General features: G+C 45.9%; 4 protein-coding genes and 3 long non-coding RNA genes across 12 annotated transcripts; 3 read left to right on the top strand and 4 right to left on the bottom strand.

The window, feature by feature from the left end:
- Positions 1-62,833: 62,833 nt before the first annotated feature.
- LOC135368070 (ecotropic viral integration site 5 ortholog-like) lies at positions 62,834-239,520 on the bottom strand. 5 transcript variants are annotated; one of them, XM_064601146.1, is made up of 20 exons: positions 239,388-239,520; positions 201,310-201,396; positions 193,192-193,357; positions 137,769-137,924; positions 133,020-133,227; positions 131,216-131,515; positions 129,015-129,140; positions 125,509-125,652; positions 121,892-121,981; positions 121,688-121,785; positions 120,320-120,380; positions 119,760-119,813; positions 116,211-116,378; positions 114,273-114,419; positions 99,473-99,622; positions 98,396-98,575; positions 94,917-95,063; positions 93,696-93,791; positions 89,375-89,470; positions 62,834-65,291 (listed from the first exon to the last, which is right to left on the bottom strand). In XM_064601146.1, the coding sequence occupies exons 3-20, from the start codon at positions 193,209-193,211 to the stop codon at positions 65,046-65,048; spliced, it is 2,487 nt and encodes an 828-aa protein (XP_064457216.1). In that variant the 5' UTR covers positions 193,212-193,357; positions 201,310-201,396; positions 239,388-239,520; the 3' UTR covers positions 62,834-65,045. The 5 variants fall into 5 exon arrangements, with proteins under 5 accessions (XP_064457216.1, XP_064457217.1, XP_064457218.1 ...); XM_064601147.1 differs by lacking the exon at positions 239,388-239,520 and adding an exon at positions 214,468-214,564; XM_064601148.1 differs by lacking the exon at positions 193,192-193,357.
- Positions 167,403-172,036, top strand: LOC135369248 (uncharacterized). 2 transcript variants are annotated; one of them, XR_010415023.1, is made up of 4 exons: positions 167,403-167,839; positions 167,937-168,048; positions 168,532-168,614; positions 171,089-172,036. It is a non-coding gene; the product is annotated as an uncharacterized LOC135369248 (long non-coding RNA). The 2 variants fall into 2 exon arrangements; XR_010415022.1 differs by having other exon boundaries at positions 167,403-168,048.
- Positions 203,544-208,694, bottom strand: LOC135369247 (uncharacterized). Its single transcript, XR_010415021.1, has 3 exons — positions 208,608-208,694; positions 208,191-208,306; positions 203,544-207,623 (listed from the first exon to the last, which is right to left on the bottom strand). It is a non-coding gene; the product is annotated as an uncharacterized LOC135369247 (long non-coding RNA).
- On the top strand, positions 208,773-210,235 carry LOC135369246 (uncharacterized). Its single transcript, XR_010415020.1, has 3 exons — positions 208,773-209,152; positions 209,627-209,717; positions 210,144-210,235. It is a non-coding gene; the product is annotated as an uncharacterized LOC135369246 (long non-coding RNA).
- LOC135369359 (uncharacterized) lies at positions 221,737-222,534 on the bottom strand. Its single transcript, XM_064602953.1, has one exon. It carries the CDS (start codon positions 222,532-222,534, stop codon positions 221,737-221,739), a length of 798 nt encoding a protein of 265 aa, XP_064459023.1.
- Positions 239,521-239,606: 86 nt separating the features above from the next.
- Positions 239,607-241,646, top strand: LOC135368071 (uncharacterized). The gene has a single exon (XM_064601149.1). It carries the CDS (start codon positions 239,690-239,692, stop codon positions 241,472-241,474), a length of 1,785 nt encoding a protein of 594 aa, XP_064457219.1. The 5' UTR covers positions 239,607-239,689; the 3' UTR covers positions 241,475-241,646.
- Positions 241,647-248,992: 7,346 nt separating this feature from the next.
- LOC135368069 (suppressor of SWI4 1 homolog) lies at positions 248,993-271,409 on the bottom strand. Its single transcript, XM_064601143.1, has 8 exons — positions 271,293-271,409; positions 270,969-271,139; positions 269,877-270,200; positions 266,884-266,960; positions 261,199-261,417; positions 252,729-252,872; positions 249,682-249,854; positions 248,993-249,350 (listed from the first exon to the last, which is right to left on the bottom strand). The coding sequence occupies exons 1-8, from the start codon at positions 271,311-271,313 to the stop codon at positions 249,028-249,030; spliced, it is 1,452 nt and encodes a 483-aa protein (XP_064457213.1). The 5' UTR covers positions 271,314-271,409; the 3' UTR covers positions 248,993-249,027.
- Between the last annotated feature and the right edge of the window lie 16,949 nt (positions 271,410-288,358).

Genomic DNA, 288,358 nt, shown 5'->3' with positions numbered 1-288,358 from the left:
AGTTTGGTAGACGGCATCGGAAGCTATCGGTATCGGAAGGTCTGGAGAAGAGAGAGAAAGAAATACATGATGACAATGATATGGAGAGGAAGATCTTGAGCATCTACGAACAAGTAGAGGGCAACACATTGCATGGTAGCTAGTCTCCCTCACAGACATCCTGGGGGCTGATTTCTGTGAATTCTTGCAGGCATACACGATCTAGCAGAGGAGGCACAACTATATCAACAGGAGCACTGTCATGGAGGTTCAAGTGATACCTGCAGTAGAGCACTGCAAGGCGCCCGGGCTTGCCCGAAAGCCCGTGCCCGGCCCGGCCCACGGGCCGGGCCGGGCCGGGCCGGGCCGGGCTTGGCACTTTTTAGGCGGGCCTGAGCCGGGCTCGGGCTTCAGCCGCCGGGCCCGGGCCGGGTACGGGCTTGACAACGCCAGATATGGTCGGGCATGTACGCGAACATATTTCACTTCACGAGACTGGACAGCTGAATTTTTACGTTACTTTTTTTCCCCATTGGCTATGGGACATCAGGTATTCTCATCTGAGAACTATCACTTTTTTACGTGTGATCATGCTTATTTCGTGAATGGGTCTGGATTTCACGCGTGCACTCACACACATTCGGGGACGATTGGTGTGGGGTCCTGCACGAGCGTCAGTTAGGTTAGGTGTTGGGACATATTTCGTTCTCGTGAGGGTCTGGCACGAGGGTCAGTGAGGTTAAGTGTTCTGACATATTTCGTTTTTATGAGAGTCCGGCAAGAGGGTCGGTTAGGTTAGGTGTTCTGACATATATTTCGTTCGCGTGAGTTCAAGAAAGAGGAACTAACACCGGAGCATGTGCAATAGAGCGGCGATGAGTCTCTCTTGAACCGCAATGCACATACGCCCACGCGCCGCTGCGTGCTACGTTCCCAAGCAAGCAACCACCAAGCACAGAGCGGCTTGCCGGCAGAGAAACACAGCCGCTGCTGCGTTCGAGTGTACCTCCTGACTCTCCACCAATTAGCTGCGTCCTTTTCCTTGCTGTGTTGTGCTCTTTAGTAAATCTAAATACGCCTCCGAACCTCGAGAACAAATAGAGCAGAGTCGTGCTTGGACCGGGCCTGAGCATGGAAACAGTCGGGTACGGGCTGGGCCCGGGCCGGTGGAGTCGGGCTCGGGCCGGGCCCGGGCTGGAAATATATAGAAGACGTCGGGCCCGGGCCGGGTACAGGCCGTAGCAGCCGGACCTGGGCCGGGCCTGAAAATTAGGCCCGTGCAGTGCTCTAACCTGCAGTATTGCAGAAATATGTACCGCTTGCTGCAGCTTGGTATTGCTTGGTAGACGGTATCGAAAGCTATCTTCATGTCTGGAGAGGAATATCTTGAGCATCTACAAACAAGTATAGGGCATGGTAGCTAGTCTCCCTCACAAATATCGTGGGGGAAGATTCCTTTGAATTCTTGCAGGCATACCTCGTGCAGGCAGGCAGGCCTTCTCCACGTTCACCTCGATATCCTGGATTGTCCGAATGACATACTATAGTACGTCATTGGTACTGCCATTGCAACAGCCTACGACTTGATTTGGGCAGTCCTGGCAGCGTCCTTTGCGACATTTTCAGGATGTTTTTCTCGCCATCCCAGGACGTTATTCCAGTGTGCCCCTCCACCCGTATGCTATACAGGGTGTCCCAGAAAACGTGTCATTGAATTCTAATAAAGAAATCGCCACCCAGAATCAACGGCATTGGTTCTTACTAGCCCACTAGCTTACACTGAACTATTTGTTCACACTAGCTTTCTAGTAAACGTCCCATGGACGTCTCAAACTGGTCCAAACGTCCTCGTCCATCATTTACATCCACAAGACATCAGCATGTTATCCCCGCCCCCCCCCCCCCAAAAAAAAAGAACGTCTTTGTGGTGACGTCCATGCGACATTCCCGTGTCATTGGGAAGAAGACGTTCTTGCACTGACGTCGGTCCGACGTCCCTTCAAGTGCAGGTTTGGAACATTAAATACACAGGATGTCCGGTGAGAAAGTGTCATTAAATTTCTAAAAATAGGTTTAACTTCAGAATATTATGAAACTACTTGGAATACTACTTGGTACTTCGGTACTTCGGTTGGAATACTACTTGGTACTTCGGTACTTCGGTTGGAATACTACTTGGTATTCCAACCGAAATCACACGCTTTTTCAGAAGATTTGCACAAAAATTTGCCAGCCGGAAAACCGTTACTTGACAAGGCGTGTTCCATGAAATTTGAGTTTGCGTAAATGCTGGCTCTGCCTTGATCGAGACAAAGGGGAAACTGCCACACCCGATTACCGCGGTAACCAACGTTATCAGTGACTGGGGACTGACGGTGTGCACGTTGATAAGGGCGGAAGGTGTGATTATGTTTTTGTTCGCATAGGAGGGAGGACATTTGGATGGAACGAAAAGTTCCGCAAACGTAAACATCAGCAAGCGCACCCCGCACAGGGGCGGTTTTGCGGCTGTGAAATTTTTGTACAAATCTTCTGAAAAAACCTGCGATTTCGCTTGGAATAGTGTGCTATGGCCATTGGCTCTCGAATTCATCAAGAAACACGTTAACTTTTGTTGGCTAATTTTCGAGTGCAATTAGCAAAATTAGCTTAAATAATCCGTGACGCGAATGCAAACGGCCTGAATCTGTGGCAAAAGTATGTGTGTGTGTATTCCAAGCAGTTTCTTAATTTTCTGAAGTTAAACCTATTTTTAGAAATTTAATGTCACTTTCTCACCGGACACCCTGTATATCATTAACAACCAATACTAATTCATTCCAAGCGTCATACTAACATCCATTGTGCTCCTTTCAAGCCACATTCGATGTAGAAATCCTTTTAATTGTGCTAGTCGTGCTGTCATCGCTTTACAGTGTGCCCCAGAAAACATGTCATTGAATTATAATAAAAGAAACTACACCACCTGGGATCATGCGGTCAGCTGCATTTGTTCTTACTAGGTTTCTGCCACCTACTGATGTGAAGGTCGTGTAACGTAAGTTTAATTATGCAAATTTTTGCGACCTTAAGTCGGAAATTTGCCTAGTAAAGGTCGCTTTTTTACACCACCAATGTGAAGAGCGTGTCTAATTTATTCAAATTAATGCTAATTGACAGGGATATTCACGGGCTAATTCCCATCAGAAAAAATAGCCGAACGTCATGCTCTATGGAGCTAGCGCGCGACAAATTTTTCAGCGCAATCCTTCTCAGTCCAACGAAAATCAGGTTGGAAACCCAGCCCACACCTGTATCTCATAAAGAGATAACACAGGTGTGGCTTATCACGGCCGACTTTCGCTGGGATCGCATATTACCTCTCCCAATTTCAGGAACTGTCACTTTTTCTACTATCACTCTGTGGACTGGGTTTGGAACCTCCTTTCTTCGGAGTGAGAACGATTGCGCTCAAAAAGTCGTCGCGCGTTATGGTTCGGTGCTACGAAAACCACGATGTTCGGCTATTTTTTCGGATGGGAGAGCTCGGAAATATCGCCGTCAATTATCATGAACTTGAGTGAATTCGTTACGCTCTTTATATTGGTGGGGTAAAAAAGAGACCTTTACTTGGCACATTTTCGCAAATATTTACATAATTAAACTTTCAGTACATAAGATTCACATCAGGAGTTGGCAAAGACCTAGTAAGAACAAATGCCGTTGACCGCATGATTCTAGGTGGCGCAGTTTTTCTATTATAATTCAGATGCGTATTCAATAACACGTTTTCTGGGACACCCTGTATATGGACGCTGTACGTGCAGCAGAGTGCGCTTTGAATATGAAACTTTTTCCTCTTAAATAAGTCTGCTCTTGTTCGTGCAACGTCAGTTTTTGTCGAAACTCGCTATATTTACGCGTTTTCAATAGCCTCGCGTTGCAGTAGAAACGAAACTCGCGTCAGCAAATCAGCGGAACCGGCATCGATACCTTTCATGGTCATGATTTGCCTCCTCCCGGTTTTGTTTGGTGGCGCTTTTCTAGTTTCCACGAGTTACAACTGCGTGTATATTTGAGGAATGTGCCCCCCGTCCGGCATTGTTTTGGTAGGCGTCAACATTCTGCAAGTCGGCTTCACCTACGCACGGGTGCATTAGGTGTAGCCCACTTTACAAACCTACCAGTATGGCTAGTGTCGGATAAAAATGGAATCGGAATCGGAAATAGGAAGAAGAAAAAACGAAACCTCAATACGTAAGGCAAACGTCTGACATTGCCAAAGGTGTAGCGTTGAATGCCTCCGACGGAATCCTCTGTGTTTCTCCCCGACCGTTCTCGCCCGTCTCGGGTATAGTGCCCTCCTCGCTCTCGTGCGCGTACTTTGACCAAGGGGATGAAACTCGCGAGTTCCTTTGCGGACTAAAGTGAGGCGCTGCGAGCCTTTCGCGTCATCAAACGTCATGAAACGTCAAAATTTTTACGTCGAAGCGCGAGTTCTCTACCGAGAGCATCCCATTGGCTCCTGCGGCCGCTCCCCTGGTATGCGAGCGCTCATTGGTCGGTTTGAAATTTTAACCTTTTCGTGGCGCGCGTAAGCCGGCACCGCCGTGTCTGGGGTGCCGGAGAAGCTCGCCGTAAAGTTTCAAAATATGGTGCAGCGGGGACGCACGCAAAGCATCTTTGCCGGTACCGCTTTGGGTGGTTTTTAGTGCCCGTCGATACCGACACTGTAAAACTCGAATCCTCTTGGATACTTCTGCAAGTAAATTCAGCGATAGATAAGTGGAAGGCAGGTCTGCTTCGCTTGCTTGGCGCGACAACGATTCAAGAAGGATCAATAGTGTGTTTTCCCACTCGATGGCAGGTAAGTCAGTTCCTATTCCATTCTGCCGCTTAGCGTAGCATAGCATAACACCGTACCTGTGGCGTATACGCAACGCCCGGTTATATATATCGGCCGGTAGAATTTTTAGTTTTCACGTTTTCTGATCCTTGTTCTGGTCTTTCTTGCTCAGGTATCAACTAGGTACTGCTCAACTCATATCTGCTTCAGAAATGCATCTGTATGGACGCAATCGAATGGATATACCACTCTGAGTGGTTGGAACATCATGTTTCGGCTTAGCAGCTGCACAGGTTCCTTTGTGACGGGTCAGTCTTGACATGTGACACTACACAAGCAGCAAAGGGATATGGACATGTTTTCTGTCATGCTGGATTTGTGAATGTGTGTGCCTGTGCAGTGAATTTTCTGATGTACTGTGAAATCTTCCACGTGAGACATATCAGTTAACAGTGAATGCGAAGTTGCTTTGGCATATTACTCGAACTTCAGAAACAATGTTCATGTGAAGTTAGTGTTTGGCGCAGATACAGAAGACTGCATATGTGTGATTTGGAAATACCAATCCCGAAAAATAAAGAACCTTGTGCAACAGAAAGAGCCAACGCTTCCGCGTTTTATTTATTTCACTGGATGTGAACGAAAATCCAGAACCGCCAAAGCGGGGAGAGAACAGAGGGGAAGGGGAAAAAGAACGCCTCGGCGGCGTCGCTGTACGTCACCCACAGGGGTGACACAAACCCGCCATTGTTGTAACTACCCTCAAGCGGGTGCTTTTGGCAAAACTGCCATCTTGTCCTGGTCGCACGTCAAAGAAAACGTCATTTTGAGGTCATGTGACTTTGTTTACATGTCGTTTTGCCGCTTACCGACATATTTTCGCCGTCATAACACCAACAGATGACCGTATTTTGCCAGCGTAAACTATGTGGTGCTTCTTCCGCAACATGGTAGCCCATTTCACCTTAGTTTAAGTACATCGCATCGGCTCGGTAAGTCTTAACGCACGGTCGGCATCACATCTTTGGAAGTTGTCAACAATACGAGGCTTTATGTGTAAAACTGCGCGTTTTATTGCGAGATTATCGGATAAAAATAATTACCGTGATCGAAAAACATCCAAAACGTCGTCCAGAAACAACAACCGCATTGTTTACAAACGGTTTGGCCGCCGTTCGCGGGCGCCGCCATCTTTAAGGTCACGTGTGCCTTGACGTTTGCTGTGACGTGCGACCAGGACCTGTCCAGGATGCACTGCGTTCGCACAGCACGCTTTCGTCTACGGAGCAATACATTGGATGCCACCCCTGTGACGTCACCCGACACCCAGGGAGACAAAATCAAACAAAGCAAAAAAACTACTCTACCGAGGCCCAACGATTGGTCCGACGTCAGTGGTCACGTGAGTTTTTCCCAACAACAGAAATATACTACACGTTCATTCCCCTGCTTTGTCCGCAGCGCTAGCACGCGAACACTAGACTGTACATACGTTTCCGCCAAAAATGGCGAAATGTAACGTTTCGATGTCAGGTGAAGACCACCTTAAGGAGCAGCTTATGTTGCTCCGTGCCGTTTTCTCCCCTTGGTATTCTTTGTAAAAGTATGTGGATTTTTTTGGAACGCTTTCTTTTCGTATTTATTTTTCTCTTTCCTTTGTAACTTGTGCATTTCTATGTTGTATTTTTTGTACTATCGACAAAAGTGAGCGAAGAAAAACAAACAAACATTACGGGACAGTGATCGCAACGTCGCTTCTTTTCGCCTCTCCGTCTGTACCATGAGTGTCCGTGTGACTTTTTTTCAGCGTAGGGCAAAGTAATTCATTCACGGGGAGGGGAGGGGGATGAGAACGTACAACAGATAAACACGGGACATGTATGCACAGGACAAGCATCAGGACAATCGAATGCTCTCATAATGTTCAAACCATTTCGACGATATCTGAGTATATAGCTCTTGATTTCTTTACACCTGGCCCGCTCATTTGGCAGGGCGTCGCACCGGGTACGAAGGTAGCGACAAACGAATGACAGGACTACATGTGCATAAGCTACCTGCGCGAGGTCAACGGGACACACATGAATCTGCAGTACGCAACAGTTGACCACAACGTGAAGTTTGTGTGTCCCGTGACGGGCACTAACACCCAGCGTATAACAACGTACCCTATTACCTTACCTTACCTCACCTCACCTCACCTCACCTCACCCAACCCGACCCGACCCAACCGAACCGAACCGAACCGAACCGAACCGAACCTAACCGAACCTAACCTAACCTAACCTAACCTACCCTACCCTACCCTAACCTAACCTAACCTAACCTAACCTAGAGGAGAGCACTACCGTGTATGGAGTTCTATCGATTGAGCAGTGCGACAAATATAAAAATGGAAGCCACTGACATGCTCATTAAAATGAATCGTCCAAGTAATCCGATGAACGGTGCAGGTTGTAGCACGGATAGGGAAGGCAATCTCGCGTTCTTGATTAGCCTGAGGCGAAAAAGAAATTGACATTAGAGCACCAGAAACGGAAATACTTTTTTATGCCTTCAATAAATGCGGTGAGACAAATTTATAGAAGTGAGAGAGCGGTAGTGTGTTTCTTCCTTTTTCTATTTTTGTTCTTGTCGAAAGTACAATGATTTCGTGATTTGGAAAAAGTACAATGATTTGAAAAATTATCATTACAACTGCACTTTACAGGCTTTGTCGATTGCTCTAGCAATGCCTCAGGCAAAAACGGCCAGGTACGCCTCACGAGGCATCAAACGTACAGGGTGTTTCACCTAAGGTGATAAAATATTCTAAATGGCTACGTACTCGCCGGAGGATTGTCGGACTTCCGGCAATTACCTTCTAGAATCTTTTGCGACGATTGAGGAAGGCTTTGGACAATTTTTAATTGCGGGAAATTTATTTTTCAATTGAACTTCGAAAATTGTCAAGCGAACCTCACTTTTTTTTCACAGAAATATAAACACCCAACCACACACCCAACCACACACCCAACCGAAACTATGCCCTGTATCGCAACAAATATAGTCTTAAAAAATCAGTAAAAATTCGGCTTTAGCCCCGCCTGCTTGATTGTCGCAAAGAAGCGCGCACGGTATTTGCGGGGAGAGGTACAAGGTACCTTTCTTTGCGCCGCGTTGACCTTGATGCTGGTGACAACCGACTTATCACAGGCTCGCAGGTAGTCAAGAATTATACTCGGATATCGTCTAATAATTTGGACATTATCAGAGGACCGTCTGCATGTCAAAGCATTCGATTGCCCTCATGTTATTGTCTTGGGTCTGTTGGTTGTACGTTTTCGTCCCCTCTCCCTTTGGGAATTATTTGCCCTACGCTGAAAAAAGAGTCACAGGGACGCCCATGGTACAGGCGTAGAAATCGTGCTAAAAATGCACATACTTTTACAAAGAATACGAAGGGGAGACAACGATATGAAGCAACACCAGCTGCTCCGTAAGGTGGGCTTCACATGGCATCAAAGCGTTACATTTCACCATTTCTGGCGGAAACGAACGTAGTCTAGCCATACTGGTAGGTTTGTAAAGTGGGCTTCACCTGATGCATTTGTGCGCTAGGTGAAGTCGACTTGCAGAATGGTGACGCCTACCAAGGCAATGCGTGCGCTTGTTTCTAATGATGTGCGAACAGCACGTCACAGTTTTGGAATGGCACGATAGCGTATGAATGGGTTTCAGTTGTTACTTGCTACGCGTCTGGCTGCACGATCGGTGGTTGGCGTCTCGCTCCAGTGTATCTGACCTACAACGTGTGCACGGTGTGTTCGTGCGTTCCTTGTCGCAAGAAGACGGGAAATCCCAAAAGTAATTAGGGGCAAGCGCGGCATTTATACAGCAGCACGCCGCCGCAGCGAGCATGGCTCGTATTTTTTTGGGAAGGAAATCGGACGAACTGCAGTTCACACGGCTGTGGGAAGGCAAGACAGTGTATCAGCTTCTGAAGACGACAACTTCTCTTCGAGCAGTACTCATATTCTTCAGTGCCATCTCCACTCCCGGTGCTGACCGCGAACACCGATCCTATACACTCTAAAAACAAAGCTTCACCGCATAGCACGCTGTGAGCCAACCACTGCCACGAATGATACAGTTATCGCTTCTGATTCCTAGGAGAGAGACGGGCGTACGCCTTTTTGTGGCAATTTAGATATATGGTAATTGCCACCAAAAAAGCGTGCGCCTCCCCCTCTCCTCGAATCAAAAGGGACAACCCTATCATTCGCGGCTATGATTGGCGCACAGCGTGCTGTGTGGTGAAGTTCTGTTTTTAGATTACCAAAGTAATTCATTCACAGGGAGGGGAGGGGGATGAGAACGTACAACAGATAAACACGGGACATGTATGCACAGGACAAGCATCAGGACAATCGAATGCTCTCATAATGTTCAAACCATTTCGACGATATCTGAGTATATAGCTCTTGATTTCTTTACACCTGGCCCGCTCATTTGGCAGGGCGTCGCACCGGGCACGAAGGTAGCGACAAACGAATGACAGGACTACATGTGCATAAGCTACCAGCGCGAGGTCAACGGGACACACATGAATCTGCAGTACACAACAGTTGACCACAACGTGAAGTTTGTGTGTCCCGTGACGGGCACTAACACCCAGCGTATAACTAACGTACCCTATTACCTTACCTTACCTTACCTTACCTAACCTAACCTAACCTAACCTAACCTTACCCAACCCAACCCAACCCAACCCAACCTAACCTAACCTAACCTAACCTAGAGGAGAGCACTCCCGTGTATGGAGTTCTATAGATTGAGCAGTGCGACAAATATAAAAATGGAAGCCACTGACATGCTCATTAAAATGAATCGTCCAAGTAATCCGAGGAACGGTGCAGGTTGTAGCACGGATAGGGAAGGCAATCTCGCGTTCTTGATTGGCTTGAGGCGAAAAAGAAATTGACATTAGAGCACCAGAAACTGAAATACTTTTTTATGCCTTCAATAAATGCGGTGAGACAAATTTATAGAAGTGAGAGAGCGGTAGTGTGTTTCTTCCTTTTTCTATTTTTGTTCTTGTCGAAAGTACAATGATTTCGTGATTTGGAAAAAGTACAATGATTTGAAAAATTATCATTACAACTGCACTTTACAGGCTTTGTCGATTGCTCTAGCAATGCCTCAGGCAAAAACGGCCAGGTACGCCTCACGAGGCATCAAACGTACAGGGTGTTTCACCTAAGGTGATAAAATATTCTAAATGGCTACGTACTCGCCGGAGGATTGTCGGACTTCCGGCAATTACCTTCTAGAATCTTTTGCGACGATTGAGGAAGGCTTTGGACAATTTTTAATTGCGGGAAATTTATTTTTCAATTGAACTTTGAAAATTGTCAAGCGAACCTCACTTTTTTTTTTTTCACAGAAATATAAAGTCGTCCACTGATAACCACACACCCAACCGAAACTATGCACTGTATCGCAACAAATATAGTCTTAAAAAATCAGTAAAAATTCGGCTTTAGCCCCGCCTGCTTGATTGTCGCAAAGAAGTGCGCACGGTATTTGCGGGGAGAGGTACAAGGTACCTTTCTTTGCGCCGCGTTGACCTTGATGCTGGTGACAACCGACTTATCACAGGCTCGCAGGTAGTCAAGAATTATACTCGGATATCGTCTAATAATTTGGACATTATCTGAGGACCGTCTGCATGTCAAAGCATTCGATTGCCCTCATGTTATTGTCTTGGGTCTGTTGGTTGTACGTTTTCGTCCCCTCTCCCTTTGGGAATTATTTGCCCTACGCTGAAAAAAGAGTCACAGGGACGCCCATGGTACAGGCGTAGAAATCGTGCTAAAAATGCACATACTTTTACAAAGAATACGAAGGGGAGACAACGATATGAAGCAACACCAGCTGCTCCGTAAGGTGGGCTTCACATGGCATCAAAGCGTTACATTTCGCCATTTGTGGCGGAAACGAACGTAGTCTAGCCATACTGGTAGGTTTGTAAAGTGGGCTTCACCTGATGCATTTGTGCGCTAGGTGAAGTCGACTTGCAGAATGGTGACGCCGACCAAGGCAATGCGTGCGCTTGTTTCTAATGATGTGCGAAGAGCACGTCACAGTTTTGGAATGGCACGATAGCGTATGAATGGGTTTCAATTGTTACTTGCTACGCGTCTGGCTGCACGATCGGTGGTTGGCGTCTCGCTCCAGTGTATCTGACCTACAACGTGTGCACCGTGTGTTCGTGCGTTCCTTGTCGCAAGAAGACGGGAAATCCCAAAAGTAATTAGGGGCAAGCGCGGCATTTATACAGCAGCACGCCGCCGCAGCGAGCATGGCTCGTATTTTTTGGGAAGGAAATCGGACGAACTGCAGTTCACACGGCTGTGGGAAGGCAAGACAGTGTTTCAGCTTCTGAAGACGACAACTTCTCTTCGAGCAGTACTCATATTCTTCAGTGCCATCTCCACTCCCGGTGCTGACCGCGAACACCGATCCTATACACTCTAAAAACAAAGCTTCACCGCATAGCACGCTGTGAGCCAACCACTGCCACGAATGATACAGTTATCGCTTCTGATTCCTAGGAGAGAGACGGGCGTACGCCTTTTTGTGGCAATTTAGATATATGGTAATTGCCACCAAAAAAGCGTGCGCCTCCCCCTCTCCTCGAATCAAAAGGGACAACCCTATCATTCGCGGCTATGATTGGCGCACAGCGTGCTGTGTGGTGAAGTTCTGTTTTTAGATTACCAAAGTAATTCATTCACGGGGAGGGGAGGGGGATGAGAACGTACAACAGATAAACACGGGACATGTATGCACAGGACAAGCATCAGGACAATCGAATGCTCTCATAATGTTCAAACCATTTCGACGATATCTGAGTATATAGCTCTTGATTTCTTTACACCTGGCCCGCTCATTTGGCAGGGCGTCGCACCGGGCACGAAGGTAGCGACAAACGAATGACAGGACTACATGTGCATAAGCTACCTGCGCGAGGTCAACGGGACACACATGAATCTGCAGTACACAACAGTTGACCACAACGTGAAGTTTGTGTGTCCCGTGACGGGCACTAACACCCAGCGTATAACTAACGTACCCTATTACCTTACCTTACCTTACCTTACCTAACCTAACCTAACCTTACCCTACCCTACCCAACCCAACCCAACCCAACCCAACCCAGCCCAACCAACCCAACCGAACCGAACCTAACCGAACCGAACCGAACCGAACCGAACCGAACCGAACCGAACCGAACCGAACCTAACCTAACCTAACCTAGCCTAGCCTAGCCTAGCCTAGCCTAGCCTAGCCTAGCCTAGCCTAACCTAGCCTAGCCTAGCCTAGCCTAGCCTAGCCTAACCTAGCCTAGCCTAGCCTAGAGGAGAGCACTCCCGTGTATGGAGTTCTATAGATTGAGCAGTGCGACAAATATAAAAATGGAAGCCACTGACATGCTCATTAAAATGAATCGTCCAAGTAATCCGAGGAACGGTGCAGGTTGTAGCACGGATAGGGAAGGCAATCTCGCGTTCTTGATTATCTTGAGGCGAAAAAGAAATTGACATTAGAGCACCAGAAACTGAAATACTTTTTTATGCCTTCAATAAATGCGTTGAGACAAATTTATAGAAGTGAGAGAGCGGTAGTGTGTTTCTTCCTTTTTCTATTTTTGTTCTTGTTGAAAGTACAATGATTTCGTGATTTGGAAAAAGTACAATGATTTGAAAAATTATCATTACAACTGCACTTTACAGGCTTTGTCGATTGCTCTAGCAATGCCTCAGGCAAAAACGGCCAGGTACGCCTCACGAGGCATCAAACGTACAGGGTGTTTCACCTAAGGTGATAAAATATTCTAAATGGCTACGTACTCGTCGGAGGATTGTCGGACTTCCGGCAATTACCTTCTAGAATCTTTTGCGACGATTGAGGAAGGCTTTGGACAATTTTTAATTGCGGGAAATTTATTTTTCAATTGAACTTTGAAAATTGTCAAGCGAACCTCACTTTTTTTTTCACAGAAATATAAAGTCGTACACTGATAACCACACACCCAACCGAAACTATGCACTCTATCGCAACAAATATAGTCTTAAAAAATCAGTAAAAATTCGGCTTTAGCCCCGCCTGCTTGATTGTCGAAAAGAAGTGCGCACGGTATTTGCGGGGAGAGGTACAAGGTACCTTTCTTTGCGCCGCGTTGGCCTTGATGCTGGTGACAACCAACTTATCACAGGCTCGCAGGTAGTCAAGAATTATACTCGGATATCGTCTAATAATTTGGACATTATCTGAGGACCGTCTGCATGTCAAAGCATTCGATTGCCCTCATGTTATTGTCTTGGGTCTGTTGGTTGTACGTTTTCGTCCCCTCTCCCTTTGGGAATTATTTGCCCTACGCTGAAAAAAGAGTCACAGGGACGCCCATGGTACAGGCGTAGAAATCGTGCTAAAAATGCACATACTTTTACAAAGAATACGAAGGGGAGACAACGATATGAAGCAACACCAGCTGCTCCGTAAGGTGGGCTTCACATGGCATCAAAGCGTTACATTTCACCATTTCTGGCGGAAACGAACGTAGTCTAGCCATACTGGTAGGTTTGTAAAGTGGGCTTCACCTGATGCATTTGTGCGCTAGGTGAAGTCGACTTGCAGAATGGTGACGCCTACCAAGGCAATGCGTGCGCTTGTTTCTAATGATGTGCGAACAGCACGTCACAGTTTTGGAATGGCACGATAGCGTATGAATGGGTTTCAGTTGTTACTTGCTACGCGTCTGGCTGCACGATCGGTGGTTGGCGTCTCGCTCCAGTGTATCTGACCTACAACGTGTGCACGGTGTGTTCGTGCGTTCCTTGTCGCAAGAAGACGGGAAATCCCAAAAGTAATTAGGGGCAAGCGCGGCATTTATACAGCAGCACGCCGCCGCAGCGAGCATGGCTCGTATTTTTTTGGGAAGGAAATCGGACGAACTGCAGTTCACACGGCTGTGGGAAGGCAAGACAGTGTATCAGCTTCTGAAGACGACAACTTCTCTTCGAGCAGTACTCATATTCTTCAGTGCCATCTCCACTCCCGGTGCTGACCGCGAACACCGATCCCATACACTCTAAAAACAAAGCTTCACCGCATAGCACGCTGTGAGCCAACCACTGCCACGAATGATACAGTTATCGCTTCTGATTCCTAGGAGAGAGACGGGCGTACGCCTTTTTGTGGCAATTTAGATATATGGTAATTGCCACCAAAAAAGCGTGCGCCTCCCCCTCTCCTCGAATCAAAAGGGACAACCCTATCATTCGCGGCTATGATTGGCGCACAGCGTGCTGTGTGGTGAAGTTCTGTTTTTAGATTACCAAAGTAATTCATTCACAGGGAGGGGAGGGGGATGAGAACGTACAACAGATAAACACGGGACATGTATGCACAGGACAAGCATCAGGACAATCGAATGCTCTCATAATGTTCAAACCATTTCGACGATATCTGAGTATATAGCTCTTGATTTCTTTACACCTGGCCCGCTCATTTGGCAGGGCGTCGCACCGGGCACGAAGGTAGCGACAAACGAATGACAGGACTACATGTGCATAAGCTACCTGCGCGAGGTCAACGGGACACACATGAATCTGCAGTACACAACAGTTGACCACAACGTGAAGTTTGTGTGTCCCGTGACGGGCACTAACACCCAGCGTATAACTAACGTACCCTATTACCTTACCTTACCTTACCTTACCTAACCTAACCTAACCTAACCTTACCCAACCCAACCCAACCCAACCCAACCCAACCCAACCCAACCCAACCTAACCTAACCTAACCTAACCTAGAGGAGAGCACTCCCGTGTATGGAGTTCTATAGATTGAGCAGTGCGACAAATATAAAAATGGAAGCCACTGACATGCTCATTAAAATGAATCGTCCAAGTAATCCGAGGAACGGTGCAGGTTGTAGCACGGATAGGGAAGGCAATCTCGCGTTCTTGATTGGCTTGAGGCGAAAAAGAAATTGACATTAGAGCACCAGAAACTGAAATACTTTTTTATGCCTTCAATAAATGCGGTGAGACAAATTTATAGAAGTGAGAGAGCGGTAGTGTGTTTCTTCCTTTTTCTATTTTTGTTCTTGTCGAAAGTACAATGATTTCGTGATTTGGAAAAAGTACAATGATTTGAAAAATTATCATTACAACTGCACTTTACAGGCTTTGTCGATTGCTCTAGCAATGCCTCAGGCAAAAACGGCCAGGTACGCCTCACGAGGCATCAAACGTACAGGGTGTTTCACCTAAGGTGATAAAATATTCTAAATGGCTACGTACTCGCCGGAGGATTGTCGGACTTCCGGCAATTACCTTCTAGAATCTTTTGCGACGATTGAGGAAGGCTTTGGACAATTTTTAATTGCGGGAAATTTATTTTTCAATTGAACTTTGAAAATTGTCAAGCGAACCTCACTTTTTTTTTTTCACAGAAATATAAAGTCGTCCACTGATAACCACACACCCAACCGAAACTATGCACTGTATCGCAACAAATATAGTCTTAAAAAATCAGTAAAAATTCGGCTTTAGCCCCGCCTGCTTGATTGTCGCAAAGAAGTGCGCACGGTATTTGCGGGGAGAGGTACAAGGTACCTTTCTTTGCGCCGCGTTGACCTTGATGCTGGTGACAACCGACTTATCACAGGCTCGCAGGTAGTCAAGAATTATACTCGGATATCGTCTAATAATTTGGACATTATCTGAGGACCGTCTGCATGTCAAAGCATTCGATTGCCCTCATGTTATTGTCTTGGGTCTGTTGGTTGTACGTTTTCGTCCCCTCTCCCTTTGGGAATTATTTGCCCTACGCTGAAAAAAGAGTCACAGGGACGCCCATGGTACAGGCGTAGAAATCGTGCTAAAAATGCACATACTTTTACAAAGAATACGAAGGGGAGACAACGATATGAAGCAACACCAGCTGCTCCGTAAGGTGGGCTTCACATGGCATCAAAGCGTTACATTTCGCCATTTGTGGCGGAAACGAACGTAGTCTAGCCATACTGGTAGGTTTGTAAAGTGGGCTTCACCTGATGCATTTGTGCGCTAGGTGAAGTCGACTTGCAGAATGGTGACGCCGACCAAGGCAATGCGTGCGCTTGTTTCTAATGATGTGCGAAGAGCACGTCACAGTTTTGGAATGGCACGATAGCGTATGAATGGGTTTCAATTGTTACTTGCTACGCGTCTGGCTGCACGATCGGTGGTTGGCGTCTCGCTCCAGTGTATCTGACCTACAACGTGTGCACCGTGTGTTCGTGCGTTCCTTGTCGCAAGAAGACGGGAAATCCCAAAAGTAATTAGGGGCAAGCGCGGCATTTATACAGCAGCACGCCGCCGCAGCGAGCATGGCTCGTATTTTTTGGGAAGGAAATCGGACGAACTGCAGTTCACACGGCTGTGGGAAGGCAAGACAGTGTTTCAGCTTCTGAAGACGACAACTTCTCTTCGAGCAGTACTCATATTCTTCAGTGCCATCTCCACTCCCGGTGCTGACCGCGAACACCGATCCTATACACTCTAAAAACAAAGCTTCACCGCATAGCACGCTGTGAGCCAACCACTGCCACGAATGATACAGTTATCGCTTCTGATTCCTAGGAGAGAGACGGGCGTACGCCTTTTTGTGGCAATTTAGATATATGGTAATTGCCACCAAAAAAGCGTGCGCCTCGCCCTCTCCTCGAATCAAAAGGGACAACCCTATCATTCGCGGCTATGATTGGCGCACAGCGTGCTGTGTGGTGAAGTTCTGTTTTTAGATTACCAAAGTAATTCATTCACGGGGAGGGGAGGGGGATGAGAACGTACAACAGATAAACACGGGACATGTATGCACAGGACAAGCATCAGGACAATCGAATGCTCTCATAATGTTCAAACCATTTCGACGATATCTGAGTATATAGCTCTTGATTTCTTTACACCTGGCCCGCTCATTTGGCAGGGCGTCGCACCGGGCACGAAGGTAGCGACAAACGAATGACAGGACTACATGTGCATAAGCTACCTGCGCGAGGTCAACGGGACACACATGAATCTGCAGTACACAACAGTTGACCACAACGTGAAGTTTGTGTGTCCCGTGACGGGCACTAACACCCAGCGTATAACTAACGTACCCTATTACCTTACCTTACCTTACCTTACCTAACCTAACCTAACCTTACCCTACCCTACCCAACCCAACCCAACCCAACCCAACCCAGCCCAACCAACCCAACCGAACCGAACCGAACCTAACCGAACCGAACCGAACCGAACCTAACCTAACCTAACCTAGCCTAGCCTAGCCTAGCCTAGCCTAGCCTAGCCTAGCCTAGCCTAGCCTAGCCTAACCTAGCCTAGCCTAGCCTAGCCTAGCCTAGCCTAACCTAGCCTAGCCTAGCCTAGAGGAGAGCACTCCCGTGTATGGAGTTCTATAGATTGAGCAGTGCGACAAATATAAAAATGGAAGCCACTGACATGCTCATTAAAATGAATCGTCCAAGTAATCCGAGGAACGGTGCAGGTTGTAGCACGGATAGGGAAGGCAATCTCGCGTTCTTGATTATCTTGAGGCGAAAAAGAAATTGACATTAGAGCACCAGAAACTGAAATACTTTTTTATGCCTTCAATAAATGCGTTGAGACAAATTTATAGAAGTGAGAGAGCGGTAGTGTGTTTCTTCCTTTTTCTATTTTTGTTCTTGTTGAAAGTACAATGATTTCGTGATTTGGAAAAAGTACAATGATTTGAAAAATTATCATTACAACTGCACTTTACAGGCTTTGTCGATTGCTCTAGCAATGCCTCAGGCAAAAACGGCCAGGTACGCCTCACGAGGCATCAAACGTACAGGGTGTTTCACCTAAGGTGATAAAATATTCTAAATGGCTACGTACTCGCCGGAGGATTGTCGGACTTCCGGCAATTACCTTCTAGAATCTTTTGCGACGATTGAGGAAGGCTTTGGACAATTTTTAATTGCGGGAAATTTATTTTTCAATTGAACTTTGAAAATTGTCAAGCGAACCTCACTTTTTTTTTCACAGAAATATAAAGTCGTACACTGATAACCACACACCCAACCGAAACTATGCACTCTATCGCAACAAATATAGTCTTAAAAAATCAGTAAAAATTCGGCTTTAGCCCCGCCTGCTTGATTGTCGCAAAGAAGTGCGCACGGTATTTGCGGGGAGAGGTACAAGGTACCTTTCTTTGCGCCGCGTTGGCCTTGATGCTGGTGACAACCAACTTATCACAGGCTCGCAGGTAGTCAAGAATTATACTCGGATATCGTCTAATAATTTGGACATTATCTGAGGACCGTCTGCATGTCAAAGCATTCGATTGCCCTCATGTTATTGTCTTGGGTCTGTTGGTTGTACGTTTTCGTCCCCTCTCCCTTTGGGAATTATTTGCCCTACGCTGAAAAAAGAGTCACAGGGACGCCCATGGTACAGGCGTAGAAATCGTGCTAAAAATGCACATACTTTTACAAAGAATACGAAGGGGAGACAACGATATGAAGCAACACCAGCTGCTCCGTAAGGTGGGCTTCACATGGCATCAAAGCGTTACATTTCGCCATTTCTGGCGGAAACGAACGTAGTCTAGCCATACTGGTAGGTTTGTAAAGTGGGCTTCACCTGATGCATTTGTGCGCTAGGTGAAGTCGACTTGCAGAATGGTGACGCCTACCAAGGCAATGCGTGCGCTTGTTTCTAATGATGTGCGAACAGCACGTCACAGTTTTGGAATGGCACGATAGCGTATGAATGGGTTTCAATTGTTACTTGCTACGCGTCTGGCTGCACGATCGGTGGTTGGCGTCTCGCTCCAGTGTATCTGACCTACAACGTGTGCACCGTGTGTTCGTGCGTTCCTTGTCGCAAGAAGACGGGAAATCCCAAAAGTAATTAGGGGCAAGCGCGGCATTTATACAGCAGCACGCAGCCGCAGCGAGCATGGCTCGTATTTTTTGGGAAGGAAATCGGACGAACTGCAGTTCACACGGCTGTGGGAAGGCAAGACAGTGTTTCAGCTTCTGAAGACGACAACTTCTCTTCGAGCAGTACTCATATTCTTCAGTGCCATCTCCACTCCCGGTGCTGACCGCGAACACCGATCCTATACACTATAAAAACAAAGTTTCACCGCATAGCACGCTGTGAGCCAACCACTGCCACGAATGATACAGTTATCGCTTCTGATTCCTAGGAGAGAGACGGGCGTACGCCTTTTTGTGGCAATTTCGATATATGGTAATTGCCACCAAAAAAGCGTGCGCCTCCCCCTCTCCTCGAATCAAAAGGGACAACCCTATCATTCGCGGCTATGATTGGCGCACAGCGTGCTGTGTGGTGAAGTTCTGTTTTTAGATTACCAAAGTAATTAATTCACGGGGAGGGGAGGGGGATGAGAACGTACAACAGATAAACACGGGACATGTATGCACAGGACAAGCATCAGGACAATCGAATGCTCTCATAATGTTCAAACCATTTCGACGATATCTGAGTATATAGCTCTTGATTTCTTTACACCTGGCCCACTCATTTGGCAGGGCGTCGCACCGGGCACGAAGGTAGCGACAAACGAATGACAGGACTACATGTGCATAAGCTACCTGCGCGAGGTCAACGGGACACACATGAATCTGCAGTACACAACACTTGACCACAACGTGAAGTTTGTGTGTCCCGTGACGGGCACTAACACCCAGCGTATAACTCACGTACCCTATTGTTTAACCTAACCTAACCTAACCTAACCTAACCTAACGTAACCTAACCTAACGTAACCTAACCTAACATAACATAACATAACATAACATAGAGGAGAGCACTACCGTGTATGGAGTTCTATAGATTGAGCAGTGCGACAAATATAAAAATGGAAGCCACTGACATGCTCATTAAAATGAATCGTCCAAGTAATCCGATTAACGGTGTAGGTTGTAGCGCGGATAGGGAAGGCAATCTCGCGTTCTTGATCACCTTGAGGCGAAAAAGAAATTGACATTAGAGCTCCAGAAGCTGAAATACTTTTTTATGCCTTCAATAAATGCGGTGAGACAAATTTATAGAAGTGAGAGAGCGGTAGTGTGTTTCTTCCTTTTTCTATTTTTGTTCTTGTCGAAAGTACAATGATTTCGTGATTTGGAAAAAGTACAATGATTTGAAAAATTATCATTACAACTGCACTTTACAGGCTTTGTCGATTGCTCTAGCAATGCCTCAGGCAAAAACGGCCAGGTATGCCTCACGAGTCATCAAACGTACCATCAAACGTACAGGGTGTTTCACCTAAGGTGATAAAATATTCTAAATGGCTACGTACTCGCCGGAGGATTATCGGACTTTCGGCAGTTACCTTCTAGAAACTTTTGCGACGATTGAGGAAGGCTTTGGACAATTTTTAATTGCGGGAAATTTATTTTTCAATTGAACTTTGAAAATTGTCAAGCGAACTTCACTTTTTTTCACAGAAATATGAAGTCCTCCACTGATAACCACACACCCAACCGAAACTATGCACTGTATCGCAACCGATATAGTCTACAAAAAGCAGTAAAAATTCGGCTTTAGCCCCGCCTGCTTGATTGTCGCAAAGAAAAGTGCACGGTATTTTCGGGGAGAGGAGCAAGTGTTCCCGCCTCTTGTTTTACCTTTCTTTGCGCCGCGTTGACCTTGATTCTGGTGATAACCGACTTATCACAGGCTCGCAGGTAGTCAAGAATTATGCTCGGATATCGTGTAATCATTTGAACATTATCAGAGGACCGTCTGCATGTCAAAGCATTCGATTGTCCTCATGCTATTGTATTGGGTCTATTGGTCGTACGTTTTCGTCCCCTCTCCCTTCGGGAATTCTTTGCCCTACGCTGAAAAAAGAGTCACAGGGACGCCCATGGTACAGGCGGAGAAATCGTGCTAAAAATGCACATACTTTTAGAAAGAATACGAAGGGGAGACAACGATATGAAGCAACACCAGCTGCTCCGTAAGGTGGGCTTCACCTGGCATAAAAGCGTTACATTTCGCCATTTCTGGCGGAAACGAACGCAGTCTAGCCATACTGGTAGGTTTGTAAAGTTTGCTTCATCTAATGCATTTGTGCGCTAGGTGAAGTCCACTTGCAGAATGGTGACGCCTACCAAAACAATAGGTGCGCTTGTTTCTAATGATGTGCGAACAGCACGTCACAGTTTTGGAATGGCACGATAGCGTATGAATAGGTTTCAATTGTTACTTGCTACGCGTCTGGCTGCACGATCGGTAGTTGGCGTCTCGCTCCAGTGTATCTGACCTACAACGTGTGCACCGTGTGTTCGTGCGTTCCTTGTCCCAAGAAGACGGGAAATCCCAAAAGTAATTAGGGGCAAGCGCGGCATTTATACAGCAGCACGCCGCCGCAGCGAGCATGGCTCGTATTTTTTGGGAAGGAAATCGGACGAACTGCAGTTCACACGGCTGTGGGAAGGCAAGACAGTGTTTCACCTTCTGAGGACGACAACTTCTCTTCGAGCAGTACTCATGTTCTTCAGTGCCATCTCCACTCCCGGTGCTGGCCGCGAACACCGATCCTATACACTCTAAAAACAAAGCTTCACCGCATAGCACGCTGTGAGCCAACCACTGCCACGAATGATACAGTTATCGCTTCTGATTCCTAGGAGAGAGACGGGCGTACGCCTTTTTGTGGCAATTTAGATATATGGTAATTGCCACCAAAAAGGCGTGCGCCTCCCCCTCTCCTCGAATCAAAAGGGACAACCCTATCATTCGCGGCTATGATTGGCGCACAGCTGTGTGGTGAAGTTCTGTTTTTAGATTACCCCATGTCACGTCGAGACTGGGAGGGAGGTACCCGGGTTCGAATCTCGGTGCCGGCTGTGCTGTCTGGGGTTTTCCCTGGGTTTTCCTCGGAGGCTTTCAGACATATATGTCGGCACTGTTCCCTTAGAAGTCGGCCCAGGACGCACCTCCCCCAGGGCGTCTGTCGCGGCCGACAACGGCGAGTTCTTCCACCACTACCACTACCACGTACCACCTCTGTTTTTAGAGTGTACGTACAGCGCAATCGTTCTGCAATTGTAACGGGGCCCATTGCTTCATCCCCCGCTTCTCCTCCAGCACTGGGGTAGAGTATCGCCCCTGGCGATGAAACTCCCCGCCCTGATCCTTAAAAAAAGTTGTTGTTCTGCAATAAACATGGTAAGGGATAGGCTTTTTTTTTTCTGTCGAGAATCCACTTTGACTGGTTGGATCTCTTGACTCGCCTGTCACGTGACCGGTTGGATCTCTTGACTCGTTGCATCTCTTGACCGGGTTGGAACTCTTGAAGCTTTGGATCTCTTGACTCGCCTGTCACGTGACCGGTTGGATCTCCTGACTCGATGGATCTCTTGACTCGTTGGATCTCTTGACCGGAAGCGTGATTTGGGGGGGATATAGGTTTATTGCAACAAAAAAAGAGCTAGGGCTGTATGAATTGGTGATTAGGACCCAGAGTGGAAAATACGTTGGAGACCATGGAGACTGCGAAACTGGAACAAGATTGGTCATCACGGAGCTTAAAGGGAGATGGAGATGTGCGAAGTGTGATGCAACCATAGCTGGGCGTCCTCACTCATGATGACCCTCATGAAGACGCCTCACCCTCACCTCATCGTCGTGAGGTGAGGGTGAGTGAGGCCAGACCACGCTGAATGTTCTTCATGAGGACAGTCGTGAGGCATTGTCCCTCATGAGACCCACCGTGAGGGCCCTCATGAGGCCAGTCGTCGTGAGGCCGACAATATACGTGAGGGTACAACGTATTCCGTGAGGAGCCTCACGGATGAGGCCCTTTGTGAGGAACCTCATGTCGTGAGGCCATGAGGGTCCCCATGAGAAGAAGGTACATGAGGCCATGAGGGCCCTCATGAGATGAAGGCATGTGAGGATGAGGACTCGTGAGGCCATGTGGGGCGCCAAGTACGTGAGGCGCCGTGATCACATGAGGGCCCTCATGAGGGTGAGGACACGTGAGGATGAGGACCTCATGAGGTGAAGATACATGAGGCCATAAGGGTTGTGAATAGCCTCATGAGGTGAAGGCATGTGAGGATGTGGATGGTGAGGCCTCCCGGGTTCCCGATGCCCTCAGGTGAGGTTTGTGAGGGCAAAATTTAAAATGGAATGTGAGGGTGAAGGTGACTGAGGTTTAGTTACTGGTGAGAAAAATTTGGTGACGGTGAGTGAGGCCAACAAAGTCTATGCTTCGTGAGGTGAGGATGAGTGAGGCCGCAGGAAAATGCCCACCTATGGATGCAGCTGATCACCTCGCTCGTGAATGTAAGGGAGGGTATATGTAAGTTTAATGAACAGGAGGTGGCGTCCACGCAAGGGAGAGGTCAGCCAGGCCTATGTCGGCTTACTACGCCCTGCTGGAGCAAAAAAAAAGTCGTCGCAGTGGAGGCGAGCGCCCAGGTTCTCAGGTTACAGCGTAACCTTCAGCTGGGAGTCCTGTAGGTACCGTAGGAGAGTCCTTGTAACGGCTCCCTGCTGTTGGCGAGCGACGGGGCCGAGAAGCAGTGAGAGTGAACCGTGACCCAGGCGTTGGAGGCGATCGGCGAGGACAGCGCGGGCTGCAGAGTACTCCGAGCAGGTTAGTAGGAGGTGCTCGACGTCTGCGTCTGCGCCACAGGTAGCGCAGCTAGCTGAGCGACGCTTCCCGACCCTGCATAAGTATTGCGGCGTATATTCGACGTTGAGTCGGAGCCGATGGAGCAGCTCTTCTGCGCGGACGAGCTGCTGGGATGTGGTGAATTGCACTGCCGGGTCAATGGACTGGATATACGCATTGGCGCGTGCAGCGTCTTCGGCAGAGCGGCGCATTTCGAAGGCACACCACTGGCAGATCTTTATAAGGCAGGCGGACGTTGTGAGCGGTATACTAGATGGCGGACCGTCGCCTTGATGGGCACGCCTCGCTGCGGCGTCTGCTCGGGCGTTCCCACTGAGGCCTATGTGGCTGAGAACCCACTGTAGCCGCACACCGTGGCCAGAGGCGCAAACAGAGTCGCATGCGGTGGTGACAGCCGTTTGGAGGTCGCTGATGATTTTGGTGGCGTGAGAATTCAGGATCTCCAGGGCTGCCTTGCTGTCGGCGAGGATCGTCCACTCTGCAGGTGGGGAGGACGAGATGTGCTGAAGGGCCATATTGATGGCGAATAGCTCTGCTTCCGCGGAGGACGTCTCGTTGGGGAACTTGGACGCTTTCTCAAAATCTTCATGGGGCACATAAAAGGCTGCAGTTGCTCCACCAGGTATCACAGACCCATCGGAATAGATGGTCTGCCTTCCATTGTGCAGCGAGGCTAGGTGTTCCAGGGCAAGTTGATGTGCTACAGCCGCTGGCGTGTTGCTTTTTTTCCCCAGGCCATAGATGAATGTGCATATGAGAGGTCGGTCGAAAGCCCACGCTGGGGAGCATGCGATACGGGGGATGTGGGACAACACCCTTCAGACGGCGCACTGCGCTACCAAAGGCAGACGCGGGGCTGTCGTGGTCGATGGTCCTGAGGTAGTGGAAAGAGTGCCGAGTCATTATCTGCGTGTAAATGCGGAGGGCCTCTCTATCTCGCAGGGTGGTAACAACTGGTTCCCTCGCCTCTGCAAGTACCGAATGAGTTTCCGTGGTCTTGGGTAAGCCCAAGCATGCGCGAAGGCTGCGAGACCTGATGCTCAGGAGTTCCCGCTCGTGAGTCGTGCGCAGGCCATGCAGCACTGGGATGCAGTACCGCAGGAAGCCGAGCACGAGGGAGCTGTGAATTTGGCGAAGGTCGCGACAGGTGGGACCCCAAGACGCTCCGGAGATGCGCCGTAGGACGTTGACTGATCTGCTCGTCTTGATGAAGAGGTTCTTTATGTACTTAGACCACGAGAGCTGTCTGTCAATGATCACGCCAAGGTACTTGCAGTGCGTCACAAACTGAAGCGGGGTTCCGGCAACATAGAGAGGGTAGCTGGTGAAGGGCTGCCGAGTAAATGCCATGGTGAAGAAGTAAGAGCGCAGTGCGACAGTGCGAAACAACAGGTTTACTGTGGGAGCGAACAGCAAAGGTAGAATGAGTGTGCGAGAAACAGTGCTCATGCGCCACAAGGCTTGTCGCCCTCTTCTAACACCCCCCTCGACAACTAATGCTCAAAGAGACCCATGTGCTCCCTCAGAAGCAGTAGTCGCTGTACAACTCAGTCGCGGTCGCGGGATGGGTTTGGTTAATGCGTCGGCGACCATCCTGGCTGTTTCGCAGTAATGCGGGTGTATGACTCCGCGTTGGACTAAATCTCTGCGATGATGATGTCGCACGTCAATGTGTTTTGTTCGTGCGCTATGTCCCTCGCCAAGTGCAAGCTTGGTGCAGCCTTGGTTGTCCTCGTAAAGGCAGGTCGGCTGACGTTGGTCATAACCAAAAACTTGTAAGAGCTGTCGCAGCCACAAAACTTCTTGTGACGCGTGTGCCGCTGCGACATATTCGGCCTCTGTAGCTCACAATGCTACAGACATCCGTTTCCTCTTGGACCAGGAGACGGGACTGCCTCCCAGCTGGACAAAGTACCCGCTAGTCGATTTGCGGTCAGACACATCTCCTGCCCAATCTGCATCCACGTAGCACTCCAGCGTCATACCTGGCTGCCCGGAGAGCTTCAACTTTAAAGAAGCATGGAAATGATCAGAATAAAATATGCCGGGAGAAGTAGAAATTATGATTTCATAGCCCTGTGATAAATATCTGCACAAAAAGTTTGAGCGTAGCGCGCAATCCTGGCGCGCGAGAGAGCTTTGAATCTCGCGGCAGAAGTGCCCCCGCTCTCGGCTGCCAGCCGCTGACGTCATGTGGCCGCGCCGTCTTTTTCTGTCGTTTTTGCGATTTGCTCAGCGTCGCGGCGCCGGCAAGCCGACCGAGCACGAAGCGTCGTTGTTCACCGGACGTCGTGGAAAGGACAGGTGATGAACTGAACACTCTACAGGCGATACGTCTGCTCTTCTCGACAAAACGTTTTACGGAGTTGGCTTCGACGTCGCGACACGAATGTCCCGGAGACTGGTAAGTGGTGCTGCTAAGTGTGAACAAACATTCGGATTGAAATATAGTGCTGCTTCTTGGATACAAATGCATAGTCATGAAGACGCGGCGCAGTGACCAGTGTTTCCATCCGAGGAGGTCATCGACCGTCATGACTTCTCTGTGTTGTGGTCAACACTACGGGCTCCGAACCGCATGGGCAGTGGCTTCTCCGAGGCGAAAAAGCGCACCGATGAATGCATAGCTGTGTAGCATTGCACTTACCATATCTTACTGATAGCGCAACATCACCACAGGCACAACAACATGAATACCAAAGTAAAGTCAGTAGAGTTCATCTGCTCGCGATCTGTGGGAAACTCCAAAAGACATAGCCAAATAAGCGTTTTTTTTTTGTTCTTCTTCTAATGATCACATGCAGCATACAACAGTGGCACATGGAATAATTCTCCCACGGACAGGAATGTATTTAGCCGCATCATATATATGCTGCACACACAAGGCACAATACTGTTTACTAAGTAACGACACCTCAGCACAATCGGAACAGAAACCACAACCAGGGTGTCGAACCGGAAACAATACGGGTTCGGTTCAGGTACGGGTTCGCGTTGCTTTGATTTCGTTGCGGTTCAGTTCCGGTTCGGCCATGCCAAAAACCGAACCGGTTCGAAAACCGGTTCTCAACCTCGAACCGGTTCACGAACCGGTTCAACGCTTCTATTTTATATGTTCCATAAACCTGCTTTTATCAGGAAATGCGTGGCTAATAGCGTGCCGCTGGTGTCTGCATTGACGGTTTTGGCGGTCAAGTACTCCCTTTAGCGAGAGAAAGGGGAAATGGATGAAGCGGTCGTAGACCTGCTACTTTCTGTTCCTAAAATCTTTTTTCACACGCACAGTGCCAGCAAGATACACTTAAAGGAAGCCTAATAAGATGGACAGCGTTACATAGACGACGGTACTTGCCGGCAGACTGCATTCGCAGCGTGAATCGATCTGAAACCGTACTGAGCATGTCGAAAATAAGCCTGCCAGCCTTACTCTGTCCGAGCTCACAGCAGTGTACTAGTTAATTCACAACACAAAGGCAAAGGCAACGGCACAACTGCACTACCAATAAGCGTAACTGCATTTACTTTTCAAACCACGACCAATCAAACAGGCACTGTTCTGCGTACGCTCCTTCTCCACTTCTCATGTTTCTAACTTATTTAAATTTTACTGCTCACGTGTAAAGGGAAATGTTGGGAGCTTACTTAATCACATATTCGTCCTATAGAGCTACCTAACTGGCCTACTCCATTCCTGTTTCATTCGTCCGCTTGGCGCCTCGTCTCTGAAGAGTAGACGCCGCAGCGCGTGCGTGGGGCGCTATACACGGCGCTCACAAGGACAACTGCGCTTCAGCGTGTTAAAAAGACGCTAAGAGTATACTCCCTATACGTCCTCGTTTGTCTGCTAGGTGAAAATTTCCGAAATTCATGATGTGGACGCGTGATGCTGATACCAATGTGTCTTCGTTCTGGGATTGAGAGGAACTCTTATGCTGACTTCTTTTATGTCCGAACCGTTTTGTTGCGAACCGGTTAGCGCTATTATTTTTTACCGTTCTGCTCCGGTTCGGGTTCAACAGTGTTACGAAAAGTTCGGTTCGGGTTCGGGTACGGTTCCGGCAAAATTAACGGTTCAGGTACGGTTTTCGGTTCAAGTTCGGGTTCGGTTCGACACCCTGACCACAACCGCGTACGATCCACATCAACCCGTGCCGTCCCGGCAACACAGAGGCCTAGCCACACCTTTTACACTGCCCGCAGTCTTGTTTTATGCAAAACGTACGAGACAAATCACGTAAGAACACAAGTGAATGTCAAACGCAAATAAATAGCAACAGCGCCTCAGTCGGTAAGTCGCAACTATTCCGTAGCTAGCAGACGATTCTGGCGAGGAGCGGACGCTTCCGGCAGCCAATAAAGTGCTCGGGCACCTGACGTCACCACACGCCACACTTGGCTAGGGGGAGACTGTCGCCGCGGAGCGCATTCTTGCAAACTAATTTTCTCGGGAAATTCGCGCTTTTCAAATGAAAGGACAGGTTGAAAGTCCTTACTGCTCTCGGGCAACTCTAGTGCTCTCGTGCAACTGCTCTCGTGGCCTGGAGATTTACACCTGTTTACAAAGGACAGGTTCATCTACAAATGAAATATTTTGTGTGACAGTTTATGAAGGTAGTATGTTCATAGCAAGCGGTGAAAAATATATGTTCCAAATGATTTCCATGCTCCTTTAAGCTTCTGGTGTACTTCAAGTAACGTAATAGCTTCTTCACGGCATTCCAGTCTTGCTGGCGTGGCTTACTTACGCGACGACAAAGAATTCCGATCGCACAAGCGATGTCCGGTCACGTAGTTGTGCTCAGGTGCAACAGCTCCCCGACAGCTTGACGGTACTGATCGTTGGTCGGCAGTAAGCCGTGATCCCCGCTAAACTTCAGGTAGTCGGGGTCCACAGGTGTGTGACTAGGCTTGACGTTTATGAGCTGGTATTTTTCCAGAAGGGTGTCTATCTTTTTAGCTTGGTGAATGTAGAAGCAACCATCTTGTGATCTCTGTATTTCGATTCCTAGGTACCGGCTGACATGCCCAAGGTCCTTGAACTCGAAATGCTTGTTCAAACTTTTCCAGACTCCAGTAATGACTGAATCTTCCTTGTGGCAATTCAGAATATCGTCAACATAGAGAAGGAAATATATGCGACTGCCCTTTTCTGTCTTCAAGTAGAGGCAGGGGTCTGCCTCGCTACGGCTGAAGCCCTCTTCAAGAAAAACTTCGCGTGCCTTGATGTTCCATGCCCGCGCGGCCTGCTTGAGCCCATGAAGGGATCTCTGCAGCTTGCAGACTAGATGTTCTTTACCTACCGCAACGAAACCTTCGGGCTGTCTCATGTGTATGTCTTCTTCAATCACTCCATTGAGGAAAGCAGTCTTCACATCGTAGTGACGAACCTGCAACTTTTGTGATGCTGATACCGTGAGAAGAACCCGCAAGGTCGTAAGCTTTGAAACGGGAGCGAAAGTAGCGTCGTAGTCCTCTCCATATTTTTGAGAGTACCCCTGGGCAACGAGCCTTGCCTTCTTTCTCTCAACATTGCCTTCTTTGTCTCTCTTTGTTTTGAAAGCCCATTTGCAACCGAATGGTCGTTTTCCAGGGGGAAGCTCCACAACAGCCCGCGTAGTATGTTGGTGAAGTGAAGCAATCTCTTCGTTTGCAGCCTCGATCCACTTCACTCTCTCGCAAGGTGGCAATGCTTGAACTTCTTTCCAGCTCCCAGGATTATCAGTTGGCACGGCCTGAGCGATGTAGGAAAACTGGTCTGGCGGGACGCCCTTATTGCTCCTAGCCGAACGCCGAAGCTCAGTTACGGCTGTCCCTCGATCCTCTCCCGATGTACCACTAACCTCCTCTTCTTGGGGTGAAGATATGCTCAGCCACATCTCTACTTCTATCTCGCTGGAACTATCTGCGCCCGCTTCATGACGTAGCCGGTGATCTCGGCGAAAGTAGCGTATCGGTACCTAGGAATCGAAATAGAAAGATCACAAGATTGTTGCTCCTACATCCACCAAGCTAAAAAGCCGATTTGCTTTCCGATCTCCAGCAACCCACGCAGCCGACGGATCCACTGGGGCTTCGTCTGCAACATATGTCCAAGTGTCCTCCCGGATCAGAAGCATACTCATCTTGAATTTCCGAGCCTGGTAGTTGCCGTCTGTCAACTTCGTAACCATGAACTTGCTCGACTCTGCCATAACTCCGACGGCTGACGCAGCGGTAGTTCAATTAGCAAAAACCGAGGAAGATAAGCAGGGAACAGTGCTTCTGAACAGGATGCCCTGGGCCCATAACCTTCAGACTACCTCAGACTACTTCTTAAGAGCACAGTGCGACAGTGCGAAACAACAGGTTTACTGTGGGAGCGAACAGCAAAGGTAGAATAAGCGCGCGAGAAACAGTGCTCATGCGCCACAAGGCTGTTGTCGCCCTCTTCTAACACATGGCGACTGTCTTGCTAGGGGACACACGGAGTCCTCTGTCACCCAGGTAAGAGGCGGTAGTGTTGAGGGCGCCTTGTAAGCGTTGTTGAATGGCATCCCGTTGGACTCCGGATGTCAATATGCAGATGTCGTCGGCATAGATTGTGATGCGGACATGCTCAGAGAGGCACGCCGGGAATGATGCCATAATCAGATTGAACAGCAGCGGGCTCAGTACACTACCTTATGGCACTCCACAGGTGCCGGGAAAAGCTGGCGTATCTCCTGATGCAGTGCACACGAACAGCGTCCGGCCAGACAGAAAGTCACGGACCCAAGAAACCATGCGAGCTCCCACGCCCGACTCTTGCAGGGTAGCAACAACGGCACGGTGCAGAACGCATCATACTCCTTCATGACATCCAACAAGACGGTAACAGTAAGATGTCCTTCTGACTGTGCTTGTTGGACAATGGATACCACGTCGATCGCGTTGTCGATGGACGCCCTCCCTTGTCTGAACCCTGCCATGGCCTCGGGGATGTACCTCACAGTTTCAAAGTACCAGGTTAGCCGCGAGTGTACCATGCGCTCCAATGTCTTCGCCACGCAGCTGTTGAGTGCAACCGGCCGAAAGCAATCGATGTCGTGGGGCGATTTTCCAGGTTTTAAAATGGGGACCACCATTGCCGACTTCTACACCAATTTCTCTGCGCCAATCTACAACGTTGCAAGCTCATTAGCCCAGACTGTGTGCGCGCTCCGATTGGTCGACAACGTTTTAAAATCGCATTTTGTACGCGCGCATGTGTGTGCAGCGTCCCGGCGGCCGTTTCAGCAGTTTCAGCATAGTTTCGAAATAGCTCGCATCTGTCGGCACGGCGTCCGTCCTCTTGTGTTCCGTGTTTCGGTGATGTCAATCGGCAGAACAGTTTGTGATTCTACGCGTGTTGTGCTGTTCCTGGACACGACTATTATCCCACGTACTGTCTATCAACTACGGAACTGGAATGCTTCGTGGGCTGGTGCGGTTGGAGCGTGAAGAACGCGTTCGGGCGCCGTCGGATTTTGAGGCCTGACAACAAAGACAGGATTACGATTACGTGCCACCCCAAGTGTCTTTTCCGCTCTGCAAACAACGAAAGAAGATGCTCATCATAAAATCGGCCTGCAAGGCGTCCTCTTGTGTTCCGTGTTTCGATTATGTCAATCGGGAGAACAGTCTGTAGAAGTGTTCGCTGGTTTATTCATGCGTCGATGTGACTAGATTCTGTAACATACAGTACAGATTCAGACATACTGACTAGATTCGGTAACTTCTATTTTGTCTTTCTTTTCCTCTCTCTCCCTCTTGTGTGCCGTAATAGACCTTATGCGAAACGATTGCCATCTATCGGGAGAAAGGAGCGCAGCCGCCATGTTCAAGGGTAGCGTCCTACAGCTGATCGTAGCTGACTGTCGTGCGTGGACGCTTCTCATCGCTTACATCCACTATAAGAGCTGCCTTTTGCCACTTCAAAATGATAGAGTGGTCTTCGGACCTTTCTGTTCTTTCCGTGTTGCCTGTTGATTTCATAGAGCAGTACAGTGCAAGCAAATCTTCGTCCAACAAGCACAGGAACCGGAGTTATAATTTCGTAACCGAGTCGTACGTTCTTGTGTCAACACTACGGACGAAGAAACTACCAAGGTACGTTCCTTTCACACTTGTCGTTTCCACGCGCTAAAATGTCTTGGTGGTCTCACATTCACATACTGCATGAGATTTCGCTCGAAGTATCCCAGCGCAAGTGATAGTCTTATTAGACGGGGGGGGGGGGGACATCGCACGCGCATTTTATCTTAAAACTTCTTTTCCACTTGTGGTGCGTGCATCACACGCCTACAGAACGTCATATCGTACGCGCATTTTATCTTCAACTTCTTTTGCACTTGTGGTGCGCGCGTCACGCGCCTACAGCACCTCGTGAAATAGTGAGTGGTTGTATGCTTGTTGACCGCCTCACATGTGAAGTCAACCACGCTCATGAATTTTGTGTTCATCTAGCTCACCGTATTTCACAATTGTTCTATGTGCACAGGATTGCTGACGCATATAATCCTTTATTTACAGTCCTGTCCAACCAAGTTACGCCGTGCAATGCAAATGCTATAGGAACAAAAAGAAAACACAGGCGCCATACACAGTAAACATAACTCTATGTGCAGGGCCAGCTGTTCAGCTGTAGCTGTCCAGCAGGAAGCGGAGGGTACTGCCACCACCTTCTGGCAGTACTACGGGTCCTATCGAAGCTGAATAGCCTCGGGTACAATGAACAGCCGCAAGAACTGGCACCAACGGAACTCCCACAACAACGGAGGCGACCACGCACATCAATGGCACCCGAAATTGTTACGAATGTTAACTGGCGTAGAGTTTCAGAAGGTTGCTTAGAAGCCCCTTTGCCATGCAGGCTCTATGACACTCGTAAGCGTGTGCGGTAGGAGGACCAAAAGAGAGGCCTCACAGACACTAGCAGTGAGGTTACAAGAAGCAGGTTGCAGTACCAGCCTTGTGGATGTTCTCGGTTCAGCCTCAAGTTGCTCGTATGTTGACACGAGTTTTGGGCGAGCCCCCAGTGGCTCTACAATGGATGTTCAGTTGTCCCCTCTCCCACCAGATTATACTGCACTGGTTTCCCTTGGGAGACTGCATGCTGTACCATCTGGTCCCATACCAATCTTCACCTTATTTAAAGATGAACCACAGTGGACGCCCCCTCAAGATGTGGCTCATGTCTCGACACTGAAGGTAATGCTACAACTTTTATACAGTTTAGATGCAGTGTAGCTTAAACTTGCATGAAAACATCTCATTTGGACAATTTTCGCAATTATCTGCTATAATGACTTAAGCGGCTCTTGAAAAGGATGCTTTCACGCTGTAATATCTAAAAAAAATTTGAACAGAAAAAAAAGAACATTGGCCAGTATGCCTTGCAGAATGACGTTCGGGTCACCAGTTGTTGTGACTGACACGACAAACAGGTCAGGAGAGGAAGTAGCCTTTTTAATGTATCGGTGGTCCTAAGGCCAGGGCCGAACTAACTGCTCTCGCGCCGGTGGCGCGTAGCTTGAACCGACGGCGCGGGACGAGAGTTGGCAATGGTGCTGCCACATCACTCCCCCTCCCCCATAGAAGAGGAAAAAAAAAAACGTCAGAAGCCTGGGCGATAAGAACGGCGTAGAATGGGGCTCCAGGATACCGTTTTGGGAGGAACGAGAGCAGGGGTAGTAGCCGTTGCGACGCTTTGCGGATGGGTGGGGGTGTCAGGGCCCAGGTCACCTGGCAGGGTGAAAGTGGCCAGTGACGACGCGTCGACGTGGGCCGGTTTGAGACGGTCGAGAGATACTGTGTCCGGGCGGCCCTGGATGGACAGTCGGTACCACTTAGGGTGCCGTTCCAGGACGAGGTAGGGGCCGTCGTAGTGTGGTTGCAATGCGCGTCGGACGGAGTCGCGCCGAACGAAAACGTGCGTTGACGTCGCGAGGTCCGGTGCGACGAACGTATGGCTTCGAAGATGACGGCGGGTCGGGGAGGGCCGGATTCGGGACATGGTCGCACGAAGCTTTGCAAGAAAAGAAGACGCATCCGACAGATCGGGAGAAGCGGCAGGCTCGAAGAATTCGGATGGAAGCCGAAGTGGAGTGCCGTACACAAGCTCCGCGCTGGAGGTACCCAGGTATTGCTTGAAGGCGGTGCGGATTCCGAGAAGGGCAGTTGGCAGGGCATCGAACCAGGATGCGCGGTCTTGAGTACACGAGAGAGCGGCCTTCAAATGACGATGAAAACGTTCGACTAAGCCATTTGCTTGCGGATGGTGAGCGGTAGTCCGTATGCGATGTGTTCCGAGTAGGTGCCTTTTCGTTGTTTTTCCTTTTGTTTGCCTTTATTTTTCCCTTTTTCCTGGGAATAGCAAGCCGCCATACCGGTGGCTAACCTTTCCCTCTTATTTTTTTATATATAATAAACATACCCCCCCCCCCCCCTTGTTTCTGTTTGTAATAAATCTGCATGGTGGCATTCCAGATTCTTCTTTTGCATATGAAGTGTAAAATTTCAGTTGCGCCATTATTGAAGAGGACCATTCAATGTTGTGACAATGATGTGTAGACAATATTTGTGCAGCTGAATATTAACATGTTTTTCAGAACATATGTTTGTCAGAAGAAGAGGCAAGGGCTATGGAAAGGGACACCAGGCAGCAGTTTAACAGCTCTCTATGGCAAAAAGCACGGCTAAATAGGCTGACAGCATCAAAATTCGACATGGTGCTGAGACGGAAGCAACCGTGGACAAATGTTGGACTTCGAAATGTTGTTCGGCCAAAGTCGTTTACGTCATTAGCGGTGAGGTATGGAATTTCAAGCGAGAGGAAAGCAGTTGGCAGGTACACCGAAGTGATGGAACGTCTTGGCCATAATGTTATGGTTCAGAACTGTGGACAATTGGTCAGGCCAGGCAGTCCCTGGCTGGCAGCCACACCTGATCGTGTTATTTATGACCATCATGAACAGCCTTCATATGGACTGTTGGAGGTGAAATGCCCCTGGACGAAGAGATCCACAACTCTGGAGGATGCCCTCGAAGATTCCCAGTTCTGTATAGAAATTATCGATGGTAAACCCAGACTGAAGGAGACCAGTGTGTACTACCCCCAGGTCATGGGGCAAATGTATTGTGCAAACATGAGGTGGAGTCGCTTTGTTGTGTATTCTTCAGTATGGATTATCATTACACGTGTGGATTTTTCAGATTCAGCCTGGTCAGAAATGAAAAAGAAGTTGGATAGCTTTTATTTTAATGACGCTCTGCCATTTATTGTTCAAGTTGAGCAGGCAGACTGCACATGAACTGTGCACGACAATTCTTACATTATTTTTTTCGACTGTACATTGAACATCAGATTCATTTTTGAGCAAATGTCCTTTAAAAAGATTTCAGGTTACATATTCAAGCAGGGTCAGGGTTACATGATGTACTATACATAGGGAGTGACTCCTTAACTATACATGCTTGGCCATGAGATAAACTGATGTTCTGAGGCTGGAACAACACAGAAGGGACAGATAAGGTAGAGCCCTGGACCGGTAATCCAGAAGATGTGGGTTCGATCCCTACAGCTGGCTAACCTTCTCAGTGACTTTCATCTTTCATCTTCACATGCTTGGCATTTCCTAAGCAATCTAGTCAGTGTGCCTTACTTGGAATAAAGTTGGAACAGTTTCATCTGAATAGTCTTCACTTAGAACACTCATGCACGATTTCACCAAACACCGGTTAACCTTGAACCGAGATCAAAGGTTGCTAAAACTTGAAGTTACTGCTCAATTCTTTTTACAAACGTCAGTTGGTGACGCGATGAATGTTTCAGTGACAACAACTCCCCTTAGTGAAGCACAGTTAAGGGATCGCTCATCTCTGTTCAGGTGTTAATCGGCGCTGGTGAACCAGAGTCTTAATTTGCTTGCGTGTCATGATTCCTTTACAACTGTGCAATTCAGGTATATTTTATCAGAGATGATTGAAAGTTAGTCAGTATAACACACAGTTCACAGCTGATTGATCAGGGGAGCCATTGTTATGGGTATGCGACGATCGAATATGTGGAAGTTTTTTATCCTTTGCATTCTGCGCTCAACGTGAATGCGGAGTGAAGCTATTGCCTCAGTTTCCAGCACGTCCTCTTCTGCAAACTGTTGTTGTCTCAGAAATGGTGGTATGTTCAGCTCCACTTTCAGTGGTTCCAGAAGGTCACCGATTGTGAAGCCTTTGTCTGCCATGACGACATCTCCCTCCGTGAACGGGAGTGAAAGAAATCCACTTTTCTTGACAAGTTCTCTATCCGAGATAGATCCTGTAGCCAGAGCGGACACAAATGTGACAAGGCCATCTGGTGATATTCCAACCAGACCTTTGAATGTGTTGCATGATTTATAGTTTGAGTATGTTTCAGACTGTAGAACAAAAGAACTTGGGACTTCACACCTTAGTGGCATCAATGATGACCCGTGTCGTTGGATACTTATCCACAAAGGCTGGTGGCATGTTCTTGTCAACAATTTCCCGGGTGGTCCATAGTGGTAGCTCACACAGACGTAGGTACAAGAAGTTTATCCAGTCAGTGCCGAGTCTACTCACGGTGCTCTGGTGGATGCCAAAACGATGCCCGAGGTCTTTTTGGAACAGTCCAAGCTTTAGTCCTACCATCACTAGGAACAACTGGTCCTCTGTGCTGAGAACAGTTTTTCGACCCCGCTGAGAAAATGCTGGTTGGTCGTCACATGACATACCCTCGTCTTGTGATGCTGGGCCAAGATAGTCAAGAAGGGTTTTGAAGACTCCATAGCTGGGCAGCCCAGTGTAAAATTAAAAGCTGTCATCATCATCCTTAAACCTCTCAACGGAAAATTCTGCGGGCACAGCTTCATACTTTCTACACCTTTCCTGGAGCAGCTCATTTTCCCTTTGCAGTTTTGCTATTGTTGATTTTGCTTCTTTCAATTCTCGTTGCAGCTCTTGTATTTGCCTTTCTTCCTTTGTCAGCACGTTTTCATTTTCATTCTGTTGCTGCATGTTGTAGGTTAGGCCTGGATCGCTTTGCCCCCCCCCCCCCCCCCCTGTGCGTTGTTCATGGTGTCAAACACAGTGTCCGCGGCTAGTGAAGCGTTTTCTATGGGTGACAATGCGTACTCGTTCTGCAGTATCTCTCATAGCGGTTGTGCTCTAGCTTTTTGTGGCCTTGGCGGTATGGTTCTCTGCAGTGGAGCTCTACGCTTCTTTGGCACCTCACGAAATGAAAACACAGAAGGGATGACTCCGTCATGTAGTATCCTTCGCCCACTGGCAACATTCCTTACGAAGTCATCGGCAATGAAGTGGTTCGAACAGATGCGAGCTGTGTCCACGTCGAAGTCTGGAACACGCTTTATGGCAACGAGCCACTTTTTCCTGAGCTCTTTGTCTGCTGGAAAACAGTGAAAAGAGACCTGTAACCAAAAAACCAGAAACATTGCGGTGTGATGATCAATAAACAATGTACTAGCAGGTATGTATTACATACAGGTATACCCATAAATGGGCACCAAAAAAGAAACCGACTGTAATATGCGTATTTACTGTGTCGAGATTCGCGCCTAATGTACCTACCAGATGTGTTTAATGCCATCGTTGTGTATAATCCGAAGCGTAAAGAGCGAATTTATTCGCAACGGTTAGGGAGTCCACGTTTCGGAACAACAAATAAATTAATGATAATGAGTGGGGAAATTCGCGTTGGCTTCGGACAAACCGTCCGCAAAAGGCTGATTAAGTTGCACATGACACCTTGGCTTCCGTTGCAGCTACAAAGGTTGGAGAACTCACAGTGAAAGAGGAGCAGCCTACGCACTGGCGGGAAGGCACTCGAATGGGCAATTTGTCTTGTGCAGTGCTTGTCAGTTTGGGTACTCTTGCTACTTTACTCTCGTGTCGGTGTCCTCACCCTTACTTTCATCACACGGTGAACCCTTCCCAGCCATGTGGAATTGTTGACATTTCTCACGCATGTTAAGTCATTCGAGTACGAAACAGCTTTCGCTCACCTTGCTTCCGTCCTCTCCAATATTTCCACTCTGAGTGCAACGTGGAACGACACAGTATGACGTGAGCTCTGAAATAGCTCTGGACGGCCATTTAGAGCTTCTTGTCTCTCGTCAGTACAGCGTAGGGATGTGACACGCTCTACGGTCGGCACGAACAGTGTGTCTCTGTGAGACATCAATGTTACAATGTGGTAGCAGTACCTCCGCAGAACGCAATGCAAAGCCAGCAAGTACCGATACAAACAGAGAAATGAGCGGATGCTCCATGGCTGCACGTCAGGTATATGTTTACTAGTCAAGGGACATCGCAGGTTGAAGGCGTGGATTATTTTGAGACTTTTTCACCCGTTGTCGAGTTGACAAGTTTGCGAATCCTCCTTGCATTAGGCCTTGAGGAAGAAATGGCGATGCGCCAACTTGATGTGAAGACGGCGTACCTTCACGGAAGACTCGAGGAAATTGTCTACGTGGAGCCACCTTTGGGCTATCCCGGAGCTGCCAATAAAGTATGTCTACTAAAGAAGGCACTTTACGGCCTCAAGCAATCCGGGAGGACATGGTACCTAACGCTTGATGAAATCCTCAGGAACTTGGGTTACAGGAGACTTGAAGCGGATAGATGTGTTTACCTATTGATCCAAGGACATCAGAAGGTTATTCTAAGCGTATATGTGGACGACATGCTTATGATGGCCACTTCATGAGCCCTTCTAAAAACAGCCATCAAGGACCTAGGGCAAAAGGTCGAACTGAAAGACTTGGGAGAGCCAACCTATATTCTCGGTATTGAGGTACAACATGACAGACAGAACAGGACCCTAACAATCAGTCAAAGAAAATACATTGACGAGATCTTAAATCGCTTCAAGATGGAGGATTGCAAACCGATAAAAACACCAATGGAAGTTGGACAGAGGAATGACACGACGACTGCGACTGCTGCAGAGAAGAATCCGAATGTACCATATCAGTCCCTGATAGGAAATTTAATGTATTTGGTGCAAGGGACACACATCTGGACACAGGTCCAGATCTTGCATTTGTCACTCACTACCTGAGCCAGTTCTACTTAAATCACACGCTAAGTCACTGGAGGATGGCGAAAAGAGTGCTCCGCTACCTCAAAGGAACTCGCAACGTTGGAATAACGTACAGCGCATGCAAGGAGCCCATAACAGGTTACACCGATGCAAGCTGGAACGAGTGCGGCACTGGCAGATCGAGGAGTGGTTACGTATTCACAATGTCTCAGGGTGCGATCAGTTGGAGATCGACGAGGCAACAACTAATAGCTTTGTCAACATACGAAGCGGAATACATTGCGCTTACGGAAGGCTTAAAAGAAGGAAAGTGGATTAAAACGTTCATGGCAGAACTTGGATTCAATAACTATGGAACTCAGACCTTAGAAGTCCGTTGTGACAACCAGTCTGCCATCAGAATAACTGAAAACACGATGCATCATCAACGAACAAAGCACATCGATCTCAAATACCTATTCGCCAGAAATGAAGTGGAAAACAAACGGTTCAGGATCACATTCTTACGCACTGAGGACATGATCGCCGACGCCTTGACGAAACCAGTGTCGAGCGCAAAGAACACCGTGTGCGGCAAAGGATTCGGCTTCACAAACTTTCCTTGATGTGTAGCATTTGCTGGACGCAGGGGGGCATTTGTTGGGCTGTATCTTTTGCGTCTAGCGCAAATCCTTTAGTTTCGGATTAGTTATCTTTTAATAATAAAAGGCCCGAGCAGGGCGAGGTGTGTGATGACAAAGTGGTGTACCACATTCTCTCGCTGACTGGACCGAACTGGATGTCTGACTGATGCTCTCTCGGTAGTGTTGAAGCCACACGCACAGATTGTCCACGGCTTGAAACCTCAACACTTGCCTCTCGTCGGTACAGCGTAGGGATGTGACACGCTCTACGGTCGGCACGAACAGTGTGTCTCTGTGAGACATCAATGTTCCAGGGTGTTAGCAACAGCTCTGAAGGCCGCAGTGCAAAGCCAGCAAGTACAGATAGAAATAGAGAAATGCGCGGATGCTCCGTGGCTGCACGTGTGGTATACGTTTACTAGTCAAGCCCGCCACAGCCCAGCTCTGGACGGCCATTTAGAGCTTCTTGCCTCTCGTCAGTACAGCGTAGGGATGTGACACGCTCTACGGTCGGCACGAACAGTGTGTCTCTGTGAGACATAAATGTTCCAGGGTGTTAGCAACAGCTCCGAAGGCCGCAGTGCAAAGCCAGCAAGTACAGATAGAAATAGAGAAATGAGCGGATGCTCCGTGGCTGCACGTGTGGTATACGTTTACTAGTCAAGCCCGCCACAGCCTAGCTCTGGACGGCCATTTAGAGCTTCTTGCCTCTCGTCAGTACAGCGTAGGGATGTGACACGCTCTACGGTCGGCACGAACAGTGTGTCTCTGTGAGACATAAATGTTCCAGGGTGTTAGCAACAGCTCTGAAGGCCGCAGTGCAAAGCCAGCAAGTACAGATAGAAATAGAGAAATGAGCGGATGCTCCGTGGCTGCACGTGTGGTATACGTTTACTAGTCAAGCGCGCCACAGCCCAGCTCTAGACGGCTACTTAGAGCTTCTTGCCTCTCGTCAGTACAGCGTAGGGATGTGACACGCTCTACGGTCGGCACGAACAGTGTGTCTCTGTGAGACATCAATGTTCCAGGATGTTAGCAACGGCTCTGAAGGCCGCAGTGCAAAGCCAGCAAGTACAGATAGAAATAGAGAAATGAGCGGATGCTCCGTGGCTGCACGTGAGGTATATGTTTGCTAGTCAAGCGCGCCGCAGCCCAGCTCTGGACGGCCATTTAGAGCTTCTTGCCTCTCGTCAGCACAGCGCAGAGATGTGACACGCTGTACGGTCGGCACGAACAGTGTGTCTCTGTGAGACATCAATGTTCCAGGATGTTAGCAACGGCTCTGAAGGCCGCAGTGCAAAGCCAGCAAGTACAGATAGAAATAGAGAAATGAGCGGATGCTCCGTGGCTGCACGTGTGGTATACGTTTACTAGTCAAGCGCGCCACAGCCCAGCTCTGGACGGCTACTTAGAGCTTCTTGCCTCTCGTCAGTACAGCGTAGGGATGTGACACGCTCTACGGTCGGCACGAACAGTGTGTCTCTGTGAGACATCAATGTTCCAGGATGTTAGCAACGGCTCTGAGGGCCGCAGTGCAAAGCCAGCAAGTACAGATAGAAATAGAGAAATGAGCGGATGCTCCGTGGCTGCACGTGAGGTATATGTTTGCTAGTCAAGCGCGCCGCAGCCCAGCTCTGGACGGCCATTTAGAGCTTCTTGCCTCTCGTCAGCACAGCGCAGAGATGTGACACGCTGTACGGTCGGCACGAACAGTGTGTCTCTGTGAGACATCAATGTTCCAGGATGTTAGCAACGGCTCTGAAGGCCGCAGTGCAAAGCCAGCAAGTACAGATAGAAATAGAGAAATGAGCGGATGCTCCGTGGCTGCACGTGTGGTATACGTTTACTAGTCAAGCGCGCCACAGCCCAGCTCTGGACGGCTACTTAGAGCTTCTTGCCTCTCGTCAGTACAGCGTAGGGATGTGACACGCTCTACGGTCGGCACGAACAGTGTGTCTCTGTGAGACATCAATGTTCCAGGATGTTAGCAACGGCTCTGAAGGCCGCAGTGCAAAGCCAGCAAGTACAGATAGAAATAGAGAAATGAGCGGATGCTCCGTGGCTGCACGTGAGGTATATGTTTGCTAGTCAAGCGCGCCGCAGCCCAGCTCTGGACGGCCATTTAGAGCTTCTTGCCTCTCGTCAGCACAGCGCAGAGATGTGACACGCTGTACGGTCGGCACGAACAGTGTGTCTCTGTGAGACATCAATGTTCCAGGATGTTAGCAACGGCTCTGAAGGCCGCAGTGTAAAGCCAGCAACTACAGATAGAAATAGAGAAATGAGCGGATGCTCCGTGGCTGCACGTGTGGTATACGTTTACTAGTCAAGCGCGCCACAGCCCAGCTCTGGACGGCTACTTAGAGCTTCTTGCCTCTCGTCAGTACAGCGTAGGGATGTGACACGCTCTACGGTCGGCACGAACAGTGTGTCTCTGTGAGACATAAATGTTCCAGGGTGTTAGCAACAGCTCTGAAGGCCGCAGTGCAAAGCCAGCAAGTACAGATAGAAATAGAGAAATGAGCGGATGCTCCGTGGCTGCACGTGTGGTATACGTTTACTAGTCAAGCGCGCCACAGCCCAGCTCTGGACGGCTACTTAGAGCTTCTTGCCTCTCGTCAGTACAGCGTAGGGATGTGACACGCTCTACGGTCGGCACGAACAGTGTGTCTCTGTGAGACATCAATGTTCCAGGATGTTAGCAACGGCTCTGAAGGCCGCAGTGCAAAGCCAGCAAGTACAGATAGAAATAGAGAAATGAGCGGATGCTCCGTGGCTGCACGTGAGGTATATGTTTGCTAGTCAAGCGCGCCGCCACCCAGCTCTGGACGGCCATTTAGAGCTTCTTGCCTCTCGTCAGCACAGCGCAGAGATGTGACACGCTGTACGGTCGGCACGAACAGTGTGTCTCTGTGAGACATCAATGTTCCAGGATGTTAGCAACGGCTCTGAAGGCCGCAGTGCAAAGCCAGCAAGTACAGATAGAAATAGAGAAATGAGCGGATGCTCCGTGGCTGCACGTGTGGTATACGTTTACTAGTCAAGCGCGCCACAGCCCAGCTCTGGACGGCTACTTAGAGCTTCTTGCCTCTCGTCAGTACAGCGTAGGGATGTGACACGCTCTACGGTCGGCACGAACAGTGTGTCTCTGTGAGACATCAATGTTCCAGGATGTTAGCAACGGCTCTGAAGGCCGCAGTGCAAAGCCAGCAAGTACAGATAGAAATAGAGAAATGAGCGGATGCTCCGTGGCTGCACGTGAGGTATATGTTTGCTAGTCAAGCGCGCCGCAGCCCAGCTCTGGACGGCCATTTAGAGCTTCTTGCCTCTCGTCAGCACAGCGCAGAGATGTGACACGCTGTACGGTCGGCACGAACAGTGTGTCTCTGTGAGACATCAATGTTCCAGGATGTTAGCAACGGCTCTGAAGGCCGCAGTGCAAAGCCAGCAAGTACAGATAGAAATAGAGAAATGAGCGGATGCTCCGTGGCTGCACGTGAGGTATATGTTTGCTAGTCAAGCGCGCCGCAGCCCAGCTCTGGACGGCCATTTAGAGCTTCTTGCCTCTCGTCAGCACAGCGCAGAGATGTGACACGCTGTACGGTCGGCACGAACAGTGTGTCTCTGTGAGACATCAATGTTCCAGGATGTTAGCAACGGCTCTGAAGGCCGCAGTGCAAAGCCAGCAAGTACAGATAGAAATAGAGAAATGAGCGGATGCTCCGTGGCTGCACGTGAGGTATATGTTTGCTAGTCAAGCGCGCCGCAGCCCAGCTCTGGACGGCCATTTAGAGCTTCTTGCCTCTCGTCAGCACAGCGCAGAGATGTGACACGCTGTACGGTCGGCACGAACAGTGTGTCTCTGTGAGACATCAATGTTCCAGGATGTTAGCAACGGCTCTGAAGGCCGCAGTGCAAAGCCAGCAAGTACAGATAGAAATAGAGAAATGAGCGGATGCTCCGTGGCTGCACGTGAGGTATATGTTTGCTAGTCAAGCGCGCCGCAGCCCAGCTCTGGACGGCCATTTAGAGCTTCTTGCCTCTCGTCAGCACAGCGCAGAGATGTGACACGCTGTACGGTCGGCACGTGTGTCTCTGTGAGACATCAATGTTCCAGGATGTTAGCAACGGCTCTGAAGGCCGCAGTGCAAAGCCAGCAAGTACAGATAGAAATAGAGAAATGAGCGGATGCTCCGTGGCTGCACGTGAGGTATATGTTTGCTAGTCAAGCGCGCCGCAGCCCAGCTCTGGACGGCCATTTAGAGCTTCTTGCCTCTCGTCAGCACAGCGCAGAGATGTGACACGCTGTACGGTCGGCACGAACAGTGTGTCTCTGTGAGACATCAATGTTCCAGGATGTTAGCAACGGCTCTGAAGGCCGCAGTGCAAAGCCAGCAAGTACAGACAGAAATAGAGAAATGAGCGGATGCTCCGTGGCTGCACGTGAGGTATATGTTTGCTAGTCAAGCGTGCCGCAGCCCAGCTCTGGACGGCCATTTAGAGCTTCTTGCCTCTCGTCAGCACAGCGCAGAGATCTGACACGCTCTACGGTCGGCACGAACAGTGTGTCTCTGTGAGACATCAATGTTCCAGGATGTTAGCAACGGCTCTGAAGGCCGCAGTGCAAAGCCAGCAAGTACAGATAGAAATAGAGAAATGACCGGATGCTCCGTGGCTGCACGTGAGGTATATGTTTGCTAGTCAAGCGCGCCGCAGCCCAGCTCTGGACGGCCATTTAGAGCTTCTTGCCTCTCGTCAGCACAGCGCAGAGATGTGACACGCTCTACGGTCGGCACGAACAGTGTGTCTCTGTGAGACATCAATGTTCCAGGATGTTAGCAACGGCTCTGAAGGCCGCAGTGCAAAGCCAGCAAGTACAGATAGAAATAGAGAAATGAGCGGATGCTCCGTGGCTGCACGTGAGGTATATGTTTGCTAGTCAAGCGCGCCGCAGCCCAGCTCTGGACGGCCATTTAGAGCTTCTTGCCTCTCGTCAGCACAGCGCAGAGATGTGACACGCTGTACGGTCGGCACGAACAGTGTGTCTCTGTGAGACATCAATGTTCCAGGGTGTTAGCAACAGCTCTGAAGGCCGCAGTGCAAAGCCAGGAAGTACAGATGGAAACAGAGAAATGAGAGGATGCTCCGTGGCTGCACGTGAGGTATATGTTTGCTAGTCAAGCGCGCCGCATCCCAGCTCTCGACGGCCATTTAGAGCTTCTTGCCTCTCGTCAGCATAGCGCAGAGATGTGACACGCTGTACGGTCGGCACGAACAGTGCGTCTCTGTGAGACATCGATGTTCCAGGGTGTTAGCAACAGCTCTGAAGGCCGCAGTGCAAAGCCAGCAAGTACAGATAGAAATAGAGAAATGAGCGGATGCTCCGTGGCTGCACGTGAGGTATATGTTTGCTAGTGAAGCACGCCGCAGCCCAGCTCTGGACGGCCATTTAGAGCTTCTTGCCTCTCGTCAGCACAGCGTAGGGATGTGACACGCTCTACGGTCGGCACGAACAGTGTGTCTCTGTGAGACATCAATGTTCCAATGTGGTAGCAATACCTCCGCAGGACGCAGTGCAAAGCCAGCAAGTACCCATACAAACAGAGAAATGAGCGGATGCTCCGCGACTGCACGTGAGGTATATGTTTACTAGTCAAGCGCGCCGCAGCCCAGCTCTGGAGGGCTACTTAGAGCTTCTTGCCTCTCGTCAGTACAGCGTAGGGATGTGACACGCTCTACGGTCGGCACGAACAGTGTGTCTCTGTGAGACATCAATGTTCCAGGATGTTAGCAACAGCTCTGAAGGCCGCAGTGCAAAGCCAGCAAGTACAAATAGAAATAGAGAAATGAGCGGATGCTCCGTGGCTGCACGTGAGGTATATGTTTGCTAGTCAAGCGCGCCGCAGCCCAGCTCTGGACGGCCATTTAGAGCTTCTTGCCTCTCGTCAGCACAGCGCAGAGATGTGACACGCTGTACGGTCGGCACGAACAGTGTGTCTCTGTGAGACATCAATGTTCCAGGGTGTTAGCAACAGCTCTGAAGGCCGCAGTGCAAAGCCAGGAAGTACAGATGGAAACAGAGAAATGAGAGGATGCTCCGTGGCTGCACGTGAGGTATATGTTTGCTAGTCAAACGCGCCGCAGCCCAGCTCTCGACGGCCATTTAGAGCTTCTTGCCTCTCGTCAGCACAGCGCAGAGATGTGACACGCTGTACGGTCGGCACGAACAGTGCGTCTCTGTGAGACATCGATGTTCCAGGGTGTTAGCAACAGCTCTGAAGGCCGCAGTGCAAAGCCAGCAAGTACCGATACAAACAGAGAAATGAGCGGATGCTCTGTGGCTGCACGTGAGGTATATGTTTACTAGTCAAGCGCGCCGCAGCCCAACTCTGGACGGCCATTTAGAGCTTCTTGCCTCTCGTCAGTACAGCGTAGGGATGTGACACGCTTTACGGTAGGCACGAACAGTGTGTCTCTGTGAGACATCAATGTTCCAATGTGGTAGCAGTACCTCCGCAGAACGCAGTGCAAAGCCAGCAAGTACCGATACAAACAGAGAAATGAGCGGATGCTCCGTGGCTGCACGTGAGGTATATGTTTACTAGTCAAGCGCGCCGCAGCCCAGCTCTGGACGGCCATTTAGAGCTTCTTGCCTCTCGTCAGTACAGCGTAGGGATGTGACACGCTCTACGGTCGGCACGAACAGTGTGTCTCTGTGAGACATCAATGTTCCAGGGTGTTCGCAACAGCTTTGACGGCCGCAGTGCAAAGCCTGCAAGTACTCTTACAAGTAGAGAAATGAGAGGATGCTCCGTGGCTGCACGGCAGGTGTATGTTTACAAGTCAAGCGTGCCACAGCCTACCTCTGGACGCCCATTTAGAGCTTCTTGCCTCTCGTCAGCACAGCGTTGAGATGTGACACGCTCTACGGTCGGCACGAACAGTGTGTCTCTGTGAGACATCAATGTTCCAGGGTGTTAGCAACAGCTCTGAAGGCCGCAGTGCAAAGCCAGCAAGTACAGATAGAAATAGAGAAATGAGCGGATGCTCCGTGGCTGCACGTGTGGTATACGTTTACTAGTCAAGCGCGCCGCAGCCCAGCTCTGGACGGCCATTTAGAGCTTCTTGCCTCTCGTCAGCACAGCGCAGAGATGTGACACGCTGTATGGTCGGCACGAACAGTGTGTCTCTGTGAGACATCAATGTTCCAGGGTGTTAGCGACAGCTCTGACGGCCGCAGTGCAAAGCCAGCAAGTACTCTTACAAGTAGAGAAATCAGAGGATGCTCCGTGGCTGCACGGCAGGTGTATGTTTACAAGTCAAGTGTGCCACATCCTACGACTGGACGACCATTTAGAGCTTCTTGCCTCTCGTCAGCACAGCGTTGAGATGTGACACGTTCTACGGTCGGCACGAACAGTGTCTCTGTGAGACATCAATGTTCCAATGTGGTAGCAATACCTCCGCAGGACGCAGTGCAAAGCCAGCAAGTACCGATACAAACAGAGAAATGAGCGGATGCTCCGAGGCTGCACGTGAGGTATATGTTTACTAGTCAAGCGCGCCGCAGCCCAGCTCTGGACGGCCATTTCGAGCTTCTTGCCTCTCGTCAGTACAGCGTAGGGATGTGACACGCTCTACGGTCGGCACGAACAGTGTGTCTCTGTGAGACATCAATGTTCCAGGGTGTTAGCGACAGTTCTGACGGCCGCAGTGCAAAGCCAGCAAGTACTCTTACAAGTAGAGAAATGAGAGGATGCTCCGTGGCTGCACGGCAGGTGTATGTTTACAAGTCAAGCGTGCCACATCCTACCTCTGGACGCCCATTTAGAGCTTCTTGCCTCTCGTCAGCACAGCGTTGAGATGTGACACGCTCTACGGTCGGCACGAACAGTGTGTCTCTGTGAGACATCAATGTTCCAATGTGGTAGCAATACCTCCGCAGGACGCAGTGCAAAGCCAGCAAGTACCGATACAAACAGAGAAATGAGCGGATGCTCCGTGGCTGCACGTGAGGTATATGTTTACTAGTCAAGCGCGCCGCAGCCCAGCTCTGGACGGTCATTTAGAGCTTCTTGCCTCTCGTCAGTACAGCGTAGGGATGTGACACGCTCTACGGTCGGCACGAACAGTGTGTCTCTGTGAGACATCAGTGTTCCAGGGTGTTAGCAACAGCTCTGAAGGCCGCAGTGCAAAGCCAGCAAGTACAGATAGAAATAGAGAAATGAGCGGATGCTCCGTGGCTGCACGTGTGGTATACGTTTACTAGTCAAGCGCGCCGCAGCCCAGCTCTGGACGGCCATTTAGAGCTTCTTGCCTCTCGTCAGCACAGCGCAGAGATGTGACACGCTGTATGGTCGGCACGAACAGTGTGTCTCTGTGAGACATCAATGTTCCAATGTGGTAGCAATACCTCCGCAGGACGCAGTGCAAAGCCAGCAAGTACCGATACAAACAGAGAAATGAGCGGATGCTCCGTGGCTGCACGTGAGGTATATGTTTACTAGTCAAGCGCGCCGCAGCCCAGTTCTGGACGGTCATTTAGAGCTTCGTGGCTCTCGTCAGCACAATGTAGCCGTGTGACACGCTCTATTGTCGGCACGAACAGTGTGTCACTGCTAGACATCAATGTTCCAATGTGCTAGCAATACCTCCGCAGGCCGCAGTGCAAAGCCAGCAAGTACAATCTAAAAATAAAACTCATTTTTAGGTGCAATTGGGGTTTATTTGGGGTGTATCAATTGCTTTACTGCCTTATAACACCCTCAAGAAAAAGAATACACCCTGTTTTTGGTCCCAAACGGGTGTAATATGTGTATGTCCCGCTCTGCAGGGTGTAATTTCGAGAATTGGTGCGAAAAAGGTGTAGAGGTCATCAAATTTCTAATGCTTCGCTACGACAGGTCTCGTAACAGTGTGCTGTTTACTCTGTGTTCTCCAGCTGTGGCGGTTGGAGTTAGTTGTGGTGGTGTTCGTGTTCTTTGGGGAGGTCGTTTGGTCACTTCATAGAGTACTGCGATCCTAATGAAGGCTTCTGAGTGGTGTTTCGCGTTGGCGTGGGACTGCGTATGTCCTTCGGCAAGACGGGCGTAGCTCCGTTCGTCGTTTTTTGGGCGACGCAGTGTTGTTTTTGTAATTGTATAAAACGTGGATGAATGAGATCTGCAGAAATGGAGAAGCAAAAAGAAGAGAGAAGTAATATCAGTAGTGGATATTAAACCGGATAATGATTTATAAATTCACGGACTCCACGTAGTGAACTACGTTCACATAATCCCCTCCACACTCTAACAAAGCAGCCATTCACTCCGGCCGTAGAAGCCCGTACGGAACCTTTCTTCCCTCCGGGCTGTTGACCCACAATTCGCATGAACCTTTAAACACGTCACACCTAACCCTTTAAATACCATGCCAATGATGAGGACGGTGACCAGAAGAAGAACAGTCTCTGTTCGAAATATCGGCGGCTTCTGTCCTGAGGCAACTCCTTTCCTACATTCTACCAGTTCGCTGGATTTCCACCCATCTACGGTATTACAAAGGGTTGTATGAACCTACGACTGGATGGCTCGCCGGCCACGCCCCGATTCTGAGCCAGTGGGTTTTGCTGCCTGAGATATAGTTTTACCGCTGTCGCATGGCTCTAAGGGAAGCTACAAACTTTGGTAAAGTCCGTGAGAACCATGTTTATATGGCTGCTCAAAATAGCCACGCATGCGTACGTTTGAAAAATATATTCTGTTGAAGTATCGGTATGAAGCGTTGTCACAGTCTCAAAGCTTATAAAAAAAAGCGGGAAACGATCAGGAAGTGGGTCGGTTTGGAAGACAGAAACCGCAATATGACAGGGGACAAAAACAGCGGTGGTAGCGGAAACAAAAAACCGAAACAAATATGAGCCAATAACACAGGTGGCATAACAGAAAACGCAAACGACTCCGTTCATGAAGAGGTACAGTAAGATCCAAAGTTAGCTCCACGACACGCAAGTCGTTCGATTACACATATTCTACCATCCCCATTTTTTCGCTATCAAGCATGGCTCGAAATTTCATTTTATATTTCCGATGCAAAAAAAAACGTGCAATATTAAACAAAAAGGATCAATACAGTGCTTCCTGGATATTTTCTTTTCCGCTAATTTGCAGACCATGATGTAATATTGACAGCATTGTAGTGTATTGTAGTGTACAGTAGTATTGTGCTAATATGTATTCCAGATATTTTATTGCCGTTACTAAACACAACAACAACTCACGGAAGACCGGTTCTGCCGCTACAGATGGGACGGACAGCCCACAACCAACAGCGCCATTCCCATTCTCTCCTACATCTTCCCCTCTCACTCTCTGATTCACACACGAGGCAGGACGATTTGTGCCTCACCAAATGTGTTATCGAATTTTTTTACTTATTCTCCCATGGAGTACATGGGTCAAATTGTCGACATTTGTCGTTGTACAGCTGACATTTGCGTATTATCAGTTCTTGTTCAGCTAAGGTCTTACCTTATGTTTGAGGGTTGCTATATATCAATACAGAAGTGGCTGCACTAATGACGGCTGAAGTTCAAAGTGTACGTCCGCAACGATGCGATATGGATCAGTGATAATATTACGTTGCCAAAGCAAACATAAGCGAGCACGCGGGTTACGCGCGAGCACAACGTCACACCTTGAACCTATCCATTGGTGGTGGTGGTGGTGAAAGGGTGGTCACCGTTGTCGGCCTCACAGAGGTGGGCAACGTCGCGACACACGGCCCACGGGAATGTGCGTCCCCTAAAGGAACTGTACTGACGTATGTCTGAAAGCATCTGAGCAAAACACCAGACAGCACAGCGGGCAGCGGGATTCGAACCCAGGTACCTCCCAGTCTGGATCTGACATGGCCAGCACGCTAAGCACTGAGCCACGGGAGCTATCCATTGTCGAAGTAAACGCCACCCAGCGTTAGGCAAAAATTTATTCCCCAATGAAATTCCCTACTTAGAGGGATCGCATCCCCTGTATCCACACTCCTGCTCATATAACTTATGGAAGTATTATGTTCATATCACGAGGCTAATAATAATTAAAAATACGTCCCGCCTGTATCCAACGGTGCAATTTATTTCGACGAGTAGCGAATTGCGTTATGGTGAATTGCAGAACTAGCGTTTCACCAAAGGGAGATGGAGCAGAAGGTCTTAACTCATTCCATCTGCATTTCCCAGTCTGGACAGGAACCAAACCCAAAGACTACCCTCTAGAGTGGCAAAGGTGGGTCAGCATTGCAAAACAGCGCACAGCCAGTAAACTGTATGGCAGTAAAATGTGTAGCTGTCAGATATTCTAATGCTAACCGCTATTCTAATTTGCCCTAGATTTCCCACTGTTGAGAGAAGCAGGAACCCAGAGATTCCCTCCGCAGTGACAACAGTGGACTAATTTGCCCTAGATTTCCCACTGTTGAGAGGAGCAGGAACCCAGAGATTCCCTCCGCAGTGACAACAGTGGACTAAAATTTGCGCTAGGTTTCCCACTGTTGAGAGGAGCAGGAACCCAGAGATTCCCTCCTCTGTGATAACAGTGAACTAATTCGCCCTAGATTTCCCACTGTTGAGAGGAGCAGGAACCCAGAGATTCCCTCCGCAGTGACAACAGTGGACTAAAATTTGCGCTAGGTTTCCCACTGTTGAGAGGAGCAGGAACCCAGAGATTCCCTCCTCTGTGATAACATTGGACTAATTCGCCCTAGATTCCCCACTGTTGAGAGGAGCAGGAACCCAGAGCTTCCCTCCGCAGTGACAACAATTGACTAAAATTTGCGCTAGGTTTCCCACTGTTGAGAGGAGCAGGAACCCAGAGATTCCCTCCTCAGTGACAACAGTGGACTAATTTGCCCTAGATTTCCCACTGTTGAGAGGAGCAGGAACCCAGAGATTCCTTCCGCAGTGACAACAGTGGACTAATTTGCCCTAGATTTCCCACTGTTGAGAGCAGCAGGAACCCAGAGATTCCCTCCGCAGTGACAACAGTGGACTAATTTGCTCTAGATTTCCCACTGTTGAGAGGAGCAGGATCCCAGAGATTCCCTCCGCAGTGACAACAGTGGACTAATTTGCCCTAGATTTGCCACTGTTGAGAGGAGCAGGAACCCAGAGATTCCCTCCGCAGTGACAACAGTGGACTAATTTGCCCTAGATTTCCCACTGTTGAGAGGAGCAGGAACCCAGAGATTCCCTCCTCAGTGACAACAGTGGACTAATTTGCCCTAGATTTCCCACTGTTGAGAGGAGCAGGAACTCAGAGATTCCCTCCTCAGTGACAACAGTGGACTAATTTGCCCTAGATTTCCCACTGTTGAGAGGAGCAGGATCCCAGAGATTCCCTCCGCAGTGACAACAGTGGACTAATTTGCCCTAGATTTCCCACTGTTGAGAGGAGCAGGAACCCAGAGATTCCCTCCGCAGTGACAACAGTGGACTAATTTGCCCTAGATTTCCCACTGTTGAGAGGAGCAGGAACACCAGAGATTCCGTCCTCAGTGACAACAGTGGACTAATTTATCTTAGATTTCCCATTGTTGAGAGGAGCAGGATCCCAGAGATTCCCTCCTCAGTGACAACAGTGGACTAATTTGCCCTAGATTTCCCACTGTTGAGAGGAGCAGGAACCCAGAGATTCCCTCCTCAGTGACAACAGTGGACTAATTTGCCCTAGATTTCCCACTGTTGAGAGGAGCAGGAACCCAGAGCTTCCCTACGCAGTGACAACAGTGGACTAATTTGCCCTAGATTTCCCACTGCTGAGAGGAGCAGGAACCCAGAGATTCCCTCCTCAGTGACAACATTGGACTAATTTGCCCAGGATTTCCCACTGTTGAGAGGAGCAGGAACCCAGACATTACCTCCTCAGTGACAACAGTTGACTAATTTGCCCTAGATTTCCCACTTTTGGAAGGCAGGAACCCAGAGATTCCCTCCGCAGTGACAACAGTGGACTAATTTGCCCTATATTTCCCACTGTTGAGAGGAGCAGGATCCCAGAGATTCCCTCCGCAGTGACAACAGTGGACTAATTTGCCCTAGATTTCGCACTGTTGAGAGGAGCAGGAACCCTGAGATTCCCTCCGCAGTGACAACAGTGGACTAATTCGCCCTAGGTTTCCCACTGTTGAGAGGAGCAGGAACCCAGAGATTCCCTCCGCAGTGATAACAGTGGACTAAAATTTGCGCTAGATTTCCCACTGTTGAGAGGCGCAGGAACCCAGAGATTCCCTCCGCCGTGACAACAGTGGAGTAATTTGCCCGAGATTTCCCACTGTTGAGAGGAGCAGGAACCCAGAGATTCCCTCCGCAGTGACAACAGCGGACTAAAATTTGCGCTAGATTTCACACTGTTGAGAGGAGCAGGAACCCAGAGATTCCCTCCGCAGTGACAACAGTTGAGTAATTTGCCCTACATTTCCCACTGTTGAGAGGAGCAGAAACCCAGAGATTCCCTCCGCAGTGACAACAGTGGACTAAAATTTGCGCTAGATTTCACACTGTTGAGAGGAGCAGGAACCCAGAGATTCCCTCCGCGGTGACAACAGTTGAGTAATTTGCCCTACATTTGCCACTGTTGAGAGGAGCAGAAACCCAGAGATTCCCTCTGCAGTGACAACAGTGGACTAAAATTTGCGCTAGATTTCACACTGTTGAGAGGAGCAGGAACCCAGAGATTCCCTCCGCGGTGACAACAGTTGAGTAATTTGCCCTACATTTCCCACTGTTGAGAGGAGCAGAAACCCAGAGATTCCCTCCGCAGTGACAACAGTGGACTAAAATTTGCGCTAGATTTCACACTGTTGAGAGGAGCAGGAACCCAGAGATTCCCTCCGCGGTGACAACAGTGGAGTAATTTGCCCGAGATTTCCCACTGTTGAGAGGAGCAGAAACCCAGAGATTCCCTCCGCAGTGACAACAGTGGACTAATTTGCCCTAGATTTCCCACTGTTGAGAGGAGCAGGAACCCAGAGATTCCCTCCTCAGTGACAACATTGGACTAATTTGCCCAAGATTTCCCACTGTTGAGAGGAGCAGGAACCCAGACATTCCCTCCTCAGTGACAACAGTGGACTAATTTGCCCTAGATTTCCCACTTTTGAAGGGCAGGAACCCAGAGATTCCCTCCACAGTGACAACAGTGGACTAATTTGCCCTAGATTTCCCACGGTTGAGAGGAGCAGGAACCCAGAGATTCCCTCCTCAGTGACAACAGTGGACTAATTTGCCCTAATTTCCCACTGTTGAGAGGAGCAGGAACCCTGAGATTCCCTCCGCAGTGGCAACAGTGGACTAATTCGCCCTAGATTTCCTACTGTTGAGAGGAGCAGGAACCCAGAGATTCCCTCCTCTGTGATAACAGTGGACTAATTCGCCCTAGGTTTCCCACTGTTGAGAGGAGCAGGAACCCAGAGATTCTCTCTGCAGTGACAACAGTGGAGTAATTTGCCCAAGATTTCCCACTGTTGAGAGGAGCAGGAACCCAGACATTCCCTCCTCAGTTACAACAGTGGACTAATTTGCCCTAGATTTCCCACTTTTGAAGGGCAGGAACCCAGAGATTCCCTCCGCAGTGACAACAGTGGAGTAATTTGCCCAAGATTTCCCACTGTTGAGAGGAGCAGGAACCCAGACATTCCCTCCTCAGTGACAACAGTGGACTAATTTGCCCTAGATTTCCCACTTTTGAAGGGCAGGAACCCAGAGATTCCCTCCGCAGTGACAACAGTGGACTAATTTGCCCTAGATTTGCCACTGTTGAGAGGAGCAGGAACCCAGAGATTCTCTCTGCAGTGACAACAGTGGAGTAATTTGCCCAAGATTTCCCACTGTTGAGAGGAGCAGGAACCCAGACATTCCCTCCTCAGTGACAACAGTGGACTAATTTGCCCTAGATTTCCCACTTTTGAAGGGCAGGAACCCAGAGATTCCCTCCGCAGTGACAACAGTGGACTAATTTGCCCTAGATTTGCCACTGTTGAGAGGAGCAGGAACACCAGAGATTCCCTCCTCAGTGACAACAGTGGACTAATTTTTCCTAGATTTCCCACTGTTGAGAGGAGCAGGATCCCAGAGATTCCCTCCTCAGTGACAACAGTGGACTAATTTGCCCTAGATTTCCCACTGTTGAAACAAGCAGGAACCCATTGATTCCCTCAGCAGTGACAACAGTGGACTGATTTGCCCTAGATTTCCCACTGTTGAGAGGAGGAGGAACCCAGAGATTCCCTCCGCAGTGACAACAATGAACTAATTTTCCCCAGATTTCCCACTGTTGAGAGGAGCAGGAACCCAGAGATCCCCTCCGCAGTCGCAAACGTAAAAAACTCTGTCAAAGTGTGGTCAAAGGGAGTGACATCAACATGTGCCACTGGACAAAATCCATATACCAATCCATGGGACCGAGCGAGCGTGCGGATGGCCGAACTAGCCGTGAACGTCAACGTGCATCTTCAATCTTATTATGAGTGTCATCTCCTGTGATGCACACTGTAAGCGCCTCCGTCATTGCACAGTAAGAGCAATAACATGCTAGATGGTTGTTGCGAGCCCCGATGGATAAATTGAGGGGCGTTATCCATCTAGCATGTTTATCAACCATGCCGGTATCTCTTCCTGGCGATTTCTCTTCGCAGCGTGTCTGATACCAAGGCATATTTAACAGTACAATAGGACTGATCAAAAAGTGCATTAGTGTCTTGCAGCTGTTGTGTGGATACTATCAAGGCATGGAAATATTGCAATTTGTTGCACTACACTGAACACATTTCACCTGGATTCACATGCAAGCATAGAAGAAACTGAAATGTGTCCTTCACTTACTTCAGCATGCCACAGCAGAACAGACCAATGAAGAACAGTTCTTTAGGTATCGTGTTATCACTGCTACATAAGAAGACAATCAAAGAGCCAGTTGCTTACTTCTGTATTGATTTATCATATGGTAACCGTTAACTTTTGTAGGGCTGCTTCTGCAAAAGACACTACACGGCAATTTGCTAAAGGAGGCTGCAAAGCTTTTGGAACCATCATTACTTTTCGAGGTTAACTATTGGAGGTACATAACCATGACCAATCACCGACAGCTTTTGTGCATTATATAAGCACAGATATTCTGGAGGTCCTTTCTCGAAAATTATGTGTTATGGACTCATTCATCACAACACCTTTGTATTCGTGAGCCTTTTGTTTATATCCAGACAATAAAGGCTATTACGTAGTTCCACAAGGATTACTTTTTTCATAGAAGTGTGCACTCTCAATATCCTGCTCAACTAGTTGCCCAGGTCACATGAGAACATAGGTGAGCACCGCCACACAAGGAAAAACACTCCTTGCTACATTCCACATGCTGACTCCACTAATATATCTCAGGTGTCGTAGTGCAATAGCGTTGAATTGCGCAGGAATAAAGGGCAATGCGCACAGAAACTTTGAAGCTCCCTTGCTCCCATTGCACCGTGCTTAAAGTTGAAAATTAGATCAACTGCAGTTACTGCATATACCACCTTCCAGATTAATGTAACTAAACGCAGGCTAGAGACTGAGAAATAGACGGTATTGACAATTATAATAGGAGTCAGCTGGTACATGCAACATCAAAATGGAAATGCGGTTCTGCCATACTGTAGCATGAACGCATGGACAAATTGTACATGGCCACATGACAGTTGTCAGCTACTTAATAGAAAGATAGGTTGCGTTAACATGTGTACAGATTTGTCCAGTCAGCGCAGCCGTTTATATCCACACTGAGCACACGAGCACGTGGAAGAACATGCATCCATGTTAACAGTAGCTATCATGCTTTTACGTTATTGACAGCTGCCGTATGACCGCATAGCTGTGCTAATGTGTTCAGTGTGAATATAGGGCAAAACAAAATAAGGTGTCCCTTTTGTGTCTCCTGAAGCTCAAGTCTTTTCTTTCAAACAAAAATGTATGCATGTTGTTCTGCATCATTTGTGAGTAGGACTGTTAAAAATTACTCGACAACACTGCAGCTTTACACTGGTGTCATCACCAATATGATGCACCAATATCCTTCCAATATGCAAATGTGTAGTACATCACTGTACCTTCAATTATGTTACAACTTGTTCTCCTTGCACCGGCTCAGGTGTATCTAAGTATGCACGGTTTTTGCTGTACGACATGTCCTGTACATTGGTAGTCTCATTTCACACCATTTCTCCTCTGCCTTGACTTGCATTCCACCCCTAGCTGTGCAGAAGTGACGGGAGGATGAACAGAATATGGGCATACTACGGTCAGGTGCATTGTGGCTAAGGTGCACCTGATTTCAAGTTGCATCCTTTTCTTTGTATGAGCTTATTTGCATTGTGTCCATTTTTCCACTGCAGACTTCCTCTTAAGTTATGATATAGATCAATACAGAAAGCGACCAGACCATGACCAGTGCTGCTGCTTGCTGTGGCACTGAGATTTCATGCTCTAGGTGTGCCTTGCCGTGATATTCCACTGTGTTGTTTCTCAAGAAATTGCACAATCTCTCAGTACAAAGGTGTACAGTCAGACTGCATAACCATACAGTGCAGAAATGCAGCCTGTGCAACAATTTTTCATAGCGTTATCATCTGCGCAAAGAAAATTAGTCAAAGCAGGCCTCAAAGACGGACGATACAAACATGTATGCCTCAAGCGTCCAGTTTAGTTACTTATTATCGTCTGTATCTCAGGTGTCTGCAATCTAGTAAGGCATGGGAAACTGGGAATAGTCTAAGAACTATTGCATGACTGGAAAACTAAAAAATGTCAAAGTGGTGAAGAGCTGCTGAGGTAAAAATTCACTAAATAAGTTTACACAATTGTACAGTATTATCTTTCTCGTGGCATCACACAGGCCTCTTATATCATTTCATAGTCAAAGTTGAGTGATCTGTGTCAGAGTGAAGTGATAACTGTAACGGCATCACTACGGAAATTCTTTCCGAACAAGAAGCCTAAGTATAAAAAAACCTGAATAAGGAGTGATTTCAAAGATCGAAGTGCATGATGCGGTCGTCCGTGTCGTCGTTCTTCTGTCCGCGTCTTTTTGTTGTCTACACGTCATGAATTTGTACCAACTACCCTGCCTTCATATGCTTGTTTAGTGCATGATATGCTGTTTGCAGCCGTATTATAGCATGGCATGAGCTGTGGGAAGTTTTTAGGCATTGGTGGTGGTTTGGCATGTAATGGTGCGAAGATAATGCTAGTGAAATTGCTTACAATGCGAGTATGGAGTCGAGAGAGAACTTTTAGATAGGAAATAGAGAATAGATAGGATAGATAGATAAGAAAAATAGACAAGTCCCCAACCAGGTGTGTAAAAGTGTTTCGGTAAAAATATATGGCTTTGAACAAATAGGCACAATGCAATTATTGATCAAAATACAGCACGCGCTTGTTTATAGGTGATGTTGCAGCCGAGGTAGCACAAAAAGTTGCAGCAACGTTGCCTGAATCTGTCCGACGTGAGAGCAACGTTCCCAACGAAAGAATGACGTTATTGCAACGTTCTGCTGGAAACGTTACATGTTCAACAAAAAAGATACATTGCTGGTACGTTGCTTTAGAAACGTTACGTTGTCAGCATAACGAAACAACACCGCTACCTTGCATCAGAAACGTTGGCTAAATATTCCCTCAGAACATTCCTGTTACGTTTCACAGAGCTCACATTGCAACCTTTTAAAATGGAGGAATTGGCCTATTATGTATTATTGAGAATGGGATTTCGAATTGGGATTTATTGGGATCCAACACGTTGCAGAGCCACCAATACAATAAGTGAGACGCCAACGGGTGTAATGGCGACCAATAGTACATCATATTCTCAAATTAATTTATAATATCATTGAGAAGAACGCCGTATGTCAGTGGAGCAAACTACTTTGAGGAACTCGTTCAATTCTAGTGAAATTCCAGAATACACATGGCATCGCAAAGTATTGCAAGTGAAAACTAAACGTAAATCTGAAATTAAAATTTATTCTGAGTTAAGCAGGCCGTTGGCCGATGTTGTCAACCACTGGCCGATGACGCTCTCCAAGTCTGAACTCCGGACAGCGCGCGTTGTAACACAACACGTTTCTGTGCCACACCACATAGTGGCTCGTCCGCGTTGGAAATAGTTCGTGTTATTTCAAATGTCTGTGAACATATATGCTCAAGGATACGCGTGCCGTGCTAATTTCGTATTACGCCTCTTACTTTAAGCTATTGTTTCTGCATTTCGTACAGCATTCCATGGCACGTAAGTGCAGCGTTCGACAGTCGTCAACGGTCAGTTTGGTGAACTACAGGTCATTTGACCATTCTGGCTTAGGCTGTGATCAACGCTCCCTTCTAGCCGTTCACGCGGCTTTGGTGAGGGCGACTGTGCTTTACAGCCTTCCAGTCTTGCACAGGGCTTCTACAACATCGTTAAATACCCTTCGGACCCTGTTCGCCAGAAGCCTTCGTCGCTGCCTTGGAGTTCCAAGAATGGCTGAAACACGGCAAGCACTAGCTGAAGCTGGTGAACTCCCGGTGGAGGTCTTCCGTGAGCCGGAAATGGCTCGACACTTCCTACGTTTGCGTGCGCACGTTCCCCGTCACCCTCTCAGGAAAATTCGATACCGTCCTGAAAGTGATTTCCATCGCGTAGCGCAGAGGATACGCCAGGCTCTCTCTGGCTTCGCACCTAAGGACGTCACACCGCCGAACGCTCCCTGGTCTCTGCCTGCGCCACCCACCTTCGCACGTCTTCCTGACCTCCAGGGCCGCAGATATCAGGTTCCCCCTCAAGTCCTTTGAGCCCATTTTTATGCTATCGTAGCCACGAAGTTTTCTACCTCTACCGCCGCCTGCGCCCATGGCGCATCTCGAAATGGCAAGTCCGCGTCGGCATTCGTCATCCCATCCGAGGGCGTAGTTGAAGGACGTCGCCTTTGGATCACACCTCATCCACAGCTGCGGAACTCTATGCCATACTTGCAGCACATCGTTCACTTCACCCCACGGAATTGGGTGGTCTTCACTGACTCAACATCTGCGCTGCAAGCAATTGAAAATTATTGCATACGAGGCTCCTCCGCACCGTTGGTTATGGATGTGTTAATGGCTTACAAACTTGTCTACGAAGCAGGGCACAGGCTCGTTCTCAAATGGGTTCCAGCCCATTGCGGTGTCGAAGGCAATGAACAGGCTGACAGCGCCGCCGAAGCAGCTCTCTCGTCTCGGAAAGAGATGCGTATTGTACTGCTGAGAGGAGATCGTCAGTCCGTACTTCGACGCCTCGTGGCTCCTGCTACCCGCCAACGGACCGCTGATATTCTACCCCTCGCCATGCTGGGCAGAGTTGATTCAGCGCTCGCTTTCCGCATGCCTGCACATATCTCTCGTCACGATGCCGCATTAGTTCATCGAATGCGCCTCGACGTGGCTTTCACAGCACTGTGGCGTTACCGCTTGAGACAAGTTGCCTCTCCCCACAGCAGCCACTGCGGTGCTGTTGAAGATCTAGAGCACATTCGTCTCCAATGCCAACACTACCAACCTTCCCGAGCCGTACTCTCCGCATCTCTCACAAAATTGCTTGGTCCCTGGCCGCATCCAGCACACCAACACTCTGCCCTCAAGGCTCTCTTCACCTTTCTGGACACCACAGGACTTCGATCCTTATTGTGAAGGGGCTCATTATTTCATTCCCCGCTTCCACCTCCAGCAATGGGGTAGAGTATCGCCCCCCGCGATGAAACTCCCCAGCCATCATCCCGTAATAAAGTTGTTCTTGTTGTTTTTAAGCGACCCTTGACCTTCGTGAAGGAATACGGCTTTTGTAAATAGCGGTGTTTCTGTTTCGCTGTGTCTACCAACGTCATAGTGATGCGTCTTCCGTAGAGGTCTACGAATAATAATTGGGTGTTTACGTCGCGAGACAACTGAGATCGTAGAGGTCTACTGTCCGGATTGGTGTATGCGTTGCCGAGAAGAATAATCTCTTACTTCTGCTTGGAATGTAAACACGTGCCAAAAAGGCACGATCGAGATTTAACGTCCCTCGCGGGAGACGGTGTGTCTGAGCAGCTTGTACACTTCCACCAAGTTGCCACACACCTCGGCCTTGCCCCGACCCGCCATCCGCTCCTTGCAGTAGAGTCCTTGAAAGATTAAAGTCACTGAAAAGGTTAGCCAGCTTTTGAGGCTTTGTATGTATTTGCCCTTTCTATGTTGTTCCAGCCTCAGAACATCAGTTCTCTCATGTGCGACAGGCTTGTCAGGCATGACTCTATAGCCACGCAAACCTCGCCGGAATAGAGTCGAATAATCCCAATTTCTCCCGTGGGTTTGGCATTTTCACGGTTGCGGGTTTTACGGTTTTTTCTTTTCTTTCTCTCTTTTTCTATATATCTTTTTTTTCTTTTTTGCGGAGGGTTTTATTTTTGCTGGTTTCTGACGGATGGGTTGATGTTCTCTCTTGATGCGTTCTTTGTGGAATTCAAGGGTGAGGTGGAATTGCGGTGCTACACGGCAGGGATTTCCCTACCCTCCCTGTATTTTTGCAACACCCCCCCCCCCCCCTGAAATTTCTCAGGTGACCCCACCCAGCTCGGCTCTGGTAGAGAGTCCGGCGCAGCGAATTACATCCTGTACTGTCAAACTTGGGCTGTAGGACCACAGTCATGCAGATGATCGTACCATGCATATGTCAAAAATCATTTGAAAGTGGCTCCTCAATGCATATATTGCGCGCATATACGAGCAAAAATTCGCACGGGCACGCAAACTCAATGTGGATCTTCAAGAACCATTTGCGATTTGATTATGCATCTTAATGTTGAAATGCCGTTCATAATGAATATGTATTGTACTGTAATGTACTGTGTTCTAACTTACTAACATGTTCAAATAAAATGGGAAAGCTGTGCAGAGATGTCACCGCCATTGTGCCACGATTCTTTCCATTTCTAAGAAAAATTCATTAAGTGGAACCTTCATCAAGCATACCCCCCTTGAAAGCTCGGCACCCCCCCCCCCCCCCAGCAGTGAATTTCTGGGGAAATCACTGCTACATGGTCATCCCTATAGGAAGGGTCCATAGTAAATAGTAGAGAGTTTTAGCCATGACCATCTCTATCATACTACTATTATAGAGATGGTCGTGGTTCTAGCATACCGTACGCTGTTGCCTTTGCGTACGTAAGAGATAGCGTCTTGGTTCTGTGCAATGCGCAAAGCCCTGCTTATGTATTGCGTGTGCGAAAAACCACCAACGCTGTCCCTTACGTGCGCAAAGGCGACAGCGTACGTTATACTAAAGCTCACTATTGGGTGTGCAGCAAAATACGCGGAAGAAATCCACCCCTCTCATTACAGGGCTTTCTAAACGACAATCTAAAAAGATCTTACGTGATATTAAGTTAAAGGGGTCGTTACGTCTACTGTTCAATAAAAGAAGGTCTCAAGATTGCTGTGCAGTTCTGCATTTTCAAAATTTCATTTTCGTGTCGAACGTTTCTGCAGAGTGTACTACGTATTAAAGTTGTGCAAGGAGCTCTCACAGACATGATTTCGTTGATGCGAGACAGCCACCACGCCAACGAAACGCCAGCCCTGTAGCCATGACAATTTTAATCAGAATTTATTACCACCTGTGCGGTTTGTGAATAGTTTATGCAAACCCAACCAAGCTAATGACCAACGTAGCTGTGACCCACCCCCTCTCTGCTTTAACTCTACTTATCCCCTCCTCCCCGTAACCATAATACCATAACCGTTCAACCACAACATGATTCAACAAACCGGCAACTACTGAGATTACATGCCTGCGGAAATAGAATTTCGCGAAAGTCGGCGATTTTGGCATAGTTCCAAGCCAGCACACGTAGCGACAATGCACCGGGACATCTTCAGCACTAGTCCAGTGATGAGGTCCTTGACCCTTTGAGAGCGCTACTTTGTCCAGGAAGTTCATGGGCCAGAAACAGTGTCATACCAACAATCAGCAACTTTAGCTATTTCTAAGGCCACGTAGAACAGGAACAGCCGCAACGCAGTCAGATCGCATAGTCAAGCAAGCGAGGATACGCACCCTTCACTACCCAACATTTTGCACAGCGCCGGTAGGGGACATACGACGCTGGCTCCACCTGCGTGGTGCAAGGAGCGGATCTTGGGATCTGCAGGCGGACATACTACTGAAGAAGACCCCGAGGGCGGCTGAATTATCTCAAAGGCTGGCACATGTTGAAAATGCTCATTTCTACTATATCTTGTATAGACGATGTGCCACCACCAGCATGACCATGTGGACACACCACCCACTTGTTCGTGGAAACCTCAAGGCCCCGCTGAAGACTGGGAAGATATGCACTGGGTTAGAGTACCACCATGGGCTGTGCAGCCTGAGGTAACGTCGAGTAAACAAATGTGCACTTGATCGCAGAGGTATTCTGGAGTACGTTGAAAAGCACTTTCAAAAGCAGTTTTCAAATAAAGACAGAATGCAGGTTCTCTCTTTGAGTTTGATGTGTTAGTTCGCATCCAAACAAAAGCAATTCAGCAAAAATTCACTTTATTATTTTGCAAAACTGAACAAGGTTCATTCCGGACAGAGCATACTGTACACCAATTACTCTATATGCACAACACGGGAAGTAGACATAACAGGGACTGCTAGGTGCTGCTGCTAACTACCAACAAACAACGGGTCCACTCTCTACAAGGAGCTATGTCTTCAATTCAACATCACCGAGTGTATTGTGCAATGTCATTCTACTCAAGTGTGCAGCGAGGGTGGTTTTCTTTTTCCTAATAATGGTGCTAACTGCTTCACTCGTATAAACAACACACATCCTAGCTAAAGTCGACCGCACTTGCACACACTTTAGCAAAAGGGTCTTGAAAACTACTCTCCCAATCTAGACTATACAACTTCGGAGCTCAACTTTGATAACCATGGTATGTGTTGCAACTGCAGCATTTGTAGCCATAATAAATAAATGTTAATTTCTGTACACAACCGATAATCATACCTTAATATAAAGCATCAAAATATAAGTATTGCAAATAAATCGCATATGCAGAAGGGTATCTATAAAAATAAGCGCAGTAAAAATTAGGTACAACGAGTACTGCACCAATAATATGGAGCGGCAGCCTTCTCTTAAAATATTGCAACAATAAAAGTTAAGTAGAAATACAAAATTGTTGAAAACGTCGACTCATTTTTTTCTTCTACAGCCACGCAATATAGTTAATCAAAATATCAGGATAGACGAATACTATAACGTAGTATCACAAGGCAAGACAAAAACCAAGAATATTGCATGTTATGTTCACAGCTATGAAATTTTACAAAAAGAAACACGTTATTAAACTTTGTACAAACAACATATTGAACAAAACACGCAGTGAGTAATATTTGTACATGAACATATCCTCTACTGTAATCCAAGACTTAAAACGGAATGCTCATAAGACGAAAATATTTCTCTGCTCCAAAGTAGAATTAACACTGATTTACTGAATGCCATTTACTAAGTTAAAGGATTCTGCCTTTTTAAAGATACAGAGGAGCAAAAGTTATGTAGAACATGGGAAAAAAGCACAGTTAAGAAAGGCATGATGAGAATAGGCATGCATCAGATCCATCCACAAACTGTAATTAAGCAAATTTGCCCCCAGTGAACACACATGGAACTGTGAACTTTGTTGTGACATATCATATGATGCATTACATGCGTACGAAGGATGGCCTAACGTTTCCCCTCTAGTATATCTCCGTTCCACGCTCCCACTACCATTCTGTTTTTGGACTAGCAGCAAAACGAGATTGCACAAGGGTGATTATACTAACCCTCTATTAGATTACAAAAGATTTTTTTCTGTTCCTTCAATCAGCAGAAAAGTTCTTGCACTACACCGCAAGGACGGCCACAGACAAAACAATGGAATATGACCTCTTCCTTTGACCTCTGTACAGCAGTTCCATGTACTTGCACAGACATTAATGGTGGATATCCTGCTGGTCAATACAAATGTAAGCTCTCAATTCTGAAGCACATCCTTTCCTTGTTCTCCAGTGGTTTTCTGTTTTCCACATTCTCTCACTATGTAACGCACCAACATTCTGGAGTAGATGTGCTTTTGAAATGTTGAAAACTTTGGAACAAAAGCAGCAAAAACAAGGCTAGGAAAGCAAAGATTACAATTTCGCCCTAATTATGTTGAAAATATTGTGCGCACTTGATCGCAATAGGTTTGTCACCTCAACGAAGAGCACCAGGAGGGAAAAAAACAGTAACATGCGCTTCTTTCGACTGTGTATGTCGTGTGCCATGCAAAATGGTTGATCAAATTGGGTGCGGTTGATTGATGGTTTGGTGTACTGGAAGAATTAAGGGCGGTAAGAAACAGCTCTCCATATTCCTAAACCATGGCCTGCTTGTATCAAAATCAGAACAAGAAAGCTGCATGTGACGCATCGAGCAATTGATATTTATGTACGCATTACAGTGTGAGTGCACTCAGTGATGCGCACAATCGCGTTAAATTCCGGCAATTTTTTCAATAAGGTACCAGCCTCAGCAGCTATATAGCGTAAGAACAGCGAATAAAACTGCGCAACATATACAATGCTCAGCACTAAAGGGAGTATTTCCACTCGTTCTTCACAAAACTGTGCCAGTCGCGCGCAAATCAGAGACACCCTCTGAAGAACTGAATCGAGAGTCCACATCACAGACATTTTCCATCTCGCTTTCCGTATCAAGCCTCCCCATTGGAAACCTTGGCCTTGTTCGGAGCAGAGTACTCAAAGCCCAGTTGCAGGATGTGCTCAGAGAGGTTGTCTTCGGGCAGACTTCCGCTGCGGCTCATCATGCCGTGGGTGAACGCCAATGGAGGAGAGTAAGCACTGGGGGAAGTGGGTGACGAAGGGGAGCCATCTTGTTGCAGCTTGGACAGGGCTAAGGCTGAATTGAGGCGCTTGTTTATTATTCGTAGCTGCATGACCTGTTCGTGGCAACGAGAAAAGTGTTTGCATCAGTTACAATGGACCCTGCATGTGCACTGAGCCATGTGGATGACACATTCTCAAGTAACAGAGACCTCACTGAGCGGTGCCGTGTATTTATCTGCCTACGGGTTGCTATCTTCGCATTCTTCTCAAAATCTCCAGACAAGCTCGGAAAATTTCCATACTTTCTGAGTTGCAGAACTGAATAAGCTTATGCGGTACTCAAAATCGAAGCCTTCGAGAGAGCCAAGTATTCTGAAGCATTTGTAATTATTGTTTTTTAATACTCACGGGTATTACCTGCAGCCTCAAAAGCGTTCATGATGGATGAAATATGGGGTACTGTTGGTCATAATTCTTTTTTTTTTAATTGAGATGCCAAACAAGATGCACTGCATTTGGACAAATAAGGGTTTACACATCTAAAGGATGTCTACATTATGAGCAGCATCCTACCTCCAACATTTGGAAAAACTTTCGTTTTCTTATTTCCAAAGAACACTTTCTTGAGGCTAGTTTCATCAAATTTCAAACAAGCAAGTAACCTTAGAGTATCTAATTCAATTGAAAAAAATTTATTCAATAGGCTTTGGTCAATGAGGAAAACAAAAAAAAAAGGAAAAACACCGTTACACCTTTGGGGACAAAGCCGTTCGCGAGAGAGAGACAGAGAAATTATTGTTGAACACCGCGGCAGGCGATTTCGCAGATTTCCCTGTAGCCAACGGCGCATTGCAGGATACCACAAGCTTTACTATGTAACATACACCTGGTGGGTAACCACTTGGCTACTTGGTCTTGCTACAGCACCAGGAGGTATTTTTTTCAACAATTGTAAAACTCACTACACATCGCGAAAGCATCTGTTCTTTTAGTGTTCCTCCTACATCACCGATTCATTGCAGAAATGTGAGACACACTGATGTCTTCGCCATTCAAAGCCCTTTACAGAGCTATCAATTTCCTTCGCCTTGTGCGCACGGAGATGTGATTGTTTTGTCAATTTTCGTATACACGTGCCTCAAAATTAGCGTACTTTGGACGCTCGTAGCGTGAGGGCGCCACTAAAACTATGCCACCTGTTTTTATACTTTTTAGGACAATCTTTGCACAATATCTGGAATAAAAATTGGCATCTGGTCTTGATCACAGCCGACGCAGCAATGTTTCAATCGAATGCCGGTGTGCGCGCTCAATCGTCTGATCTTCTGCCTCCTTCCGGTTCGTCGTAGTAGGTCACCTCTCAAAGGTGCCTAGCATGTTTCAATTGAAACAGAACAAGTGAGAACATTTATGAAGGGGGGGGGGGGGGGGGGGCACATGGCATGCTTATTTACGGATGACGGATACGTATACCGTAAATGGTGCTTCAGAGAAATGAGCCAAAGTTTAAAAATAGAATGGTTCATCGCACACCAAAAAGACTAACTGCATAGTGTTACCAGCGGTGTGAGGATACTCAAACCATTTTTATTTTGTAATTAGTTAATTAGTGACATTCATTAGTCAGTTTTTTTTAATTATAAGGATTAGAGATAAAATGTCAATGATAAAGTTGTAGTGGGCGATACAGTAACACAAAATCCTTTTCTTGCAACTTTGTACAGCTCCCGTCAACCTTAATAACAACTCTTGAAAAAATTCGGTCTCATTTCCGTGCGCGATAACAGCCACCCTTAAGGCACTGGGGGAAAGTTGAGTGAACAAAATACTTGCGTTAAACTAACAGAATAATTTAATTCGATTAAGATTTCCTCGTGGCTCCAAGGGTTGCTGTAATTGCGCTTGGGAACGAGACCATATTTTTTCCAGTGTTATTATTAAGGTTGACGGGAGTTGTACCTCTAATGGATTCCTTTTTTCCCGGCTCCAAAGACTAACTTTCGGGTTTGCAAAAACCCGAAGCGGAACCTGTCGCAGACGCTCGAGGATTCAATGCAAAGCCAAAATGTCAATGAGAGCTGTGGCTATAGTCTTCGTTCAGTAACAGGACGCTCCAGAGCGCTGTGATCCGGCGCTCCCCGCGTGTCCGCGACAGGTTCCACATCGATTTTTCGCAAACCCCAAAGTTAGTCTTTGGAGCCAGGGAAAAAAGGATCCACTAGAGGTAAAAAGTTGCAATCAACAGGTTTCGTGTTGTTGTATCGCCCGGTGCAACTTTCTCATTGACATTCTGGCTCTCATCCTCATAATTAAAGAACCGACTAACTAACTAATGAATTACAAAAGAAATTCTTTGAGTGTCCTCAGGCCACTGGTAACGTATGCAGCCCATCTTTTTGGTGTGCAATGAACCATTCTATTTTTAAACTTTGGCCCAGTTTTCCTGAAACATATTGTATACATCTATGTGCACTCTCTTGAAGGCAACCTCTCCATGTTCTGTCCTCCATCTCACATACATAACAAGTTTCACAGTTTCAGTCCTTTTTCTGCACAGGGTCAGTCAAGGTAGCAGTGATTGCGTCAGTTGTTTTGCTGCGCAGGTTGTATATTGTTGCAGCATGCTTTACGACACCGACTCCATCGAAGGCATTCTTGCCATGACATGAGGACCAAAACAAACCAGGGGACCGAATTAACCAGACGAAATTGCATTGAAAACGTTTGGTCCTCACAAAAATCGTCCATAGTTCGAGATGTCCATATTGTGTTGTCCTACAAAATATCGAAGACTGGTGCCATAATTTTAGCGGCGCTCATGTTACAAGTGTCCAAAGTACGCTAACTGCGCGACAGGTCTTTCCGAAAATTGACAAAAAATCATATTTCTGTGCGCACAAAAGAAAGGAAATTGACGTCACTGAACGTCACTGACGTCACTGATTGGCTTTTAATGATGAGGACACTGCTGGGTCTCTCGCATTCCTGCGATGAACCGGTCATGTAAGAGAAACACTAACAAAAAGGCCACTTTCACAATCTGTCACGAGTTGTACAATTTTTCAAGAAATAACTGCCTCTGCTATAGCAGAACCAAGTGTCCAAGTAGAGTTACCCACCAAACTTGTTCGAAATTCAGTGTAACTAGCCTGAAGAAAGTTTTCCTTGGAAACAAGTAAAAAAAAATCCAAATGCTGGAGCAAGGATGCGACTCATAATGCGCACATTTCCAATGTGTAAGCATGTATCCCTCATTTATTCAAATGCGGTGCATCTTATTTAACAACTCGATAAAAAAAAGTTATGATCAGCACTGGGTGATTTTTTTTTAATCATTGACTAAGGCTATCGAATACATTTATTTTTATCAAATCCTAAGGTTTCTTACTTGTTACAAATTTGGTGGAATTAGCCTTCAGATAAATTTTTTCATAGATGTTAATGGCCCTGTATAAAGACTTTTCTCATTTCGAGCTCAATCTGATGTTGGACGGAACATATACAGGATGTCACAACTGAGATGATTTTCCATTCTGCCCAATTAATTATGCAATAATATAAGAGCCGCTACCAAGAATAATTAGCTAACTTTTAAAATGCTGGTTTTAGGGACAGGGTGTTCAATATTATGCACATACCATATTTTTCGGTTTATAAGTCGCGGCTTTTTTCTGAATATTTTGATGATGCGTCTTATACAAAGGAGTGACTTATATGCGATTTTTTGCTGAGTGTCGCCACTATTGCCAATGTCTTCTCGCACAATCTTCCACCCACGATAGTGGCTTCTGCTTCCGGCATGGTAAGCCAAAACGCCACTTTACTTCTCATCACAGCGCCGGCCGGTACTAGGAGTAAGCCGGGTGTTTGGGGCACTCCGCCGTTACTGAAAAGTCAGTTTGAGACTGGCGGAAGTCCGCGACCATGCTGCTGATGAAGTCACCCATGAAAGGCAACCGCAGAAAAAAGGTGCGTGCCCGTAACCATTCCTAGCGGCACGACAAAAATGCTGCAACCATTGGACATATCTGTCACTCACAGCTTTAAAGCTGTTCTGAGACATTTGTGGGAGTCATGGGTGACTGAAGGTGGACAGTTTCATCGAAACGGGATGCACGAGACACGCATCGTTTGCGAAGTAGCGAAATGAGTGAGTGAAGGGTATAGCTAAGTTTCGGTGAAGGCAGTGTCTAGAGAACCGCTGCGGCGGTATCCTTCTCATTCGTTGTTCAGATTGGCTACGGATGCCAGGCTTGAGCGTATGCGCAATGTTGTGGCTGCCGGACTTGTCTCCGCTAGTCTGTCGCTGTCGCGCAGTACTGGTCCCTTCCTCTATTTTTTTCTTTCTTTTTTTCTTTCTCTTTGTTTTTGCCCCCAGCGGGTGGAGAAGTATGTGACATAACAGAACGCTACTGCCATGCTGTCATGTGCGTTTTCGCACGCACGCGAAAAAGGCACGACATTGCAATTTTTTAGGCTGCGTGGTTGGGGGTGAACCGGGGAGTTTTGTGAGATTTGTGTGCAGAGTGTTTGGGTGAGGGAGAGGGCCGGGAAAATTCCTGGGTGTTTGCTCAAACAAAACACTTGCCACAGGTCTGCACAATATAATGGGAGTGCTGAACAAAGATAGTCTGACTAAAGATTACAATAGGCTAGTCACACATGGACATACTATTAGCTGTGCAGCTTGTCAAAAAAAAAAAAAGAAAAGGAAAGAAAGAAGAGGATGGGTGCTTTACTGGTAGAATGCCTATAATGAGGAAGTTGCTAAAGTTGCTTCTAATAAGTATCTGAGTTACAGCTACAGTATCCCCAGCGGAAAAAATACACTTCCAAAAATGGCTCAGTACTTTTACAATTACTTTTTTCTTGTCCACGAGGACACTTGGGGTACTGAGGAATAAATAAATAAACGAATCCAGAATTTTCTAAATCCGAATCCAAGGAAGGTTCTGCAAATCCACGAATCTTACGAATTTAGAATCTTTCAAATCCTTTATTTAAAAATTAAAAAATGGTTTAAAGCCAGGGGAATAACACTTCCTGAATAATGTTTTGAAGCAGAATTTCGCGTCTTTGTTTAATGAGAAACAAATTAAATAGTAGTTCACTTTCAGGAGCAAACGTACCCATATACTTCTTCCTAAATGTAATTTATTTAACATGTTCATCGACTACAGGAAATACACAAACACTCAAGTCCGAATTCTTTCCAAGAGACTAAGAAACAATCAAACGCATAACCATGTTACTTTAGACTTCTAATGAGAGTTTGTGCATGAACTCTTTCAGTCCAGAGCAATGTAAACAAACAAACAAGAAAACACCCACTGGCCAATGAGGCTTTCGACGGACACTGGAGGCACCTATTTTAAAAAGAAACAAACAAATGTGGTTGGTGGATTCGAAGTATTCTATTCGCCGTTTTGGGCACTGGGATTTGGATTCCAGAATTTTGAATCCCTGCCTAGGATTTGAAAATTCGCGGATTCGGTTGGCCCACCCCTAAAATAAATTTATTCGGTTGATTTAGTGAGTTTAGTTGCTGTACGACTGATAAACCAGACTATACCTTGGGTTACGTAATGTGATGATCAGCAATCAAGTCAGGCTGGCAAGCCAAATTATGTCACCTGTTGATGACTGTTGTCACTCATAATTTTGAATCAGAAAATATAGTTTGAAAACGAGCAAAAGTTATTGAGAAAAGTAACTTGACTTGTGGCAAGTGTTGTGCATGTGTGCAACCACCCAGGAATTTCTCAGGGAATTTCTCAGGGAATTTCTCCCCTCACTCTGCACACAAATCTCGCAAAAACCCCAAACCATCACGCCACCCAAAAATTTTGCAACATGCCTGTTTAGCGTGAAGGTGAAAACGCATGACAACACAGCAGTTCTGTTGTTGTCACCTTCCCTCCCACCTAGGGCGGGATTTATGGGGGGTGAAGGGGTCCAAATGTCCTGACCCCCTCAATTTTAGTCATTTCATAAAGTTTCAATTGACCTCGGTAGCGTAACAGCATGCTGTCCAAGACAAGACCCCTCCCCTCCACTCGGAGAAATCCTGGATCAGTCTCCGTGCCCACCCAACAGGGGCAGCAGAGGTTCTCAAGTTCACAAGCTAGGGGCAAAAACGAAGAAAAGGAAGCAAACAAACGAAAGAAGCAAAAAAAAAAACAGAGGAAGAGACCAGTACTGCTCGACGACGGCAGCGGACTGGCGATGGGTGAATGGAGGACAAGTCCGGCAGCCGCGTCATTCCACATGCGCACAACCCCGGTGGTTCCGTAGCCCCTCCAAGCCACGAATGAGAGGGAGGCAACCGCGGCAGTTCCCTAGGCACTGCCTTCCGGGCATACAATTCCAGCAGGATTTACAAGGGCAGGGTTGATCACTTGTGATGACAATTTGGACATAGTATAATACTGTATTATGTATAACAATTACGGTAATAAACAAACACATTCATAACTTTTTGAAAAGCCTAGGATGTACACAACATTTATTTCACAATTAACAGCGCTGTTGTATGAAACTATAGATGTGTTACTGACCATTTGGCTTGAATAACATTTTCTCAAAAATTCAATTTTGGAGACAGTGGTGGATCCGGGGCAGGGGGGGGATTTGGACATTAGATTTCCTCTCTCCCCTCCCCACACTATGTGCTCTGACAAAGAAACTGCCCCCCCCCTCCTCCTCCAAACCGAGGGTCTGGATCCGCCCCTAGTCCGTGCGCTGAAGCAAAAAACGTCTTGTGGCATTCCCTTTTAAGACTAGCCAGGGTTGAGGGCAACTGTCCCTCCTGAGCAGACTCCTGGGAGGGGGGGCAAAAACTTCCCGCGTACCAGACGTAGAAGCCGGCCTCGGTGCGTACATTACCCTTGGACGTAAAGCTAGAAGCACTTCCGATTGTTTATTGTGTTTCCCGGGAATTTTATGACCGAAGAGGGTACACTGACTAATCCCCAGAGGAGTAGGTGTTCAAAGAACGGATGACCTAAAACGTGTGGTGTGCTGACCCGCCTGACCGGATTATCACCGTGCTTATAGGGCATACAAGGTGAACCCACATGTCAACACCCCAGAAGTATTACTGGAGCATTATCATACTTGTAATACGAGTTTTTGCATATTATAATACATAATACAGATACTGTTCTGAAACCTATATTAGGTATAATACATCATACAAATCCCAAATGTATTAAGAGTAATATGTACATGCCTAGCCCTCATTAGTATTAATGTACTCATACCCAATGCGACCATATTCCTCCGACTCCAAGGCAGGATGTGGGGGCCTCAGCAAAGCAAATACCGTACATTTCACTTTGCCAATTCCCACTGCTCTTATATTTCCCCGTATTTTAAGTGGTGTTCTTTTTTGGTTTATTTATTGTTTGTGCAGTAACCTTTGAAGTGTGTCTAGCTGAACATTAACGAGGCAGATGTAACAGGTGTGCGCAAATCTTGGGCACGAGTCTGTATTCTTGAGCCAGATTGTATTTTGTCTTTTGCATTTCGTTTGCAGCTTGGAGGTTAACAGCCATACAGTTTGCAATTTTCGTACTGCTGAGCGCGCATATTAAACACATTGACCAGAATGCATTCTGTTTACTGTGTCCTCACACTTGTACGGATAAGAGCTAAAAATCGTGCCCGAACTTGTTGAATCGCTGAACTTCCTATTCATCGTTATCGTCAACATCGCAATGGTTGATCACTGTATCAAGATAATTCGCCTCCCACTGAGGCAGCTTGATAAGCAATATCCACAAAGTACCGTCATAGGGATGGCTTATTAGCGAATGCATCATAATGTTCCATTGGCTTAATAGTGGAAAGATGGGAGCCAGGAGAGGGCAATGTGAGAGTAGAAAACTCTTTTTCTGCCACATCTTTTTTCCCATTAGGGGATCGTTCCAACCACAAATGGGACAAAACACCATCCCCAAATAGGCTGGTGGGACCACGACCACAAAAGCGGGATTGTCCCACCTAAAATAGGGACATCTGGTCCCATTACTCACACACTATTACAGAACTGAGGGCAACAAGAGAATGCTCCTCGCATCCCAGCATACACAAAGTCTTACACAACATTTACGCAAGACCAATGCCATGTGTGTGTCTCGCTTAAAAATACTGCGACTGTGCAGGCTGGGTCATAAAGACATCATTATGCCAAATAACTAAACCTCTCAGTGCATTAGCAAAGTGCAATAGGGGCAGGTAACAACAACCACAGCAAGTTTAGCATGCTTAGAGCGAAAGCAAAAATTACCCCTAATGCAATGCTTCCGCAAATACTTGGGCAGGTTGCAAATACGAATACAGCATATAATGGCATATACAGAGGACTAAAGAGCAGTGGCATAGCCAGAAAAAGTATTTCAGGAGAGGTCCTATGGGGACTTTACATGGGGGTGGAAGATTCCCCATCCCCTCTCCCAAATGCACTATAAAGGTGAAATTTTGGAAGTTTGAACCCCCAAAATCCCCCTCTGGCTACGCCACTGCTAAAAAGCGTTAATAACTGGGCTAGTTTGTCAAACGCTTCCATAAATGCGCTAGAAACCTGGACTGCGATATCGTTGACTGCCATGCTTTGATTGCGAATTAAATGTGCGGTTTGTCAGTCAGCGCTTTGCCGTCTGTCCGTTCGCGTTTAATTTTAGCGCTTTTATCGAAAAGTGTACAGAGGGTCTGACTTTTTCGAGGGAAGTCATTCACTTCATAAACACTATAATCAGTTTGGCCCAATTTCATTTACTATACAAAATTTTTTCCTGGCTCACCCATTCACTTTCAACTGTTGCGCACCAGAAAGGCAGAAAGCCACCGTAGCCTGGACGCTGTAGGTATATGTGCAACATACCGTATTTACTTGCACGATTAATGCGCTCGTTATAGCCAGAGAGGCAGCATCATAGAGGGACGAAGTCAGTTAAGCGCGGAAAGTATGTTCAGGCTGTAAGACACTGGCCTCTGCCGTACAGTACATGCCAGCCGTGCCTCAGGTATCGGGGCGTACGAAATGCGTGCGAAGAAAATGACAAACAAACACAGATACACGGACGGCATCTACTGGCTTACTGATGAGATAACGACAAACCTGGCATGCCAATATCGCCCAATTCAACCCCGTTTTACTGTTCTTGAAACAAAAGCCCATTTTGGAGAACATAAAATCCGAGAACATGAGGTGTAACCTTGTTCCGAGTAAACCTGCATGCCCCGCATCTTGTCACGCGCAGGACAGTTCCAAGATTTCAAAGGTCACGTTGGGAGCGTGGTAACCATGCTAGCAAATATGGTATCACAACAAATCCTATTACTGCTGTTCAGCACTACAACTTGCAGAACTGAACTTGTGCATGACTCTTGGAGATATGCGTATGTCTGGCACAATCTAGTGCCACACTGACCGAAGGCTTCATTTTATTTGAGCTTTATAGCACTCAGATACATAAGCAGTGGTAAACTTGACCCTAGTCATGTTCAACCTGAGAACGGCAGTTCTTTCGTGATGTAAAGCTACAAATTTCTGACATTTTTATGTAACATCGTTCCTCAGCAGACTACCGTATTTTCTGGTGTATAGCACCCACATTATAAATAGGGAGTGACTTTTTTGCGTTATATGCCTTTCTCAGATTCGGGGGGGTAAAAATCGGGCACTATTTTTAAATCTGTAATTCGGGAAGAAATCGGGTTATAATTGTGCCTTCGGGTGTTATCGGGTGTTTTTTGTTTCTCCTCTTGTCTGCTAAGTCATTTCCTTTTATTTTCTTTTTTTTGGGTGACCTACCAGCGCTAATACCCGAAGGCATAGACAGTGCTGACACACATGGGTACATTTCTGGGAACGTAAGTGACCCATTCTTTCATGTGCTACACGTGGCGACCTTTGTCTGTCTCCAGTGGAAGCGTCACTTGAGGATTTCATAGTGACTGGAATTCGGGGAGAAATCGGGTTTAACCCGAATTGGTCGGAGGTCAGTTCGGGGGAGAATAACCGGCCGGAATCAGGTTTATCCCGAAAAAGTCACTGCCTAATTATAAAGAGTGTTCCCAAGGGGCAGTGCACATTATACACTGATGCATAGAATACGTTACAGTTTCTCCTGAAAGAGATGTCGCATGACCTCTAGCCTCAAGCCTTGGTCCACCCGCTGAACATTGGCATATATCATTTAAGTGTCATGTTAGGTGAAAAAAGGGGGAATGAATGATAAGACGTCAAGCACGAGTACACGTAGAGTGCACAGAGGCGACAGGCTCGCTAAAATTCTCATTTCAGGACACTAGCACTGTTGAGAAGATATCTGACAGCGGCAAGGAAACCAGTACGACACCGACTTTGTCGGATCCGAGTTCAACGGCTTCAACTAAACACTGCGTCCATGGTAGATGTAAACTGTAATAAGAAACACTCAAACACCGCACACAAGCTTTGATTGCCGTGGACGCCAACAATGATGTGAAATTTAAAGTTTCCTGTCGCTCTGCCAGCGTTTTTTCACGTCCCGCTTATTTCCACGGGTGCGTGTGATACACCACAAAATACGGTATATGTATGTGTCCATATCTCCTTGCACGTCAGAAAATGCCACTTAAAAGGCAGTTATGGTACCACGTGACACAGCTGCTTGTGGGAAGGCCTTCACACCGCTGCATCCTTCTTCACAGTCGTTTTCTTTTTTAAGGCATTAACTATGACAATCTGACGTGAGCGTTTGACCCTCTGTATATGCCATTACAATATATTCCATCAGCAAGAACAGCCTGAATCAGGAGGAAATAAGGCCAGAGCCATGCAAATGTAAAGCCGACAGGTACCGCACGCAAACGGATCAGCACAAGACAGCAACATGCAAAAAAAAAAAGAAGAGCAGCAAAAGAGAAAGAGACACGTGAAAAAAAAAAAAAAAAGCAAGGTACTACAAAACACAGAACAGAAGGCAGCGTGCCACCAGAGCAAAGTGTGTTGTTCACCTTAGCCCAAGAAGCTAGAGTCGTTCAAATCCCAAGCCAGAGTCCCATCCCATTGGAGTGAGAGGCGACGGGTGCAACAAACTTGGCAAGATCGGGGAAGGCAGTTCTAACCGAAACTTCTGCAAAAGGGCGGGTTAGCAGGAAGGTTATCAAACGTTTGCAAGATGCTCCACCACAGTGGTACGTTAAACGGGCTGCATCCTGCTTGTTGGGTAGCAACAGAACCGAGGGTAACACATGAAAGCCGCCACAGTAGACGAGAGAGGCTGGCACGAGAGGCCGACGCACGTGCCGAGCGGGCTGACACGAGTCGCCCGTTGGCCTCCGTGCCACGTGCGGAGCCAATCGAGTACGTAGCTCACCTTGGTACTGTCATTCAAGCGACTACAGAATTTGGTCGTACTGTTTCTTTTTCAGCTCCTCAACTCTGATGGGGAACAAGAAGCATCACGTCACGTGATAGCCCACAGCCTGGGCCTCCATGTATTACACCAGGCTTTGAGGTTCTTAGGAAAAAGCTGTGCCACACTTTGTTCACTTACCTGCCACACTGGCACTTTCTACATGGCCCAAAATGCTGTCACGAAGACCACAAACTGCTACGAGAAACAGTTGTAGTGTACCTCCTTTCACACTAGTAACTCAGTGTTGCAGCTTCTCCCCAACGCAGTTTGAAGTGTCATGCGCACCGTTCTTGTGCAACCTGTTCACTGCACCCTCGAGTAAACTTTAAACCTGCCCTTATATCAAATGTCCCGTAGAGCCACTAGATACGATGTCACTTTGCGGAAGCCTCTGCAGTGTTGAGATGGCTCTAGGCAAAGATGAAGATCACCCGTACTACACGGACGATGCAGGGTGGACTTTGGTCGAGAGATACACCCTTCCTTGTCGCGGGAGCAATCTCAACGCAAAGGAAACGAACCCCATAACCGTGTCATCGGGGCACAGGACCCTCCAGAGCGGAGCTTTTCAGATAATTCCAAATTCCTCGAACCAATGTATGTTTAGAATATTTTTGGTTAAATCCTAAAAAACCCGCTACCATGTGACCCGCTACCTCTGACGTGTGATCAGGACAAGATATCTGTCGCAAGATATCTGTCGCAAGATATTCTGACGTTTGTCCCGTTGTATGTCTCGGCGTCGGAACAATTACTTTCCAGGACCTCGATTTTGTCGCAGGCGAATGCCCGAAGGAACAGCGGGTGTAGGAGGTGCCTGTGTTGCAAATCTAAAAGTTGAGAGAAGCTAAACTAAAAGTTGACTAAAGTTGAAGAGACTAAAAGTTGAGAGAAACTAAACTAAAAGTTGACTAGAGTCGAAGAGACTAAAAGTTGACTAAAGTTGGAGACTAAAAGGTTGAGAGAACAGCAGCAGCGGCACCTTTGATTAAACAAAGCCTGCAACATGCCCGAAGACGTTGAAGACATCACCCAGGCACAGGTTGGCGCAAGAAATACGGTGGAGTGTAGGATGACGCAGTTGGTGCGGCGCTTCCACTCCCGATGTTTTCTATCCTACGCGCACATGATCGTTCACATGTTCCAGTTATAGCTTTGAACCGAATTTTTCAAAATGCCCACAATAATGCGCTATTTCATTATACTTAAACGTATCATATTTCAAACTTATTGCCACCATTGTGGGTCATGTAGCAAGTGCCACTGCAGTAAGCAAACTAAATTCAGCACAAGCTTACTACGGGAGTACTGTGACGCTTTTAGGCCTGTTGTAATACATGAAGGCAGCAGACTACTGTGTGTGGTTAGCACGTCAGAGGGAGAGCTGCAGTCTTGTGATGCGGCATCACATATGCCTTGCCTGTGATTCTGTTTTTTTTTGTTTTTTTTTAACAGGAGCTTCACGAAAGATATGCCCAACAAAGAGAATGCCAGCCCAGACAAAAACAGTTGGTCAATTAGCATTTTCAATCGTGAGAATTATCACAACTAAATGACACACCATAAAGAGCATAGCTCCAGTATATGATTCTCAATCCATCGTACTGCTGGTTACCTTAAGTATACAAAGCATACTGCTCGAATAATCCTGCAGTGTGCACTCTCTACAGTTACAGTGCTTGATTTGATTAGAACACTACAAAATGGAGGCTATAATTTCAACCCGAGCCTTTTCAGATGCGAGGCATTGTAATAAATTTTCATGCAGCCTGTCCCCAGTTGTTTGCAAAGATAACTTTGAATCAACTTCAACAATAAGAATACACATTGCTACTATATATTTTTCGCGTCCACACAGCTCACAGATTGCACTGTAATTTCAAATGGACATTGGTCAGGAATGTCATCAACAAAAATTGCAGAGCATCTTGCCATATCTGCATAAGGTGGAACTCTGTTCCCAATTCCAGTATTGCCCCGTACGTGTTTGCAAAATTGCAGCTGCCGCGCAGCTTGTGCTCACAATGTCATGTAAGCTCAACTGCGAAACATAAAATTATTGTGCAGAACAGGGAATAAAACTGACACTCAACACAGAACATGACCCCATGTGATGCTATCACATGCGCGATGACTACCCAATTTTTGACATCAGAAGAATAGAGCACACCCTTTTCTTGAGGGTTGCACAAAAACAGCGCATTTTAAGGCTTTCCATACCAAACAATTGCAGTGTGAAACACAACAAACCACCTGAGTGACAGCAGAGTTCCACTTTAAGCGAGCGCTCATGAGCTCTTACAGCAGGGAGATGATAAATGTTTCCCAAACATGTTCGAGATAAATGTGCACTGTTTCATAAGCACCTTAAAAGGAACACACAAATATATTTTGGGGTGCTGCAACATGAGAAGTATTTGCAAAAAACAGGGCAAGATGTGCAGCCAACTGCAGAGATCAGGTGATGACGGGATGATAATGACGATGTGTGTGATCATGTGACATGCTGCGTGATATGCGTGGAATATCAGCAAGGGATGACACAGTACTGAGAAGCACACGCAGGCACTGCACTGGGCAATACTAATTAGCGCAGCACCTTTCATAAGCCAAAGGCTTCACCCACAGCTGATCAATGGCATGTAACACGTGCAAAAATGGACACCACGGATGTCCTCATGCCTGAGCTTTTGTTGCATTTGTTGTTGCATCTGCTTTAGTACTTGTATTTCCGAAACACCTTCACATACTAAGAACAATTTTTAGGTCAGTTGATGAAGTTTTTTTTTCTCTTTTTTTGGTTACTTGCATCTGACCATTGCTAAAATTAATTTTCTTGACACTCGAGCGTGTGGCAACAATATTATACCAGCTGTTTCACAAAGCGTCCCGGCTGAATAATTCGTAAACAGGTGGTGCTGCCGAAACGCTTTCTTTTTAGTAACCACCCTTAAGACATCGGCCAAGAACTGAGCAGTGAGCGGCTCATTTGTGTATGCTCAGTTGTTAAATAAAATTCCAAATTTTTAGTTTTACAGTGATGGAAGTGCCTCGAAGCATTCTGGCACAGGAAGAAAAAAAGATTTGGCGCATTTCACGATGCACCGCCAGAGGAGCCTGGGCGTGTATGGTTACTAATTTATTACGGGGGATGAGCACTTTCCCCATTAATTTCAGTTTAATTGCGTCTTGGGCAATTTCCCATTCAACTTAGAGGGGCGAGATCGGGAAGCCACGAGCCTAACCTGCTTCCGAGGAGTCAGTGCATAGCGGGCATGAAATACGTGTCCATGTACGCAACGTGTTTCATTGTCAAAGAGCCTAGTGATCTTCATAGATAGCGAGTTACAATGACCATCAACAATAGGTCTAAACGATATCTTTAGAGACATGCCGAGCTACGCTTAGGAATCGAAAAGTGGTCTTAGCGTGGAGATCACCTCCTGGCTCTCAGCTTGGAAAGCGACGAACATAAAAGCGAAATGCGAGCTAGTTGGCGTATATTTGACGTTGGCAACATGTCCCTGAGCTTGGGGAAAGCACAAAAGATAACGCAAACAGCAAAAATTGGAGCATCAACGTGACTATGCACGTATGCATCCCGAGACTGCTTCGCTATAGGGCTAGACTAGGACTAGCTGGCATCAGCTTCAGCTGACTAGCAAGCTAGTAAGTCGCTGCGACAATTCCTCTCGCAGCAAAAATACCCTCAACAGTGGAGGATGGCGCGGCACCCTGTGATTTGCGCAGTTTGGTGCAAATGGTGCAGCACTTCCATCACCGATCTTACTTCGGACACTTTCGGAGCCTCTGTTTCACCGATCAGGACCTTCAACGATAACCATTCCACAAAAAGAAAAAAAAAAACTGTGTCGAAATTTACAGACGTGTTCGAGTTAAGAAGGAAATAAATGTAGTCCGTCAGCTCTCAAAATATTACACCGCCGCAGATGAGATGGCTAGACACAGAGAGGTCACAGTCACTCCTCCGCGAGATAATGTAATCCCTCATACTCACTTCGCTACTGTATTGGCTAGACTGGCCACATGACACTACACTTCATGGTGGCGCTGCTGTATTTTTCCTGGCACGCAATTGTCTCTCCTTATATCCAACGGCGTATGTAGTTGACAGACTAGATTTCTTTTCCTTCTTAAATTGAATACAACTACAGTGATTTTTAGAATACTTAACTGGTTTCAGTTTACATATTTCTTGCACAGACCAGCTGCTGCCCCATAGCCCAGGCATGTGAACCTGGCGTTGGGACAAAAAAGCCCAAAGGACTGTAATGTAATATAATGTAAACACGTAATTGGCAGCCGGACGTCTGAGCGAAAGAGCGCATTGGTACATTGTTCCACGCAAGAAATGTGCAAACAGAAACCAACTGATTACTCCAAAAATCACCTGGTATCGATGCAGGTTTTTTCACAGATTATTTTTTCTTGAAAGTCCCAATTGGTAAAACAGAGGTTCCGAAAGCGTCCGAAGTAAATACTTAAAAGCTTGCAGTTTTTTTTAATTAACTAGATTGTAATTAGTGCTTCTGGCCAATGTGTGATGGATGCCGACTGAAAAGTGAAGAACAGTCGAAATATTGGTGGCTCTCGTCCTGAGGCACTTCCCTTCATCACTGAAAAAGTTTCTCGACAGCGCCACCTGTTTACAAATAATTCAGTCAGAGGACTTTCGTGAAACACTCGGTATATGGCAAAATAAAAAGTTTTTTTTTTCTGCCATATGTCATATACCGCACATGTATTGATACGCAGCATGAATACCTGTTGCTTGGTGCTGCCTTTGTATGCTGGTTTGCTATGCTACTCTTCTTGAAAATCCAGAGTACTGCAAAAATGTGCTATTTTTGCGCTTTGCTGCACATTTCTGTTTTCCTTCAGAGTCACAAAAAAAAAGAAGAAAGCTAAAGGTATAACGGCAAACTGGTCTAAAAATTTTAAATTCAGCAAAAGTGAATTGAAGAGAGAATCCTCAGTAATCCTTCTATAAGTCAAGCCTTGCATGGGAAGAAAAATCCGAACTAAAGATTAAGGTGAACAATCCTCTGTCATTGAGCTGCTTTGTTAGTCGCAAATGAGCTTTGTCGCTACAGGGAACTGGAAGGTGCACTGGCCAGAACAAGATTTGAAAACAACGAGCGTGTGATTAATGCAATGAGAACATAAATATGGGAGCAGGAAATGAGTTGGTACAGTGAAGGCTCAATGCCATGCAAGTAGATGAAGATTATGTGGAAAACTGTGATGCATGTACAGTCAGACTCCTTTGGAAGAAATGTCTTATCGAAGAAAAAAACACTACGATTTTTTTTTTCGCTGTCTCGTGAAACACCCATAGGACCAATGTAGTTTTTGGACATTTACAAAAAATTTCTTTACAACGAACGTATCGGAAGAGCGAGGTGATTTTCCTGTCTTTTTCACCCTATGTCAAACTTTTGCAATGAAATCGGGCGGGCGAACGATGAACACCGCGCTCTGCTGCGCCGTACGGCACACCCAACGCCACGCCCCATCCTTCTAAGAGACTGAATTCCCCCCTTTGTCGAGGTTAACACACACGGGAGAACACATCCAAAGTAGGGAATGTGGGTCGCCACTTCTCATGGTGTATTGACCCCATCACAGAGCGACAGGTGAAACCCCACTAGTGACCATTACTGTCAGACTCTCACGTGACGTCATGTGCGATATGTACGTGAGGCAACGTGCTTATATAGTTGCGAGCCTTACACGGTAAAATCTAAGGCTCGGCGACGACGCATAGCCAACCAATGACTGTGAAGCGAAAGCAATTTACCCCGGAAAAGATGGTAGCAGTACAGAGGGCTGTTGACTGCGGATGCAAAGAGCACGACGTTGCCAAAGGCTTCGGCATTAGTGCGTCGACGCTATTCACTTTTCTGAAGGACCACGATCAACAAAATCAACGCCGTATTAGTATGAGTCTGAGATAGAAAGACCCCCCCGTTCCATGGACACCTTCTTCCACATTTTCTACGACACCTTAACATATTGAAACCGAAACTGCACAATGCGGTACTGGCGAACCACAATAGCAAACAAAACTAATCGGGTGAAATGATGGGTGCTTTCTCCTGCACTGCTCGTGTAACTTAGTTGTAAGGTGGGACCGAGAAAATGTCCAAGAATTGTGAATTGAACGTGCTAATACATGAGCATCTATCACATCTAGCACATCTCAGTCTTGGTTTAACTGCCATGCTGCAGATGTATGATGTATGCTCTTCAGTCACATTTTTGCGCGTAACGCATTTTCCTGCTTGGCGGACAGACTTCCACTGCCACACAGTGAAGAATTTATGCTAGAGAAACCTACGAAAAACAATTATTGACTGCGTGGCAGCGGAAGTATGTCAGTCAAGTAGGTATTGCGCCACGCTCGAAAATGTGACTGACCTTTTAGAGCACGCTACTTTTCTTACTCAAACACGAACAAGAAGTCGTATGCTTCGAAATTTTGTGCTTCACGTAGGAGTCAAGCGACGTTTCAACAGTATACTGCTCTTACAATACACTACTGGAATACTACATGAAACTACGGTTTTGTACAGCAGCGCTACGATGCACATCATCTTTAACAAATTTACCTCTACAGCAATTCTTTTTCCTCATTTTATCGAGTTTCATTACAGAGGAGTTTCACTGTTTAGATTTACACATTTAGTGCATATAAATTTCGCAGCTTTTGTATAACTACCATATTTGCTCTGGTAATTTGTGCTCCCCTTGATTGGCACAAAAAACGCGGAGAAAAGAAAAAAATGCTTACAAATTGCACTCCTGTGGTTTTGCGCGAAGGCATTTGGACCAGCACTTCTGAGCAACAGCAGCAATTGGTTTTTGCTTACTACTGTCGACGACCAACAATCCAGACTTTTTTCTAACCAATTTTCTAGACAAAACCATTGACACCATCAAACGTCCCATAGAACCAATGTATTTCCGTGGTCAATAATTCTAACTGCTCCGCGGAAGACGTGCTCAGGTATTCGCGCTCATCTCGCTTTAAACCTGCATGGTTTTTGGGACTTATTGCCTCCTGAGTACAAGAAAAAAAGCGAAACAATGCACTCCAGTGCCCGATAATTCATGCTGAGTGACAAAACAAATCTTGTTCCCGACATGCCGCGAAGGCGGAACTTGTTTGCACGCGACCACAACCAAACGCTCTGCTTCAGATGCGCTGCTAGAGTTTCCCTTTCAAAATGGGTGTCATCAACTACGAGCATCTTTGAGTAGCCTTGCTTTCAGCTTCTTTTACAAAAACCAGGGTGTCGAACCGCAAAAAATACGGGTTCGGTTCGGGTTCGGGTTCGCGTTCGCGTTGTTTTGATTTCGTTCCGGTTCAGTTCCGGTTCGGCCACGCCAAAAACCGAACCGGTTCGCAAACCGGTTCGCAGCCCCGAACCGGTTCGCGAACCGGTTCAACGCTTCCGTTTTATATGTTCCATAAAACTGCTTTTATCAGGAAATGCGTGGAAACAGCTTACTGCTGTTGTCTGCATTGACGTCTTTAGCGGTGAGGTAGCTCTTTAGCGACAGAAATAAGAAATGGATGAACACTTATTGCAAATAGAGTCCACGCTGATGAAGCGGTGTTGTCCCGCTACTTTCTGTTCCCAAAATCTCTTTTTCACACGCACAGTGCCAGCACGATAAACTTAAAGGAAGCCTAATAAGATGGACAGCGTAAGATAGACGACAGTACTTGCCGGCACAGTGCCTTCGCAGCGTGAATCGATCCGAAACCGTACTGAAGCATGTCGAAAATAAGCCTGTCAGCCTTACTCTGTCCGAGCTCACAGCAGTGTACTAGTTAATCCACCTCACAAAGGCAATGTATCACGACACAACTGCACTACCAATAAGCAGAACCACATTTACTTTTCAAACCACGACCAATCAAACAGGCACCGTTCTGCGTACGCTCCTTCTCCACTTCTCATGTTTCTGACTTGTTTAATTTTTACTGCTCACGTGTAAAAGGAAATCTTGGGCGCTTATTTGATCACATATTCGTCGTGTAGAGCTACATAACTGGCCTACTCCATTCCTGTTGCATTCGCGTGGCACTTCGTCTCTAAAGAGTAGACGCCGCATCACCGCGTGCGTGGGGCGCCAGCCGCGGCGCTCACAAGGACAACTGCGCTTCAACATGTTAAAAAGATGCTGAAAGTATACTTACTATACGTCGTCGTCTGACTGCTAGGCGAAAATTTCTGAAATCCATGATATCGGCGGGTGATGACGATACCGATGTGTCTTCGTTCGATGTGTGTTGACTTCTATGTCCGAACCGTTTTGTTGCGAACCGGTTACCGCTATTATTTTTTATGGTTCTGCTCCGGTTCGGGTTCAGCAGTGTTATGAAAATTTCGGTTCGGGTTCGGGTTCGGTTCCGGCAAAAATAACGGTTCGGGTACGGTTTTCGGTTCGGGTTCGGGTTCGGTTCGACACCCTGACAAAAACACAAATCATGTCACACATGAAGCACGTGAAAGCATTTCTCCCAAATCGTAGAGAAACTGACATATCCGCGTAGTGGACGTTTTTAATGTGATTTGGTTTAGAGCGTAGCTTTAAGGTATAATGTGCACCGGGGTGGAATTTCATCGCCAAGGGCGATACTCTCCCCAATCGCTGGTGGTGATGTGGGGAATGAAATAATGCACCCCTTCAGAAGCAGAGTTTTATTATGCTGCACGTATCTTGAGGACCGTACTGAAAAGTGTTTTTATATCTCAGTAATTTTCCTGAAAGGCACCCTATTTCCTATCAGAAATACTGAAATGTCAACCTCCACTTCGGGTGAAGATGTCAATTACCTCGTTACCGCGGTAGATATGTTTAGCGGAGGCGAAGACGTAAATTCACCAATGACTGAGACTAATGGGGCATTGCCATTTGAGGCTTCAGCAGCATTAACATCAATGTTGACTTTGGCACCGGCAACATAAGCGAAAAGTGAAAGGTAACAATTATGGCAGCGGTGAGGTAGTCTTGTGCATCTCCACCTACAGCGGCAATAGGCCTCTCCAACTACCTGTAGAGGCGCTCGCGTCATCTTCAAAATGGCGGAGAAAAGAATAATTGCCAATAAGTAAATCAACCTACTTCGTGCCTTCTTCCATGAGACATGCTTAAAAAATTGTACAATAAGGTAACTCTCTTGTCGTTTCCCGCTGTCTTCGTTGTTTTCGTTCGCCAAATTTTGATATGCAAATGAGCAACAACCAGAACTATGCACGTGTCGAGCACAGAAACAACACGACCTTTGGCTTATATTAGCCGGAAGACAGTCTATCTGGCCACCAGATCAGGGACCCCGACTTGAATGCCTGTTACTCCTGTTGCGCTCTAAGAGTGCGTGGGTTCCATTTCTTCTCATTTGCTTAGCAAAATGTAGCAATTTATATCTCGAAGCACATGCTCGTTTAAAGATATTTTTAAAAAACAGGGCGGGTTTAAACATTGATCGCTCCCAATTCTGTCATCTTACATTCTCCCAAAAACATCTCCTTAAAGAATAGTTAATCAATTCTAGGAAATTAGTCATCCAGTAGTTACATATATTACCCAACAGGATGCCCACCTTGCTGCTGACTTTTTCGAGTTATACTTATGAGCAACATCAGCGGGCTAAATATCGGGCTATATTTTGTTTCAGTAATCTGGGTCAAATCGGGTTGAACTGAACATGATTCAACACAAGTCCGGTTTTTAACCATGGGAATTTCTTAAGATCTTATCAAAGCATTCGACCTCTTTAACCGCCATATTCTACTCATGAAGTTGGAAAGATATGGAGTGGGTGGTACAATTTCTTCGCAGCTATTTAAGAGACAGAATCAAATATGTAGCCCTAGGTAAAAAAAAGCTCTACTCATTAATCGACAAACCTTGGTGTATCCCAAGGGCCCATTCTAGGACTCGCTTATTTTTTATATATTAATGATTTTCTGCAATATATTAGTTAAATATGCCCTAGCCAAACTAAGATTTCCCCCCCCCCCCCCCGATTCAGACGACGATAATGTATCATGCACCAGCTACTTCTCTCATTACATATGCCATAGAAATATATACGTTAACATGTCCTATGACTTTAAGACCAATATATCTACTAAAAAAGAAAGCACTCCACACTCCAAGTTTGGCTGTTTTTACACACTTTGAAACTGTTACAATCACGTGTAAATTTCTTGGCATTTTTGACATTTACACACTCATTAAGTTCAAAGTGAGCCTGATTATTTATAAATAGGGTTCGGGGTTTTCGGAGTTTATTTCTGGGCGTTACCGGAGAATGTTTTTCGGAGTTTATTCTTTTTTTTAAACGGAGTTTATGATTTACAGCTTAGTTCATATCCGAAATTTGGAGGAAACTTGACGACGCACGCACAGTTGCGCAGCGAAAATGCAGTTATCACATGTGTTGCCACAACACTGAAGAGAGACAAGCTTAACAATGCACTTCGTGCGACGCACACAGAGTTGTTCCGCAATTCTTAATGCATCCTTTCCATGCGCAGTTTTCACTGTTATGCGGCAATACTTATGACAACCTCTGCATCGCGATAGCGGGACGATGTGAACTCCTTGTAATCAGGGTATTCCTTGACGTAGTCGCAGGGCATTTTTTGCTTGCGTCCCATCTTGTCAGCACTGCAACTAGTTGCCCTTTCAAAAAGACCAAGTTCTCAGAGACCTCAGTTCGATGCTTATTTTAGTTCTTAGGTCACATGTAGGACAAGGAAATCGGGAAACAGACTGAGGAAAACCTCGGGCGGTGAACCCTCAACTGGTCGAGCTGACCGCCGAAGAAAACACTAGGTCACGGAAGTCATTATTAAGTTGCGTTGGGGCTGGTATCTAAGGTCACACGAAGCCCAGAACACGAAAGGAGGCTGAGAACAATAACCCGGTTATCAGGAAAAACATCTGCCAAGCGGAGTTTTTCGGATTAATCCGAATTGCTTAAACTTTTACCGGAGTACATTTTTCGGACTTTTTCGGATAAATCCAAAAACCCGGAAACCTATTTATAAATTAATTAATGGCACAATAGGTATTCTTCATATAAACATTAAACTCAAATTACCCATCACATTTTGCTACAAAGAGATATGTCTTACAAATTATTCGTAACAGTTTATGTCACATTTTTGGGTGAAAACATGGAATGACCTGCCTATCTCGCTGTGATTCGATGGACAGTTTCACAGCTACAAGGGAAAGCTTTACACCTTTTTTGTACTGTTATCTGAACACTAATTATAGTCAGAGCCTAAAGTTTTAGGGTTTTACCAGATTCTTCCTCGAATTTGCACCCCAAATTGAAGGTTGCCTTTTTAGAGTGAAACCCAATTTTTATCCGGCAAATTGCCCTCACTGGGCGTCTGTATGCAAATGCACTAACTTACTTGTTTGGCAGCAAATTCAGTTAGATCCCACATTTGTACCAAACCACTACAGTTAGTATGAGGAACTGAGCCAGATTTCTACCCGAATTTAACATACTGGAAGTTTTTTTTTCACCCAAATTCGCATAAATTTAGTGCACATGTTTATTTACTCAATCTTTCCCACCCGAATTTAGAAAAAAATATTTCCCAAAAAGTTCAGGCTCTAGTGAGCATACATTGTCTCCATTGATGAATTTGATTTGTTTTGTTTTGTCAATAAGCTGTTATCATTAATATTCCCATAAGAAACTTCAGAGAACTCAAACTCCATCGTATGTTGTTAGGGTCTGCTTCACGGAAATACCTTGTAAGCCTCTCTCTCTCAAAATCAGATTGAATCAGGTGTAAATCTTCAGTCTACTCAGCATGATTCACACGACACAGCAGTAGACAGAGTGTCAATATCCATGCATCTGAGAAGCAGCAGGGTTTCTGTTTTGACAGTTTGCATGGGCATATTTATACACTTACAGCACAGTTTCCAAAGTTGTGTGTTAGTTGTGATGACTTTGTATCCCCCTGGTCCAGCAGTTTTCAGGGAAACATTGGGTTAAACCCTGCTTTTCCTGATTTCAATAGTGGGAGGGGGGAAATATGGTTGCAATCGGGTATAACCCTAACAAGTCAGGCCTTATGCATATCTACATCTAGGCAGCTCTGGCAGTTTTGAATTATCAACAGATAAAAACAAATGCCCAGTATAGCGAGTCTGCATGTAGTGAAGGTACGAGTGTAGTAATGCCATCCTGCTAGCCCTTGTTTTGAAGCCCCAAGCACAAGCTGCTGATATAGTGAAGTTTTTTTCTTTTTTTTGTGTGTGTGTGTGTGTGTGTGTGTGCATGCATGTGTTACAAAGAGGTTCTACTTACGATTCTATTTAGGCTGTACATATCTTGACAAATACCAGTATTGCCATCCATTCTACAAACTGTTTGGCTTTCTTTCCTTTCAGTAATCCGGTCCTCGCAACTTAACGGTTTAAAAAACTAGAAATTATTCACACAAAGCGTGTTTTAAAGCATACAATATGTATGAAGAAAACTGTTCCCCCCGCCACCTCTCAAACACACACCTAAGCCCCCAGTGTGTTGTCTGAACCTTGAATCTTACCCTTATCTAATTTTGATACCACCTAGACTTTTCAGCAGAAACCACACGCAAGCATCTGGAGAGCATGTCTTAGAAACTCATTTTTGTCACTTCACCATTATCACTGAAACCATCACCTGATATCTTGATAGAGAATAAGGGGAGGGAGAAGCAGGAACTTCAACTTACCTCAGCTTTGAGGTCAGACATTTTATCTTGCAGTTCTTTCACTTCCTCAGATTCTGTGCTTCCCCTCAGCTGACCAGCAGTGAGCAGCTCTTGATTCTGTTGAAATAAATGGCCCACAGCTTTAATCGATATAACGGAATAGCCAAATTAACGCAGCGCTTGCACCGCTCATCATGTAAAGTGAAAGGACCACACTGAGGATGTTGTACCATGTTTGCTTTAATGAGATCATCATACCTATGGGATAATCATAGTACTGCACAAGATTGCACTTCACTGCAGTGAATGTGAGTGTGAGCTGGTTTCTAGAGACTGCATCATCACCAGAAAAAATGGGAATAAGACCATTAGAGAGATAATTTACGCTGATAGAATTTTTGAAGTTGGGGGATACATGTGCCAGTACACTCTCTACTTCCTTATCAGAGAAATACTAGCACACCTACAAATGTTGGTACGCCATTGGTGATTGTGAGAAGGGAAGGACTAGTTAGGCCTTTGCAATTTTCCTCATTAAACAGTTTGAAGCTAGTGCTGCGTTTGTCGGTCTCTACGCCCCCTGTCCAGTTTATATTTGGGCTCGGATTTGTCATGCATATGGTTATTACGTCGCGATATATTAACATCCTGCTTAGAAAACATGCATACAAAGTAATTGTGGGAAAACACTGTCCACTGGGTGCTTTTTAACAACGTTGCCCATGATGAACTCAATGATCTGCAATGCCAGAAACAGGCACGGATAGCACAAATGCTGTGCTGTCACTAGAACCAGCATGCATGACTACAGCATTTATCCAACAATATGGAGATTGTAAACTTATACCAGTGCTTGTTTTTTCTTTTTTTCCTTTCTATGAGGAGAGAGAAAGGGAAGCCAGCAAGTGAGCAAGAACATGGTTTTTATTAACGTTCAATGATTCATCGTCAACTTCTTAGGCAAATTGAGGCTTTGTATGTATTTGTCCCTTCTATGTTTTTCCAGCCTCAGAACATCAGTTCTCTCATGGTTTTTATGGCAGGTCATCGTTGCGTGAACTGGGAGCTGATGGAAGAGGATGAAATTCGGTAGGAAAGTGACAAATTAAGCAGGATACAGGACAGTTTTCTTCAAATTATGCAGTCAGACTGCAATGCTCGAAGACGGGACCGCAGCAACCCTTCTAATTAACTAGAATTTCGAATTAGCGAGGTTTTACTGTACAGTCATGTCTCGATTATCTGGACACCTCGGGAGTCGTCCCCTTTCTTCCGGAAAACGAATTTCCGGATAACCGAACCAAGCAAGCTTCCAGGAAAACCCGAAAAATTTGGAAGACCTCTTTAAAGCTCCAGAAAAGGAAACAAGGAAAAGATCGCTACTACATGCGGAGTGAGCTGCTTGAAATTAGTCTGCACGCGTGTGACAGAATTTTGTTCGCAGCCACGGTACCCGCTGCGTCATTCTGCTTTTCAAAGAAGGGTAATGTGTCAGAATCTCGGTCCCACACACACGTTCTTGTCTTTTTGCAAATGTCTTTGACATACACCAAAAGACAGGTGATGCCTTCGGACGGCCTCAACACTGACATTCACATGTGGATTTCTTGTGCCCGGTGGATACTAAGGCTCCTGTATGAAGATAGAGGGGCTTTAGTGGATACAGGGCACCTCTTCCGCTTATCGTCTACCATATCTACTGTGTGCCCACACACAGAAACAATGCGTGCCCCCTGAAGAAAGGGGAGGGGAGTCAACAGTACAGAATGCCCCGGTGAGATGTCACCCTTTTCTGGAACAATGCGACCACAGCACATGACAGGGAAGGAGGACGTTGACACCTTTCCGGGTAAACGAATCAGAATGACCTAGGAAGATTGGTCCCCGTACTTGCTGTCCAGATACGGATAACGAATTCCGGATAACCGAGACAAAATTCAATGGTAGCAGTTTCATTCCTGGTAATGTAGTCCAGATAACGAGTTTTCCGGATTACTGAACTACGGATAACCGAGATATGACTGTATACTGTTTAATTTTAGGAGTATAGCACTGTGTGAATATCATTACTGATACAGTTGAAGCCAGAAGAAGAAGTAGAAGAAATTCCATCTCGCTTAATTCGAAGGGTTGCTGAGGTGCAGTCTTCATGTGTTGCAATATGACTGCATAACTTGAGGAAAACTGGCCCGTATCCCGCTTAATTAGTAAGTTTCCCAAAGAATTTCATCATCTTCCACCGCCTTCCAGCCCACGCAACGACGACCTGCCATAAAAAACACATGCTTGCTCGCTGACTCCGCTTTCCCAGACGCCAATCCCGTGGCGTAACGTCCTCGTGCTTCTTTGCCTGCCAGTGTCCCAGCTGCGCTGCCATTATGGATTATGTGAATGCGTTTTGGAAGTTTCGAGGAGGGCTTCGCGTCTTTCGAAGAGTATGCCAGGATATAAGACACAGAACGGACCTGTGCTGCAAGTCTCGCGGGGGACATCATCCTGAACACTGCTCGCGGAAATGAACAGAGTGGTGACGCCAGGTGCGAGGAATCTGCACGTGCGCCATCGTTTTGCGGAAGTCTCTTAAGCCAACGGCGCACATGCAGCGATGTGATGGACTTTGTAGCCCATCTTGGAACGAACAGTGACGCGCGATGTCATTGTCGGAAAGCGGCAGACGAACTTAGGTAAGTTCTTTGGCAAATAAATATATATTTTCTTTCACAATGTGCCCAGGTTTGCTTAGTTCTAATGCTCGTTTAATTCGAAATTTTTTTGCCATCCAGACGACTTCAAATTAATGAGGTTCTACTGTATGACCACGTAAATTACGCACCAGCAGCTTTTCAGACTTTTAAGAAAAGTGTGCAAATTATGCGCGTAAATAGGGATCAATGTTTCAATGTCTTATAGAATTCATGAGTATTTCGCAAGTTTTTTTCTATGATCCATGCAGAAAATTGTTCCACTAATTATTCATAGCTGTTAAGGGGGGATGTGGCAATTAAAGCTAACTTCCTTATTTATAGTTCAAACTTAACCAAATTTGGTGTGCTTATGTATTTCAGCACCAGCATCTCAATGCAACAATCGGTTTCTGAATATCTATTTTACTTATTGAGTTATAGGCATAAGCATACTGTCTAACGAGTCACTTGATTGATTGATTAATGGTGTCGAAATTTCATGATATTTTTATGTCAAAACATTACTAAGGGCCTGCCCCGTGCAATAAAGCTGTTAGTTTTTCTCCCCATCTCATTTATTGCTAGCCAAAGTTTAAATACCCCTTGTCCTGTTTTTCTACAGATATACTGCTTGACAAAAAGGGCTTTACAAAATTTTCTGTATGAGATAAATAATAACTAATAGCTTTATTGCACTCCTTAATGTGTCTGGAACTCCATGCAACAGACAGGAAGCCTCTATCTTCAACCGTACAGATATGGTGAAGCTCCCCGTAATGACAATCAGATGCAAATGAAAAGCTAAAAAAACCAGCTCCGAAGTTTCTTTTGCTCTATTTGTCACAAATCGCTACAGCAGCCCTTCAAAACCCACCAGGACAGTAGCCTTTCTGGTCACGCAGCTTTTTCAGAGCCTAATATTACGTAAAATCAATATCATCGTGCTTTACAAACTCCCCAGAACAGCCGGCGCGGCACGGAACATCGAGGAAAGCGCGCATTTTGAACGTGGCGCGCCGCCTCCGGCAATAGGAGGGCCGCGCGCTGGCCACGTGACTCTCGGGAGCCAATCACTTTCCGAGTTTTGCTTTCATCGATCGTGCCCTGCTCCCTTATTTGCTGTCGGAGAAGTGCGAAACTACGGCCATCGGAGAGCTGGATTTCTCCTCTTTCAAATGATACCAAGATGGCGCCGATCGGTAGGAAAGTTATCGCGCAATTGGCAAAACAGAAAGAGCCTTCCGAGCGTAATTTCTGCTCACTTTTTTGCGAGTGCGGGTTACAAAAATAAGTATTTAATCAATTTCTAGTCTGAATTTGACTGAAGTACTTCGTGACATGATAAGTGAAGGTGCGAGGAGCACAAAAATGCACACTTTGAAAAACGAACTTTTTGGACAAAATTCGACATTTTAATTGCCGCATCTCCCCTTAATGAATAACAAATAGTCTTTGTTATGATTTAAACGGGACTTAACGGACACGCTCCGAATTTGTTTGGTGAGGTCGAGCATGCTCAGACAAAAAAAAGAAAAACAGATGACCACGTGTATCAAATGTGCAGTGTCGAGATATTCACTGGGCTGGAGAACTATAAATGAACTACACAATGCTGACTTATTTGGTGATTTGATAGGGCAATATTTGGTGGGCCTTACCCTTATCTCTAAAGAAGATATTTTCTGTTTCATTTCAGCTATGACCTGCGTATGCTCCACTTCACGTATTCGAGCATTCATTCGTTCTTCTTTCATCTGGAAAGAAGTAAATATTTATTTTTTTTTACACTATAACGTGCATCACATGCATGATATATCAGAGAGACAGGCAGGTACAATATTATAATATTGAGCTTTCGTTAATGTACATTCCTACTTGGGCCAGCAGTACCCTGAAATAAATAAAATAAATAAATGTGCAAGACCATGTTTAAGGCCCTTCTTTTTCTGCTGCGGAAAAACCTGAATTCTGCAGCAGGGAACTATGAATTCTGCATTTTTCCGCGGTACAGTAGAACCCCTTTGTAGTAAACTCTCTGGGACCATGATGAAATTTTACTAGATCAGGAGTTTTATTATATCAGGTGTGCCATTGAATGTATGGGATTCTATCGGGACCGCAGTTCTCGTTTACTATAAGCAGAGTTTTACTACAAGAGGAGTTACTATAAAGAGGTTCTACTGTAAAAGGAAGTAATACATTAAATGGGTGATTTCGTTAAATCGATGTTCGTTATGTGAAGGTTCAGCAGTATATGGAGTTCTTCAACCTGCCTGCCTGTGTGGTAGTTTACAGCACGTATATCTTGGAGAATTGAATTCTTAAAATAATGTGAACAGAACAGTGTTAGCGTAGTCTGCTGGAATAGAACACATTGTCTGATGGCTAACATTTAAATTGCTTCAAAAAGGCATTCTGTGTCAAGTTCAATAGGTTTACCTGAAAAGACAGCAGTAACAAAATACATACAAGTAGTGCACAAACCACTTGAAACCACAAGGTTCAATAGGTAGCACAGCTTGGGACAAAAGTTTACGGAGAACCGGGGTGTCGCATTTCTCCAATGGAGCGATGCCCTAGCAGCAAACAGGAACAGACATACATACTGAGAGATGGATAGAATAGCCAGTCACCCGTTTCTTATTTGACCTCTTCACGATCACTAGCAGGGGGACACTCGGATGAAGAAATACGCTAGTGCAGTGTTCCGTAAACTTTTGTCGCAAGCTGCACCTTCAAGTACAAATCATATCTCCTAGCCGCCTGCTTGACAACTTTAGGGTCATGTAGGCATCACCAGTGTGGCAGACATTTCTTGGGAGCTTTCTGACCCAGCATAATACATGGAGGCCTACTTTTAAATCCATAAGGTACGCTACCTTGGATTCGAGGTCTGTCAACTTCCTCGCTTCATCTTGTACAAGAGAATGCAGCTCACGTTCTTTGCTCACAACACAATCGGAGAGCTGTTTGTGCTTCGCTATTTCCTCAGCCTGTCTTCGGATCTGGTTCAGACTCACTTGATTCTGAATAAGAGAAGAAACAGATCGAGTACAATTAATTAAACTGGCCCTTAATTAGGCCTTGTGTTTTGGGGTCAAACCAAGACAGACTGTTTTTTTTTACCCGCAACTTTCCATCATTGTCACTTACAGTAAAACACAAAAATCGCCCTAAAAAGCAGAGTTGTGGGAATATGAAAACTTTTGAATACCAATCAAAAACGAATATCTACAAAACTGCCTTTCGAATATCAAATCGAATAGTATCACGTCATTGGACAAAAAGCTTCTAACAGTATTAAAGGGGTTGAGACAGGTCATCCCAGGTTATGCCAGATAAACGTAAATAAACATTATTTGCACCGATGTGAACCTGTATTGAAAATTTCACAGCGAAGGGGGTAATAGAAGCGGGGAAAATGGGCACCGCGAATACAGAAACTCATGCGGCTCTGACATCACAGCGCACGAGAAGTCCCGCGCTTACGGCTGCCAATGGCAATGGACGCAGCTCTGACCTTTGTGACGTCTACGCTTCGCTCGGGAGTGTGTTCGAGGGCTTGTATCTCGGTAAGTACGACATGTAGAAGAATAATTCTTTTTTCCTCAGTATTGCGGCGTGCAGTACAGTGCGTCCATGATGTAATGAACAACATCTATGAAGGTGTCCCAACTCCTTTAACTTGCAAGAATTAAGCCCTAGAAACAGCTTGTGTGCTGCTGATACTTGCAAAGAGACCTCGGGACACACACGAGAAAAAGGTTAAAAAAGGAACACGTGCTAATGTATTCACTTAACACGAGGCATACATGCTTATCTGCGCAAGTACAGCCAAATTATTTTTACAATGAAGAATGTGCTGTTTTCATGAAGCAAACTGAAAACTGTCAAATGCTTCATGCATTTCACATGTAGGACACTGAACACCTGGAATGATATTGCAGATATTGCTTCTATTGCAATGATATTGCTTCTTTTAGAGTGCGGAGACAGCTCCTGCACTACACAGAGACTGGAGAAACTTTGTAGAAATATCGTCACACCTCACTCGCCAATTATCATTGTCATCACGTGCATCTATATTTCGATGATATATCGCTGATGACTGCTTCGAACCTTGAAGTATAGCAATGCAAAAGGTCACTACCAAAAAGCTGAAACTGCATTCCAGACACAGGTAAGTCAATCGGCTGGGATATGCACGTAGTGGCCAAAAAATCTAAATCTGTTTGCGCTGTTGGTGTTACAATATACAGTGTCTTACCCTATAAAAGTCTACCCGTGCCGACATGCCGTGCTCACCAAGTACTCAATGCAGGTGGTATGATGTGTTGTCTACGTATAAAGCTCATAAGGATATTCCATCATGGTAAATATCGAAGATATGTCGTTCTGGCAATTCATCCAGCGTTATGTTATTTCACTGCATCTCAGTAAGCAGACGACATCCCTTTTGGGTCTCGTCCGCTAATTGCGTCGGCATTTTCATTCCTCACGTTGCTCACTTCGGGAGCAAAATACGACAGTTACACGAAAGTGAAATGAAAACTGCAGTTCAATCCAGCTGGCATGATATGTGACACGTCGCCATCTGGGGAGCAGCATGTCAACTGCTCTTCGCAACGCCACCATCTTGATTGTTTTGACTATGGGAATTGCACGTTTTAAGTTATAACTTCGTGCTGCAGTGCCCAATCACTTCGAAATTTACCAAGGTTAAATGTCCTTATAAGCTTTATATGAAGACTGCACAATGTGCCACGTGCATTGAGTATTTGGCGAGCACGGCATGACGGCACGGGTAGACTTTTATAGGGTAAGACCCCGTAGATGGGATATACAATATAGGATCACGTTCAGTGCTTCTTTTGTCTAAACGAATGTAGTACTGAACATGTTGTTATCAGCTGTGATAATAGTGAATGCAATTTCAAGTGCTTTTGCAATGCTGCAGCCATCCTAGTTCTTCTTTTAGAGTGTGGACACAGCTCCTGCACTACACAGAGACTGGAGAAACTTTGTAGAAATATCGTCACATCTCACTTGCCAATTATCACTGTCATCACATGCATCTATATTTCGATGATATATCGCTGATGATGGAAATGCTAACCTGCACACAGGAGGGACCTGTGCCCTGACCTCAGGAGAAGTATGCACAATAAACTAGGGCTAACGTTATCCAAAGCTAAACTACAATCTGTCTCTGTTGGTCCTGCAGCATTGGCAGCTTCGTAAAGGAGGCTTCACGTCATGCAGGGAAGCTTCATGTGAAGCCCACTTTCATGAGGTGTCATTCGTACTCGGCGAATAGTCTGATATTTGGAAATCCGAATAATGGGTATTCAATTCGCGAATGAAATACTTTGAGTGACTGATATTTGATTCCAATTCGAGAACACGAATATCTGCACACCCCTAAAAATAATGGATTCCATGAAATTTCGTGCCAAGCAAAGGATTCCGCGATGAATTCCAGATTCCAAGATATTTTGCAGAATCGCGGAAGACTCGCGCCCTAAGTAAGCGTAGACTGTTATATGTTTGGAGTTACATCCCAAAATTGGGGGGAGTGCAAAAATCGGGTTTTATTTCAGGGGCCCTAAAATGGGAAAAGGCGAGCAATATAAGGCGGAACAGCACATTTTTGGGCGAAAAATTAGAGAACGCTTCTCACATTTCAGGCAATCATGAGATGTCGAGCATAAGCGCAAAGTGCACTGCGCTTAGAGTTCTCTAGTGCCTGCATTGGTGGCTGAATCAGCACTTTTGGAGGCTGCTGCTCAAGGTCTTCAAGTTTTATCCCAAGTGTCAATGATGCAAACTGGGAGGTAAAAACTGGTTTTCGTTCCCTTTTACGCCCTAAAATGGCCGACTGGAAACACGGGTGCTGCATACTGATTAAAAGCACTAAACACAAACGGACAAGAAAGTGCTCAGCGCGTTGGTCTTCCTCGTGTTCTTAGCCCTTAACCCTAAAACATGAGGCTCTAAGTGTGCTTCCTAGATCTAGAGCTTCATATCTGGTGGAGGCAGCGTCTTCTTGTTCTTTTTTTAAGTCTTTAGTTACGCGAAGCAACTGTGGCTATCAGTGATGTACAGACATGGACAGATGGACAGAGGACAGCAGGATGGAGTGGGAGACAGGGAAGGATAATGTGTGTCCTTTGCAGACTTCAAGGGGAACTGTTTCCAGAGCCGTCTGGAAAGTCCGGAAAACCCAGGACAAACCTCCGGCTGCACAGTCGGTGCCGGGATTCGAACCCGTGTCACCTCCCAGCCTCAGCGTTGAAGGTGATCGTCCTGAACACTACATAATGCGAGCTGGAAGGAGGAGGAGGAAGTGTTACACTACCTGAGTTTCCAGCTCCATTACCCGCAGCCTGAGTTCTTTGAGCTCAGCCATAGCATCAGCCTCTCGCAGCCGAATTGTCATGAGCTCTTCCTGCAGCTGAGGAACCTGAGACTTGTCACCTCGCCATCGGGATGGCGTTGACTGATTTTCTGGCTGGCTTTCCTTCTCAGATAAATGTTTCTGAAAGAGGGAACGGTGGACAGCTACACAGAAATGGCCACTAATCGCTTCATAGCGTAACATGTTCGTCCTTTTCCTGTTCTCATACCTGCATTTCTCCATCTTTTATTTTTTATTTCCGCACGTTTAAATTACTCCTAATGCTACTAAGTTACTCATAAAGTATACTACAGTAGCATCTCTCGAAAATGAGGGGTGGCAGACCGCTAAAAAAAAACTTCACTGTAGCACTATCTTCACCATATCTGTAGTTCTTGTTTGGGGTCTCAACACATTGGGACCGCAGGTTTACCTCATTATATCCATATCTCTACAAAATGTGGGTTTACTACTAAGAGTATACCTAGGGCCTGACTTTTTAGGGTCAAACCCGGATCTGCCCGATATTTACCCCCCGAACGAAATCTGTAAAATTCAGGTTTAACCCGAATCTACCCGAAAACATCCGGGTCGCGTGGCACACTCATAAGCGTGCATTAAAATAAACTTTGATAACATTGCTAAACATTAGTTCCATGTTAAGACAAATTTTTATTAAACAAAAAAAAATCACCCGAATACACCCGAATTCCTGACGACAGAATATGCCGTAACGGGATTTAACCCGAATACACCCGAATTTTCAAATGAAAAGTATCACCCGATATTTACCCCCCGAATTTGGCCAAAAATAAAACCCGAAAAAGTCAGGCCCTACGTATACCCATATTTACGGCACATTGTAGTGCCTCCTGCAATGTGAAATAATGCTGCGACGTGAAAAGGGTGCAGTGTGCAAGCTTCTTGTACGTTGTTGACTGCAGAGAGGACCATCATAAATGTTGTACATCACTTTTGTAAAAGTAAATTGTGTAGGGACACCCTAGCACACCCTAAGGTTATATCATTGTACCCTACCTCCCACATGGCCTGTAGGTCCAGCACTTTCTGCCTGAGTTCCTTGGTAGAAAGGTTAGCCTCTGCTTCTCGTAACTTCACCGCAATCAGCTCTTCCTGAAGGTTGGCCACACTGTCATCTGGAGTTGTCTCCCGCAGCCTTTTGTTCTCCTGTAATACGATGTTACAACATACATACATACAACAAACTGGTCGGTACCAGCATGTCTTTACTCCTTTAAAATGGCAGCCAGGAATCTAGGAAGATGTCTGTAAAATATCTAGCCAACCAATCTATTTTACGAAACAATTTAACCTTGATAAACAAGTGGTGGGAGATAGGGCAAATACTGTTAAATATAAGAAAATCCATCATCATCTCCTTTTCTCGCCAATGAGTCTCTCATATCAAGTAACTAAAATGCTAATACAGTCATGCCCCTTAGTAATAATCATGAACTCTCCCACTGAAGCACATGTGAACGAGATTTTGACGTACTGATTTCGATAAACGAGATTCCAGTCTGTGACAGGATTCTGACACACACAAGCTCTCAAGATGAATAGTCAAAGAGATGCAAAGTGATGCGCAGTGTTTTAGAGGTACATTCATCTGCACCGAAACTAATACGCACCGCTCGCTGACACCGAAACTAATACGCAGTGATGTACAGTCACCGTCAAAGTTCGCCCCAGCCAAACGCAAAACCACGACACACTTCATGCAAGTAGTATAGATATAGACTGTATAATTTTCGAGCGGCATAAGAACCGAGCGGCATAAGAACCGAGCGGCATAAGAACCGAGCGGCACAAGAACCGAGCGCTATAACGGGCTCTTTTTTCTAATCCAAGATGGCCGATTCTAAGCCAACACAATCCAGTTCTAAGCCAACACAAGCCAAATCCAAAGCCATCTGATTGGCCGCCATTAGCTCCGCCCACTTCACACGTTGATTGGCCCATGCTAAGCCTACTGATCTTTGATTGGTTGACCGTAGCTCCTTCATGCTAATTAATTGGCTCCGCCCCCACTTCACACGCTGATTGGCTCATGCTAAGCCTTGACTGAGCATTGGTTGGTTTACCGTAGCTCCACCCCTTCATGCTAATTACTTGGCTCCGCGCGCGCGCGCGCGTTGATTGGCCACCGCTACTGATCGCGCGCGCGCGTTGATTGGTTCACCATAGCTCCGCCCCCGCCCGTTTATGTTCATTACTTGACTCCACCCCCCAGCGGGCTTCACGCTGATTGGCCGGCGCGACCGCTGATTGGTCCAGGCGCGGCTGCAGCGACCCCTGCTGCGGCCCTATCTCAGATGTCCAAACTTACCCATCTGATTGGTCCATTCTAAGCCACTCTCCTAGCCCCCCCATCTGATTGGCCGCCGCCACTGCCTTCACCGGCACCCACCCGTTGCGGCCCTATCTCAGATGTTCAAACTTATACCGATTGGCTCGCCACCAGACGGCGCGCGGCGGCGGCGGCGGCGGCTTCAGATGGTTCTAACCCAATGTCTCTATCTCATACAACCAAACTTACCTCGTGCCACCAGATGGCGCGACTCAGGTGCATCAACTCCACGCGGTTCCGCTTCGAGGCGTCACACGAGCGAGAGAACTTCGTCGAGATGTGCTGCCACATATTGCGCTCCCGTATCACCGCAAGCAAGTTGCGGGAAATCATACGCGAAATCTTGGACGAGTACCTGTCGGCTTACAGGGAGCAATCACTGCGCGAGCTTCAGGAACTATGTCAGGAAGAAATAAGAGTCCTGGAGACGATCATCAATCGCTCTAGGAGCTATGGATGAAAATAAAGATGCATCACACCTCGGTACACAGTCTGCTCGAGTTATTCCACGATGCGCATGCAGTTCCAGCACCCTGCTCGAATTCTCATCTCCGGCGCGTCCATGTGTGGGAAGACGGTGCTCACGCAGAATATAATGAGACACCCCGAATTATTTAGCATTCCACCGCAGAAGATACTCTACGTACGAAAGTATGCAGCCGGCTGGGAAAAGGATTTCGACGGTGTGGAGTTTATGGACAGGATACCCGCAGATTGGGATGAGCGATATCCCACTCTCATAGTTATTGACGATCAAATCACGGAAAAGGGGGTTCTATCGGAGGTAGAGTCGCTGTTTGTACGTGGTAGCCACCATAAGAATGCGTCCGTGATCCTGATCACACAAGCCTTGTTCTATCACAATGCCGCTTTTCGAACGATATCGCTGAACGCCAGTTATATCGTATTGTTCCGGAACGCGCGGTCCGTACAACAGATCGAAACCTTCGGACGTCAGGTATTCGGGAAACAGGGGCTCTCCTATTTTCTCGACGCATATAACCAGGCGACGGAGAAGGCGCACGGTTATTTAGTTGTGGATCTGCACGCGCAAACACCTCCCTCTCGTAGCCTGCGAACGGGTATTTTACCGCACGACCGGCAGTTCCTGTTTACGCCCGCGAAATGACGGCCGATCTTAGAAGACATCTCACGCTCCTCAAAGTATTGGCCGCCAGCAAACCGACGCACCGCGCAGAGTTACTTAAAGAGCTCAGCTGCGACGACATTCGAATCCTTTCGGAAATCTGTCTGAACATTCTACGCGGAAATATCCCACTTTCGACGGAACTTCATAAAAACCTGAAGAAACACAAAAAAATCCTCCGCTTCCTCGCCTACAAGTCACTTCATAAGTGCCCCCGGCAGTTGAAGAAATATATTAGGGGACAACGAGGTGGTCTCATTCCCATACTTCCACTGCTCCTCTCAGGGCTATCAAGTCTCGTGGCGGGAGTCGCCGGGCGAGCGATATCCAAAGCCATCGGTCATGGCTCATAGAATAGAAATAGGTGAAGTTCTGAAATCTAACGATTCGGACGATGTAAAAGTGGGCAAAATACTGGAAGCCCTCTATTACTTGCTGAAGCGAGCTCACTATCATCCTCCTCCTCCTCCTCCTCCTCCTCTGGAACCTGTCCATTCGGAGCCCGAACCGGAACCCAATCCATTCGATTTTAATCTTCTACCCTCCGGCGTTGATAAAGCACGCGCGAAATCTGTGCTAAAAGAATTGAAGAAAGTTTTCACCTGGCAGGCGGATAATGTGCTAGTATATAGAGGGAAGCGAATCAATCGCTCAAACATTGTGGCTCTCGTGAGCTACTTAGCACGTCGTAGCGCGCTCATCAAGAAACCCAGCTGGTACAAAAAAGTATCGAAAATTATAAGCGCTCTGAAAATACACCGCATTGCTCGCTGGAGCAAATATGGGGCCCTATAGAAAGATCAAGGAGAAAGGGTTAGGTGGAGTGGATCGGTACCGACGTTATCACAAGCTCACGCGCGCAGAAGCCGTGGAACAGCTGAAAAAAGAAGATGCTTACACCCTTCACAAGCCAGTGAAGAAAAAATTTAAGCGGCGCTCCATCATCGCAACTCACGTGCGGGATTTATATCAGGCGGACCTTCTGGATATGCGCAAATATCAGAAATTTAACAAGGGCTTCAGGTACATCCTAACGGTCATAGATACGCTATCGAGGTACCTGTACATGGTCCCCATTCGCACAAAGCGCCCGCAAGACGTAAAGAAAGCCTTCCAACGAGTTTTCCGTCACGGAATTCCGAAGAATTTGCTCACGGATCGCGGGAGCGAATTTTGGGGTTCCCCAGTTCGTCAGTACTTTCAGTCGCTGCTAAATCACTATAGCACACAAAGCGGAATGAAAGCGGCCTCCTGTGAACGCGTGCAGAGAACAATTAGGGAAAGAATAGCCAGGCATTTCACTAGTACGGGGAAGTTTAATTATATCAACGCGCTGCCGAAGATAGTGGCCGACTATAACGACTCGGTACACTCTGTCACGGGCGAAAAGCCGAAAAACGTGAACGCCGGAAATGAAGTAGCTCTGTTCAACAGATTGAATCGTAAGACGACCCCGCGCGAGAGCAAGTATAAATCAGGGGACCAGGTGCGGCTCGCCTTAGACCGCGGCGTGTTCGCCAAAGGCTACGATCAAAGGTGGACGGCCGAAGTGTTCGAGGTGTCGCGAACGAGAAAGACCGATCCGCCCGTAGTGTACGTGAAAGATTCGACGGGAAAAGAAATACTGGGATCATTCTACGAGCAGGAGCTGCAGCCAGTCCACCATCTTTCCTCGTACGATAAGCGACTCATATCCGCGGTGATTAGAAAGAAGAAAATTAACGGGGTATTGCACTACTTGGTTCGTTGGTTCGGATACGCCAAAGATCACGATTCTTGGGTGCCCGCCAACGATGTCAGAAAATGAATTTTACGTGTATCTGCTCTCGAACGCCAGCATGGACCTGTACCCGTCCAACACGCTGAATGACTTCACGATCGCGTTAGATAAGCCGCTACACCTGGATGATTCGTACGTCGTCGGTCTAGAGGGATTTTCCATTCCCAACAGCTTCCTGAACGTGAACCAAGCGCCTGATAACCTGATAACGCTATCAACGGAGAAGTGGCAAACAAAACAGCTCACGTTCGAAGACACGGACACGCTACTGAATAAAATATTCCCCGAATATGGGGTAGAGTGGACTTACGAGGAAGATCACTACGTGTTTAAGCTACCGTCGCGCGTGCGCTCGGCGAAACTAATCGACAGACCGCTGCATCTCGCCTTTGGAATCGTCGACATCGATGGAGATCACCGGGAGGGCGGTAAAGTACGCGCCGTCCCAAACGTGTTACCGCTCGCGGAGGAAAGAGCCGTTATGATGCGAGTTCGCCGGGTGATAGTGATCAATAACGATCTAATTTTAGAACCCCGATCGCTCATTACCGACACATTCAACGAATTCTTCAGAGCGACGAACGATACAGAATCACGGGTGGAATACAAAGACAACACTTACTCGCTTTCTCTCCCGACGAATTTCAACTTGTCGACCGAGTTCCTGGACCTCATTCAGGTGAAGCACATCCACGTTGAAGGATCCCGAAAGCACATCACGTGTAATCCCATAGTGAAGACGTACCGCATCCACATAAACACTCGAGAGACGGAAAGTCGGCGCATTTCACTTCCACCGAATTACTACGAAACACCCGAAGCTCTCGTGAGCGCCATCCATGAGCGTCTGCAGCCGGAGGCTTCCCTCACGTACGATGCATGGGCGAGGAAGTGTTCGTTGAGCTTGCGGGAAAACGTGTCGCTTACATTATCCGATTACTTTGCGTACCTACTGGGTTTCGGCGCGAAAACCGTATTTACGGAAAACGATACGGGCGTCGACGAAGTGACCATAGATCTTCCCATTAACTGTATTATGATATACACGGATCTCGTCACGCCCTCCGTAGTGGGAAACGGGCGGCATCCGATACTGAAATTAATTCCATTCGTATACGATAGAACGAAAGAACAACTGAGTTTCAGCTTTCTACCCGTTCAGTATTTTAAGTTAGTGCAGCGCGAAATTTCCTCAATCACCGTCTCTATACGCGACGACACGGGTCGCAAGCTACCGCTACAAAATCGCGGTAGATCGACGCTGACGCTGCACTTTAAGCATGTACACTAAAGCGGTACCAATCTACGGATTTGGCGTTCCGACGGTATACAGGTCGCACCTGTACCAGAGGGGAGGCAATTTCTTTTCTCAGCTCGGGCGTTTCGCTATTCCACTCTTTAAACGCGTATCGCCCTACTTAAAAAAGACGGCTGTTGCGGCCGCTAAGCGCGTGGCCAAAAATCTGTCGGAGGGAGACTCTTTCCGAAGTGCGCTTAAAAGATCGGCGAAAGATACGGGCCGTGAAATTCTCCGCGACCTCGGAGGGGCTGGCGGGCGAAGAAAGAGGAGAAAACCGGACGTCTTCGACGGCATAAATCACGCTGGTTGCGCGGCCACAATTTAGTTGCGAGATGGACACGATTAACGTCGTACATCCCGACACTCCTCTGTTGGATAAGTCGGAAACACAGTTATTTTCCGTGCCGGGAACGCAGTGGCATATACTGAAGGGGGAATATGAGGTATTCTACCCGGTCGCTGACATATCCTCCGTCATAGAGTTCCAGCTTTCGAATTTGGGGCACCACTATCTCGATTTGAACTCCGCGTACATAGTGACGAAAGTCCGCATCGTACGTGACGATGGTTCGCTACCGGAAACACAGGCTGGCGATCGGACGACCTACGACGAGGTCTACCCCGTCAACGCGTTCGCCAGCTCGCTTTTCAAGAACGTAGCCGTCTTCTTGAATCAGACCATGATTACGAATAATGATTTGTATAGCTATAGAAGCTACTTGGATATTTTGCTTCACGCCAGCACCACGGAGCAAAATACTGTGCATAAAGCAGGTCTGTACACGCAAGAAGAAGCGCGTCAAACGGAAAACAACATTCGCGCTCGTGGACCGGCCGAACGATACAACCTCACACGCGGCGGCAAGACCATCGACCTGGTTTCCAAGATCAACTCGGACATTTTCCTGCAGCCTAAGCTACTCATATCGGGAGTGGAAATTAGGCTTGTTTTTTATCAAGGCTCCGACGCGTTCCGCATTATGAAGACCGATCAGGAGCAGCACGCGCATAAAGTGGAAATCATGAGTGCCACCTTGTACATAAAGAAAATCACCGTGTCTCCCAGCCTATTCCTCGGACACGAAACGGAATTGCAGAAGCGCAAGGCTCTCTACACACTGGCCGGAAGTGAATCGCGTATTCGTTCGCTACCAGTTGGCAACCTGGATGCATGCCTGGAAGATTTATTTCCTGAGAAGATACCGTCTAAGGTGGTGGTCGCATTCGTGCCCACCCTAGCCTACCAGGGAGCATTCAATCGGGACCCGTACCGATTCGTGAACTGCGACATTGAGTCGGCGACGCTCACCGTGAACGGGACGCAGCGAATAGACACGTTCGACTTCAACAATAACCTGAACCACCGAAGCTACTTCAACCTCCTGGAGCAGCTGTGTGAGAAGCACGTCTCCTACGAATACGACCACTACGTTGGAAACAAGTTCCTACTGTACTACGACCTGGATCCGGATCAATCCTCCGTCCACCTGTCACCGATCAGGCGTGGAAACGTTCGTCTGCAACTCAAGTTCCGACGTGCCTTAGCCGAACCCACAACCGTATTGATACTGTCCGAGAGTGTGCGAATTATGTCCATCGATAAGAACAGGAACGTCACACTGGATTAGCAATGTTCGAGCAAGATATCGAGAGACTCCTGAAGTACAACGATTACACTTCGGCACTCTTCCGCGGTGTATACGCTCGAGACGATCGTCTGCCCGCACTGGATAGACCGGGTATGATCGTGGTGAACACCGATCGGCGACAGCAAGCTGGGGAGCACTGGATTTTGTACGCGAAAATGAAGGATGACCTCATCTACTTTGATTCCTTCGGATTGCCGCCCATCGAACCCGAGCTGAAACGCCTCACCGTCGACGAATATAATGATGTCTGTATCCAAAGCCTGTATTCTCCAATGTGTGGTGTGTACTGTTGTATCGCGGCGACATTGTTGGCGAAAGGGAAATCACTGAAGAGCATTGTATCCCTGTTTTCCGATAATCTCGCCGCTAATGACCTAAAATCAATAAAGCTGCTAGAAAAGTTGTTTGTCGCTTAAAAACGCCTGGCGTCCTTTATTCTCTATAGCTCCCCACAAACTACACTTGCTTAGTCAATGAATACGCGCTATAGCTCCCTATCATATCATTCTATCAATAGAGCTTCCCATCATATCAGCCTATCTTCCTAATCCATCACAACAACGCAACATTTAAAATCAGAAATACATGTATTTTTATTTTTCCCGCTGATTACATATGGGACGCGGACTTTCGTCGCGGGTCACTTCTTCTTCGCGTGAGTAAAGATGATGTCGGGCGATGCGGCTCTTTTACCATCCCCGAATCTCTCCTTCTTCTCTAGTTTCAGATCTGGTAATTCTCGCATTTCTTGCAAATCTTCATCCGTGAGTCGCCTAAAACGACTGGGTAGGTACACCTTCACGCGTTTATCGTTGTTCATCAGGAGTTCCACGTACACGGACTCCCCATAGATAGTGTCCACTTTGCGTAAGTCCAACACGTCGAGCTTTTCGTTGTTTGGAACAATGCTCATTTTCTGAATGTCTCCATCACCGGGTTTCTTTAGTTTATCCAGCTTCTCGACAATAGATGACATATCTCTCAGTGCAAGTTTCTACGCACGCCAAATGAACTGAAAATGAGGACGACTATTACCTAACTTTCCTCATCTTGAAGACAATAGTGAAACATACCTTTCTCGTTGTGCGCTTCACGAGGAGTCGACCGACGGCTTCACAGACCTCAAATGAGTTGTATATATCGCGACTTTTATATAAAGCACCTCCGGAGGAGCGCAAGGGTGGTGCGATTCTGTTTACACAATCACACGGGAACAGCATGTGATATATGATGCGCGCGCGAAGGACATTTGGAAACTGCATAAGCGAACCCTTTTGTTTTTTGGCGCTTGTTTCGGCAATGAGTTGGTTGGCTCATAGGGATATTTTCCTTCAGATAGACTTGTCTCATCAAGCACAACAGTTTACTTTTGGTTTTAATACGCGTGGCCTCGGAAAACATGATTTACGAGGTGACCCAGTTTCTCGTTACATCACCTTGACGCAACATTTTTTTCGCTAGGGCCCGCCAGGATGGGTGGAAGTGCGTTTTTGATATTAAACAGATGGCACCGTCGTGTTGGGGCTTGTCTCAAGGTGACCCAATTTCTCGTTACATTACCTTGACGCAACTTCCCCGAGAATAAAACAAAGCTCACCATTCTATAGTATAAACTCATTTCGGCCATGAAGCGCATTTTGATATAAAACAGGCGACCCCAACGTGTTGGAACATGCAACCGACTCAAGGTGACCCAATTTCTCGGAGAAGACCTATTTACATTACCTTGACGCAACATTTTCTTCGACGGTGAATGCTCACCATTGCGGCCGCGCGCGCGTTCTGATATTAAACAGATGGCCCCCAACGCGGCCTCATCCTCGAGGTGCCACATGATTTACGACCGCGTGGAAACAAGCGAGCCCCGACGTGTTGGCGCATGTAGCGTGGATGCCGGTTTATAAGCCGCGCGATCGCCTCAGGGGGGGAACAGTCTGCTTTCACTCGCTTCACAAGTAAGTTATTCCCTCCTTTACTTGTTGCACGTTTCTTACTGATGCGCGTTTATTTTCAGTGCCTCGGTGTGTGTTCTGCTTTTTTGATCCTCACGATATCGAGGATGAATCGGACGACGACGACGATTCTCGGGACGGCGCACCTCCTACACTGCCTGCTCACGTGATGCGATCTCACCCCGACGTGGATACATCCTTCCTGCCCTTCTTCCAGACTGACGCCGCATTTAGAGGTATCGTCAAAAGATTCACGCTATTGGCATCTGTTCACGATCAGGGAGTAGAGGATTTACGACAATATTTAATGAGTCACTTTCACGATATGCTCGCCATATTGAGAGCGCAAAGAATACCCTTTAGGTTTTTGCATTTGTTCCGATGTTTTAATGGTGAGGGAAACTCGGGGGGAGATAACCGCGCACATAGCCCACTTTATGGCGTTTGCTCGCGAAGTCCACAGCGACGGAGCCGTCGCGAATACCCTAATGGACGCGATTCAGGAGTCCATGGGACGCGTAGAAAATTATCAGCGGGAAGGGAGCGGGTTCGTGTCCACCGACGTCCAAAAGGTTCAAATATGCATTTCCGCGGTGAAAACTAAAAAATTCGGATGCAAAGGGGCACTTCCCGATCATTTGGCTAAACGCAGGAACGTGCTGACGAATATTCATTTACCGGCACATAAGGAGGGTGAGTGTTTTAAATACAATACGCTTGCCCTCCTGCACCCGCAGGAAAGTAATTCGTGGAAAAAATGTGAAAACTACTGCCGCGGAGTACTGGTGGCCTAGTCGCTTCCCCGTTTCCTACTCTGATCTGGACGAATTCGAAGATAAAAACAAGATATCCGTGTACGTATACGAGTACGTCGATCAGGGAGTGCACGTGTCGCGATCCCCAAACTCGAGTATGAAAAGAAAATCACTTATTGGCTGTAGATGAACATTTTTTCGGAATCAAGTCTCTCGAGCGCTTACTGATGAGAGACAACAGGCGTTTCGTATGCGAGCGTTGCACGCGCTCTTTTAACAAGGAAGAGAGCATGGCGAAACATCGTCGCCTGTGCGCGGACGTAAACGAAATCATATTGGAATTTTGCGAACCGGGCAAAAACTTTGTAGAGTTTACTAAAATACAGTACAAGCAGCAGTACAACTACGTCGTCGCGTTGGACACGGAGAGCGTACTCGCGCCCAGTGGTGTTGGCATGCAGCGTCACGTCACCTCGAGCTTTTGTGCCGTGCTCGTACGCACCCACGACTCGAAGGTGATGCGCATCAGGGCGCACCACGGTGAAGATTCCGCGAGGCAGTGCGTCAGAGCTTTGATGGAAATGCGGGACGAGATGATCGCCCTGAACGCCTGCCCCGCGGAAATGGTGCTGAATGATGAGCAACGAGCGCGGCACAGAGCTGCCACCCACTGCGCGTACTGCGGGCGGGAGTTCGCGCAAGATGTATCCCGTGTCCGGCACCACGACCATTCCAAGCGTTGTACCGCTGGCGAGACAAATTACATCGCAACGCTGTGCAACCCCTGTAACGTAGCGTGCACGACGCGGGAAAAACTGCCCATCATGGTGCACAATCTGGCCTACGATTTGGCCGGACTACTGCGGGAATTTCACCTTCTCGGGTGGAAGCGAGCTCCCTTCATCGTGGCCAGTTCCATGGAAAAAATCCGATCGTTCGAAATTGGCACCTTCCTATTCAGAGATACCATGCAGTACCTAAATTCGTCGCTGGGAGAGCTCGTGGAAACCGTCAAATCCATGGGGGGCGCAGAGGCGTTCCAATGCCTGAAGCAGGTATTTGGAGACGACTACGAAATTTTGCTTCGTAAAGGTGTATTCCCGTACAGCCACGTTAGCTCGTTCGCGGTCTACGACGAATTGGCTCTGCCGGCAAAATCCGCCTTCCGAAACGATCTGACGGGGGAGGATATAAGCGACGAAGACTATCAGTACGCGCTGCACGTATTTGAACGTTTTGGATGCTCGAATCTGAGGGATTATAATGCATTGTACCTGAAAACGGATGCCCTGTTACATGCTGACGTAATGCAGCACTTCCGGCGCCTGTGCTACGACGCGCGCGGATTGGAATTGCTTCATTGTGTTTCGCTGGCATCCTATTCGTGGCAATGCGCTCTAAATTACACGCGGGCAAAATTGGAGCTGATCATCGCCGAGGACATGTACCGGACCATCGAATCGGGTGTTAGAGGTGGACTCTGTCAGGCGAGCAGGCGTCATTTACGGGCTAACAACCCGCTGTGCAGTGGCTACGATCCCGATAAAGAGGAGGTGTACATATCGTACATAGATTGCAACAATCTTTACGGATTCAGTATGATAAAGCACCTCCCAGTCGGCGATTTCGAATGGGTCGAGGATTTTAGCTCCGTGGATTTTATGCGTCATCCCACAGATTCGGACGTGGGATACGTGTACGTGTGCGATTTGGAGTATCCAAAATCTATCCACGCGCTGACGCGGTACTTCCCCCTGGCTCCCGAGAAGGCGGTCGTCCCGAGGGAATGGCTCTCACCATTCCAGCGAGGGCTCCTCGAAGAGTTAATGTATCAGCCGGCGAACAGCAAAAAGCTGCTGCTCACGTGCAAGGACAAGGTCGAGTACGTGGTTCATTACGCGCTGCTCGCTCTCTATTGTAGACTGGGCATGCGGGTGACGAAAATTCACAGAATTCTAAAATTTCGTCAGGCACCATTCCTGCGTCCCTACATTGAGGACAATGTTGCCAGACGCGTCGCATCGAGCACGACGTTCGAGAAAAATTTCTATAAAATCTCAAATAATGCGGTCTTCGGGCGTACGTTGCTAAATAAATTTAATATGCGAGACATTCGAGTAGCCTTCGATGAGGAGACGGCGAGTCGCCTCGGGAGTCGGGCGGAATGCGCGCGAATGGAAATTTTGTCCCCCGATTGTGTCATGTTCGAAATGCGCAAGAGAAAAGTGCGATGCGATTTCCCCCTGCAGATTGGCTTCACGATTTAGAACTGAGTAAGTTAACCATGTACTCGTTCTATTATGAAACCCTGCTGAGCAAGCTCACTTGTCCGGTGATTACCTGCTACTTTGACACGGATTCTCTGATCCTCGGCCTATTCTGCAAGGACTACGAAGATCAGTTACGCGCGATCGCCGACGACCATTTAGACTTGTCTTCCTTCGATCGTGATCATCCACTGTACAGCGAGAGGAATCGCGGTAGACTTGGCGCGTTCAAAAGTGAAACGGGTAGCGTACCCATCGAGGAAGTAATATGCCTGAAAGCCAAAATGTACTCCATCAAATTAGCCGGGGGAAAACAAATTGCAAGAGCTAAAGGGGTCAAAAAGAACATTGTGCGCAAACACCTCCTCCATGACACGTACCGCGATACCCTATTCAAGCACGCCAGCGTATCGCACGAACAGGTGTCAATAGTGGGAAAGAAACAGTGCATGTACACCATCAGAAACGTGAAAAGAAGTCTGATGGCGTACGACGACAAACGATATCTCTACAATGACGTGGACTCCTACCCGTACGGAAGCTGCGAATATGGTAAGCTCGAGTGGATGACGTAGATAGCGGGATTTCACACGGCATTCTTTCCTCCGTCGCACAGATAATGCGGTGGATGAGTAGGAGTAGCGTCATTTGACCTGCGTCACTGGAAGGATGTGGTACCTCGTTCTCTTCTCGCTCGTCTCGTGCGCACTGGCGTTGGACGCCGGCAACTGTACGGCGAGCATCAAGCTGGAGAAGGATAAGCACACGTACGCGCACGAATGCCCTGGCGACATCTTGGCCATCAGAGAGTGGCACGTGGTACCTATGCGGTCCGGCATTAACCTGGACAGGAACGCTACTGGATCGTTGCGTACGTGCCTTCACTCGCTGGACGTGAGCGACAGCTACGAAGATATCCAGTGCACGCGGAAGTGCCAACTCACGGAGGACGAAATTTTTCTCAGCCGCTGTCCCGGAGACGTCTACATGATCCGTCACTTCCGTGGAACCATGCCCAGCATCAAGGGAATCAACCTCTCCAAAACTGCCATGCTTTTCCTCAAACATGTACTCAATAAACGTTGAAAGGTATTTTTTTCCCTGTCTGTTCGATCTCATAGAGCTATCTGAGATGGGTTAGAACCATCTGAAGCCGCCGCCGCCGCCGCCGCGCGCCGTCTGGTGGCGAGCCAATCGGTATAAGTTTGAACATCTGAGATAGGGCCGCAACGGGTGGGTGCCGGTGAAGGCAGTGGCGGCGGCCAATCAGATGGGGGGGGCTAGGAGAGTGGCTTAGAATGGACCAATCAGATGGGTAAGTTTGGACATCTGAGATAGGGCCGCAGCAGGGGTCGCTGCAGCCGCGCCTGGACCAATCAGCGGTCGCGCCGGCCAATCAGCGTGAAGCCCGCTGGGGTGGAGTCAAGTAATGAACATAAACGGGCGGGGGCGGAGCTATGGTGAACCAATCAACGCGCGATCAGTAGCGGTGGGGGGCGCGCGCGCGGAGCCAAGTAATTAGCATGAAGGGGTGGAGCTACGGTAAACCAACCAATGCTCAGTCAAGGCTTAGCATGAGCCAATCAGCGTGTGAAGTGGGGGCGGAGCCAATTAATTAGCATGAAGGAGCTACGGTCAACCAATCAAAGATCAGTAGGCTTAGCATGGGCCAATCAACGTGTGAAGTGGGCGGAGCTAATGGCGGCCAATCAGATGGCTTTGGATTTGGCTTGTGTTGGCTTAGAACTGGATTGTGTTGGCTTAGAATCGGCCATCTTGGATTAGAAAAAAGAGCCCGTTATAGCGCTCGGTTCTTGTGCCGCTCGGTTCTTATGCCGCTCGGTTCTTATGCCGCTCGGTTCTTATGCCGCTCGAAAATTATACAGTCTATATCTATACTACTCATGCATAGTCAGCACAGTTGAGGCCTTAGTGGATTGCCAACGAACTCTGAACATTCATATGAGGCCTACAGTTTGGTGAAATTCCATAAACACTGCTGTTCACAGTGCCACTGCATGCACAGCTAAAACCTGCATCTCGAACGTATTTTTGTGGTAGTCAGCGATACATGACAACCACGGTCAGTAGCGATGACAGCGATAATCGAGGAGCGGGACATGACGATATTTTGACATAGTTGCTCCAATTCCAGCACTGTGCGACCAGATGTTAAAAGTGGACTAAGATGACAATAGTGCTGCAAGGTCATTTGGAACTGCATTAACTGTTACTACAGATGATAGCAAGATGCCTTAAGCTCAACCCGCATGGAGTGATTTTGCTCGCGTACGTCAATGTGAGTTTTGAGATGCATGCACAAATTTTCACTGTTAAAGAACAGGCACACTTCCCACAGAAAGTTCAGATGTCTCACTTGAGACAATTAATTGCAGAAGAATTGCACAAAGCCATGGGCTACAAATTGCACACTTTAAGTGCAAAAGGCATGTATTGTAAAACTTGCACAAATATTGTATATTCAATTCAGCATTTAGATTTTTTCTTTCTCCCATTTGAGGAGGAAGGAGCACGTTACATACTGAACGTTGTTAGCTAGAGAAGCTATATTACTCTGTGCACAACTGCATTACAATGCACTAGGATGCCAACTTACTTCTTCAAGTTCCTGAATCCTCTGCCTGAGTCCTCGCATGGTCTCCTGACCCTCTGCTTCCCTTAATTTAACAGCAACCAGTTCACCCTGCAGAGACTTGAGCAGATCTTCTGCTTGACTTTCCATTGAAGAAGGCTGAGTCTGTGCCTATGCAAACACAGCAAGACTGTAACTCAAGTCCTGACAGAACAAATTCCACTTTATTCAATGAGAATGTGATGTGTCAACAACAGTATCCAAAGCCCCTAGCTGTCTGCCGTGGAAAAAGTTGGATTTACAAATCTGCAGGATTCTGCGAGCGAGAGAAAACAAGCAAAAAACAAGTGTGGCATTCTCCCAAGGTCGCATACAGACTCATCCCACACGCTTTTCCAGCCATTTGCACTTTTTCAGTGCGCAAAGAAAACCCGACTCAACTATGCCACCTCTATGTCTCTTTCCGGGCATCCCTGCTGTTAAATTTTCTTTGGCACACTGAAATGCTGGCAATATCAAGCATTGCATTCACTACTGATCAAGTTTAACACACAAAAATGTTGCAGATCGATTGAGATCTTTACATAAATTCTGTCGGACATCGAATATTCTGCAAAAAACTGCAGACTCTTACGGATACAGCGGACGGCCAATTCAGCAAAACTTGACGGAATCGTGGAAAGCCACGGGCTCTGTCTATCTCCACCTGTCCGTGCAGACAGGTGGGGCATTAATTTTTTGTACCCACATCTACCATCTTCACACATCAGCTACGCTCAAACTTTCCCGGTTTCTTTTGAAATAGGGAAGAGTTGGCATTGGCAATAGGGAAGAATTGGCAAGAATTGGCCGTGTTTGGCATATTTCATAAAATGATAACAGCAAAAATATTCAGAGGAATAACCAGCATTGCATGAAAAGATTTAAAATCAAATTCGCAAACACCACGGCTATCCACTGACTTCTTACTTAAATACACTACTTCATATTAGTTGTATCACTTAACCCATAAGTGACACATTGTTTTAGTGAGAAGCAACCCCAGTGTGCAGAATGTGTAGAGCGCATCAGTTAAGACTGTACATTGTTGCATTCCCATCACGTTCATTTTTCAGGTCACTGCTGTTACAATTTGGAAAGCAAACGAGTCAGATGAGCTAAACTAAACTGTGGTGTTTGGGAATATAGAAAATATATGTAGATAAGTAGAGCTCGTCCATTACATTCTTAACCTCGTAACTGTTGTTTACACGGTTAATGCGTTAATTACGCTTCTGCTGACAGGCAAGCCAAGGGAAACATGTCATGGTAATGGCCTCACTAGAAATGAGCCATCAAACAGAATTTCTTTCCTCATTATTTTTATTCCTTCGGAACCAGCCCTTTTTTCGTAGAATATTGTATATATATATATTATATCTCTCGATATTTTACAGAATTATACAGGGATTTCAATCATTCTGCAACATTTTCGCAAGTTAACCCAAGTCAGTTGCGACTGCAATGCCTGACACCACCGATAATGCTGGCACTTACATGACTGAATTGTGCCGCAATGAAAGGAAATTTAACTACTGCAACGTCTGCAAAGAGATTGACAGGGATGAGTTGAGTTGAGTTTTGTTTGCACAGTTACAAAGGCTGGAAAAGCATGTGGATGATTCAGTATGCAATCTTGGGAGGATGCTGCTCTTTTGCGTTTTCATTCTTTTTTTTTGCTCTTCAAAAACGAAGAAAAAAGAAGATTTGCAAATTCCACTTCGCAGAAAAGTAAATTTTCGGTCACAGAAAGCTGGCGGCTTTACCCATAACAAGCATGCAGACCAACGAAACTGAGTAAGAAACGCAAAAGAAATTGCCCAATGTTATGCAATAAGTTATGCAGTACTATCACACTGTGCAGATACTGCACATTTCTGCTCAATTTGGAAATAATTACAACAATGATGTCCTCTTGTTCACCTCATGAAGTTCTTTGATTTGGTTGTGTGCTTTCTCCAACTCTTGCTGGACTGTAAGCTCTTGCTGCTTGAGGGCAGCAAGCTCTCGCTTGATGATGTAATTGTCTTCCGCCTCTTGTGCTCGGACAACCTGACCCTGAATCAAGCGGTCAGCAAGTGAGGAGCTTTCCTGAAGGAAGAAAGAGAAAAAAGATGGGAACATGCGTCACCAGCCTTCCAAATTTCAGGATAAACACGCTAAAACAGGGCCATCATGTATCTGTGGAAAGAATCTATAGCAAAGAGCTTGCACACCACAGTGATCATGAGGAACTTATTCTTTATACTGCAGACCCGCGGTTGGCGACGCATATTTCTTACGCTAGACAACGGGTTTTCAAGTCAAGATATCTAGACTCGACACTTGACAATGAACTCAAGGTGGTGGCAAACATAGCACAGAATAGAATACAGTTTCATGCATGTTAATACCTGCAACAGCTTTTATTTTTGTTTGTGTGTGCATGTGTGTATTTGACATTTCTTTATTAATATACTTCAGAAAATGTTAAAGTTACAAAGTATCTTTAGGAAGAGGTTGTATATCTAAAACTAGTTTCAGAACATTGTGAATATCAAGAACAGATATTCAAGAAACTCTTTGGTTAAATGAAGTATGTATCAGAGGACACAAGTGAAAATACACTAGTTATATTTAGGGCCCTGTGTTTTAGAGGTAAACCCGTTTTGAACCCATGGTTTGCATCATCATCACTTTGGGTAAAGACCAAACCCCCCCCCCCCCCCAAAGACTAACTTGGCAAAGTGCCAATTCAGTCACTAATATGGGCACTGGGGGACGCTATGCATTGCACAGTCAGCACAGCCGTAGTGCTGAATTATGTTCACTCTAGAATGCAACAAGCACTCGTTTATACCCCCCCCCCCCCCCCCATAACCTAGGGCTATGTGAATATTTGAAGTATTCAATATTCAGGCCAAATACAGTAATGATGTATTCGACATTCTATTTGAATAGTGTTAAGTCCAATACATCAAATTAATTCGAGTCATCCATCACCCACTACAATGGCGTGCACATCTGGCTGTTTCGGTTTCTACAGGCTAAAAAGCGGCACTGATGGTCTTTGGTTCTAATTTGCGCACACTGGGGCGAATCCAATGCAATCCGACAAAAGCCCAAAACTTTTATGGGGAGTTGGAGCGTAGTTCTGTATGCAGATGAAGGTTACGCATCGTGTGTGCCTTATTTTGTGGTGTACTATGAAACGACTCAAGCCTACGCCCTACTACTGTACGACTAAACCGCATACCAAGCGCAAAAGAATGGAGCATATTTTTCTACTTCAAAACGTAACTAGTCGCTCACGACGACGCGCATCATTTCAAGAGTGGACTTGGAAGTACTGCTTTACGTAGCATTTCTTTAAATTTTGCTTCAGGGCTAGAGGAAACCTGAAAGAAATTACAGGCAGTGATAACATGATGCGCCACGAAAATCTAGCACAGTGTCTCGCAAGTTCAAAGTAGTAATAACTGGTCAACTCTGGCCACCAGTGGGTAGTTCGTGGCCAATTGTTACTGAAAGCTATGAATTAGATAGGATAATCGATTTTCTGCAAATTTTGTAAGTTTTCTGTAGTTTTTACGACGTCTGTTATGTCATGTCATATCATAAGAAAAGCATGTTCAGCAAAGAACTGCACGGGCTTTCTAAAGACCTTCTCTCTCTGTTTCATGTTTTCTCCTGTTTGGAAGTTATGCAATTCAAAATGCCATTACATGTTGAATGGTTTCCCTGCACCCAAAGTATACGCAGCAGCTACTGCAATACATCACAAATACGACAATGGCCATACTGATCCATTATGTGAATGCTCATAGATGTTTGTTCATTTGTTTGTAAGAAAGTTTTCTTTCTTTTTAAGAAAGATATTTTACAAGCCATAGCTTTCTATGCAGTAGTACATGTAGCAACATTTGAATGTATTCAATTCAATATTACTCAAAGAAATACAGTAAAATCTCGTTAATTCAGATTTCAAGGGACTGCAACAAAAATCCGAATTATCGGGGTTTCCGAAATAACGAATTTATGCCAAAAATAGCTGATCTTTACTTTTTTTTACATCCATCACGCTCACAAAGGTTTATTTATGAAAAGCTGGTCAACAATTGCCTGTTTGTTTGTTGCCAACAGGACGCCCGCAACCAGTTCCTCAGCACAGGTGCCATCGAGGCCGTCGTAGAAGTCCTCGAGGGTGGCTAGGGCCAACTTTTCGGCTTGGGCACACATCAGAGGTCCACTGAGCGGTAGTTTTGCATCATGAGTGTTGGTTATCAACTTAAGAAGTGTGTCCTGAACTTGTGGATGAGCAGCGGTGTGGAACCTCTTCCCACTTTCCCTGAAACTTTTCAGTTTCATAAGCTTGGAAGATCTGCGCCTCATTTTTAACGCAAGTCCCCAGTGTGCTCCGGTTGATACCAAACTTCTGCATTAGTTCTTGCTGAGAGAGCCCGTCCTTCAGGGATCTGATAATTACCACTTTTGGCGCAAGGTCTTTCGCCTCGTATTTCCCTCTTTTTGAGTGAGCAAGCATTGGCCTTGTGCAGTCCGAACGCTCCCAATGAAGTATTAACGCCACGAAGAGTAGTGAGGAAGTGTGGCACACGTGCACACACGTGCAATATGGCACACGTGCAATATGCGTGGCACACGTGCAATATGAGAGGGAGAGAGAAGGAGATCGGGTGATGACCTCTCTCGATGGGCACTTGCGTCACTTGTTTTCGCGTCACTCGTTTTCACGTTTGTAAAAGCCGATTTACCAGCTGGGATCTCAATGGGATTTTAATGCGCCACTCTTTTTCACGTTTGTGGCAGCCGATTGTCCGGCCCGATATCTGAATTATCTGGAGCCTGCAGAGTTTTTACCGAGTTAATTAGAGTTTCCTGCCACAAAAATACGTGGCAGTTTCGATGGGACTAACTGACAGAGCCGAATTATCCGAAATTAATGGGCCCGAACTAACGAGATTTTACTGTATTACCACACTGAACTGAACATCAGGACTGAATTGAACATATTTTTACATCGACAGCCGTTAACAGGAAGGTCTCGGGAAATCACTGTGACTGTATCACAAAACCCTCCCACTTCTTTTCTGTTCTTCTTTCGTCTGTTGACGGTGACATAAAACAAGTTAAAATAAGCTAAAGCTAACAAAAGCAGTTTTGACATACTCAGAGATGGGTACGCTGTCCCGAAAAGTGTCCTGCTTTTGTCCCAATTTTAGTAACATTTCTGTCCCGCTAATTCCAGCTCTACACATCACCACTCACTTCACAGACAACGAGGCAGTACTCATCACTCTAAAAGTACCTGCGCATATATCAGTGTCATACGTAAAAGTGCCAACGTCCACACACAACAGCTACCGCTGAAATCCACGTTACACAACTGTAACCATCCTGTAATTATTTTTTCTACAGGCTCAGCCTTACATGCGTGATATGTGTATGCATACAAATCCTATCAAGGGCACTTACTTGTTCTAAGTGTTCTATCCTTTGCCTCAGGAGCCTGTTCTCTGTACGAAGCCTCTGCACAATGAAGACAAGGTGAATAAGCCTTTTTATATGCATCAATGCATAGAGCCTGAAGTTTTCGGAAAATATTTTTTTCCTATATTCCGGGGGTAAAAATCGGGTAAATAAACATGTGCACTAAATTCGTGCAAATTTGGGTGGAAAAACTTCCAGTATGCTAAATTCGGGGAGAAATCGGGCTCAGTTGCTCAAACTAACTGTAGTGGTTTGGTACAAGCGTAACTGCATTTGCTGCCAAACAAGTAAGTTAGTGCTTTACTACAAATATCCCAGTGAGGGCAATTTGCCGGGTAAAAATCGGGTTTCACCCTAAAGAGGCAACCTTCAATTCGGGGTGAAAATTCGGGGAAGAATCGGGTTAAACCCCAAAACTTCAGGCTCTATCAATGCATCAACTACAGGACTGAGGATGATAAGAGAAAAAGATCTGACAGCACAAGTAGAAACTCATGTGCTACATGAGATAATGTTAGTGTGCAAAGTCGAAGTGCATCACTTACTCTAAGCTCTACCATTTCTTCGTGTTCTTTGGCTTTCAGAGCTGTGTACTCTTTCTCTAGCCTGCAGTAAGGACAGAAGGGAGTTACCAGCATGTTCAGATCTCAGTTGCAGTGGAACACTTATGAGGAGAAGGGATGTTTGAGGTACAATATAAATGGAGAACACATTGTCTTCAAGTGAAGCTTGTGTTCACTTAAAGCACTCGTGAAACGACATTCGGGACCGCTTGAAACCCTGCTTACTGTCTTATCAGTGCACAATTTAATGTTTTAATACAAAGAAACTGATTCTGTATGTAACATGTTGAAAAGTCTTAGGCCTGTAAAGGCTAGCAAAAAGGCACTTTAATTTTTCATTCTCTCGCACTGTACTAGGTAAAATCTCAACAGTAGTATCAGCCTACCACCTCTGTCCCCTTGACCTTTACTAGCAGAGCATAGAGATGGTGAGGCTGTACGACACAATGGGTTAAGTATTTGTACTTTTCGCATGTTATCATAAGCTGGAATGTGTTGCCCAAATTCAATGGGATGATGAGCCTCTCCACAGATGAGGCTTATGCTTTCATTGAAGGTTTCAATTGCTTGGGATATACTTGCTAATGACCATATATATTCTTTAGGTCTCGCTATTAGTCAAATATATTTTCGATGGCTACTGCGCTTTATACTGTGTATTGTTGTTATTGTGAACCGGGTTCTTTTACAGTTTTGACTGTCTGCACATCTTAATTTCTTTTTAAGGGAAGTGCCTCAGGATGAGAGCCACCAATATTCTAGGCACCCACCTCATTATCACTATTTTATCATTGTTAATTGATGGTTTACTATTGGGTATACGGGAGATTAGCAGTGTTCTAACCCCCAGTAGTAATCCCCTTTGGGAGTAATATTATTGAAAAAAAATTGAAAATTCAATGTACAACAACGTCCAAAAACTTCGCCGTGTGAAGAACAGCGCGTTCTTGGGTAAGCAGTCGGATGTGCTGCCGCGAAGCACAGTATGACGTAGAGGCAGTCTGGGAGAGAGAGACACCCTATCTGCACTACCAGGCAGAGCACTGCAAAGGGCCAAGCTGGCCCAGCCCACAGGCCGAAATTGGGCCTCAAAGTCCATTTGACTGTGGGCTCGGGTTCAGTCCGAGAGTTCTAGGGCTCGAGTTTGGCCAAGCTTTTGTGAGCCATTCTTTAACATTGTTTAATCCTTTTCATTTGGAAAATAAAGCAACAAAGTGCCTGGACCTTTTCTTTGTTTTTCTGATTAAAAAATGCCAATCAGAATGGATATTCTCCTCACTTGATGAGTTGTCAGACAACACTCCCTAATATACGAAATAAATTCCACAGACTTTTGCAGGCAAGACTTACTTTTTTACTTTCTTGCTGTTGTATTTCACTTGGAGTGCAAGGTTGATGAGGTAATCGGGATCTGTTTCACATTTTGATGGCATTTCCTTTTGGAAATACTGCACACAAAGAGGGACATGAAGTATGCGAAGTGTACAGCACAAGCGCACAAAGCTGTACATTATGTTGCAATGTGAGTAAAATTGTAAAGTGTAAAAAGATCACCTTTAACATGCCTTCCATGTCTAGCTGTAGGATATCTTCCTTACAGTACTGGAGAATGGCAATGGCTATCCTGAATATCATTTCCATTCCCTATAAGGCAAACAACTACCATTAAGACAACTTCACGATGCTATCCCACATGATAGATTCGAGCAATTACTGTCATTTCAAGCACGCATTAAGAATACAAATTGCATAATTACGGCTTTGTGCGGTCAGACTCAGAAGGAAAATCTGAAAAACCCACTGCAATATCATTCTAAAGGAACAGTGAAAGGCCAGAGTGCAGCTCGAAGCGCGGTTTAATTAATCGAACATTCCGTCAAGGGTGACAGTGCAAAATATTTTTGCCAAATGGTGCCTTATCACACCGCAATTCAGTTTACAAATGCATATCACAACCAGAAAAATCTGCACTGTTCTGGGTGGCTTCACCTCTGAGGCACACTGACAAAAGGAGGAAAAATTTAAGTGACCACAGACCTATCACCAGGGGTCACCCATACTGTCAACCAGAGCTGCATAGCTCCCAGGCTGTCACACGGGTGGGCAGTCTCCAAGGATCATCTAAACCAATGGCCATCGAATATGCACCACCAAGCCTGTCAACTTCTCGAGGGGCACGGGATCCAATGCTCACTGCGGCAGGTTCACGTGCTACACGCATATTCAATGGCCATTGGTTTAGATCAGTGTTTCTCAACCGGGGTTCCACGAGCCTTGTCCAGAGTTTCCACAAACAGGACATACCACATTTACAAGAATTCGAGACGACTCAGATTCTAAGAGGACCCCCTCTCTACCTACCCCAAAATTAAGAAACAATACTTTTGGTCCAATACTTGTTCTCAAAAACACCTTATTCGTCGCCCACATCGTCGGCATCACTATTCGCTCTGTCGAAGCCTATCCGGAGCACGTCATCTTCTGCTCCGTCCATCGTGTTTGAAATCCTGCACTTCTTAAACGCGCGCACAATGAGGATCTCTGGAATGGCCTTCCAGGCTTCCAAGACCCAGGATACTAGCTGGCTGAGGGAGGACCGCTTGCGATGGCCGTAGTCAGCAAGGGCCTTCTCAATATCTCCGTGCCATCCATTCCTTGGACCACTGAGGGCCTTGTGAATCCATGAGCAGTCCATGATTTTCTCTTCCTGGCCCAACCAGCAGCACATTTGCTTCCAGCCTCCACATTGTTTCCTGTAGCTTTCACTTCTATGATTTTCCGCTTGAAAGCAGCAGAATAAAACGTACGCCTTGGTGCCGTGGCAAGTAGCGCGTGCTGAGACCACTGGAGGAATGCACCTGTAGTTTTGCCTGATTTGTCTGTTTGCTATTGTGGTTCGCATCCGCGGCGAGTGGTGTCGCCAGTACCACACTGTGCAGTTTCGGTTTCAGTATGTTTAGGTGTCGTAGAAAATGTGGAAAAAGGCGTCCAGGGAACGGGTGGTCTTGCTATCTCAGAGGTGTAATATGGCGTAGATGTTGTTGATGAGCCAACATAAGCACGTTTGTCCACATACATATCGCAGATGACATCACGCGAGAGTCTGACAGTAATGGTCACAAGTGGGTTTTTACCAGTCGCTCTTTGTGATGGGGTCAATACACACTGAGAAATAGCGACCCACATTCTCTACTTCGGATGCGTTATCAGGGTGTCTACCAAACTACAGCCATCAAATTCCCTGACTATTTCAAGCAAATTCCCTGCCAAAAACAAAAGGGAACTTGGTGCCTGCTCCTACGTTTTGATACAGATCCGTCATAAAGCAGACCATTTATTACGTATTAGTGAGGATATCCTACTTTTCTGCCTCAGAGCTTGCCGTACTGGCGAACTGCTACTCGCGGTAACGTTGCTGCGTCATCGCCGCTCAACCACCGATCGGCACTCACGATTCTCCGCGCATCATCACAGCACTTGTCTGCGATTTTCCCTGACTTCAGCTGCTTTTTGGCCAAATTCCCTGACAATCCCCTGACTTTTCCAGTCACATCAAAATTCCCTGACAATTCCCTGTTTTCCAGGTTTTCCAGGTTGGTAGACACCCTGGTTATCCCAAACGCATTAACCTCGAGAAAGGGGGGAAATTCAGGATGGATGGAAGGATGTGACGCAATGTTGGGTGCGTTCGTCGTTCAGCCGCCAAGATACAAGCCAAGATACACAAGTCAGGATGCCCCTTGAGGCCTATTGTCTCATTCGTTGGGTCACCGACATACAACCTATCCAAATACTTGGTGGAACTCATAGCTCCGGTCATTGGTAACAACAGCCTGACGGTCCGCAACTCGAAGGAGCTTGTAGAGTTGGTCCGGACGCTAGTTCTCAACGAAAATGAGGTTATGGTATCCTTTGATGTGGTGTCTCTGTTCACCAACGTTCCCAAAGATCTCGCGGTACAGGTGGCGGAGGCAAGACTACGCCAGGACAGCAGCCTGCCATCTTGAACGTCGCTCACAGTTGAAGAGGTGGTTATTCTTTTGAGGTTTTGCCTCAATCAGACGCACTTCACCTTCAACGGCAGGACTTACCACCAGGTCGACAGTTGCCCGATGCGTAGCCCCGTGTCAGTCACGTTAGCTAATCTTGTCATGGAGCATATTGAAGAAACTGCCATGGAACGATTTTGCCATCCGGTCAAGTTCTATCGCCGCTACGTCGACGACACGTTCGTGATTCTCAACAGTGACCACGTTAATGAGTTCCACTCGGTTCTAAACAGCATTGAGCCATCGATCAACTTCACTTATGAGATGGAACAAAATGACAAGCTTCCTTTCTTGGATGTGTGTGCGTGCTGATGTAGCTCGGGAGGCATTCAAACGTGTGTCTACCGAAAGCTTCGTGATACCGGCAGTTTCCTTGGTTTTGACTCACACCACCCCACGGAGCACAAACGGAGTGTGGTACTAACATTATTTCGCTGATCTGAACAGTTATCATCTTGCACAAAGTTACGGGCTTCTGAGGACGCAACGATCGCCGATTCCTTGGACAAACGTGGCTACCCATGCAGGTTTATTGAGGACACTCGCAAACGCATGCAAGCATCTGGACCGCAGGATGGGAACCGCACCCGTCAGACATACATTGTCATCCAGTCAATTATAACAGTCGAGGAAAGTCACAGACGGGCGACATGACTCGCGTGTGACGTAGGGAAGTTTTTGTTCCTTTTTCCTGCGTTTTTTTCTTCTCTGCTCACGCACCACTTACACCTGTTTGAACAGTGCTGCTCCACACCACGGATCACGTGACCGGGGACCACGTTACGTCTCGGCGTCCCCTCGTTCTGGGATACCCTCTTCACACGAGTGAAGGATCTTCTTAAAGGTGTGCAGAACAGAGGCCTTGTGAGCACTCTGTAGGTCACCTGCACTCGTTCTTTTACAGGAGCTAGTATTATTTCTTGCAGAACACACCGCAGCAAAAAAAAAAAGTTGAGGGAGTCACCTCTGTGCTCCTTTAAAGTATTTATGTACAGTAATTAATTACTCGAAATGTAATTAATTACTTAATTACAGTAACTTAGAGTAGTTAATTAGAGTAACTTAATTACTCATAGTTGAATACCTCACAGTTCTGCTGTCCACCGGTGTAGAAGAACTCACCTCAGAAAGAAAAAGGTCCATGACTCGGCATGCTAAAGTGTGCGGCAAACAAGATGTGAACAGAGTGAGGAACCAGGATGATGCATACATTGAAGTGTGAAAGCTCTGAGCTTGGAAGTGCATGTGGATCTCTGGTACCAGTTCCTAGAAAAAGAGAAACATAGAAGGCCATGGTAAGCCTTCAAATTCCCTCCAGGTTTCCACAGACTATATTTTAAGCAAATTTCCTGACCCAAACAAAACTGAACTTTGTGCCTGCTCCTACATCTTGACACAGGTCACTCATAAATTAAGTCATTTACTCAATAACTAGGGAGTGACTTTTTCGGGTTAAATGCCTTTCTCAGATTGGTGGGGTAAAAATCGGGCGCGGAGAAATCAGGCGATAATTGTGCCTTCGGGTGTTATCGGGTGTTTTTGTTTCTCCTCTTGTCTGTTAAGACCTTTCCTGTAGGGGTGTGCGAATCCGAATAATTTAAGTCGAATCGAATATCGAATCAAATGAGGGAAAACATTCCGAATACCGAATCGAATATCGAATATTCGTGCAAAATTTACAATATGTGACTTTCGCACTAAAAGTTTCCATTTTGTGGCCAACTAGCCCATGGCTTTAGGGTAATTTTTCTTGCATTAACAGTCACGAGAAATGCAATTCTTCTGTTTAAAGCCCCTACTCTTTAATTTTACATGAGCTTTACATGAGAGTGCTTCCTGCTTTTCAGGTGAGCCTACACTTACTGAAGTACTGGAGTGGTAACCTTCATTTCAAAATTTTATGTCAGACAGTAGCATGTTATACGGATGAGGCTGTAATTGTTTCAGACAACCACAGACCATTTGTGAAACAAATGAATTTGCATCCTGCCTCAGCTTCGCCATGAACACCCTTTAGTTTCTTTGCACTCGCCCTAGGAAGTTGCACTACTGAAATTTTAGACGTAAAGGACATCTTTAAGACACCCTTCTTGTTTGTGAGCTGTAGTCATTATTCAAGAATCCTAACTTTTAAAGGCAACCTCACAGACATCAAATCAAAGTGCCTCGTCGGCACCGCTAAACTGCATGTTGGAGGGGCGCCACCCCTTCCACAGACGATGTCTACAAAACTAACTTTGGATAACGTTATCTTAAACGAAACACCATCCCGCCTGTGTTGGTCCTGCAGTAAGGGCAATTTCGTAAAGCAGGCTTCACCTCATGCACGGAAGCATCAGGTGAAGCCCACTTTCGGGTTGTATCGTTCATATTCATGGAATAGTCGAATATTTGAAAAATCGAATATTGGATATTCGATTCGCGAATCGAATAGTTTGAGCGTTTGATATTGATTCGAATTCCAGAATTCGAATATTCGTACACCCCTACTTTCCTGATCTCCTTTTTTTTCTTTTTTTTTGCAGAATCGGGACCTTCCAGCGGTAATCCCCGAAGGCATAGACAGTGTTGACACACATTGGTGTATTGCTGGGAACGTAAGTGACCCATTCTTACATGTGTTACACGTGGTGACCTTTGTTCGTCTTCAGTGGAAACGTCACTTGAGGATTTCATAGTGACTGGAATTCGGGGAGAAATCGGGTTTAACCCAAATCGATCGGAGGTCAGTTTGGGGGGAATAACCGGGCAGAATCGGGTTTAACCCGAAAAAGTCACTCCCTATCAATAACTGAATGATATGGATAATCTATCATGGTGTTTACCAAACTGCACTATTTCTAAAGGTTTTCACTGACTATTTCAAGAAAATTCTGACCAAAACAAAAGGGAATGTGGTGCCTTCTACTATGTCTTGATACAAATCACTCATACAAGAGATGATTTACTGTATAAGTGTTTTTTTTTGTTGTTGTTGTTCTTCATGTGGAATTATTTTTCGCGTGTGCCCCAAGATCGCGAATTTAAGTTCCCATGCACGTGACAACCGATATGACACTCAGGACGAAGAAGAAAATTTGCAAGTCAAAACAAGTAAGAACAACGGTAGTGGATAAGTAGAGCCTGAAGTTTTCGGGAAATATTTTTTTCTAAATTTGGGGGGCAAAAACCAGGTAAATAAACATGTGCTCTAAATTGATGCGAATTCGGGTAAAAAAAATTTCCAGTGTGCTAAATTCGGGGAGAAATCGGGCTCAGTTACTCAAACTAACTGTTCTGGTTTGGTACAAAAGGTCATGTAACTGCATTTGCTGCCAAACAAGTTAGTGTGCATTCTTACAGACGTCTCAGTGAGTGCAATTTGACAGGAAAAAATTGGATTTCACCCTAACGAGGCAACCTTCAATCAAGTGTGCAAATTTGGGGAAGAATCGGGTTAAACCCTAAAACTTCATGCTCTATGGATAAGTACTTATTAGGGGCCAAACTACCCATACGTAGAACTCATTATCAAGCTTAGGCTCACCATCGCAGTCCATCAGCTGCACACCATCACTATGTCATGATGTTGTTAGGGATGAACAAATATTCGGAAGTTTTGAACATAGACTCAAATGATCATATATCGATCTGGTTGTCGAGCTAAATGGCAAAATTGGAAAATATTCTGAACTTTTCACGAAGAGAACTTGGATCTTGTAGCACACTTCTAAGAGAAAAGCGAATTTTTTAATGGGGGATTTCTCAGGATGTGGAAAGAAGTAGAGGTCTGCGAATATTCGAAATTTCGAATATGAATCGATATTTGCAATATTCGATTCGGATTCGTACTCTAAAATTTTATGTTCTAAGTTTTCGAATATTTGGTTATATTATAATATAGGTATTAGTACATTAGACCTATATGTCTTCTTTAGTTATATAAATTATAGAGAATAAAATTTATATATCACGTTCATCATGCCCTTCCCATGGTACACATGGTTTTCTTCCCTCATCAACTTGATATTTCATTTTTCACTTTTTGTAATACTTTTGTTATGCGTTACTATTGTATTTTTCTTATGTGCTTCTCGCCACTCCACTATGTAATACCCCCTGGGGTCTTTAACGTACTTAAATACATAAATAAATTTGTAAAAGATGGAATTTTTGAATTTTTTTCTTTTTCAAGTATCATAGCAGCTTACTACAAAACTGTTGTGGGCTGCACGCTGGAATTTGTACAGTGCAGTAGTGGCGACAAACATTAATTTAAACAGCTACAAAGTGACACACAGAGCTTTCAAGGTACGCTCATCTGTGAACGCACCGCTACAGGTTCGGGTAGCAAATTTTCCGTAACCAAAACCAAACCGAAACTAGTACACAGTTGTGTGCAGCCGCCATTAAACTCTGCCCCAGGAAAACGCGAAACTGGAGTACGCTTCATGCATCGTCAGCACAGTCACGGCTTTAGTGTATTTTCAACAGACTTTGAACATTCGTGTGAAGCCAAATTCTGGTTAAATATCGAAATTTTGTTGGCGATGAGCTGAACGCTGCTGTCCTAGATTTTGCACTTTGTAGGATGGCTTAACCTATATACGTGTAGTTCTACTGTAACATAGAGGAGAAGAGATGAATACCTGCACGAGACACTCCAGCTGAAACATGCACAGTCCCAGTTCAGCCATGCTAGGTTTGTAGATTTCTCTGAGCCGATAATCCTGCATCATTCGGGCAAGCACCGCAAACGTCTCTTCCTCTGGCATCTGCACAGACACCAACCCATTCAATATGCTGTTGAAGCAACAATACTTAAAGCAGCACAGAAGTCATTTTTAACACCTGCTTTTTTTTTCATATCAACCTGTTAAGCAGGCCAGCAAGATGCATCTTGAGAAGTAATTCACACCACAGACTCATAATTATCGCAGCAACTGAATTTAAAGCGCGCCGCAAAAAGTGATCACGCACAATGGCGGTGGAGAGCAGTACCAGCCTGTGATCTGCCTGGGACCTCATGCTGACGCTACAGGGGCCACGCTCGCTGATTGGTCCAGAAAAATTAGTATAATTAAGGCCCTTCCTTTTCTGCGATTCCACGATTCTGCAAAAATTCGCGGAATTGTGGGTCTGCCGCGGAATATGAGGTGTTGTGCAGAATTTTGCAGAAACCACGTGCTTAACTCAGTTTACGCGCGAGATCAACGGACTTCGCTCGCACCGGGTCAGCTTGTGTTACAGAATAGATGTGCCAACCGGATAAGGTCGCCAGGCCGTGATATGACCCTATCTGTGTGCTGGAACAACCCTCTAACATATTGGGATTCTGGAGTGGAATGCAAACGCTGACCCCTGCTTTGGTGTCCATAGCTGTCAAGTACCTCTGTGTGACTGTAAACTCTGTGCATGCAGAGAAGTCACTTAGCAAGTACAATTTCATAGTCAGTGACAAACGTCACTCCCTCTCAGAAGAAAGTACAATGTGCCTTGTTACACTAAGTCACAAAAGTTTTTGGAGTTGTAACCGTGTTCCTCCACACTAGAGCTAACAGAGAGTATTTTCTGTCTGAACTAGGGCAATTTGCCTTTTACCGCGAAAAAATGCAGAATTCATAGTTCCCTGCTGCGGAATTCAGGATTTGCCGCAGCAGAAAAAGAAGGGCCTTAAGTATAATCTTACTAGCAATACAAACCTGTTTAAGTGATACTTGTAAGACAGGACATTTGAGAAAAGAATAGGGTCATCCATAACACCCAGTGTGCAAAAACATTAGTTTAAAGACCAGAAAGTGCAAAGAGACTGGATGGTGACGAGGCAGGGTATAATGCCACGCACATTTTGAAGGCTCAACCGGATTGGGCAATAGACATCGCACGATGGTGAACCATATCAATCACTCCATGACATTACAAGAGCCATTAAACAATGATTCACACGCAGCTGATGCTGAAAATCGCGTTACAATTGCATAACCATCCCTTCAATTTTGTTACTTTTTTATGCTGTCTGTGCTGAAGACGATGTTGCTGCTAATACTGCTGAAGCGTGAAATGGCAATGTCACGTTAGTCTAGATGGTCGATCAATCTCCATCTTCGCCTACACTAAAGAGTTTATCGCAGTACATTGACTTCCTTACTTGAAGTTGAGGTCGACATTTGAGACAACGGCTTTCATCTGTTAAAGCATTACGAAATATCGGACAATGATCGGGCACATTATTCTGCAGTGTATTTCTGCTGCTGGGGAGAGAGTAAGTCCCAAAGACCATGCAAGTACGAAGCGCAATGAGTACGAATAATCGAGCATGACTTCAACCATCCAAATTAGTGGACGCCAAAACATGTTGGTTCTATGTGGCACCTGACGGTGCAGACAGTTTTGTCCGAAAAATTGGAAGACCCAAGTTTTTTTCTTTTTTTTTGTGATGAATGTTTTGTATTCTTTTTTCATGTGTGTGTGTGTTGAATTATCAGTTGGTGACTGTATTCTGGAATGAAGTGGGATAACTTCGATGTGCACTTTGTTTCTAGCCAAAAAATTTTTCGGTGACTCGAAGTTGAATTCAAGAAATTAAATTTTTTTGAAACAAAATTGATAAAATTACTCGTAGGATGTGACAAAAATCCTTTACACATAAATGCAGTTGTCTGCTTACTTTTACATGGCATATCCTTCTCACGAGAATTGTTCGACATGGTTAATGAAACACCCTGTATAATTGTACCATATAACGACACAAGGGCCTACGCACAAATGACGTGGCCCCCCAACACCTGAAGTGCCAGAAGAGGGCGTTATTTGCTCGTCTATTCCACCGCACTCAACATGAAACACGCACCTGCAGAAGAAGCAGACCCACGATGAAAGCACTGCCTTGACAGTAGCCCACTTCTCTGTCGTGGAGAGAATAAGCCTTCATCACGTTGAAGAGGCCCTCCTGACCGGCGCCGTCCTTGTCGCGGAAGAACTCGTGCTCCGGATATGTCCTAGCAATATCCCGGCGAATCACTTTTTCGCAAGGAGACGTGCCTTTGAGGTATTCCGCATAACGCTCCCGCGCAGGACATGTTTGTGCATTGCACAGCAGCTGCCACACGATGGCTCGGAAATGTTGGGGGACACCCTTGCGGACCTGCTCCTAAAGGGATAGGACATTGTCCTTGTCAACACTGACCACGACAAGGTCTGCAACCACAACACCTGAGGTGCCATTAGCATAATATGAGCACAATCGTAAAATTCGAGACAAAAATATTTTTTCGCTCTCATCTGACATCTCTGCTCGTCTACTGCATCCAAAATGTTCGCCTGTCTGCAGAATATGCAAACTTAATATCGAACGATAATATTTCTATATTCTGCATTATGGCTAGGATTCAAGATTGACACACCTCTCAATTTGTGACATCATCACATGCTTAGGGTTCTTCATTTTTTGGGTTAAACTCGATTTTTCACAATAGTTCCCCCCCACCGCCACAAATTTTCAAGGATTCGGGTAAAACCCGATATCTACCCGAAGTTCTTATGGTCCTTCAACTTGTCGTTCTACAGGGTGGGACACTGAAGTGTGCCACATTTCCGTCACTTCGTAAGAAAAGAAGATGAAGTCCAACTCGCCTGAAATTCTGCACAAAGAGAGACATCTTCCTTAAGTTTTTTTAGCATTCCCTGCGGACATCGTCCGTTCGCAAACACAGGAGATAAAAATTGTTCGAGCTTTTGACCCCATGCATTCTCTATGGCCTATTCCCGGTTATTTTGGGGACACTTCGTTGGCAAACCATGTTTCACAACCAGTTTCGCCACATTGCACACAGGTGGCGCAAGGCTCGCTCAAAGAGTTTCGGTTTCGCTTGGCACCTTGCGCCACCTCTGTGTGATGTGGCAAAACTTGTTGCGAAACACGGTTCGCCAACAAAGTGTCCCCCAAAATAACCGGAAATAGGCTATAGAGAATGCGTGGGGTCGAAAGCTCGAACAATTTTTATCTCCTGTGTGCGCGAGCAGACGACGTCCGCAGGGAATGCTAAAAAAACTTAAGGAAGATGGCTCTCTCTGTGCAGAATTTCAGGTGAGTTGGACTTTATCTTCTTTTCTTATGAAGTGACAGAAATGTGGCATACTTGAGTGTCCCACCCTGTAGGTAGTGAATCGGAAAAGTGAATCATAATATTAGCAAAGAGAGCTATTTGTGACAACCTATTTGTCCTCTGTTTATGACACCCTCCTACAGGATTCAAACGAGTTTTGTGGAGCTCGTGCAAGTGTTTGAATACCGCGGTCATTCGCTGTCCCAGTTCCGAGCGGAAATGTAGAGATTATTGCTTCTCGTCCCGGTGTCACAGCGATGTCTTGTTTCACACACCTTTCGTTTCCCCGGAACATTTCCCGGTGACATAACAAACAGAGATCATAGCGCACGATTTTTCCCCGAATTCTCGCGCGTAAACAGCACCCGATTTTTTCCCTCACAAATTAAAAAAATCACGAAACCCGAAAACGAAGAACCCTATGTGTGCTTCAACTGGTATTAGGCGTTGCACATAGCACACAATCCTAGGTCAAACCCCAAATCCCAAACCCCAAAAGGCTTGAGAAAAATCCCTGGACGTGACACCCGATTTTGACGAGGCACTAACCTTGACAAAGGCATTTTTCTTCTTGATGTGCGCATCCCATTCGTTGACTATCCGTCCCCATAGAACCCAGACGTCCTCCCCTTCGTCGTCCATGGCACCACTCTGTTGGCTGGCTCCCGAAGTAACTGACACCTGGCTGGTGTCCGATGACTTTCGGGAGTGGGTGGATGTGAGAGAGTTCAGTGACTTGGCGTCAGACTCTAGAAGCCTAAGTGGAAGAACACAGGGTGTCACAGTGAAAAGTGGGGGGAGGGGATTACAGGATTCTAATATTTCAAAATTGTGTTTTATCCAGGGATCGGAACCAGTATTTTTCAGGTCCGGTTCGGGTTCAGGCATATTGGTTCGGATCGGGTTTAGCTCCTCTGAACCGAAACTATCAGCTTGACCTGGTTCAGGTATATCGGATCGGTTCAGGATTGGCTCAGGGGGAACACCCCCTTCCCGCACATACACAGACAAAAAAAATCGGTCAGCGATCGGCACATTTACGGGGATTGGAACTGTTACTTTTTTCGGTCCCGGTTCAACCGGTTCGTGGGCAGTAATTTTCCTACAAGAAAGCACACTACCTGTACCCGGTTCAGAAAGGTGTGAGGTAACCGTTTCAGGTGAGTCAAAAAAAGGTCGGTCAGTAGTACAATTATTTCACCTCTGAACCGATTCCCGAACTGGTAACCGGATGAATTTTTTTCAGTTCAGTTCCGGTTCTGTTTGGTTTCGTCAAAAAATAACGTTTTTTCTGGTTTTTGTTTCAAATTCAGTTCTGGTTCTGATGCATGGTTTTATCTCCGGCTTAACGCAACAGTGGAAAAAAAACTATTACAAATGTAGAGGTTTCGCCGACCTATTCAGGTGGCATCATCCGTACACAATGTGTCCAAAGGTACAGATCAGCCTACTTATCCCCCAAGATATCGTAAACCTCCGGCAGAAAGCCGCAGTTGGCGTTACACGCTGTTTAATCACGCCTGATACACCAGGATTCTAAAAATCTTCTCGGGGCCCCAAAGTTGCTCGCGAGCCAAGGTTATCACGTTATCAAAATGGTGACCTTTCGACCAACAATGGTCGACCAACTCTGTTTTTGTCCAGGCGTGATTCAACAGCGTGTAAAGCCAACCGTGGCCCTCTACCGGAGGTTTACGATATCTTGGTGGATAAGTATGCTGATCTGTACCTTCGGACACATTGTGTACTGATGATGCCACCTCAATAGGTTGGCGAAATGTCCATGTTTTTATTTTATTTTTTCACTGTTGCGTTGAGCCGGAGATAAAAACACCATTTTAAAGTATGCCTCTTCCCGGATTTTGGGATATTTTTCCGAAGGATTCTAATATGTTCTGCCTAGGTCTCCATTTACCAGGTTTTATCGAATCTAAGACCACTTTCCCCTCCCCCAAGAGATCCTGCGTTCGAAAGTCCTGTCTTAGATTCTGTTGGATGTTCCCTGTGCTCTCCGTACGTGTACGTGCAACTGTATCCGAAGCTCTTCACGTGAGGGTGCAACGTACCTAAAGGCTGAGAAGCAAAGGGAAGCTCGCGTTACATCTGACGCGGCTGACGCAGTTTTCCTCAGTCGAAGCTGCTTGGGCAGAGCGAACTCATGTATCACGGGCGACTCGCCCGTCTCTTGCATACTGTATCCTCCTATTAAAGAGTTGAACCTAACAGATTCGAATATGCCCGCCACAACGAGGTCAGGGTCACAGAGGCGGGGGGGCGATGTCATTGAGGCAAAGGCGCGACATGTCCGACACCTAGGGTTGCCACCTTCGTAGTGAAAAATACCGACTGAGGGAGAGGAGGTGGAATAGAGGGAAAGGGGGAAAGGCTCGGGGGAAAGGGAAGTGGGTGAGTGGTGGAAGAGCACACACAGAAAACAGAGAGATAGAGAGAGAGCTCAAGATAATACGAGGAAATATATCTTCCTGTGTGTGGCTGGATCATTGATGTTAGAAATTGCTATAAACAGGCATGAACGCTACACTGGATTGTATTGGAGTAACTGGATTGGACTGCCATTTACTTCGAAAAACGCATCGACGCAAACAAACCCTTCTGTGCAGGCGGAGATCTCGCATGAGAGTTGTATACGGCCTAAGTTCTAGCTGCCTCGACACAACCACCGACAGGTTTACACACCCACTGATCTTCAGAACACAAGGCTTAATGAATAATGATGATGATGATGATGATGATAATGAATATCTAAGGAAACAACTGGTGACTGCGGAGTTGGGTCTGTGCTCCAGATTTATTGAAGCTGTAGTGGAATGTTGAAGGAAAAATCCCGCAAAAGCCCATATGAAAGGTCTTGAGCCACAAATACCGGCAAAAGGCTCCTGGTATCACCTTCCTTCCGGCAACCGGCAGAGCAAGCAAATAACCGGCCGTGCCGGTATAATACCGGCCTGGTGGCAACCCTACCGACACCATGTGTCGTGGTTGTCAGCGCAAAAGATATTTATTTATTTATCATTTATTATTCCGTGTTAGCACCGCGAAGCGACTGTGGCTGTGAGCGGCGTACGGATGTGGACAGATGGAGAGAGGACAGCAGGAAGGAGAGGGGTACAGGGAGGGGGGGTTAGCATGCATCCAGGGCCGACTTCAGCGGGAACTGAGCCGACATTCCTCGGGAAAGTCCACGAAAAACACAGGGAAAACCTCGTCAGCGCGAAATAAAATGAATGCGACGCAATAATGTGATACAGGCACATGGGATGGCATTCGTTCACTATGATGGTACACTACTTTGCTGCGTTTAAACGCAAAGTTATCGCTTTCACCAGTGAATGTGGTAACAATTCAGCTATGGCGAGGCAATTTCAAACATAGGAGGCAAATGCTAGAAGATAGCTGAAGCAACAGGAAGAGATCGTGAATTGCGCCAGCAACAGGGCTTTACTGGGCAAAACGCATGGCAATCAACCTGAACTGGAGCCAGCTGTTAAGGAACTTGTTGCGGCTGTCGCGCATGCGTTTAGAGAGTGTGGTTTGTCTAACGCTTTGGATGGAATTTTGGGCAGATTGTGATAAAGAACATAGTAGTGAATAATAAATGGTATTGTGCATAGTTTCAAACTGTTATACTGCCTCCACCTGTGTTTGTTTTTCCAAATTTGTGAACCCTGAACTCTGGGGGTCTTCTTAGATTCAAGAAGATATAGTACAGAACCTCCTTGCAGTGAAGGTAGTCGGGCCAGTAAAAAAACTTCACTATATCGGTACTTTAACTACATCAGTAGTTCATGGCTGGGGATTCAACAGATGGGGGTTTACTTCCCATAACCATATCCTCACTATATCCATGTTCACGACATAGAGTACACTGTATTACATCAGGCCCAAAAACTCCAGAGGAAAAGTGTGCCACACTTAGTTCACTTACTACTTGCCACTTTGGAGCTCTCTATAAGGCACAAAGGGCTATTAAGCAGAGCATGATCTACTACACGAAGCTGCTTATAGTGCACCTCTCTCCATTCTGGCAACTGCATGCTCCGGCTTTGCCCCAGAGTTGTTTCAAGCATTGCCGGCACTATTCATGCATAATTTGTTACCCCTGTGCCTTCGAATAAATGTCGTATCTTTTGAAGCTATAGGCAAAATGCAAATCTATAAGTAGTAATTTAAATGCTAGCCATTGGCCGAACATTCTGCAACAGTGGATATTCACGGCCCCATATGACGCAAACCATCATCATCACACTTTCTGTATTATGAAGTTAACGCGAACATTCACATATTCACATTCGTACAAATATTCATGTGCTCCAGTTATTCCAAGAAACAAATACTTCAAAACGTGTGCTATAAACTGCTATTGCATTGCTTTTAGACATATCACCAGCACAGGCATCTACTTTTTGCCTCTGGGAGGACAAGTGGGAAATTACTGGGAAATGCTGCACGGTCCTTGACAAAACGTCTCGCGCGCCATGGAGCAGGCAACGTAAATAGGGCGGCTGCGCAACACAGTGCGTGTTGGAAATTTGTCATCAGCAGTTTGGTCCTTAGTGGCCATTCATCTTGTTAAAGTTAGTCAATTAATAACGCAACAGTCGCTCAGTACTTCAAATCACAGCGTCGAAGCAAAATGTTTTTCGGTTTGTTTCGGCCATAAAGGTTCGGTTACGATTCAGCTCCGGAGTTCACATATATCGGTTTGATTAACTGGTTCAGGGGCTGTAAACTGTCGGCTGTCGGAACCGGTTCGAGGTTCTAATAAGCTACAAAATTATAGGTAACCACCCAAAGTGGTACAAGATCTCGTAGTTACCTTTCTTTTATGCATTTATTTCTGTTTTTCGACCAATAGGACCCCTAGGCAGGCAAACTGCTCGAATCCCTGCATCACCCCCCACCACACACCAACCCGAACCAAACTGGTATCCTGAACCGGTATCCCAAACCGGTAACCAAAGTTTGGTAATCGATTCGGTTCCGGTTCAGCTCCAAGATGGTGCTTGTAATTATGGTTCAGTTCCAACTAGAAATTCCGGTTAACTCCGGTTCAACGCTCTGCTTGAAATATAGAGTGGGTGAAATATAGAGCAGCCTACACTTTTCTATTTGATTTATCAAATCCAATAGATCAACATCATTCCAACATCATTGAAATTCCATGTATTTTGCACAACGGCACTGTCTACTTCGCGCTCGTTTAGGTGACACACTTTTTCGGGAGTCAAAAACAGCTAATAGCACGAGGTAAGGTATGTGTAAGAAATATGTAACTACCTGTTTTGTTCCTCAAGCCTCGCAAGTAGCTCCATGTCTGCCTTGCTTGCTGGATTTGTCGTGGGACTACTGTCTCCCGCTTGTGGGGAGCTACTTTTGCCCCTCTCACAGTCACTGCTCATCGCCTCCAGGCCATCCACGCTGCCACTTGGTTTCCTGAGAGAAAGACAACTAAATGTACACTACAGTTCCGTTATAAGTCACATACTCTGACCAAGTGATTTATCCAGATCCACCCGACACCCCCTACCCCAAAATATGCAGGAGACGCCCTAAAACTTTGTGAGATTGCGCAATATCTCTCAAAAGCATGTACAGACACCCCCTCACGGAGCCCACCCACCCCCCTTCCCCCCACCCCACCCCACCCCCCAAGGACGAAATTCTGGGTAAACAACTGCTCTGGCCCCTTCGTGAATACATCAGCCGCCTCCGAAATATGCCACGCAGGTCACGACGTTTCTTTTGCGACGGATATGTGAGTGCATATCTTTCAGGCGCTGCACATTACCCCGCTACACACAGGCTACACAACTCTTACCCCGTGAGAACGGTTGGACGTATTCTGCCGATAATATCGGACGCGACGCTCTTCGCCGATAGCTGAAAGTGTCGGCGCGTCGACAGCAGTCGTTCACTGATGCATATGTCATCGTTGCGTGTGCTAGCAAGCGGTCCACAGTGCTCACTGGGCGGCATGGCAGACTTGACGATCTGTGTAGCCAGTCTCATGGGCACCGACCACGCACCTCCCGGAGTGCAATCGCTGCTGTCTGTCAATGTCATCGGCCCGCGCGCTTCAGGTTCAACGCCAGCTGACTATGTCCGCGACCATTACGATTTTGCGGCACATATGGAACAGAAATGCGGAACACATCCGCGTCTGCGGACTCACGGTCCTTTCTGGTCCTTCCGCGTTGGTGCTTGTTGCCAACTTCCAGCAAGTTTCGGCGGTTTCGGCCTTGAGCTTGTTTCCCGGGAATTTTGAAAGAGTTTGCGGACCGTTGACTTTATCTTTCTCGGCACTAGCAAACCATATAACTTCTTTCGCGGAAAGCTTTGTGGAATACAGGAAGATCAAATTTTGAGCACTTTCCATTTAATGACCCAGTAAAAGGGCACAGACAGTGCCTGAAAGCACCACGTCGCCCCCCCCCCCCTCTCCCAACCCCACACTGCCGTGAGAACCTCTGTAAACAAATAGGAGAAAACGCTTATTTGCACTGCCGAGATCGTACATTCACATTCTCTTCATTCCCGCTTTGTATACTGTCCAACCAACCTGCCAGGACCTACCGTTCGGTGCCCTCTCTGGCTAGTGCGCCCGTGGCGGCTGCCCCTCTCACGGTCTCACCTCCCCATCGCTACGGCTCGCTACGCCCCTCCTCAACCATCATCACTAAGTAAAGTAGTCGTTGTTTTGAAACTACACTGGCTCGAAGAGCAGTCGAAGCAATAATACCACTACCGCATTATGCACGTTAGCAGACATTCTTGTAACTAAAAGAGCTCAAAACGACAACTAAAGCTACCCTACGGGAATGTCCAATATTGGGCGTTGAAATGAATTCTAGAAGGCTATATGAAAGCTGTCTTGCTGTCACCTGGTGGAATCATATAGCACTAGTCACTAAAGGATACGGCGGAAAAGCATTCTGACAAAAAGGTTTTTGGAGAGAGTGGCCTCGTCCAGAACTGTCGCCATTTGAGGAAGCAGTCATGGTTGACAGAAGTTTTCTCATAGATTCTGCCCACGAGGCCCACTTAATACCTGTTGTGAGGCCGCCGTTCCAGAAGCAGCAACGTCAGTTACCAAAACATGAAGCCCTCAAGAGCCAAGACACAAAGTATTGTAGCAGCGAGGGAATTCATGTTGAGCGCATCATTCAGAGAATGAACATTTTTAAAATATTATCTGCCAAGGTATTGTGGAGCATGGTCCCCATTCTGGATGATGTTTTGATAGTCGCTGCTGGTCTTACGAATTTGTCTCCACCAATATTTGCAACGCATGATATCTCTGACATGAACATGCAAGCTGTCTGCGCGGCCCCACGGTCCCCCCCCCCCCCCCCACTGTCCGTCGAAAAGTTCTCATTGGTCCCAAATAAGGTGAGGCACACGTGATTTCTTCTGTGAACCATGCCGGCGATTGCCGCCATGTGGGTGCACAGACACTTTGAACTTTGCCCTCGAATACCTTACACTCGAACTGATGAGTAAGCCGTTTTGAAACAGTAACCAAATTAAAGTTAGCTCCTAAAAATAGCTCTGAGTTATACTTACACACCTACTTTTTGTTGTTGTTGTTTTTAATGAAACTGCTCGTACTGTTCCAACCGCAGTTACATCACACGCCTTGTACAACTAAGCAGTAGTTGCTTTTCGAAGCTTGTATAGCTAACTTGATCACACTTCAGTTTCTTGCTTGCACAGTTACTTTCACCGATTGTGGTAACAAGTTAGTCACAGTTACAAGTGCAAAATAACACGTTTCTGTAACTAGTTGTCCAAAAAGTAGTTATACACTAACTACTACACAAAAGTGAACACTACCAAAAATACCTACAGTTACTCGTAAATCCTTTACAATAGATCCTGCTCCCAGTCAGCGGAATGCCGCTTGATATGGGGCAGCATTTACTCCACATTTACAATACCTCGTTTACTTTTGACCCCATAAACACACACCACTAAATGACCAGGACCTTGATCAGGATTGTATAGGATCAGGGACATCGGAAGCGCGCGCCTGTAATGCCGCGTTTACAATGCGTTCACACGGGGCAACATTCGCCAGCAACTATGAGCAATATCGTTCGTGCCGGGCATCCTGCATCAGGTGTAGCTGAGACATGACCTTTTTTTCTTTTCTTTTTTTAGGCTAACGCCACACAAACATATCAACAGGTATTTTTTGAAGATATATACGATGATCTTTTAGCGAAATAAACTGACCTATACCCCAGTCAGACGGCATGCTCGAAGGACTTCGGGGAATTTTCATTTGCAAAAAAATGACCTCTCAGAGCCGTGTCAGACGGCAGCTCAAAGCACCTTTCTAAGAAATGACCATCAACGCGAAAGGAGGCCCCCAACGACATTTGAGGTGCAGAAAGGAGCAATCTCGACAACAGCGTTATGCCATTGTACCCTCGCTACCTACGCAACTGAATGTAGGAAAACCTATAAAATGCGGATAATGGAGTGAAACTGTGTAGACGTATTTAGATCCTATTTAGAGAAGTGCATATGACCTCTGCATCTTGTTGATTTGTGGCGCACAGACCAACTTCAAATTTCCACATCAGACAGGGAAAACGAAACCGAAAAAGGGAGCCGGTGAGGGCAGTCAGTTGAGGAGCACTCCTTTCCCGCCTGTCTGGCAGGCGCCCCCGAACAAAGGTCATTTGAGAGGCCGAAGGCCATTTCTCGCAATCGACATTTGAAATGCTGCCTGACTAGGGTATTAGGTTTGAATAATTGCAGTTGAAGAAAAGGCACCACCAGTTGGATTCGAACCTACATAGACGAGTTCAGAAAATCCCAGAGTGCTTAGCGTCGCTTTGAACTGTGGGAATTTACTAATACGAAAGAAGCGGGTGGCCTCCAAACTGTTCCGATTTCTCCCGTACCAGTCCACTGTCCACGACGTGTCGAGGTCAGCGAAAGCGAAGCGAAGGATAGCGAAGCGAAGTGAAGGATAATTCTTCGTTTCCCCGCACAGCAGGCGCCCAGGATGCAATGCGTGCGCAAAGAGCACTGGGATTTTCTTAACTCAGCTCGTGGGTGGAGCTACAGAGCTGCTACGTGTGAACGCGGTCTCGAAGTTGGTCATAAGACTTTGGCTCGAGTTGGTTCGAGTTGCTGGGAACAGTTGAGGGCATAGGCAACATGAACTTGGGTCTGAGGGCAAAGACGAGGCAGGAGGGACGAAGGAACACGCACGAAACGACTCCCAAAAAGGTTTCCCCCGTAAAGGCAGCCTCAGTGACGCCATAAGGGAACAGTAACTCTGTCCCTAACATCGTCCCACGTTAATTCCCACCACTGAAAAAGAAGGAGACTACACTATACTTAGCCAGCAACGGAATGTCGACCCGGAATGCCGACCTTCGTATGTCGGTTGGAACATACTCCTCAACTAAAAGAAATGGAGCAGCAGACCCCAAACTCGGGCGTCACCAAGCTCCAAAACGCAGCTACTTCTACTCTACTCTACTCGACCCGAATAAGGAGTAATAATTGGAGTACAACGTATACATCTGCACTTTTCCCCTGAAGACTGTCTTTCCCACCGTTGATATTTCCCCCTGGTCGTCTTCACAGGGAAGTCCATCAACCTGTGTACGAGAGGTGCCCGCAATGTTTGTGCTCCCAAGTGATGCAACAATTAACGATAATAACCTATGTCCCGTGGAAACCAGATGGCCACTTAGGACTGGTTCTATATAGAGTGGTCACTAGGCGTGTATACTATATATGGGTCACTTTCACGCACCGACGTCGCCGTAATGATAGCAAGACTGGTCGGAATGGGCTCAGAATAAAAAAAAGTCGCCGACCGACCGGCTCCGAATGAGTGCAACCACCAACGGCTTTTCTCTCTGTCTCTCTCTCACACGGATGAGTTCAGAAGCACAGAGAGAGAAAGTAGACACAAAATGACTCACGCAGATATCTAATCGGGACGTGGGATGAATGACTACCGATTGCGCACGGGGGAGGCGACTGACAACTAACCCAGACAAAGCGACTGATGTAACCGTCAGATAATTCAATCGGACCATTGTTCTTTTTGTCTTCATAAATGATTTGCATATAGATAATCCGAGTATACACTCCGGGTATACCATATGTTGTTTGTTTGCTGATGATTGTGTTTCGTTCACTATCACAAGGGTAACGGATGTTGATTGATTGATTGGAAAAAGAAAACGGTGGAGATGTTAGTTCAAAATATCGATGCTGGCATGTTACGGATGATTAAATCGATCTTTACCCGGCCCGATTCACGGCAAATGAATTTGAATGTCCAGAGATGGTGTCGAAATGACTGCGACGGTGCAGAAGTTACCAACTTTGTTTCTCTGTACACTCTCAAGAACATCCCCCTACAAAAAGGCTGGGAAGTACAATTATCTTGGAGTCATAATTACGGCAAACCTGAACTGGTCTGCCCACATCGATTATACTGGTTGCGAAAAAGTCTCACAAGCTATTTACGCCAAAAGAATGTGTCACTGTACTTCTGTAGCTAATCTCGTAGTCTACACGTGGTTCATTCGTTCACTTTCAGAATACGCCCACATTCTGTGGGAACCCCAAGCAGCACAATATACTGAAAGGCTGCTTGGGTGGTTCCCAAGCAGCACAATGTACTGAAAGTCGAGTGCAATAGGGGTGGACGGAATGTGTCTTATCAATGTTCTTTAGTTTCACGAGTCTGTTCAAGGCCTTCAACCTACCCGTCCACCCCTATTGCACTCGACTTTCAGTACATTGTGCTGCTTGGGCATACGCACAGGTGCAAATAGACTTGCTGGAAAGCGGTCAGACGAAAGCTCTCCGATTTATCTACAATCCTTCGATTGTGTCGATAACGTCATTGTATGCTGTATCTTGACTCCCACAGCAAGCTTACAGTATAGAAAGGTCAAGCACTCGAACTTTTGCACAACATAAAGTACATTGTAAAATTTGACTTTAATTCCATGATTACCTAAGTTATGATACCCACTAGACCGAAGCATGATGAATTCATCCGTGAGTTTCGTTGCAACAAAGCCTTACTTGTTTATTTTTTATTTTTTTAACAAAAATCTCACATTCCATCAATGGAAGAAATAGCCTTCAAGAGTAACCAAGTGTATCTCAACATTATCTTCTTTCTCGGTTGCTCTCGAGAATTTTACTAAGCATATTATATTAGCGAAGCTCTCCGATATAGGTTTTCTTTTATCATTTATATCAGTTTTTTTTTTTTTTGTTAATATTAAAGAAGCTATAAGAGCTGAATAGATCTCGTATCCGCAGTCGAGTTATACGGCCAGGCGGACATCCTCTGAAAGAAAGTATGTAACCACAAGATCACTAACGACTTCAAATTATTAGGTGATTATGGGGAAAAGTTAGGTAGCAGAAAGGGAGACAATCTGTGCCTGTCTGCGTTCACGATCATGTTCAGAGACGTACAATCCTCGTTCAAAGCCGTTCCCCGTTTAAACGTGCGTTTTCTTCCTGAGCGTGCGAAAGAGCGATAAGAGAAACACTGCGCATTTTCTTTCGTCATGTCCCGAAACATGCCGTCGATTACCGAAGACGCACGTTACCTGCAACCTGGCAACGAGCACGTTGAGTGCACAGGCTACGCAGAACCATCCGCAGCTGTCAATAGTGAGTTTTAGTATAACGTACGCTGTCCGACCACGCCATGCAGGCATTTGTGCGATTCTGCGCAGACTCCAAGTTGGTGGACGCGGTGTGACTGACAGTGTGTGTGTGAGTGAGTGACTGACTGAGTGTCTTTGTCACTCATAGGTTTTATTGTAGATAGCCATTTGTGTTTTCCTAGGTGATCTGGAGTAGCCAGCTCTCGTAATGAGTGCCTATTTCTATTTTTTTTTTTTTTTTTTTTTCTCATCAACTCAAGTAAACGTACGCTGTTGCCTTTGCGTACATAAGGGATAGCGTGGTGGTTCTGCGCAATGCGCAAAGCTCTGCTTATGTCTTGCGCGTGTGCAGAACCACCAACGCGCTACGCAAAGGCGACAGCGTACGTTAACTAAAACTCACTAATAAACGTCCACCAGATGTTCCGCGTGCCTGCACAAAATATCCAATAGCGGTGGCGTGTCCAAATTTTGGCGGCTTTCACAGTCTAGAAATAGCATACTGTCACAAAACAGGACCATGCACGCAACAATCGGAACAAAGGAAGCGTAAGACAAACGAGCTACTGTTACACCCCATGTATAGTGCTTTAAATAACTTAAGGCAAAAAAAAAAAAAAAAAAAAGAGTCGTCTTTTCTCCTCGGACTCAAAGAATAGAAGCTTCGCGAAGAGTGATGTTCTCGGGATGAGAGAAGGATACATCGTTCCATTATTTCCTGCGCACTGGCTCTGATACGTGCGGTGGTAGACATAAGACAATGAGCTCATTTGCATAAAGGCAACATTAGAAGAATGCGTGCTGCGCGTAACATGCCGTTTGCAGCCAATAACCGATATAGTCTAATCTACAGGGTCCTATCCTATAAGGTGTTTCCACATGACGTCAAACGAACGCATTTGGCCGCCATGGTGCTGGCCACTTTTTCAGCGCAGCTGCTGAGCCGAGATTATCTCAGCATTTGCTCGGAAACAAAGCCTCGAATGGTGTTTTTAAATCCGGTCGCTTCCGTACCCTTCTTTTATCCCGCAGACACATCGTCATTCTCGTTCTCGCGTTTTCTTTTATGAAAACCCTGGTTGTCGCATCGAAAAATAGCGCAGTTCGTCATCTTTCAATGCCGTTAGCAGGAGAAGTGACCGCCAGTGGGAGGTAGTAGGAGGAGCTTACGACCATGCCACGTCACTGCCACGTCACTGCCACGTCACCATGTGACGTAGGTGAAAACTCCCTATAAAAGTCTACTCGCGCCGGCATGCTGTACCAACATCACCTAGATACAGAAAGCCTGCGCGCTCGTCGACTTGATGTAACTATTAAGAGTCAGCCAATCAGGATCGTGTTCTCAACGGCCCGTAGCCAATCACGAACGTGCTTTCAGCGGTCGCGGCCATGGGGAAGAACCACCGTCGTCTGCGAGTTGTGATTGAACGTCCCTGCGTACTAAATGGGAAAACTTGGAAATAAAACGCAAAACGGTCTCAATCTTTCTCAAAAGTGATATTCTGCAAAGCGTCTCGCACTTTTTGTCTAAATATTTAGGTCTGCAGGTTCCAGTTGAGTTGCAATCATCTGCGAGTTCTTGATTTCGCAGAACGGTGAATCGCAGTACAGCAGACGAATTCTGACTATATATGTCTACGTCGCGAAGGAGGGAGAGGAGGCAATGCGTAGGCTTTCTGTATCTAGGTGGCGTTGGCTGTACTCGCCAATAGACCTCTACTCGAGAAACGTCATCATGACGTTGGTAGACAAACAAATCGGAAGGTGAGGGCTGGGTTCCACGAATGGGCATTTGTTCGATGCCTCCTACAGAAAGGAAAGTAGGACCGAAGGTCGCATCCCTTTCAGGTACCATCGTAATCCCCTCAAGACCGTGGCTTTCGGGCTCGACCTTGTTCGCCCCTAGCTTCGAGCGTAGTGCAACTATACCAAACTGGTGGCGCTGTTGAACACTATGACGTCATTTGTTTACAAACAGGGAGAGGTCTATTACTTAATGCAGGTGGCACGTTCTTTTGTCTATATAATAATGCTTATAAGGACATTCAATCGCGGTAAATTTCGAAGTGATTGAGTACCGCAACGCAAAATTATAACGCAAAAGGTGCAATACGGGTAGTGAAAACAACCAAGATGGCGGTGTTGCGGACGACCTGTCAGGTATCGCTTTGGCAGAGACGTCTCCGCGTTATGTTCTTTCAGTAAGCAGACGACATCCCTCTTGGTTGTCGTCCACTAATTACGTCCGCAATTTCGTTCCTCACGTTGCTCATTTAGGGAGCAAAATGTGACAGTTACACCACGAGAGCGAAATGAAAACCGCAGTTCCATCCGGCAGGTAGCGTACGCGACACGTCGCCGTCCGGGGAGCAGCGTTTGCATCACAGCTATCTTGATTGTTTTGACAACCGGCATCGCACCTCTTGCGACTCTACGCTGCGGTGCTCAATCACTTCGAAATTGACCATGATTGAATGTCCTTATGAGCTTTATATGAAGACAACACAATGTGCTACCTGCATTGAATAACTATAACGAGCTCGGCATGCCGGTGCGGGTAGACTTTTGGGGTTACACCTTGTATAGTATAATGTAGAACAAGTTGGCCGGCATTCTTCTTTGTTTTCTTTTTTCATTTCATTCATTCTTTCTTTCTTTTTTCTTTTTTTCGAAACCAAAGCAAACCTTGAGAAACGTGACCCTTCGTGTTAATTATGATCAGAATCACTGGTTCGATGCCAACTATATCTAATTGGATTTTATAACCAGAGGTTTAGCAGTCATGAGTGACATAACTCATTTGTTCTGCAACGTTTCCAACCGACGGATTCTCGACACAGCGCTGTTAATGACGATTTGCACGTTTTACTGTTTTGTTATTTTGCTGAGTATTTCTTTCCGAGAGGTATTTGCACTTTTCTTCACACACTTTTTTTTTTTTTTTCGTATTTCCTCCGCGATAGTGAAACATGTTCTTCGTTTGTGCATCACAACAACGTAGCTTACAACAGAGGTACCCCTAGTGAGATTGCCCGCCTAAGCGTGGCCGACACGGCAAGACCGCCCTTTTTCCCTCGCTTTCTTTTTCCTTTCAATACGCTGTGGAGAAGGACAACAAACTTACTGACCAATCAGATTAATTTTCAGGGAAGGAAAGGGAGGTTAAAAAGCGATAAAAACCGGGCTGTTTGGTGGCACATTCTAAAAGCGATAAAACCCCAGTGCAGGGGACACGGACAGACGAAGCACTGTGCTTCAGTGCTTCGTCTGTGTTTCGTCTGTCCGTGTTCCCTGCACTGGGGTTTTATCGCTTTTAGAAGGGAGGTTGGCTGACGAACGCTATGGATCTATACTAGGAGCCAGTAATGTATACAGGGTGTTTCACATAACGTGATCGTATTAAAAAGTCTACTTCCCCGAGCACTATCGGCCTCAAACGCAAATAGAGTCGCTGGCTCTATTCACTTTAGACCACATCATGGAAGCCCATACACAAAATTTATGCCTGTAATTACTATAAAATACCCTAATACTATACGTATAAAATAAAACTAAAAAATATCCGAGAAACAGGAGCAGTGTACTTATTGTGGAGCCGGACGGTGAGTGCAGAATATATTACTGAAGTGCTCCACACCGAGAAAAATAAACAAGCTGTTTTTCCGAATCCGGTGCTGACAATATGAAAAAACGATTCGAGAAAAATACGTCGTTCATCACAAACGATTATGACAATGTTCAGGAACACGGAAATTATCTCTTATTTACACACTGTGTGGTTACTCTTGATCACTATTTCAATTTGGAATTGAAAAATGAGAGAGAAACAGGCAATAAGCTGACTTTATTGGTCAACAATAGATGGCTTCGAGTTTGATACTTTAATATGACTACTAAAAACACGAAAATACAATAACCTTCGTACATAACTGTTCCACCCCTTCTGGCCCTCCACCAAACTGTATAGTTCGTGGCACACTTGTGTATAGCCTCCCTGTCCTGCATGGCGTCTCCCGGACTCAAGAACAGCGACTTCGGTGTATACGTGCGGGGAGCCCGAGGAATGTCTCGGTGTTCCGAGAGCCGCGGATGGTGATAGCCGAAGCCAAAGCCCGTGAGTTACCGATAGAAACCTTACGGCAGATGGAAATCATCACATGCGCCTCAGAAACGCACCACCGTCGTCATCCCCTTCTAGCAAAGATCTATCGGCGAAACCAAAGCGCTGTCTTCAAGCGTGTCTCGTGGATGTCAGTGGGCCCAAGATCCCTCCGTTCATAATCCACCCAGCGGTTTCCACCCCCCCCCCCCCCCCCGTCGTCGGTTCCGCTGCGCCATCACTCTCCCTATCTGTCCCTGGCCTCAAAGTTACAAAGTATCAAGTGCCAGCTTTAGTTCTTCCACAGTCAACACCGGATATGATGCGACTTAGATATCCTGACCAGACTGTCGTCTACACTGATGGATCTACCACACGGGAGTGCTCGCCGTGCGCTTTTGTCGTCCCATTTGATGCATGCAGTCTCACGTGGATATCGCCTCTTACGTCGTACGTCATCAATATCGGCGGAGTTGTATGCCGTCCTACTCTTTCTGCAGCAGATATCCCAAGTTCCTCCGCGTGTCTAGGTGGTCTACACAGATTCACAGGCAGTTCTGGAATGTGTAGCAACAATGGGGCTTCGTAGGTCGTTAGCCCCCATCGCGTAGTAGGCATTTTCCATCAAGTTCAGCGTCTACATCGTGATTCGTGAAGGTCAACATACAGTATATCCTTGCAGTGGATTCTTGGTCACTGCGGTTTAACAGGCAATGATGAAGCTGACAGAGTAGCAATGGTTGCACAGGAGTCCCCGACAGCCGTGCCCGTTGTGCTGTCGAGGGGTGAAAGCAGGACCCTACTAACTGCGTGGTTTCAACCCCTGGCTCTGCAGCAATGGCGCCGGAAGATCACGGATCGATCTCTCATGTATTCGATATATGTCGTTTTCTTTCCCTGCCCGTTTATTACGCCATTTTACCTTCCTCCTGCGTAGACTCCGCCTCAATGTGGCTTTCACCCCACAATTCAAATGTATGATCAGATGCTGCGACACCAGCCTATATCTGTTCCACCTGCGGTGTCGTGGCGAACACCCAGCTCATTCTTATGGAATGTGCACTACGGCCCGCAAAGGCTGATACTGTGTGGTGAGCTTGCTCGTATCAGCGAGAGACCACTCAACTGAGCTGCACTCATTGGCCCCTATATGAAGATCCTGCGCCCCATCGTCGGGTACTTCACCTGTTCATGGACTTCCTGACGTCCACTAGGTTGCTCCAGACGCTTTAATTTGTTCCCGTGTTTTCATCCGTCCCTCACCATCTTCATATAATGTTCCGCGTGGTCGGGTACCGCACAGCCGCGGTGAAACACCCCATCTCATCGTTTGCATCGGTTGTTGCTGTTTGTTTGTTTGTAAGGGAAAAAGAGAGGACAAGTTGAACTCGTCTCCCGACGTTGTTCTGCTACTCCCAACATAAATTCTCACAGGCATACACACACTCCCCAAAACTACTTCTCGTGTGCTCTTCGATTGTTGCTGTCTCTCCTGTGCTCGTATACATGTATAATGCCTGAGAGATTCGGTCACTCGCAAAAATAGATATAGGTGGCTCTCTAGCTTCAGCAATAGCATTTTCCCCGACATTCCCGACATTTGAAAACAGAGCCGTATACGCTTCGTGCAAAGCGTCTGCCGCGCCACGGAAAATCCTGGCGGCAGTCATAGGAACTAGTTGTGTGAGTCCGCTCGGTTCTCGAAGGCTACTCGTTCCAATCGTCACGCTCCGGTAACGCCGCACCTGAATTGATAGCTGCTAAAAGTAATGCCGTACCGCACATACTGCTGCGTCGTTGGGTGCACAAATACGTATGAGAATGCCGGGTGTAGGAAAGCAATGGTCCCTGGTTGTGTGGGCAGAAAAATGGTCCCCAGGCTCCTTGCGCGCCCAAAAATACAGGCGCGTGGTTGAGGATAACTGATGAAACACATCACAGTCGACCGTTTGCTGAAAATGGAGGCATAGGCCTCTTTAATCTTCATCTGTTAATAGATAATAAAACCTGAGCAACGAGGAGAGCTGGGCCTGTTGGTACAAGATCATAACTTTAAAGCGCTACAGAGACAAGGATGGAGAGAGATACACAACACATAGGCGCACTTCCAACAAAGGTTTATTGAAAAGTATTATTAGTAAAAGGTTTATTGAAAAGCCATTTAAGCAGTTCAACCTTTGTTGGAAGTGCGCCTATGTGTACTGTATCTCTCTCCGTCCTTGTCTCTGTAGCGCTTTAAAATTATGAATAAAATCTGCACGCCATTCAATGAAAGCGACACCATTCGCTGCACTAGTTCGCTTGCGATATCGTTCGCTGGATGCTAGTATTTTTCTACTGTTGGTCAGACACGAGTTTTAAGTTTATGAGTTTGAGCTTCATCGGAAAAGAAGAAAAGGAAAAGGAGACACGACTTTTACAGTTGTCCCCTGCATCTTTTCGGTGTTGACGTTTATGAACAATAAAAGCTGTCGCCCTCTCATTCCTTATTTCATTGGCTTTACAACTCCGCTTCTGCTCAAGATACGGTTCATCGACATATCGAGTATGACAGAACTACTGTAAAACCTGTCTGACCAACAATAGGAAAACGCTTGCCTCATTTGTTGCACCGCTCGACTGACACATCACTCTCGATCGCGGCGCCACCATCGACCGTCCGCTGTCGCAGATGACAGCCTTGGGAGCACCATGCATCGCATGTGGAAAACCCCGTCAACAATAAGAACAAGTTCAATGGCAAGCACTTGACCTACATTATTTTTCCGCGATAGACGGTCTTTGGAACAGATTTCCCGCCTTGCTGAGAACTTATCTAGGCAGATCAAAGACGTGCAAAGCTTGCACGTAAGGCGAGATAAAAAGCTGAACGTGGGAATGTAACGGTAGGATGAGCAGAGTTGAAAATGATACACAACTAAGGAACGCGAACAAGACGCGGATTAGTCCTTCTATCCGCGTTATTTCTATTCCAACACTACACTCTTTAAAGGAGGTAAGAACTCCTATCTGCATGTATTTAGTTACGGGTTTAATAGATGTAATATTATTCTTCCACGCTTCGTAATTCTATTTACAATTTATTGTTCAATTCTTCTCCTTCATAACTTGTGCAGCGTTAATACAAAAACGCACTCTCTTTCGTATTCGCCGAGTACACGCACCGCCGTCCAGATACCTCTATCCATCGTTACGTCATCTGAAGAATTGTAGCACCCAATCAGACGCCAACGCGGAGGTGCACTTAGCGTTCTGCTTTACCCTCTTCAAGATGAACTTCACTGCATGGCACGCTCCTAGCCAACCATCATCACGAATGACAACGTTTTCATCTCTGATTTGTTGAAAACGGGAGGCGTAGCCCATTTTGTAGCCGCGCATAATAGATACATAATAGGCTCCGCCTCTCGTTATCAACAAATCATGGGCGAGAACGTTGTCATTCGGGATGATGGTTGGCTACACTCTTAAAAATGAACTTCACCGCACAGAACGCTCCTAGCCAACCAACATCTCGAATGATATCGTTATCTGCCCTGATTTGTTGAAAACGGGAGGCGTACGCCTTTCCTGTGACAATTATGAACAGCATAAGTGTCACAAAAAAGGCGTACGCCTCCCGCTTTCAACAAATCAGGGCAGATAACGATATCATTCGAGATTACGGTTGGCTAGAAACGTGCTATGCGGTGAAGTTCACTTCTAAGAGTGTATGAGCGTGCTGTGCGGTGGAGTTCAGTTTTAAGAGTGTGAGATGTACACTCTTAAAAATGAGTTTCACCGCATAGCATGCTCCTAGCCAATCATAATCTCGAATGATATCGCTATCTGCCCGGATTTGTTGGAAACGGGAGGCGTACGCCTTTTTGTGACACTTATGCTGTTCATAATTGTCACAAAAAAGGCGTACGCCCCCCGTTTTCAGCGAATCAGGTCAGATAACGACATCATTCGAGATAATGGTTGGCTAGGAGCGTGCTGTGCGGTGAAGTTCATTTTTAAGAGTGTATATGAACAGTTTGATGCACTACACTCTTAAAAATGAACTTCACCGCAAAGCACACTCCTAGCCAACCATCAACTCGAATAATATCGCCATGTGCCCTGATTTGTTCAAAGCTGTAGGCGTACGCCTTTTTGTGACACTTGTGCTGTTCATAATTGTCACAAAAATAGCGTACGCCTCCCGTTTTCAGCAAATCAGGGCAGACAACGACATAATTCAAGATGATAGTTGGCTAGCAGCGTGCTATGCGGTGAAATTCATTTCTAAGACTGTACGCGATACACTTTAAATCAGAGGCGTTGTGGCCCCGCCTATATAAGCCAAACGCAGACGTCTTTAGGTTATTGGACGGAGTACATTGGCAACATTTAGACGTCGCTGGTCCGGCAAAGACGCTCACGACCTGCTCACAGCAGAGCACTCGAGCCCCACCACGTGATCCCGCGGAAAAACTACTCCCACTTGGACGGAAGCTAGTCACGAAACGCCTTATAGTACAATTAGGGTTTCCGATTTTGCGGAGTTCTAGCTGAGCATAGTTTAGTTTCAGTTTATTATTAGTATTTTTTATTCCTTTGTTGCCAAATAAAGTCTCAAGAGAGAGTCTGAACACTATACCTATAATATTAACGTATAGGTTATATACGCCGTTGTCATTGGCACCGCGTTGCTCCTCTGGCGAAGCGTTAAATATCCTAATGATTCAGCCCGTGGCGATATACGCGACGCGATCCTTTCCCCGAAGCAGAGAGGGCGCGATCTCTGCCCGAGTCCATCCAACTTTTACACCAGCCGACTGTGTATACATAATTTGCGCGGGCAGACGGGCGGGGCCAGTGTCCGACTGCAGAGGTGCTGCTGCGGTCGTTTACTTCGGGTACGAATATTGTGTCCCCTCATGTCGCAACAAGACGATATACTGGCCAGTTGTCGGAGGCATTACTCCGAGTTCGAGGTAAACGATCAAAGTGAGGGTATAACGCCCTCAACGACTGTCCGTGTCCGGCCACCCTATATTCTACGATAAAATGCCATATCGAAAAGAAAGACTTCTCCTTCGATTTATTAAGTTTCCCGAGTCCCGTTCGACTTCCCACTTATGCAGAATGCCGAAAGAAGAAGAAGAAGAAGAAAAGCGAAAATCTGGGACCCAAAACAACGCAATTCAAAGATTACACTTTTCGAGCAGATTCTAAACTTTGGACATCTGCCAGTTTTCGATCCGAACGAGACTAATTTGCGAGAGCTAGTTTCTAGATGAAACGATTAAATGATGACGCAAAAAATGCGAATGCACAGCGGTTGAAAGAGTTACTGTTATGTACATCTGTGACAAGAGAAAAAAATGAATGAGGGGGGGGGGGGGGGACATGAAAGTTTATAAAGTGAAAAAGGCAACGTTCACGTGCCAGGCCACGTTCATTGTTGGAATGTAGTATGCACTACACTCTAAAGAAATGACTTTCAGCACGACGCTCGTACACTCGATATCGTCGATGATGTTGATGACGGCGTGTCGTATCATTGTCAAAAAAGAACAGCGATGCTCAAGAAGGCCGCCAACGCAGAGTTGGTTCTCATGGATCTCACCCAACGATTTATCCAATCATCACGGGATACCGTTTGAGGAGACCAATCAGAGCCCTCGCCCAGTTTCTTTCTGTCATAAATCACGAAAGACGCAACGGATGAATCATGTTCCTTTTATATTGCTGTCACGGTATAACGACATCTTTCATTCCCCCAACAGTTAAGTTACTTCAACGTGTGTTCATGTCAGCTCTTTCTTCTCGTGTCTTTTCGCGATTCAAGTGTGGCTTTCAGCTGTACGCGAAGTCATCATTCAAATTCAAGTAATTCATCGTGCGAGTCTCTTTTGACACTCTGTCACGCTCTTTGTGTTTGTCTGTTTCTTTGTTTGCGTGGGTTTGCTTTTTCGTGCATTGAGTTTTTCGCACTTTCGCACTTGACTGAGTTTTTCCCACTCGCGTCTGGGCATGTGTGCCTCACAAAGTATATACACGTAAATTTGTATAGTTTTTCCTTTCTTCTTTTCCCCCACCCTTCTTTCCCTTTATTTTTTTTTTTTTTGCATAAAATTAGCCCTAAACAACGCGTCATGGCAGAGCCAGTCCCGAGTAGTTTGGAACTAACACATTTTTTGTTCTTCTTTTTCTTTTACCGATCAATCAATCACATCCGCGCATTTTCGTCAACTCCAACGCCCCAAATGTTTCGGTTTTGAGTAGCGATTGCGTCCACTTGGCCTCCATCCTGCCGTGGGTCGTGCCTGAGAGGGTCCTCGTTGACCTTTCGAAGAGTGCCGTTCAGTGTGCTGATTCCGTATACGCAAAGGCGCGTCCGAAGGAACAGTGGGCGCAAATCACCCACGTCTGACGCCACCCACGTGGTGGACGATGGTCTGCCGGTTCTTGAACGGTCTGATTGCGGATTCCCGTGATGCATAGTCAATGACCTCATAAATATTGCCGATGCTCGAACGTCTCGTCTTTCTGCGCAAAGCGATACGTCTTCAGAAACGAGACAACAGTGTTTGTCGCTAGAGGCAGACCTTCTGCTTGTTTATCCGGTATGCGGGTCACCATGTGATAGGAAAGCAGCATGGTCACAAACCACGTTCGCATACTGATCAGCGTTCCATTCATTTAGCTGGTTATTTTCCCCTTTCAATGAAGGGTTTCTACGTCGGTTTCTTCATCGGCCTTTTGTACTCCTGCATAAACTCACTGCACGATGTTTGCCGGACGCTGTTATTTGCGTCGGATCTCTTGTCACGTAGCAATATTCGATGCAGTGCGACAGGAAATCGAAAGATCACAATCTCCTGGCTGGATAATTGATCTTGTACAAGAACATAAGAAAATGGTAGCGTGTACACTCTAAGAAAAAAAAAAGGAGTAAAACGGGGAGTAATCGCAGCTCATGCTCCCCTAGTCTGCCCCCCCCACCAATTACTCCCCATTTTAGTCCCCTAACCCGACATTTAGTCCCGACACTTACTCCCCAGGACTGCAAATTGTTACTGAACTTTGCGAGTAGTCTCCTGAATCAACACTCTGCGTAAATATGTGCCCTTGGTCAATTTGAACGGCATAAGGCTGTATAACTCAGCCAACGTAGCAATTTTCCAGCCACACAGAGTAAGAAACAGTTAGCGCATCTTTCTTCCCAAATTGTGCACTACGTATAGGGCACAAGATTTTATATCACTCGATATATCACGGTTGACGGTTTGCTTCAAACTATTTTCATGCATGCACACGAATTATATACTTGGGACTCTTACAGCGCGTGAAATGCAGTCTCCACTCTGTAACATTCATTTACTCCCGTGCATTTACTCCAGGAAGGGACTATTTTTTGTGGCAATGCATTTAGTCCCCAAAAGGAGTAAAATTACTCTCTTTTTTTTCAGAGTGTATTACGCGTAATGTTTGTGTGCTTCCATGTGTGGCGACATGTTGCACGCGCCACAGGGTAGGACTGCGGATAATTTCGACCACCTGGGGTTCTTTTGACGTGCGCCGGAAATCTCCGACACACGGTGCTGGAAGCAATGTCTACATTCCCCACACTGCTACCGTCCTCAGAAGGGTCCCCGAAATCCACCATTTAGAATAAACGCTTAAGAATAAAACATTCAAGAATAATCCGCTTAAAAAATACACGGTTAAAAATATATCTCCTAAAATAAACCGCTTACTATCCCCGCTTACAGATAACCGTTTAATAATCCACCATTAAAAGTAAACTGTTTCAAAATCCCCTCACCATCTAGCACGGAGGCGGACTGATTGCAATTTGCGCCAGGTTAGATCAGGTTATGTTAGGTTAGGTTAGTTTGGTTTCGGTTAGTTTGGGATAGTTTAGGATAGTTTGATCCTGTGAGGTTAGTTTAAGCTTCTTGCTTGCAGTTCACCTTGATTTGGGCCATACCACATGGCCATAGCAACTATAGGATGGATTTGGGGGGATTCTGAAACTATTTATTTTTAACGATATATTCTTAACCGTGGATTCCTTAGCGTTTTTATTTAAACGGGGATATTTCGGCGATCATTTTTGTGCGTTGATTTTTAAGCATATATTCTGGGAGATATATTTTTAATAGTGGGTACTTACGCGTTTATTTTTGAAATATTATTTTTAAGAGTTTCAAACGGGATACACCCCCGTCCTCAGCCGGAATTGAACCCGTGATGTTGAGCTCAGCAAAACATGGGTGTTTATCAAAGTTCCTCACTCACAAGCGCCACATGCAGTCGTTGTTGTTATTTTTTGGTGTCCTGCAACCGGGGCTTCTTACCCAGCGATAACAATGTTTCTGTTTCTGGCACACACACAAAAGAAGTCAACTTTTTGTTTCCGTTTCCGTTTGCAAGATGGGGCTATCGGTAGTGGGTTCCTTTCGCGAAGCAATATGTCGTTTCTGTTTTCGTTTCCGGGCTATTTTTGATACGGGTTTTCACTTCGAAAGCGTTTCCATTGAATGCGCGCGCTAAAATTAAGTTTCAGCACAAAATTTGTACACAATTTACGAAAATTGTCCCTCTCGACGACAACGCGAAAAACACGAAGACAGTTGTGGAAAATATTGCCAGTTGTGCGCCCTTTATATCGTCCTATAACTTGGCCTCCGTCCCGCCGCGCACCGGACCGATCACCAAAGAAGAGCAAGGTATGATGGACATATGCGTGACTGCGCCGCGCAAGCGTTATCCATCATGTAACACCAATTACCTAAACCCAGCGGGATATACGTTTTTGATGCGCATACGGTTATAGAGCCGCCCTGAGCCAGTGCGGACGCAAAGTCCGTTATTGCACCCTGAAAACTGAACTTCACCGCATAGCACGCTCTGCGCCAATTTGGGCACGCGACAACTGACATAAAAAGGCATACGCCCCCCTCTCTCCTCGACTCAGAAGCAATAACCCTATCATTCGTGGCAACGGTTGGCGCAGAGAGTGATATGCGGTGAAGTTCATTTTTAAGAGTGTACACTCTAAAAACATAACTTTACCGCATAGCACGCTCTGCGCCAACCGCTGCCACGAATGATACACTCTTAAAAATGAACTTCACCACATAGCACACTCCTAGCCAACCATCATCCCGAATGACAACGTTCTCGCCCTAGATTTGCTGAAAAGTGGAGGCGGAGCCTATTTTGTGCCATTATGCACGACACAAAATAGCCTCCGCCTCCCGTTTTCAACAAATCAGGGGCGAGAACGTCGTTTGGGATGATGGTTGGCTAGGAGCGTGCTATGTGGTGAAGTTCATTTTTAAGACTGTAGTGTTATCGTTTCTGATTCGAGGAGAGAGGGGGCTGTACTCCTTTTTGTGGCAATTTCCATATATCCAAATTGCCACAAAAAGGCGTACGCCCTCCTCTCTCTTCGAATCAGAAGCGATAACCCTATCATTCGTGGCAACGGTTGGCGCAGAGCGTGCTATGTGGCGAAGCTCTGTTTTTAGAGGGTAGGTTCGTTCTTGTCCCTGCACTGCCTGCACCTCCTGAACTACACTCTAAAAACAGAGCTTCACCGCATAGCACGGTTCAAGCCAACCATCCCGAATGACAACGTTGTCTCCCTTAATTTGATGAAAACGGGAGGGCGTACGCCGTTTTTGTGGCAATTATGAACGGCATAATGCCACAAAAAATGGCGCATGCCTCCTGTTTTTAGCGAATCGGAGGAAAGAACGATGCCACTCGGGATGATGGTTGGCTAGGAGCGTGCTATGCGGTGAAGCTCTGTTTTCAGACTGTAGTTCGAGGAGTACCAGCTCCCGTGGCTCGGTGGTTAGCGTGCTGGCCATGTCACGTCGAGACTGGGAGGTACCCGGGTCCGAATCCCGGTGCCGGCTGTGCTGTCTGGGGGGTTTTCCTCAGACGCTTTCAGAGATATCTCGGCACAGTTCCCTGTGAAGTCGGCCCAGGACGCTCATTCCCCCAGGGCGTCAGTCGTGACGTTGCCCACATATGTCAGGCCGACAACGGGGAGACCTTTCACTATCACCACCACCAGTTCCAGGAGTGCAATCCTCTCGCATTCTTTTTGTCATAGACCTCGCGTGCGCTTAAGAGCTGGTGCAGCACGAGTGCAGCACTTTTCTTTCGAAGAGAATGGATCTACTGTTAGAACAGAACTTGACAGCGCGCTTCTAGCCAACCCGAATGATCCCATTCAGTGTCTCCTGACCTGTTGAAAACAGGAGGAGGCGCCTAACCGTCCAAGATAGGCGCCTTCTTCCCATTTTCAACAAAGTCGAACCGAACCCGAACCTGAACCGTTATTAACCGTTATGTTTGGCCGAACCGGAACTGACCCGAACTGAAACAGCCGACGCCATCTCGGAGCTGAACCGGAACTGAACCGTTAAAAAAATACCGGTAACCGGTTCAAATAATGGTTCATACGGAACTCAGGGTGGAACTTTGTATGTTCTGCATGAACATAAAAACTACTTCTTTTCGTCTTTTTTTTCCTTTTGCTTCTTTTATTTGCTTCGTAGTCTTCTTGTTACTTGCCGAAAAAGTCGTGCCCTGCAGGAATGCTCTGGATTTTTTAGAGTCGCGAAAAAAACAACAACAACAAAGATGGTAACTTATAACTGTTATGACTACTAATGTCTATGACATCCACATAAATATTTAATGATTAGGGACCAGCGACAGTTTTGGGTAGCATTCATGAAGTGACATATAATAATATACTAATCGGCCTCAGCTAAACAGGGTGTTCACCATATAACTGCAGACCTGCATGATCGCTCTGACACATAAAGCGCGTGAGCTTACATTAAAAAGTAAAGGGCCAGCCACCCCCACGCTCGTGAGTATGAAAAGAACATACCGAGCTGGTTTTCTGTGTGCACTTCAAGTAAAGGATGTAGAAAGAAGCATACTGACATAGCATTTAAGAATCGCTAATGGGTCGAACTCTCTGTTTGCACTTGCTCTTGCCCCTACTCTGTGTTTGTTCCACAGACACTTCACTCTAGGGTGACATGGTAGCACGGCGGCGGTCAATGATAACAGAATAACGCGCCTTCTACGCAAAGACCCCGGGCTCAGAATCGCACCTCTCCAATCCAACTTAATTATAAACGCTAAAACCCCAGTGCCTGGGAGATAAAATGAGTCGATCCAACTAGCATGAAGTGTTATTCGCGTCTACCAACTGGTAATCAATAATTTCAATGACTTAAAATGACTTAGTCTATAAGGTGACAGACTCGGTTTACTGTTATATTCCTGCCGAGATTCTGCGAACAACCCAGTGGGTTAGTTAACCACCGCGACATGAGCGACTTGCAAGGGAGGAGTTAACCCAAACCTGTAATTCATGTTTATGCTCCTGTCGTATAACAACTATAATCTTGTCTTTCTATATCGCGCAAAATCTTTCAAGATTTTGAACGACCGCTCACGGCTTTCTCTCCACTTCAGGCACTGTACTACACAAACGGAAGTGTATACTTTAACCTGTCTGTTGTACTTCATTCCCACACGTGGCCTCTTAACCGCTTCGTGAAGCGAACCGTTTGGAAAAGCAGGTTACAGTTGCCTTCCGGAGCTGAACCCGAACTCAACCCTTATCGTCTAACCTGAACCGGAGCGGAACCAATAAACGTTTCGGTTCGACTCTCTGTTTTCAACGTATCAGGAGACAGAATGATACCATTCGGAATTGTGATAGGTTGGAAGCCTGTTACGTGGTCAAGTTCTGTTTTAGCAGACGCGACGTTGCCTGCCTAAGCAAGGCGGGGGGTTACACTAATAAATCTTTAAAAATAAATCGTTTAAGAAAAACTCTTTCAAAATATGTTGTTTTACAATAAACCGTGTAAAATTCCCCTATAAGGAATCTACCGCGCAAAAACCCCCGCCCAAAAAACAATCGCTCAAGAATCCACCATGAAAATATATCGTTGCAAAATATATCGTTACAAATAAACTGTTTAAAAATATATCGTTAAAATAAACTGTTTAAAAATATATCGTTAAAATAAACTGTTTAAAAATATATCGTTAAAATAAACTGTTTCAAAATATATCCCGTAGTCCAACACGATAGCGGAGTGATAGATGTGTACTCTACGCAGAGGATAGCAGTAAGACGTAGTGGACTTAGTGGTCTGTCATGGCTGCTATATTTGTTCTCTGTGTGTGTTGTTGCGATGTTTTCCTTTCTAGTATAGAAAAGCCTATGCATTATATGCATGTATCGCGTTATTTCGCTTGAGAAAGCACCCGCGGGAAACTGTGGCTGTGTTGAGCGCTCGTTCATTCGTGCGTGTGCTCTGCGTTCGCTTTACACTGACGTTCTAGGGAAGTACGCTTGCTTTGCGTACGAAGTATGGAAGTCCGATGTACGAAGTATACTCATGGCAGGAGTCCAATTAAATTCGCCGACTTTGGGAATATTTGTCGAAGCGGATTGTCTATTTAACTCGCGGCCGTACCACGTGACAGTAGCAAGCCGTATGATTGATTTTGGGGGATTCTGAAACGATTTATTTTTAACGAGGTATTCTTAACCGGGATTCCTTAGCGTTTTTATTTACACGGGGATATTTGAGCGATTATTTTTCTGCGTTGATCTTTAAGCATATATTCTGGGAGATTTATTATTAACCGTGGCTGAGGGTAATTTTCACAGTTTCCTCGATCCATCGCTTTCTGTAAAACTTAGGGTTCCAGGTTTTCGGAGTTTATTCTTTAGCGTATGGGGTAGGGTCCTGCACTCAACGCAGGGAAACATCCCACATCATCATCATCATCATCCATTCATCTATGTATGTTGTTGTTGTTGTTGTATTCAAAAGGTGTTTTCCGGAGTTCATTACTTGCAGCATCTTTAATATATTCGGAGGGCGTTTTTCGAGGTTTATTTTTCGATAATGCCTAGTTTCTAGTCCTTTCTTTCTTTCTTTTTTTTACAGCCGAGTTAATAACTAAAAATTCGGAGAAAAACTGACGGCTCTGAAGCGATACTCACAGAAAGCACGAGAAGCTGACTTGCAAAAGAGCTCACTGTTATGCTGCACAGGGAGCTTTCCCGCACTCCCCTAATGCCCCCCCCAAAAAAAATACCGACCAGAAATGCCAAAAATGCCACAAAAGCCGCAGATATGGGCGTCACCGCCTCCCCTTCCCAATACGAGACACAAACAGACCTCGAGATGAAAATCCCGGAAATATCAGGGTGCTGCAGAGCTTATAGACGACAACGTCTGTATCAGGATCACATGGCGACTTGAGCATCTGGAAATGTGAACATTCCTCGAGATGGTCACGAGGCAGCTTTCGCTCGCGTCCCATCTACATACGTTGCAATGGCTAACCACGCTTTCAAGAAGACCATTTGTATGCTATCCCTGTTCCATCGTCCCTTTTTGAGGAGAAGAGGAAGCACGGCTCAGAGAGAAAGGGAAAGGGCTTTCCATGTTGAAATGGTAGAAGAGAAGAACGTCGAGCACAGTCCGTGACGCGAGGCTATCTCGATATAAAAAGAAACGAAACCCGTCGACGCGGCATCACGGCATGTCTGGCACGCACTCTAAAAACAGAGGGGCGTGGAGTAAAGGTAGAATCGTCTCGCCGTTGTGCGCCACACAGAAGTGGGCGTCATCACGACTATACAAAAAAAAAAAAAAAAAAAAAAAGACGGATGGAGCATGAAGGGTAGAGATGCGTAGAGGATGCCTGAGTCCGTCTGGGAGTGCAAAGCCCTAGAGGGGTCGTTTCGCAAGACTCGCCCCCTGCAGAAAGAGAACAAGGTTTCTTGATTTACACTATTAAAAATGAACTTCACCTCATAGCACTCTCCTAGCCAACCATCATCTCGAATGACATCGTGATCTGCCCTGATTTATTGAGAGCGGAAGGCGTACGCCTTTTTTGTGACAATTATGAACAGCATATGTGTCACAAAAAAGGCGTACGCCTCCCGTTTTCAACAAATCAGGGCAGATAACGATATCATTCGAGATTATGGTTGGCCTGGAGCGTGCTATGCGGTGAAGTTCATTTTTAATAGTGTAGGGGAACGTTCGGCATGAGAACCACCGGTGTAAGGCATGTCCGCTAGCGTGTCAGAGTTGGAGTGAGGGAGATGGGCTTCACGCGCAGAATGGTATGCTCGGCATTCCCGTGGGATGTGACCCATTGTTTCAGCTTGTTGACTGTGGCCGCAGCAGGTGTCACCCCTAGAGTCGATCTTGAAGAGTTGGTGAACGCAGATCCAGTGCGTTGCATATATGCAGCATGATATGTATGCCTCGAGGAAGGGCTTTCATGGGAAGAAGGGGGCGATGATGGTGCATGATGGCGCGTATCCCAGGGCGGCGCAGTTCAACAAGCTGCTGAACGGTCATTTGCCTGTCGGTGTCGTCCAGAAGCAAGGGCTGCAGCTCACACACTTAAAAATGAACTTCACCACATAGCACGCTCCCCAACCATCATCCCGAATGACAAAGTCCTCGCCCCCGATTTGTTGAAAACGAGGGGAGGCGCCTATTTTGTGCCGTACATAATGCCACAAAATAGGCTCCGCCTCCCGTTTTCAACAAATCAGGGGCGAGTGTCAACAAATGGCGACTAAGTCGCCATATACACGCCTCTCTCTCTTTATTTGTTCAAGACGATAAGTGGACGCCTTTTTTTTTGTGACACTTATATGCAGTTATGATAACCGTGTCACAAAAAGGCGTACGCCTCCCGTTTTCAATAAATAACGGGAGGGAACGATGTCATTCTGATTATGGTTTGCTAGGAGCGTGCTGTGCGGTGAAGCCCTGTTTTTAGAGTGTACGAATGGCGTATTTCAGTTCCGACATAATGATGTGTCGCAACGGCGAACGCAGAACAACGCGGCAGTGTCTCCATAGTCGAACAAGTATACAATCTTCCATGAAGCGCTCGCGAGTGGCGCGTGCTTCCTGACGCGTCGGCCAACAGATGAATACTCCGCAGCACTTTCACGAGCCAGTAGTCCTAAGCAACATAACTCTATTGTGATGGGAAAAATCAATATCAGTCGTCGGAATCGCGGGCGTGCCGGCGTATCATCGCCCACACCTTCCATCCGATGCTGGTGGATTGAGTAAAGGAGGGATCGAATGATTTCTGTCTACGTTGTCGATGTTTTTTCCCAGTCGACGTTAGCGACATTTTATGGAATGTTGCTAAATATCGATTAAATATGTTTCTTTCTTTTTTATATGTATATCGCAGATATCAAGAACGTGGAGTTGGTTGTCCTGGCTAGTGTGTGCGCGTTTTTTAAAGGCTTTGTCTTTTTCTTCCGCAATCATTTAACGAGACGCAAAGGTCACTGCAGCTTTCCTTAATGCACCACCAACAACAACATATATGTTGTGACAATGAAGTGGGGAGGTTAGGAGTGGAACGCTACCCCATAGCTAGGGGTCTAATATGAGTGGCGACAATGATGAGTAATGACGATGAGAGATGACGGGAATGATCGAAGTGGCGATGGCGATGCTGAACGTGGTCATGATGGTGGGAATGTCCGAGGGCGCTGCTGGGGTCATAATGAGTCCTTTAGGCCTGTCGCCTCAAAGAAGTCAACCACATGACGTAAGGCCGCCCTGGAGTCGGCCGCGGTGTCCCAAGGACCGAGGATGGTCGACAAGTTGAAGGGGCGGCAAGCTGTGACTGCAGTGTACGCCTCTCGTTGATATAGTTCCGGCAGCGGAGGAGTATGTGCTCAACGTTGGCAAGCACACCACAGTCGTTGCACATAGGGCTAGCCTCACAGCCTAGCTGGTATCGATAGGACGGAGTGAAGGCTACATTCAGACGTAGCCTGTGGATGAGCGACTTCAGAGGACGAGGAAGCTTTGCAGGCAGCCGGTATGACAGCGTTGGGTCTACACTTCCCAAAGAGGACCTAGTTGGAATGTCGTGTTGCCCCTGTAGGGTAGACCAGGAATCGGACAAATGCCTGAGGAGGGATCTTATGTCTCCTCTCGAGAGTATAATAGGCATAGAAGGCCGTTGTTGGTGTGCAGCGGCAGCCGCAGCGTCGGCGCCTCAATGCACCAAATGGTGTTGGAGATTACATGAAGTATACTTGGATCCAGGATTCGAAACTCTCTAAGCATTAAGCGTGAGAGTTGCCTCCTACGGCGCCCATCTGCATGTATACGATCTTTTGGCGCCTTTGAAAAGTAGCGATGGCGTGGAAGTCATGCGCTTCTTTTGGTTCACTTCAGTGGCGTATAGGCAGAGGAGCGGCCCCAGGGTAAAATCCTCCAGGATACGCGTATCGTTGGTAGTGCATTTACGAAGGTGAACGGTACGGTACATATGGTTGTTTTTCGGCTTTCTTTGCAACTATTTTGGGCGAGGGAACGTTATAAAAGTACGTAAGTACGGGAGTGCGGTGCTAGTTTCCGTCAGTTCCGCACCATTCACATTGGCATCCATTCTCGGCCCTGGGTCTAACCAGACCGACCATCGTCAAGTTCTTGAGTATTTCAAGATTTTTCACCGGGACACTGGTCTCCTCTCTACCCTATGATCTGCCTGCGTACCCGTGTGCTGTGTGTGTGTGTTTTTGTGTGCTGTGGTTTTGCCTACCGTTCTGATGTCATACTGACTCCACTGACTATCCCTATTTAGCATCGTTCATTACCTCATCATCAGGACACATCACATCCTGCCCCATTGTGCCTCGGGGTAGTGGGCCGCACCTTACGTGGCGAATTTCCCCATTCATTATCATTAACTTATTTGTTGTTGTTGTTGTTCCGTCAGTTCCGGAACTTCCGAGACTTCCGCTCAGTGAACACGAATAAACACGCCGACGCGTAAGTGTCTCGATTCGTACATATCCTGATGCCAGTATTTTTCGGGTGCATTTCTAACGACCGGGGCGACATCTCGCGTCCCATTTAGCGTTGATAACGATACGCGTTTTTCCACACTCCATGTCTCTCCCTCTCAGCCGCCGTATATTCGCTAATTAACCGATCCCTTCGTTTTTGTAAGCGTTTCGGGACCGATTATCAGCGACAGACTCTCATCAGGCTGCTCGTTTATTATACGTTAGAGGAATAACATAATCTGTCCGAAGCAACTTGCACACATTTCGCTTTCCAAGTTGAGCGACATCGCTGTTCTCGCTCAAGGTTCGTGTGGCTGTTTTCACGTACAGCGCTTCCTAAGATGAACTACGACAACATGCGATGAAATTAAGATGACTGAAAACGAAGACCATGTTGTCAACGACCTTCGTGAGCGAAAGGGTTTTTGGTCAAATATTTGCAGACCTTGAGACCCGTGGTTTTGATTACACCCTACACTCTTAAAAATGAACTTCACCGCATAGCACGCCACTAGCCAACCATCATCTCGAATGATATCCTTATCTGCCCAGATAAAGATATCATTCGAGATGATGGTTGGCTAGGGGCTTATGGCGTCTAAAAATGTTTAAAAAAAGGCTACAATTCAATAGAGTCGCTAAAAAGGCAGGCAAACTCGAAAGTGTCGTATTTAGGCGCTTCTAGGCATTTATAGGCAAATGCCTAAAACTCGAGGCCCTACTTATCACTCACTAACCAGGAAAAGGAATTTCTTGACAGTGTACGAAATTTGTTGAACGTCGGTGAACCCTCATGGTCAGGAGTATGACTGAAACACTTTCTAAGCTACCACGTGGGGAATCATGTGAAACTGATGATGTTTACTGGGTTCTGATATGCGCTATGATGACGTACAAAGTTTTTCTATAAATACTTCGTCTTTGAATAAACTTCCCTCGGTTGAGAGCCTGCCGGTAGTTTGTCCCATTTACGTTATAAACTCCTTGTCCGCGTCCATTGCTGCCGGTATATGGACGGCTCGTTAGGAGGTGAAGCAAATGCCATTCCGTTTAATGGATTAAGTTTGCCGTGTGACTTTGCGCATGACACGAGTGCAACCTACCACTGTGGCACAAACATATGGGAGAGTCACCCAGGATGTCTCGAATTTTTATATCATGCAGCATCGTTGCATTGCAGCTCACGTTTGCATCACATTGCAGAATACTTTTGAGAATGAAATGATCATTCCTTGCTGGGAACCCCGGGTCTGTTGATTGGGTGACTTAAAAAAAGAAAGAAGAAGAAGATGTATATAGATGTGAGACTCGACAAAGTCGCGTTATGCTACTCCGTAGAACACGTGAACAGAAAACAAAGTTATAGATGTGTTCAAAATATGTTATCCATTTACTGCCTTTTTATACAACTCCATCACCTTTTAGTAAGGAAGTTGCCTCAGGACAGAAGCCGCCGATATTTCGAACAGAGACTGTTCTTCTTCTGGGCCCAGAAGAAGAACAGTCTCTGTTCGAAATATCGGCGGCTTCTGTCCTGAGGCAACTTCCTTACTACATCTCTACCGGTTCGCTGGATTTCTACCCATCTCCATCACCTTTTGTACTTTTCAGCAAATATGCCCGTTCCAACTTTCAAAGCGACAACGCTTACGGGAAGGATAAAAACATTGAAATATGTGTAACGCGCAGCGCGGATCGAGTTACGGAGACAAATGCGGAAGCTAAAGAAACTTGACACGGTTTTCGAACGCGTCCATACATCTTTGTCGAAAAATTCCAAGTCACACGCGCGTTTCTGCTACGTAGTGGAAGAGAGCGTCTATCCTGTGAGACCGCGCGCATACATCACGGATATACTTTCAAGGGGTCTGCAAACACAAAAAGAAAAGCGCTTTCGTTGTTGCTCTCATTCGCTGTAACGTATATACACAGTAAATTTTTTTACACCCAGTTTTGCACCAAATCCGTGTTTTTCTACATAAGCACCCCTTTTTACTCCCAGAGGTGTAATAAAAGGCGTAAAAAACAGCGTAAGAAAAGGTGTTCTGAAATTTACACGGATTTTTACACCTACAGGCAAATCAAATGGTGTTACTAGAGTGTGAAAAATGGTGTAAATACCAAAACACCCTTGTTACACGATTTTTACTCTTTTTGCGCGAGTTAAGGGTGTTAAAATGGTGTTAAAAGACGTCAATGATGGTTTTGAGAGAAAGGCTATACTACCATCACTGGTGTTTTAGAAGGCATGAAGGAAGCACACACTGACGAGATATAGTGTTTATGGCAGGCCAAAGTCAGATGTGTGCAATTAGCTTCGTTTCGTTATTTTTCTTTTTTCCAAGGGGTAAACAGGAGTCGGTCCCTTGGCGGAAAACCCCGCCAGGGGACCGACGCACGTTGGAGTCGGTGGGCGGCAAGCCAAGCCAAGTCAAGGCCGTCGGCGCGGCGTTCGTTTGTTTTCCGTTTTGGTTCGTTTGGTATGGTGAGGCCGCGTCCGTTACAGTGAGATAGAGCTTGTTTTTCAGCAAAGATGACAGACGCTACGTGCCTAGTTGTGGTGCTTCATGCGGACATTAGACAAAAGTGCCTGCTTGAAGAGGACACTCCAACTGCTTTGAGGAGTGCTATCTCGGCTTCGAGAATGTTGGCGTCATACGTGAACACCACTGACAGGAATCAGGTATGTTGCTTCTTGTGCCATACGCTTGAAGTAGAACACAGAACTACACATGCAGAGCGTTGTGATGACTTAGTAACAACATTGCTGTCACCTCTAGGTTCGGGATAGCGACTTCAGTGAGTGTTGAATTCGCGGAGGGCGATGAGATAATGCATACGGCGACAGTACCCGTCTTGCAACCTCACCGCCAGGAACGCTCGAAGGATTCAGTACGTATGAGTCGACTGTTATCCTATCTCTGCAATTTAAGCTATATTGTGATCATATAATAGTAGTGTTGCTCAGACTCTCATGCGTCCCTCGGAGCCCGCTACCATGTGTGTAAATAGCTTGTTTGGAAACTTAAAATTGCGCGTCGTTGTCGTCGCCAATGTCATATTCCTTTTCTCTCGCCTCGGCATTGTTCGACATTGTGCAGAAAAGGAATGTCAGGCTCCCTTCTGGTAATTCATGCTAGTAGTTCATGGTGAACAGTAGGATTCAAGGGGAAGATGTCGAGCACTGAAGTGTTGCCTATCAAGCAAAAGCTATTGTTTTCTGTTGGAAAATAAGTGTGTATTGGGTACATATCTGCTGTGCTGTGTGCACTTGGTGTTTTCTCACTGAAAACCGTAAAAAATCAAATTGGGAGTATATTTACATGTAAAGTTACTGAAAATAGTAAGTTGTGTTCCCTGTTGGGGCTTTTACAGACCTCCTTGCTGTCCACGCCCTGCGAATACTGGGTTCGTGTGTGAAGGGTTCCGAAGCAATAAAGAACATGTTTGTGCATTATGTAAGTATATTCCACTTATAATCATGATCATAGTCCTGCAATTTGGTAAATTTAGAGAGTATGCAGTGGTACCAGTGAATCTCATGGTAATTGAATTACTGGGTCGTGTAAGAGAATATCTATCACTATTTTTATCGATATTGAAATAGATAAGCTGTGTATATAAACATTGACGTTTTGTCGGTTCAGAGACAGATGTCTTAGAGGTAGAAGGTCGAAAAGGCATGGTTATGCTCAACTAAGCGCAATGTACAAGTGCAATTTATTTGAAGGCTGATGACGTCGCACAAGTATCTCAAAAGCTGTAGATCTGGTACCGATATTTTTCATTGAATGTCCACTTACATATCGATATACCAACAATTTCCAATATCGATGTAATATTGTGTTCATCAATATTTTTATCGAATCTCGATAATTAGTAATTTTATCCAATCTCGATAATGATATATGTGCAAATTTTTTTGATATCTTTGCTCCTCTACAGGTTTTCCCACACGTTTTAATCCAAGCGTTACTCAATTTAACCCACTGGTCCACCACATTAATAAAAAACACCAACCAATTTAATCCAAACGCTACCCAATTTAATCCAAGCAACGTGTGTAAATATATTCCTTCATGGAAATAGACATGACTAAGACTTTTGTGATTATGCCAATGTACCTGATACCTGATATCCTTTCTGTTAATGTATCCTGAGTTTAACACATGATCTGTCAACCCCTGGCTTTTGCAGTGTCTTATGACTGCGTTTTGTCGTTATGAGTTTTCATGACTATTTTCAGGATTTGTTCCAATAATTTATTATATCGGATTACTGTTGCTTCAAACAGCGTCATACAGTGTTTTATGACTGTCGACGGTCATATTGACATTCCATGACCATTTCCATGCCATGTGTCATGAATCGATTTTATGGGACTAGCGCTGCGTCGAACAGTGTGATAGTGTTTTATGCGTACCGATGGTCATTATCACATTCCATGACTATTTTCATGATATGGGTAACGAATCAATGTTATGGGACTACCACTCTTTCAAACAGTGCGATACAGTGTTTTATGACTATGGATGGTCATTATCACGTTCCATAACTATTTGAATGACATACCATGAATCAATTTTATGGGACTACCGCAGCTCCAAACAGTGTCATATATGTGTTCTGTGACTACTGACGGTCATTATGACATTCCATGACTATTTTCGTATGTGCCGCCACGAATCAGTTTTATGGGACTACTGTTGCTTCAGTGTCATAGCTCTTTTCTGACTATCAATGGTTGTTATGACACTCCATGAGTTTATTCATGAATTGGGTCATGACTATGCTTTGTCCGAACACCGTTTTCCATGCCGTGTTGTAAGTGTTTTATGACTTCAGACGGCTGTTATGATATTCAATGGCCATTTTCATGGTTCTGTGTCATGAAACGTCGTTAGGGGGCTATTGCTGCTTCACACAGTGTCATATAGCGTTTTATGACTACCAACAGTCATTATGACATTCCATGATATTTTCATAATATCACTATGGCCTGACTCAATGCAACTCAGCTTCTTCAGATCATGTCATGCAGTGTTTTATGACCATCTACTAACATCTTAGTGACCATTGGCAGTCATAAAAAAGTGTGTGACACTGTGTGAAGGAGCAGTATAGCTGCATACAGTCATGACCCACATTTGGAAAATAGTCATAGAATGTCATAATGGACAACTGTAATCGTAAAACAATATATGGCAGCGTTTGAAGCCGTGGTAGTCCCATAACATTGATTCATGGTACATATCATGAAAGTACTTATGGAATGTATATAATGACCGTCGTTAGTCACAAAACACTGTATGACACTGTTTGAAGCAGCGGTAGTCCCTTAAAAGCAATTCATGGCACCATTTCATGAAAATAGTCATAATGACAAAAAGCAGTCATAAACACCGCATAACATGCAAAAACCAGGGGTTGTTGGATCAGTATTCATACACTTGTGATACATTGGCGTAACCATGAAAGTCTCAGTCATTACAATTACCATGACGGAATAACACAGAATACTTTTACACATCTTGCTTGTATTAGACTACGTAGCGTTTACATTAAATTGGTTGGTGTTTAGATTATTTTGGTTGTCCAATGGATTAACTTCGGTAGCGCTTGGATGAAAGTGAGTGACCAGTGGATTAAAATGAGCGAGAAAACCTGTAGTAATTACACAACAGTCGTACAAGTATGCAGTTGAGGCAGTGTTTCCATTTGGAAGGCACAGTCCCTTTGCATGTGGGAACTTTATGAACATCTCAGACAACATTTGTCCTAGATGATAACAGTTCTCAAATTGTTATGCAAATTCCCTGAGCAGTGAAAGAAGGACGGGGTCATATATTTGTGTACTACAATTCTATCCAATGTTCAAGGCCACACTATTCACACCATACGCATTCCTAAACCTGTGTTTCCCCTTTCATAGGATACACCTGTGCCGGTGACACTGTGCATCATGTTCACTGAGAGCAGCATTCAACAAGCGGAGCATATGGACCTCTATGTCGGCGAGTAGCGCCTTCTCAGAACCATCGACCTTGACGAGGGCTTGGCTGCTATTCTTGCAGCTATTGGTTATTTCATATTGTCTACAGTTCAAAGCCGCACCGTACATCTTGAAGCCTGGAAGAGCGGTGCCTGAAAGTGAGTGACTCTCGTGCAAGAAGCCCCGTGGATCAATTTTTTCAACAGTTATGGACAAGAGCTTGTGAATGCTTTGAACATCTAAAACATTTGCTACTCTAACTGACTTGTAGTGAGCCCTCCATTCCCCCCCCCCCCCTGCCCACCTCACAAACAGGCAGCCATTTCGTCAAGGAATTGGAAATTCTTCGGAAGCACGGGTGTGTTCTTTCTTGTTCTTTGGCACTGAACTCTCATAAGCATGGGGGATTACCTTTCTTCTGGCAATGTAGCCGTCCATTTGTCAACATACCTGGCACAGCGCATTACATTTAGGGAAATTGTTTTGGGTATTCTGTGCTTCCATTTCTAGTCTTTAGTATGTGCTCTTGTTAAGAGATAGTCTTCTATCCGTTTTCCTTTTTCTTTTTTTGCTTGCCAGAAAAGCTGTTTGCTGGCTGTTTTCATTACCCTTTCGCATCAACGTGCTATATTTGCACTAGCTTCTTATTTGGTGTACTGGATCTGTAGTGGTGCCTTATGTGGATTTAAACATTTAATATGCCTTTTCATCTTATTTTGTGTCTCATTGCTGCTGTTTCAATTAGTTATGTCATCATGGACTCAGTTCTGCTTTGCCTTCCTTCCACATACTGTGCATATTGTTCCACTCTGGGCAACGTTATAAGGAATTTAGTTTCACATGTGTACATGCACTTGTACTTCGCCAATAAACATAACTTTGTCGTCATACATTGTTCCAGGCATATTCCTCACATTCAGGCACGCTGTTGAGCTGGTCGGGCTATCCTTCTTTTCCAATCTGCGGAACACCAGTCCTCCAGTGACCTGCCATAATGGCTTTCTATTGCTCGTCTGGTGCGCCAAAAATCTCAGATTATACAAGGTGACAAGCCGAGGCCTCGCAAGATTTCCGTAACCAGCATGTGCAGCTATGCAACAACCAGCTCAACAGCGGAGGTCCGTGCAATGCTGCGTCCGAAACACTCCATTGTAAGGGTGTTTCTTCTGCAAAACACCCCTTTCAATCGGTGTTTTTGGCAGCTTACACCTTATGGAAGGGGTGTTTTGTGCACGTTACACCTTTTGAAAGGGTGTTTTGTGCCGATTACACCCTTTTAGAAAGGTGTAAAAAATTACACCCTGGTGTATGGTGTAAAATTTACACTGATATGAGGTGCGCTATGGGACAAACCATTTACACTAAAAAGGTGTTAAAAAATTTACTGTGTACCGCCGTTATTGAGCTCCGAGAGAAAGAATTGAGCCAGGTTTCGCAGTCAAACGGTGGGTCGATAACAGACGAAGAACACTTCCGTGTATTGTGTTGACCATCACGTTACAATACTGTCTATCCGCTATGCGAGGAGAGTGCGGTGTATAGGGTAGTTTTTTCCGTTGTGTCGTAATCCCTATAAGGTCGATAAGCGGACACTTTATGTGAGTGGGCACGGAGTAAAGACCCTCCGCGTGCTTAACGTATTTTCGAGGCGTTCAGGTTGTGCAAACGGCAAAATAAAAAGCCGACACGAATAAAATAAAAGCGTCGCAGGACTGACTTTTCATACGTATCGTGTCAATGCTGGCGCATTTTCGTTTTATCGCGCAAACTGCATGCGTGGAAGCACTTTGCCCCAATTCGCAAAAGCTTTACACGGCGCTTAAAACGTTTCTTACACAATAACGACTTTTTAATAACGTCTACTGGGAATCATAGCTATACAAACTGCGATAAATTGGTAGTTGGCGAGATGAGTCAGCGATCTCTGTATTCTATTCGTGCGATTTTTTCTGATGATGGTGACTGCAACTTCAGATCGTAAAAGAATACAATGTGTCCACTCTTGACAACTCCAAAGTGTGGCTATACGTTCTTCAATATGATAAATCGTAATGCACCTTGATGATGATGACGACGACGGTGGTGGTGGCAGCAGAGAAAACCAAGTGGGTGTATAACCCCGACTTAGCTTGAGATCAGGGCCGGCGATAGGGGGGGAGGGGGGGACGAGTAAGGCGACCACCTTAGTACCCGCGCTTGCCTATGCCCCGCGCACGAAGCCCTCAACTAGGAATTACTTTTTTTTTTAATATCAAGTATGCACTTAATCGCACGCGCGATGTTAGACTAAAACAGAAATAAGAGAAGAATGTGTTATGTGTCATTCCCAGGGGCGGATTTAAAGGTCTGTCATGGGGGGAAGGGCGGTCTTAAGGAAATTTCGTGCTTTGCGGCAGAGCATCATCCAGGAGATAGGCTTTTTACATAGGGAACACAGCCGTATGGGGGGGGGGCTGTCGCCCCCCGCCCCCCCCCCCTAAATCCGCCCCTGGCCATTCCGGCGTCATGTGATGAGAAAAAGTCCCACTTTTAAGAAAAATCCGTCAACCCTGCAAGCTATACCGAGGAGTTCGCACCGTTCTCTCCTGCTGCCATTTCCCGTACAGCTAAAATCTCCCACTGCGCAAATCTTATCATTTCTTATCTTTTCATTACTGGTTGGTGTGAAACAGGCCCCGCGATATACGCCTTTGCCTCAGGCCCCGCACACCCCTAGCACCGGCCCTGTTTGAGACCCGCTATTCCGTATAAAACCACAAGGTTAGTAAGGTAAGTGAACGATGTGCAGTCTGTGGATGCAGAGCAGGCCAAACTCCTTTTCGCGCGGCATCAAAAGGTCTTGTATCGATTCTCCCCGCCGTCCGGTTCGGAGCGGCAGCCGGCTCGTGTAGGAAAGCGATCGCATTATATCAGAATCCCTACATATCTACATATCGGCACGAAGCGAGCGCTTTCTTTTGTGTTTCGTTTCCATTGTTCGTTGTTGACGGTGACAGACAGCGCGATCCTTAGGCCACCTGATTAGTGCCTGCCAGTCGACAGCCTCCCATTTCTGCAGCGCGTATATACGATACCGCGTACACTCTTAGAAATGAACTTCACCACATAGCACGCTCCTAGCCAACCATCATCCCGAATGACAACGTTCTCGCCCCTGATTTGTTGAAAACGGGAGGAGGAGCCTATTTTGTGCCGTGCATAATGGCAACAAAATAGGCTCCTCCTCCCGTTTTCAGCAAATCAGGGGCGAGAACGTTGTCATTCGGGATGATGGTTGGCTACGAGCGTGCTATGTGGTGAAGTTCATTTTTAAGAGTGTACACTCTTAAAAATGAACTTCACCGCATAGCACACTCCCAGCCAACCATAATCTCGAATGATATGGTTATCTGCCCTGATTTGTTGCAAACGGAAGGAGTACGCCTTTTTGTGGCACTTATGCTGTTCATAATTGTCACAAAAAGGGCGTACGCCCCCCGTTTTCAACAAACCAGGGCAGATAACTATATCATTCAAGGTGATGGTTGGCTGGGAGCGTGCTATGCGGTGAAGTTCATTTTTAAGAGTGTACAGTCAATTTCCTTCATTTCAGACTCTAAATGGCCTCGTATATACGCTACCCATTATGTGAATATATCCTAGAATGAGCATTGCAGTGCGTTGACGAAAAACTCGGCACTGCTTCATGGCGTCGAGGTATAAATGTGTTGAGTCCATTGGGAAAGAAACAAAAAGCGAGACAGATATTCCTCGAAACTCCAGTCAATAAAATCTATAATATACCTCATTAACCACCAGTGTAAAGTTGTCCTCTCCTGTGCACTATGTCTGTCTTACATTTTCTTAAAAAGGATAGTATATTTTGATCTGCCTCTCTTTCTCTGTTTTCTTTGACCAGCGAGGCGATGATATATTTGGACAGTTGAACTAGATATTTACATCCCAATGCAAATATTTCTGCGATGTAAGGTTATTTGAACGAAAGAGAAATTGCAGCAAATCTTTCTGCTTTGAGCACTTCAGATCCACGAGTATATCCTGGTAGACATTTTCAATACTGGTATGCGCTCGCATGCACTTGTTACGCTACCAACAGCGTCAGAAATACTTCAACGCGTATTTTAAATCGTCTTATTGTACACATATCGATCTTTTGCGAACCCCACGAAAACAACTGTACCGCAGATAATTCCCCAAATATAAAATAATGCATTGCACCATTTGCTTTTCGGTTTATCAGGTCCAACATGTTTGTTATTGAGTTTGAGTTTGATTATAGAAAAAAAAAACGGAAGATATTGAGTTCGTCACTGACGAATTCTGCTACTCCCACAAAGGAAATGAAATGAATGAAAGGAGAACGAAAACTGAAAAGATGAAAAGGTAAAAATAGAAAGACATCACCCCTCCCAGTCACCGAACTGTACGTGCATATGCGTAGCCACATCCCCTAGAAGTGAGCTGAAGTGCAAGAAACTAACAGGAACGGGGATCTCGACGAGACATGCCTAGAATGCCGTCCTAAAATACAGATTCCATCTCACTGCTCACTATGAAGTTGACAAGCGCTGACAACGCCGCATCTCTCTTCCCGGGTTCCCATACACCCAGCACCTTGACTATATCGAAGGTTCTATTGTCCAAACGGTCTAGAGCAAACTTCAATGTAGCCCTTTGGGATGCATATCTTGTGCAGTGCATAACGATGTGTTCCGTGTTTTCCACAGATGCATACACTGGACAGTTTGATGAACTAGCCCTGCCGACTTTATGGAGAAACTGTTGACCATACGGAATGTTTGTTATTGATGTTGCTGTTACAGTTTGTGACAGTGTGTTCAACGGTCGTTGTGTGGTGCATTTTGTATTGTAGTGCAATGCGTGCACGTATTGTATGGGTTGTTACTGCTGCTGCCTTTTGGGGGCAAGGGGCTCGTCAAGCAGCTCTTAGTCGCTTTTTTTCCTCTATCCCACCAGTCTGTAAATGAGAAATAAATATCGAATTTGGATTCGAAATAAAACGTGCGCAATGCCAACGAGTGACAAGAAATCGGAAAAACATATAAAACGAGGCCTAAAATGTTACGTCTCTCTGACTCCCACATCGTGTAATAACGGAACATGGGTTCATATTTGAAGAGAAATCCCGAGATGGTATATAGCTCTGCAAATCATAATCGTTCACCATCTTCCTCCCCCTCAAGTAATGGGATAGGGGGCCGCCTCAGCGGCGAAGCATCCCACTAAATCATCGTTTTTTTATTTGTTGTTATATATAAAGAAAATTTATTACATTAACCATTTATTTGTTGTTGTTGTTGCAAATGTGATTCCTGCTAATGCTTCGTAACTCTTCAAGCTCACTGCTCGACGACCGCTTGGGAAGGAGAAACCAGGGAGGAAATTTGAAATGTGAAAAAGAAAAAAATATATAAAAAGAAAAGGTAATGAAAATGTTTTGAAATGAACTGTCGCACGAATGAAGGGACGAAGACGGATAAGCTTCACTGTGTTCACTTTGTGTTCCACTCGGATATGTTCGAGAATCATGTTAAGATATATTTTCTTATTTCTTCCCGGGGAATGAAGTGGGCAGCGTAGGAGCTCGGGCAGGACGTCGGTTTAATTCAATCCACCGTAAAGTTTATGTCTGCAAAACCTGCACGTCCCTCTGCACCGTATACACTGCAACAGAATACGAGACATGCTTGCGCAGCGCACGTTCGAATGAAAAAATAAAAATAAAAAGTGTTGCGCGAGCATTCTCTCTGCTCGTCGCCACAACATGCGATGCCCTACGATTATCAGCTGTTCTTTCAGGGAAGAAACAACAACAACAACAAAAAAAAAAAAAAAATAAAAGCGTCCGTGCACTCTAAAAACAGAACTTCACCGCATAGCACGCTGTGCTCCAACCATTGCCAAGACTGATAGGGTTATCGCTTCTGATTCGAAGAGAGAGGTGGGCGTACGCCTTTTTGTGGCAATTTGGATATATGAAAATTGTCATAAAAAGGCGTACGCCCCCTTCTCTCTTCGAATCAGAAGCGATCACCCTATCATTCGCGGCAATGGTTGCCGCACAGCGTGCTATGCGGTGAAGTTCTGTTTTTAGAGAGTGTACCCGGGAAGGTTATCGGCCATATTTTTATTGTTTTGTTTGTTGTCTCCATTTTTCTTTTTTTACAAAAAGAAAGCGTACAACAATGAACGGGCAGACCGATGCATTCCGGATGATGGTTGATTGAATTCTAAACACAGAACTTCACCACACAGCACCCTGTGTGGCTATACCACACTCTAAAAACAGAACTTCACCGCATAGCACGCTGTGCGCCAACCATTGCGAAGAATGATAGGTTTATCGCTTCTGATTCGAAGGGAGAGGGGGGCGTACGCCTTTTTGTGCCAATTTTCATATATCCAAATTGCCACAAAAAGGGGTACGCCCACCTCTCTCCACGAATCAGAGGCGATAATTTTATCATTCTTCGCCGTGGTTGGCGCACAGTGTGCTACGTGGTGAAGTTCCGTTTTTAGAGTGCACTGCCACGAATGATAGGGCTTTCGCTTCCGATTCGAAGGGAGAGGGGGGCGTACGCTTTTCTTGTGGCAATTTAGATATATCATATTGATAATTAACAAAAAAAGGCGTACGCCTCCCTCTCTCTTCAAATTAGAAGCGATAACCCTGCCATTCGCGGTAATGGTTGGAGCAAAGCGTGCCACCTGGTGTCACAAATTTCCTGTCCAACGCGAGTATCAACCTTTCCATCGTCCTCTGCAACGTGCACCTCGAAAAGTGGAACAATCACCGTAATGGCCTCAGCACCGTTTTTGCGTTGACGGCCAAGGAGAGTGCGTCATGTGCGTGCACGCAACACCACGTTCAGAGTAGCGGCCATATGAATGCGTGGAAAGTGGGACGCCAATTCTGTTTTATCTCCGCTTCCGAGTGCCTTCTAGAGAGCGTAAAAAATAGAATGCAAGCGGCCCGATCCCTTCCGAATAATTACCTACGTGCGGGCGTTGAGCGTCGCTAGGATGAAATTCACGCTTAGATGAGACGCATTAATAATTCGTACGAAAATTATTCTTAAATTCATTCATTGTATCTCACGTAACTTGACTGGTATCGATGATACGGGCGTTATCTCTCGCGACATACACTCAAAAATAGCGCCGAAAAAGCCACTTATCATTACCATTGTCACTGCTGATTGTTGCTAAGTGCGCGTCGTACACTTTTTGGAAGCGGCATCTATTTATTTTGGCACGAAAAGTCAGCCAGAAAGCTCCGCTTGCTAAGGAACGCCCCGTTGGAGGTACTTTTTTCGTAACTTCTAACTGAACTCGATCCTTGTGAGCTCCACACTCGTAAAACGTAACTTCACCTGCACATAGCACGCAGTTAGGGAACAGTCATCCCGAATAACATCGTTCTCCCTTTTGATGTTCTTGTTATGACATAGTTGCCACACAAAAAAGGCGCAGGCCCCACGCTTTCTACAAATCAGAAGGTTGGCCGTGTTATGTGGTGAAGGTTCTTTTTCAAGATGACACCACCACTTATTATTTGTGAAATCCCTCATTTTATGAACGGCACCTCGAGGGACATCTCGTTTCTCCCTCCATTTATGGAAGGTCAATTTCTAAAAAGTCCTTCCGGAGCTTTTTTGCCTCTATTCGTCGACGTATGTAAGCCGAAGGTCAAGAAAGGTCACTCCAGTTTCTCAGGCAAGAAAAGGAGAAAACAAGAGGACTTGAAAACGAACACACCGGGAAGAGCTACGGGTGCAAGCTTATCTACCGGGAATAAAATTTGTACGCTGTAACTCGTCGGCGATAATCGTCGTCAAAGTCTGAAGTCAAACTTGTATGCGCAGGACATGACGACAGGGAAGGCTACTGTGATGAATACGTATGGTGCTGTAAACTCTCACTGCCATATAGACAGATCAGCATAGACCCACATCTAGGTTACAGAATGCATTACTTTGAAGATATCATCGATGACGGAGAGGAAAGGGATATGATACGAGTCCAAACATTGGCGTTTATCCTGAGATGGCTCGATTATTTCCAGAAATTTAAGACAATGCGGAGAAGGATTCTGATTGGTCCCCTCGAACGATCTCCAACGATTATTGGACACATTGCTTGCGGAGACGAATGAGATCCGCAATGTCCGGCCACCTTATTGAGGTAGAGGGAAGGAGTATATTGCAAGTTCTTTCACTCGTGAATCACGAACGACGCAACGGATAAATCTCGTTCCTTCTGTGTCGGTCTTAAGGTAATGGAAATTTTCATTCCGCTAAGAAAAGTTTTTTGCACTTGAGTGGCCTTTTAATGTTGGAAAATGTAGTGATGGTTCCACAAAGCTCCCCATTTCAACAAAACGCTTTCCATCTCTCCCATTCATTCAAAACCTCGGTATAACGAATCCCTCGATTTATCAAAGATTTTCAAGAAATATTCTCCATTCGTGTGGGATGTTTACTACCATGTTTACTACAGACGGAAGACAAGTATATCACGAATGTGCAGTCGTGTCTTTCTTTCTACTTTGTCCCCCTTACTAGCTTCGGGTGGATTCGTCGATAAATAAATAAATAGGGGACATCGCGAGAATATCTACTCGCGTGGGTAATCTAATTTTATCGCGTCTGAAACCAACGGGCACGCAAACGAGGAAAGGCCATCCAGGGAAGAGACGGACGCAGGAAGGGAATAATAAAACAGCTGAACACGTTCAACATAAAGAAGGCTTCAAGCTGAGAAACTAAGAAGAAACTAAACTAAACTAGAGTAAATGAGGGTGATGTCATTTTGCAAGTGTGAACAGTCATCGATATCGTTAATGGAACAGTACAGCTTGATGTCATCGGCGTATTGAAAAATATTACTGTGCTGCACACAGGTGATCGCTTACGAAAACGTTGAACAGGAGTGGCCCGAGGATAGAACCTCGGGGTATACACCAGGAGTCATCCTCTAAGAACGGGATCGGAAACCTTTATAGGTAACAATGTTAGTACGGTTGCTGAGATAAGTTATGAACCATTTTAATAGGTCGGTCGAGATACCATACATGAATAATTTATCGATGAGTAGTTGATGATTGACAGAATCAAAAGAAAAATTAAGGCTCCTTAAGGGTGAACTACTTCTCATGGTGCATTTTACTGGGCTACTTGTCAGTTACAGAAAGAAAACAATGCATTAAATGACTTTCGTGCTACCTTAAACGGGCATTAAAGCAAAAAAAGTATCAATTTAATGCCGTTACCCTGACACCATCACAAAATCAACGGATTCGTCGGTTGCGTGATTTGTGAGCCAAAAAGAAGAAATAAAAAAAACGCGATATACCTCCTTTTCAAGAAGCGCGACAATGCGGAGATGCCTCAGATTGGTATCCTGTCCCTCGATCATTGGACAAATCGCTTGAGGAGACCTACGGGAGCGAACGCCGAATGCTCCATCTTCTTGAGAAGGAGAGGGAGAAGCAAATAGTAAATGTAGTTGTTTTATCTTTTCTCGTTCTTTTTCGCTCTTAAATCGCGCAATGGATAAACCTTTCTTTTTTTGTGTGTGTCATTCCGCGAGGCCAAATTTGTGCACTTTAGTGCTCCTCCGAGTCCGTTGTCTTTCGTAGGGACAGTCGCTGGTCAAGAGACATCGTGTTTTATGTAAAGAGGTTGGTGGTAGGATTTTTTTTTCTTTTTTAAAGATCAATCAATCAATCAAGGACCCTTCAGCTTCGTACATAATGGGGTGGGGAATTTTCTTAACCTAACTACTGCTTCCGCGCATTTCCGCTTTCCTGTGTGGGTGGGTTTTCTTTGTGTGTGCGTGTGCGTGTGTAAATGTTTTTCGTCCAGGTGAATTTTTTTTCCCCAAAGAGTAGCGAGCCAAGGATTGGCTGCCCTCGCTTAGCACTTAAAAAGAAGAAGAAACCACTGCGGTTTTACGTCTTCCACGAAAATAATATGCCACGAGCGTGAAAGTCACGTGAACGTTGTACCTCACAGGGCCGGTCACTGTTTCGCGGCATACTATAGATACTGAATTCCTCGCGATAATATCACTATCTACAGTCGAACTGATCAACTCTTTATTGCTAAGTTTCTTGCGCGCAGCTTATAATTCCTGCTTCGTGTGCACAGAGCGCTTCTGATGAATACATTTCGACTGTTCACTCCGTTTGCCTCTCGTGTCTGTGTGTGTTTCATCTGGTGTCTAAGTATGCCCATGATCAATGTCAAGATACTAATATCCCCCTTGCGCTACTTTATAGAGCAGGGGTGCCGAACCCATTCATGTCCGCGGCCCGCATTGAGCCCTGGAGAAAGGAGGCGGGCCGCATACGACGGCTTTGGTGTAGCCAGTTCTGATATGACACAACACGGAACTTAAAACGACATAAAACGTACATAGTATTTAGGTTATTTAGCGTTGCTCAGTCACTGGGTCAGCAACCCTTTTTATTTGCTGTATCACGAAGAAACTTGACACATCTTGTTTTTAACCACTGCGACAACATCGTGTGAAAGTGATTGCGCAATTGCAATCTTAAGGACAGCGTCGAGGTGTTCGTTTGTTAGTTGTGAGCGTAACTATGACTTATTCAGGTTCATCACAAAAAACGCCTGTTCGCAGACGTATGTTGGCGCAGTCGTCTCGCGACGTAAAGCCACAAATTATTATTAGACGTCTGTTGTACCGAACATAGGCAGGTTTGTCCGGTGTTCAGATACTTTCGTCCAACGTAAGAATAAAACGAAGCCGCACAAACTTCAGCGAACCTGTTCTTATCGGTGCGTCGCACTGAAGGTCAATCTGTGCTATTTGTTAATCATCGGGAACGTCGTCAACAACAGCGGAAAACGGCGAGACAAAAAGCTCTATTCCAAGTCTCCCGCACTCGAATAATCTTTCCTCGAATTCACATCGGAGATTACCAAGCCTGCGACTGAATTGGTCCGTTTCTTTTGGCGTTGAAGATACTCGTACAAATCGGCCATGTAGGGTATGCTCAGAAATTGTGGTAGGAATGTACTAGTAATATTGATCAATAAAAAAATCTGACGCAGGGGCAGGTTTAGAGAGTCATCAGCAAAGACGACGAAAGCAACATAGAGACAGACATGGAACGTCGAACTTTCAATCTTTTATCATACGATTGATTGATTGGTTGAATGTTCAACGTTGCCTGGCTGTCCGGTAATCGCGTACAACGAATTCTCAACGGAAAACCGGCCACCATCGCCGTTTTTCCGGTGAGCCGACGTGAGCAATGGGAACTTCACCGATTTCTCGACGACAGCGGTGGACAGGCAAATCCGGCGAAGAGCGGAAGCGGCCGCTCGACGGCAGCCAATGGGCGCGTTAGGTTCGTGCTCCAGGAACATTCCCTCTTTCAGGGGATCACTTAACACCTCCAAAGTCGCATCCGGTGCACGTTCCCGGATGCACCCGGCGCAACCCTTCTTCGGAGCTGGAGAGCCGGGGAACGCTGGGGAAGAGCGAGGCCAATTCCGGAGCGTGACGCATGTTCCGGTGTAGTGGCTTTCGAAATGGCGCAACCGTTGCAACACGTTGCAACCGCCCATGCTCTTTGTGTTTCCGGAATCATTGGATGTCGGTGGTAAATAGTTATAATATTATAGAGGACTGCTATGGTCTACTGCTATGTTTACTTAAAAGCAGACGACAAAAGAAAGCTCGATAGCTCAGCGGCTCTGGCGCTCGGCTTCCGGATAGGCTCACAAACACCATAAAGGAGAGACACCCAGGGTACGTTCCCCTGAAAACCCGGGTTATGGCGCTCGGGAGCCTGCTTAACGCGCCCAATAGGACCGCTGCACGCGCTATCGTTCCACGAGCGGACGTGGCGGGCATTTCGGATGCCCGTATAACCAATCTGGAAACTGGGAAGCATGCTGTCGCCCGCCCGCTGCTGTCTGAGGGCGCCTTTGGAGCGCTTGCCTCGCGAATATGTTTTGACCGCAAGAACTTTTTCTGTGTGCCACTGTAATTTTTCTACGTGTATAAAAATATTTATCAGTTAATGTGAAGTCCAAATTTAACACGGAGTAACGAAACGCCCGCTATGGCGCCACCGTCCGCTGGAGTGGAAATCTGCGCATGCGGTTCGTCCCGCCGTTTTTCCGTCGACAAATCGTCGCATGCGGTTACCGCTTTACTGTCGTCGTCTTCGCTGTTGTCATATGCCATATGTCTCGTTTCTTAGTTATAGAGAGTCACCGGCTGTTACAGGTCAGTGGTAATAGTTTACTATCACTAATTAACGCAAGATATACCGCACGAGCGTAGAGCCCAATGATAACGCCGCGTCCGTTCATAAAGCCTGGGCAGAGTATTTTTTATTTTTTGCTCGGGGTCCACGCGGGCCCATGTCTTCCCACTTCGCCTATTCCCATTTCGCCTAATGCTTTTTAGCGGATTATCTCGCCATAGAGGTTCACCAACTTCCAACTCAACGGGGTCTCATTTGGCCTAATGTATGCTGCAGACAGTCTCACTTCGCCTACTGATCCGTGTAAAGTGAGGGAAAAGGCGGTGCACCGGTGTTCTGCCATAAGTCACTTTCGCATCTTCACATAACTTTACAGCCGCGTTGGTTTTATTGAAGCATAGGATAGCGTAGCGATTTTTAGTACTTCCTGAAAAGAAAATGCGAGGTATTTGTTATTGTTTGTCGGGAAGTCAAAGTTAATTACGCATCTCCACGTCACAACTTTATCCCTTTGCTAGTTCTATTCAATCGTGCTGCCAAAAGTAACTTTACCTGCTATATTTCGTTGCTAAACCGATGAGGTGTGTCACAGGTCACGTGCACAGGGCCACATCACAACCATCTGGTTGGTCACGGCGTACCCTTCGCCATGCCTTCGCGTTCCTTCCGCTCTTTGCACGAGTGGTGTTTTCTTTCTTTTCTTTTTTAGTGAACAAAAATAAAAAATCTGATTCTTGTTTTTTATTCCAATAAGTCCAACTCCCTGAATCGCACAAAAGACCTGCGTCCCTGCTAGCGATTTTGCAAAGTGGTAGCAGGTCCATTTCCGTGTCCAGTCTGTATGGAAATTTATCCCTTTTTACGCTAAACATTTATCCATCCATCCATTCATGAATCAACGAAAACGTTTTACTCGGTAATAATCGATTAATTTTATTATTAGTGGCATCGCATACACCGTTGTTGTTGTTGTCGGACTAGCGCATTCATTTCTTGCTGACATCACTATCGGGGCGGGACATGTATAATTAAAGCCGCCGACAGTCCCGTTTCGCCCAAGGAGATTGCACAGCACTCCCATTTCGCCTAACGCCACTCACCCCTCACGCGCCTTTTAATTCGATAATCCGGATTAGGCGAAATGGGCCGCCACTTCGGCACCTCTGCTTTAGAGGGTGTTTCCGTTAAATCCCCGGGCTAAATAATTCGAGAACGGGTGTGCCAATCGAATAAGTATTTTTGTTACGAGTATCTATCCGACACTACCTACAAGCTGAAAGAGTGGGGGAAGCTCATTATTTAAATAAAAAAATTCAAATGAGTTTCGTGAAAGAGGTAACTTCTAAAGCAGGGCGCCGTCGGCATTAAAAGGGGTACTACCCCTTTTGGGACCTTCGGTGGATACCTTTTCGAGAAAGATCTGCCATCGAAACGGGTCATTTGTTGCAGTAATTAACTGCTATTTCTATATCCTTAGTCTACGAATTCAAAACTCTTCCTCAATGCTTTTACACTTGTGTGCAATTTTGTATTGCTGGCCTTGTAAGATCACCCACAACAGACCGCTATTACATTTGTATATGTTATATTGTATTGCCAACTGTGGTTGGGATAAGCACGCTTTCTCACGTCTGTGGAAAGGTGAAAAAAATGAATAAGAAATATCACACACAACGAAAAACCTCCGAGTCGATTATCAACTCCAGCCAACATTCACTTTCGCTGGTGTCATCGTATCTTCTTCTTATTATTATTATGAGTTAATGTCAGGAGTAATATTAATGCGTCATCGTGTCATGTGTGTCATTGTCCGTAAGGACCCTTGGGGTACTAATAAATAAATAAATAAATGTGGCGCTGGTGATCGGGATTGCTTCGACCAACGTGACGAATTCTCATTCGGACTTGGACCAGCAGATGGCTTGTTGGTGGTCTTAGCCACTGGCAATCGTTATAAGATCTTCAGTGCAGTCGACATATATAAGAATATTACTAGTTATTAGTTGTTTTGTTTTTAAAATATTTAAGCGAAATAAACAGGGGCAAGTGCAAAGTGGCGAAGGCGAAGTGGTGGTGGTGGTGGTGGTGGTGATGATGGTGAAAGGGCTTGCCGTTGTCGGCCTCACGTACGTGGGCAACGTCACGACTGACGCCCTAGGGGAATGTGCGTCCTGGGCCGACTTCTAAGGGAACTGTGCCGACATATGTCTGAAAGCGTCTGAGGAAAACCGAAGGCGAAGTCTCCTCCGTAACCACATAGCACGCTCCTATAGCCAACCATCATTCCGAATGATATCATTCTGTGTCGTGATTTATTGAAAATGGGAGGCGTACGCCTTTTTTGTGACACTTATGCTGTTCATAATTGTCACAAAAAGGGCGTACGCCTACCATTTTCAATAAATCAGGACAGATAACAATATCATTCGAGATAACGGTTGGCTAGGAGCGTGCTATGCGGTGAAGTTCATTTCTAATAAGAGTGTAGACAACCCCTTTAGCCTTTCTATAGTATCTTAAATGTAAGTAAATTATTCACGTTTTCTTACTTCCTGTACCCTTGTAGCCTGTTTCATTTTATGTTTCATCAGCATACATTCGCGGTCGTCCGAGCCCCTTTCACCTAGTATATATCTACAGGATATGTCATATAAATATCTGGGCCGAATTATTTGAGAGCGCAGCACCATGCATGGGGAAACTTTCTTTATGTAAGCATCATCCATTAGCCGTATCATCCATTAGCCGTGCAGCGTGAAATTGACACGAACACGCTCATTAACTAGCTGAAAATAAAAATCAATTTCCCGTTACGTTATTTGCAAGGAATTTCTATCGTGGTTGGCGGACCACCCTGTACACAGAGTGCTTTTATTTTATAAAAATAAGCTCCACCGGGCTGTCAAGGGAGGATGTCAAGGCTATTAGAGCAACGTGAATTTCGGTTTCGCAGTTAGGGTTATACGGCCAGGCTGACATCCTCTTCGAGAAAGCATGCAACGCAAGCTGTAATTGTAGTTAATTCAATAAAAATTCGTTAAACAACTCTTTAATTAGGGGATTTCGTGCAAAAGCCAGACAGCAAACACACACACACAAATAGAGATACGATGATGAGATGGGGCTGATGCCGGCCAGACAGCAAAATGCGAGACTACAGTCGTTGAAAGCCATTCCACGTTTTAAAAAATCCCGAAACACGCACGTGCGTTAAAATGTCCATCCCCGAATTCTGTATACAAATGAGCCGAAACCGAAACCACGGCGACCGGGAACTCCGGGAGTACAGTGCCCATTCACGTCAGAGGGCCAGGGCCACGTGATTGGGAGGGATGGAGATGATTGGAGGAGGCACCGATCCGATGACCAAGCCTGCGTCACTGAAGGCGATGCGCTTCTCAGGCGCATTTTTTTCGGCATTTGCGTACCGAAATTCAGCTACGGATATTTCACGAAACGCACTCTTTTATGATTTTTTAAAAGATAGAATGGCTTTCAACGAGGATTGTCTCCTGTTCTGCTATCTCGCCTTTCCCCGACATTCCCTAATTAAAGAGTCAATGAATGAATTATCAGTATTAAGTAATCCGTCATTTCGTAGATACACACTTTCTTCATTAATTTATGTAGACAAAAAAGTAGAGAACTCCGACTTAACATAACAAAATAACAAAGTTTACTCAGACGTTTCATCCGGTCCAACCACGGTTCAGCTGCCTTAGCGAACGGTTGTGTAATCTCTCATTCAGTTTGGCACTGATGATGTCCGTCGCATGACGGACGAAACGTCTGAGTAAACCTTGTTATTTTGTTATGTTAAGTCGGATTTTCTCTACTTTTTTGTCTAGTTATGTCGTCCCCCGGAATTTGGGGTATTTTTGCATTAATTTATTTGTTGTTGTTGTCGAGAGTATGTCAGTCTGGCAGTAGAAGTCAACTGAAAAAAAAAAAAAAAAGAAAGAAGTTCACGCTGTTCTAATCGCATTGTAATTTTTTTTAAAAATATGTCCCGATTAGCAAAAAAGAAAGGCATCCGGTGGTGGTGATGTTGAAAGGGCTCGCCGTTGTAGGCCTCACATATGTGGGCAACGTCACGACTGACGCCCTGGGGGAATGAGCGTCCTGGGCAGACTTCTAAGGGAACTGTGCCGACATATGTCTGAAACCGTCTGAGGAAACGCACCCGGAATTATCATCAAGCAGGGCAACTATACCTATTGGGGCAAACCCCTTTGCACAAGAGTGTACCGCCCTTCGTATGTATTTCTTCATTCTAAAGCATGGCGCCGTCGGCACTAAATGGTCGCAACCCCTTTTGGGACTTTCACTGTATACATTTAAGAGGAAATCTGTCACGAACGCGGGTCATTTGTTGCAGTAATTAATCGGTTTCGGTTTGCATATTTTTGTCGCGGCGAAGCACAAAAGGACGGAATTTATTTGTATAATTCATTGGTGGATAAGGGAGTGGAAGAGCGTCCTTTCGCGCTTCACCGTTACGTTTTTCACGGAACTCGTTCGAAGTTTTAATTTATAACGAGCACCTCCCACTCGTTCGCACGGTGCGCAACTTGTAGGCGGTATCGGTCAGACACTCAGTTCTTGGATCGGAGCACGGGTTCGCGAATTATTTAGCCCGGCGATTTAACCGAAACACCCCGTATAGTGCTTTCTGGTAAGGCGAAGCGCGATAACCACGGTTTATTTGTTCTCGTTGTTGGAACGATACAAAAAGATGGCCACACACACTTTGAAGGGCCACGTTCAAATTAATGCGTAGAGACAACCCCGTTTTCTGGGACATCTTGCATAACCTTACGTACATCGCGCGCGTTATCCAAATATGCGGCCGTTTGAGTCACAAGGTGACGCGGGTGGGTTTATAATGGAACACATGTACGCATTGTTTGCCCTTGTTACGGCAGACGACCTCGACCCTGAGTCACTGTAGCACGACTACCCACGGCCCAGTGCATTTGCCCCGCGTAGCGTCGGATGGCCGCTAAATGTCACGCAATTCGGGACGTGAACGTGCGCGGTAAGAAAATTACGTCGCCGTCAGCCCGAATCGTTTTCTTTCGTTACAATGCGTCGTTGTTTTGGAAATCACACTTCTATACGTACACACTGCACCCAAAGTAGAGGAGTTGGAAATGATGCCTCGTTTATCATGTCAGTGGATCGCAGTTGAAAGAGAATATGCCGAAAGCAGCGTCTGCATGGGGTTTAACCGCGGTCGTTTCGCCCTTCACCCTGAATTTTTTTTCCCAAGTTGTGAGCCAAAACATTGCATACACCCTAAGCTGCGAACTAAGTAAGGCGGACTACAGGCTGCCAGAGGACCGGTATAGTATTGGCGCTTTTTTGCACTACCATATGCGACATACCGCTACCCCATCAACGGTAGAACCTCGAGTGTGTCTTTCCTTTTCCTTCCTTTTTTTTTTTTTTCACATATCCATGGTATAGAAGTTACAAATCATGCAATTCGAGTGAAGGAGTTGCGTTGATCCCGACCAAGTCCCATCTCACGACACGTAATTTGTCGTCGACTGCCGCAACTCCTGAACACTGGCATTCATGTTCGCAGCGACGACCGAAGGACAGGGCTGGAATGCGACGAAAGAATCCCACTCGGAAGTGGCCCTCTCGTATAAGGCGGGAAATCTGTCTGTCGGGAGCAGAATTTCATCGGGTGATATGCCATCGATTTATCTCTCTCTCGAATGCAAATCCTATCTCTCTCTCGAATGCAAATCCTATCTCTCTCTCGAATGCAAATCCCTTTTTTATTGGCTGTCTGAAAAGCGGATGGCACACTTTTACTTCACCGGATACAACACAACAACAACAACATAGATGAATGGATGATGATGATGTGGGATGTTTCCCTGCGTTGAGTGCAGGACCCTACCCCATTCCAAAGAGGTTCATATGAGAGGATGACGAGGGAAGGAAATCCCTACAGTTCGTAAAGGAGGCCGGTGGCCCTCAGAAAGGAAAGGAAAGCGCCAAGTGCACGGCACTGATGTCCAGGGTTACTCCATGGGCCGAGAACTTTGCAGATGTTGAATGGCCTCTGATCGAGCATTTCAAGTTGACATTTAAAGGATACAACCAGAGCATCAAACCCCACTTTCTTTTTTTCCGGTTCAGCTGCAGGAGGACATACATATCGGTTCCAAACCGGCTCAATAACCGGTTCGGGACCGGTTCATTCCACGAGGTATACGTCCTAAAATAAACGGTCGGAAAGTTCCGTACGCTTTATTTCTCTCGGCGCATTGTTAATCGTCGTTCTGTACAACGTATCGTGTTTCAGAACCGATGTCCTGTTCTGAGCCCACAAGAAATAAGTAGGGTTCCGCGTTTTCAGTTTTTACTTTTGGGCGAATTCAGTGTATGTTTTTCGATGTTTATTGATTTTCACGAAGTCGGCGTTTTTCGATGTTTTTCCCCGCGCGTACATGGTTGACCCGACAATTATAGGCGAATAGAAATCCCAATGTAATTTCCGCACGACGCTCATTCAACGTGGCGTTGTTCGCTGCGGTGGCGTTTTACGGTTAACGAATTTTACGGTCTACATTGTTTTAACAACCATCGTATTTCTGTATAGCTTTCTGATCTCCATGAAGAACTTGCTGGGCCTGTGCAGTAAGTTATCTCTATCATCGTTCCTGGAATGTCCCTCTGTATTCGGCGTTTTTCGATTAAAGCCGAATGACGGAAAATTTACCAGGCGTATGTTTTTCGGTGTTTTTCGGTTATAACCGAAAACGCGGAACCCCAGAAATAAGGAATCGTCAGAACACTGTCAGCGTTCCGGCCATACCCGGCGACCTCCCTTTATTCCTCCGGGGGAACCCTTCCCATTCTAAAACGGCATATGCAGTAATGTACATCCAGCATGGGAAGAAGAGAGCGAGTGACAAAAACGAGACACCCTATAGAGAAAGAGAGAAAACCGTGACAATCCGTTACGGGTCGTTGCGTCTGCGGACTACCATCAAGTCTTTCTCACGTCCGCGACTTCTTGTCATAGTAGGGTGACATTTTTTTTTTTTTTCGCCTTTGCCTCGTACAAACGGATCGTAACTATGCTTAATTTTTCCAACGGTAATAACGTTAAAAAGCGAAGGATCGTAAGAGGGTCGTGTCAAATTCAACGTCTTGGACATTACTACACTCTTAAAAATGAACTTCACCGCATAGCACTCTCCCCGCCAACCATAATCCCGAATGGTTAGCGTGCTTACGTGGAGACTAGGAGGCACCCGGGTCCGAATCCCGGCTGTGCTGTCTGGGGCTCTTCCTGGGTTTTCCTCGGACGATTTCAGACATATATGTCGGCACAGTTCCCGTAGAAGCCGGCCCAGGACGCACATTCCCCCATGGTGTTATTCGTGACGTTGCCCCACCTCTGTGAGGCCGACAACGGCGAAGCCATTCACCACCACCGCTTCATTTTAAAACGTGTGCTAGTAAATGAAAGATATATAAGAGTTATCTGTCACGCGTATTGAGTGGGTTACGAGCAATAAACTGTTACATTTTCACACACGTGTACGAAGTTCTGACATCCACATCCCCATATCATCCTCATCATGTATCCCAGAGGACGCCCGCCCTTTTCCGGGTTGAACGGAATGAACGTCTAATCAACCGACGCAGGTCATTTGACACACAGATATCCGGATGGTGCGGGTCGCTACAGATAGTAAGCTGACCCATTGTTATTGATTATGTCGACCGTGAATCAGGAAGTGCATGGTTCCAACGCTTCCACCGACAACATTCGTCGTTGAACCACGACGAAAAAAAGGGCTGCGGAAAGTAGGGCATGCACAGTGCATTTCACATTATCTCATACGACAACAACCCAATCACTCGATCATTTGATTAAGGTTTTCCTAATGCGAGAATGGCTCAAAGGAGAAAGAAATCACGTTATAGAAACACCTCGCAACTAGTAAGTCACCCGTTCCCGGCAGAGGGAGTGCTCCAGTCACTTATGCATTACACTGACTCCGTCAGGACACAACGTTGATCCAATCCACTTGGTCGCAAAAACATTGACGCTGTCCATTCTGGGCCTGACACAAGCAGCAAACCTACTTTTTTTAGAACGGGAGGGGTACGCCTTTTTTTTTTTTTTTTTTTTGCGACACTTACGCTGTTCATAATTGTCACATAGAAGGCGTACACCTCCCGTTTTCAACCAATCAGGGCAGATAACGATATCATTCGAGATGATGGTTGGCTAGGAGCGTGCTATGCGGTGAAGTTCATTTTTAAGAGCGCACGATGGCTGCGCGCCACTGGCTGCAGGGTTGGCTAGTTTTGGCTACTTTCTCATGGTGCATCCATGACTTTTCGGTGTTTTGACCCGGCCACCCTGATATTTGCTTCCACGGCGCAAATTGCCCGGAGGGACGTAGCCCCACTGTACAAGTCGATCTTACGAAGAGAACATTAGGAACACGGAGATAAACACTTTGGCAAACAGATGATGAAAGATGGAAGTCACTGAAAAGGTTAGCCAGGCTGTACACACTTAAAAAGAAAAAAGGGTGTACTTTAACTCCTTTCCTTGCCACATATATCACTCCCTTTTGGAGAGTACAATTACACTCAAAAAAGGAGCCTCCTCACTCGGTTACGCTCTGACCCCCTACTGGAGAGTAATATTACTCTCCGGCAGTGAGTAAGGGAGTAATGTTACTCCCTTGACGGAGTGAGGAGACTCCTTTTTTGAAAGTAATTGTACTCTCCAAAAGGGAATGATATATGTGGCAAGAAAAATGTGTTAAAGTACACCTTTTTTTTTTTTTTTTTAAGAGAGATAGGACTCGAACCCACATCTTCTGGATTAGAGCTAAGCTAACACACCTCCCCAGCGACTTCCAAGGGCGCGTCATCTGAAGGGACAAACCAATCCAGCCTCATAACTTCAATTGTCCCGTGTTGGTAAACAGAATCCGGCAAACACATATTTCATTCAATTACTCGGACTATATCAACATACGGGTAGTCATTGAAGGCGTTATTCGACCTCCATTCTGAAGGAGACGAACAACTGTGTAAATAAAGGTCGAGGTCGCGAAAATGTGTCGACTACGGTGAGGAAAATCAAGTTAAGGCGTATATCTAACCCTCGTTTTACACAGTCAGAACTTGACAAGACACGATGTCATTCTGGACAGTCACGAACGTGTTCGGAGGAGAAGTTCTTTTTTTTATATTTTTTTTTCCCTGAGGATGTAACACATTTAGAAAGCAACACAGTATAAGCTATTCCATCGCTGCATGTTGTAGTTATAGCACTCTTACAACAGGATTTCATCGGAATGCCAATCGACATCATTCTCTTCCCTGATTGTTAAAAACTGAAGGCCGTTTCGTGTGACTTATTTAGTTACGTTAATTGTCACAAAAAAAAAAGGCGTATGCCCGGCGCTCTCCACAAATCAGGAGTGAACAGTATCATTCCGTGGCTTCACTGTGCTATGTCGTGAAGATCTGCTTTAAGAGTACTGCGAGTGTATAACCGTCAACTTGACCCGACTTTCCAGGAAGAAACATTCATATACAAGCACTCGAATACGAATAACACATTGTCACTCGCACACTTCGGAGTCTTGCACCACTACTGCAGCGAGCCTATCTGTTTGAGATCCTCTAATTGGACAAGACACCTGTCGCGCGTTTGTTTTTGACACCCTCCGTGACACCCCATTTTATCCGAGAGTGTTACGCAGAAAAATAACGGGCGTACCTTTGATTGTGCACTCCCATGTCTTTATCCGAGTCAACTTTTAGACTTTGACACAAACACGGCGAGAAGATCCCCGTACTAGAAGAAGAGCATCGGACGACGTGCGATATCCATTAGCGACGTATCCATTTGGCATCGGGGAAGCTTTCCACGAGCGGCACAATCACTACGATAAAAACGGCAGAATGAACTCCCCGCTCCACAAAGCAGCGCCGTCGACCCACTAAGGTCACGTGACGTTACGTGACGCTTCCTCGGCGCACGCAACTAAACGGACTGGCGCCTACGTGGTGATCGCACGCATCATGCTTTCCCCCATTCTACCGTTTGGGGAGCGCTTATACCGGGTGTCTCAGTTAAATCCCCGGGCTAAATAATTCGCGAACCGGTGCACCAACTTTCTTTTTTACAAGTATCTGTCCAATACCGCCTACAAGATGCGCACCGCGTGAATGAGCGGGAGGCGCTGATTATTTAAATAAAAATTCGAATGAGTTTCGTGAAAGAGGTATAAAGCAGGGCGCAGTCGGCATTAAAATGGGTACTACCCCTTTTGGGACCTACAGTGGACACCTTTTAGAGAAAAATCTGCCACCGAAGCGGGTCATTTGTTGCAGTAATTAATTGGTTTCGGTTTACGTATTTTTGTCCCGACTGGTCGCGGCGAAGCGCAAAAGGATGTAATTCATTGGTGTAAGGACGTAATTCATTGGTGGACATGGGAGTTAAAGAGCGTCCTTTTCCGCTTCACCGCGACCAGCCGCGACAAAAATATGTAAACCGAAACCAATTAATTACTCCAACAAATGACCCGCTTCGGTGGCAGATTTTTCTCTGAAAGGTGTCCACTGAAGGTCCCAAAAGGGGTAGTACCTATTTTAATACCGAGAGCGCCCTGCTTTAGAAGTTACGCTTTTTTACGAAACTCATTTTAATTTTTATTTAAATAATGAGCGCCTCCCGCTCATTCACGCGGTGCGCATCTTATAGGCGGTATTGGACAGATACTCGTAAGAAACAAAGTTATTCGATTGGTGCACCGGTTCGCGAATTATTTAGCCCGGGGATTTAACTGAGACACCCGGTATATGAAGACATGTCGCCTTTTGACTGATCAGATGAGTCCATCTTCCTTCCATTGCCAACTATCGCTCGGCGCGATCATGATCGCGGCAGCCTTGCCAGTGCTTCGTGATCGCACTCATGATCGCGATCATCAGGCTTTGATAAGGCATTGCGATCATGATTGCGCCGAGCTATATTGAGAATCGGAGGACGGGGCAAGACGGCCACATCACATTTCTAAATAGCCCATCTCCTTGCCGCATTGTCATCAAGTACACTCTAAAAACAGAACTTCACCGCATAGCACGTTGTGCGCCAACCATTGCCGCGAATGATACGGTTATATCGCTTCTGATTCGAAGAGAGAGGTGGGCGTACGCCTTTTTGTGGCAATTTGGATATATGAAAATTGCCACAAAAAGGCGTACGCCGCACTCTCTTTTCAAATCAGAAGCGACAACCCTATCATTCTTTGCAATGGTTGGCGCACAGCGTGCTATGCGGTGAAGTTCTGTTTTTAGAGTGTAGGAAGAGTGTAGGCTTTTGTATGGATTGCGGCCTTGGCTTCGTTTCACTCTTAAAAATGAACTTCACCGCATAGCACGTTCCCAGCCCACCGTCATCTCGAATGATATCGTTATCTGCCCTGATTTGTTGAAAACGGGAGGCGTACGCCTTTTTTGGTGACAATTATGAGTGGCATAAGTGTCACACAAAAAAGCGTACGCCTCCCGTTTTCAACCAATCAGGGCAGATAACGATACACTCTTTTAAAAATGAACTTCACCACATAGCACCCTCCTAGCCAACCATGCATCATCTCGAATGACAACGTTCTCTCCCTTGATTTGATGAAAATGGGAGACGTACGCCTTTTTTTGTACAATATGCCGTACATAATGGTACAAAAAAGGCCTCGCCTCCCGTTTTCAACGAATCAGGACTTCGTTCCAAGGCCTTGATCCAGTCTCATTTCGTGTCTGCGCTGCACTGACGGTTTATCTTTCGGTTTCTTTTTCTTTTTTTGTTATTTTGAGTTTCTTTCTATTTGAGTTTTTCTTTCTTTTTTTTGTGTGTGTAGCAAGCCTGCATCAGCCTGGCTCACATTTCCCCTTTTCTTTCTATTAAAAATATTCCCTTCCCCCGGATAAAATATAATGACATTATATTACTCATTACACCCACATATTGCTCTTTACCGAGCCGTAATACATGGAATAAGGGTTGTAAGCCCAGTAGTTGAAAGTATCCAAAAGAACAGTCGTCCTTGTCTTTTCTTTAGTCCGTGCCTTTGTTGCCGCTTACATACTATGGATACGCAATGCATTGCATCTCTGCTAGAATTTGTCCACACAGATGATGATGGTGTGGAACTGCTTGTCGTTGTCGACCACGGGCAGCGTCCTGGGCCGACTTCACAGGGAACTCCATCGACACTTGTCTTATACTCCTGACAGACGGGCATGTTTCAACTCCCTTACACAAAGGGACACCTAACGGAAAGGCGTTGCGTGACGTGACACACGGCAAAGGAGAATCTCCTTTTACGAAGCGGTCCTTTTGGGAAACTGAGATGGACGATCTACTTTTCATCTGTAAAGGCGTATGGCGTCGCCTCGAACGAAGGGCGATACGACGACACAATACTCTCGCACGAAGTCAATACCGTGTTTTCATTTTTCGAGTACGCCGCGTCCGCGTGCAGATATTGCTGTTGTGGTACGTTTTTTGAATTCATCGATCGCACTGCAGTGTTTACGTACGGCTTGGGACAAAAGCTTTCGGGACACGGCGCTGGCGTATTTCTTCATCGGGGCTGCAGCCTGCTAGCTATTAGGAATAGATCGAATAAGAAACGGATTCCATTCATCTCTCAGTGTGTGTGTGTGTGTGTGTGTGTGTGTCCACTCCTGCTTGCTACCTCGGGATCGCTCCAATGGAGAAATGCCACACTCCGGTGTTCCGTGAACTTTCGTCAATAGCTGTACGTGTAGGCTGACGCTAACGGAAGTGACTAGCGCAACATCTTTGGCGATATTTAATATTTGGTTCTGTGTTCTCGGAGTTTATTTCTGGGCGTTACCGGAGGATGTTTTTCGGAGTTTATCTTTTTCTTTTAAAAAAAACGGAGTTTTCCGGAGTGTATGATTTACAGCTCAGAAATTCGGAGAAAACTAGACGACTTACGCACTGTTTTGCAGCGAAAACGCAGTTCTCATATTTATTGTTTCAACACTAAAGAGACGCGAGATTAACAATACATTTCGTGTGACGCACACTGAGGTGTTCCGCAATTCCAAATGCGCCCGTTCCGTGTGCAGTGCTCACTGTTATGCGGCAGTACTTACATACGACAACCTCTGCATCGCGATCGCGGCACGATGTCAACTCCTCAGAACCAGGGCACTCCTTGACGTGGTCTCAGGGCAGCTTGTCCCATCTTGTCTTCAACACTGCAACTAGTCGCCCTTTCAAAGAGACCACTCCGTATGACCTCGGTTCGATGCTTATTTTAACGCTTGGGCCACGTGTCGGACACAGAAATCGGGAAATAGACTGGGGGAAAACCTGGGCGGTGAATCCTCAAGTGGTCGAGATGACCGCCGAAGAAAAGGGTGTATGTCAAGGGTGTGGTTATCGGGGAAAACATCTGCCAAGCGGAGTTTTTCGCGGATTAATCCGAATTGCTTAAAATTTTACCAGAGTACGTTTTATCGGATTTTTTCGGATAAATCCGAAAACCCGGAACCCAAGCTCTATTTTCCGAACGAAACAGCAAAATGAGCTCGCTTTTGCCGTGCGTCACCGGCACGAACTCCTTTCGCGAATGTGTCCTTTGCAGCTGTAAAAGACCCCTAATTTAAAAGAGTTGAAATGTGTGTCAGGGGATATTAAAACGCCCGAGGAAAGCTCGGGGAAAACACTCGGACAGCAGAGCCGGATTCGGACCCGGTTCAGCGCATAACGGAACTTGACCGGATAACACGCTGCGCGTACGTCAACCATTATGACGAATGATAGGATTGTCGCTTCTGATTCGAAGATAGAGGAAGGGCACACGCTTTTTTGTGTCAGTCGTTAAAAATCAAAACTGACATAAAAAGGCGTACGCGTCGACTATTGGCCGCTAGTGTAAGGGCAAATACTGAAACCGCAACTGAAAGGACAGTCGTAAGAGAAATTATAAAAACTGGAAAAGACGCCATAGAGCCGGTCTCAGAATGACACCGCATTCAATCGGGCGAAAATCGATTTTTTTTCTTTTTTACGTAGACATCCGTAAACTCGTCGAAAAAAAGGACAACAAAAACCTCGAGCAAATAATATCGTCCCCAATGAAATTCTTCGTGAGCATATTCCCCCCCTCTATCGCGACCTTTTAACGGGCCGTTAGTTTTTACCTCGTATATCTCAAACTGCAAGCCGTAAGAATAGAAAGGAATAAACCTAAAAGTGAAGCGAGATAAAAATACAAACAATAGACGGGGCCATAAATTTCTCCCCACCCGTAAGGTTGGCCCGAAGGCGAAATGTCTTCCAATTGGACGGTCGCAAATCCCATTCATTTCGGCGAGGAAAGGAGATTTTGCGCTTGCTATCCAAGTGTCATTTTCAGGCTCAAGAGAAACCTTATGGGCGTCCTTGGTAGGCCGTTCTGCGTGGAACGTATATTGGCCCCACCAGTTTCGTAATTTCTTTTTTTGCTTCTGCCGGGCTGGGCTGGGTCATTCCACGCCAACTATTCCAATCGTGCCCCTCGAGCATTTCGCATGTTCTGCCAAGCAGAGAGGGTCGAGCCAGACAAACCGTGTTTAGGTACCTGGTGGTATCACGTAATGAGTTCCTTCTGAAGCTGGGGGTAAGTAACATCACGTGATACGCCCGTTTCGGTTTCTCTCCCAATAGACTTCTACCCGAGAAACTATCATGACGTTGGTAGACAGACCGAAACAAATCCGAAGGGGAGGGTTGGGTTCCACGATTGGGCACCAGTTCGCTGCCTCCTACTGAAAGAAAAGTAGGACCGAAGTATCCCCTCAAGACCGTGGCTTTCGGGCGCGACCTTGTTCGTCTCTACCTTCGGGCGTATAGTAGTTCAGCCGTACCAAATTGTTGGCGCTGTCGAACTCTATGACGTCACTTGTTTACAAAGAGGGTGAGGTCTATATCTTGGGTGATACAGGTGGACAGTGTGGCACCACGCGATGTGCTCCATAGAAACCTTAAGGAGTAAGATTTCCTATGATGTGCTCCTTTCGGTCCTCCTCTCCACTTTTTTCTTCCTAGCTTTTCTCCACTATTGCTTCACAGACAGCTTCGTGACAGGAGCAGATGGTGAGTGGCATCAGGGTGATATCACGCGATTGAGTTCCTTTCTGTCCTCTTCTCCCTTTGTCCTTTGGACATGCTTTCTCCCCTGCTCTCGTATGCTGAGCAGACGTTATGCTGCTGCGCTATTGTATTGGGCCGTGAATGACCTTTTCGGATCGGCTGATATCGATCAGTGGCGAGAAGTCGTATATGTGAAACGCACCTCCCCATCTTGATCGCACCAAGAAGGGTTATCGCGACAATACAATGCCACGCCATTTAAATCCAGTACGACTTACGTTTCTCCTTTTTCTTTTCATTTTTTTTTCTCTTTCCACTCGTATATTCTATTCCACTGTCTTTGCCGCATGTGCGGTGGTGTTCTTACACTCGCAAATTTGGTCGGGATGACCCGGAGACCTCCGAAGTATATTTCTGTCGTCTTTTCGGAAGGACGGTGTTGCTCAGGTAGTTCTACGGCAAATGACCCAATTGAACCCTCGGATATTTTTCACCCGCAAAATTATATGAGATATTCTATTTATTCTTTGTAGATTAAAAAAAAAAATTAAATTGTGTCGGGGTGGGGGGGCAGCATGAATTGAGTTATACGGCCGAGCGTAGACACCTACTGGTATTCGAAGAGGGGATGAATCTACGAGGGGTGTTCAAGTCAAACCGGGACTTTCTGTCTCCTGAGTGTACAAATGGCTCGCGCTACTTCTTTTTCGTCATTTTCACACGCGACAGGCCTCACCACGTGGTGGTCCAAAGTTTGTGGAAAACGGAAGACACGTGCTGGACAAGATGGCCGACAACGAGGTGAGCGCGCACAATGAACAGCGAATTGTCATGAAGTTTCTCGTGAATGAAGGCGTAAAGTCATCTGAAATTCACAGAGGACTTCGGGTTCAGTATGGCCACGATACATCTAGCTGCACCAAAGCGTTTGAGTGGTGCAAACGGTTCCGAGACGGCCATACATCAGTGCAAGACGATTCCGGCCTGGGCGCCTCAGAGCCCAGTGTCAGAGTTCCTGAGAACATCCAACTTGTGGAGCGCCTGATCTTCAAGGACCGATGGGCAACATGTCTCGAACTGACTCGAAAGACGGACCTTTCTGTGGGAACGTTGAACACTATCATTCATGAACACCTCCAGTTTGGGAAAGTTAGTGCCCGTTGGGTTCCGAGGCAACTCTCTGTGTTTGACCGGCGGAGAAGACTGGAAATCTCCCAAGAGGTAAGGTACCGTTTCGACACTGAAGGACAGCCGTTCCTTGATCGGGTCATCACGTGTGATGAAACGTGGGTGCACCATTTCACTCGCGAGTCTAAACGCGCATCAAAACAGTGGCAGCATCCGGGCTCGTCAGCTCCCGGAAGCTCGTCCCACGCTGGCAGCTCCCATACTCGTGCACATATACGAAATCATTTACCACCCGAGTACATTTCCGTGTCCTGCTCCCTTTGCGCATGCGTCACAGCGGTCGTGTTCATCCGTGCATCTCTGTATCCGTGTCGTGTGCCCGTGCATTGTAATACGGAGTTCGTACACTTTTCGGGTTAAACAGGAAGCGACGTTCACATCTCGGAGCTGTAGACCAAGAATTACACGTGTGAACACATGATTACAATGCATCCCCTGTTGCTGGCAAAAAAAAAAAAATTGTCATGGGACGAGCGGCCATAATAGCGTGAGTGTTAGCTTTAATCAGCTGTGCACCAACGATGCCATGTTTTGTTGCAATGTACCTATAACGGCCACCCATTCAATAAATGCGAACGTCTAATCACTACGTGTACGTAGAGCTCTAGGTGAGAAATTGACCTCTAGTGAACTTTCCTAATTTCTGCGTGATCATCACGGTGCCTTTCAGTTTGGGGTTGTCAAATCTGTGACAAATACGTATTTCAAATTGATATGTTTAATGAACACGGACGAACACGAAAATGAACGAAAACACACACGAGAAAATGAAGGAACTCTGCAAACGGCAGTCCACACGTGCATAGTTCCTGTGACTACCACGGGGTGGTTGCAGTAATGGCAGTGCCCATTCCTTGGATCGCGTTATTCTTTGTGTGTGTGGGCGAAGCTGTGGTGGCCAACAGATAAGCACCTCGCTCCAAAGCACGTGGACTTCTTACCTGGAATGAGCAGTTTGGGCTCATTCCTTCGGTCGAGGATATTTCAACCTATAAGCACGTGCTCGTTTCAAGATTTGGACGTAACCGGGTTCGAATCGCGGTGCCGGATGTACTGTCCTTCCTGGGGTTTGCTCAGACACTTTCAGACATATGTCGGCATAGTTCCCTTAGAAGTCGGCCCAGGACGCACATTCCCAGCTAGAGCGTTAGTCGAGCCGTTGCCCAGCACGTCTGTAAGGCCGACAACGGCGACCTCTTCTTGAAAACTTGTTCGTGAAAAATCGGGTTTAACCCGAAGACGAAGAACCATATTTATATCGCGTGCTATATAAAAAGATAAGAAATGATGCAGTATGCGCCACGCCTTGTACAGCTCACCCGAAACACACCTTTTGTTCATGCTGCGATGGCGCGTGCAAAAGGCATCAGTACACACATTTCTCCGTTCCTTCACATTACCGATGGAGACTGATGTGAACATGGTTTTCTTTCGCGAAGCAATCTTACAGAAACATTGCGGTTTCAGTAGCCCGAAATTCAGGAAGAAAATGATACGCGCGCAAAGTGGCTGGGTGTAATGTAATATACTTACGGTTCGGTCGATAAGACGACGATTGCAGGGGCCTAGGGGGCGCTCGATGTCATCTCGTTGCAAAACTCTGCATGCAACCCACACAGTCTGTAAAAGCCAGAGAGATGCTCATAAAGAAGATTGTATGGTGACAATTATGCCGAACATAATTGGAACAGAAAAGGCGTACGCCACCTTTTGTCAACAAATCAGAGGAGAGAAAGTCGTCATTCGAGATGGTGGTTGGTTAGGAGGTGAAGTAAATGCCATTCCGTTTAATGCATTAAGTTTGCTGTGTGGCTATTACGGTAAGTAGGGTATGATTCGTTGTTGTTGTTGTCCCCTGATGTGCTGAAAACGAGAAGCGTACGCTTTTTCTTTTTTGTGTGTGACATATATGCAGTTATGTTGAGTGTCCCAAACTTTCCGCCAATCAAGAGTGATAACGCTCTTCCATTCTGTATACAATCACTCTTAAAAATGAACTTCCCCGCATAGCATGCTGCTAGCCAACCATCATCTCGAATGATATCGTTATCTGCCCTGATTCGTTGAAAACGGGAGGCGTACGCCTTTTTTGTGACAATTATGAACAGCGTAAGTGTCACAAAAAGGCGTACGCCTCCCGTTTTCAACAAATCGGGACAGATATTGATATCATTCCAGATGATGGTTGGCTAGGTGCGTGCTATGCGGTGAAGTTCATTTTTAAGAGTGTAGCAGCCGCGGCGGTGCTGGTGTGGCGGGAAACATCCCACATCATCATCATCATCATCATTCATCTATGTTGTTGTTGTTGTTGGTGTGGCGCGTCAGCCGGTTCTTACAGCGATCCCCAAGTGACGCCACTGACAGTAGTTAACGACACTCTATTTCGGTGAGGATGAGTATAGGGGTTTCTCGTGGCGACCCCACTGGCGAAAGTAATTTAATGAACAGCAAATGTTGCGATGAAGCTCACAGCTTAGACAAAAGAACGATGCGTGAAAGAACATGGAACACGCTCCTTTCCATGGAGATGCACCACATCATCATCTCATCTATGTGTGTGTGCATGCGTGGAGATGGTACAGCACTCTCTTTGTTGCCCCATTGAAGCAGCTACTTAGAAGCTAGACAATGGACGATTCTCGCAGTGTGGAAACAAAACGATCGACGCACGCTTTCTCAGCTGGCTCATTCACGAAGCTGTTGCACAAGCTACTGACTCACACCGGAAAGCAGGCCCCGATGGCCTTGGTATAGCTGTCGGAATGTTCCCTTCTGGTTTTACGTTCTACGCTGCCAACCATTTGGTGACGTTATTACCGAACTGTTTTTCTTCCTCAAGCTGGGAAATGCCCCTTCGTGTTCCGCCGTAAGTGCGTATCAGAAAAAGTAAGGGATCGATCTATTCCTTCGAATGTTTGCAGGTAACTGGTGTAACTTCGTAGCGAATAAGTAGGACACTGTGTATTAGAGTAAAGACCGCGTTTACCCCCGATTTGCATAATAATCGCTTCACGTAAAGCCCGAAAGCAAAGCTGGCAAACTGCCAATTTAGACGCCAATACTGGTATACTGGAGACCGCTGAGCACTTTGGACACTCAGACAGCTGTTGCACATCTTGCGTTCATCTAAAGTGCGCGAAGAGCTTTCTTCTTCTTCTCTCTCTCTCTCTCTTTTCTTCTTTCACACGAAAATCTACTATTCCAGCCGATATCACCCGATTTCACCCTGTTTCCTGGCTCTCGAAATAATACCCGATTTTTAAGAAACATAAAATCCGAAGACACAAAGTCCCTATACGCGAACAAGCCCCACCTCTTTTCTTTTTGCGAGATGGCTTCCCACTCTGAGCAAAGTATATATTCTTGCTTCTTTTCTTCTTTTTTTTTTTTTCTTGTTTCTTTTCAAGCCAGAGGAAATGGTTCGTCTCCTTTCTATTTTTGCTGGAACAACGTACGCTGCAACTGATGAAATGGACGCGGCGTCGCGTGTGTAGAGGATATTTGTACGAAAGATAACGCGTCCAGACCGAAGTGACGACGACATTCTTGTACAAGATACTCGTAGGAAGTACTTAAGTTACAAGTTACTGAGTACCAGTCAAAAAGTAACCAAGTAGAGTAAATACTGAACACTGAAAAATATCTGAGCACAATGCTGATTACTCGAAAAAGTTACTCGTTACTTTCAAGATAAATTTTTGTCGAACACGTGCAAAGTGGAGATAAAAACGGATTCTCGTTCGAGCACCCTCCTTTCCCCACGATATTATTTTATTAATACTGCGGGTCAACATGACCCAAGCAGGAGAGGCAATACACGTAATACAAATAGTACAACACATAACACAGTTGTAGTAATAATACAACACACAAATAAAGATACGATGACGATATGGGGCCGATGCCGGCCATCAGGCTGGGCGCTGCCCCATAGATAGATGATGGTGCATGGAGATGAGGATTCCGATAATCAAAGCAGGGTGGAGAGGCCTGTTGATGTCCCAAAGGGTGACGGAGACCGTGGTGCATATACACCACCAAGCAATACAAGTGATATGCGCATGTACAGAATTGCAAGAAGACGGGAAAAAAAGTCACAATAAAGAATGTTCCAACTCTTTCACGAAGTTGTCAGAATCAAATGCACTGAAAGGTTCCAATCTTTTTCTTTTTTCCTTTCGTGTTAGCGCCGCGAAGCAACTGTGGCTATGAGCGGCGTAAAGATGAGGACAGATGGAGAGAGGACAGCAGGAAGGAGTGGGGGACAGGGGGTTAGTGCGCCTTCTGGGCCGACTTCAAGGGGAACTGTGCCGACATTCGTCTGGAAAAGTCTTCGGAAAACCCAGGGAAAACCTGAGACAGCACAACCGGTGGTAGGATTCAAACCCACCACCTCCCAGTCTTCAGCACGACACCAACGAGCGAGACGCCTTAATCCACTCGGCCATGCCGCTGGTACACTCTTCCCCACATATGAACTTCCCCACATAGCACACTCCTAGCCAACCATCATCCCGAATGACAACGTTTTCAACAAATCGGGTGCGAGAACGTTGTCATTCGGGATGACGGTTGGCTAGGAGCGTGCTATGTGGGGAAGTTCATTTTTAAGAGTGTATGGTTCCAATCTGTTACTGTACGAGGGAAAAAAACTGTACTTGAATCCATCTGTTCTCGCGAAAATTGGTTCTAACAAGTGTACACGCTGACTGTTTCGCGTCCTTCTTGTTGTGAGAGGTCCCACGCAATCTTTGAGTTCTAAATTAACTCTTCCAGTCATTGATTTGCACAAAAGTAACAGCCTAAGTAATTTTCTCCGTGCTTCCAGTGTGGAAATATTGTTTTGCTCGAGTAAAAGAGACGGACAGTCGCTCCTAGCATATTTGTTAAATAAACCTGACAGCCTTCTTCTGTACCCGTTCTAGTTTGAATGATATCTTTTTTTAATGTAATAATAATAATAATGTGATATATCTCCACCTCCCCGACGGACACCTCGCCCGATAAGGAATACCCATGCTGTGCTTATAGGAAGAGCTAACGTAACTGGGCGTGTAGCATCTAAAATTCATCTACTGCTTTATAATCAACGGTGCGTCTGTATTGTCAACGTCTGTAGTCCGGCTCGCTCACTCCATGAAAACTCCATGAAACACCGGTCCCTCCCCTGGTTTCGATAAACCTCAATCACTCACCAACGTGCACTTGAGGCTAAAACATTGTCCCGTCTTATCAACATCGCCCATTTCTGCAGGCAACGCCAGAGACAGACGGACGTACCCCCGGAATATCTCAGATGAACGCGCTATATACACATGTAAGTGGCAAAGCAGCCAACGGAAACGGACGAAGTTATTTATTTCTCAATCTTGCCGAAAAAGTAAATGAAAGTTAATACAGTAACTGCCACAAGTTAAGATGTTAAATACTGGCATTTGAAAATATTTGTAAGGTACCAAGTTAATATTTTTATTTAAGATGGAGTAACTGGAATAGAGTATCGAAGTTAAGTAGGTCTATGGACGCTGACGATACAGGACATGACTGTGCACCGGGAAACAACAGGAGCCCCCAAAAGCGGAACTGCAATGGGGGGCTTAGCCATATGGCGTCGTTTATAGCTCGTTGCTGTCAGGCTATCAGGGACAAGGAATTCCAGGACGGGGCTTCCTGTCGTTGCCTTAACGTGGTCCTTTCAATGTTAGTTTCGGAATTCCAGGAAGGATGTCAACATGCAAAAATAGAAGCAGAAACGACGGCATCGCCTTCTTAGTGGGCCAGTACAGTAGCCTGAAAAATATTTTGTGACGGGTTCTTCGGGAAAATTTCCTCTCTGTTTTCACTTTCCGAAATGGAGTACCAAGGTACTATAATTCGTGTTATATGTTACGTCTCGCTGAGGTATTTCACACGGAGTAAAGATCATTTCAAGTACCTCAGCGAGAGATGAGGGCAACACTTAAAAAAGCCACTTTACACAAAATGGCGAAACTTCTTGGATACACAACAAACTTGATCTCATTAAAGCTCGCGTCCAAACTCTTGGGAAACCACCCAGAAAATCGATTGGTCTGCTGGGTGTCTTACAGTCGACGTTACGTATGGTGGCCTCATTTGGCTGACGGCGGCTCGCTTCCATATCTACGGCCGCTGAAGGAGCGTCGTGATTGGCTAACTCTTAATTGTGACGTCACGTCACTCAAGCGTATACCTTTCTCAAGACTGATTTTCTAGAAAGCGTGTCGCGCCTTTTCAGATTACAGATTCAGTTGGACAGAAGTGAAAGAGCACGGACAAGCAGGTGCATAACCTGCTGCTGGAACCCTTTCTCTTGGAACCGGTTCTATAGCCCTCAGGTTCAGGTCTACAGGTTCTAAGTTAGGTGCAATCATTTGCGAATTGTTGAATTCGCTGAACGAATTTTAACTTTATATGTCCACGTAACGAAGAAGGGAGATGAGGCAGTAAGCAGGCCTCCTGCATCGAGGTGGCGTTGGCTATACGCACACGCCGCGGCGCTACCTGCGGCGGACTGTATACGTCACGGAGTGACGTAAGCATCACTCGTTCTATAACGTGCTGAGTTTGGGGAGGTTGTGCAGATAAGAGAGTTGTGGTATAAGAGAGTTGCGGTACATTTCAGATTGCTCTGTTCAGAATGAGTTGGTTCCATCCTAAGACGGTTTTAAGGGTCTGTCATGGGGGGGGGGGGGGGGGGGGGGGTCTTAAGGAAATTTCGTGTTTTGCGGCACAGCATCATCCATGAGATAGGGTTTTTACATAGGGAACACAGCCGTATGGGGGGGGGGGGGGGCAGTCGCCCCGCCCCCCTTAAATCCGGCCCTGGTTCCATCGTGGTACAAGTACATTGCGTTCATTTGTTCATGGTCGGCCTGTCAGTCGGTTCTCCGGACTGATTTCTCTTTGGGTGCTGGTGCTCCAGCAACTTTCCTGTTAGGTAATGCTAATCCATCGACCCAGCGTTGTGGCTCGATGATGACAGTTGTCTGACGGCGTAGAGCTACGAATTATCGTTATACATGTACGAGTGATCACTAGTATCATCTTTCATTTGGCAGTGCATTGTCACTAGGCTAGTCTATTTCCTAGTTATATTGCGCGCAGAAATTAAAGCGTATCGATTTACCACACGCGGCGCTAGTCATGTCGTATCACCATGCGCATTTTCGTAGTCATGCGCTGTCATGATGTCGTGGATCCCATAGTTTAGAAAGGGGTCGAAGCAAAATGGAGGAGTGGAAGGTAGGATTACAAGCCCTGGGATTGGCACAAGAAATGGTAACATCTCATTACGGCCCGAGTCTCATTACGGCCGAAGTCTCATTACGGCCGAAAGTCTCATTACGGCCGAAAATCCTTTAATCCCCAAGTGTCTCGTTACGGCCAAAGTCTCAATACGGCCGAAGGTAGTCTCATTACGGCCGAAGATGTCTCATAACGGCCAAAAAGAAAAAAGAAGCATCCACCATAGTAGCTCTGTATATACCGTGTTTTATGCTTCCCAAAATGTGTCCGAGGCGGTGTGCCCCCAGGGCTTGTGTCACACACAATGGTTCATGCACACAATATTACGACAGTGTTTCATGCATCCCTCGTGAAAAATGTTTCTATTGTCATATGTGTCACACGATATTTGTATGTGTTACGCCATTTTCTCTCAGTATTCAAGCAACATCCTACTCGTTGGTTCTGTGAGCAAACTGTGTGTGTGTGTGTGTTCTGAAAAGTACTCCACAAGGGAACCCACTGGGAGCTCCAGGAGTCACATGACCTATGACCATGATCTTCTCCCCCACTAGCTGCCTTCTACAATTTACGTCCACCTGAAATTTACAAAAAAGTACATAAGCCACTGAACAAAATGACATATGCTCTTGTTTGATGATGACTATAAGACATATGCTGTCAAGCAGACTTTTTTTTTTTCATATATTCGAAACATATTCAAGAATTATGGACAACAATGACAATTACGTCATAACAATGCAGCTGCATAGCCAGGAAACTATTTCAGGAGGTGTTTTATGAGGCTTGACATGGGGTGGAGGAGTCCCCCTCGTCAGTGCTTTATCCAGACCCCCCCTAACTTTTTTGCCTGTGCACCCCCTACAGGGGGTGCCCTTGCGATTTCAGCTTCAGATATGTCTGTAATGATATGTTAAGCTGTAATGACGTAACTATTCCAACAATTTTTTCCAACACCCTTCTCGTGCTTGGGATTCTGGATAAACCACTACCCCTTGTTCATTTTCGTGGGGCACTACATTAGAGCTTATGCCATTGCACTGATGTCACAATGTTAAAAGTGTGTGTCACTCTGGGCATTCGGAGTTCTTCTAAGCTACAATATGTAAATTCAGAATATCCGAAGGGTAAACATCAGATGTTACCTGCAGGCTTCATGCTGAAACGCGTGTACGCAAAACACTTCCGCCGTGGTGGGCGACGCCGTTAGTGTAATCATACACGCAAGACAATTGCGGGCACATGGAGTAGTGGCAGCAACCTGAAAACGATACATTTTCTTGTTACATATGAGTAATCAAAAATATACATTCCCACATGTTTCGTTTTGTCGTTTGTAGGAAGCGCTAGTAAGGGAACAGCACTTGGTTGGTCACATGCAAGCCACAATGCGAGAGGTGCCGATATTTCGATTACGCGATCAAAAATTAAAAGTCTAGAACCATGCACACTTCCCCTTGCAACTACTTCCCCAGCATCGTGAGACATGACACCCATGACATGACACTATGTATTCACGCATAGTGTAATGATATGCAGGAATGAAAAAGATGCCAACATACCTGTAATCCAGTGTCCCATAAGTTTGATTCGATTTTTTGGCAGCTACCATGAAGAGCAAATGCACGATTCACAAGTTTCGTTTCGCCATTTTCATTGTTGATTTCGCAAACGTCGAGCAATCCCACGTGACCTCCTTTGGATCAGTGAAAAGTGAAAATTACTCGCGTCATGAACATATATGTTCATCTCAGCGCAAATCACGTTTTGCATGCTATAGAAGGAGGGGGGATCAATACTCTTCCTTTCGTGTTTTGATATCTTGTTGTTTTGCTACTCTCACTTCGGAGTTCGGATGGTGTCTAGCAACGTTGGGTACCTCGTTTCTTGTGTGTGTGAGCGAGTGGTTGCTGTTTACGATGTGTTCATATATCGCTTTGTAGTGCTGTAATGTGCAAATTAGCGGACTTTATAGCGGCTCTCTATTTTCCGTCGTTGTCTTTCGAGCAGCGCCTGTTGTTCCGGTAAAAATCGAGTTGAATGAATTGCCACAGCCCCAACGTATATCGCGCAGTGTTGACCAAGACCAAGTCAAGCAGGAATTCTGGTGAGTAATGCTTTCGTAGATTGCCTGTCTTAGTAGTGTGCTGTCCACACATAGTTGGATTCTCATAAGAGTAATTTAAATTAATCAAAACAGCTGAAGTGCCTGTAATGGATGTAACTCGGTATCCGTTCGTAGGTTTGCGCCGTTTCTAGTTGGTTGCGCGTTTAGGAACAACAAATTTATTCGAAGACGATAAGGTACCGATAATGCATCACCGTACAGCAGCATTTACTCGTATCATTGTGAGCCATATTTCATTTGTTAAAATTTGTCGTCGTATTTCTTCAAAAATAAAAGCGCAAGTCGGCGTACTTGAATTGATCTCCAAGAACTGCTTACGTCGAACGTCTGCAAATGTTGTACTTATGTGCCTTCGCGCACCATAGTGGGCACAAAGCATATCTGATTAGAATAAATACTTCAAGAAGAAGTCATTCAAATACACTGTTATTTATAGCTGGTTTTCCATTCCAGGCATGGTATGTGGCTGCACGAAAGATTCCGAAAAAGAAAAACAACAACATGGCTAATAGGATGTTGCTGCCCAGGGAGTCCTGGCGAAGAGGTGAGCTGTTAAGATCATCATAAGGTTCTGTTGTGAAGTGAGAAATTTTGTAGTAGTGCACGAATGTTAATTCGTGCACTACTTTTATAAAAAAGAAACCAGAAATGGAAAGTTATGCATGCATCATTTCATGAATTGTAATGTATTACTATTTGATACTCACATGTTTCCATTAAGGGAATGAACTACTGAACCTATATTCATATCATGGTCATGCTCTGTGTTTACCTGGAAGTCACATTTTTAAGGCTTGTCATTCTTTTGTCTAAATGAATATTTATGTTAACCTTGTATGAAATAGCAGACGCGTATCAACACGTGTGCAGCTTGTGCACATTAAAACGAGCCATGTAGAGACAAATGCTTGTTTTTTTGTTTTTTTTTTAATATTCTAGCCTATTCATGGTTGCTCATCGCTTCTTGCAGGTTTACTCATTCCAGAAGCAAGAATTGTATCATTGTAAGGCGAATGGAAATAAACTGACATCGACTGAGATAGGTGCTCTGTCATGGCCAATGACTGTAGGATGGCTCCAAAAGCGCCACAACAAAGCCAATATTCATCTAGCTCTCTACAAGTAGCTAACTCCACATAGTAACCTGCTTCACAGCCTACACTACCTTGTGGGAGTACACATTACACAATATGTTGCATTGTGCTGTGGTATGATAACATACCGTTTGTCTCGCAATATGTGTATATAAATATGATAAGGGCCCTAAGGGCACAATGCATGGCTTATACCCTGCTGAATATATATCCATACCTGGCTGCGACATTGCATATCAATGCAGGTTACAATACACATTTTGACATTTGGCCGTTATGAGACATCTTCGGCCGTAATGAGACTGCCTTCGGCCGTATTGAGACTTTGGCCGTAATGAGACACTTGGGGATTAAAGGATTATCGGCCGTATTGAGACTTTCGGCCGTATTGAGACATCGGCCGTAATGAGACTTCGGCCGTAATGAGATACAATCCAAGAAATAGGGCAAAATTAATTTTGGCATCAGTCACGAATGACGCAGAGGATGACTGACGTTTCTTATTTCGTGTTGGTGGCGTCTTTCATTCCATGAGTAGAAAGTTCTTTAATAGTTGTCCAGAGAGGTCACTTTTAGTTGTTTGTATAAACTGGAATTTGGAGCAGATTCCACAGGAGTTTCGCCCTTCCATTTTTTCTCGTGTCAGGTAGTGCGGAACGATGGCCACTTTCGACACGCTTTTCTCTCTCTCTCACCTAAAGCCCAGAAAAGGTTGCGACAAGGGTGTGGTAGCCACTTCCGGTCTGGTTGCGCGAGATGCTTTCATTACTCTAACGATGTAACCAACAGCACGGAACAGAACAGAACACTGACCGTGTATTCACACGAGCGACATTCCCCCAGAGGCGGAAGATTCGAAAAGCGTCCTAGCTTTCTGCTGTTACGTGAGCGCGAGCGCTCAACTTCGTGTCTTCACGTACACTGCTAACCGTGGGGAATATCCTGCTACACAGACACAAGATATTCCGTAGCAGACGACAGGAAAACACGCTGAATGTGTCGTCTGCTAAATGCGCAGTATACGCCACTCCCGATATTACGCACTGTGTGAATGCTGAACATAACACGGGACGGAACTGCGGTTCTGTGAGCAGTGTTTTCGCTTTTTCTTCCACTAGAATATTCCGCGAACATGTCGCTCGTGTGAATACACGGAGAGAACAACGCAGACTTTTTGGAAGGAACGGTTTGGAAATGAAGCGCGTATACCGTTTCTGAACAGTTTCCCTGGTGTATAGCTGAACATGTTCGGTGGAGTTTGAATGGTTTGGAAGGCAGGGTTGCCAGGTTTGACTCATTTGTGCCGAATTTGTCACTTTATGAGTGTTGTGGCCCCATTTCGCTATTTTCTGTATACTTCGCAACGCAGTGCATGGCGCTACAATCGAGTCTATACCTAAAACGGGACAGTTTTCATCGTGGCCACACATCAAATGCCGAATTCCGTACAGTGCGTTCACCCCTCAATCATCTAATGATCGTCCTTCTTTCAGTCGATATGACGTCCTTCGGACAGTTTTCGGTTTATGTGCCGGGTTATCTCTGCGCTCGTTAGAGATCTATCAGTTCATTTGCCATCGACCCTGCGCTGTATTACCCATGTTGGTTCTCCCGCGACGTGAAGACGCGACTTATCGTTAAAAGAAGCTTTCTCTTGGGTCAGGCAGTGACCACTAGACTGGTTATATTTCCTTTTCTGGTCGAGTTTCGTTCGAGGAACGCACGACAGCTAGTGGTCAATTTTTTTAACCTAAAAATATCGTGTTCCTCGAGAACACGTTATGCTGGCCCGAATGCTTTACTAATTGGTCAACGCATATGTCGTGCGTTGTAGTAATGCTCTAGTACAGATTACTTTAGAGGAGCTCAGCTCATGATACGTGAACTGGTGACGCGGGAATTTGGCTAGTCTTTCTCGTGGTGCGATGGCGAGTTTTCGGGATTTTGACCCTATTGTAAAGCAGTGCCGAAGACTGCGTCGCAGCTCCAAGCGTTCAAACTGCTGCAACGACGAGTCGCAGAAGCGACTACAGAACTATAAGCAAAATGACCTTCTGAGACAGATTTGGAGAATAAAGCTGTATCCGGCTGTATGAAGCTGATGCGTTTGTTTATTGGACTCGAGCAACTCGAGAGAGTCGAGTCCTGGTGGGCGAAAATCACGTTGTCCACGTGACAGCAACTCCCGTTTTAAAATTAGAGTACTCAACACTAGAGGTGGGTCGCCATAGACGCTAGCTCGCTAAAGTAGATGACATAATACGACTCTGATACGTCTCGACTCTGACTCACGCTAGTTGAATACATTTCAACCACCACAACGAAGTAAAAAAACTGCATGTTTAAACATGTACATGTTCCCTAAGAGCTGACTTGCTGCACGTACGTATGTAGCCGACTTGTTTGCTTTTAGACTCAGTGTTATACGCATCCAATGCAGTTTTCTAGCCGTATACACTTGACGAGCAATTTGACGCATTTTAATTTTATAAGCGCAATTTGGACAAAAACTGTCACAGGACGAGGCTGCAGCCCTACTGATTACAGTATACTTTCGTTAAAACTCCACGCTGTCCCGGACGAAATACCTGCATTTTGAAGAGGATTATTCCGAAGCAGCACTGCCGGCGCTCGGATTCGAACCCGGGTCTACCAGTCTCGACGTGGAGCTTCCGTGGGGCCACACCTTTTATCGAATAGCGATATATTTTTTCCCCCTCGGTTCCACGCACTTCGTTATAACGAAGACTTATCGTATATCCACACTGCCATGAAAAGGCTTACCGTTTTAATTTCAAAAACTCGGTTCGTTCCGAGCGCCGCTATGCTGTCAACTTCCGTTTCTCGTCTCGAAGTCGTCGCAACCGCCACTTCCTGTTTTTAAAGTGCCCAGCACCGTAGGTTTTGAGATATAAGAAAAGTGAACGACCTGTTCGAGTCCGGTTCCGTTTTACGGCGAACTAAGCATGATCTATTTTACTTTAGTGAACTTCACAAGGGTGTGCGATTGAGCTATTATCGAACGTAATCGTCAAGTTTTGTGTAGTTTTGCGTGCGGCTGGCGGAGCGAACGCCTTTGTTGGTGACAATTTTGCGTGTATACGTTCATATCCTCAAAGGGGGCGTACGCCCCCACTCTATCCTCAAATCAGAAGCGATGCTCATTCGGTGTTGTGCAAACGGATCTTCAGCACATAGCACGCTGAGGGACAACCGACCGTTATCACTCATGATTTGCGTGGGGCGTGCGTCCTTTTGTGACAATTAATGTAACTTTGTAAGTGTTACAAAGAAACGTATGCATCCCGTTTTCAACAAATCAGGGCAGAGGACGACGTCATTCTGGATTGCGGTCGGCTAGTTGAGTGCTATGCGGTGAAGTTCTTTTTTTTTTTTTCCGCTTTCTCCACGCTTCGAACCTTGTCAACGCCTTGTGATTGTGTGACCGTGTGTGTGACTTTTCAGTTTTAGTTTTGTGTTCTTCGTTTTCCTTTTCTTTTCTTCTTTGTCTTCTCCTTTTCTTCCCTTCTTTTTCTTTCCCTTTTCTTTCCTCCCCTTTTTCCTACTACGAGATGAACATTCCAGGACATGACAGAGATAAATTGCTGCACAGGGCCAACAAGTTGTTGCTGCATATCAGAAAACCATACAGAAATACGATGGTTGCGAAAAATGTTCGTTTACTTTTTTGTTAGCCGCCACCGCAGCGAACGACGCCACGTTGAATGAGCGTCGCGCGAAAATTACGTCGGGATTTTTATTCACCGAGAACTGTCGGGTAAGCCACGTACACGCTAGGAAAAACACCGAAAAACGCCGATTTCGCGAGAATAAATAAACATCGAAAAACATAGGCCGAATCCGCCCAAAAGTGAAAACTGAAAACGCGGAACCCTCGTTATCGCCTCGCGCGGGGGTTCCGTGACCATTAATGGCGATTTCGTCTGGTCGATAAGGGATCCGCCATAGAGCAGCAAAATACGGCAGGGCGGGAACAAATCCGCCAGCGAGAAAAACAATTACGCAGGGGCCGCGCCGGAAGTCGTCGCCCACATCCGGCAAACTCGGCGAGTCGGCAGTAAAACTCCCTAATGTTCGGCCTCGCAAAATCCGGAGGTGACGGCACTGATTCGGAAAAGTTCCGAGGCCTCGGAAGCTACTTCTTCTTCTTCTACGTCCTCTCAAAAGATGGCCACTAACCTTCATCTTTCATTTTCTTCCTCACGACCTTCTCTTTCCTTGCAGTACGTGACGATGCCCAGAGCAGCGAAGCCAACAACGGGCGCGTTAGGTTCGTGCTCCGAGAACGTTCCCTCTTTCAGGGGATCACTTAACACCTCCAAAGTGACTTCCGGTGCACGTTCCCGGGTGCACCCTGCGCACCCCTTCTTCCGTGCTGGGGAGCCAGGGAACGCTGGGGAAGAGCGAGGCCAGTTCCGGGGCGTGACGCATGTTCCGGTGTACTGCCTTTCGAAATGGCGCAACCGTTGGAACACGTTGCAACCGCCCATGCTCTTTGTGTTTCCGGAATCATCGGATGTCGGCGCTAAATAGTTATACGATTATAGAGGACTGCTATGATCTACTGCTATGTTTACTTAAAAGCAGACGACAAAAGAAAGCTCGATAGGCGGCGCGCGCTCAGCGGCTCTGGCGCTCGGCTTCCGGATAGGCTCACAAACACCATTAAGTAGAGACACCAAGGGTACGTTCCCCTGAAAACCCGGGTTATGGCGCTCGGGAGCCTGCTTAACGCGCCCAACGGCTCCTCCTTTTTTTTTTATACCGGGTGTCTCAGTTAAATCCCCGGGCTAAATAATTCGCGAACCGGTGCCCCAATCGAATAACTTTGTTTCTTACGAGTATCTGTCCGATACCACCTACAAGCTGCGCACCGTGTCAATGAGTGGGAGGCGCTTATTATTTAAATAAAAACTCGAACGAGTTTCGCGAAAACAAACGTACCTACTAGAGCAGGGCGCCGTCGGCATTAAAATGGGTACTACCCCTTTTGGGACCTTCAGTAGATACCTTTTAGAGAAAAATCTGCAACCGAAGCGGGTCATTTGTTGCAGTAATTAATTTGTTTCGGTTTACATATTTTTGTCGCAGCTCGTCGCGGTGAAGCGCAAAAGGACGCTCTTTCACTCCCATGTCCACCAATGAATTACGTCCGTTTGCGCTTCGCCGCGACCAGCCGCGACAAAAATACGTAAACCGAAACCAATTAATTACTGCAACAAATGACCCGCTTCGGTTGCAGATTTTTCTCTAAAATGTATCTACTGAAGGTCCCAAAAGGGGTAATACCCATTTTAATGCCGACGGCGCCCTGCTTTAGAAGTTAGCTTTTCTCACGAAACTCGTTTGAATTTTTATTTAAATAATGAGCGCCTCCCGCTCATTCACGCAGTGCGCTTCTTGTAGGCGGTATTGGACAAATACTTGTAATAAAGAAAGTTATTCGATTGGTGCACCGGTTCGCGAATTATATAGCCCGGGGATTTAACTGAGACACCTGGTATACAGTAAACATATATCGCCCACCCCACCCCCAACAACGGCAAGCTTCAAGAATTCGGGAAAAACCCGGTATCTACCCGAAATCCTTGCGGCCCTTCAACTTGTCGTTCTAGATAAACCGTCGGAGAAGTGAATCATACTATCAGAAAGGAGAGCTATTTGTGCTCCTTTTATATAATCCCCTCCTGCAGGAGTCAAAGACAAGCATTTGTGGAGATCGGGCAAGTGTTTGAATGGCGCGGTAATTCACTGCCACAGTTCCGAGCGGAAATATAAAGATTCTTGTTTCTCGTCCCAGTGTCACAGCAGTGGCTCGTTTCATATGCCTTTCGTTTCACCCGAAAATTCCCGGATGACATATCAAACAGCGATCGTAGCACCCGATTTCTCCCCGAATTACCGTGCGTAAATAGCGCCCGATTTCTCCGTCCCGAATTTGAAAAACCCGAAAACGAAGAACCCTACCAGCAGTGAAACATGCTACGTCACATTGATCCTATTATGTCGCCAAGAAGATCCGGAAGGTCCTCCACGGTACTCTTGTTAATGAAAATCCCCACTTATTATCCGTTTAAATAGGGCTCTCGTTCTTGTTCTTGGTGTTGTCTGTGGCGTTCTTGGCAGGGTCAAAGCACCATTCCATGGAAATACTTTGCGTGGTTTATTCCTGCGAAACAACTTCATGAATGAAACGGAGTTTGGAGGCAATGCCAGACGTTATTTCATTGCTTCGCTGTCTTCCGCTTTTGCTAACCGTGTATTCACACGAGCGACATCCTCACTGAATATTCTAGTGAAAGCCGGAAAAAGCGAAAACATTGCTCACATTGCCGAAGTTCCGTCCCGTGTTATGCTGAGCATTCACACGGTGCGGAATATCGGGAGTGGCGTACTGCGCGTTTAGCAGACGACACCGTCGGCGTCTTTTCCTGTCGTCTGCTACGGAATATCTTGTGGCTGTGTAGCAGGATATTCCCCAAGGTTAGCAGTGTACGTGAAGACACGACGTTGAGCGCTCGCGCTCACGTGACAGCAGAAAGCTGTGACGCTTTTCGCATCTTCCGCCTCTAGGGGAATGTCGCTCGTGTGAATACACGGTAAATTTATTTTTTACTCCGAATTTCCGATCTTTTACGTGACTGAGAATTTCACGCAACGGCGTTGCACTTTGATATACAGGGTGTTTCATAAATCCCCGGGCTAAATAATTCGCGAACGGGTGCACCAGCCGAAGAACTTCGTTTCTTACGAGTATCTGTCCGATACCACCTACAAGCTGCGCACCGTGTCAATGAGTGGGAGGCGCTCATTATTTAAATAAAAACTCGAACGAGTTCGCGAAAAAAAAAACGTAACTACTAGAGCAGGGCACTGTCGGCATTAAAATGGGTACTACCCTTTTTGGAACATTCAGTGGACAGCAGTTAGAGAAAAATCTGCCACCGGAGCGGATCATTCGTTGCAGTAATTAATTGGTTTCGGTTTACATATTTTTGTCGCGGCTGGTCGTGGTGAAGAGCAAACGGGACGCTCTTCCGCTCCCTTATCCACCAATAAATTACCCCCTTTTGCGTTTCGCCGCTACCCGCCGCGACAAAAATGGGCCAATGCAGAAAATTACTCGTAGAACACCATATGTGCAACATGCAACCACAGTGAAGTTCCCAGAACAAGCGGGTTGAAGCGGGGTAGTTGGTTGAAGCACATACTTGAGTGAAAATGCAGCAAGAGACGCGGACAGGCGGGTTAAAACATATAAGACGGGAGACCTGCAGACTCGCAACTAGCAGAAGTTTAACGGGAGGGGACAAATATATACAGAACAAAGAACAGCCAACCAACTGCAACACAGTAGGAAGCTTGAAGTGAATTTGCCACACAGTACTAACACATGGATCGATAACAAAATGCAAATTATTACACGTGCAAATGCCTTTTGTTATCGATCCACGTGTTACTATACTTTGTGGCAAATTCACTTCAAGCTTCTACGGTGTTGCAATTGGTTGGCTGCTCCTTGTTCTGTGTATATTTGTCTCCTCCCATTAAACTTCTGCTAGTTGCGAGTCTGCAGGTACCCCGTCTTATATGTTTTAACCCGCCTGTCCGTGTCTCTTGTTGCATTTTCGATCAAAGTATGAAGTTCCCAGAAACATTTAAACTTCGTCGTAACTCCCATCCCAATTCTTTTCTTTTTTACAACAGCATCCCAGAAACATTTTGCTCACATTTGCTCGTATCGGCGTTATACGGACCACAATAAAGTGCTTACACTGCGCACGCCTCTCTGGTGTGAAAATGTAATCTTTTTGCTATAGGAGACGAGCGCGGTTATGTAAGGCCTACTAACATCGCACGTCCGTTGTGTACAGCCCACCACATCGACAGGACTATTGCACGCCTATGGGAACTATATGGAGAGGAAGTACCGGCTCCATCATAGATTAGTGTGGTGCCAGCATCGCGTATATACTGGGCACCTTCACGGTCTGCAGAGTCCCGTTTTCGATTAGTTCCGCTTTTGGAGTGAACCGAAAACCGACAATTGATATAAATTATGTAGAAGAAAGAAAAACTACCGTGGGGGGAGCGTTTAAAATATGGCACCTCTAGAAGCTGCGTTTTCTCTTCTATATCCTCATTATTCTTACTTAGGGAGCGCCTCAGCTTATGACGCATGGAAAACGGAGCGCTACAATTTCACGCTCCGGGTTCTGTGAAGAATAGAGGTATATGTGGGATGAGGAGACCTCGGTGAGAAATCCACGTCAATAATGGGAGGGATTAAATCACGCAGCCAACAACTACTATAAATAATGATGATGCGGTGGGGTTATTCTCCTTTCCAGGATCAGGACGTTAGCCGGGATAATGTCCGCGCTAGCGTATTAGAGCTGGAGTGACAAACATTGGCTTCACGCGCAGAATGGTATACTCGGCATTCTCGCGTTTCAGTATCGATAGTTTCAGCTTCTTGACAGTGACCACAGCTGGTCACAGGCAGTCAAACCTATAGAGCCGATCTTGAAGAGCTGAGAGTTGGTGAACGCAGATCCAGTGCGTAGCATATATGCAGCATGGTATGTATGCCTCGAGGAAGGGCTTTCATGGGAAGAAGGGGGCGATGATGTCACGTATTCCAGAGTGGCACAGTTCAGCAAGCTGCTGAACGGCCATTTGTCTGTCGATGTCATCAGTAGTGGGTATAAACAAGCTCAGGTGTGCCGAGGACGCTAGCTGCTCCGCCCTTTCGTTGCCGTCGGTATATATACCGACATGTGGGACGGGATCCACTGGAAGGCGATGTCTCCTCCGGTTTGTTTATGCTGAGCGCACGATCTTCCGATGCTTCGCGCTAAGATGTTGTCACACGTGGGGTTCATCACGTCCCATAGAGCGCTTCTGGAGTCTGTGAGTAGGACTGCCCTGGCGAACCCTCGCACCTAGACCGCAGCAGCTGCGTGCAGGAGAGCCAAGAGTCCAGCAGTCGTGGAGGATATCGGGTAACGCGATGTTCTCCATTGCCAGGCCACGTTCACGTATAGGATGTACAACGCATAAGTAGCACTTTTGGTACGGTCGTCAATAGAGCCATCTATGAATACTAGAGTATGTGAGTGGTAGACATCGCTTATCATGCTCTCAGCCGCCAGTCAAGTGACCAGGGGGCTGTACACCCTCTTTTTATGAATGCCTGGAACGTTAAACGTTGTAGCAGGTACAAACTCCCGCCATGGCGCCGAAGGTGATCCAGCAGGATGTTGAGGCGAGCTCTCACTGTGGGCCAGCGGGCTAGTAGCGTATACGCCTGCAAAGCGGCCGAGGGACATGTGCGACCTTCTTACGAGGGCAGAGAAAAGGGAGTGCTTATTGCTTCCGGACGTGGCCAGCTCGTCTAAGTACCGGAGCACCCTAAACTCGAAATGGATACTAACGGGCTTTTTTTTTTGGCTTCCAGGTCAGTCTCGGTAATTCCAGTGAGGCTGGCTAGGTATTTCAAGCGCCATTCTTATTCCGCCCGACGGAGTCGCTCAAAGCCTGCCATTGTGTAGGTCCCAGATCTACGTACGATGACACTTACAGGATACGCGAGAGAATAAGGGCTCTGTGCAGCGTCAGCAGCGAACTTGAACTGCAGCCCCATGACTTGCCACTGATCCTTCGGAGTAAATTAAGAGCGTTATTGTCTTTACAAACCGTCAGGTTCACTAGCCAACCAGCATAAGGCACTGTCAATGGTGACGCAAAGATAACGGCAAGCCTCACATCTTGGGATGAGGGTGATGTTGAAGAGAGTTGACGGAGAGATTAGGGAAACCCTCATCCGCACAGTTTTGGCAGGGAATGCAAAGAACTCACAAACGAAGAACTGTGTAACAATTTAGATGAATATTTTGTCTCCGTGGGGCCATAAACTAGCACAAGCTTTTGTTGGCACCGTTACTAGTGATTATTTACGCTATTTGGGTCACGCATGCTTCGTGGGTCATGCATGGGTTATGCACGCGCAACAGCTTCGTATTTGACCCTATTACTGCAGAGAAAATAATCAGCACTGTACGTGAAACGAAGTGTAATACGGCACCAGGAGTAGACGGGATGAATATTTCTCTACTCAAGGGTACCGCGGACATTTTTTCTCACCCACTGTGCTATCTTTTCTACCAAGCCATAAATAATGAGGTATATCCCGATGCATTGAAAGTATACACTCTTAGAAATGAACTTCACCACATAGCGCGCTCCTAGCCAACCATCATCTCGAATGATATCGTTATCTGCCCTGATTTGTTGAAAACGGGAGGCGTACGCCTTTTTTGTGACGTGGCGTCGTTCGCTGCGGTGGCGGCTAACAAAAAAGTAAACGAACATTTTTCGCAACCATCGTATTTCTGTATGGTTTTCTGATATGCATCAACAACTTGCTGGCCCTGTGCAGCAATTTATCTCTGTCGTGTCCTGGAATGTTCATCTCGTAGTAGGAAAAAAGGGGAGGAAAGAAAAGGGAAAGAAAAAGAAGGGAAGAAAAGGAGAAGACAAAGAAGAAAAGAAAAGGAAAACGAAGAACACAAAACTAAAACTGAAAAGTCCCACACACGGTCACACAATCACAAGGCGTTGACAAGGTTCGAAGCGTGGTGAAAGCGGAGGAGCGTAGTGGTGACTGCCCACTGGGACGACTGACGAATGGGACCCAGTAAGGTAGCCGGGTTCCGGAAGAAATGGTCCCGGAAAAAATGGTCCCGGAAGAAATGGTCCCGGAAGAAATGGTCCCGGAAAAAGTGGTCCCGGAAGAAATGGTCCCAGGCGGAGAGGGCGGAAAAAATGGTCCCGAGTCCAAAGCTTCGCGTGCTTGCTCCGTAAGCAGTGTAAAGAAAGATTTCCTCATTGACAATTCACCCTTATTTCATTAAGTAAAATAGCTTAACGATGCTTGATACTTAATTAATTGACGAAAAAATTAAAATAAAAGTACTTCCGGGTGGTCGAGAGAAGCGTTATTGCGCACTTATACTTATGGGAAAGACAAGGAATGATTCCGAATTCGCTTGTAATAGACCTCTATCAGGGGAACGTCACTCTGACGTACCCATGACGTCTGGTAGGCAAATTCGAAACCGAAACCGTGCACATGAGGCTTCGCGGGCAAGTGCTTTCCCATCAAAACTAATGACGGCCGCAACTTGTTATTCAGTGCCAGAGCAGTCATTTATGAGTTACCGTAATTGACTATTTTAATTAATGAAAATTTGTGCCTGTTGTGAATAGAAAGTTGTACGGCAGAGCCATACGATGCATTTTTCGTGAATTTGATTTCCAGCGACAGTGTATAACGAAATAAAAATTAGTAAAAAAAGACTACATTCAAACTCAGTGCCAAAAACTTCGAACTCGCTCATTTATTGTGCGACAACAAGTCATGTCCGAAACTTAGAAGCACGCGACTTATGTGCGAGCACGCAAACGCACAGCGTGTCCCACACCCCTCAGAAAGCTTTCCAGAGTCCTCCTGTCGTCTACAAAATCTTGGCAGAGACGTCGAAGCCTTTCCTGCAACTGTAGGGTGGTGGTCCTTTGCCTCTTTGCGGGTGGAGCGCCGGCTAGTGACTGCGTCATCTTTCCTTCTACCGCTGAGTGCTCCAGGCGCAGTGTGGCTATTGCTCGCCATACTGTGGGGTGGGAATGGCCTACCAGACTGCTGAATCTTCTATTCCATGCCTCTGAGTGGTTGTTCGTTCTGGCGCCACCTTCCAATGTAGCTTCATGGACGTTCCACACTTCCGGTGGAAACCGAGGTGGTGTGCGACGAATCCGGGGGTTTTCGTCTAGTCTTCCAACGTGTCGGTATGTCCCGTTCACGTACGTCTCATCAAAGTATGCGATAACAGCTTCCACCCCTTCTGGAGCGACGGCCTTCACGAAGTTCATCCCTGCCTCAACGTCATCAAGGGGAAGGAAGGCCAGGCCATCCAGCATGCCGATAAAGTGACGAAAATCCTCGTCGTCTTGATACCTCGAAGCCAGTCCCAGTTGCTGGATCTTTGAGTACGTACTTTGACATAAGTGAAAGAAGCAGCCTCTTGTTTGTACTTCTTCACCCAAGATGGCCTTCACTGCGTTCATGGCGCCTTTTTCGAAGTCCGTGATGACGACATCTGGTGAGGGCATCATACCCTGGGCACTGCACGCATCGACGACGGCTTGAAAAAGTTCCTCATACGCTTCCTGCGTTTTTGACGTCATGAAAGCGTACACAACTGATACAGCGCTGTCTCCAAGAGGAGCTAAAATGAAATAAAGCTGTGTGAATAGCTTCGGGGCAACATCGAAGTTCCCGTCCATGAACCATAACATGCTCTCACTTAAAAGCCTGAGCCCACTTACTGCCGCGAACACAACGAGTCGGTTCTCCGCGTCGGGTCCGTTGTCATAGATCAAGAAACGTTCTGGGGTGGAGCCACTCGTCAATGCCCAGTCACCATCGATTATAAGCTCACGGAGGGACGCTGGTTGAGGTGGATAAATCGAAGACCTCTGAGCACGAACACATCGCTTCAGGCTGTCTTCGCATATGAGCAATGTCTTCTCCCCAGCAGTAAGGCACACGGTGGCTTGAGCAACAATTGCAGCTGGCCGTTCTGTCGATGACATCGCCATGTTCTTCATCCTGCACCGAGCCTTGGCAATGTTGACGGCGCCGCTGTCGGGTGGATGGTCGTGAGATGCGCTCACCCTGCAATCGTCTCCACCCTCTCCACTGCACACCACAGCTCCTTTGCAACCAGTGCGCCGCCTGACACAGCGCCAGCGGGTCCCCGAGGCCACTGGCTTGTGTTTCGTATACAGGTAACCACCCACGCACAGTTTGTCACCTCCTTTGTTGGACTCTAAAATTTCCATGCTTGGAAACACGGGTCAGAAATCTGAAAATGCGTGAAAGGTACTACTGAATAAAACATGAAGCGAACAGGAAGCGAACATTATAAGTGTCTCAAATAGCAGTGCATTGTAAATCATCGTGGTCATGTTAATAAATTTGCTGTATAATCCCGTTGGTAGTTCACAGGCGCCGTTAAAATAAATACTTGAACTGAATTGGGTTGAACCGTAGTGGAAGTAAACTTAACAGAACGATAAAACAACGTATAGCTCATTTTGGGTGCCGTGTACTTCATATGCAAAGTCTAGCTTCTGCTCTACACCCTTCGAAGTAAGGTAAGAATTCTACCTCCTGGTGATGTGAATGTCAACACCGTTACATCAACCATTAACATTACGTGCCAAGGAATTCGATAATCACAAAATAGAACGATATCATAAAACATCATGCTTACCAGTTGGACTGGAGATGAAACGATGTCTCTCGGTGCTCCAAGACTCTAACTGTCCAGAAACATTTGCTAACCCCAAATATATACCGACGGATGCAAGAATAGCTCATTTCCTTCCACCACATTTCCGAGAACAAACAGGGTCAGTAACCCGACGGCCGGGGTCAGAGTCAGCGGAACAGTAGCCCCACATGAAAGTTTAGAATACATCAAAGCACGAAAACCCAGGACAAAGAAGCATGTAAAGGAGATTCCACTTACAGCAACCTGAAAGCGTTTAAGGTGACTCAACGCCCTCATTGCGTTTTTTGTCCGGATTTTCAAGTGTCCGTGGTCAATGCTTTCTGTGGCATTCTTTTACTTTTTTCGTGGGGGAACAAACTGTCCCAACGTAGCTATTTGTACCAGAACACGTGTGCTGGCCGCTACGACAAAAGGTCTTTTCGACCCCCCCCCCCCCAAAAAAAAAGGAAATAAAAAAGAATGATAGGAATGGATGGGCCTCTGCCGTTGACAGGAACCGAATCTCGTAACCACGTGACTCCGAAGTTGGACTATAGTTAGTCCCCGTGTAGCTCTAAGGAGACGGACACCAATCCCACAGAGGCAGGTGGTTTTAACTCTCGCAAACAAAAGCGAAAACACGCGAAAGAATGCCGCCTAGCAAAGATTACATTAAATGACACTGAGAGAAGTCGGCCGAGGGCGAACTATCGGGGTGTATGGGGTTAATGAAGTAGTCCGTATTCGACCGTGTAACCGCGCCCCTCTCACTGCCCACGGACACACGCAGTTGCGCCTAAAGCGGATACACGGCGAAACGACTTTGCACCGAGATATCCGTGCACCGAAATGTCCGAGCTCTGGAATGTCCGTGCACCGAGACGTCCGTGCTCCGAAATGTGCAGCGGATGTGCAGCAAAATGTCATGCACCGAAAGGTCCTATACCCTGTATTGCGATCTCATACAACATTGTGAATTTGGCTCCGCTTCAAATAATCGCACTTAGCGAGCCTAAAATGCTCTTACATCGTTAAAATACGCACTGATCAATATAGACCACATGACGAATGTGTACTGAAGTGGAAGTGGGATTCCAAGCGGAAGACCTTAAAAAAAGAAGTCGGGACCATTTTTTCCGCCCTCTCCGCCTGGGACCATTTCTTCCGGGACCATTCCTTCCGGGACCATTTCTTCCGGGACCATTTTTTCCGGGACCATTTTTTCCGGGACCATTTCTTCCTGGACCATTTCTTCCTGGACATAGTGCCGTAGCCAAAAAGAAAAAAAAGAACTTCACCGCATAGCACTCAACTAGCCGACCGCAATCCAGAATGACGTCGTCCTCTGCCCTGATTTGTTGATAACGGGATGCATACGTTTCTTTGTAACACTTACGAAGTTACATTTGTCACAAAAGGACGCACGCCCCACGCTTTCCACAAATCATGAATGATAACGGTCGGTTGTCCCTCAGCGTGCTATGTGCTGAAGATCCGTTTGCACGACACCGAATGAGCATCGCTTCTGATTTGAGGATAGAGTGGGGGCGTACGCCCCCTTTGAGGATATGAACGTATACGCGCAAAATTGTCACCAACAAAGGCGTGCGCTCCGCCAGCCGCCTGTGAGCAACAAAGCCGCCGATTACTGCACAAAACTTGACGATTACGTTCGATAATAGCTCGATCGCACACCCTTGTGAAGTTCACTACAGTAAAGTACACTCTTAAAAATGAACTTCACCGCATAGCACGCTCCTAGCCAACCATCATCTCGAATGATATAGTTATCTGCCCTGATTTGTTGAAAACGGGAGGCGTACGCCTTTTTTGTGACAATTATGAACAGCATAAGTGTCACAAAAAAGGCGTACGCCTCCCGTTTTCAACAAATCGGGGCAGATAACGATATCATTCGACATAATGTTTGGCTAGGAGCGTGCTATGCGGTGAAGTTCATTTTTAAGAGTGTGGGGTAGTCCCTGTATTTAAAGCCGACAATTAATCCCTTTGTCCTTAGTAATTATCGTCCGATTTCGGTACTCACGTCAATAAGTAAATTCAACTCAATTCAATTCAAGTAAATCAATAAGCACGGGTTTAGATCAGGAAAGTTCACTTCAAGTGCGACACTGCACTCTAAAAACCGAACTTCACCGCATAGCACGCGGTGCGCCAACCATTGCCAAGAATGCTTGCCATTGCCAAGGTTATCGCTTCTGATTCGAAGAGAGAGGGGGGCGTACGCCTTTATGTGGCAATCTTCATATATCCAAATTGTCACAAAAAGGCGTACGCCCACCTCCATCTTCGACTCAGAAGCGATAACCCTATAATTCGTGGCAATGGTTGGCGCACAGCGTGCTATGCGGTGAAGTTCTGTTTTTAGAGTGTGGCAGTCAGTCAACTTAATAATTCAGCCCTAGTTATCTTTTTAGACCTAAAGAAGGCCTTTGACACAGTTAGTTATAATATTCTTTTGGACAAATGAGAACACTACGTATTTAGGGGTCAAAACTAGTGGCGTATTATCGAAGTACGAACAAGTAAGGGTCTGTATTAGGGCCAATCTTATTCTCTCTATTCATTAACGATCTCCCTAATGCCTTAAAGGCTTATCTCCGTTCTTTTACGCGGACGACACAAGTTTGTTTTACTCTTATAAAAATTTGGACCAGATTAGTAGAAGTAGTGTTAAAAATCGTCGAGAGTTAGAAAAGTGGTCATTTTATGATAAACTTACCTTAAACACATCCAAAATCACGTACATTATATTTCACACTGCTCTGGCCTAGAGAGGTGCGAATACTTTTTCGGTTACTGTATGCTATACCGTGATACTACAATCATATCGAGTCAAGTACCTTCGTAATAGTTTTGGTAATACACTATCACGGAGGCCACACGTAACAGCAGTACAAAAGAAACTTGCATACGGCTGCCATGTATTGATTAAATGTAGGAACATATTTCCCAGTCAAGTAATTAGATTATTGTATTTCAGTTACATTCAGACTCACAACACACAATGTCTGGAAGGATGGGGTTGCACATATAAGTCCTATCTGACTGCTCTTGCACGTCTACAAAAGGGGTCTGTAAGAATCATCATGTTCGCAAAATATTCTTCTTCATCCGGGATACTATTTACGCTCTTAAACATATTAACAACTGATAGCACAAACCTCGGCGGTAGCAGGTCATATCCTCCAAACGCCCATTTCCACCGACGTCCCAATTCAACCAAAAGCTCATTTCCTCCAAAAAAATGTTCGGAGGTTCTGGGCTTTCGGTTGATCTGGGCATGCGGGTGGCAGTGACCCATATCCCCCAAGTGATCTTTTCATCCAAGCGCCCAGAACCACCGAAAGCGGGATACTTCAAAGGACACGCGCCCACCGTTTAACAGGGAGAGGAGGAAGGGCGAGCGGTTCCCAAGTATGCGGGAATCCGATGTACATCTCGAGTCAGAGTTAACTGGAACGCCACTTCGACTGGCGGAGCAGCCGGAGCTAAACTCGGGGAGAGAGCAACCCTAGCGGCCCTTACGAGAAATAAAGGCAAATAGTGTTCCGACTGTCCCACTATGGTTGTGTTGCTGTGGAGGTGTAAGCCTTGCCATGAGCTATTGACTCGGCATTGCCCTTAGCTGTGGTTATCGTCGCGATGTTTGTTTGTGTTTGCGGCGATTATGTGAAGGTGTATGCCGGCTGATATCGCACGGATACGATGCCTTTATCTCATTGATACACGCGAAAGCGGTCGCGTTCGCTCAGTGGGGCATTTTCAGATTTGTGATAAAACAAATGAGGATGCACGGGGTCTAGTGGAAAATTTATTGGAGTTGCTGTCCAACTTTGCGCGTATCAATGAGATAACAGCATCGTATCCGCGTGATATCGGCCAGCATACACCTTTACATAATCGTCTCAAACCCAAACAAACATCGCGATGATAACCACCGGTGAGAGTAATGCCGAGTCAACAACTCATGACAAGGCGGACAACCTCGCAGCATCATGGCGAGTGGTGGTCATTTGGTGGCAACTTTTCTTTTCCTTTTTTTTTTTTTTTGCCAGATCCCAAGCAGTCAAGCAATCTTGCATGTTCGCGTGGCACTTTCCGTGCGCCCGGAATTTCCCAGCTATTACTTTTTTCGTCCGGTCTCGAAACGATCGAGCAGCGGGTTGCCCAACTATATCCGGTGTCGTCAAATCCGCACTGCAACGGTGGCGAGTGCTCTCATTGGACCGCACGTCGAAGTTCACGTGATTTAACAGACGACGGAACCCGAAGACAGGCGACCGCGATGGCTCTAGCGTGGTCCAAGCGTACAAACTCTGCCCTGATTCAAAAGGGATGAGGCGAGCCTGATCCTGATCCTAAAACCGCCAGATCCCTGGCACTCATGTTCGGGTGGCAACTGTCACATGATCCAGCTCCGGAGCCGACCTAGCAATTTCCGAGCGCCAGGCAGTGTTGTAATTAAATGACCACCACAATTCGCCATAAGTAGGACAGTGGAAACATTATTTCCCTTTATTTCTCCTAAGCGCTGCTAGGGTGATTCTCTTCCCGATTCAGCGGTCGAAGTGGCGTTCCAGTTAACTCTGCTTCGAGCTGTACTTCCTTCAACTCGCCAGAGAGGGTCACGTGGGTTCCTGACTGCTGCTCATCCGGTGCCCGAAATGTTCTCTAGCATGAGGTATGCGGTCCGTTGATTTGCACAGCTTCCTTTGTTCCCCTGCTTACTAATAATTCTCCTTAGAGATGTAACATATATGACTAATATAAATATGAGAGCTGATACACGAGATCTATATTAAAGAAGCTTGATCGTAGTTGGATAGAAATGACACGACACTCGGTGTGTACAAATGAGATCGTGTTCAAGAAGTGATCTGAACGGAGAGGTATCCCGAAAATGAATTTTATTGGTATGCACGTTGCTGACGGGAGAAGCACTATCTTCGGAAGGTCATTGAAGTTCGCGTCATGATTCACGGAAAAAGAGCATGGTGGGAGTGGTATGTTCTGTGGCTGGAACATTTAGCGGGACGGCGGAAAACAAACAAACCTCAAGCGCCTTCAGAGGAGATCGACAGTTCAGACGATATGTTGGTTTCATGAATTCATACTGTTTGCAAGCTAGGGGTTGTTTCAGTCGGTTAATAGCGTGTTTTCTGAACGTCTGAACTGTATTAACAGAACGCGTAAAAGAAAAGTAAAGGAGGAGGTCCTTTTTGTAACCTTCTTCGAGACCTGTGAAGTGGGCGCTTTGTTACTATATTTGCTTTCCACTCTGATGACCTACACAGTGCTTGGAGCTCTGTCACTCACATGGAAAATATCTCTCTGTTCGGATTGGATCATTTCTTGTACGCGATCGACATCAATAATACCTTTCCTTTGCAAACTTCACTTCTGACTCAGTTGCAGGATTGGATTCCCGCACACCGAAAAACCGCTCAGCCTTCCTCCTCTCCCTGACAAACAGAGGAATCGTGTTCTTTCAAGTATCCCGCTTTCGGTGGTTCTGGGCACTCGGATGAAAAGAGCTTTTGGGGGATATGGGTCACTGCCACCCGCGTGCCCAGATCAACCGAGAGCCCAGAACCTCCGAACATTTTTTCGGATGAAACGAGCTTTTGGTTGATTTGGGACGTCGGTGGAAATGGGCATTTTATGGTACTCGTATTATTCTATACTTCGGAGTTGGAATATGGAATCTACTGCCGCTCCAGGTAAAAAAATAGTCGACAATTTTTTAGCGGCATGCCGCCAATACATTATTATTGATTTCAGTATATGGTAAGAATACCGTATCTGTGTATCTGTTGTCATGGTTTCGTTGTCGCGATTCCAGCGAAGCCGTAGCCACGGAAAAGCTGCGAGTGGAGGTCCCAGCCAGACTTGTACGTATCTTGAGTACGTACTCAAAATATAGTATTTTAAATACTTTTTCCGGTATTTTGGTACTCTACTCAATACTTTTTGCGACAAGTATTTTTAATGTATTTAAAATACTTTTTTCGGTATTTGCTACTCAGTACTCAAAATACTTTCCTTCCTCGTTAAGCCATATCCAGCACGCTTCCCGCCGTGCCGAGATTTTCAGCTCACTGGAATCTAACCCGCGTTTTCTTCTTTTTCTTTTTTCGGGAATTCGCGAATCTGTCATTTATCCTCTTGTACAATAGGCTGGTCCCAAGCCTGGCCTTGCATGTCAATAACCAACTTCGTCAGAAAACCGTTCCTATTCATATTGCCAGGTGAATCACCAGGGGATTAGGTACAAGATAATCCCGGCATTTATTTCCTTGGTCATCAAAGCAATAAACACGTACCAGAGGATGAAAGACCCGAACCGACATACAGGAGGGATTACGAAGTTTTCGGTCAGAATATATCAACAAAGTTTACTTGGGTTCACCAAAGTTCACCAAACATTACTTGACACCAAGACGTTGCAAATGAAAGATATGCATGACTCATGAAGTTTATTCCTTTCATTTGTAAGGCCACGTTCAGAATACGCGTTTCACTTACTGCTAATACTAAAGTACTTTAAAGAGTATCTTAAATACTTCTTAGAGTATTTAGTACTCTACTCAAATTACTTTCAGCTTTGAGTATTTTGTACTCTATTTTAAATACTTTTTTCGTAGAGTATTTAGTATCTTATTTTAAATACTTTTGCGCAGTATTTTGTACAAGTCTGGCTCCCAGCGCGCCCGGACAGGGAAGCGGTACGGCGGTACACGTTTCTCTTGCTTATGGACAGAAAGCCGGAAAGAAAGAGTGCATCCAAATCGAAAAGATGAATGTTGCATTACTAGTTTCTTCTGAGTCTGTTGGAAATACCGCACGCTTTCTTTTAATAGTTTTCTAAACAAGAAGAACGGTACGGAACCCCACGTGTCGACCCATCGCACGAGTTTCCTGATTAGCTCTCTCACCACAAATTTATCTTAATATTAATCTTAGTAATACAGAACGAGCAACCGGAATTTCTTTGTCACGTTGACACGTATGCATTTTCGGACCTCAGGCAAAGTAAACAAACAATATCACCGTACTAATGCGGCATAGCCGAGCCTCCACCATGGAAGGTCTGTGGGAGAAACAGCTTCTGTCTGATGTCCCACACGTATCAACGAATGATTCGCGAGGATAAAGTTACCACGCCAAGTTGTATGTGAATACCAAGAGCAGTGCAGAAAACGAATACTTCAATTTGCCAAAGCATCTGTTGCGGCACTCAGATGTTCGCCGCAGAGCATATGACATATACGTTAAACAGTTACACATGTATGGTGTTAAGGCAGGGGGGTCAGATATACGCATGAGTGCCAAGGGTTTTCAAAATATGTATTATTCACGTATAACGTTGACATACAGTCAGCGGCATAGTCAGACCTCCAAGGTAGGGCGGGCTCGACACGAAAGCACGCCCCTCCCCACCCCCGCTGATCCTGTATGCGACAACACACACATACTTGTGCACACTGCAACGTGCGGATAAAAAAAAAAGAGTTGAGTTGGACGTTCACAATATGATTACATGTATACACTGCCATGACCAATGAGGTGGTGTCACGAGTTACTTTGAAAACCAGTTGCTGCTTAGATAGACGCCGTAAACTGCAAGCACTTTCGCGATCACCACACTGGTCCCCCCCCCCCCCACCTCATATTATTTTCTCTCGGATTTGCGTGGCAGGTAGGGGGGGGCTCATAGGTAGCCCCCCTAGTCCCCCCGTGGCCGGAGTGAAAGCTAACATCACTTGAGCACGTTTTGTCACTACCACACCAAACAAAGAAGTGTTCTCTCGAGCTCTTGCAAATGCCCATGGAAACGTTAACGTGTGCATTACAATTTTTTATGATTACGTGTGTCTCAAAGGGCCAACAAGAGGCATCTAATTCCTAGAAACACTACACTTCCAACGGACCTGTTGCTGCATTGCAACGCTCATATGTAAATACTACTGTACTATCGAAGGAGAAATTGAGAAATTCATGTATTGCCTTGTAGAATATACTAATCCGCATTCCAAAACACGCGCTCTGTCACTTTTCTCAGCAACTAATCCCTGCATTGACTTCTTAGATTCTAAAATGTCCCCTTTGTTCGCTCGACTCACGACGTATGCAAACATACGCCACACAGTATGAGATGACCAGTAGGCAAAATTGATTCCGTCTTCATGAAACATGTCAATTTGTGGGCATTAAACCTCAAACAGATGAACATAATTCAGCCGACACCGCAGAGACCTCCTTTCGTCCGCCATGTTGGAAGTTCGGGGCGCCACCTGTAGTTAATTGAAATCGCGGAAAGTATCAAATTGCATAAGAAATTAACGATGGAAGATGAAAGTCACTGAAAAGGTTAGTCCTACAGGCTACCAGCTGGCTAACCTTTTCAGTGACTTTCATCGTTAGGTTTTTGGTCTTTAGCCAACACTCCTGTAGGAGCTCTCGAAGTATCTAAAATTATTTATTTTGTGAATCTCCGCGTTTCAGTACATGATGATAATCTCGTGTTTATAGTCTCATGCTTGTAAAACAAACATTTTACTTATTGTTTTTGTGGCTTCTGAGGCGTTATCTGTATTAGTGTATTTTTATCATATGGTTGCGCACTACAACTGATTCCTCAGCCTGCGAAGGTAACATGCAGGAACAACGGAGCAATCGTTAAGGGCGTTCCACCTCGGTCTGCTCGACTGCCTTTTGTGGACCCGTCCACACCGTCGTTGCACACCCTCAAAATTAAAGGCTGTCAGCAGCCGTACTTCACTGCGCTCTTCCACACGATTCTTTGTAAAGATTGGTAAACATGGAGATGGCGTTCTCACGAGACACGTTTAAAACCGTGATGTGGGCAAGCTTACGCTTGTCCCATCGTACAGTTCGCAATACAAAACGACGAAACGAAACTAAACAACGAAAATCAAATTAAAAACGACCTAGAAGATGTCTGTTCCGCGCCCGATTTTGGGCCTAGTCACTAGGAGGCTCTGAAGCTGGATGACGCCGTTTGGGCAGCTCTCATCTGTGCTTGGCCACCCTGACTCACACAGTCCTGAATCTGTGTCCGACATCGAGGACGTCTCTCTGAACATGGTCCTGGCGCAAATTCGTATAGCGCAACGCAAGGTGGTGCGCCGGTGTCGGGAGGCATATTGCTCCCGTGTGCTACTCGAGCGCTATGTGGCGGAAAATCCGGACTTAGGAATCACAGAGCTCCGGTCAGTTGACGACTCCATTCTCTCTGATCCAGGTGTCATTCAGGAAGCAATGCGTGAGCATTGCACGGCCCATTACCAAGAGTCACCTTAGGACGAGCCTGTTGTAAGCCGAGAGTGACCACTTCCGGCGAAAAAAAATGGAGCATGTGGACATGAGGTTTATGCAGCTGTCTCCTCAATGACGAGCGGACTGTGCCCTGGCATTGATGGCCTCCAAGATGAGTTCTACGAGCGAGTTCTACTAGCATAAGCTAAGGGACCACACAGTTTTTGGCAATTGTCAATTGTAATATGATGAAATAAAAGGAAGAAAGAAACGATGCATTCAGACTTTTGAGCAGGGAAGGGTAATGGTGACGGAAACAGAAACGGTGTATTACCGAAATTGAAGATGGTAACGATAACGGAAACGGAAACGCCTACCACTATGTCCTCCATTACCGGACACAGAAACGGAAACGCGTTCGAACTTTTTCTTGGAGCTGACGCAGCCATTGACACACACATCACACATCGCATGGCACACTATCCTATAGCCAAGCGTCATCTCGAGTGACATCGTTCTCTTCCCCGATTTGCTAGAAACGGGAAGCGTACGCCATTTTTGTGCCAATTATGAACCGCATAAGTGGAAAGCACGGGGCGTACGTCTATTTTGAACGACTCCCATAACCGCATGAGTGTCCTAGAGAGGGGTTATGCCTCCCGTGTTGAACCAATCTGGGGGCAGAACGACCTCATTCGGGATAGCGGTTGGCTAAGAGCGTGTTATGCGGTGAAGTTCTGCTGCCTACCTATGTGAGGTCGATCGACAACGGCGAGCTCTTTCACCATCATCACCAGCACCTCCTCCACTTTTTCCTGGGTTTTCCTCAGACACCTTCAGACATATGTCGGCTCGGTTCCGTTAGAAGTCGGCCCAGGGTGTCAGTTGCGACATTGCCGACCTCTGTGAGGCCGACAACAACACGATCAGCTTTAACAGTGTAGGAGTGTGTGAACCAAGGTAACCATACGGGGCATTTGGTAACCACACTTTTTCTTCGGGGTAGGTCAACTCCGCTCACCGTAATTTCACGGGTATAAGCCGCACCGCAGATAAGCCGCAGGACCCGTTTTTAGGGATATTTTGAAAATTTTCCGACAGATAAGCCGCACTCGCGGATAAGCCGCGGGCAATACGACGCGACTGATTTGTGCGACAAAGGAGACCATAGAGAAGGCCATAAGCCCTGTGGCCCATACTCCGGGATCGGCATGGTGTACAACAAAGGTGGTCAATTCTAGTGTTCAACCATGATCGGATTGTACCCTTGTTGTGTGCTTATATGGATCGACAGGTCAGTGGCCTTCCAGAAGACAGAATCACTGTCACCACTTTCGTTAAAGTTGCTTGAGGGAAGGCACCAGGAAGGTCAGTCTACGCGGCCCTGCACGCGCCCCTGTTACGCATTGTTTGTGCATTTGCAGGCTGGTGCTGTTCCAGAGGCACTTTCGTTAAAACCGGCGTATGAAGAAAATACCAGGGCAAAATAGTCATCAGATAAGCCACACTGGTGGATAAGCCGCAGAGCGCCCGTGAGAAAAAAAAATTGCGCATAAGCCGCGGCTAATACACGTGAAATTACGGTGCTTGAAACCCTCGCCTGTGCACTGATGCTGCGAAAACACCTACCCACCGCGGAAGACGACATACTTAGACACGTAAAATATTCGCGCTTACGCTTTCCCGTATCTGCTGCGTGTAGGGCTTTATTTATTTATTTATTTTGCCATTGTGGATGATATTTTGTGAGTGCATCGCGATATGTTTTAGGGGGCAGGGCGCATTAGGAGATTTGTAGGTGGGTGGAACATATCCCCGCTCATACGCCCTACTCTCAGTGCACATCCCGCACTGACAGAGATATAGCTCGTCTGAGAATGTAAGTGTATGAATGCCTGACGTAACCCCCAGATGAGGCTCCCCCTCCGATTCTAAACGCAGTTGTGCACGGCATCGCTAATAATAAATCGAGTGGATAAAGCGTTTTCGCTGACGAACGGGTCAATGGATGACAGTCGTGTTGCATTTATCCTGCTCTCGGAGCGAGTGACGCCCAGTAGAGATGAAAACTCAATCGACACCCGCGAAGGGAGGATCAACTTTACTCGAGTGTTTCCTTACGTGAGCGTTGCTGCATGTGGCCGTCGTATATACGGACAAAGCCAATGCGGCCTGGCGCCATCCATATGGGACACGGTAACTGGGCCCATAAAGCTGTTTTATGATATGTGTGCCAAACAATACCGATACGCCTGGGAAAACAAAATCAAAGACGTATATATATATAATAACGTTTCAGACGAATGAGTGGTGTCACGCAAATAACGTTGCGACGATGGCTGGACTCACGTAGGCGTTTTTACTGATTCAACGTATGCAAACACGTCATGTGTGTCGTGTGTACATGTATACATTCAAGCAGGGTGTTTCAGCATTCATCAGTGATAGGCAGTTCTTGCGGTACACGGTACTTTAAAGTACCTTCTGGGGTTTCTTTACCTTACTTCAAGTAATACTTGAAGTTGTATACTAGAAGTACTAATAAAGTTGTATCTGAGGGTGCTTAACCACCTACCCACCGCGGAAGACGACATACTTAGACACGTAAAATATTCGCGCTTACGCTTTCCCGTATCTGCTGCGTATAGGGCTTCATTTATTTATTTATTTATTTTGCCATTGTGGATGATATTTTGTGAGTGCATCACGATATGTTTAGGTGCGTATCAGTTGTATCTGAGGGTGCTTAATACGCACTTCAAGTACATTTCTCACTACTTTATGCTGAGTTACTTAAGGTAGCTAGCACTGACCGGACTATTTACTGCATTTAAACTTTAAATACATATTTTTGCGTGTACTTAATACTTTATTTGTAATACTTTCCCCGTCACTACCGTACTTGGCGAGATTTTACCGAGATTTTCAAAACCATAGACCCAGTACGCCTGCTCGCCGTCCTAAAGACTAAGGTCGGACAAATGCTCACAAAGTTTTTTCTTTTTTTTTTTTTTTTACATGTGCCGTGTTTATTGGCACAGTATAACAGCAAAATGTTTGCCGCAGGAGAACATACGTACTTTGATGTGCGTTAGAGGAAGGGGGAATAAAATTATTTATTATCATTATTTCTTGTAACAGTATGCTTCAACAGATAGCTATACAGGGTGTCCCAGAAAACGTGCCACTGAATTATAATAAAAAAAACTACGCCACTTAGAATCATGCTGTTAACGGCATTTGTTCTTACTAGGTTTTGACACCTCCTGACGTGACTGTCATGTAACGCAAGTTTAATTACGTAAATTCTTGCGAACTGAACTCTGAAATTTACCATGTAAAGGTCGCTTTTTTGCCCTACCAATGTGAAGAGCGTGCTGAATTTACTCATATCCATGATAATTGATAGGTATATTGAGGAGCTATCCCACAGGAAAAAATAGCCGAACATCATGATTTACGCGGCAACCGGTGCAAAGCGCGCGACGAATTCTTCAGCGCAATTGTCAGTCCGACGAAAGGAGGTTCGAAACCCAGCCCACACCGGTATAGCAGAAAGACATAACAGAGACATGGCTTACCGCATCTGGCTTCCGCTGGGATCATGCCTTCGCTTTCCCATTTTCAGGAACTGTCACTTTTTCAACTATCACTCTGTGGGATAGGTTTACAACCCCCTATCGTCGGACTGAGAGCGATTGCGCTGGAAAAGTCGCGCGCTATGCTCGGGGTGCTCCGAAAGGCATGCTGTTCGGCTATTTTTTCCGATGGTATAGAATCTCAATATACGTGTCAATTATTATCGTGGATTCGAGTAAATTCGGCACGCTCTTCACATTGGTGGAGTAAAAAAGTGATCTTTACTTCGTAAACTTCAGAGTTCAGTTCGCAAAAATCTGCATAATTAAACTGACGTCACATGAGATTCACATCATGAGGTGGCAAAAACTACGTATGAACGAACAAGTGCATCGACCGCATGATTCCAGGTGCTGTAATTTTTTAATTATTATTATTATCATTCAATGATACGTTTTCTGGGACACCCCGTATGGTGATTTGGTGAGACGCAGGAAAGGTTATCGTTATATTCTCTCGGATGACTCCATAGCTGATTTGTGTATGGTTTTTGTGAGGTGCTGTTCTTCGTTCTAGTACTCAATGTACAGATGAGAGCACTGGAAGGTTTTTCATCCGCCCTTATTTCCCCGCTTCTTGGAAAATCAGTGCCACACAGATGCCCGACCAAAATTTTGAGTTCAATACCTCCGAACAACAAAGCAAAGCGAGCTGTGCCCACGGCTATAAAGGGCCAAAACGCTTGACAGCATCTAAGACTGTCATAATTTGCGTTATCGAAGCCATTACTTCACCAATGCAAGACCGAAGGTGTTCTTTTAGCAGCTGTCGGACGGTTCTAAAAGATTCACAAAATAAAATTGTGATTTGAAAAAATACGACACTTATTATCATGCACTGTGTCACGCAGTGGAAAAGATGAAAATAAATTATGAAACCGTCAGGGTGGGTTCATGGTGAACTAGAACGGGGATGAGCAAATGTCCAGTCTCAGCTTCAGACTGTGGTGAGCAAATGTAAGGTGAGCAATTGTCCGCGCCGCAAAAAAAAAAAAAAAAAAAGAAACGTTTCCCCTCCGCCCTTCGTATTCTATTTCTGTCTCAACTAATCTCACTGCGCATACGACGCTTTGTGAATGTGAAAATGAGTTTTCTGACAGTTTGGCAATTTCTATTTGGAATAAATGTGAGAAAGAGAAACATGCCGAGAAACAAAATGATGCAGAAAAATAATAAGAACCGAGCGATCGGTCACAAAACCACACCTGCAGACTTCATGTCGACAGGAAAAATAATAACATACAGCAGAATCCCCTTTTTTTTTCTCTCTCTCTCTTTGGGAACGATTGCAACGACAGAGGTGCACTGTCAAAGCAGAACGCGCCCTGCATAACATGATCTGCAACAGCAAGGCCTTGTTGTAACCATGGATGACTGATGTCTTTCATGGCGCGACAGACAACTGGGAACAACAGTTTGTATTAAACAAATAAAATAATAGACTAAAAGTAAATTAAAATTACAGTTCGTTCTATGATTATAGCCCTCAGCGTGCAGAGGGGCCAACATCCCCATTTAAGCATCGGAAAGGGCCGTACCTCGAGAAAAAGAAAAGAAAATACTTTTTTTTTTTTTCTGTGTTTGCACCGCTCCGAGAAACGGCGTTTTTCTTCTTCTTCGTCTTTACGATTTATCGTAAGGAAAGTGGGCATAATGGAATTTTGCTACTATCTCCGAGCAACTGTTGCGCCCTCCACCATATGGTTGAGCTCTCAAGCTCATTTTAGTACTTTCATAAAGTCTGTCTTATTACAAAATGTAGATCGTGGAAAACCCCGTAGTTCGAACGAACAAGAACTAGACTGAAGTGGAAAAATCAGTGCTGCTATGCGGACCTTGTTGTTTACCTGTGGCCTGCACCCCGCACATAAAGCAGAACAGTGGGAGTTACATATCTCTTGGCCAGATCTACACACGTACACAAATAAATATATAAATAAATAAACAAACAAACCAATAAAAATATAATTTATGTTGGAAATCATCAAGCGGAAAAAGAACGGAGCCTGTTTGCTGAATGGGAGAATGAAGCGAATATTATCCACGTACGCATTAACCTGGCTGGACGCGACCTCGCAGCACACTTTTATGAGTCAGGAAAACAGACGCTTTCACAGATGAGAAGTACAGGAAGGGGAAAAATACGAGATAACAATACAGCTATCTAAGCACGCACGTTTCAAATAATCGAACGCATCCTTCAGACGACAGGGTATCGCTTGTCAGGTCATTCATTTGTATCGGCCTACGTTTTCGCCGATTTTATAGACCTAACCCTTGCCAATTCGACGCATTTAGTTAGCCGTCATGTGGTAGGTGTCTTGGACATGTTTACCATCTCGGAAAAAGTAAACACAAAAAAACTCGAAAGGCGATCGGATCCAATCCTGTGCATTGGCATTCGTCCACTAGCTGAAGAGTGGCAACGAGCACGCGCACGTAGACGTACGTAAAAGCATGTACGCTATCACTGCGTGATTTCACGGAAATACCCCCCACCCCTTATTTTCGTGAGAGCTTTGACAGGAGATCGCAAGACATGTTTCCGGAAGGCCTGGCGCTCGTGCACCTATGTCAAGACGTAAAGCTTGCGCCTGCACCTTCGAAAATAGCCGCACGGTGATTCGTACCTTGCACACCGTTCTAGCACATCTTAGTCGCAAAATTTTGATCTTCCGTCAAACTTTCTACACGTAACACCTATAGAAAGGACACCTCCGCTTCGTTTTCCCATGCAAGGTTCACCCACCCCTCCAGAGTTGCAGGCGTCTGCTGGATCGCCAACGTACGATTTCTTGTCGAGATAGAGAACCGAACCTACCTGCCCTAGATGATCCCCAGGGTCTTTTCGATGCCGAAAGGCAACGAAAATGTTGGTTATCCGTGCGCCTGTCGGGTCCACGTAAGGAATGTATAGCAGCCGTACACATAAAAGGGGTCGCCTCTTCGATTTGAAATTTCGCATTCGAGATCGTAGATGGCGCCAGGTCTCGCGTGACCGTTATCTGAGTTGTAACGCCTTCGTCTGGCAACGTGCGCCATTTTCTCCCTCCTCGATTCAAAAACATAAGTGCAGCTGGCTGCTCCGGCGGCACTGTTGACAAGTACATTGTGAAAGCAACCATGCCTGAAAACTCAACGCATTCGCCGGAGGGACGACCTCGACTCTTTCTGTGGTTAACAGATGATGTGTCAGCGCACGGTAACGTGCTCAACTACGTCAAAGAGAAGCTCGGTAATGGCAACGAAGTATTGGAATTGCGCACTGAGAGCGCTGTTGAGGACCTGACGAGCCGTACGTTGCTTGGATTCGTGCTTGATACTCTGAGGCGTTTCAGCCGTTTCACGAGCTGGCGCACAACCGCTCTGAGCGTTAACGAACATTATCAAGCGCTGCAACTGTGCACTGCCCGTGTCAACTACAACACCAGAGCCGAGTTCTCTGCTACTGCAGTTGAAGTGATTTGCGCTCACAACAAGTACATTCGCCACCTCGACGATGCTACGAACACAGATGAAATATTCGTGCAAGAGTACGTCTCATTTCTGGACCACTCAAATGCAGTGAACCAGTGGGACGTGTTGCGAAAGTTCAAGGAAACCGTGGAGGCCTACGATGTGGTGCGCAATTTCGTCCGCGACAGGAATTACCTTATTTACGGGCCACGTCGTACCAACTACATCAAAGAATGTCTCAAGGTCTTCCTCGGCGATGACACGCTGCAACAGATCCACGTAGAAGTCCCACTCGACATGAGTCTGGATGAAAACGCCAAAGACGCCAAGATCGACGTTTACTCGGAAGAAATCGCGATTGACACTCTTGCGGACGCGAACGAGCCAGTCACCAGCGAACTTCCCAGTTCTCGAACGGGGGAATACTTGGTGTGCGTCATCAACGCCATCATCCGCGTTCTGCTCAACAGTCGCGACGAGCTCGCCCTGGCTACCACAATGGCATCACCTTTAGTCCAATTACCTCACGATGCATTCACGCAGTTGAAACGCGTGTCCCTCCAAAAATCCATGCCCATGTGCCAGTGCGCCATCTCGTACGTACTACGACTCAGGCTGGGTGGAAATTGCGCAGACGACGACAGCCCGCTCAGCCAGTACGTTTGCGGTCTAGCAGACTTTGTCGACCTCCTTCACAAGCTTCAAACCGTCATTGAAGAGGAAAAAGAAGACGACGCCGTAAAGAAAGTCATCGGCATCATTTTTGCTCGGATCCGGAATTCCAAAGGATTCGGCCTGGACTGGAACTCTGTGCTTCCCTTCAAGAACGAGCTGCTCAAACTCGCTACGGCGCTGTCGTCCTCATTCGATCCCGCGGATAAACAGGAGGGCACGGACATTGTGGGAAAGGAGGCTATGTGCACGCTGCGTAACATTTCGGACTTTATGTCCACGCGTCAGATATACTGCGACCTGTCGAACCTCTTCTATTTCCCCAAACACGAAGGAACGCCGCTCAACGTTCCGGCAATGTTGGCTTACTTTAAGACGCCGGACCCGGACCTCGACAGCGTGGACGAAGAGTGGGACAGGCCTCTCAGTGCGCGGATCGAGCAGTTGAAAGCGGACAGGAAAGTGTCTGCGTTCCGGACAACGAGCAACCTGGAAGTAGAGTGCGCGGAGGGTACCGGGGGAACTGCAGACGTGGAACGCAAGGGTACAGAATGCGCGGATGTGACACCAAAGAGAATTGAGAAGATAGATGAAAAGACAAACGAAAGCAGTAAGCCACTGCAAAAGGCTGAGGCCAAGACAAAGGCTGTCAAGAGAAGTATACTTTCAGAGATCAACGGAGTCGCGAAGAAATCGAGGCAGGGCGTCAAAAGTGCGAAGAAGAAAGTGGACAAGTCGAGCAACCAGAATGCGATCACAACTTATTTTATGAAACGATGAGAAAGGAAGCGTACGGCTTCTTATGAGGCACTCTAGCGCGCAATGAGCACATTGTAAGCACGAGTCTGAGACACATTGCAGTTATTACTTGCATGCTGCGACGTTGAGGCTGCACGGTATCCCTATAGACTGCCGTGTAGTTAATAATCAATAAAATATATTTTATTGCGTAGTTTTGCGCAGTTACAGAACGTTGTCAGCAGTGGTATTGGAATGCCACAAGGGGGGTTGAGCTCAAGTTTGGAGGGTCCACACATTAAAGCAACGCAGAAGTCGATTTCAACACACTCTTTTCTTTGTATAAAACTGTTAGGTAGGCCAGTAAGATGCACCGTAAAAACTAATTCGCACCACAGAGTCATAATTATCGCGGAGATTGAATTTAAAGTATGCCGCAAAAAGCGACCGAGCGCGACAGTGGCGGAGAGAAGTACAAGCCTGTGATCCGTGTGGGACCTCATGCTGATGCTACAGGGGCCAAGCTCGCTGACTGGTCCAGAGAAATTATGTCTGCTACTCCGCTACGCGGGGTTCTCAAAAATCACTGCCCCTGGCTCAGTTATGATTCGGCTGCTCCTTCTGTCCCGAATTCTCCGGGAGAACTGGCAAAACTGAACGATGAAAGACACTGAAAAGGTTAGCCAGCTGTAGGAGTCGAACCCACATCTGGATGACTGGTCCAGAGCTCTACCAATTGAGCTAAGCTAGCACGCCTTCCCAGCGACTTCCAGGGTGCGTCATCTAAAGGGACAAACCAGCCACCCCCTTTCACTCATCCTCCTTTCAGGCGTGTTAGCTTAGCTCAGTTGGTAAGAGCACTGGACCGGTTAATCCAGAAGATGTGGGTTCGACTCCTACAGCTGGCTAACTTTTCAGTGACTTTCATCTTTCACCGTTAATTTCTTAGGCAACTTGAGGCCTTGTATGTGACTGTCACTTCTATGTTGTTCCAGCCTTAGAACATCAGTTCTGTCATTGCAAAACTGGTTTACGGCGGCAAAGGGACAAGGCGCTGACCCCCACTGACCGGCGAACCAGAATGAGTTCTCCCTATGACATCATCAGTGACATGGCATCATATCTTCTCTTCCTCGTTATACCCGGAGTGGCGAGTTAAGGATGAACGTGCAGAGCCATTTTTATTATTTATTTTTTTCTGGGAAACAAACTGCACACATTAATACCTCGCTCACTATCTGGTAAAATGAAAAACGCACCTTCATTAGACGTCTTAATCTGAAGATTTTTTTAGATGACCCTCTGTACTCCTTTAATGATCCATTAGTGCACTGCACCTCACATACGGGATCACGGTGCTTAATAACAAAGCACTTACGCTTGAGGTGTGTTTTCCCTATGGATGCTGTAATGTTTGAATTCCTTACCACTATTGGCTGCATTTGTATGCTTTGAAAATCCAGCTCTATAAGGTGTACGCAGTTTCTTATAAACGCACCTTATGTCTGACGCCCGTCCTAGACAAACTCTGCTTCTGCCTGTAGCAACTTTCTGTTTCAGAGCTGCTGTACATTATGTGGGTTTGGTTCGTAGAGATATAACGTCCACAACAAACAATAAAGTAATGTTTTACAGTTTCTAATATACAAAGGTCCTTTACGCAGATGTCCAACGAATGAGACGTTGTGCGCTGCAACTATTTTTCTGCCCTTCTCTACCACATTTTTAAATATTTGTTAACAAAACTGACCATCAACAAAATACTCTCATCTATTTTTCGCTTCGCAATGCGTTTTGTGTAAGAGGGTTGGGGATATTATGAAAGAGAATGCTTATGTGAGTAAAAAAAAAAGCATTACCTGCAGTATTTAATGCGAATGAACCAGAAAAATGTGTCTTATGATATGGAATACAGACATCCTGCCACTTTGTAACTCCTCTGACGCTCAGGCAATCTGGAGAAGTAGAAACATCAGACGGCACAGTAGTTACGAGCACAGATTCACTCTTCGTAAATTGCTCTAATCGAACTGATTCTTATTCTTGGCCACCGTATTTGTTTGTGTCGTCCATGCAGCTTTCTATTGTTGAACCTTCTTCATGCTGAAAAGCAAGTGATAAGATGTCAACCTTGGCAGTGTAGGGATAGGGGGATGAATCTACATGGTGGGAGGCAGGGGTTACACTTTTGTTTATTTCTGCCCAAATTCGGAGCGTGCTGCGACAACAGTCTCTAACAACCGCAGCACAAGGAAGGCTACCAACGTCGTGCGAGTAGCCCAAAAATCAAGCAAAGAAAAAAACAAATTGTGTGGGAATGTGATATGTGACTCATATCAACGAAGGCCTGCTTTTACGGTGAATGTCCAACTTAAAGGACGGTCGCATCATGAGATCCAGTTATGAAACCGATACCACTGTGTTCAGCATTGGCTGACAACCCACCTGGCAAACTTTTTTGCAGGGAAGGGTAACGGTAATGGTAACGGAAACAGAAACGGTATATTACTGAAATTGGAGATGGTAACGATAACGGAAACACATACTACGGTCCTCCATTACCGCGAACAGAAACGGAAACAAATTTATCGTCCAGTACTGAATTCGGGTAATAGCTATTCTTATTGTGCAATGACATTTGAGTGACTTCATTTTTATGTTTTTGTATTTTGATGACTCCATTGCCTGTAATGCTCTAAATACTACACGAGAGCATGGAAAGAAAGCGCCAAATTGGATCTCGAGGGTGCATCCCTCACTTACCTACTTGTCCCATTCTTCATAACCCTATGACATCAACGCATGACAGTACTCCACCATAGCACCAGGATGCCAGCCTATGATTTTTAGTGACTTATTTTGTACTTTTTTCATTTCACTGTGGCCATGGCAGTATTATTTACTATTGAGAGCGTCCGCTTATGAATACGACATTGGATGAAAGTTACGCCCATCTTGAGTTGCTGGACTCAGAGTGACTGAAGACTAGAAACATGTTCCTATACATATATATATACTTTTTTTTTTATCTTGCAAGATGTGTGCATCCCAACGACGAGCACTTGGGCAACACAGGGTGCTCATAGAGCCAGAGTGGCTGTCCTCTCGCAGCTCTTAACAACCGTTCCATTACCAGAAACAGTAACGGAAACTAAATTGAAAGGCCGGTATCAGAAACGGATAACGGAAACGAAAATCTAGCAGTAACGAAAATGGAAACACTAACCAAAATACGTCTGTTACCTTTCCCTGCTTTTTTGTTCAAAATGTGCTCAGGTATTAAATAGGGACGTGCCACCTTGAGTCCTAAAATCCGAGGCAGCTATTTCAGATATGGTAGTCTGAATCCCAGTGCCCGAAACGGTGAGTTGAATCTTTCGGATCCACCAACCACGTTTCTTTTCTTTTTTTAAATATTTATATTGCTCTGGACTGAAAGAGTTCAGGCAGGAACCGTTACATTACAAGTTGAAAAGTAATCTGGTTTTGCTTTTTTATTTTTGCTTCGTTTTATGAAAATAATTCAGACTCTAGAATTTATGTAATTTTCTTGTAATCGATTAACAACACGTTAAATAAATCAAGTTTAAGAAGAACGATACGGTTATATGTTCTCCTGAAACTCGGCTATTATTTAATTTGTTTTTCATCGAACAAGGGTATCATATCCTGTTTCACAACACTTCTCGGTAGAAGTTTCTTTCCTGGCTTTTCAAACTCCTTTTAAAGAAAGGATTCGAAAGGTTCGGGATTTGTAAGATTCATGGACTCGTCTCATCTCTAGTATTAAATAAACAGATTTTTTTCCGTCGTATGAATGTGTGTATGAGTGAGCAAAAATGTAAGAGTGAAAGGAGGGTGAGTGAGAGTGAGTGACTGGTTTGTCGTCCCTTCAGATGACGCACCCCGAAAGTCGCTGGAGAGGCGTGTTAGCTTAGCTCAATTGGTAGAGCCCTGGACCGGCAATCCAGAAGATGTGGGTTCGATCCCTACAGCTGGCTAACCTTTTCAGTGACTTTCATCTTTCATCGTTAAAGCTCAGACAGTGTTCCCTAAGTGGAGGGAGAGTGAGGGCGCGGTGCTCGGAGGCGTAACTCTATAAAGACTGCATTCCTTTTCTCAAGGTTGCACCCTCATTGGTCCTTAGGGAATGACATTTTCTCGTTTTTCCAGAGAGGGAATACCAGCATTCTCTCCACGTTACAAGTGTGCGGCCTGTCTGTTCAACCGATAGTTTTTCGACACCACTTGACAGCCTTCCGCTCAAAGAACGTCAGACGCTGAGACTTTCATCAGCGATGCATGCATAGGGTTCTTCGTTTTCGGGTTTTATGATTTTTCAAATTCGGGGGGTAAAAATCGGGTGCTATTTACATAAGGGAACTGGGGAAGAAATCGGGCACTTCAATCTCTGTCTGATGTGTCATCGGGGAATTTTCGGGTGAAACGAAAGGCATACGAAACAAGCCACTGCTGTGAAACTGGGACGAGGAACAACAACCTGTATATTCCCACTCGGAACTGGGGCAGTGAATGACCATGGCATTCAAACACATGTCCGAGCTCCACAAAAGTTTGTCTCTTCTCCTGCTGGTGGGGATTATCAAAGGAGTACAAATAGGTTGACACAAATAACTCTCCTTTCTGATAGTATGATTTACTTTTCCGACAGCTTACCTACAACCACAAGTTGAAGGACTGCAAGGATTTCGGGTAGATATCAGGTTTGACCCGAATTCTTGAAAACTTGTTCGGGGGGGAACTATCGTTAAAAACCGGGTGTAACCCGAAAACGAAGAACCCTATGCATGCAGCGCTGATATATCGAGTGAAGAGTTTTTAGTGTTCATATTTGTTTCAAATGATGACAAAAATTGAAAACAGTTGTTCCTATTCTGTCATTTGCCGTACCAGTTGTCAGGGCATCACCGACGCTCTGAAACCTGGCTCGACTCCACTTGTTACACTTCTCGCAAATATCCAGCCTAGGCATATTTACTAAAGTGTGCGCTACGCTTGGAAATTGTGGAATCTCGTCAAAATAAATATCTACTGCCAGAAAACTATAAAAATCCTGCAGATATGCACGAGGTTAGCAGGCAGAGTACACCATTGGAAACAGCATTTTTAAAATTTTCATTATTTATCCAGAAAGAACCGCACAAAGTGGCAAACTTTAGATAAAATTTTAGTGCGTGACCTAATGTACATTTTACCTTGAACCTGCTCTTCTAGATCTTCCAACTGATCTTGCAGCATTTCTCATGCCCACGAAGAGGTGTGATAACTCATGTTGCTTTAAAATGAACTGAAGAGGGAAGGATAACATTCTAAGTGCTACTATGTATCTAATGTGAGACATTAAACTCTCAAGTGTAATTTTTTTTTGCTCTTTCACCTTTGCAGTTAGCCCATTTACGTTAGTATGCCGCCATTTTTTTCAAATAAAATAGCTACAGCAAAGTGTCGTCTGCAAAACTTTTTGCCGAACATGCCCTCTTCGAAAAGCCACAGAAACAGGACGTGTGAGCCTCACCCGGCAAAGCCTGCATCTTAGCAGTGGCGGATCAAAGGGGGCGATTGCCCTCCCCCCCCCCCAAAAAAAACACACGTCAGTTTATACATTGGATCTCCCTCTCCACACTACGCACTGCAACAAAGGCTCCCCAAACTGTGAGCCTAGATCTGCCCCTGCATCGGCAGAGACTTCGCACAGTGCGCCTGTGGAGAAATTGGATGACACACCATTAAGGCAGCACTTCCGGTGCACAGTCTGGGGTGGCGCATCTCGGACAATTGCCAAGGCCCCTGGTTTTCTGCTGCGGCAAATTAAAAATTCCACGGCACCAACTCGTAAATTCAGACATTTTCCGCGCCAAGGAGTCAGCGGCTGCTTCAAAAGGGGAAACACTTTATTTTCTCCGACAACGTGGAAAGAAAACAATAGTTTATAAAGTTGTGGCTCAGCATTACCTGATATCTTGCGTTCTCCTCTGACAGCAAATGCCGTCTGACGCTTACGATCATTTTATACAAACTGAAAGTCTTTCAGCATCTACAGAGTTTATAGGAATTGACAAATACTTGATTGACACAGACGCTAAATTCGGAGGAAGCACCTTCATTCAGTTCCAAAACCCAATTACCGTACTATTTACTCGCATAATTTGTGCACTTTATCCTCCCAAACAGAGTCAGCAAAGTTGGAGGTGTGCAAATTGCGCGGGAACGTTCGTTAGGATATTCAAACTACGCGAGTGCAGAACAAGCGCAGAAAGTTGGGGTAGTTGGTGTGACAGCATACTGCAATATTTGGGGACGCGAAAGATGAGAGCATAGGGTACACACAGAACAGGCGTCACTCACAACTGAAGTGTATTGCGGAAAAAAAGGGAGGCATAAATACACAAACCGATTACAGGCGACACCTGCCGACATTCAAGACTTCACACTTGCGGAACGACACACTGTTCCCAGTAGATAACATGTTTAGCTGTTTAGCGGGCCAACTTCTTTATCAGACAGTGCAACTAACACACCTGCCTTCGACGAAGGCATACCTTGAGCTTGAGGGAACGATAACACACGAAGAAGTAGACAAGACGAGGCTCAAGGTATGCCTTTGTCGAACCTTCACCAGCTCGCTTGCCTGCTCACCCTTATTTCACACTTGCCTCCCCCGGTTAAAAGTATGTGATGGGCTTCGAGTATTTCCAGAGTGATTTGATGCGAGCGATGCGTCGTTCCGCAAGTGTTAAGTCTGGAATATCGGCACGTGTCGCCTGCCACCAGATTGTGTATCCGTGCCTCCTTTTTTTTTTTCGCAATACACTTCAGTTGTGAGTGACGCCCGTTCTGTGTGTACCTTGTGTCCCCATCTTTTGCTTCCCCAAATATTGCAGTACAAGATGGCGCAAAATATGCGAGTCAATACGTTGAAGTGTCACGTGTACCTTGGAGCAGCTGAAAGCGTCACACGCTTTTATCTCGCGGTCTTTTGCAAGAGCACACAATAGTACTTCACTGCATGTCGTAGTAACCGTCCACATTGCGTCAACCGGGTCCTTCGACCCAATCGGATTTCTGCAAAATTTCAGGCAAAATAAGGGATTCAGCAAAATTTTGTGGAAAACCTTGGGCCCTTACTATTGCAAACGCACCCCTGGTCTCCTATGTTGTGGCAGGTGGTAGGGATGCAGCACGATACCTCACGACCACTACAGTTAGTCTGAGTAACTGAGCCCGATTTCTCCCGGAATATAGCGTACTGGAGTCCTTCCCACCCAAATCCGTACGAATTTAGTGCACACGTTTATTTACCCACTGAATTTAGAAGCAAAAAAACAATTTCCCGAAAACTCGAGGCTCTAATCGTAATGCCTGAGTTCTACTGCCAATTTTTTCAGCATCCTTCCACAATTATTTCATCTCAAGGACCCGCAGGCAGCAATACTTTCCCAGTCCCAAATATGTAAACCACTTAATACTACCGTGCGAAAGCAAGCGCAAGTTTGTCATTTTAAAAAATTCCTTCAATCAGTGGAGTCTGTTATTCACAGATTAGTCTCCTCATTTATTTATCTCACATAACGCCGCTATTTGTTTCTGCGGCGTTTGTTTTTGTTGAACATGGGTTTCTGGTTCTGTGCAGCTCGAAGCCGCGCAACCTTACTGGTTATTAGCCTCTGCTGCTTAGTTTTTTCTTTCAGCTTCTTCTTTTTCTTTCTGCGTTGCATCAGCTTGTCAAAGTCTGACAGCTGAGCTGAGGAACGTTTCTTGCTGCCATCTTCCTCATCCGCATTGCCTTTCTTCACTGACCTCTTTGCACCAGTGGCTGGATTAGGCCGAGGTTTCTTTGGGGATCGCTCGTTGCTGCTTCCCTCTGCCTTCCGCTTTGTTTTCTTGCTAGACATCAGGTCTAAAGAGAAAGAATGAAGTGTTGCATTTTTGACACCAGGGATCAACTATAGGCACAACAAGCTGATTTATGATGACTACACTCAACGTACTGTATTTCGGGCCAGATGTTTTTGGTTTATGTTTCTCAGCAGCATCAGGGGGTGAAGATGTTATGTTTGTATCAGTTTTACAACAGAGTTTCCGAACTTCTATGTTAGCTGTGGTGACCTCTGGGACTTTCTGTGCTAGAGCTATTTAAGCCCAAATAACCCAGTTGAACACTGTCCATGTCCATCATTGTTTCTGTCCATTCTTTACAATGTTGAGAACAAAGTAGCATTTCCCTTTACCTTCATCTGGTTCTTCCCCAACTTCTAATCTGTACCACTCTCGGTCGTCGTCTGCTTCATCCCCACTGGCTGCTCCTTCCGCTTCATCTGCTGTGCCATCGTCTTTACTTTTGGCTGCTTCCTTTTTCTTGCGATTTTCTTCTTGCTCCCTTCTGCGTTTTTCTTTGAGCTTTCTAAACAGAATAATGCAAGAATACCAAATAAGAAAAAATGTGGAGGAAGGAAGCAATTCTACCCAACTGCCGTCGTCGTCACTGAGGTTTAGCGTATTACTCCATGTTACGCGCACAACTAAACGTGCAGAGCGCATTTTATATGGTCGTGCATCATCTCCTGCACAAAACACTTTCTTGGTGTCCTGCCAACAGAACTGCTCCGTGTGACACCAGAGATTGGTCTTGCTCACTCATTCTCTTGGGACTCAGTCACCCCATTTGCTCATTTGCACCTCAGCTCACTTGCCACAATGGGCATGAGTGAGCCTCTAGCCATCGCTACGTTCTTTACTGAGAAGTTGCTGCGGGGGTAATTTGTATCTCTGGAATGTAACCTTGCCCATCTCTGAGGCCAATTTTCGTTTGTCGTGCTATTCTGAAATGTCGTGAACAAAGTTTGTGAGAAATATAAACGACCTCACGAATGGGCGCATATGGGAAGTGCGCCGTTGAATCTACCTATTTTTGGTAGACAACCCTTCACAAAAGAGCCGTTAAAGTGTCAAATTCTACAAATGAAGCAACTTTGCGATTTTGTAACTGGACAGAGGCAGACCTTAGAACGCTCAGAACCCAGTATACAATGCAACTCACCACTGACAATATGTGGAAAAAAAATTGGCTGAATATGTCGAATGGTTATGAAGATACCGTAATTTCATGTCTATTAGCAACAGGGCCCAATCCAATCTTGGTAGAGCACTACAACCGTGCTAGAACTGACCTCTTTGGTTGAACACCACGCTGATCCCAGAATTCATTTCATATCTACACCACTGGTTTACCGCAAAAGTCAGTCTCATCATATAGCCCGTGGCTTATCTGCTGGAAAATTTTCAAAATGTTCCAAAAACGGGTTGTGCGGCTTATATGCGTGAAATTACGGTATACAGCACCAAACTTCACAGAAGTGCAGCAACTATGTTCTTGCATCTCCAGGATCAAGAAAGCAGAGGGCTAGGGGAATTAAGGGCAATTTCCAACATAACCACGCATGACCGAATCTTCCGTTACCAGTGGAGAAAATGGTGTATGGCAACCGCAACCACATGACAGTGCATTGTATTGTTGTCTTACGAGTATCATCTGCCTCAAAATTACTACCCCCTTCGACGTTGCGCTTCTAAAGTTAATTGAAATTAAGATGTGGTATGTTAAGGACCTGACACAGATTACCAATTTTACTACAATGCCGGTACGCGCGAGAAAATGCAGCTTGCTTCATCAACAAGAGGTTTGTCAATGACCGGGTAATTGGAAGCCTTTTGGGAAGGCACGGATATATGAGGCACGTTTAATCCGAGTTCTCCCGGTACGGGAGCTACAGACAAGGCTGTCGCGTGTGGCCGAGCCAAGGAAAAGAAGCCCCGTTTATTCTCGTGACTGTACTTATAAAGGATAAGAACCACCTCCTCAGGGTCGAATAACATAAATATCGCGCTGAGAGACATAGCAGCAGCAAGCGTCGCACAGCAAGACAACGTACACAAAAGATAACTTACACAGATACGTGCGATGACAATGTGCCTCGTATAACAAGGCATACCCCACGTTTCCAAATGCCAGAGCCACACTAGCTTATTTTTAGACCCTGAACTTTTAGGGTTAAACCCGATTTTTCCCCAAACTTGCATCCCGAATCGAGGATTGCCTGTTTAGGGTTAAACCCGATTTCTACCCGTAAAACTGTGTCTAAGCTAGGCACCTCAAGCCAATGACATACTGATTTTTCGCAAAATACGAACACAGTTGACTTCTACTTCTGACACTCTGGATAAAAGTTACAATGAAGGTTGATTCAACAATGAAGTTCGATTTCTCCCCGAATTCAAGTCTGATGGTAATTTTTCTGCCCGAATTTGCATGAATTTTGGACATCGAGTTATGAACCTGATTTTTACCCCCGAATTTGGAAAAAAAAAATAAACCCCCCAAAACTTGAGGGTCTACTTATTTTGCAATGGTGAAGCTCAGGTTCGTCTTGCGGTTCACACCATCCTTTGCACATGCATAATATGCTGTGAACATTTCTACACTCGGTTACCACACGCACACTTTGAGAGGGTCTTGGATCAGCGATCATGTATAGAGCACAAGTCCAACAAAAGTTGTTCATGCAGTTACCAATGGGAATGGCCGTAGCTCTCACTCCATTAAAGGGGTACTAAAACGTAAAAGCAAATTGTTCTCAAATGAAAGTCTGTGTTTCGATTAGTGTAATGCAAGTAAAATTAGTCCACACGGTGCTAACGTATTGAAGAGAAATGCAACGAAAACAGAGCAGCTGATGCTTCAGAATGTTCTTCATCGAGTGTTCCAGTTTCATGCCACAAACATTTTGCAACACAAGGTTCAGAAGGAGTGCGTAGCCCTATCAACCTGATAAAGAAGGGACAGACCCAAAAGCAGGAACTCAACACCGTAACTGGGGCCTTTATCCATTCAGCACCAGAACGAGACAGCGCATTTTATGTACCCTCTTTAAGAAATGATCCGCCCATTCAAGTTAATTTGTCACATAGTGTTGGCAAGAACATGGCGGCTACACCAATGAGAATGTTGCCACTATGACACTGCTAAAGTATGTACCAACCGGACCAAATTTTAACATTGCTCAGATTCCATTGTTTTTCACCAGAAGGGTTGCTTTCCTCTTAAAACAATAATAATAATGAATGAAAAGTGGCTTCTGACATTACATTAAAAATGCATTAAATTAAATGCGTAAAACCTGGCATGCAAAATAGCACATCACAAAAATTCTGAATTCAACAGAATAAAAACATTGGGATGGTTTTATCAGGAAGGTGCCAAAAGAACTGACTCACTCACCTCTTCTTTGCTTTCTTCAACCTCAGTTCCTGAACCTCTTCCTTGGATTTCGAAACAAAAGCGTGGTACATAACTTCCCCTTGCATAAGTCCCTCTTCTATCTTCACGAGCTTCAGTGTCATCCGTGGGCCCAGCTCCAGTAACCTTTCAATAAACGGTGATAGTTTTGTAACTTAAAAACCCGAGACTAGGAAAAAATAAATAAATAAATAAACACGACAACACAGAGTTTGTTAACGTAAAATGTGTCACCCATGAAGCTATATAGAGAAAACATTTTTGCTGAGTTACTGGGTCCAAAAGGATTGGTAATACTGGTAGACCCTCATCATTTCTCCTTTTTTCTTATGTCAGGTGTAAAAATCTGGTTTTGTTTCAGGGGCTGTATACATTAAACTTGAGGGTGAGAAAACAATGGGAATCCTGGCACGTAAAGATAATCAAAGAGGCTATCACTAGGTATCAGGGCCCCCCACTGGAGTGCTACACACCCTTGTTACATAAAAAGGGACCAGAAACTTGTGGTACGTAATTCTGATGATGAAACTCGAATGAGTTTCGAAGCATCAAACATTTTCCTCGTTGTATTGTTGTTTGCCTGTGCATACAGTGAACCCTCGTTAATATGACCCTCATTGATCTGACATACTCGCTTTATGAGGAACCGTTCTGCCGGCACGTAAATGCCCCTCGCTAATATGATAATCCTTTTATCGGACAATGACCAAGATTTTTGTCATAAGTAGGGTCAAACACAGGCATTACCTTCATGCTATTATGACCACTTCACACGACCCTCAGAGTAGCCCGCACGAGAGGCTATCTCGTAAATCGCTCAGAGACACGTGACACGTGTTAAAGTAGGGCATCAAGGTCTGTGATGTCCGCTGAAATCGCTGACCTCAGGATTATACTCATATTCGAACCACCGAAGTGCTTAACGAGGCGGTGGCCAGGTCACACTGTGCTGCTGTTTTCACGTAAGGATGGCAGAAACGAAGCAGAAGACTGATTTGGCAGTCAGAATGAAGAGCGGCATTACTCAAAGGAGGCAGGCAAAGCCCTACAGGTTGCCTCGTTATTTTTTGAGGAGATAAAGGTCGATAAGGAGATAAAAATGTGCCCCCAGATGGTGCTATTGTCCATTTAGAGAAATTAATGACTGAAAATTGTTTGACGTAGTCATTGTTAATAGATTTTTCAGAAAATAAATCATAATTACGTCGGCTTTTGTTGTGCGTAGCGGTGTGTTTCTCTTTAATATGACAATTCACTTTATGACCAAAATCCGCAGGAATGGCAGTGGTCATATTAACGAGGGTTCACTGTATGCCCATTAAAGAGTAAACTTTCGTTGATTCGACCCTGATGGGGACGTGGTATTTGATCGAATTATTCGAAGGTTGAATTAAAGTAGGCAGAAAAATGAAAGGGGTCAACATCACTTGTGTGTGATCGTCTGCTGTTGCTCGCGTTTCAAACGCTCATCCAAACAAATGCCACATAGCGCGTTGATGTGATGGAAAGCCCTTTCGGTGTTGTCTTCATAAGACAAATGGTGTTCCAGGGTGTCCAGTTGAGTTTCGGTGTGGGTTGCATTTGGTTGATCACACTGCACTCCCTTGGCAAAATAGTCTTCAGTTTAGCTTCCACCATCTTGTATCATATTCAGATCTCTATATACCGGTATTCAATCCTATCCATCTCGATGCACCAGGAGATTCCGAACGAAAGCCTGGTGAAATGTGAAACAAGAAACAAAGAAGGAATGAGGAAGGCGACGTTTCCTCCTCGCCTGGAACTCTCCAGAACAGCCACCAAATGGAACGAGTTTCAGTGCATCGTACGTTATCGCCTTTGTGTACGTAAGAGACAGCGTGATGGTTCTGCACAATGCGCGAAGCTCTCTTTATATTTTACGCGTGGTGGTTGCCACCCCCCTCCCCCGCCCCCTCTTAAATCCGCCCCTGACTGCAGCACCACTTTAATTTTTCATTAATTCGTTTCTCAATGTTTCTGAGCTCACAAAGCATTGGCCAGTTCTGCGACTGTTTGCTGTGACCCTAGCGGATTTGGGAGTAAGTTTTTTACACTTTCTTTTTTGTCTTTTGAAACAGCCCTACGCATGTATAATAGCCTTAATTTTTTTGTTTGCTATTACAAAGTCAAAATTATCCCAAATACTAGTTGTGCTACATTTCCATGTGCACGCATTCACATATGATATGCGTATGTTTTCTTTTGCTTATTAGGTCCTCCATCTTGGAAGTGAGAATGAGGATACGAAGAGGCCACATATATCAGCAAGCTGATTTCTCGCTGGTTTGAGATACTCAAGCATGAAGCATGTTAATTTTTAGAGTTTTCAGGAAATATTTTTTTTTCTTCAAAATTTGGGGGGTTAAAATCGGCTAAATAAACAAGCTCGAAATTCGTGCAAATTCAGGTTGAAAAACTTCCAGTATGCTACATTCAGGAAGAAATCGGACTCAGTTACTGAGACTAACAGTACTGGTTTGGTACAAACAGTGATGTATCTGCACTTTCTGCCAAAAAAATTAGTGTGCATTCCTACAGATGTCTCAGTGAGGGAAATTTGCCGGGTAAAAATCGGGTTTCACCCTACAGAGGCAACCTTCAATTTGGGGTGCAAATTCGGACAAGAATCGTGTTCAACCCTAAAACTAGTTACAGTATTTTTATGCTCTTGCTTATCAAACTCACTCGTTTGGGAATGTAGCATTAATGCAAGTTGGTTTCCTCTTGTTCGACTACCAGTGCCTGTAATTTGTAGCCTCTTGTTTTGGAGAAACTTGGCACAACTTTGTGGATATTTATCTGGATGGCACTGGTAATCTCATTTGGCGCAAAATGACGCATTTGACTCAGGAATGAAATCCCTGGCATGTGGAGGGAGATATACAATACGTCCATGTTTGTCCTTTCAAGTTGAGGTTTTACAGGTCATATCTGAACAAAAAAATAAAAGCGTGGAACAGCTCAACCCTGCCCTGAATGAATCTTTCAAATTATGTGGCCATTTCAGGGTATGAAAGAAGAAAGAAAGATGGCTTTGGTTAACGACTGGGTCCAACGCCATCTCACACTTCGCTGCAAAAGGACACTGACTAAAAAGATTAGCTAAACAATTTTAGGCAATTAGACATTGTTAGCATAAGCCATTAGTAAGCAGTTGCGTGCTTCCTTCGACAGACCGTCCACCTGTCTGTATAATGGACCTGCAAAAATGGCATTGATGCTGCCCTCATAGCTTTTTTTAGAAAATCTATATCGAATCAAAAATAAACACCCTGTGTATTGACTAACATACATCATATCTCTAGAAATATCACCTCCACTCATTTTTGAATGACAAGCAGTGTCAGCGCCAGCGCAACAGACATCAAAAAGCGACACAGCCAGCCGCAGTGTCAGAGATATCAAGAACTTCCGGCCCGATCAAAAACAACGGGTGTATGCGCTCCAGCATGAGTCTGTTTTGTCATCATTTGTAATCTCAGTTAAATAAACCCATCTGTAAAAATGTAACGCTGGTCACCCCAGGGAAACCGCTAACATGGCGCAGCACGACAGGACTGACGACAGATCTCAGCCGTGAGTAAAGTCTCAACGTGCCCATCGAAATGCCGACACCCACGAGGCTACAGACGTAAGAAACATGGCAGAAAACGGCTCGAACGATGATTTCAGCAATGAAATACTGGAAATCAAGGAGCAAATACGTGCCATCACGGAGGCATCGAATGCCTTGACGAACGCAACAAAAACGAGCGGAACGCAACACAAAGCTCAGCCGAATAACGAACAACGCAAAGACGAGTTGGCACAAGCAACGTCAACCTCCGCATCCCACACGTCAGGTCCACTGAACGTAACGAACAATACGGGCATCATCGAAGCTTTAGTGAACACCTTACAACGTCCCTCGCAGCCGTTCCAAGTCCACTCCATGGGTGACACGTGCGCTGCTATCCCAACCTTCGCTGGCGACGAAAAGGAAAGTCTCAAGGACTGGATCTTCGAGGTCGAATGAATCACATCACTGGTGAACTGGACGCCAAACCTGACTATGGTCAACGCAATGACACGTCTTCGTGGCGCAGCCCGTCATTGGCAACGATCGTACGGTTGTCTCATACACGACTGAGACACGTGGAAGAGCGTGATTACCAAACGCTTTCACCGAAAAATGACGCTCCAAGCTATTCTTGATTATCGAAAGGAGCGAAAGTTGCGACGAAACGAAACCATAGTCCAGTACATATACGCCAAAAACGCTATGCTGGAAAAGGCTCCACATCGACTGGACGCTATGGAACGCATTTCTCTCATCCTTCATGGGATCGAGGACGACAGATGGGCCAACCCTCTCACCACACAATGCTGCAAATCAGTGCTCGAACTTGTCGACTGTGCTGCCATGCTCGACACTCGTCGATATGTCGTCCCTCAGCCATCATCTCAACGTGGCAACCAGGAAGATGACCGAACGTCCAAAGATGATGACAACGCCTACACACCTGGGCACACGGACAAGACGCCTCGAAAGACTGTAGGCAACGTATGCTTCAACTGCAACAGCCCAGGGCATCTTGCTCGAGACTGTCCTGAACCGAAAACCGCAGCGACAACACGAGCCGAACAGAGACGCGCAGCCAAAGAAAAGGAAACTGCTCAACGTTACCAGCGGCCTCACCTACCAAAAAGTGCACACTGTTTGCTTCACTCAAGCTCGAAAACATTACCACTCATTGATGCCACTCTAAACGAAGACACGTCAATCAAAGCGTGCATCGACACCGGAGCCAACATATCAGTCGTTGACAGCAAAGCATTGCCTCCAAACACGAATACAACTCCTTGGTCAGCATCGGAACCCATCACGGTTCTGGATCGACAAATTCAACCAAGGGAGTACACCACCATAACAGTCACGGTTGGCAAAACTCAAGTCACTCTTCCGAAAGTGGTCATCACGGCCTTGCCATCTCCTATTGATTTACTTCTTGGCTCAGACTGGAGACATGCAGCCAAAGTCGATGTCACCTTCCACCCATCAAATGATGTCACGGTCATCCCACTGACAGACATAAAATCGAGTTCCACAGTATTGCCAAAGTCAGCAGAAGCACTTATTGCATCTTTCGCCAGACACGGGACCGCCAGAGTCCGGGACACCACCCCATGCTCCATCGTCGCATTACACCCGAAAGCCGAAGATCCCAAAGCAGATCTTCTACAGGACATTGATGAAGCAGCCAAGATGATGACCCCAGATGCATCTCCAGAAGAGCGTAAACAACTACGAGAAATTCTTGCTAAACATCACCAAGCCTTCTCGACCAGCCATCATCCCCTAGGCTCGTGCCCACACACAGAGCACTCAATTGAACTACGGGATGATATCCCAGTGTCATCTCGACCGTATCGCTGTTCACCTGCAGATCGACAATTCATACAGGATGAAGTCCGCAAGTACTTGCATCAAGGAATCATCAGGAGAAGCAACAGCGAATGCGCTGCTCCAACAATAGTGGTGGATCAACCACACCATCCTACGACCCCAAGACGAATGGTCCATGACTACCGCAAACTTAATGAAAAGACTATAAACCCACCTTACTCGATGCCCATAATCGAAGATTCTCTGGATGATATCATGAGGAACAAGACTCGCTACTTCACAACGATGGACATCAAGACTGCCTTCCTAACAATTCGCATAAAGCCAGAAGACGTCCACAAGACAGCATTCATAACGCCAGATGGGAAGTACGAGTACCTAAGAATGGCGTTTGGTTTCTGCAAGGCTCACCAGACTATGCAGACAGCTATGCGCAGGACATTAGAAGGACTTCCAAACATAACCACCTACATGGACGACGTGGGACAAGACTCCAGAACGATACAAGAAGCGCTCGAGATACTAGAAGCAGCACTCATCAGAGCAGTGCAAAACGGTTTCCAATTCAACATAAAGAAATGCCAGCTCATACGATCCAAAGTGACATTTCTTGGTTACGTAATCAACGCCGAAGGACGCACTCCCGACCTCACGCGCACAGCCGACGTAGACAAATTTAGACCGCACGAAGACTTGAAACGACTCCTCTCATTCCTTCAGTTCTGCAGCTACTACAGAGGATTCATAAAGGACTTCTCCGCAATCGCATGACCTTTACGAGAAATACTGCAGAAGGACTCCAAGTTCTGCTGGTCAGGTGAATGCCAACAAATAGTTGACAACCTCAAAACAAAGCTGAAAAATCCACCCCCGCTGGCTGCGTTCAAGCTTCAACGCCCTACCACCGTGTACATTGACGCATCTCAGGCTGGTCTCGGTGCCATCCTCGCCCAAACACACAGCAAGATAGAAAGAGTCGTTGAATTTGCAAGCAGAGCACTCAACGCTTGAGACTCCCTCATGCACGCAAATATGCTGGAATGCATGGCCCTCTATTGGGCAGTAACAGAGAAATTCAGCATGTACGTCAGGGGCGGACCAAGATTCACCGTAGTCACAGACAGCATGTGTCTCACTTGTCTTGTCCAAAAAGGCCTCAAAAACTGCAGATTCGCAATCCGGACACTCGACCTCGCGGAGTAAGATTTCATCATCAGACACAGTCCAGGAAAGTCAAATGCAGCAGCTGATGCACTATCCAGATTGCATGAGACCTCGGAGAAGCTCAAAACCTCACAGAGTGCAGAGGACACCATGTGTCACTTAGTCGTATCCAGCCCTGGATCTTGTCTGCGCAATCACCAGGCCAGTGACCCATTTTGTCGATCGATCATGCCTAAGATCAGCCAGGGTACAGGCTATCAGTTGAACAATGCCATCATAGTAAAAACTATCGTCCGTGACAATTTCAGTCGTCACGTAGTCGTCGTCCCTGAAACACTTCGAGCAACTGCAATGAAAGTGTGCCATGATCAAACTGGACACATGGTTTTATGAAGAATGAAGGACCAAATACAGAAAAAGTTTTGGTGGCCTCAAATGTCGTCTGAGATCGCAGAATATGTCCGCAGTTGTGACACCTGCAGACGGATAACCCACAGGACAACTACGAACGAAGGTCTCCTTATTCCAAAAAAAAAATGCCAGAGGCTCCCAATGCAGTCATGTCTCTCGATCATTTCGGACCCCTGCCTGAGAGAAATGGCAACTCTCACGTTCTGGTGTGTATCGACCATTCCACCAGATATGTAGATCAGCCGTGCCTTCAACTTTGTCAACGTTTTACATAGACCTTCTGTGCAACCCGTTGGATACCTAGGTTCGGCGTTCCTCATGTCGTCATCACCGATCAGGCTCGAGGATTTGTCAACAAGCATACAGCAGCCGTGCACCGGAGGCTAGGTGTCACCCACGTAACCACACCGCCCTATTGGCCCCAAAGCCAACGGTCTGATCAAACGCACAGTCCAAGCTATGAAGACCATCATCAGAAAACTCAGACTCGCACCGAAACTGGGATGAGACACTGCACGAGGCAACGCTCGCAATCAATGCTTCAAAGCAAAAGGCGAAAAAGAAGCGTACCTTCTTTCTGATGCATGGGTACGAACCGACACTTCCGAGCCAACTTAACATTGGAGTCGTCTCAGAGCAGCTCGACGAAGCACAGAGACTCCACGAGCTGGCAAGAAGACGAGTGGAAGCCAAAGAACACCTCGAGAAAAGTCAGACGTATCGGAAGCAAAGGTACGACTCAGCAAGAAAAGAACCCCACTTCAAGACAGGCGATTCAGTGTACAATTGGTGCTCGATCGTCCTATCTCGACCCGTTCTACGAGGGACCATTCTACATAAAATCTTTGAAGAGCTCGAACACAGTGGAACTCGAGAGAGTGCAGCCCATAGGAGGCAAAACAAAATTTAGAATTGCTAATATGGAACAACTTCGACGCCATTATCCTCGCAAGGACGACGTCCCAGAGTTTTGCGACAGCATTATTGGGCGTCTTCTGTCTTCAGAACCCTCCAGAGTTGGCATCACCGAAGGGACCATATCGTTGGACGATGATGACACTCATGTGTCTCAAGCCTCCCGCCAACAACTTCCTCCCAGATGACGACGACCCCATACCAAGTCCCTCGGCAAGCGGCCGACCAGTACGACAGCGTTGTCCACCTCAGCACCTTCAGGACTACGACGTGGAAATGATTTGAGGGCAAATCAAATTTACCCACCCACCCGGCCGTGTCAGCGCCAGCACAACAGACATCAAAAAGCGACACAGCCAGCCGCAGTGTCAGAGACATCAAGAACTTCCGGCCCGATCAAAAACAACGGGTGTACGCGCTCCGGCATGAGTCTGTTTTGTCATCATTTGTAATCTCAGTTAAATAAGCCCATCTGTAAAAATGTAACGCTGGTCACCCCAGGGAAACCGCTAACAGCAGTGAAGACTGAACCTAAAGCAGGTGTGCTACACTCACCTGACTGAGCTCTGCTGGTTGACGGCATTTCCTCGGCTGGAGATTTTCTGCGGCAGTACCACCTGGTTGGTCGTGCCATCCAGTTCAGCTTCACTTTCAGAGCCGCCTTGCATGTCCACAAATTCGCTGATGTCGGTCAGGCTACTCAGGTCAGGAACTTTGCTCTGAACTATCTTCTTTATTGACTTGCTTATGCCGCTAGGTGCTACCTTGATGGTGCTGGCGGACCAGGAAAAGGAAGCAATCGGGTCAGTTGAAATACATGTACGCAGGATGAACAGAGGATGAACAGATCCCACACCTGAGGGCACCTAACACTGCCTCTTTGCAAGAAACATTAAATGCACTCAAGTAGACTGTCTCGTGGACCATGACACACTCAGAGAGCATACCATTCTGTTATACATTAACACAACGCAACAGGTTTTTTTTAAATTCCACATTAGAGCCGCGAAGCAACTGTGGCTATGACTGGCATACAGACGAGGAGAGATGGAGAGGGGACAGCAGGAAGGAGTGGCGGACAGATGGGTTAGTATGCGTCCTGGGCCGACTTCAGGGGGAACTGTGTCAACATTCGTATGGAGAGTCTTCGGAAAACCCAGGGCAAACCATAGACAGCACAGCCGGTGACAGGATTCGAACCCGTGTCACCTCCCAGTCTCGGCGTGGAAAGCAGTCATCTTAACCACTATGCCACAGGAGCTGGTAAACAATGCAACAGTATCAACTCTTTCGCCCCAGAAGGTCATGGGACATTGAGTAAAGACATTTATTCAATAAGAAAGAAAGAGAATAAAGAAAAGGAAAAAGATACATGTCTTCCTATAAAGCTGTGAACACAGCAACATCTGCTATGTCTCCCTAAATAATAATGTGAGCGTGACGAACAGGAAAGTAAAGCTGAATTCTTTTGTGCTGTCATGATATATAGGAAGCGAAACGGCTATAATGTTTTAGCGTCCCCACTTAAAACAGGAAGGACAACTGGACCTAAACAAGTATAATTGTTTAGCCGATCTTCAGGGAAACCTTGGAGGATGAGGAACACACAAACGTCATGTTCAGGGAGTAACCTGATTACAAGTGGGCCTGTGCCATTGGCCTACTCAGTTGAACATTAAAGGGACCATGAAATGATTTTCGAGAAATCTGAGTACTCTGCAGGAAACCGTTCTCATGATCCATCACTATCGTACACACATCGACTTTTGGCCGTATTCAGTACAGCAGGGGCGCAGTTATCAAACAAAAATAGCAGGGCGTGAACGCTGGATATATGCCTTCGAAGTGGGCTTACGTCATCGCCATCCAATCCTCTCAGCCAACTGTGAACGACGAGGAGGACACACCCCGCCGAACCACGTGGGTGCATGGTTTCGGTTTCGACAACAACGACGTTGTATATCTCCCGTCGAAATCACTTGAAATATGGCGAAAGGCAAATTATCAGCAATGGAGGAAGAGGTTATGCGACAAACACAGCGTCTATGTATCGTTCGGTACGCAACAGCTCATAAAATGTCACCGACGAAGGTATGTTCTGACGAAGATGAAGTTAAAAGGGGAAAACGTGCTCCGGTAACCATGCTGACAGTCAACGGCTATATTACATTTCTCGTAGGATTTTGTGTAAACGGTTAGTTACAATCTTGTCTCCAAGTCAAATTAAAACATATTTCGTGACGAAGTATACAAGCTTGTTTGAAAATTTCGCACTTTGCTCGCAAAAGCTCGTCCGCGAATCGGCAACATGTTCTGTGTATGATGTCACGGCCAGTTCGCCTCGGAGGCGGACCGTAGCCGCTGCTGTTCACGCCTGTGGTAAATATCGAATATTTTCGCTATTTGTACGATTTTCAACTTCATATTTCACAGAGTGAATGCTTTAGTACAGGGGAACTAATTAAAAATGATCGTGGGCTTGTCAAATATCGTTTCATGGTCCCCTTAATGTGACATCCTGACAACAAAGTTTTGTGAGAGAGAGGCTTTCCATCCACTCTGCACAGAGCATTTCCGCAGATTTCTCTCTAAAACTACTCAATTATTCTGAATGAAGCTTCCACTATTATTGATCTATTGTACTCGTGATTGCTCGAAGTGTGGATGGACTACATAAGGTAACACCCCATTATTCTAACCCTGATGAAATCCTGCCACTGTAAAAGCAAGCGTTGGTCCCGATTGAATTGCTTTATCCTCTACGACTTAAAGGAGTTCGGACACTTTAATCACCCCCACTTTTTTAATCCAAGCGGTTCGCATGCTTAATAAAATGCAATATGCAAAGTAATTCCATCAACAGGTGCACAAATATCGCAGAATTCAATTTTGAAAATCGTGACCATGCGCAACGGTGGCAATGCCCGGAACGAGCCGTCGAGCCGCTCGTGTCATTTTGACGTCGGAAAAGTCGAGCCACTGATTGGTTTAGAGGAACGTCGTCTGCTATTTTTCGCTCGGAACCCCGCAGCAGCAGTGGAAGACGTTTCTTTTTGCTTTTTCTTTGATTGATCAGATACATTTAGTGAACATTGGTCTACAGACACTGTTCAAGGTTAGGCTGTGAGATTGTGGAGGCCATCCTCATTGAACTCCCCGAACCAAGTTAACCAAAAATCGGTCAGCGTCTCCCCACTCAACCTTGCTTTCCCTAAAGCGACCTTCCTGAGTATGAAAATAAATTTCAGGTGCCAGTTGAACGCTGCTCTGTCCATGTCTGTGTTTTGTATGCTGTTTGTTACCGTGGTGACTGTTTGTTGTTCTGCCGTTGGCGGCAATAAATATAGACGCAGTGCAGCACTAAGTGCTGCTTCAGTTCACGCTTCAAAATGATCGCTGCATCGCTATAATCACTAATTCCGTTCGCTATGTCACTATATCAATATTCACTACAGTAAATCTCGGTTATAACAGCCCCACTTATAACGAATCTTCGGTTATAACGAATGCCTCACGAACGACCGTCAAAATTTGTATTGAGTGTATGGAAATTGCCCCCGCCGATTATGAACGAATTGCCGGGGAGCCTTCGGTTACTGCGACCGAAAGAGCTCCCTCGACCACTGGAGAAGGCGAGCGCGCGACGTCAGACGCCCACGGATTTGTCAGGCGCCGCTTGCACGTGACCTCGCTTTGCAGCCAATGCACTGCCACCATCAGCGCGCGTTGCACGTGCACCCGTTTGGCCGATGATTAAGGCGTCATGGATGCAGGTGAAGCGGGAAACTTTGCGAAACTGCTTCAGAAAAGCTGGATTTGTTCATCAGGCACTGGCTACAGACGCCGATCGTGAAGTGGACTTTGGTGTGCGTGATACCGACACAGAACTTTGGGACAGAGCAACGGCTGCGAATCTGACTGACGGCTGTCAGTCTTTCGAGGAGTTCGCGACAGCAGATGACGACGCACAGGCCGTCGCGGACTTCAGTGATTCGGACATAATTGCCGACGCCAAACGAACTTTCCGATGACGATGATGATGACAGTGTCTTCCCCTCCTTACATTTTAACTACAGCGGAGGCACTCAAGTACGTTGCTTCGCTCAGCGATTTTGTGTACGCGAAGGCACTCGCCGCGGCCCACCTGGACCACCTTGATGACTTAGAAAACGCCGTGATCTCCGCAACTGTGTATAAACAGGCGCCATTAACGATGTATTTTCAATGAACAGCATACATGACTCATGTTTCTTACACTGCTGGCCTTTTGGATCAAATTTTTTGTCCATTCCATTTATAGCGAACTTCGGATATAATGAACGGGTTGCGCGCGACCGTTGAGTTCGTTATAACCGAGATTTATATATCACAAATTCACTATTATCACTAATGCCCGTCACTTCGACTAGCAACTTTGCTAGCCATTCAGTTAATGTCTTATTCAGCTGGAGGAGTGTTCTTGCCAATACATTGTCAGATACGAACCAGTGAAATCTATCTCAATATGCCGTCGACTTTGGTTTAGACTTTGGTTTGCCCTGGCTCTTACCACTGTGATGTGCTTGTTCCAATGCAACATTTTTTTCGGACACATGTGTCACTTGGAGAGGTCCACTGGCGCAATAGGATACAAGCTGCTATTTTCCTTACTCTGTGAGGCACGCAGTGATGGTACAGGATGGTACACTTGTGAGGTGGTGCGTGCCTTTTTTTTCTTTTTCCTAATTTCATCTTCTAGTACGCCTTTTAAATCATTCTATAACCAAATCTCGCAGGAAACCAATTCTTTGAAGTCTGTCTGTCTTGAGAAAGGGCAGAATCACATGCTGGCAAGACAGAAGAGGTGATGATTGATGTCACAACCCCTGTTGTTGTAGGGCGGAAGGTTCTTGACAGGGTGCCCCCCCCCACAGAGGGACCTACTGATTCCATTAATACAGATCCATATATTAAAAGGGACCTGAAGCTCTGAAGCTCCACCCACTTTTTCAGCTTTCCGACCAATGAAGTCTTGAAGTATGGGGCGCTATCAATCAACCTGTCCTCACTATTTGTCCCCATATCCGACATGGGCAGCGCCATTTTGGGTGGCAAGTGGATTGGATGGGATTGAAATGGATACCTGTGACTGACATGTCGAGCCTCTTTTTTTGTGACTCCTCCCAATGGCCAGGCTCCCTTTTAGTATACTGTTCTACATTAACACCAATCTCTAAGAACTGAATACAAACAATTAAAATATGGCAGTCCTCGAAAAAGCCAGATAGCAGGAGGATAGCTGATAGCACACGTCTCTCACTTGCTGGTCAGTTATGCCTTATCTAGCATTTGACTTCATACGACCCACCAAGTGGTATTCTTCAACCAATGGGACACTCTGTTCACATTGTCTTCCGCATTTTTTTTCTCATACACAACACAGCCTCAGAACCGTTACTTTCCATCATATTCACCAGATGCCGAGACAGTTCACAAGATGCTTGCCTCGTACTTGTGTTGCACATATGTGAATGACAAAACGTATCATCATTCAGGAATTCAAAAGCTCGAACTTTTTTTCGCCCACGGGAGAGCAAGTTGCTCAACTGTACCTGATGTCATTGCATCCACAATGCAAAGGGCTGCAAGACAAAGTTAACGAGAGTTTGCAGACGACACAACCCGAACCTGAATGACTGTGATGCCGCGATCGGGATCCAAGCTGCTAAAACCGCTAGCCTCTATGGGCACCCATGTTCGGGTGAGAACCATCATGTGACCTGATACTGGCACCGTGCTAGCAATCCTCGAGCAGTAGGTTGTGTTACCAAATTTTGACTGAGCGAATCGACCATTAAGTAAACCTCAGTTGTTAGAAAATGACTGTCCTCGTTGCGTTCCTCTGTCATTTTTGTCTTCCATCATGTCGGTTTGTATTTCTCGGGTGAAGAAGGAGGTGTCCGTATAGTGTATGATTTCTAATGAGGAGTTTTCAAGGAAGAATATCTGACTGAGATGACACATTTTTAAAGTGCCGAATCAGAACTGATCTGCATCGTACGACTCGTCGGAGAATTGAGACATCAGGTCAATGTTCCTTTCCATGACGACTGCAACGCTTGCCCTCGGTACAGCACACACAACTTTCTTAGACACATTTAACGTGCACTGACACGTAGACATTGGCTAACATGTACCCGACACATGATGTGCCTCACACACCCAAAAACGCAGAGTGTACAAAAAGTCAAATATTCTTACTAATGCCTGAAGTCAATGGTGTTGGTTTCCGGTTGGAAGTTGAGCAGAAGGCAACGTCTTATGGTGTTGAGCTTGACCTATAATGAAATATAATTAAATAAGATCAACATTCATTTAACACGTTTGAACCAGGTTTCTCAGGAGCTTCATAGTTTGCAACAAGGCACATGCACTCTACTCAGACACGACATGACAGTTTATGTTGCGGAGGTATGTCTCCTTTATTGCTCACAGAAGTGACACGCCCCCAAGTTAGGTGGCATGGCCACATTTTGACCTTCAGGCTCGGTGTTCCTTCGATTGGGCTCAATCTGGCTGGGTTCAGCCCAGTGGCTCAATACCTAAGCCCTGACTTTTTAATGTTATACTCAATTATGCCCGACATTTACCCCCCCGCGATTCAAATCTCCAAAAGCAGGGTTTAAAGCAACATGGAAGAAACCCCCAAAATATGTTTTGTTTTTTGCTGTGACATCTTCCGCAATGAATAAATTGAGCTCCCGCGAAAGAACGATGAGCGCAGGTAACCTACAGGGCACGCGCGAGGCTCTGTTCCGCACATCTTTCAAAAACCCTCTCCACATCCAAAGAGTGCATCAGCGAAGCAGAAGACGTGGTGACGTATCTCGGGCTCCGGCACGTGACCAGTGACGTACAACGGCACAGCTCACGCATGTATAAGCGGTGTGTGAGCTGAGAAGAAAAAGCAGAAGAAAACGCGGATGGAAGCGGATATCCGCAAGATACTTGCAGATTCGGATGAAAATTTAGCACTTTCTGCAGTGTGCGGATCGGATGCGGAGGCAGCGGATCGGATGCGGATATACCGCATGCTGTAATTTTTCCACCAGCAATTTATTTGTATTGCGCGCCGTCAGAGAGCGCATGCTCGGGTTCACCTTTGGCCATGCACGGCCAAGGCGGGAGAGGAGGCATTCTGGAGTCTGGAACCACGTGAGCACCAGCGTGGTAGCGTTCCACGCATTCTAGATGTCTCTCCACATCGCGTTTGTTGAATCTTTGCTTGTCGTCGTGAGTCCTTCCGTGACAGTATGGAGGCATCCGAAATTATACCAACATCCTTACAGCGCGGTCTTTACGCGTCATTCGAAACGTGCAGATTTTGCAGATCGGATGCGGACGTTGCGTTTTGCTCAGCGGATCGGATGCCGCTGTAAACGGTTGTGTATGCTGCGGGTGCAGATCAGATGCGGACAACGTGCGCGCGGATGCGGGTCGGATGCCAAAAATCTCATCCGCGCAGGGCTCTACCCCGCAGAGCGAAAATATTTTGCATAGTGACTCCTTGTGGACAGCTTCACAGATGAAGCAGGATTTTGAGTCACGTTAAATGTCACTTCCATGCTCCTTTAATTCGATATTTCACCAAAAACTGCTGGACCAGAGGTATCCGAGGTCATCACAACGGACATGGAACGCTGGAAACTCTCAAGACAGAGACGCTGCAGCGTCTCAGATGCATGGACTAAATATTGATGCTCCGTGTCTACTGGGCTGTCATGTGTATCTTGCCAAGCAAACCGAAGATTTACACCCGATTCAGGTCGATACAACCAGAATTGGGTTGGATCAGGTTTCGTTCAACCCAATTACACCCAAATTATAGCAAAGCAAATACAACGTAATATTTACCCCCAACAGTATTTCCAGGTATCCTGGTCCAGGCCTCGCACAAATTCCTAGGCTACCCAGTCACACCTGTCAACTACATAAGCTGCGTTTACACGAATGAGATAAAAGCATATTGACTTATCGCAACAAATCCTCTCCGACAGGGCCACAACAACCAATTCACAGATCCGGAAGGGTGTGATAACTCAATAAGATATGCTTCCGTCGAATTCGTGTAAATGCGGCTACAGTAGCGGGTAGTAAAAGTATTCACCTGTCCAATTACTACCTATAGAGGTGCTCGCGTCATCCTCAAGATGGTGGTGGAAAGAATGATTGCCGATGCATGAGGTGGCACAGTGCTCTTTCTCCTTCTCTCATTGGGGGTGAAGGAAAGACGAGTCTTTGAAGATGGGCAAATAAAGAGAAAAAAAAAGGTGTTCCTTCACGAATTGTTTGCAGACGATCTATCGAACGGATTTTTGTTCCGAATACGGCTTTGGTATCTGGTGACCGAAGAGATCAGATGTTCTCATTGGAACGACTTCGTAGCCTTTATAATCAAAAAGTTAATTATTGAAAGCTAATTGAGACATTGCATTAGAAGTCTGCTAATGCCCTCCTAGGGAGTGCCCTTCAGCGTACACTATATTGCAATTGATTTCATCTCGGAAAAAGTGATTGATATATTGTTAAAAAATATGGTCACATTTAGCTGGGACACCATGTATGTAGGCAAAACATCGCTAATTCAAACTTTCGAAGATTCAAACAAAAATATGCAATCCCTCGGGGGTTTGAAATTGCGAGAGTCTACTGTAATTGGAATTTCTTAGGCTCTTGCATTGCAACAGAGTTTTGGTCACATGCATTTCAATGCAGGGCATTTGTTCACAATGCCAAAGATAAAAATCATTGCACGCGACCGCGGTTGCCGGGAGCAACAGAGATGCTCCGTGAGGCCGTCCCCTGCCTCCTACGAGACGTATTGTCTAGAAAAAAAAAAACTGACAATAAGGACTAGAAAAAAGAAAAGAAAAAAAAAATAGGTGTAGCGCGTACACGCGTGATCTTGGTATTAGTGTCGCTACAAATATTAGGAAAGTATTATCGCGGCTCATTTATTATTCTGCCGCATAAAAAACTTTAATGACAATCTGTAAAAGAGAGAAAGAGTGAAGCAGAAAAACCCTCTGTTCTCTCAGCTCCCATTTTATCGCCGAATCTTATAACCTCCGACGACCCGCTGCTCAGAGCAGCTGGCAGTCTCGAAAAAAGGAAAAAAAAAGGAAAAAGAAGAAAACAAAAAAACCTCGTCATGTCAAAGATACAAAAAACGAAACAAAAGAAGTATCACATACTGTGTTAATGTTGATGGAAGGAAACATGTTCTGAAACATGGAGGTGATGAGCTTGAGGTGCATGCCCTCTCCACTGAAGTTGTTGAGAACTAAGAGAGGGTGATTGGCATACTGGTGACTGTAGGTGACCTTCTTCTTCAGGCTCGACAGAACGTCCCTCATCAAAGAATAGTTCTCCACCTGGAAGGTGAGCGTGGGTCCACGTGGAAGACGGGCCACTCGCATGTACACAGATTGCTCAGTCTTGGTGAAGACAACCATGTGCGTCACATGAAGCAGACCAGCCACGGATACAAAGTCTTTCACGACGTTATGCTTCTGGACCTGCACACAGCATGGACTGGTTCTCACGCACTGTTCAAACAACGTATGCGAAGTCACGACCTACTAGATTATAACGACCATGTCATCATCAGCAGCCCCTAGAAGCCCGTCCGCACGATCCGCTAGGGGCACTACTCATCGGCACGCGAGATCTGCATCACAGATGTGCAGATAGAACAGCAGATGGCTCATCCTCATATCAACGGTCCATGTTCAAAACGATGGCTTACTATGACATGCATAGGTATTCCATTTGTAAGGGCGATAATATTACGGATGATACATCACACATTTCCATAATCAGCGCTAAAGAATGCCTCAACCATTTCTCTAATCAACTGTTCACTGCGTATGCAAAGTGTTGTATGCTCAAACAACGAGGTAACGGGATGTTGCTGTTCCCAATAAACCTGTCGGTTGAAAGTTAGCAATCGTCAGTGTCACTTTCTCCCGTCTTGTTTGCTGCTTGTTTCGCCCATGTTGCTAGCTATGTGTCAAATTACACAAAGCATAGTTTATAGCTCAAAAGTCATTCCTTGGTATGTTATACTACTATTCTCTATCATTACTGCTTCAGAAAAACAATGAGACATTAAAATATGCAACCAGCAGCAACAGTGATGCATGCACAGCGCTGCTGTAGCTTGTATTACAACTCTCTTGTTCAGGCTGAAGCCTGCGCTGTGGATGCTTGCATGATGCTGAGATAGGGCGACATCACGCAGCTCTGTAATCTATGTAGATGACTTCAAAACAAAAACCGGGTACCTTCAGTCTGGATGCAGTGAAAGGCTCCATAACTTTCCTGAAATTAAGCAACAGCTCTGACACATTTTTGCCCAAGTTTCCTCGTGATATCACAAATGTATGCGGTGCTTTGACGAGCTCCTCCGCTTCTGTGGACACGCTTCCTTTCTGCGCGTTCTTCACAGCCCGTCCCTGTAAGGTAAGAAAGATCGAGACAATCAAATGGCATTACCTGAATCGCACTAGCAGTGAATATTGCCTATGGTTTCATACGGGTTATACCCTTGCGTCTTAACGACCGTGAGTTAGTAGGGGTGCTGTTTGCTTTACATGCGGAGCTATTACCTTGCGCTTTTTGGATCCCATCGTAAACGGGCTACAGGTACACACAAAATGATACCATACACGCCGAAAACACAAACCCACGTGCGCAAGACAGCGACCAAGCCAAACAAACCGGAAGTGGATTCTGTTGGATTCACATAACCTGGCTAGCACTGGCTATACGACAACATATCACGTGACTTGCTAATCGAAACCAAAACTGCAATAGCTGTGCAAAGCAGACAGTGAGTAGCTGCTCCGGGGCGGATGTATTCGGCACTCCTACCGTGATGTGGTTATGCTTATAGTTACGCTTGCACAACCCAGCTTTTGGAGGGTGCATGAAAATGAGGAATCGTGCTCCGTTACGAGCATGGAGGAAGGAAAATAAGGAGGGAGTGTGACGTCACTTTGCACGATTCCGGAAGTTTGGGTGAGGAGAAGCAACTGGGACAAACAATTCTCCTCTCCCAGCTCTCTAGCATCTCGCCGGGCGCCACACCACGCCATCTACGCCGGCAGCTGCCCCAGTTTGTTTGTCCCAGTTGTGGCGAAGTCTCACCGCAGATTGGCTGCCTCCAGTCACCTGATCGATATGACGCCCTCATGATGCGTCACTTCCACTACACTTCTGTGATTCGGAAAGAAACGGTCGTGCTCCCTCCTTAGTTTTCCTTCCTCCAAGGTTACGAGGCTTCCTCTCCACGAAAGAGAAGAAAGACAACGCCATGGGCCGGCAACAGAGCAGATAGGGCGCATAAAAAAGAGAAAGGGAGAAACGGCAGCACAGCGCGCGTGCTCCAAACAGAACAAAACCTCCTGTGGTGTTCCTGAGGATATCCTTTCACGAAAATTCGGATCTCCCTGGCAGACAGAGATTTTTCCGACGAACATCCCCCACATCTCCGACTGTCCACGGTTCGGACTCGCCACACCCCAAGCAGAGGCGGATAGTTTTCATTTTTCCAGGGGGGGCAAGGGCGCACCGCGAAGTACGTACTCTGGCGGGGGGGGGGGTATGTTTATTAAGAAAAAAAAAAGAAAGGAAAAGAAAGCCAGATGGATGTCGGCTTGTTATTCCAACAAAAAAGTGAAAGAGGGAAGAAAAACGCAAAGAAAAGAAGAAAGGGCAAAAGAAAACAAAAAGAAGGAAAGAAAAGGAAAAGAAAAATGAACACAAAACTAAAGTTGAAGAATCACACACTCCGGCGGGATCCTATGATGTATGCAGAACTGGTATAGAAATGAGAGGAAGGAAGAACAGAAAAAACAAAACAAAAAGAAAAACAGAGAGAACGTAAACAGTGAACATGTGCACAACTGAAGGCATTACGCCTTTGAAAACTGAGTGCAAAAGGAACAAAATGCATTGAATCCTCGGTGTTTGACCCGAAATGCGCGCAATATAATGAATATGGTCAACGAAATGGAGCAGCCGGAGTTGAACCCGCCCCCAACGGATATACGTTCCGAAGATCCTACCGTTACACCTCGCAGCTGCTGGTACCTTTTCGACTGCTTCGTTTCATTGACCTGATTGCTTTGGGCGAAATTCAGTCTATGTGTTTTGTCATCCTCTGTGTTTCTTCGCCTCACCTTCTACTGTGATAATGAGTATGGTGGGCGAATACATATTTTACATATTGCAAGATGCATTTTTGGGGTTGGTGCCTCTTCACTCGTTTGACCCTGGCGCGCCGAGCCCCAAAGGTTGGTGTCAGTCTCTTAGCGGGACTTCCTGGGGGAGGCAGCCTCCCCTAAGCCTCCCCTAGTTCATGTTCCGGGGGGGCAAGGGCCCCCGCGCCCCCCCGCAGTCGGCGCCTATGACCCCAAGTAACAAACAAAGCTTGGGACAAGCTTCTCAGACAGAACACAATGTCCTGGGGATTTCCATGTGTCATCCGCTTACGGAGACTGCAATCTCCGTGGGAGTAAGTCATTTCTCCTAGGGACATTCCACGGACATAGGGGTGGCCGGAGTTCGGACCTTCCCTGGAACGTCCGTTCCTGGATGTAACGCGAAGCTCCGCGGATATTGCACGGAGTTACTGCATATGCTACGGTACGCTATTTCAGGTTACCAAAACAATGCTGAGACAGTCAATAGGACCACTAAGTAGCAGTAGTGCAAGCAATACTGCCCAGCAATGAGACAGAGGCAACTAGTGGTGAAGAGCGCAGCCTGGGCCCATAACCTGTGGGAAGGAATTAACGCAAAGACCAGGCAATGCCAGCGAGCAAGGCAAGTTTACAATATCGGCAGGCTGTAGGAGAGCTTCTGTACCTTGGCACGACCACCCGCCCGGATCCCAAGCAACGAACAAAGGTTGGGCCAAGCTTGGCTATAGTTAGGATGGCCTACCTGGCCTTGCTTGGTACATCATCGGCGAACAAGCTTGTTTCTTGATACGGATCTGTACCTTGGCCAATGGCTTGCCACGCATTGGCCAGCCTACGCTGTGCCAAGCTTGTGCCAAGGTACAGACCAAAGCATTCCTGCAGCGTCGCTTTTTTCATACTAAATTGTCTCGCGGCGTAAGGTAACGATATATCACGATTTGTTTGTTGCTCATATTTCCCACAACGGGCAGTGAGCACGACGCTTCAAAATGCAAAAAAAATAAAAAATAGAAGGGTGTTTAAAAGTGTAAGAAGAAGAAGAAGAAGAAAAAAGCTCGTAAGATTCCCGAGACCTCAGTACGACCAAACTCGGAATGGCATTTGTTTCCTGGGGAGATACAAATACTGTACGTAGCTTGTCTCGCGAGCTTCCTGAAATTCGAGAGTCCTGTCCGCGTGTGGGTCAAAATGAAGGGTGATGTGTCTAAGTTTAAATTGGCGCGTACAGAAACAACACTGAAATAATGAATTGCTTGTCGCATTAAATCGCCATGAAGGTAACGCTTTTGTTTCTTAGTGCTTTAGTTTTGAGAAATTCCCTTGGTCCATTGAGAGTCGAACTTATGCAGTGCTAGACCATCCTACGGTTCCCTCTCACCCGGGCGAGATTGGTCAAAGCTTTGGCAAGTGCTTGGTCAATGAGGTCGTTTCTTGATACGGATCTGTACCGTGGCCGACGGCTTCCCAATCCTCGCTCGGCCTATCACTATGCAACGTTGCGCCAACGTTGGATGGCTGAAAGAGTCGCTGGCCAAATCTCATCCGACCTTTTGCCTACCGTCGGCCATCGGCCATTGCTTGCTTGGGATATTTCATTCACAACTGCGGTCCTGTGCCGCCGCGTCAGCAAACCGCGGCAGCTTGACTGGGATGCCGTCAAGAAGTTGTTGCGGTACCTCAGTCACACTCGAGGCCTCAAGCTGAAGCTTACAGCAGACCAAGGCATGCAGCTAGTGTGCTACGCATAGGTGGGCATTTTGGTGAAACCTCACTCGCCCTCACCCTCACGGCCCTCACTCGGCCTCACCCTCACCGCCCTCACTCGCCCTCGCCCTCACGGCCCTCACAGTCACATGCCCTCAATCGCCCTCACCCTCACCGCCCTCACGAGCACATGCCCTCACTCGCCCTCGCCCTCACGGCCCTCACAGACACATGCCCTCAGTCGCCCTCACCCTAACCGCCCTCACCCTAACCGCCCTCACGAGCACATGCCCTCAGTCGCCCTCACCCTAACCGCCCTCACGAGCACAGGCCCTCACTCGCCCTCACCCTCACGGCCCTCACAAATGCAAGCCCGAAGCCAAACGCAAGGTCTCCTGTGAGTGCACTCATGAGGTCTGATGGGCGCCAGGTCTCTGAGTGAAGTCACTGGTGAGGCCTGAGGTATGTGAGGTCAGTATGAGGGCATTCAGAAATGAGGTCAAATGACGCATACCAGACGTGCCCAAATTAAATTATGAACATTGATGACATGGTTCCAGCGACACAACCACCGGCTGCGTACACTTTAAAAGGCTGGTGTGCCCGTTTTTAGCAATTTCCTCTACGTCGCGCTCGGAACACAGCGAAGCGTCCTGAGCTGACTGATTACTTGGTGATATGGTTCCAGCGATCCAACTACAGGCAGGGGGCACTTTGAAGGGCTGGTGTGCTCGTTTTTACCAATTTCGTCTATGTTGCGCTAGGAACACAGCAAAGCGACCTGAGCTGACTGATTACTTGGTGATATGGTTCCAGTGACTGAACTACCGGCAGGGTGCACTTTAAAGGGCTGGTGTGCCCGTTTTTAGCAATTTCGTCTACGTCGCGCTGGAAACACAGCAAATCGTCCTGAGCTGACTGATTACTTTGCGATATGGTTCCATCGACCCATATACAGGCAGGGTGCACTTTAAAGGGCGTTAATGCGCGACATATACGAAATTGCTAAAAACGGGCACACCAGCCCTTTAGAGTGCCCACTGCCTGTAGTCGGGTCGCTGGAACCATATCACCAAGTAATTAGTCAGCTCAGGAGGCTTTGTTGCGTTCCCAGTGCGACGTAGCCGAAATTGCTAAAAACGTGCACACGGGCCCTTTATAGTGCACCATGCCTGTAGTTGGGTCGCTGGAACCATATCACCAAGTAATCAGTCAGCTCAGGACACGTGGCTGTGTTTCCAGCGCGACGTAGACGAAATTTCTAAAAACGGGCACATCAGCCCTTTAAAGTGCACACTGCGTGTAGTTAGGTCGCTGGAACCATATCACCGACTAATCCGTCAGTTCAGTACGCTTGGCTGTTTCCCAGCGCGACGTAGACGAAATTGCTAAACACGGGAACACCAGCCCTTTAAAGTGCACTCTGCCGGTAGCTGGATCGCTGGAACAATATCACTAGTGCCTTCATAATTTGCCCACGTCTCGTAAGCGTCATTTAACCTCATTTCTAAATGCACTCATACTGACCTCACACCCCTCAGGCCTCACCAGTGACTTCACTCACACAGACCTGGCGCCCCTCAGACCTCATGAGTGCACTCACAGGAGGTCTCATGAGGGGCAAAACCTCATGAGTGCACTCACAGGAGACTTCGTGACGGTAAGACCTCATGAGTGCACTCACAGGAGACCTAATGAGTGCACTCACGGATGGCCTGATCGCGGACTTGCCCTCACTCACCCTCACCTCAAAGGCGTGAGGTGAGGGTGAGGGGTACTCATGAGGACCCTCATGAGTGAGTTCGCCGAGCTGTGGTGCTACGTAGACGCGGATTGTGCTGGAGACTTGTCGGATCGTAAATTGACTAGTGGATGGACGGCCGCATGGGTGGTGTCGGCTGAGTGCCACCTGCGGGCGGAGGTTCGAACGTAGACGGGGACGTGCTTTTCGCCATGCTACATCCACTGGGTCGTTTAATCCACCACGGCCCTGAGTTGGCCCGTGAGATGGCGCTGCTCGATCTGTGAAAACCTATGGGGACCGTGCAACACATAAAGGGGGCGCGCTGCTCCATCGCGACAGCGCCGCCAGTGGCGGTCTTGGAAGTATCCGACGTGATACCGCGCCTCCCGTTCTATGCATTCTCAAGTGGAACCGTAGCTTGCGTGGCGACCGCCGTAATTAGAAGGGCTAATTTTCGAAGTGCAAATAATGTGGAACCTTTCTGGGGCACGAATGAAGAGAATGGAGACAAACTACACAGAAGCAACCACCGTATTTATCCTAACAGTGCGGAAGGAGAACAGCCACTCGCGTCTGTCTGGTCAAAACACCTGTAAATGGTACGTCGAGAGGATGGTTATTTGACGCCTCACAAAATCCTGGCTTGCTAGCGAAGGCTATATACGTGTATTTCTGATTCCAGCCACTTGTAATATGTTTTTGACTGAGTCTTCTATTCCTTTCGTCCTCTTTGCACACACATAGCTTCGTCACTGAAATCTACATCATGCGTCAGTTTTATCCATACAAATAAACACGTGAGGTCACAACAATAACGCTAAAGAGATCCTCAAAGAAGAAATTATATGAGTCTTTACCTCAGCTACCGCTGTAAGTAGTAATAGGTGGGGCAGAAACAAGCCCCTAGCGAATCCAGGACCCCCCCTACCCTGAGCCCTGCGCGTATTTTTCCCCTGCGCGGCGCGTCCCTGCGCGTTTTTTTCACCGCGCGGCGCGCGTGCGGAGGCTTGTCCGCGCGATTATAACATGCAAAGAAGGTTCATACACAAAAAGTACGAGTGGAAAAATATATTTATTAATGCCAATCAAGTTGCCAATTGTAATGTCAATCAAGTTGCCAATTGTAAAGCCAATAGTGGCTGGGAATTCTGCCAATTGTGATGCCAATCAGGTGAAGGAGAAAAACCCAGCCGAAAAACCTTCACCACCTGTAATAGAAGAAACACGATACACATAATAAAGAATATACTTACTCATTACCAATTTCACAGCTTCCATATGGATATGACTCAATGACATTAAAGAGATATCTCTTATCATCATAGGGCATGAGTGCAAGCTTAGTTGTTTCCACTGTATACATGCATTGGCGCTTACTTCATATGGTCCTTTGTGGATGACTTACCTTCACACTACTAAACAAAACATCTTTATATACATCGTGATGCAATTCCCTACGAGCAATACTTTTGTTAACACCTTTTGCTCTAGCAATTTGACTATCGTTACTCAATCGGATAGAATACATTTTTGCTTTCAGAGCAACCACCTCTTCAATTATCCTACCTCCAGTCTCATCCTTGAAGCGGAACAGAGCCCCTTTATTTTTATTCCTATAGAGTGGATGATCAGTGGGATAGGATGAAAGATCGAGGTGATCATCTGCAATCTTTTTGATTTCTTCTTCATACTCTGACGTATGAAACACACCAATGATAGAATCGGTATCCGAATACATGATGGTGATGGGACAATTCAATTTTTCCAAGAGAGTGCAATAGACAAATTCATACATTACCAACTTACTATAATCTAAAATACAAAAACCAATCTGTAATGGAAAGCTACACTTTACCTTCCTTTTCTTCATCTCATACAACACACAATTCTCTGACAAAATTTCAAATCGAATGCAATCAGAGCGTGACCGGAGGGTTGCTGTGGTGGGCGGAGCGTGACCGGAGGGCTGCGCGCTTACCATTCATCCTGGGCTGACTTCTTTCGTCATACTTGGGCCGACTTCCTTCCCGTTACAGGTGGGCGGAGCGTGACCGGAGGGCTGCTGTGGTGGGCGGAGCGTGACCGGAGGGCTACGTGCTTACCCTTCACCCTGGGCTCACTTCTTTCACAATTTTCCTACTTGGGCGTCGCGTGGCCGGAGGGCTGCGTGCGCGTTTACCATTCAGCCTGGGCCGCCGACTTTCGTCATTTTTCAACCTGGGCCGCCGACTTTCGTCATTTTTTTCAGCCTGGGCCGCCGACTTTCCTCATTTTTCAGCATGGGCCGCCGACTTTCGTCATTTTTTCAGCCTGGGTCGACTTCAATCGTAATTTTTCCAGCTACAACAGGTGTGCAGTTTACATGCAAAGGATAGCCATACACAAAAGTACATGTGAAAATATATTTATTAAAGTCATTAGGAATTATGTTATGACTCTGCGTGAATGGGAAAAACTTAGCCAAAAAATCTGAAATAGAAGGAACACAATACACGTAACAAAGAATATTACAGGTATGATACATTAGCATTGAATAGGTATCACAAATCAAACACAATATTTTTATTAGTGGAAGTTTTCAATGAATCAGAATTGATACCGCATTTAAGATATTCTTAATCAATACGATTACAACCAAAATTACAAATTGTATTATCAAACGTCTAATATTCTTATACGTGAGAACCATCAGTGCAATAGCGCGAAGTTCTGATAGTTGTATGTAATTAACTGTGAACAGCAGAGACACTGGAAGACTATGGGACACGAACACAAGACGAAATAAAATCTATACCACTACAAAGAAGATATTCCACTTCACCACATAGCACGCTCCTAGCCAACAAACAGAACAAAGAATGACACGAACACAAAAGGAAAATCAGAAGAAAAAATCAAACTCATCAGAAAATAGATATGTTAAAAACGAACTTCACCACATAGCACACTCCTAGCCAACAAACAGAACGACACGAACACAAGACGAAATAAAATCTATACCACTACAAAGAAGATATTCCACTTCACCACATAGCACGCTCCTAGCCAACAAAGAACGACACGAACACAAGAGGAAAATCAGAAGATAAAATCAAACTCATCAGAAAATAGACATGTTAAAAATGAACTTCACCACATAGCACACTCCTAGCCAACAAACAGAACGACACGAACACAAGAGGAAATAAAATCTATACCACTACAAAGAAGATATTCCACTTCACCACATAGCACACTCCTAGCCAACAAAGAACGACACGAACACAAGAGGAAATAAAATCTATACCAATACAAAGAAGATATTCCTAATCAAAACAACATAGTAATCTATCATTCAGTAAATTAGAAGAAAAAATCAAACTCATCAGAAAATAGACATGTTAAAAATGAACTTCACCATATAGCGCGCTCCTAGCCAACAACCAGATCTAATGATATCTGACCTGCATGATTTGTTGGAGACGGATGCCGATAGATGTATGGAAGACCACGGAACACGAACACAAGAGGAAATAAATCTATACCACTACAAAGAAGATATTCTTAATCAATACGATTACAATCAAATTACAAATTGTATTATAAAAGTATGAGACGTGAGAACCATCTTTGCAATAGCGTGAATATTTGTCGTAACATTTCGAGCGCAATAGGGAATCTCAGTTTCATATTCCAACATTACTCAACTTTTAATTTCTTATTAAGTGAACAGCATAGACGTAAGGAAATAACGAGAAACAACACAATCATCAGCTACAATTAATAGAGAGCCAAACCTGCGCACCATCCAACACATAGAGAAATAATAGCTAATCAATCTATCAATGGCGAACTAGCACAGACTTAACGCTGAAGAACAGAGGAACACGCGGCGACACGTAAGCATCAACAGAGGAAAATAGTCTACCATTGAACCATCATAAAATCGATCAATATACAATTTTCATTCTAACAAACACTACGAACCTTGATGGAGGTATCCAAGACATAAGAAATATGCACGATTTTCACTCTTTTCCTCAAAGCCGGGAGACTTTATGTCTATATCTATGTGACCATAGCACAGCGCATGCTTTATCACTCAAAGGGTTAGGGGCTACATTACTTTGTCCAGCAAACGGGGCGCTCTAGAGGTCAGAGAAGAGAGTTCAAAGGCGATATAGTTTATTGTGCAGCGCAAATAGATGTCGATATCACTCGCTGGGGTCACTATCTTTTCGCATCCTTTCCCTGAAATGGAAATCTTTCGTCAAAGTGGTTGTCAAGTCGGCTAAGTTTGTAGAGATGCGATATTGTTATTGAAAATGTAGAGAAAGTCCAAATTATTAATTGGTAGCAACGATACTCAATCAAAAACGAGAAACAAATTTAATTACGTCAATTTTTGTAATATTTTGCAACAGAAATTTCTAATGAACCACACAGAAATATCAAATGTGAAATGCAACTCAGAGTTATGAGGCAATCCCATCTTAGAGGTACTTACTTATGTCAATCGAGTGAACAATTGAAACAAATACAAGACAATAATTATCTCGAGCGGTAAGTTCACAACTCATAGAATATCAGTCGAGTGAATACTTGAAACAAAATCAAAACAATAATTCTCACGACAGGTGGAGATTATAGCATTCTAAATCAGATAATAAAATTTTAATCAATAAAATAAACATAGATATGCTTTTAATTAAATGTAGACGTGCACTTGAAAACAGAAGAGACAATTGCTCTACTTTGAAAAGATGGACAGATTTTGTACTCTATACCATAAGTCATGGGACGATGTGATAAAAAACTGCTTCGAAAAGGAGGAGCCGCGAAACGATTTCATTATCGCTGCATTTCAATACGTCCTAAACATGGTCGTATTCGGAGATATGGTACAAACTACAGAACTGAAGGTGCAAGAATTTATATGCCGAATCTACAATACTTATAAAAATATCTGCACATCAACGTCTGAAGGGCCATTGGGATTGATGGCGGAGTTTTTGAGGTTTGCCAACGAAGAATTGAAATACACTAGACCAGATGTAATTGTAATCATTGCAATGGGCATTGCGTACATCAAGAAAGCAGTCGGATCAACAACAACAACAACAACATAGATGAATGGATGATGATGATGTGGGATGTTTCCCTGCGTTGAGTGCAGGACCCTACCCCATTCCAAAAAGGTTCACATGAAAGGATGACGAGGGAAGGAAATCCCTACAGTTCGTGAAGGAGGCCGGTGGCCCTCAGAAAGGAAAGAAAAGCGCCAAGTGCACGGCACTGGTGTCCAGGGTTACTCCATGGGCCGAGAACTTTGCAGATGTTGAATGGCCTCTGATCCAGCATTTCAAGTTGAGATTTAAAGGCCCGTCGCTCGCGTACGTACTGGCTGCAGTCTTCGAGAATGTGTCGGATTGTTGCCGGTAAACCACAAGTTGTACACAGCGCCGTGGTGCTGTGGCCCAGCCTATACCGGAGTGCAGGGGTGAATACGACGCTAAGTCGTAAACGACGCACTAGAGACGTAAAAAGGCGAGGGGAACCGCTTGGCATTTCAAATGAAAGCGTTGGGTCAACAGCATACAGAAGCGACCACCGGGTGATGTCATGACACCATTCCTGATGGGCCCAGGGCGACGTCAAAGCGGACAAGAGGGAGCGCCTATCTCCATTCGAAAGTATGTTTGAGACTGCTGAGCGGCAATGGTGAGCTGCAGCAGCTGCCCGATCCGCTACCTCATTGCCTCTTATTCCAATGTGGCTAGGGACCCATTGGAGGGTGATCCGGTGGCCGCTGTCTTCTAAAACCTTGAGTGTCGTCAGGATGTTCACTACCACCGGAGCCAAGGAGCCACGGATGCCCATGTTGTCTATGCACTGCAGCGCTGCCCGCGAATCTGTGTAAACCACCCAGAGGCGGGGGTGGTGATCCAAAATAGACCTTAGGAATAGCAGTATGGCATACAACTCCGCAGAGGTGGCCGAGGTGCGGTGCGATAGGCGGAACCCACGTGAAATTGACTCCTCTGGGATTACAAATGCCGCAGATGAGCCGCCTGTAGTGGAGGAACCGTCCGTATATACAGCGGTTTGGTTTCCGTATGTAGCGTCCATCCACTCCAGAGTATCCTGCTTGAGGACTGGAGCAGGGGTTTGGCTCTTCCGCCCCTTGATCCCCGTGATGTGAGACAAGATGGATGGTTTCGGCAGTCGGATCAAATTATCATATACAAGCGGTCTATATCGCACGATTCATTACGGATTTGTTGAAATTACACATATCTGAGATGGAAAGTACATAAAATCTTATCATGTGATATATTCCACTACCACGGCAACGCAATTATTTTCTTCTACCAGTCTCTGCAACGATGTCGAATCAACAGAAGTTCAATATTGTCGTGCAAGGTCTGATGTATTATCACCTGTTGAAACTCAACAAACATATCAATTGCGGTGGACCACCGGACGATTTTCATCTAATACTCTCTTGTACGCCATTCAAGAACCTTCATACAAAGAAAGGAAGCATCAATAAGAGACTCTGCAAATTCATCGCGACAAAGTGCAAGTTGTTGAAGCAATACAAACACGGCGACAACATAGCGCCTGCATTAATCAACGCTGGATTCAAGCGCCCAATAATCAGAATAAACTATTTAATGTCTTCGGAATTCATCAATGAAGACAACAAACGAAAACTTCAGAGTTTGAAATAGAATTGTAATTTATCGAAATAAACAAGTGTATAAGTGAAACAATAATTGTAATCTTTGTCATCATTAAAATGAATTCTTCGCATCACAATGAAAAACACTTTACATTTAGCATGGCTAGACTGAGAACAATGATCGCTAAGGAAACGAAATATTCCACAATTTGTGTAAGAATTCTTGTATGGAATGAGACCTGACCACCAAATAGGTTTTACTCGACTACACTCTGTACAAATTCAACACCCGAAGGATAGAATTGCCGGAGAAGGATCGGTCATTGAAATTTAGAGACATGATACAGCGGTCTATGATTACAAAAAGGATCACTAATCTCATGTTTCCAGAAAAAGCAACACGCTCGCGTGCGGTACCGCGTTAACGCGTCGGGCGCAGAATCGCGTTCGGTTTCGGGTACACCATTGGGGAAACGCGGCCCGGCGTGTTGCCGAAACGTCTTCGACGACGCGGGTGACCCTTTCTTCGAGTCTTAAGTAAATTTTCGTTGGAAAAATATTCATAACTTTTAATATCCGCGACATAAAGAATTCGCATTATGTTATAGTGTATACAGAAAATATCAATCCATTTGATTAAATTCCCTGACATCATGAAAGAGTGCTCGTCAAAGTGAGCGACCTAAAGCTTGCGTATTGTGAAATTACACATTCTACAACACTGATCATAAATCGCAACACTTGTTCAAATTGTGATTATAAACTCTTACCGCTGTGTGGTAGTCAACACTTCTCCTTAATGTGGATCGATAAATTTTAGCAATTAATCCTCAATCAAATATCTTGTATAGTATGTGTGAGTATATGCACAACTTTTTAATCTATATCTTTAGAAAAATGCAAGAAATAGCGTGCAGTTTTGATTTTGAAAATTTAAAGAAGAAAATTATCTTTAGTGTGGAATTTGCGTGTTACAACGTTATGAGCTAAAGACTTATAAAATTACAGTATGGCCTTTCCATTTGTAGTGCCTAGATGCTATGACACTAAAATAATGTGATAGTTTTTTCTGTATGGTTACAGGAAATCTCTAGTATATTTTGTGAATTGGATCTATGTTTATGTGTGACCTGCGCTGATCTGGTTATTATAATTAATATAACGTATCTTCCATTGTGTTTATGCATAACGCTCATCTTCATTGTATATTGGTTAAGCACTTCTGATGGCTGTTGTGTGATCCGCTTCTCCCAAAATCTGATTGCCACTTGGAAATTATTTCATATACGTTTGTGTGCCGTGTGTTACGAAGACTACGTGATTAGAAACGTAGACTTGGCCTGTACGTCGTGCTCGTAAAATCTTTCGTTTGCATTGCGGCATCTGATAATAGATTCGCTTTTCGCGAAGGCTTCGTATTATCTCCCAGGCAGTGAACCCCAATGCGATTGTAAAAGTTGTCGCGAACGACCCGCCGCAATCAGTTATCTTGCCTTATTTCCCGTTTTGCCATATCTTGGCCTCCACTGCAAGCCTTGGACGGCTCCTTTTTCCTACTCAAACAATGGACAACTGTGTTGACAAAAATATGTATTTATTTGTTCCGCACTCCAATCGGGTTGCTTGTCAAAGAGACCTTTTCTTCTTTTACTAAGTCTGGGATAGTGCAACTGATTGAGAAATATACATGCACTGCGGAATTTAATTCATGAAATATGATAAGTTTTCACATGAGATTAGTGATCCTTTTTGTAATCATAGACCGCTCTATCATGTCTCTAAATTTCAATGACCGATCCTTCTCCGGCAATTCTATCCTTCGGGTGTTGAATTTGTACAGAGTGTAGTCGAGTAAAACCTATTTGGTGGTCAGGTCTCATTCCATACAAGAATTCTTACACAAATTGTGGAATATTTCGTTTCCTTAGCGATCATTGTTCTCAGTCTAGCCATGCTAAATGTAAAGTGTTTTTCATTGTGATGCGAAGAATTCATTTTAATGATGACAAAGATTACAATTATTGTTTCACTTATACACTTGTTTATTTCGATAAATTACAATTCTATTTCAAACTCTGAAGTTTTCGTTTGTTGTCTTCATTGATGAATTCCGAAGACATTAAATAGTTTATTCTGATTATTGGGCGCTTGAATCCAGCGTTGATTAATGCAGGCGCTATGTTGTCGCCGTGTTTGTATTGCTTCAACAACTTGCACTTTGTCGCGATGAATTTGCAGAGTCTCTTATTGATGCTTCCTTTCTTTGTATGAAGGTTCTTGAATGGCGTACAAGAGAGTATTAGATGAAAATCGTCCGGTGGTCCACCGCAATTGATATGTTTGTTGAGTTTCAACAGGTGATAATACATCAGACCTTGCACGACAATATTGAACTTCTGTTGATTCGACATCGTTGCAGAGACTGGTAGAAGAAAATAATTGCGTTGCCGTGGTAGTGGAATATATCACATGATAAGATTTTATGTACTTTCCATCTCAGATATGTGTAATTTCAACAAATCCGTAATGAATCGTGCGATATAGACCGCTTGTATATGATAATTTGATCCGACTGCTTTCTTGATGTACGCAATGCCCATTGCAATGATTACAATTACATCTGGTCTAGTGTATTTCAATTCTTCGTTGGCAAACCTCAAAAACTCCGCCATCAATCCCAATGGCCCTTCAGACGTTGATGTGCAGATATTTTTATAAGTATTGTAGATTCGGCATATAAATTCTTGCACCTTCAGTTCTGTAGTTTGTACCATATCTCCGAATACGACCATGTCTAGGACGTATTGAAATGCAGCGATAATGAAATCGTTTCGCGGCTCCTCCTTTTCGAAGCAGTTTTTTATCACATCTTCCCATGACTTATGGTATAGAGTACAAAACCTGTCCATCTTTTCAAAGTAGAGCAATTGTCTCTTCTGTTTTCAAGTGCACGTCTACACTTAATTAAAAGCATATCTATGTTTATTTTATTGATTAAAATTTTATTATCTGATTTAGAATGCTATAATCTCCACCTGTCGTGAGAATTATTGTTTTGATTTTGTTTCAAGTATCAGTCACTCGACTGATATTCTATGAGTTGTGAACTTACCGCTCGAGATAATTATTGTCTTGTATTTGTTTCAATTGTTCACTCGATTGACATAAGTAAGTACCTCTAAGATGGGATTGCCTCATAACTCTGAGTTGCATTTCACATTTGATATTTCTGTGTGGTTCATTAGAAATTTCTGTTGCAAAATATTACAAAAATTGACGTAATTAAATTTGTTTCTCGTTTTTGATTGAGTATCGTTGCTACCAATTAATAATTTGGACTTTCTCTACATTTTCAATAACAATACCGCATCTCTACAAACTTAGCCGACTTGACAACCACTTTGACGAAAGATTTCCATTTCAGGGAAAGGATGCGAAAAGATAGTGACCCCAGCGAGTGATATCGACATCTATTTGCGCTGCACAATAAACTATATCGCCTTTGAACTCTCTTATCTGACCTCTAGAGCGCCCCGTTTGCTGGACAAAGTAATATAGCCCCTAACCCTTTGAGTGATAAAGCATGCGCTGTGCTATGGTCACATAGATATAGACATAAAGTCTCCCGGCTTTGAGGAAAAGAGTGAAAATCGTGCATATTTCCTATGTCTTGGATACCTCCATCAAGGTTCGTAGTGTTTGTTAGAATGAAAATTGTATATTGATCGATTTTATGATGGTTCAATGATAGACTATTTTCCTCTGTTGATGTTTACGTGTCGCCGCGTGTTCCTCTGTTCTTCAGCGTTAAGCCTGTGCTAGTTCGCCATTGATAGATTGATTAGCTATTATTTCTCTATGTGTTGGATGGTGCGCAGGTTTGGCTCTCTATTACTTGTAGCTGATGATTGTGTTGTTTCTCGTTATTTCCTTACGTCTATGCTGTTCACTTAATAAGAAATTAAAAGTTGAGTAATGTTGGAATATGAAACTGAGATTCCCTATTGCGCTCGAAATGTTACGACAAATATTCACGCTATTGCAAAGATGGTTCTCACGTCTCAGACTTTTATAATACAATTTGTAATTTGATTGTAATCGTATTGATTAAGAATATCTTCTTTGTAGTGGTATAGATTTATTTCCTCTTGTGTTCGTGTTCCGTGGTCTTCCATACATCTATCGGCATCCGTCTTCAACAAATCATGCAGGTCAGATATCATTAGATCTGGTTGTTGGCTAGGAGCGCGCTATATGGTGAAGTTCATTTTTAACATGTCTATTTTCTGATGAGTTTGATTTTTTCTTCTAATTTACTGAATGATAGATTACTATGTTGTTTTGATTAGAAATATCTTCTTTGTATTGGTATAGATTTTATTTCCTCTTGTGTTCGTGTCGTTCTTTGTTGGCTAGGAGTGTGCTATGTGGTGAAGTGGAATATCTTCTTTGTAGTGGTATAGATTTTATTTCCTCTTGTGTTCGTGTCGTTCTGTTTGTTGGCTAGGAGTGTGCTATGTGGTGAAGTTCATTTTTAACATGTCTATTTTCTGATGAGTTTGATTTTATCTTCTGATTTTCCTCTTGTGTTCGTGTCGTTCTTTGTTGGCTAGGAGCGTGCTATGTGGTGAAGTGGAATATCTTCTTTGTAGTGGTATAGATTTTATTTCCTCTTGTGTTCGTGTCGTTCTGTTTGTTGGCTAGGAGTGTGCTATGTGGTGAAGTTCATTTTTAACATGTCTATTTTCTGATGAGTTTGATTTTATCTTCTGATTTTCCTCTTGTGTTCGTGTCGTTCTTTGTTGGCTAGGAGCGTGCTATGTGGTGAAGTGGAATATCTTCTTTGTAGTGGTATAGATTTTATTTCCTCTTGTGTTCGTGTCGTTCTGTTTGTTGGCTAGGAGTGTGCTATGTGGTGAAGTTCATTTTTAACATGTCTATTTTCTGATGAGTTTGATTTTATCTTCTGATTTTCCTCTTGTGTTCGTGTCGTTCTTTGTTGGCTAGGAGTGTGCTATGTGGTGAAGTGGAATATCTTCTTTGTAGTGGTATAGATTTTATTTCCTCTTGTGTTCGTGTCGTTCTGTTTGTTGGCTAGGAGTGTGCTATGTGGTGAAGTTCATTTTTAACATGTCTATTTTCTGATGAGTTTGATTTTATCTTCTGATTTTCCTCTTGTGTTCATGTCGTTCTTTGTTGGCTAGGAGCGTGCTATGTGGTGAAGTGGAATATCTTCTTTGTAGTGGTATAGATTTTATTTCGTCTTGTGTTCGTGTCCCATAGTCTTCCAGTGTCTCTGCTGTTCACAGTTAATTACATACAACTATCAGCACTTCGCGCTATTGCACTGATGGT

Source organism: Ornithodoros turicata, chromosome 9, assembly GCF_037126465.1.
Source record: "Ornithodoros turicata isolate Travis chromosome 9, ASM3712646v1, whole genome shotgun sequence".
Lineage (NCBI taxonomy): Eukaryota > Metazoa > Arthropoda > Arachnida > Ixodida > Argasidae > Ornithodoros > Ornithodoros turicata.
Note: the sequence above shows the minus strand (reverse complement) of the source record. Positions and strands in the feature narration are given on the sequence as shown.

Coding starts and splice junctions, on each gene's coding strand:
- LOC135368070 (XM_064601144.1), bottom strand. CDS start 138,554: ATGACATTGACAGACAGCAGCGATTGCACTCCGGGAGGTGCGTGGTCG. Junction 98,576..99,472: donor ACCTACAGGCCATGTGGGAG/GTAGGGTACAAT, acceptor TCCCTCTTTCAG/AAACATTTATCTGAGAAGGA. Junction 95,064..98,395: donor TAATGGAGCTGGAAACTCAG/GTAGTGTAACAC, acceptor TCTCTTATTCAG/AATCAAGTGAGTCTGAACCA.
- LOC135369359 (XM_064602953.1), bottom strand. CDS start 222,534: ATGACGTCAAAAACGCAGGAAGCGTATGAGGAACTTTTTCAAGCCGTC.
- LOC135368071 (XM_064601149.1), top strand. CDS start 239,690: ATGCCTGAAAACTCAACGCATTCGCCGGAGGGACGACCTCGACTCTTT.
- LOC135368069 (XM_064601143.1), bottom strand. CDS start 271,313: ATGGGATCCAAAAAGCGCAAG. Junction 252,873..261,198: donor AACCAGCAGAGCTCAGTCAG/GTGAGTGTAGCA, acceptor GTTTATTGAAAG/GTTACTGGAGCTGGGCCCAC. Junction 249,351..249,681: donor TGGGGAAGAACCAGATGAAG/GTAAAGGGAAAT, acceptor CTTTCTCTTTAG/ACCTGATGTCTAGCAAGAAA.